This window comes from Oryza sativa, chromosome 1 (assembly GCF_034140825.1).
Source record: "Oryza sativa Japonica Group chromosome 1, ASM3414082v1".
Lineage (NCBI taxonomy): Eukaryota > Viridiplantae > Streptophyta > Magnoliopsida > Poales > Poaceae > Oryza > Oryza sativa.
Window position 1 is genome coordinate 35670848 of NC_089035.1, and position 279443 is coordinate 35950290.

The window sequence follows — 279443 nt, forward strand, 5'->3', positions numbered from 1 at the left end:
TCGAAGGTGAGGGCAACCTCCGACCACCACGCACGCCGCATCGCCTCATGGGTAGGGGCCGCGGCCAGAAGCTCTCGCTTCATGGCCTTGAGGCTCCGGCGAGAAACGTGAGCGCATGCTCCCCATCGACGGTGGCGATGGTGGCCCCAGGCTCCTGGAACCCTAGGTCATCGTTGCCATCGTCAATGTCCTCGGCGGGGACCTTCTGCTTGGCCTCACTTCGCCGGTTGCCAGAGGGAGCCGCTGGGGCCTTGCCCTCACGGCGCTCCTGCCTCCTCTCCTCCTCCCACTTCCTCGTCCGCTCAGCCAAACTTTTGACCGCGCGGCAGTCCGCGAGGTCGTGGAGGGAGGTGTTGTGCACGGTGCACCACTTGCCGGTCGGGCGCTCCCTGCTGGGAGCGCCGGCCTCCTTCTTTTTGTCGCTCGCAGGCCTCCCCTTTCGGGTGGCCCGCGAAGCGCCCTCGACGGCGAGGACGTGACCCTCGTCGTCGGAATGGGCCGACCTCTTCTTCCTCCTCCTGTCCCGCCGCCCTGACCGAGCGGCAGATCCGGGGGCGGCTGAAGCTGCCACACCGGAACCGGTGGAGTTCCAGGTCCATGCCTCCTCCTTGCGAGCCACACGGTCTGCGAGCTGAAAAAGCTCCGCAGTGGTCTGGGGCTCCTTGGAGGCGATCTTCTCGAGCATGCGGTTGTGCCGCACGCCCCCCCTGAACGCGTAGATCACCGCGTGTGCAGGGATACATGGTATGGTGTTGCGGACTTGACAAAACCGCTGAATATACGAGCGAAGAGACTCATCGTCCCCTCGCTGTACCGCGTGCAAGTCCGCTTCTTCACCTGGGCGCGGATATGTGCCCTGGAAGTTCATGGTGAACTGCTGGCACAAATCCTCCCAAGAGTGGACCGACGCGGGTGGCAAGTTCATTAGCCAACCCCGCGCCTGTCCTCTCAGGGCCATGGGGAAGAAATTCGCCATGACCCTGTCGTCACCCCCGGCGGCCTCGATCCCAGTCGTGTAGATCTGGAGAAACTCGGCGGGGTTGACGCTTCCGTCGTATTTTTCGGTGATGGTGGGCCGGAACCTTGGGGGCCAACGGACGTTCTGAAGGCTCGCCACAAAGTCTCGACAGCCGGCACCGCCAACCGGGGACACGGGGGGCTGGCCTCCGTGCCCGGACCGAAGTGGCGCTCCGGACGAGGAAGCGCCCTCCGATGCGTGGGCAGCACGGCGATCATTGCGCCGGCGCTCGATATTGAGGCGGGCATCCGGCCCCTCACGCACATCTTCTTGGGTCGGAGGCATTGACGAGGGAATGGCGGACGAACGGCGGGCAACGGCCGCCGCTCGCCGCGCCCTCCGCCTCGACGACACGGAGCCGGCAGTAGCAGCGCCAGTGGCCTTGGTGGCGGAGGACCGCCCGCCGGCGCCTAAACGCTGCTGCGCCGTCATGACCAAGTTGGCCACGTCATCTAGCCAACGTCGAGTTGGAGTCTCTTGATCAGGGACGACGGGCGGGTGACGCAGGAGCGCGCCCGCAGCCTGGAGCGCGCCCTGGGGCGTGCTGCCATCACCGTAGACGAGGAGACGACGCTCCCCGTCTCGCCGTCCTTCTCCATCACTCATGGGCGGCGAAGTCGCGGATCTTTCGACCCCCTCGAGCGCCTCCTCCCGCCTAAGACTTCGGCGAGAGGGGGGCGGCGGAGTACAAGCTCGACGACGCGGGTTCTGCTCGCTGTCGTCACCGCTAGCGCTCGGAGAGAGGTTGTGCGCTTTTGCTCGTTCGGCCATTGGGCTGAACGGGAAAAGCTTGGCGCACACGAAAGAGGATGAGAGCTTAGAAAAACACACGCGCCCCCTACCTGGCGCGCCAGATGACGGAGCGTGGGGCTCCTCACCGGGAGACCGCGCGGGCCCCCCTTTGCCAGTTCGGCCGGGGGCGCTAAGTGAGGTTCTAAGCCCTTGATCTGTGGAATGGTTCGCGAGAGAGCAAACGCACAAGACACGGGCGATGTAGACAGGTTCGGGCCGCTGAGAAGCGTAATACCCTACTCCTGTGTTCTGGCGGATCTGTCTCTGAAGGAGTTACAAAGAGCTGAAGAGCAAGAGCCTTTGAACTCTAGAGACCCTCTCCCTACTATTTTTCCCCTCGTCCTTTCTACGAGCTCCCCTCTCTCCTTTTTTTTCTCCCTTTTTCTTGGTAGGCATGGTCCTCCTTTTATATCTCAAGGGGATACCACATATACCATTTCTACCTACCCTTCTTTTGGGTGGGGACCCATCCTACTTTGAGCAAGATTTGGCTCGTACTTTTATCTGACACCGGGATAGCCCTGTCCTCCCTCATTAATGGGCGGAGATTTGCAATGGCTGCTGTTTGAATGACCCTCCGATGGGATGGGTCATACCAACCTCCACTCCGTCGGAAGCAGGTGCAACGTGGAAGCACGGTTGTTTGCCGATGACATGACAGGCGTCAGACCAGTCACAGACCGGTCACTCTCGTCCACCACGCGTCAGTTTAGCAAGCTGCATGTCTGCCCTTCTTCATACAATGACTTCCTTGCAATGGTTGGGATGAAGCCTGGCATATATCTGACCGGGACCGACGTGCCATCTTCAGGAGCTGGCACGCCGTCTCCGGCTAGGGACAAGTGCCTGGAGGCTCTCATCAATCCGACGGGACGGGGCGAGGCGTGTAACAGGCCACCTGCCACCACCTAACCTGCGATCTGACCGGTCTGTGACCGGTCACACGCTGCGCCCGGTCACGGACCGGATAAGCGAGCGCGCTGCGCTGCATTACATGCGGCGTGACGCGCTCGTCCAACCCGCAATAAATGCGGTTAGGTGAGCCCCGCTGTGCTCACCTAACCCATATACGTGGCGGCAAACCCACAGGGGGTCGGGGCGCCCCGGCCCTCGGGGTCGAAACGGGAGCAGTCCGACCCCTCGGGGAGACAAAGGGAGGTGTGGCCACATCACCCTCGGGCCCGACCCCCCCCCCCCCGAGGGGGTCAGGCCACGTGGGTGATCGCGGCTGCCCAAGCCTCTAGTCATGATACTCCCGGTCCCATGTCACCGACAAAATAATACTTAATTAAGCACGCATTAATCTACTGCTTGGTTTAACGTGCCCGTAGGAAGGGTTTCTAGCCCTTCCCACCGAATACAGCCTTATAACATAAGCTTGCATGCAACTATAATATAATCCATATATAACTTTCATGTAACTAATACAAAAACAACACTTGCACAGTGGTAGCACATGCGAATGAGCGCTCATCGCCGGTCTAAATGTTCAACCCCTGACTCTTTCTTTCTTTTTCTTTGTATATATCTTTCCCTTTTTAACATATTACCACAGTAGGAGCCTATCTTGTTATTTCCCATAAAAGAAAGGAATTTTACTGTAGCACCCGTTCCGTCGTGGCGCTTAGCGGGAAAACTATCTCTTAAAAACCCTAGTTGCGAAATCTGTTTCTTTGCTTGTTGTCTAGTGTCCGTGCCATCTCAGACCTCAAATCCCCAATCTATTGTCGAGTTCAATCCCGAATCCAAATCCTTCCCAAATCAAATCCCTCCGCAAAAGTCTATTTTACCTCCCTCGGGTTCGATGGGCCGAATCCCTCTCGGCCCATCTCCCCCTCCCTCCCCGGCTCTCTCTCTCTCTCTCTCTCCCCGCTCTTCCGTGAGCCGCGCCGAGCCCTCCCTCCCGCTCTCGCTGCCATTCCCGCCGATGCCGCCCAAATCGCCGCGCCGCCCGCGCGTGCGCGCGCGCCGTGGTGGCCGACCGGCCAGTCGCCGCCGCCGTCAACGCCTGCCGCGCCTGCCCCGCGTCTGTCGCCCGTGTTGCCGCTCCACTCCAAACCGGTCCGCCGTCATCGCCGTCGTCATCGACCCGGCCCCGCCACCGCCGCGCGCTGGCTTCCAAGGGACGGAGGCTGAGCCCCGCCCCCCTCTGCTGCATCGCTCCCTCTCCCTCCTCCTTTTCCCCAAAGTGGCAAGGAGGCAAGCCCAATTTCTCTCCCCCTTTTTCCCTTTTCCCTCCCGCCGGCGTCATCCTCCCCTCCCTGTCGCCGCTTTGGCCGCGACCGTCGAGCGCTAGCTCCCTCCCTTGACCGTCCTAGGTCGGTTTCCAAACCAACATCGCCGCCCTATAAACCCAGGCGCCCTCCCTTCCTTTTCCCCTCCCAATCTTCCCCGTTTTTCGCCCGCGCCATTGTCGTCCCCTCTGTCTCGCCGATCGCCGATCGCCGACCGCCACCGTCACGTGTGCCGAAGGAGTCGGTGCACGTTAGGACGCGGAAGGGGACTCCGGACGCACCCTCTCCTTCCTCTTCCCCGGCCCGAGGCCGGAGAGATCGCTCCCGTGCCGTCGGCCCATCGTCGCTGCGCCCCGTCCGCACGGTAGTGCATCTCCCCGTTCTCCCTCCTCAATCCATCTCTTCCCCTTAGTTTTCGGTAGTAGCATGTATAGCCTCCCCGTAGCTAGCCGGCGCCGCCCCGACTGCTGCCGTCGCTCGCCGTGTGCTCGCCGCCGTCGCCGCCCGAGCTCGGAAGCGCCTCTCGTTGCCGGCCTCCCTCGATGCGATTCCTCCTAATCCGGCGTAAGGGGTGGATTCCCGTAGCCGTGTGGATGCTCTCGCCGCCGGGAATCGGCCCCTCGTGACCTCATCGCCGTTTTCCCCTTCTCCCGCCGCCGATTGCCGCCACCGCAATCCGCCGCCGTCGAGCACCCTCGGTGAATCTGAGTCGTTGGCTCGTCTCCCCTCGTCCTGTGCAACGTCCCGGTGTACTCGCCTTCGCCTGTATCGCCATGGTTCGCTCCGCCGCACCGCGTCCTCCGCGAACCGCACGCATGCGCCGCGCCTCCCTCCCCAAACCCTAGCACGCCCCGCGTGCACCTCGCTCACGGTGAGCCGAGTCGCCGACAAGCGGGTCCCACCTGGGACCACGCGGGATGGACCTGGCCCACCGGCTCTCTCTCTCCCCTCCCCGCCCGCGCGCGCGCCTTGGGCCGCCTTCTTGGCCCGGCCGGCCCATTAAGCTCGGCCGAGCCACCCCTTCTCTCGGGTCGCGCCCTAGCCGCCCGAGGAAAGTCTAATTCCCCTCCCTTCTTCTTTTCTTTTCTTTTCTTTTTCAAAAAGGATTTAAATAAATCCTTTTCCTTTAGACCAAAAATCCAATAATCTTAGAAATTCAATATCTTCCCAACCGTAAGTCCGTTTGACTCCGTTCAACTTCTAAAATTTCTCAAATCTCGAGATCTATCTAATGGCACGCTTAGAGGTCAATAATAGGGCTTTATTTTCGCCGTTTGCTGAGTTGTCCCGTTTCGCGTGTAGTTTCGGAGCCCGAAGACCCGCAGTGCGAGGATTTCGAGGATCAAGCTCAAGATATCGAGCAAGGCAAGCCACCTTTGAACATCTTGAGCCTATATTTGAACTTAATTATGTTGCTTGAAAAATATTATGCATTGCTAGGATCGCACTTAATCTACTTGTCCCGTCTGCAAGGCAGATTGGCGGACCTACCTAACTTGTTGCATTTGACCCTTCCATTGTAATTGTTATACCATGTTCCCTTGTAACCACCTAGTTGCGCCTCGGTAATCGTGCACTCTGCACGAGTATCGACGGTCGCCTTCAAACTTAAAATTTGAGAAACATCTTGGGTAAAACTTGGGTTTTACAAAAGACTTGGAAAACCCGACACCTGGGTCGGTGCTTGCGAACCTAAATGAATTTCCAAAATCGCGGACCGGGGAACGTATCGGGTGTACGGTTTCCCGCTTTTGCACTTAAGGACCGTTTCCTTGGAATTTCATCCGAACATAAGACAAGTACGACCACATGGGTGGAATGGGACATCCCTGGCTGAGTAATTAGCTAAACAGGGGAGCCTTGATGCTGAGAGACAAGTGGATTCGCCGGGGTGGTGTCGGGGAGGACCCCTGGGCTTCCTGGCACAGTATGGTCTGGGACCTAACCTGTTGTTGGTCTGGGACCCCTCTCGTCAGCATATGGTGAACCTGTGTCGGCTCTCGAAATGCCTTGTCATGAAAGCCTTAAGGTCTCTAGTCGTGGCCGTTCTGCACGGGCTGGATGATCCGGGTTAGTAATGTCGTGTGGGTAAAGTGTACCCCCTCTGCAGAGGTTATTAAACTGTTCGAACAGCCGTGCCCACGGTCATGGGCGGATGTGAGGTGATTCCTAGCGTAGTTTTGTTTGACTACTGCTTTGTGAAATTTGCTGATGTGGTTCGGGATTGATGTTTGGAAAATCTGCGGCTGATGGGATCAGCCAGGCCCGGGTGGCCGTTTGAAAGCTGTTGGCTGGGTGCCAATCTTGATCAATTCAAAAGACTGATACATTGCACATACTCCGACCGGATGAGTCGCACTGTCTCATCCGTGTCGTTTGAGAAGCACTCACCTAGTTGTTTTAGAAAAGAGTTCAAATAAAATCAATTGCAAAAAAAAAACAACAGCCTTTCCTTGAAGCCTGCATTAAACACTTATTTCCCATAAGTCTTGGCTTCCGCTTCCCTTTTGTAATGCAGTTGTGAGCTCGGGATCTGTCCGCAGCCCAACATGACTGTACTCCTACTCTATAATAAAGAGACCTTTGTTGCTGTGATATTCTGTCTTCCTGTGATACCAGCACTGTTTCCTGGGACTGGTATCGATTAACAGGTTAATTTGGAGCGTCACGGGCTAGTTCCGCTCGGGACTTGTTCGGGGCGTGACATTTACGCTCTCTTTGTTTTCCTTCCCAACAGAAGAGAAAGGGGAGGGCACCATATGTTGTATTTGTCATTAGGGCATTCACAATGCGCGTGCGTGGCGTTCGGCTAACCCGAGATTCTCCGCCAACTCAGCTTGGAGCGTGACCGAACAAGGTTCACGTAGCCCACATTGGGCACTCGTTCTTCGTTAGAAAAGCTGTCGTGCGACGCAGGGAAGAACGGCACGGCCGCTCTGTGGGGGTCATGGCCTCGCGCTTCGTGGCCCCGTGCGACGCCGGAGAGAGCTGCTACAGCACCGGAGAGGGAACCTCGTCGCCGCCCCTGCTCGTCATTCTCCTCTCCGCGCCGCCGAGCTCGTCGGCCAGTCTCTCCGATTCGCAACTGTGACATCCTGGCCCAAGGCTTGATAGATTAATAGAATACTCATAACAACAAGTTTGCAACTTCTTTTCTGGAAGCCGATCTCCAAAGAACTCTGTGGTTAAGCGTGCTTGGAATTTTGGGATGGGTGACCGACCAGGAAATTCTTTTCAGGTGCACAAGTAAGGATAAAGTGTGCAGAAAAGACTTGTGTTGGTCTGTGAGGGCAATCTATATCCAAGAAAAGCTGCCAGATGTAAGTGGGCCTGACTTGGGAGGGGTGGGACGTTACAGCAACGGAGAGGGATGTCGCGCCGGTGCCGGAGGGAAGAAGGGAGAAGCCACGGGCCGGATCTGGAAAAGCTGCCAGATGTAAGTGGGCCCAGCCTGGGAGAGGTGCGACGTTACAGCAACGGAGAGGGACGTCGCGCCGGTGCCGGAGGGAAGAAGGGAGAGGCCGCCGTAGGCCTACCATGGAGCCGTCGCCAGCATCGTCATCGAGCCGCCGGCCCATTGCTGCTTATCGTGTCCAGATTCGGTGAGTCACGGGCCGGATCTAGAGAGCTCGGTGGAGGGAGAGGCCGGAAACGAGGAGGAAACGACGGAGGGAGAGGTCGGAGGCAGCAGCCGCCGCAAGCCGTCGAGCTGGGCTCAAGCGGCGTCCACGATTGAGAGGCGCCGACAGGGAGGGGGAGCGACGGAGAGGAGGGAGAGCTGCACCGACGGTCGGGAGAAGTGGAGTTGTGCCAGTGGTGGTGGGGAAGGGGAGGAGACATGTCGGCTTGGGGAGGTTAGGGGAATGACCTGGGGAGGGGAGAGGGAGGCCGGCGTACTGTGGGAGATTAAAATTTGTTATGTGTGGCTTCATTCACTTTTTTGTCTATGTCGAGCACATGGTCACACGAAACAAGCCGGATGCACTGCTAATGCCCTTATGTGACCAACAGTGTGCTAAAAGCAGCGATCAATCACACATTGTCCCCACCAGTAAGTCATCCGGGACTTGTTACAAATAGACTTCCCAGCCATCGTATTATTTGCTTCATTCAAGTTAGTACAGTCAATACTACACCCTTTCCTTCCTTTTTTTTTTCATATAGGAAGACTTTACTACTCCCTCTCTAGGGGTCGGTTTCACTGTCCTTGGCCGACTCTACAAGCTTTACTGTTGAAATTTGACGATGACTCCTTTTTTTTTTCTTCAGAAGTATAATATTTTGACATCTTCAAGGTACGAAACGTACGTAATCTTGTACTATCCCAAAAGTTCTAAACAATACATAGCACTCCACACATCATGCAGCTCCATTTGTTGGTCCCCTTTACCATAATCAGTCGATTAGTCAGGTCTCGCCGGCCCATTTCGGCCTAAGCCTGATGATTGCTACTCCTGCATGTCTAGCTAAGCTGGTCATTAGGAGAGAATTTGTTGAACCGCGGTCCCGTTGAATGAAACCGTGCAAACAAACTCGGCTAGCTAATCGTGCTACACGTGCGTCCCCCCCGCCGTAACCTATGACATCGGACCAACGGACAGATCGGCGACAGGTTCATGCACACGGTTTCCTGCAAAAATGTGTGCCGCTCCAGTGTGTGCTGCTGCCTACCGAGACGCGATGTGACCTTCAGTTACTGCAGCACCGGCCATTTCATGGTCCCGGGTCTCGAAACAGAGGTTCATTTCCATGTTTCTGTCTGTCTTTCTGATAGAGATATTTGGTGACCATATTGGTGTCGTCCCGGATGAACTGTGCAGCTAGCCATTCACTGAAATGGCGTCCGAGTTCTCTTCAGAGAATCTCGAGTTAATTACCGGGTCAGTTATAAATTGTTACTGCAATTCCATATTTGCATGGCATGTCGTATCAACAGAAACTGAACGCTGGCAACGTTGGTCTGGGGACTCTGGGCGTCTGGCTGGTCACAGAAGAAACTCACCAAGTTGGTTTAAGAAACACGATAATTGCCAAATCAATGACCTGCCGACCATCATCTCGCCGTTTCTTCCGTACATGCATGGCCGTGGCTCGATCGTTAAGTCGGCATCAGCTGGACAATTGGACGAATTCAAAGACGCTACATTTGACATGGTACATATGGCACAAGCAGACAGCTGAAACAACACCAGTCTTACTTTTGAGTAGCGTCACTTTCTTGGCTGGTAATTACCAAGGGCTTCATGGTTTTACTGGCCAAAGCGCGTGTTAAAATCATTGAGCTAAGTCAGACTGACACTAATTTTGTTAGATAATGGAATAGGAAAATATTAGTGTCAAGCTGACAGTAATATTCCGGTTCCCTCTATCCCACTAAGTCGTTCAAAATTTGTGATCGATCACCGTACGATTTCTAGGGATTATTGCAAATCAGGCTAATGCATCTAATTAACTGAAGTCTACCTAGAAAATACAATTAACAAAGAGTATTAATTAGTGGGTACGTACCTAGGGTTTCCAATTGATGCCAGATCTCGACCCCTAGCAGTCTAACATTTTTTTTTGTCAATTTTTGATCAAATTTCATCCGAATTTTCATGTTTCCAATTTGGATTCTAAAAAATTATTCAAAATTACATTCATAATCTACTTTCAACCCGTGTCAAAACCTCGAGATTTCGTGCATCGAAAATATAAACCCTAGGTATCATGGTCATTTTACATGACTGATATGTGTGAGAATTGCTACAAATATAATGAAGTCGACGAAGCGAGTAGTCGCTTAGTTGCCGCGTGCCATCGCGTAAGCATCACTCAGTAAGTAACTCCGAGCTCGTCGCACCGTCCATGGAAGCCATTTTCCAGGGAATACATATATATTATGCTTATATTGACAAATGCGAAGATCTGGGTCAAAACTACTCCTACAGAAGAGAAATTCTAATTGGTCAGTAGAACGTCAGTGCGCGTGTTCGCAGTTTTTTATACTAGTATATATTCATCGACCTTAAAAACAAACTAGTATATATTCATCACAAGGGAGATTTAATTTCCCCGACCGGTTTTGGTCAAAACACACGTACGTGTGTTGCAGAACAGATTTCTGTCAGAGACCTCAAGCTACAGCGACTTCATAGCGGTTTATAATATAAATTGCAGAGATTTTGAGCGTTGTTTTGTATTGTTGCGTGAAACTAACTACGCATGCGTGGATGGAACATTCTAAAATGTGATGGGCCCTCGCCATGCAATCTGCTGGAGTTGACAGAGAAAAAACTGGCGGGTCAAATGCGCTTGCCGGTCCAGGCCGTAGAAAAACCAGACCGTGCACGGGTCTTTAATTATTCAGCTTGTCTATGCCTATGCGTCATCTCTCCCACGATTAGCCTGAGTCGGCCTAGCCGTCAGATGCTTCGAGCACGAATCTTGAGAACACGGGGGGAAGAAAGATCTGGAAAACATAATGGTGCTAGAAATTCCTGACCAATTAAGTGAGTATCATTTCTGTAAGGATGGATTATATTAAGCCGTTTTCTATTTTAGCCATATATAAATTTGACTTATTTTATAATATTATTGACGTCGTATTAAAGATGTCATCAAATACTTAAATTTATAAATAAAAAAAATCAAATAATCAAGAACTATTTTCTAGAGATGATATCGTTTCCAACCGTTTTCATTTTATCTTGGAGAGGTTAAGAAAGAAGCACTCAGCCGTTGGATGCACATCCAACAGCCTGGAGAGGTTTCTAAGTCGAGATCAGAGCACTAGCAACCAACAGATACCAGGGCCAATGATATGAGATAAGAGAACATCAGCGTCATGTTAGAGCGCGTTAGGGAGACTGGTTAAATCGAATCTAATAAATCTGAGATCAAGTTGCACATATGCCCAACGACCCGTACTATTATTTGTCCAAGTTCGGTTCAATCTTGGTCCAATGTCAATAAGGAGATCCAACTTATAGAATATGTCACTCACCAGCTACATGCTGAAAGCGGTACTGATCCGAGATATTAGTTAATTACTAGTACAAAACGAGTTTAATTAGCACTAACTAGGAGTATAAGCTAAACCTGTTTAAGCCGGCCCGAGCGTTTCGCCTAGAGCTTATAAGCCGTAGCAAATTAATATTAGAAAAAGAAAATTATAGGTAAAACTTTTTATGTGTATGTTTTTATTGACTTAAAACCCAATGTTAAAAAATAAAATAAGTACAAGATCGAAACTAAAATCAACTTCAAATTAACTTTTAAAATTTAAATTTTGACTGCAACCGGTAATCTCGAGAGTTGCTGCACATGTCCCGTTAGACCGTAGTCCTGGTGAGAAAGCATCACTATCCCCGTTATATATATATTTTTTCCCTAGACCTTCCTAGTCATTGTTCTCACGTCCCAATGAGAGTCAGCGTACGTTAAATATGATATGAACATGGCATGTGTCAACTTGTGCAATGGAAAAAAGGATTAGACCCAATCACTCCGGGTTGACACGTAAAGTATTACGGTGTAGTTAGACACAAAGCTGGAAAGAATATCCACTTTTATCACCTCAGAATGGCATGAACGACTGAAAAGACAAATAGAAATGCAGTGTACGACTTTTATTGTAGACAATGAGATGCAATGTACTTGGCGCAAGATTTGCGAATGCTGAATGATTCTTTTTTTCTTTTTTGGAAGGTCAACGCTGGATGATTCTTAAATTGGGGACAATTTACACAGTGGTACATCGAATGATTTACGCGCAGAGTTAGGAGGTTACGGTGTAGTTAGACATAAAGCTGGAAAACATCCACTTTTATCACCTCAGATCAGAATCGCATGAACGACTGAAAAGACAAATATATAGAAATGCAGTGTACTTTTGTTGTAGACAATGAGATGCAATGTACTTGGCGCAAGACTTGCGAACGCTGAATGATTCTTAAATTGGAGAGAATCTACACAGTGGTACATCGAATGATTTACGCTCAGAGTTAGGAGGTTATGTTCGTTGCATTGAAGGGTTCCCTTTTTTGGTGACTTTTATTTGGTAGAAGACCCCAAAAGGCCAAAACTCGTCTGCAGTTAGCTAAAAGTTGATCTAGAAAAAAAAAGTTAGCATCTGATACATTGAACTCGAATCTGAAACGTTTTGGAGCCATCTTGACCTGAGAGAATCTGTGATATACCTGTGTTGTGATTGATCGATCATAATTAAACTCTGCTCTGGGCCTCGGGTACGTGTGCACGTGTGATCGTAATATTTGGTTTACTGACGAGGGAGATTTAGGCGTTGATCACAATCTAGAAAAGCTTTAGACCCTATTTAGATGGTGTTAAAAATTTTAAGTCCCTATCACATCGGATGTTTGAACACTAATTATAAATATTAAATATAGACTATTAATAAAACCTATCCATAATCTTAGACTAATTCGCGAGGCGAATCTATTGAGCCTAATTAATCCATGATTAGCCTATGTGATGCTACATTAAACATTCTCTAATTATGGATTAATTAGGCTTAAAAAATTTATCTCGCGTATTAGCTTTTATTTATGTAATTAGTTTTGTAAGTAGTCTATATTTAATACTCTAAATTAGTGTCTAAATATAGAGACTAAAGTTAAGTCCCTGAATCCAAACACCATCTTAGGCGTTGATTAGTGGCTGAGAATTGAGATGACCCGCGGGAATCGATCACACGTATCTCAGTTAGTTCTAGGAAGAAACCAATTATTTACTCCGCCTAATATTATATCTAACTATATATTATTAAAACAATTTAAAAGGATGCACCATATTGTACGCTAGAAACCATGATTATCATTAAGGTTTTTAAAATCGAACATGATTAACATTGAGCTTTTTTTTTTACTTTTTAGAAGTCCCGCCAACTGTCGTGATTATGCTCTTAACAGTCTATCCGTCGTCCCTTCTTTTAATCGTCATTGGGATTATATTTGAGATTTCGTTAATAGTTTCTAGATGTCCCATCAACTGCCGTCACTCACTCCTTTATAGGCCAGTTGCTTCTCCCATCTTTGTTGTTATCGTTGTGCTTTATATGAACTTTTTTAAAAAAATTCCATATTTTTATTCCGATATTTTTATTTATAAATTGTACTCCTACTTAAAATCTTATAATTATTTTCTCTCTTCATAATTTATTTTAGTTGTTATTCTGAATTTTAATTAATCTCGGTCATGTGTTCTATATGGTTTATTCTTTCAATAGTTTTTATTTTTTATTACGAATTTTAGTTATTTATAAATTATATCTATAGTTGAACTCTTATTCTTATTTTTCTAATTACAGAATTTATTTTACTTTTTCTTTCGAACTTTAATTAACCTTTAACCTTGTGTTCTATATGGATTATTCTTTTAATACTCCGTCCATTCCATAATATAGCAACCTAGTATCGGATGAGACATTTCATATTACAATAAATTTAGACACCCTCTTGTCCAGATTCATTATACTATGAATTCATATCCCATCTGATATTGCTATATTATGGGACGGAGAGAGTATTTATTTTCTATTTTATATTTTAATTTCAGTTGTTTCAAAATTGTATTTCTACTTGAACTCTCTTTTTTATTTTCCTAATTTTGTATTTTATTTTATTTTTTATTATATATTTTAATTAATCTCGTATTAGATTCTCAGATGGATTCTTCTTTCAATATTGCTTATTTTCCATTCCGAATTTCAGTTATTTTGAAATTGCATTTCTACCTGAACTCTTCTTTTCTTTTCTAATTTTGAATTTTATTTTATATTTTATTCTGAATTTTAATTTCTCGTATTTAATTCTTATTTGGACTCTTGTTTCAATATTGCTTATTTTTAATTTCGAATTTTAGTTATTTTTAAATTGTATTTCTAGTTGAACTCTTATTTTTCTTTTTTTTTCTAAGTTTAAATTTTATTTTTAATTTCAGTTATTTTTAAATTGTATTTCTATTTGAACCTTTTTTTTTCCTTTTATCCGATTAATGTGGGAATTTTTATTTCCTTACCATGAACTTGGTGTCTCCTTAAGGGCAAGTTTTATGGTAGAGGTGACTACCATATCCAATTTCATACATGACATACATAATTAAATTAAGAGGTGATATGTATAATAGGCTATCTCTATCACATAATTCCCAATATCTCTAACACTCTCACATGTTTATTGAAGTTTGTGTAGGGGCTGCCCCTTGCATGAGAGGTGACTATTTCTCTCTCATCCTTCTTCTCTCCTCCACCTCACTATTTAGTCTTTTGTGTCATCTTGGGATTTATGTTTGAATGTCCATAGTACTTGCCCTAAGTTATCTACAGATACTCCGATACTTCGATCAGTTTGATGAGTAAAATTTTAGCACGACACTTCGAAAAGTTCATCACCGAGAAGTTGGCTACTCTAAAAAAAAGTTAGCATCTGGTACAGTGAGCTCGAATCTGAATCATTTTGGAGCGACCTTGACCGGAGCGAATCTGTGTGGTACACTTGCGGTTGTTTTTCGGTCAATCCCAATCCCCTGCATGCGCCCTTCCCTGCGCGCGTATGCATGTGATCGATCGATCATGAGCTCTCTGCTCTGTACATCTGGTACGTGTGCACGTGTGATCGTAATCTTGGTTTTACTAAAGAAGGAGATTTAGGCGTTGATCATTAGTAGAAAAGATTTAGGCGTTGATCTGTTCCTGCCAACGACGACCCGGGGGGAATCGATCGCCCGTATCTTATTGAAACCAATCGAACAATCTATCTATTAACTTATTAAAGTAATAGAAAAATAAGCATCCACGTTGGCTTTTACGGTCTAAAAATTATTATATTAATCGGAGAAAAATAAAAACAAATTCCATATAAAAATACAATTTAAAAAGTAAGGAATATTGGAAGAGGAGACTAGAAGCCTCCACGCTCGCTCTCCCGGCCTAGAAATTCTCATATTTAAAAAATAAAAACAGAGTCCATATAGAATACAATTTAGAAATAGCTAAAATTCAGAATTTAAAAAATAAACAATATTAGAAGAGGAGACTAGAATTCATGACGATATACAATTTAGAACTAATGAAAATTCGAAATTAAACAATAATAAAATTAAAATTAAGTTAGAGTCCATATAGAAATACAATTTAGAAATAACTGAAATTCGAAATTAAAAAATAAAAAATATTAGAAGAAAAGTATAGAGTGCATATAGAAATATAATTAAGAAATAATAGAAATTCGGAATTAGAAAACAACAGATATTAGAAGAAGAGTATAGAGTCCATATAAGAATTTAGAATGAACTAAAATTCGGAATAAAAATTAAAATTAAAGATAGAATTTAGAGTCTATATAGAAATACAATTTATAAATAATTAAAATTTGAAATTAAAAAATTTATGGAAGAAGAGTCTAGAGTCAATATAGAAGTAACTGAAATTCAAAAATAAAAAAAAAGAATATTGAAAGATGGGTTTAAAGTCCACATAGAAAAACAATTAGAAATAATGAAAATTCAAAATTTTAAAAAAAATATTGAAAAAAGAGCCTAGAGACTATATAGAAATACAAATTACAAATAACGAGAATTCAGAACTAAAAAAATGAGGAATATTGGAAGACAAGTCTGCAGTCCATATATAAGAATACAATTTAGAAATAACTAAAATTTGATATTAAAAATAATTAATAACTATCACGTATATACAATACAGTATGAGACAGTGGTAGTTTAGTAAAGTTAGTACAAAATTTAAAATTATGTTATCATTTTAATATATTTTAATAATAAATTGAGAAAACATATATGTGGCCACCGTGCTAGTTCTGGGCTGTTTAGTTGGAAAAAAATTTTGCTCCTGTATATCACATCGGATATACGGACACATATTTGAAGTATTAAACATAGTCTAATAACAAAACAAATTACAGATTTCGCTAGAAAACTAAGAGACGAATTTATTAAGCCTAATTAATCCGTCATTAGCAAATATTTACTGTAGCACTATATTGTCAAATCATGGCGCAATTAGGCTTGAAAGATTTGTCTCGCAATTTTCTGACGAACTATGTAATTGATTTTTTTATCTACATTTAATACTGTATGTATGTGTCTAAATATTTAAGGTGACAACGTGAAAAATTTTGTTTTGGACTAAGCAGGCCCTCAGTTGATCAGATGAGAGATCCACATGGAACACAGGACTCTGAACCATGTGATGATGTAACGTGGCGACGATCGAGGACACATAATTAAAAACTTGGCCGCGACACGTTTTTGGCAACTTCTACGCGCGGCCGTCGTCGTGACTCTCGCCATAGTTTTATCATCATCATCAGCGATCGATCGATCGAGTAGCCGAGTACAGTGACCGAGTAGCACTAGTGTACAGTGTGGCTCCTCGCTCCATCGATGGGTCGCGACAACGCCATAATTGGGGACATCGACAGAGTAGTTACGTGTACTGTAGTAGCGGAAGGGGAATCACGTTGCGGCCAGGTGATCGAGCTGCCGAAGCCGAGTGAAGTGGCGGGGCGGAGATCTCGTTGTCGATCGCGCAGCAGCAAAGCGGGTGCTCGGTCGCTGAGCCTGATTTGCTCCCTTGTCAGTCGCGTTGGTTGGCCTTGGGCCCTTGGGCCCGTTGCGACCGCGGCGTTGGTTCGCGCGGGCTTCCTTCCCACCCCGCGTTGGTGGGGGCGGGGTTCTATAAATACGGGACGCGACGCGATGTGCGGGGTCACTTCACTGCACGGCGTCGCGGTTTTCCCAAGCTGAGAGTTGTCGTGCGAGAGTGAGGAGCATGGCGATGCTGGGGAGCTCGTCGGCGGTGGTGCTGGAGCTGATGACGATGGGGTACCAGTCGGCGGCGTACCTCGGCGAGCTGCTCCGGGCGGCGTCCCCGGCGCAGGCAGGGGATGAGCAGCAGGAGCTCGCCGCGGAGATCCTCCGCTGCTGCGACCGCGTCATCGCCAAGCTGAACCGGGGAGGAGCCACTGGTGCTACTACCGGCAAGAAGCGGAAGGCGGCGGAGTCCGCCGCCGCCGCCGCCGTGACCTCCCCTTCTCTCCCCGTCACGCCGACCAAAAGAAGGTGAGGTTCCCCTTATTGTTTTTTGGCGCGGCTACCGCGAGACATATCGTGGTATCAAAAATCGAAAAAACCGTGTGGTAACCGTAAGATATATCGTGGTATTAAAAATCGAAAAGGTTACCGTGCATGATAACCGCGATAATCGTGTGGTAACGGTACGGTTTTGTACTCTATCATGCAAGGTAGTAACAGGTGATTTCTTGGTTTGGCGCAGGGCGCGTGGCGCGGAGGCGGTGAGGGAGGTGAGGAGCGGCACGACGACGGACGGGTTCATCTGGAGGAAGTACGGGCAGAAGGAGATCAATGGCTGCAAGCACCCGAGGCTCTACTACCGCTGCGCGTTCAGGGGCCAGGGCTGCCTCGCCACGCGGCGGGTGCAGCAGTCGCAGTCGCAGGACGACCCGGCCGCGGCGTTCGTGATCGCCTACTACGGCGAGCACACCTGCGGAGGCGACGCCGCCGCCGCCGCCGCGTGCCGGGACGGGGAACTAATGCCACCTGCCGTCATCAACTCCGGCGCGTCGAGCTTCGCCGCCGCTTGGAACATGGCCTCGCGTGAGCCGGCGTCGTCGCTCGCCGTCGAGCGGAGGAGCTGCGACGGCGACGCTCCCAGCGAGACGTCGCAGGGGTGGTCTCCCTCCTTCTCGTCGGAGGTGGAGCTGGACGTGGTGGGATTCGACCTCGCCGGAGCCGACTCGTCGGCGTCGCCGGTGTGGGAGTTCTTGAATGGCAGCTTCGACTGGGAATTCGTCATCAACTCCCTCTGAATTTTCGATGCTTCGTGATCAGTAGCACACCAGCTGCCCCAAGAGTGCAGTAGTCTTTGCAAAACGCACAAAATTTCGCGGGAACTATCGAATTTCCCGCGTTTGCGCTTAAGTTAATAGCCTCAGTAGTTCGTCAGATAATCGCACGCACTATTTTAATTCAGGAAGGGATTTAGATTGACAAAGTATATTAGGTGAGAGTTAATATGGGAGAATTCGTAATGAAGAGTTGAATGTGTTGACGTTGACGTACAGGGGAAAAACACATGCTAAGAAGAAAAATGGCAGGTGAAAGGGGCAAGAAATGGCAAAGCTGAGCAACAGAGCAGGTAATAATAGAGAATTGCTACTCCTACTACTTGCAAGCATATATGTCCAGAAGAGCAGCCAAAGAGAACACAAGACCGTCAGCTTGACGCATAACTGACGCACTTCTGATGGTAACAAAAAACCGGCCACCATGTCCCATGTGAACGAATGGATTCATTAGTTGTAATAATGGTAATAGTAGTGACACTCAATTGCAATATCATGCTTGGTACAGGGTTAAGGATCAGATGGTTAGTTTAACCACCAATAGCAACAAGCTGAAACGAATACTGGTTTTGCTGGATTTCACTGGATGTTGTTGAATATCACAAGCTTAGAGCACAACAACGTTGCATCAAATAAACAGAAGAAACAGAAAACAGCTAGGTACATCTATGACCTTTGGAGGTCAATTTCTTATTGTTGTTCGAGGCGAATGTGTATATTACATGGGGAGAACAAAGGAGCGCAACTGCGAGGACGAGTATGCATGCAAGTCGTCTTCTGAACCCAACCGTCAAAGTCCACAGCCACTTGGGGACTAAAGACAAACTAGGGTTGCTTGAGTTTGATGGGGATGGAAACGGAAAGCAAATGGGCCAGTCAATCTTCAAACCCAAGTTCCTGTGATCATCTGATTCATCCAGGGTGATGTGTAACCTAGAGAAATGCCATGTTGTGAGTTCAACGACAATTGGTTTTATCATTTATGCGTAACATCATGTAACTAGTTCAGTTATCATTTATCAAAGCACATAGGCAGTGTTTATAGACCTATTTGTATACTGTACATGCATGGGAAAATAGCATGAAAGTAAAACTGTCAAGTGTTACCATTAGTTCTCTGCAGTACTCTCGGAGCTTGGACCTTTGTGACCACCAGTCATAATACGATGAGTGTAAAAGGCTGTCACCGCCCCACTGCAGAACAATTCAAAACTAGTTTAAAAAAATAAAGGTTTTCATACATACAACAAATGTATTTCTTCTGTATAAGCTTAAAATGGCCATAGTGGCTAGGACCCCAATAAAAAAAAACTGTGATATGTGACACGCCCCTAAAGAAATAAAACACAGCACGATAACCACTGAATGAACAACTTCAAAATGAAACCTAGTAAGTCATTGGAGATTTGGAATAATCATGGCCAAATATATTGTTTGCCATCAACTACTTACAGGTCACTGCATTTAAAGGAACATTGCTCATGTTTGGTTTGACAAGTTTAGTTTTGAAGCAGCACACAACGTGCCAACAGTTTTATTACTCCCTCCTTCCAAAAGTCTAAGACCTATTTCTTTTTGCACCAAGACCAAGAAGCAATTAATTCATTCACTATGTATACAACCAATAAGTAATAGAATGACTTCTTGGGAATTTAATTTAGCACATGGTGACTACAAATAGGACTTGGACTTTTGGAAAAACCAAAGAATGAAATAGGTCTTAGACTTTTGGAAGGAGGGAGTATAAAAAATGGAACTATTAACTGTGGAAAAAAGAAGGCACTCAGGTGATATTCAGCGAAAAGTAGTATTTGTGACAGATGTAAAAAAAAAACTGTCAGACTGTCACATTGGATTGCAGTCTAGGTGATAGATACAGTTTGGGGAAATGTACAGTAAATAAGAAGAAATCTATAAGAAAAAACACAGGATAACAGGAACATCAAAGGCATATGGGTAAGAAAATTCTTGTATAATCAAGGCAAATTCTGTACAAGGAATTGACGCTTACTAGTCATAGAAAGAAACTGTTTTTAAGAAATCTCATCGTAGGAACCAAAAATATGCAAGGATCACCACATTACATGTTAACACATTGCTAGATGTCTGTTAGTCAATATCAGAGCAAGTACAAAAATTAAGCATGCACTCACCTGAGAAGGACCACGAAAATATTTGGAAACCACCCATACTACACCATATAACAAATAAAAAAAGGTTAAAACTAAATTATGGTGGTGAGAACAAGTATGAATATTAGAATTTAGCAATGCAATTGAAGGCAAAGAAAGAAATCATACGTGGAAGAAAATTAATAATTCCCTGAAGAAGATGACACTTGCAATTGCTGCATGAAAGTCAAATATGTCAATAAATTTGCAATGTAAAAGGACAACAATCCAATGACTTGGTTCAGCAAGCTAAATCATGGGTTCATTTTTCAATGTAAAATGATGATGAATTCTTAATTTCCAATTAGATAATAGCTAGAAGTCTGAAATATTCATACTTGTCATCCCTGTTTGATTTAACTTGAACTAATATGGATATATCCAGTAACTAGACATGTCACATAAAAACAGAGAACATGAGTATCAAGGATCAACACAAGAGACCAGCTATGCTACTCTTATGCCACTTAAATTATGAAAAGGGCATACAAACTGAAGAGAAGAAAAGACAGAAGAAATGAACTAACCAGCTTGTCCTTTCAGCAGAAGACGAGGACGACGGCCACCTGCTCTTTGAGATCTCAAACTTGAGATGCCCATAGCTAACAGCGCAAAGCCAAGAATAATACCAAAACGAATTGCAGATGTCCTCCCAGTAAGCATGAAGTTCAGGAAACCTCCTACGGTAAGAAAGGTACCTACAAAAAACAGGGCAGGTCCATGAACTAAAGTTGAGAACCTACATAACAAGGCAGCATTAAAGTGCCTACACAACGAATGACACACTTTCTCGGTTTATTACGTGTTTGTCAATTCCCCAGTATCAAATTAATTATCAACGGAAATTCTACAAAGAAAAATATGTAATGCATTTTAGTTACCAAAGGGAATGCCCACGTGATAATCCTCATACTCTGATATCTTCAACTTGCCAAGAGAATTGAATGTCTCGATAATATCCTTAATTGAGTCTGGCGAGTTTTGAGCCGCGAGTTTTAGATACTCCTGTCCCTCCTCACCAACCTCTGTGGCAATCACGCTGAGATCCTTCTGTGCTTTGTCTGCGTGGATCTTCAGCTTCTCTGAGGCCTCTAATAGCACCTCCCTTGCCCTCTGGGAGTAGACACCATACGCCTGCAATGTCAGGCCGTGCATTCGCTGCGCCTCATCCTTGAACTGCTTAAGCATCTCCTTCCACACTTCTTGAGCTTCCTCAGGCTTCATCTCACCCTTCCCTTTTTCCTTGTCATCACCCGATTCTGAGCCCACCTGAATTCAGGCAAACTCAACCACATAAGTTGTGAACTCTAGACAAATGTTTTAAGCACCACAATTTAGCAACAGAATAAACAAGGAATTTGCCACAAGAACTCAGTTCAAAACCCTGACGAAACGCACCGACATTAGTCAAACATGGGATTTATTTAGCGCAATGAACTGATCAAGACATTTGGCATCTCAAAAAGCGCATTAACATTAGGCAAAACTGTTTGGTATGCATTACGTATTTACGCTTCGAAATAGTCAGACAAAAATCACTTGACGCAGCAAAAAATTGTAAAAGCACACCGAGATTATGTCATCCGCGCATCACGCACAGAAAATGGGAGGGGAAAAAAAACTAGTCAACCAAATAAAACCACACAGATCGGATTGACAGTAACAAGAGGAATACGATAGAAGCAGCCACCAGCGGGTAGGATCTCGAAAGGGCGAGACTACTCACAGATTCCTCTCCGGCGAAGGTGGCGATGACGCGGCGAGTCCGCGGGGCGCCCCATCCGGCGGCGAGGCGTGACCCCGCCGAGAGCGCCCTGAGCGGGGCGTCGAGGCAACGGCGGCGGCGGGTGGAGGGGGAGGAAGCGGTGGCGCACGCCAGGCGCAGGAATGGGGAGGAGGAGGCGAGCGGGTGGAAGGCCCCCACGCGGGCGGCCGGCGCGGGGGAGGCGGAGGCTGCCGCGGCGTGGACGAGCGAGGCGGCCATGGGGGGGGGGGTGGGGCGCTCCGCGGCTGCGCCCCTCGGGGAAGGCGGGCGGCGGCGGCGGGGACGCGACGGCGGAGGCGGGCGGCACGAGGGGAACGCGAGGAAAATGGGGGAAGAAGAAGAAGAAGAGTTTGGTGGGGTTTTCGTGTGAGGGGGCTTTCGGTTTCGGAGCTCTCGGAGGTGTTTGTGTAATTGTGTTTGGTGGGCTGGAATTCGTTTCGTTTTCAGCTGTTTCAACCAGGTTTTTTAAAGTGGACGTTCTGTCAATCAAACCTTTGGCCTTGTGCTCGCGGCAAGAAAATATGCGCCGTCCATTGGTGTAGTAACAGTATTTCACTCTCGAATCGGATCCTCTACATCGAGCAAGAAAAATGCAGTGAAGCTACAGTATATTTTTTTTTGGCCGTTCAATTTATATCAGTAAATAGTCCAGGTGATATGCATATAAGCGCAGGGCACGAGGGCCAAAGCGAGAATTAACGTGGGGGCAAATGGATGGTTGCTTGAAAACACCCAAAGATCACAATTAGATGTATCTCTTTTGCTCATAATTATATGCACTCCATCTCTTTGCTCAAAGGACAAAGGTATACTTTAAGGTGACCATGCCCAATGCTGATTGCTTCAACAAGTTAAAAGATCACATAAGCATAAGCTAGCACACGTCTCCTACAGTAGAGATTGTCGACTGTGTACTGCTGATGCAGTGGCAGGCACTGACGTGTGGGGGCAGACCAAAACAAAACCGTAAGAAGCCCTGTGGATGTTATAGCTGTTTTTTTTCCCTGAATCTGAAACACTAGAATACCTAACCGATTGAATCTCAACTATGAGCCCAGCCTGAACTTTCTTTTTCAGATACATACCCAGTTTCATTTCAACCACACAGATTTCAATCGATTCCTTTATTGATTACCGCAATCAAAGCTTCTCCAGGAGGGGCATTTGCCCTCCTCATGGAGCAATGTCAGCACGATGGATACAAAGAAAAAGACTCAAATGACATACATTGCTTATGCCAAGCTGTTGCATGTGAGACATAAGACGGAAGGCAGGCAAAAAGAACTCCACAAGAAAGAAATCGATACTCATGGCCTCATGCTAACCCTCGAAAGAAGCAAGGTATTGCTCCTGAGAACAGCTACCAGCAATTACTTTGATTTTGCCGATTAGAATTGCATTGATTAATTTGAATTAAATGTCTAAATGGTAAAGAGAAATTGACTCATCAGAAATCCTGCCTGAAAACAACCGTGTTCATGAAGGATTTTGCATTTGGTGCAAGGTAATACAAATGTTCTTCACATTGGCTAGTCAAAATTTTCTATTAGATATCACAGTAGATGGACGCTACGCTGACAACAGTTGATAGGGCATGTAATAAGATGCAAGATGAAATAGTACATCCACCTAGCATGTGTTATAGCACAACAATGTTTGGAATCTGTTAAAATAACTGCTCACTTAATGCTCGCATTAGGAACAGAAGATCTACATGGACCAGCAGATGTAGTGAAGGGTACCCCTCGGTATGTTGCAATTCCATTTCCATCAGTGTGAAGATCCTGGGTGCATGATAAAATTTAATTATTGGTTGATTCATGCAGTATATATACAAATGGATACACAACAGCCTTCAAGAGCACTCAGCGCATAGCAAACACGATTTGTGAATTGTCTGTATTTAATTATTGAATTTGTTAAGGCAATGTAAAAAATGACACCCAGATGTGCAAAAGAAATGACAACTGATTTAATTCACCCAGATTGTGCTGGAAGGGCAGACTAATCATGTGATTGCTAAAAGGGAAAAATAACTTAGAGCATCATGCAAAAATAGCGCATTGGTAAAAGCATACCGGTGTGATCTTGTCGAGCTGTTTCTTCTTCGGATTAAGAACATCTTCTGGCTTCCCATCAAACCTATATGTGAAGGATAAGTAATTTAACTGAACTGAAAGGTGGACAGTTATAAACATTTTTTTTCTTCACAAACGGTGCAGGACACCAAACACAATCAAATAATTTCTACAGCACAAGACACTACTAATAACAACCGAAATGCTAACTACGCTAAAATATTATTTTCCTTGAAAGACGACAGAAAGATCATCACACAACATGGGTCCATCCTGTTTGGACTTCCCTTACGACCAACATATTAGGGGACAACTTGTATAACAATCTAAAAGACAGTAATTGCATATAAGCTTGTGCAAGCTGACTTTAAAGCCATGAATGCAAATAGGTCAAATTGAACAGAACATGCTCCCCAGAACTGCACAAACACGTTTTTTAAAATTTTAATGCAGATATCACATCTATACAACATAATTCTTACCCTGCAAATGAAATACGCTCTCCAGGCTTAGCTCCTTCTGGAGGAATCAATGGCTCTACAACTGTATGATCTTGATTTGAAGCACACAAGACCTGGCAATATGTTCAATGTGAAAACAACATTTGGAAATTAGGACTTCCTAACTTAAAGTTTATATTCCTACCATTTCTAAGACTGGAGAAAGAACACAAATGACTAAATAAGTGATACCAAGCACATGGTGAGGCTTCACTTCTAAAATAGTTCATTGTTTCATCAGTGAGAAGTGTTACATTGCCTATTTTAGATGTACTACAGTAGACTTCAAGAGCATACACATGACCTAATGATTTGGGGTCTACAGCAATGCCTATTTAAAGCTAGTATTCCATCATAGGCTCATGGATCTTTTGTCACATGTTGGATGTAGTTTATAAATCAACTGCTTGACACATATCAAGATGCTTTGCCTGTACACGAGCATAAATATAATTTATGGAATAGAACATACCAATCCGGCAGACATTACGTCTCGCAGCTTCCCAGGCTTCACATTCGTGATTAATACAACATGCCGATTCTGTGAAGGAAAAGGCAGTTGTTTATTACAGAAAACAGAATCTTGGATGAAACAATTTCATGGCAAGAAAAATGAACAGGAATAATTCAAGTCCATTGTTGCTGTTAAATACTCACAACAAGTTCCTCTGGGCTGAAGAACTTGGCAAGCCCACTAACAACTTGATGCACATTGCCATCTCCCAAATCTATCTCCTCAACCAAGAGGCTGAAAAGAGAGACCAGTTAGAATATTTGTTCAAAGAGCACAATACAACTGTTGAACCATTTTGAATTGTTGCATAAGCAGAAAAGTTATGGGTACCTGTCAGCAGATGGGTGCTTCCATGCTTTGCGAATAAGGCCAACCTGTATATTCAGGATACTGACATTGCATTCTGAGTCCTTTTCTGCAGTTTTCTGTGGAGCTTTATCCGCAACTCCCTCATTTGGTTTTCCTGCAGATTTCTCCTGGGCTTTCTTTTTATCCCCAGAAGGTTTGTTATTTTTTGCTGGAGTAGGATTTGCCTTATTCTCAGGAGCTTTATTCTGATTCAACCAACAAAGGAACTAATCAACTAACTTGAAAGGGGAAAAAAATAGCTTCCACAACAGATATCTGTACATCATAAAGCATTTTAATACTTTATGTGCTGATTAAAGAGCTTTATTGGACATAAAGTCCACAGAGTTTTGTTCTGCATTTGCACATGAGACCCTACATGAATTGCAGCTAGAGAAGAGTTGAAAATGCAATAATATCAATTCCAGCCAAATCTTCAAAGTAACATGAATTACCAATACCTCTCTGAGATAATATCATACTAATCCAGAACTGCAAAGTACTAGTGATAATTGGCATAATTGCATAATGAACTACCTCTGGTGCAGCTTTCTTGGAATCAACATTTGCATCCGATTTGCCCACATTCTTCTGTCCTGAAACAACTTTCTTTGAACTTGGATCAGTGTCACCTTTATCTGCCTTCTTTGGATGCTGTCACACAGAAATAGGAAATTGTACAATTACTCCTCAACAAATTTGTTTATTCAAATAGCATACTGAACAGGAAATACTGTATGATTATTTTACAAAAATTGTTGATATTTATATTTCTTCCCAGCACTATGGCACTTCCACAGATTATGTCAGTAGTTCTTACAAAGGTTTTATATCAACCAGATCCTAAACATAAACTGATATGAACATGTACAGGTATTTTCAGACCAAGCACAAAATTGTATTTAAACACAGTAGGTTGCATTAAGTTGACAGAGTTAATTTTCTTCAACTCTGTCTCTTATAACATCTGAAAGTATACAACAAAGGAATTCAAGAATATGTGTACCCCCAAAATGTAATACTTCTAGCCCACATTGGGAAAGGATCTTTACTTACAGAAGGTGGATCGAAGACAGATTTGGTCAAGTTAACCTTTTGTACTGTTGTGCCAAAATCAACGATGTTCTGCGTCAATCAGTAAGTACTCACATAAGATGTAAAAATAAAATGGTAATATGGGTCTGATTATTAAGGTATAAAGTATGAACAAACTGGTAATAAGACCAGGCAACAAACAAGGAAAAAAAACATGGTATGTGCATTCACCTCAGTGCTGGTATACCACAGAAAGCAACATAGGGGACTGTCAAGAGAAACGGTAAAAAAACTATATGCGTTTGGTTATTTTATCCAGAATGAAGGGCACATGTACTTCATGTTGACAACATATAGCAACAAACTACTACTTCCATTCCAAAATATAAGCAAATCTAGGTTTTCTAGCAAAGACTAAGGTTAAGCAGAAAAGACTATGATGCCCCTCATAAATTAGGGTGGTTGGTGAGTGAATTAGTACTCTAGACGTGCTTATATTTTGGAACAAATTTCAAATGCTAGATGTGCTTATATTATGGCACGGAGGTAGTATGAAAAAAGATACTAACAAAGTATGATAGTACAAAATAAATAAAGTTTTATTTCGAACCTGGATATAGTCCATCCACCGCAATACATGTGGATATTTCTGCAACTCGTTTTCACCAAGATGACTCTGAAACAAGCAGTAAAAGGTTAAAATCTCAGAACTTCTGCTTTTATGAATGACCATTGATGGTGGTCATACAAATGAGTAATCACATCATACTTACCACAAAAACTTGTATGGTTGCAAACACAACAATATCAGCAACTGATGGTTTAAAACCATTACCCAACAGAACTGATTTCTGGGACAAGTCTTGATTCAGATTACCAAGCAATGCATGCTGTTCTCCACATTTTCCAACAAAATTGCTGGAAAATTCAACCCATTTCAGTACCTATCAGTGAAGAAATCTGTCAATATATAAGTAGTACTACGTGTTATTAGTGTACATGCGTGGAAAAACAGTTACCTCATCTTCACTCGATTTCACAATATGTGAGAACAGGGTGGCAATATCACTCTCTTCAATACTTGTACTGGATATTGTATTCTGTAATATTCAGCGCAGAAATTAGTAGAAGCTTCCAGCCCAGGTAGAACTCAATTGTGCAATTGGAGATTTATAAGAGTGAGCCAGGCAAAGTTTGTCCAAATGAACTAGTAATGAACGGTGAACTGTGAAGTGCATATAAGTGGGCCAACAGTGTAGCAATACAACAAACGTTGTGCCTTGTACACCAGTCAAATATTCAAGTCAGATTTCAGGAGTATCAAGTCCATGACCAGGCACCAGTTAAAGAAATAGAGTAGGCACTATGTGAACTAAGGTAGCAAGCTACTTAATTAAGAGCTGACTACAAGGGCATATGTTGCATTTGGTAAAAGCGTTTGCACATTGATTCTATTGGAGTATTAGAGTAACTGTTACAATTTACAAGGTATAGACTGTGACATAGTACTATGTGGCAGGCAGCAGCCAAAAACATTGGAAGCTAACTAGATTAATCATCTAATTGCACTGCTTAGAGTAATTAAGAGAACTAGAGAAGCACGAAGCTAATCAACAGCAAGGACGATCCTGTTCAATCCTGGACTCATGGTTTGCATAGTGGATATAGTATATGATGCAAAAAATCCACTACTGCTCCCATCAATTCACGGCCTGCCACAAATCGAACAATTGTACAGCAGATAACTGCATATCTTTCGACTCCCCAACTACGTACTATACGCTTGAAGTAACCATACCCTAAATCCGACAGCACAATACAATCGCATTATGAGATTCACCTCACGAGTCTATCAAATACTAAATACTACTACTACGAGTGAACTAATCCCCCCGAAGAACTTCAACAACCAAGACCTCAACACGGAAATATAAGAAAATCGGCCTTTAGCCTGCACAACGACAGCACTAAACAACAACAATAGCAGGAGAAAGCTTTTGCTTCGAAGCGACCAGAACAGAAATCCACGGTTTTATGGCTAGAGAGTCGGGGAATCACCGGATCGAGGCTGAGGTGCTTGCAGAGCGCGTAGGCCATGGCCCGCTTGCTCGCCGCGAAGTCCGCCGCCGCCGCCGCCATTAGCACGTCGAGAGAGGTTGCGCCGAGCTTGGGGGTGAGATGGGGGAAGTGGAGAAGAGGGCAGAGATGGTTAGGGTCAAGTTGCAGTTGGAGCGGCCAATGGGCCAATGGCCCAATGGATGCTGGCCTTCGGAGTGAATTGGGCCGTACTGAGGCAATATTTGGAGCGTTTTGAGCCCACGGGCTTCTTTTCTGATTAATTTACGAACTTCACTTCCTGTGCTAGTTGCGCCCGAGAGCTCGTGGCTGGTATCGAGCTCGGCTTAGGGGGAGAACAAGTTCTTTTCTTAAACTCCAAACTTCATCTTACTTATTTTTCGTCAATATATTTTTCTAACTATTAAATGATACGTTTTTTAAAATAAAATATAGAAGTTGTTTAAAAAAATTAAAGAAAATCATTTTTTAAATTTATAATAGTTAATATTTTATTAATTACATGCTAATGAGTTTTATCGTGCGCTAAAAATTTCTGTAGTGTTGGATGGAACGAACGCAGCCATCTCGTAATCTTCATTCACCATTTTCCACTGCGCTCCCTTTGTTTCTTAAAGAATGAATCGTCATGTAGTACCACAGTATCATCCATGGCCGCTTCCGCCCAAGGAAACAATCTAGCAACCGAAACATGCAGGAACAACATAAGCACACAACTTTAGCCGCAGAATCTGATCACCGCAAATTCACATAACATGTCGCTATGTACATGGAGATGAAATCTCCTCTCTCTTTCACTGTCTTATACCAAAGCACGAGTGAAAGCAAGGTCAAGGGGGTTCGGAGATAAAAATTCCGAACCCCCGTAGCCGGGTTTACTCTTTTGGGTTCTTTCTCGAACGATGTCACTAGGGTTTGAAGATTAGTTGACGAGGGCAAACGCGGCGGAACAGAATTTTAATCTCCGGTCATGTTTTTCTCTTTCTTAATCAACGACTGAGGCTGTGTTTAGTTCAGCGCAAAGTTTGAATTTTTATTGAAATTGGAGATGATGTGACTGAAAAGTTGTGTGAGTATGACAGGTTGATGTAATGGAAAAGGACTGAAGATTGGATCCAAACTTTGGATCTAAACACAGCCTGAATGAGGCTAAGAGCAAAGTATAGCCAACTACTAACTCCAATTCATCTATAGCCAATCTAATAGCTCATTCATCAATAGTTGCATACTACACTATTAATACCTGGTCCCACCAGTCATACACACACTGCGTCTTGGAGTCCGTGCTACAGCTGACTACAAATCTGTAGCCCGCTGCTCTTCTTTCTCCTTATTTATCTTCTTAAAATATGTTTGCAGCTGGCTTATAGCCTGCTATTGTACCTGCTCTAAAGGGGTTGTACGTGAGTGGCTGCACCTGGCTATTATTGTGCCACTAGTACTCCAAACATGTTAAGTGAATTTATACGCGTGCTAAAAAAGCCGATGATATACTCTATCTCCATCCATAAAAGTTAGACATGTTTCACATTTGAGTTTTTCAAATAAGTTGTTCTTATTTGTAGTCTTTATACATCTAAGACTTAAATGAAGAGATAAATTAAATGTTTGTGAGAACCCAATGAGTAATCTAAATATTCATTGATTGCTTGTTTACATTTACTCGTTGATTTTGTAACATCCAAGATGATTTAATTTCTCCTTGATCTTGGTGACAAAAGTAATATGTGCAACTTTTGTGGATGGAGGAAGTTGTCGACATTTGATGTCGCGATTTCAGTATTTGCATAGTATGGGGATCGTTGGTACTAGGATATACGCGAGATTGTAGTAAAAGAGACAGAGACGAGGATTTTTATACAGGTTCGGGCCCCTGAATTGTCAGGTAATAACCCTACATCCTGTTGGCCGAAGCCGGTCATTGCTCTTATTCACCATAATCACACCAATACAATACTTGGGGTAGCCTATCTAACTGTTGTCGACTTGGCGGTCTGAAGTTCTAACTCATAGTCGACACCAGGGTAGACTTCCTCCTCGAATCCGCATCCGGCGAGATCAGAGATAGCGTTATGTCTCTCCTGACGGTAGCCATAGGCACCGTAGGGGACTAGTCATGCCTATCTCTGAAGTTGATATCTGGCGTCTTGTCTTGGCGTATGTTGGCTTGTATGTTGATCTTCTGTCTTGATCTATTGTTCCGTGTCTTCTATGGTGGGTGTGTCCCCTCTCCTCCTAAGGGGCCTTGTAGTTATACCCATAGGTGTCCCCTTGTCCAAGCAGAACTAGGAAAACCAATATGGATACAATCTGAGAGTTCTTGTCGTTTCCATGTAGAACTCTGGTTCTCTTTCCTTATTCGGAACTCCCTCCATATCCGAGGTCAGTTTTCGTATAAGACATGGTATATGGTGGGTCATGCCGAGATTTAGTCGACTACTATTAGGTATGTGGTACCCATAACCCTGACAGAAGTATTATACAGTATATCATCTAATCACCTAGATTGACTAGACTCTCGACCATGAGTCGGAGTCTAGCGTATTCATATATCATCCATGGCTACTGCCGAGGACAGAAACAATCTAGCGGATGAAGCATGCATGAATCAGCACAAAGATCGGCCAACAATAAAGGCGGTGTTCTTTTCTCCTAAAGATAAAGATTAAGTTTTTTACGCAAAACGAGGTAATATTAACGTATGATTAATTGAGTTTTAATTGTTATAAACTTGAAAAAAAGATTAATATGATATTCTAAAGCAACTTTCATATATAAAGTTTTCACACGAAACACATCGTTTAACGATTTAAAAAGCGTGCCACGAGTATCTAAAATTTTATCCAACTTTTGTTGCAGAAAGAACAGGGAAAATTACATGATGACTACCAAAGCATCGAGGTCAAGGGGATCGGAGGTTAAAACTCCGAGTCTTATTAGCCGATTTTCTAATTTTAATCTCTGGATATGTTTTTTTCTCCTTTTTAATTATAACGAATATATACGAGGCCAAATGGGTCCAATGGACTGGGATTTTGTTCGGCTCGTGTGCTCGTGGCGACTCCGAGACGCCCACAACGTGCCCAACTACCACGTAACACTAGACTACTAGTATGTGCATCACGTACTAGTCAAACAGCATGCAAGAGTGGACGACACATGCAGCCCCCACACCCTCCCCTCCCCGTAGCAGCACAGCACTGTTGTTGCTGTCTGGTTGACGGCTGACACGATCGATTGCGGACACAATCTAATGGGCGAGCTGTGTGGGGCGAAGCACCCACACAATCTAATGGGACACATTTTGTTTCCACGGCCACGACGCTCACAGGGCTCTATTTGGAAGATTAGTCCAGAGCTAATTTTGACAGCTAATATTTAGTCATAAATTGTTAGGCTAAACATTAGCCTATGGTGGTATATTTGGATCTATGGGCTAATTCAAGGCTAAAAGGTGGGGAGAGAGTAGAAAGAGAGGAGAGAGAAGGAGAGAAAAAGCTGCTTTTTGATAGTCCCCACATAAAATTAGCCCCATCAGCACCCCTTGGAGGGGCTAATGTTTTGAGGGGGGCTAATTCACATTAGCTTAAAATTAGACCACATGTTTAGATCCTTGAGGACTAATTTAAGACTAAAAGGTGAGAGCTAAACATTGGCCCATGAAACCAAACAGGACCCAGGCTCACACCCACACACACCACCACCCTGCCGCCCACCATAAATGAGCGCCCCCGAAGCCCCAAGCCCCTGCCTTCGCCGTTCGCCATCGCACACACCGTCCCACCACGCCGCATCCGCATCCGCATCCGCGACCGCGGCGCCCAGGTGCGCGGGCGCCTCTCCTGCGAAACGGGCAAAAATCACGGGCTCACAGCACGGTAGGAGTACTAGGGCAGACGACCGTTCACGGCACGGCACGGGACAGCGCGCGCGCGTCGTCCACGGAACATCTCGGGATACGGTTTTTCTTCGTAGGAGAAGCCCGTAGGACAGTAGGACAACATGAGTAGCGTTTCTTTTTTTGTCGTGGTCAAACCATGTGTCGTCAATTGGCATTGGTCCGAGTGCGAGCCGATTTCATCGATCTCCGATTTTTTTTTTTAGAACTTTCCTCTCCGAATCTTCGCAACAGCAACGCGACAAACCCGCCCCAGCGACCCCCGCGGCGGCCGTGACGATTTTACCATCAGTTGATTGCCGTTATCACAGGCTAGGCTAGCCTCTTTGACACTGCTCGTTCCATCAGTTGAGTAGAAATGATTTGGTTTTGACAAATCACTATCTATTACATATATACAGGTAATTTTTAGGGCAATGCACTGGCTCCGGTTTTTGGCACAGCTACAAAGGTGTGAGGATGATGGGGAATTCCTAAAGGCTGCATGCCGCAGGTTGGAGTCGATGGTTATGCAACTATTTGCCAATTATGGGTGGAGGTTCACAAATAGACTTCAATAAATGTGTTCTCCTTATTTTGGCTTGGTTACCATTGTTTTTGTTTAGTGTGTTCTTTTTATCTGAACTACACTTTTTTTTGAAGTGCTACTTTATAATAATTGGTTGTAGCTTTTTTTTAGCAAAGGCTGGGATGTTATATTTCATTATCTAAAAAAAATCGTTTATTCGAGGCCTCGTGACGTGGCCCTTTAAGCAATGCACTCTTGAGTAATGAGTAGTGCTCATTACATCTTGACGACAATCGATATCATATTTTGCTATGGATGTTCCTTCTGAGTGAATCAAAAGCAAAAGTCCTACTCCAGATAATGAATCACACTTGCAATAATCCACTCTAAGAACATGGTAGTACTGCTATACTAAAACGATGGAGTAATTAGTGAAACCCTAACGATAATGGTATTTTTCATGATAAGTTGGTTTGGATAACAATATTTGTTGTACAAATCAACTTGCATCTCTTTGTTAACCTCATCACATTTTAGCGGAGAGAAATTAGTGAAACCCTAACGATAATGGTATTTTTAATGGTAAGTTGGTTTGTACAACAATATTTGTTGAAATTGCGTTCGTCGATAGTATTTTTAGAATAGGACGTTTGCCAATGACATTTGTTGCATTTTTTACATATCTAAACTGAAACGGAGAGAGTGATGGATTTCTACCGTCTATTGAGGCCTTGTTTAGTTCCCAACTTTTTCTTTAAACTTTCAACTTTTCCATCACATCAAGGATGTGTTTAGTTCTACGCTAAAATTGGAAGTTTGAAGAGAAAAGTTGGAAGTTTATGTGTGTACAAAAGTTTCGATGTGATAGAAAAGTTGAAAGTTTGAAGAAAAAGTTAGGAACTAGGCCTAAAACTTTCGTACTCACATCAACTTCCAACTTTTTTCTTTAAACTTCCAATTTTGGTGCGGACACTCGGTATATTATAGCACTGTTCTGATTTGAATCTTCATCATCACACCCTCAATAATTTGTTCATTGCATGGATTCATTCTGTCGGTCCTTTTTCTTTTTACGTGGCTGTCTTTCTTTCATTCTTTTTTTTTTTGCCGGCAACGAAACAAAGTAGGAGCAGTCGAGCACTCCACTCCAGGCAAAGGTGTAATTGAGTTGCTCCTGCAATACAAGCATCCTTCAACCTTACTCCTGTTTTATCCTGAGCATGAAAAAAAAAGAGGAGCAAATTGAAACATGTATCCTACAGAATCTGAATATAAAGATTCCCAAACCCAAAATCTTTGAATATTTCCCGAGCTCCCAGCTTAATCTTTGAATATTTCCTGAGCTCCTAGCTTAGGGTGTGTTTTAGTTCACGCTAAAAATGAAAGCTTGATTGAAATTAGAACGATGTGATGGAAAAATTGGACGTTTAACGAAAATGTTGCGAACTAAACCAGGCCTTAGCACAAATCGAAACGGCGTCCTCACACCAACACCACCGCACCACAGCACTGTTGCTGCGGCCGATGCCATGAAAGCCCCTGCCCTCTTCTACGTTTACTGCGAAGCTATGAAGCTACTCCACTCCTGCAGATCAGGGAGGAGGAAAGGTAGAGCGAGTAGTAAATGCAGCCCGCTTGCCACGCACTCCATCCACAGTTGCACGAGGTGGAAGAAGAAGGGGAGGAGGAGCAAAAGGGTAGGTGCTGCAATTAAGGCCATCTATTCAATTCCTGTGGTGGTGGTGGTGGTGGCCGCCGGAGTGGTGCGGCAGCAGGCAGGGCCCAGGCTCACACCCACCCACACACCACCACCCCTTCTAAAAAACGTCGACGAGAACCGGGCTCCCAACTGACGGTCACGCGAGAGCTGCACGAAACGAGCCTCGACGACGATCCCATCCGTCCGTCCGTCGCTGCGGCTGCTGCTGCTGCCGCCACAGGCGGTCAGAGCCTCTGGCACGATGCCAACACGCGGGCACGTGGTAGGGCAGCACGGGCCATTCAGGTGGTGTTTGGATCCAGGGACTTAACTTTATTCTCTATATTTAGACACTAATTTAAAATATTAAATATAGATTACTTACAAAACTAATTACATAAATGAAAGCTAATTTGTGTGATAACTTTTTTAAGCTTAATTAATCCATAATTAGAGAATGTTTAATGTAGCATCACATAAGCTAATCATGGATTAATTAGGCTCAATAGATTCGTCTCGCGAATTAGTCCAAGATTATGGATGAGTTTTATTAATAGTCTATGTTTAATATTTATAATTAGTGTTCAAATATTCGATGTGATTATAAACAGGGTCTCATTGCCCATGTTTTTGGAAGCTTCAAAGGACAGGTGAGTCCATGGATCCTCGCGCAAATGGGGGCACCCCTGCTGGAGGGAAGGCAGAGGGATACTGTTCCCTATTCCACAGGGTCAACGGCTGCCAAAACTCTACCAATCATGAAACAATGCCAAGCTTCAAGTGATGGTTCAGTACTAGTAGTACTACTGTACAACATTAGCATCTCTTGATTATTTTCTGTACATCTTTTGTGATTTACTTTAGTCACTGGTGAAGTAAAATACAGTACCCCTAATTCAAGTACAAACACCCTGCTGTGGCTTGGGCTGTTGGTATTGACACTCACCAGTACAGTGGAGTCAAATCTACCACACATTTGAAAGCAAAAATGTTAGAGCAACACTACTAAGGGTGTGTTCGGACCCAAGGGTTCCCAACACCTCTCCATCGTTTTCCGCGTGCACGCTTTTCAAACTGCTAAACGATGTGTTTTTTACAAAAAGTTTCTATACAAAAATTGCTTAAAAAAATCATATTGATTCATTTTTGAAAAAAATTAGCTAATTTCTAATTAATCATGCGTTAATAGACCGCTCCGTTTTCCGTGCGAAGAAGATTTGTTCCCAACCTCCCCCAGCAAACACAGCCTTGTTTGGGTGATAGAGAGTAAGAATGCACATCGTTTTCCGCGCACACGCTTCCCAAACTACTAAACGGTGTGTTTTTTGTAAAAATTTTCTATATGAAAGTTGCTTAAAAAAATCATATTAATCTATTTTTAAAATTTAAAATAGTTAATACTCAATTAATCACGAGTTAATGGCTCACCTCGTTTTGCGTATCTTCCCAATCTCCTCAATCCTCTTATCCTTAAACACACCCTAAGAACATCATCATTCATTCAGTTGTATGACTGTGTCACGGTGTGAGACGTCATATGCGGCACCGAGGCAATGCCCACATGGCAAAACAACTCTTCCAAGAAATGGATCAAAGAATTGCCGAGAAGCAACAAAATAGCCTTGCAACCTCCCTAAAACTTCAAGCAAACTACAAGCATTTCACGATCCATACCACTCTTTGCTTTCTCTGATTTCTTCCCACCTAGCATTACACTATATGCATCTCATTAAAACAAAAAGGAAAAAAAAACGCCTAGAACCGTTCAGAACAGAGTTGGCAAGAGACATTAAACCAGCTCGTCCTCTAGACTATCCTGAGGACTCCTCACCAGCTCAAGAATGTTCACCACTTCGCCCATGTCTGGCCGGTTCGATGGAACCCGCGAGGTGCAAACAAGGCCCAGCTTGATGATTGGCAAGGCCTCTTCCATGGGGAATTCACCACATAACCTGGGATCCATGCAGTCCTCCAGCCTACCTTCCTCCAGTGCGCTTCTCACCAAATCACATAGCACAACTACATCATCTTCCAAGTACTCAACCGGCCTCCTGCCCGTCAAGACCTCCAGCACGAGCACTCCAAAGCCATACACGTCGCACTTCTCGGTAATCTTCACAGTCTTGCAAGCAAATTCTGGTGCCATGTACCCCAGTGCACTCTGGATCTTACTGCTCAGCACATACCGGTCCAGCATCGGCAACAGCTTGGCAAGACCATAGTCACCTACCCTGGGTTCACCATTGCTGTCCAGCAGAACATTGCTGGACTTGAGATTGTAATGGATGATCCCACGCTGGTGCAGATGTGTCAGACCCCTAGCAACTCCAAGGATAATGTCAAACCTTTCCATCCAAGAGAGCGAGTTGTCCTCCGTGCACTCATGGAGGTGTTTGTGCAAATTTCCTCCGGGCAGGTAATCATAGATGAGGAGCTGCAGCGACGAAGTCCAGTAGAAGCCTCTTAGTGCGACGACATTGTGGTGTCGCACTTTGCTGAGCAACTTCACCTGTCTCTCAAAGTCATCCTTCGACTTGACCAAGCTAGAAACGGTGAGCTTCTTGATGGCCACCGGTTGGCCATCTCTCAGCACTGTCTTGTAGACTGCACCAAAACCTCCTCGACCAAGCTCACAATCCTTATTCAACAAGGCATGCCCACCAGCGCTGAACTCTGGGCTGCCTTTTCCAAACATAACAAGCTTCCCTGAGCTAGCATCATTCTCTGGGGATTGGCTAAGATAGTCATCAGATAATGCAGTAGCAGGAGCTGACCGAGAGGTGGTGGCACGGGCACGACGGTTGAGAACAGATATGATGATCACCCCGATAATAATGGTACCACCACCTGCAATGGCAATGAGGGTGGAAACACTTAATATGATCTTCTTGTGGTGCATGCTGCTAGGGGCAGTCGGTGTGGCCTGCGACAATGGGTTTGTCGAGGAGTTGGGATTGAGCACTATGGGCTTTGGCATGATAGCAATGCAGGAGTTGTTCTTCCGCGAGCTGCAGAGGCCCTGATTGTCAGACAAGAAGGTTTCAGGGATGTTGTCGAAGAAACGACTATTTGGGAGGTCCCCTGATAGTAAGTTGTGGGAGACATCAAAGATGCGCAAGCTGGGCAGATTAGATAGCTCCACTGGTAAGGTCCCATTCAGCTTGTTCTTTGATAGATCAACCACCTCAAGACTGGTCAGATTGCCTACGGTGCTAGGGATTGACCCTGTGAGATTATTGTGTGACAAATCCCTGCATTTCAAGAGCAAAACATTGTCTTGGTTAAAAACTTAAAATGGTTCATAATGTTAAATCGCCGTAACCAAATAATATGACGGTTTGATCGAATTGATCAGTTTAATACTATATTGAAGCAAATGCTCAAGATCCTATTCATGTACATTTGACTTCAGTTTTGAGTGTATCGAAGAAAATGAGGGCCCAGGTTACACTGGGATACGAGCAAAAAACATGACACAGACCCATATTTTGCGGTTTGGGGGTCCAAACAGAAAATAAGACATCAGGATCTCTTGTCTCCTATCACTTTCTACAACGTCTCTGCACAACCTACGAAACTGAAAGCCAACAAAGCATGCAGGAAATAATACAAAAAACAAATAGAACTAGTCAACCTCACTAACAAGCAACCGCAATGACGTCGAATTTGATTTAATTCAATAAAAAATACATGCTAAAAGAAGTAGGAGTAAAAAGAACTCACAATGCAACAAGGGAACTGCAATTCCCAATCTGCGACGGGATGTGGCCGGTGAATGAATTCCGCCCCAGCCGCAGCTCCCGGAGCGCCACTGCGCCGCCAATCTCCGGGGGCACGCCGCCGTCGAGACGGTTGGCGCTCACATCGAGCACCTCGAGCAGCCTCATCCCGCCAATGCCGGCGGGCAGCTGCCTCGCGAAGGAATTCGAGGACATGTTGAGATACTGCAAACCCGCAAAAGCGGTGATCTGCGGCGGGATCCCGCCGGAGAACCCGTTGCTCGACAGGTCCAGCGCGCGCAGCGCCAGCGCGGCATCCGCCGGCACCTTGACCCACCCGTACAACTTGTTCCCAGCGACCGAGACGCGCTGCAGCGGCAGGCCGAACACCCACCAGGGGAGCTCGCCGGCGAGCGCGTTCCGGCTGAGGTCCGCCTCCACCATCTTCTTGCATTTCGCGATGGCGTCAGGGATGGCGCCCGAGAAGCGGTTCCCGGACAAGTCCAGCCGCTCCAGCGCCCACATCTCCCCGATCCACGACGGCACCTCCCCGGCGAGCGCATTGCCGCCGACGCCGAGGAACCGCAGCGCGGACAGCCGACGCAGCGACTCCGGCAACCCGCCGGTGAAGAGATTGTGCCCGACATCCAGCGACTTGAGGAGCGCCGCCTCCCCGACGTCCGCCGGTATCTCCCCGGCGAGAAGGTTCCGGCTCAAGTCCACCGCCCGCAACGAGCTGCTCCCGGGGAAGCCTCCGGGGACACTCCCGGAGAGCTCGTTGCCCGAGAGGTCAAGCGACCGGAGCGAAGGCAACGACCAGAGGCCATCAGGGATGGGGCCAGCGAGGCGGTTGGAGGAGAGGTTGAGGGACACGAGCGACGCGCACGACGTGACGGCGGGCGGGATGTAGCCGGAGAGCTCGTTGCGCGCGAGGGAGAGCGCGCGGATGGAGCGGCATTGCGCGAAGAGCTCGGCGGGGACGGGGGCGGCGAGGCGGTTGGAGGAGAGGTCGAGGGAGCGGAGGCGGGGGAGCGCGGCGAGGAGGCCCGGGAGCACCGGGCCGGAGAGGTTGTTCCGCGGCAGGGAGAGGGAGGCGAGCGCGTCGAGGCGGAGCAGCGCGCGCGGGAGGCGGCCGGAGAGCGACGCCCCCGGGAGGGACAGCGACGTCACCCGCCCCGCCCGCGCGTCGCACCCGACCCCGGGCCAGGAGCAAGGGCGGTCGTCGTCCTCCGTCCACGCGGCGAGCCTGCCCATCGGGTCGGCGACCCCCGTCTTGAAGACCACCAGCGCGAGCACGTCGTCGGTGAGCGCGGTGGCGGCCGTCGCCGCGGCCGCCACGGCGAGCAGCGCCGCGAGGAGCCGCGCGAGCGGCGAGGCGGCGGCCATCTCGCGCGCGGAGGAGGAGGAAGCGGGAGAACGCAATGGGGAGGAGGGATCACAGCGGCGCCTTGTCCATTTGCGGCGGCAAGGCAAGTTTTTGGAGAGGAGGTGGAGGTGGTGGAGTGGTGGCGCAGTGAGGGAAGCACAGAGGAGAGGAGATGGGGGGCCTTGTGCTGCTATTAATGTGCTACGAGTAGAACAAATAGGAATCGACAAAATGATTTCTCTTGGCTTTCTGGATTTCTATGGTTTTATCTTGCAGAGAAAAAATGGTGGTACAGCTTTAATCTTGGCTTAGCTCATGTTGTCGACTCCTTTTTTTGGGTATTCATAGGTGGAAACTATATAATTAATCTTACATATGATTGATATTAAGTGAATTTTAATTGCTTGTTCGAAGATAAATTATCTTCCACAGCTTCATTTGTTGAAATGGAATTAAATAGGTTACCATTATGGACTTGCAACATTTTCCTCCAAACATCGTTTGATAAGCATGGAGTCCCACAATTTATATCGCCTCCGATATCACTGTCACCGTTACGTATTCCTATAGCATTATGCGGTGGCGGGGCTGCAGGACGACTTCAGGCTCTGTTGTTGATTACTCCACAATGAATTACTACCTTTGACGTTCACAGAAACTAGTTAATCGTCCAAAAATGCTATTTGTTTCCTTAAACTAAACGACATCATTGGCTTCGCTATTGAAGATATGATATGATATAGTAAGTATATATCTTCCTCTTTAATTAGGGCCTATTTAGTTTCGAGGAATTTTGCAGGAATTTTAAAGGAGTTGAGCTTACTAGTAGAAGTATTTTGATGAGTAGGAGTAGAGCACAATTTTTTAGAAGTTTCGTTCTAGTGTAACAAAACGGAGTTTGTTTTATACCCCCAATTTTCCAAACCCTCTGGAAATTCACCACAAAGGAAAAGAGGGTCAGAGGTTTTAAAAGCTCCTGGTTCCTGGCCTACGGCTGTCTGCAGTGTCTGAAGGTTGCTTGTATTCAATGCGTCGCAACAACCTTCATTTACAGCGGCCACTCCGAATGGCAGCATTTATGGGGGAACTTATTGCGATCCGGAGCAACCAGGGCAAGAGTAGCGCCGCAGCACAGCAACTGGGACACCCTCACGGTCCGGTTGGTGAGCATTGTTCAGTGCAACTTATTTGAAAATTTAAAATTTACCGCCTTGCTTGCTCAGGAGTCAGGAGGCACCGAGGACAATGCTGGTAAAGTAGAATCCTATACAGTTTTTGCTAGTAGAGCACGTACAATAATAGAACTATAAACAACTAAATACGTGTGTGTTTAGTTCACATTAAAATTAGAAGTTTGGTTGAAATTGAAACGATGTGATGGAAAAGTTGGAAATTTGTGTGTGTATGAAAATTTTGATGTGATGGAAAAGTTGGAAGTTTGAAGAAAAAATTTGGATCTAAACTCGGCCTACATATCAAGAAAAAAAATGAGAGAAAATAGCAGTGTGCTACAGATTTGTAGCCAGCGCCCAGCTGTAACACGGAACTCTAATACACAATTTGTGTATGACAGGTGGAACCATATATTAATAGTGTAGTATATGTTTATAGGTAACTATTATATGAATTAGCTATTAAATTGATTATATATGATTTTGAGCTAGTAGTTGACTATACTATTAAACTTGTTCGTAGTACTACAAAGTAAAATGTGCAGTGTATTGTTCTAAAATAAAATCATTTCTTCATATATCACCTCTTCTTAAGCAATTATAATTATTTTTAATTAATTTTTCACATACTTTCTCTTTTCAACCAATCATAATCTTTCTCTAATCATTTACACATATTTTCTTAATACTCGTGGCTATCTTAAGAATAATTATATGGTGCGACGGAGGAAGTAGCAATCACTGGGGTTAAAAAAAACTCCAAACTTATATGGGTTGGATCAACTCTGACTTAAGGCTGTGTTCAACACTAGTGGTTGGGAACGGTTCCCTCGGCACGAAAAACAGAGCAGTTCATTAACGTGTGATTAATAAGTATTAGCTATTTTTTTTCAAAAATGAAACAATATGATTTTTTTAAACAACTTTTGTATATAAACTTTTTGCAAAAACACACACCGTTTAGCAGTTTCAAAAGCGTACGCGCGGAAAACGAGAAGGAGGGGTTGGGAACCCAGACAAAGGAACTGAGCCTTATAGTCATAATGAGTCAAACCGAGCTTATAAGTTTTTAGCTCTCTAGCACTCTACTCTACTCTGTTTTGAATTAGTTTGTTGTTCTAAGTTTATCCTAAGTTAAACATAACTATTTTTTTACTATAGATTTTATTTACAATATGTGAGGTTTGACAACAATGTTAATTATATGTTAGTAGGAAAGTATGTTTCATGATGGATTGAAAATATAAAACCTATAATGATAAACTATATGAATTTATAAGAATTAATGATCACAGATTAAAATGTTCCGACTTAAAACAAACTTAGAATAAGACTTCTTTCTCATCTATAGTACTCCCTCCATTTCATAATGTAAGATTTTCTAGCATTGCTCATATATATATATAATGTTTAGATAATGTTTAGATTCATTAGCATCTATATGAATGTAAGCAATGCTAGAAAGTCTTACAATGTGAAACGGAGGAAGTAGTGACTAGTCTCTTTATATTTGATGAACTCTTTATTAGTTAGCGTTTGTTATTATATTAATATGTGATAGAATGTTTTGATATTATAAAGGTGATATAAATAAGATGAAGCTCGTTAAATAGAATATATCTTAAGAGCAAGTTTAATAGTATAGCCAACTACTAGCTCCAAATCATACATAGTCAATCTAATAGCTAATTTATATAATAATCAACTACAAATATACAGTACATCATTAATATTTGGTCATACCTATCATACACACAGCGTCTTACCTATCATACACATATCATCTTAAAGTCCGTGCTGCAGCTGGCTACAAACTATTGTCCGCTTCTCTTTTCTCTACTCACTATTCACATGTGCTTATAGCTGATTTATAGTTTGTTATTGTACATGTTCTAACGAGCCATTTCAAGAGTCAAGCCGAGCCTGACTTTTATAACTCATTAAGGTTAATTACCAAGGTTTGGCTCGTTATCTACCTCATTAAGCACCTAAAGTTTTTCTTCTCTTTTTTACGGAAAAATGTAGAGCCAGCTCTACTATTTTGTATATTCAGTACAAGATTACATTGTGAACAATAAGAGGGAAGTTAAAGATAAAAGGACAGATAGAGTTAGGCGAGAGAATGTACAAAACCTAAAGATCCAATCAAATTGACTTTTTTTAATCGCGGTTTAAAAATACGCAAGTGAGATCAGACCACCCCAGATTCCTTGTCAGCTCATTCACGTCACTGTCATTGTGAATTCCCAGTAGTAAACATTTTCTAAATGCAGTGTTGCTTAAGCCAATGACACTTAATTAACAGACAGCCAGTGTATAGTAAGCATGTGCCAATGTTATTTTACTGCCGTGGATCCCAGACACAGCGACGAGGGTGCTGCGCTATAACAGTTTAAGCGGAAAAGTGAGATTTAATAAGTGAGGCAGGAGAGCAAACCTCAATGCTTTGTGGTGGGGGAAGAAATGAATCATGCAGGCTTTTGCTGTCTTGCTGATGGTGTCCCCCACAGGCTGCTAGTGTTACTGCTGTCTTTCATAATGCAATCTCAATTAGTCTTTCTGCACAAGTTACCTTCTGAGATCCACGTCCACATGCAGATGCCTGTAGCTTTGCTCCAAACAATCATATTTTGCATTAGTATAATCTGCACCCTTGCATAAACAATGAATGTTATTCTTAATGCCACCCAGCAGATTTTCTACCAATTGACTTTACAGATCACTCACTGTAGCTGCTTTCTGTGAGGATATGAGATGTTGTATACAAATATGTTTGGGCAGTTTGTTGATTGAACTGATAGCGTCTGCTCGAATGTGGTAGACCCAGTCAACAAATGTTTCAGGAAATGTGTTTCTAAAGGGAACAGTTATCATCTTTTGCTTTCTTTTCACAAAGAATTCAACCACAGCTATGCAAAGCTCTGAAAAGGTTGCGCTTTGCTACAAAATAAAGGTATTGTGTTGCGGAATTCAGCTAGTATATGTTTCTATACAGTATAAGAGAGAGTAAGCAGAAGAGAGCAGAAGCAATAGAAACAAAAAGTATATGGATAATTGCATATATCTGAAGGCAGTTCTGCAAAGAAAAGGAATCAGGATGAATTAAATAAAAAAAGATCTGATGTTCCTCAGAAAATATTTAATTATGATTTTGCTTCCAGTTCCAGGGCAAATATCAACATATGACTGCATTCCTACCACTAGAACTAAGTGTTGAATTCCCTTTCTGGTCACATGGTTTACCTGCCCCAAAGTTCCTCCACATGACACACAAAAGTAGAACACAATGATTTCTGGTAGCTTAGATAGAAAAATTATCCATTCCTGCCAATGTTACCATGATTAGATAAGGAATAAAAGCAAATCACAGTATAAGTCCACCTGGCAATGCGTTTTGTCATCGTGACAGTCACAGGTTGGACCATTGGCATCTTCTTCCTTCAGCAAAGCAAGAATTTTAACCAAGCCTCTGCCAAGAGGTCTCGTACTTGTCCTGCAGAAAACATGTAACAGAAACGTCTGAAATGTTTGATACTCCCTCCGTTTCACAATGTAAGACTTTCTAGCGTTGCCCACATTCATATAGATGTTAATGAATCTAGGTATATATATGTGTCTAGATTCATTAGCATCTATATGAATATGGGAAATGCTAGAAAGTCTTACAATATGAAACGGAGGGAGTACATCCTATCACCTTTCCAAGTCACACTGTGAAGAACTAATGTAGGGACTAGGGAGTATTTTTCGCTGTCGTGAATCAACACCAAGCAGGCCAATGCAGGAACTACAAGCCAGGCAACCATATGAGCATGTAGAGCATTGATAACCGTACAACTCACTTTTCTTTAACTGGAGAAGAACATGCTAACAACAAGAAGACTACCCACTATATGCAATACAAAGGGGATCATATGCCCGTAATCAAATCATCTCTCAAATTCTCTGCATGCTCAAGTTGTCCATAAATGACACAACAACAGTACCACTGACGATGCGAAAATGCCCATGGGAAATATAACAACAGAGATGCATTATGCATATAGCTCGTCCTGGAGAAATTGATGCCCAAAATATTATTGCGGTACAGTTGTTGTTTGTCCCCGACCCACGCAATGATCATGCCTAATACAGTGTTCCAAATGGCAGCATGGCTAGGAAAATGCAAACAGGAAAACTTCAAAATAGTACACGAAAGAACTCAGCGACAATAAATAGTTCTTAGTTCTTAAATATTCAACAGAAAACAGAAAATTTGACAAAAAGTGTGAAAGTCTCTCTCAGAAAATATTAGGAGTACATACATATAATGCATCAAAAAAAATTGTGACTTGTGCAAAAAGCAAGGACATAAGGTGGTGAAGGTAAAAATAACCTTGGCATCGCATAAATCTTTGTCATGCTAACAAGCTTATATCATTAAGTGAACAAAAAGGCCAAAAGCAAGAGGAGAGGAATCATGCAAAGGGGAAAAGGACATAAAGGAAGAAAAAGGGAAAAGGAATATGTGGACCTGTGGTGACCTATAGAGTGGGAGGGCCAGCAGGGCGGCACCTCTCAAGTCTCAAGTGACAGTATCATGTGCAGACTCAAGCCTTATCTAGCACATAGGACTCGGGGAACATGTATATAACACCAACTATAACAATAATGAGCTCAATGCTATAATGACTGGTATAATACCATCAATGTTAAAGGATTTCGCAAGAGACCTTGTTGGACATAGGTACAGAATTCTGGAGTGAATTGTAGGACTGGCCAACCTAAAATGAAATGTAGTAATAGCCAGTTCGATGTAGAAAGAATATTTGCTAAAAAACCCTGGGCAGGTTACGTCTGATGATCAGCACACTGTTATCACCACATATTGTCCTGTTCCGGTATGCCCTCCAAGCCATCTTAGCAGTCCATCGATATGGTCATGAGCTCCCATCTCTAGCTGCATATTGGACTACCGCATCATCCCTTCTCTAAAAACTGAAACAGGCTTGCACATTTCCCATCAAAACCATGACGAAAACAAAGATGTGTGATGCATATATTGGATTCAGTGATCAGAGACATTGGAATCGGATCATGCTTCACAGCCCAAGCCCAAACCCACAAAAAAGGATTAACAAATTGAACAAACTAGTGAATTTCGGTTGCGTGTTCTGTTTGAAAGATATAGCCCTCTAACACCAATATATGACAAAATCCTATTGTGCATTTTTTTTACGAACACAGGTCCTATTGTCCATGGTACTATCATTTTATTCAAGCTTACATTTGATTTTCAAAAACCAGATACCACAGATGGCAAAGTCTGACTTCAATGCACCTCCATAAGCTAAACTCACAGTATAGCTCTTGTGTGTAACAAGAGTACAAGACACCGAGGAAATAGATGGAATGATGGTGCTTGAGTAGATTTATGGGCATGATAAAATTCTCATCATCACTCCAAGAAGGGAATAAATGACAGGAAAAAAAAACTCAGTAAGATCTAATTTGCATGCCTTCTTACAGCCTTGCAAACTTCTAGTCCTGTGTTGAAGCCTATGTTAGATAATAAGTTGGCATAAACCGAATTTTCATCATGGCACCTAGTTCTGCACGGAAGGAAAAAAAAAGCTCATCCAACTGTAGCTCAACAGCAAAACAAACCTTTCCAGACTCATGAAACCAATTCGTTACCAGCATAAATCCAGATTATCAGTCAATATATTTGTCGCTCCCTATAAAATATAAACCTCTGGACCACTGTTCTTTTCAATACATAGTGTGGCCAGCATCAGTATATATGAAAGAAAAAAAAATCAGGCGTGTGATAAATGTATAGCAAAAACAAATTAAAAACCGGGGCAATTTTGGTAACAGAGTCAGATAACTGATACTATGACTGCATCACAATCCTTAACAAATTCGACTCAAAACTAAGCAATTGCATAGACAATTAGGATTTTCCGAACAATTACCGTCGTTCTGGTTAGCCGTAGGCGATCAGGCGAACAACTCTTCCCCGCGGCTTGTCGCGCACCTGCACCGATATGTCAGAGCCGGGGATCTCCCTCAGGCCTCAGCTGCATAGGCGGACGACGGCCGCCACGGCGGCGGAGAGCCGTGTCCTCCACTCCTCCCCATGCCCTCCGCCGTATTTCGGAATACAGTTTCCTGAAGAGATCGAAACTAAAAATCAAAACCCTAAAGCTTCCCTTAAACCCTAGTGACAGAGACAAGCCGAATCCAATCGAGACTGCGAAAAACGTGATCCGGACCAACCTCGTGGGAGGGAGCTGGAGGTGCTCCGTCTTCTCATCGAGCACAACCCTCGTCTCCGCGAAGCAGCCGCAAGGGAGTTGGAGCAGCGCCGATCGTCGTAGCGACTTGCGAGAAGCCATCGATTTGGGGGAGAGAAAATCGTTGGGGGCGTAGAGAATCGCTCAACTCCTTGCCGATCGGCCGATTCGGGCGGCGGGGAAATTGGGAGAGAAAAGCCCCGGAATAAATGAAAGGACGTATTTGCAAACGAAAAATAATTTATGAATAAAATTTTGTATATGTGTTCTTAGTGATCTAAAAGTAAGGCTGAAAAATAAACTTCGATGAAAAAACCATTAAATCAGTTCTAAATTTAAAGTTGAAAATTTAAATTTTAGCTGATAAGTATAAGCATAAGCATAAGGGAAAAGATGAGGCCCCAAAGTTTAGATGATGGCGGCGTTATTTGGATTGGGATTATTTGGCCTCATCTTTTCGTTTATGCTTTTACTTATCAAACAAATTTTGAATTTTCAACTCTTAATTTGGAGTTGGTTTTGGGGTTTTTTCATTGAGGTTTATTTTTCAGACTTTGCTTTTAGATCATTAAGAACATGAACATGTATAAAAAGTTTTATTCACAAATTATTTTTTATTTGTAAATATACCGTTTGGCTTATTCACACATATGTGAAACGATGGGGCCGTATTTCTTTGTGTTTGGGGAAATTTCTTTGGGTAACACTTGTTAGGCCCGGACTTCATAATTTGGTCCGAAAGGATGCATTACTTTACATGGGCTTTCTCATGGACTAGTAATGTAGCCCAATGTCATCGTCATGGTCTTGGTAGAGTCCCATCTATTAATTGTTTTGTTTAGTTGGGATACATGAGAATTTTTGTGGGATAGGGATAGAGAATTGAGGGAGGAACTCCCTCCTTTTCAATACCTGGGTAGTGGTGGTAATTGGGACGGAATTCCTCCTTTACTTTGCCTAAACAAATCTCAGCCATTCATTTTCATTAATGAACTAATCTCCAACTAAACTCTCTATCAATTTCCACTACCTCTACCAAACAAGATACTGGGATTAAAAATCAAATTCTCATTTTAATCTCACCATCAATTCCCTCGTGTAAACTCCCAATCCTATTTTAATCTCACCATCAATTCTAAACTCCCAATCCTCTTCCCTGCGTTGCCAAACAAGCAGTGTGCGAAATAGCGTGTGAACTTCAATTTATACTGCAGAGATTGATTTATACAACATATACTATGAAAGTTCAACAAAAGAGACAGGTCCAGACCTGAACAATGTTTTGAGTGCAATAAACGAAACTCATAAAGCTCGTCGACGCGGCGATGCTTGCCTCACTATCCACGTCAAACTCCCACAACTCGCAACTTTTCGAACGGCAACAATGGCGTTATAGCACCACTGCCTAACACTACTGATCAATGTCAATGGAGCCGGCGCGACAGCTAGACGGCGGCGGCATTGCCATGGAGATAGTCGAGGAAGAAGACGCCGGCGCCACCAGGCTGGGGCGGCTCAGCCTCAGCCTCGACCTGAACGGTGGCGGCGGCGGCGCGTTCCGCCCCAGCACGCTGCTCGACGAGTACGAGCGGCTGGCCATCGAGGCCCAGCTCGACCGGGCCGTCCTGCGCCGGAGCTACTCCGAGCCGAGCCCGTCCCGTCTCGCCGTCGTCGCGCCGCAGGACAAGCAGGAAGCCCCGCCGGGCGCTGCCGGCCGACGTGCCAAGGAGGAGGAGAAACCGGGAGCGGGACGTGCGCCGGCGCGGAGGTCCTGGCTGCTGGAGGCGTTGAAGCGGCTGCTCTGCTGGCTCGGCATCGGCGGCGCGTGGGGCGGAGGGCGCCGCCGGGGCGAGGAGCCGGCCGCGCCGTGCCCGCCGGCGCCGCCGCCGAGGATGCAGCTTCTCGACTACCTGACTACTACCTCCACTACCTGACGCCATGTAACTAGCCGTGTGATTTGTGAGTCAACAGCAGACATGTTAAATTGCCGTGACGACCGAAATTTTAATTTTTGATCGATCAACGACGCAACGTGACAATCCGCGTCGCATAGTTGCTTGTGACCAGTGTTTAGTTTCTGTAGCTTTCTTCATGATCGGAAGCAAATTCTCTAACTTAACATTTGTAACTTTATCATAGAGAAGTTAGAAAATCTTAATCATCCGTATTACCTGATCTGATCTTCCTGATCGATAATATCCGATCAGGTTAGGCTGGATCCATCCGATCCAATCATGGCAATCTAAGGACGGGGACCTTGGCATGCCCAGATAGATACCTTTACAGCCATGGCGAGCAAAAAGAGAGGGAAAAAGTGACAGTGTCCAAGGACAAAACAAACTGTGCGAGATTTCGGTTGAATAATCGAGTCATATGATTCACTGCCGGTACATTGGATTAGGCCACCGCGCGCTCACGGTAACATCAGATTCAGATAGTTACAGTTAGCTGATTAGCTCGCGATCCGGTCAAAGAGAGCAGCTTACCCACCGCCACCGGGCACCATGGCGAGGACTGACGACCAAGAAACTGAAGTAAACCGTGTCCGGTGCACCAATTCTTCTGACGATTCAAGAAACATAACGATACCTGGAGCTGTCATCAATGCTTCAGAGTAGTACTACCCTTGTCTGAAGATCATTGTCCTATTCCAGTCGCCGAAAGAAATTTCAGTACTATAAACTCATACACAAAAAAAGCAGATTGCAGATGTGAACTGAGTACAAAATGATGATGCAACAAAATTTTCTTTTGCTGTTGCACTGTTGCAGTAGAGTTTCATGCCACCAACCATTACATCATCATAACTAGACGTCACTGACGTTCCAATTGAAAACACATGTTTATAAAACGTTTGTTACGTACTCTAATTAAGCTTGAGATAAGTTTGACCGGCGATCGACAAACTTTGGTCAAAGAAGCAAAAGCAGGCTGGGTCGCAGTCAACAACTGCAACGATGGGATGAACTTTCCACAGGCAGGGATTCAAAGTCATTCAACATCTCTAACTGCCACAGGCAGCAGCAAATATTACATCAATGGATCCTTGCAACTTCAGCGACATGATCTCATCACGTGGATTAGAACATTGGACAATCTATGTGCCGACAAGCAACAACACCACTTGGCACTTTGGCAGTTGGCACCCAACCGAAATAGCTGAAATGTTTGACTCCCCAAAAAAGAACTGAGTGACACACGTTTATTATTGCATAATGGAGTTTACAAGGCGCACTCAACACGCTGCTTCCATCCAATTAGAAAACGAAAAGTATCTACAACCTGGTTCTATCTACAGTTCACCCTTCCCTTCTTAGTACTACTGAAGGGAGTTCATAAGGCCATTTGTCTTGCAATATATGAGATTACACTAAAACCACTAGGCTAGCAAAAACAACAAACAAATCGAAGTGAAGAGAAGAGAAAAAAAAATATGGACAATCAAAAACCCTCAACACCAGATCTCCGTAAAATAGGGGAAGGCGATTTCTTGATAGAGCTTACTCTAGGGTCATCCAGAGCACAGCTGGTCCTTGGAGGAAGCAGTGCAGACGTGGATGACCTTGGCGAGAGCAAATGTTGGTTTCGCGAAGGAGGTGACGGTGAGAAGGTTACGACAGGATGGTGATGAATGATGCCATTGAGACTTGTAGATTTTAACATCACCTTTCTTGGGGCAGCAGATGGCTCTTGCAAAGGATATCGACATGGAACCTTTATGTCCTGGACGCTTGCTAGGGACTCCACAACGGCCCTCATGGTAGGCCTCTCTGATGGATCTTTATTAAGGCATCTCAATATGATATCTGCTACAATCCGAGCAGCCTTGGTAGGGAAGCGTCCTTTTATACGGGAGTCCATGATTAACGATAGGCGACTATCATCGGTGAGGAAAGGCCTACTCCACTTGACAATATTGCGTTCTTCTTTTGAGGAACGGACATCAAGGTTCTTCCTTCCTGTTATTAGCTCCAGCAGGACAACTCCAAAGCACCATACGTTGCTCTTGGGAGTCAGTACACCTTTCTCCAAGGTTTCCACTGAGAGGTTTGCAGCAGCCTAACAAAGAATAGCATCCACGGTAAACAATGGCATTGACCACTATGGATATAATGCAAACAAGTAAAGTAAAAACACATCAAAATATTAGGATGTTTGGGACTAAATAATATCAATGGCGTGCAACACAGAATCCATACAAACGAACAGAGTATTAACCATGCCAAAACACACTACTTGAATTTACAGAAAGAGATCAGGCAAATGAGTTGGGCTCTGATAACTATATCTTCTAAAATATTTTCAAAACATAACTTACCACAGATGCATTTGATATTTCCTCCTCGGTATTGAATCCAACACATCCATATCCTGATAGCTTTGCAGTGAAATCTTTGTCAATTTGGATGTTTGAGGTTGAGAAGTCATTGTACATGGCCTGTAAAAAAAATAACATATGAATAAGAGTTTAAACCACAAGGTCAAAAACCATCAACCAATGTACTATATAACTAGGTAAAATAAATATTCACTTATTGGTAATGTCAAAAAGAAAAAGTTTAGAAGCAGTAACCTGAAAAGGCCCTTCATCATGTAGGAAAGCCAGGCCTCTAGCAGCACCAAGAGCAACCTTCAAACGTGCTGACCAGTCCATGAAACGACCATCCGATCTTCCAAAGAGTAGTTTATCTAAGCTGCCATGATGGAGTCGCTCATAGACCAACATCCTTTCATTAGATTCTTCTCTTGCGTGAAAGCCGATTAGTTTACATAAGTTGGGATGCTGAAGTGATGCCAAGGTATTCACTTGTGTTTTAAACTCTTTCAAACTCTGCATATTAATAAAATGTGTGTTGCATCAGTACCATAACCAGTTAAATTGTAAATAATAGATCAGGATGGTCCAATAAACGGTGCTGCAACATTAGGTAACACCAAAGGGGGTATCAGATTTAGACACACACACACAATACAAAGTCTAGTGAACCACTGAATTCCCAGAACTACACAATAACACTACAGTGATTTTTTAGATTCCTTCAATACTGAATACAAGTGAGGGAAGATCAGAACCATGCCAATAAACCACATAAAGTGGAAAGCATGAGATATCATATATCAAAGTATCAAACAAACGTCAAAAGAAAATCTCGCTAGTCACTGGATATGATTAGGAAGGAGTGGAGAAAGCATCTAGGAGTAAAGTGAAGAAAGAAGATCAAACACATGGTCTGCCTTCAAAGTCCAGAGCATGTTACCTAACCCCACCAATGGTGTGGTCCTGGTTTGCATTCACAAAAATAGAAAGAGTTATTTCTGCTGGAGACAGCATAGCTGTAACATTAAGAGCATAGATCACATGCCTACAAAACCAGTCCGTGCCTCTAGCCTAAGGTCAGCTTCTTAATAGAAGAAATGCTGCAAAATGGTTAAAGCCCTAAAAGAGTATAATCCTTACAGTGTACAAGCATTTTGCCAAGTCACTACTCACTAGCAAGAGAGAAATAAAAGTAAGCCATAACATGCCAACCATCTGTTTGACAAGCTGACCAACAAAGCAAAATGGCAAAGCTACCGCTTTACATCCAATACAACTTCCTTCCAGGGGAAAACAAAGAAGATGAAACACATAATTCAATATTACGGAGAACAGTACCTGAGTGGAGGAGAGCAACCGAGATACTATTGCTTCAATGGTCTTTGGGTCGGTAAAATCATCCCTAAAGGACGCCTTGTATGATGTTGATGTCAAACTTTCGGAAACACACTGGTCACCAGAAAACCATTGGCAAGCTGATGAAAGTTCCTCATAGGAGAAATTCTTAAGCCCATCACACTTCTTTGGAGGAAGTGGCAGAGGGCCTGAAGCATCGAGTGGTCCACTTGCATTGATGGCTTTGAAGCTGCCAAAGTTCCTCAATGATTTTCCTTCTGGTGATGGGAGAGGAAGGGGCAGTGGATTAGAGAAACGGTGGCCCTTTATAGAACCTCCCTTGCCCCTGGAGTCATCTTGATCATCGAATTCGGCATATGGAAGACCATCCTGATCAACCACAATTAGGCTGGAAGGAGCAGACAGCACGCGCGCTCTGCTGTAAGAAGCTTTCTTTTCCGATTGGTGGATTTTAGCCTTGTTCCTAAAACTAGGAGGAGCAGATTGTAACGATGGCACATGCGCTTCTGGCTCTGGGAGTCTTGAGGACGTGCTTTCCCTTGCATCAACCGATTTCTTGGTGAGAGCAAGAGGCTTCTTCTTCTTGGATCTCAGGACAGTGAAGCAACCCATCATGTGTACAATGAGGGAAAGCTGCTACAGAATTTCAAATAGGATCCTGAGTTAGCACATAGCACAAAAGTAGCTGCCCCATCACAATATAGCAGTTAGTCGTCGGCAACAATAAAAAGTTGTCATGTATTGCATCTGCTAAAGCTAAATGCAGTACAACAGAAGGTGCAAAAGGCGTCGAACCTTGCATCAGCAAAAAAAAAAAAAAAAAAAAAAATAACTATGATATCTCTCCTTAAGTACAACACCTCTCAATGTATTCTGAACTTCCAAACCATTACTGGAGAAGAAGAGACAGCTAAACTACTAAAACTGCCTCATTCCCACAATCAGTTCACTGATCTATCAAGAGACAAGCTGAGACGAAGGCTTATAGGAGCCAGGTGGTGTGATGCATTGGTCCGCAGACGCAACAATGGACGTTCAAACACACCACTCCATTTAGTTTGGTTTCCAATGCAACTTCACAGAAATTGCGCGCGTCTGCAACTACTTCCATATCCAGAGACGGAATCTAGTAGTCGAATTCTCACCAAACCAAACCAAATTAACAATTCCGGGTCAAAAGTCCAACTTAAATAAGCAATCTATTGCAGCTAAGTCATTGACCCCAACAACCAAGCACTGCACCACCCCCAAAACATTTACTGGAAATTTTCACCGCTCCGCGATCATAAATGAACCCGCGGTTGCAGCTTCCATGGCCGTGAAAGCAGAATTCCCAAAACCTTCACGGCATTATCTCACCTCTTACTAATATACAGCATTGTGAGCATTCACAGAATCCAAACGAACTTCTGAAACGGTGGTGGGGGAAATTATGAAATTCGAGGGTTTTCAAACCCCCGACCTTATATCCAAAGTCCTAGCCTGCCATTCGGCGAAAATTTATAAATGCAAGAGCGCAAACACAAACAAAAATATTTAAAAAAACAAAAAAAAACAGCAGCGCGCTTTGGGAAAGCAGCAGATGATAATCCAAATGAGAAAGATCCAGGCAGCAACGGAAAAAAAAACATCAGTAACCACCCATGAAATAACCCCAAAAAATCCACCTATAACCAAGCAAACCGCACACAACAACAGCAGCAGAGGGGAAGCAAAGAGACCGCACCTGTGGCCGCTGGAACGCCGCTCCGGGAGCGCAACCGCGGGGGAAGCGAAGAATGGGAGGGGGGCTCCCCAGCGGTGAGGGTCAGGCCGCGGCTGGCATCTAGGGGAGGAGGCCGAGGAGCAGGAGGAGAGGGGGGATAGGAGGAGGAGGAGAGGAAAGCGGATATAACAGCAGCGAGGAGAGGCGAAGAGGGGAGAAAAGTAAAATAAACGGAGGAGGAGGATTAGCTATGGTGGTGGCGAGGCGACAGAGAGGAGAGGGCGCGGCACTGGTCAAAGCCGGTGGAGGGGCTCCGAGGCAGGCGGCATTTTTATATTCCGCCCCCCGCTAACCCCGCTTTTACCCAACTAATCCATGTAATTAGCAGTAATTAACTACTTTTAGGAGCAGGTACAATAGCAGGCTAGTATAAGCTAGCTTTCGAGCCAATATATTAATTATATAGTATATGTTTATAGGTAACTTATTATATGAATTGGCTCTAAAATTAACTATAGTTAATTTGAAGTCGACAGTTGGCTATACTAATAAACTTGCTCTAACGATGCGTTTGCAAAGGTAGGGTAATGGGAGGGTGGGGCAGGATGCACATGAGAGTGTGTTGGTAATGGTACCACCCATCACAGGGTGATTTTCTAAAGCGGTGAAAATCAAATGGTGTTTTTTTTTTTTTTGCCTTCACAAGCCGACAAAGGTGGTTTGCTCATGAACATTCAGCTGCAGTGCTCCAGTATTTTCAGAAACAGGTTTCAGGTTTTCCTTTTTCTTCTGAATAGTGCGTGTGTCAAGATGACGCAACTGTGTGTTGATAGGGGTAACACATTGCTTGTACGGTTAATTATAGCCACTGGTTATGGTTTTTCTTTTAAAAATGTTTATTGTGTAACCCTTTCTCGCCCACAAAATTATTCTGTTCAAAGTTAAGCACGAAGAGTTTTGTGGAAGCGTCCATTGGGAAGAAATCAACTTTAACCATGTAGCCTGGGTTCTACAGCTTTGATCATCACTATAAGCAAAAGTGTAATTGGGAAACTGGAAGGCAATTCGAGTGATTATGGTCTGATGCTCATATTGATTTGATGCATGCGTGGTCGAGGTTGTTCACCAATACAACTTGACAGGAAAAGAAGGATGACGAACTGCGTGTGCAAAATTCTAACATGATAAAAGGGCATATCGTTCTCCAGTTGTTTTTCTCTCTCGCTACCATTCTTGTTTTGCTTTTCAGAGGGAGAAAGATCGAATAAAATGCGACCGCGATGGCTTCGAATGTTTGACAAGTTGCCACTGCTTGCTTATTCGCTATCCTGCCGTCTGAAGATCCCGGACGAAACGAAAACATCAATGAAGGATCATAGTTTATTTGCCTTGCCGTCTGCGGTTCAGTGTTTTTAATTCTTGTTCTAATCGAAGAAGAGAGTAAGAAAGTTTGAAGTATTGACGATGGAACGCAAGAGATTAATTCGCCATCTGCGAAAAGGATGTGGCATCTCTTGTTTTGAAGTCACTGTGTTGGCTTTTTGCTCATTGTTGAATTGAACAAGAAATTTTCCTTGGAGCACACAGCTCTTTCATCTAGAAATAGCTCCAGAATGACCTGGCCATTGCCATACTAAAATATAGGGAAAATACTGGTGCTACATGGCAAGAACATGAAAGAGTTTATTCAAAGATCGGTGATTCCTATGTTCAATGTTCTGAGTCTTTGAATCATCGATGCGAGATCGCCAGTCCGACATTTGACGCTGCAGTTTGATTAAGAGTGAGCTTCAGGGACAATTATTGAGCTTGACAAGCTGTCTAGTGGTTAGTTCTGCACTAGTAGTACATACTGCATTGCTAAATTATGACAACTAACCGTAGAGGTAGACTGCTTAGATGAAAAGAACAACTGAGACTGAAAGAGATTCAGACGACTAGCAGATGACAATTCTGCAGCTTGCCCTTATGGATTGGCTTCCTGGGAGTCCAAACATAGGCTGTGTTTAGATTCAAAGTTTGGATCCAAACTTCAGTCCTTTTCTATCACATCAACATGTCATACACACACAACTTTTCAGTCACATCATCTTAAATTTTAATCAAAATCCAAACTTTGCGCTGAACTAAACACAGCCATAGAGAAGTTAACCTAAATACATTGCAACTGAACTATATTAAAGAGTTAGCAGAAGCAAATCCAGAGTTAAATTTGGTTAGTACAAGTCATGTTGAATAGTGGAAGATTTCCCGTAGAAACTTATGCAGCACGCCAGCACGAGTTCTTCACTTCTTCTCCCTGAGCTCATGGAGAAGAAATTTCAGAACAAAGTCCCTGAGGAACAAGTACAAACACGACCAGAGAAAATAAAAGTATTTTTAGAGGGTGTGGGATGCAAAAATGTGCAAGATTTGTTAGAACTAGAAGGCTCTCTTGATCTTAAAATTAGTCAAAGAGAATGGCCAAGCAAGGGAGAATATCCACAAATTCCAAGCGCAAGCAAGCAAGCGTGGTCATAGATATGGCATTGTGGTGGCAGTGGGGCCCACCGCCGACGCTGACAGCCCGGTCAAAGACGAGAAAAAAAAATCCGCGAGAGAGAGGGGGTGCGTGTGTGTGTGTCCAGTTTTCCAAGGTGGGCCGGGCCGTAAGGTGGGTGGAGTCAAACGGGAAAGGGACGAAGCGGGGGATCGGACTGGTCAGCATCTCGGCCGTCCGTTGGTGCATCGGACGGCCCGGATCGGTCCAGCGCCTCACATCGCCGGGCCGGGCCCGCCGGTCGGTCGGGAGTAATAAGCTCCGGGGGAGGACCACGCACGCGAGCATTGATGGAGCTGCCCGAGGGAGGGAGGGGCCATGATTGGGCAATCATCGTCCGTCGCCTCACGGGAAGAGTGCACGAATCTCGAGGCGGTTGAACAGTGAGCCAGGACGGCTGTACAGTGGCTGCTCTAGGATGTGGTTGGGGTAGGCTCCCTGTTTGGTGCGTAATCCTACTGGAGGGTTTGGATGGTTCATGCCGGTAGATCGATTTTGGAGGGAGCTCATCTTGGCAAAAAGAAGAAATTGAGTTTCTTCTTTGAAATTAAAATACTTCGTAAAAGTTTATTCTTTCACATGGAAAGAATTCATATTGTCTCCAATTTCGTCACAGTAAACTTGCTATACTAGTAAAGGCCCTTTTTAATTGTATGAAAAAATCCGAAGGAATAAAAAAACACATGATTATGCCAGGAAAATGCAGATATAAAACAATGGACTACAAACACAAAAAAGCTCATTTAATTCGACCACGGAAAAAAAACATAGGAAACGGATGAGAGATATATTCTTGCTAAGTTTTCTCCAAAATTTTTATATGATTATCTATTCCATAGGAACTTTAAAGAATAAAATAAGATTTAATCTTTTGTTTCAAATGTTTTCATAGGATTTTTTCCCTATAGGATTGAAATCCTCCCAAACTCCAATGTTTCCCCTACAAATCAAAGGGATCCTAACATTGTTTTGTTGTTGGTTTTAACTTATATGGCTAGGTAGAATAAAAATTTTATGCCAAGGGATGAAAGATATGGAACGGCATTTCAAGGTCTCTAAATGGATTTTTCATCTAAAAAAAATTACTTAATCCTCGCAAAAAAGCACAAAACTTTTTGAATGGTAATGTCCTCTGTTTCTGTTAGTGATTCTACAAAATATCACCAAGGCTAAGTTCTTTTCGCCAACTTGAAATGGTATTTTCTTGTTTTTCATTAGCAATGCTCCCTGAACTTTTAATATTATATTTTGTGGAAATAAATCATATAGAAGTTGTTTAGAAAAAACCAAAAACAAATTTATTTTCTAAATTTATAAGTCACGAACTGTTTCACCTGAAATGCTCAAACAAATGCAGCCTAAGAATTTGTTTGGTTAAAGGGTTGGGATGGATTAGATTGGGTTGAACCCATTTTTCAGTGTTTTGTTTAGGCACATGTGGGATATGATGGTCCCCGACAAGGAATATATCCCCTAGGATACGGGTTAGTGGCCCTTAAAAAACTAGCGGACCAATCGAACCTACTTTTTTCTCTCACTAACTTGTGGACATTCCTTCAAAAGTAGATCATCCCATCCCTTATGCCAAATAGATAGATAGGATCATTCCATCCTAAAAATAGGGATGAGTCCAACCCATCTCACTTTGTTTCTAAACTAAATACATGCTAAGTTCGTCGTATGAGCCCCTACTACAAAATCTATGTAACAAGAAATTTGTTTCGCATTTTTTAAGACAAAAGCCAGTAGGGCTAGTACACACTGCATGTCCTCTTTCATGCTCAAGCAAAACGGTACTACGTCAATTTCATGCCAGATTAGTTTAAGGTCAAAAAAACAATTCCTTCCCCTCCTCTTTTCTCCATTGCATGTTACACACAGTTCACACACTCATCACTACACACGGATCTGTCGTTTTAGGCGTGGCTCAGGACCATATCTTTGTTTTGCAGTGCGCATATGCAATTAGTTAGCACTCTCTCTGGAGTGTGGATGGAGGCGCCCCCACCGTTTAATTTTGGCCTGAACGCTGGAATCTTGGGCTTAGGGATGGCAATTTTATCCATGAGTTCGGGTATCTGTGGATACCCGACCCGATGGACATGGACGTGGGTGTGACTTTTTACCCATGGGCACGTCCGCCCGAGACCCGAAGACGTCATGGGCAACTGGCGGGTTTCATTTTTTACCCGTAGGTAACACATGCCCGACCCGATACATATGTATTAGCTAATTTTGACTCATTTCTTAATTCTTATACCATTTCTTTTGGTTCATTTGTGATGCTAACTGATACTAAGTTGTGATGTAATTCAAATTATTGTCAATAACCGATAATTTGGTAAATTATTGATTTTATTTCTCTTTGTTAAATTACATATCTTTCAAGTTATTATTCATGCGAGATCTATTGGGTACCCGTCGGGCATGGGTACAAGCACGGAATTTTGCCCGCTAACTCTAGTGGGTAGGGTTCGGGTGGGCAATGTTAGGCATTGGATCGGGCATGGTTTTGCTCTACCCGTACCCGACCTGACCCATTGCCATCCCTACTTGGGCTTGGTTCACGAGCTACCTGGCTATCAAGCGTCGTCGCGCTCCTGCCCGTGCGGTGCTTGGTTTCACACGCTCTCCTACTTCCCCTCCCCCACCTGCTGCCCCGCGACAAGCTAGCTAGACGCTTTGCCGTCTTCGGTTTTCGCATGGGATTTCGCTGGAAGGATGGAGCAGAAGCGGCGGCGCGAGAGCAGTACAATAGCACTATAAGTCAGCTATAACCACATATCAAGAAAAAAATTAAGGGAGAGAATTATCCCACCTCCTTATTTCTCATCTTGATTTACTTTTATCTTACATTTTTATTACTATTAAATTTATGATTGTGTGTCTTATGAGAGAAGCCGGAGATATAACCCATTTTCATTTTCTAAAAGAAGAGAGAAGAAAGCGGGCTACAAATTTATAGTCAGCTGCAACACGGACTCCAAAACGTTATGTGTGTATGACAAGTGAGACCGGGTATTAATGGTGTAGTATATTTTTATAGTTACCTATTTTATAAGTGGACTATTTGATTTGTTATAGATGATTTAGAGACAGTAGTTAGCTATTAAACTTGCTCTGAGGTCGCGAGGCGAGCCTGCGGGCAGCAGGAGCCGGGAGGGAGGAGGGGGAATGCGTCGTCATCGTCGTTGACGGTTACAGTGATAACAGTATCTTTTGCCAGCGGTTTCTCCGGATCGCTTTCGCCGTCGCTGTCTGCCGGCATAATTCTAGAACTTTCTTAACTATAATATAAAATTTGGTCTCCAATTGGTATCAATACAAATCCATTCATCTAAAATGCTACCCTACCAAAATATTGATAGTGCCAAAACATACCTAAGTTTTCGCACTACCAATACTTTAATACTTTAGTAGGGCACTAAACCAAAGAAGCCCGGAAACGGATTCGCCGCCGGTGGCTGCTGCGTTGCGTGACGACCGGTCGGTGAGCAGGGGCGGCCGGGCGGTCGGGACGAGACGAGAGAGTTCTTCTCCGGCGCGCTCAGTGGAGCTATCAGCTCGCCACCATCGATCCATATCGCTCTCGGGCTTACGCGAGTGCCCTGGCCGCGACGCCATATACATCGTTTCACGTTTTTGCAGTATGATCAAGCGAGAGCGTGTGCTTCACATGTTTCGTGGAATTCGTGGTCAGACGACGGTGGTTGATGGTCTATGCCCAATTTCAAAAGATCGATGTTACGGCGTGATGACGCTAATACGTCGAAACCCGAGTAGGATGAGCCGTAATGTCGTACTGTATAGTATTATTTTTGAGATTCGAAGGGTGCCGCTCGTACATAGTAGTAGCTCGTTTTTAGAGTATTTTGAGAAATATTACTATTCGAACAAAGCTAAATCAAGATGGACTTTTCAGAATCTTATACCAAGGCCCGGGATTAGCAGCACGTTGTTCTCGTAATCAGGCATAGATGTCGATGCTGATAGACTGACAGCACCTGCACATGACTACCTTCTTGTCAGTATTGCCCGTTGAATCACAGAAAAGATAATGCGCGCGCGTTTCGGCCCAGAGGGCCCAGCCCCGGCGCGCGCGTCCTCTGACTTTTTTTTTCCTTTTTTTTCCAATTTTTTCGTTTTTGTTCACACTTTTTTCTGTTTATTTTTTTAATCTTTTATCATATTTTGAGTTTGAAAGTTTTTAAATTCTTGATTTAAAAACTTTTAAGTTCAGATTTGAAAATTTTTATTTTTTTCAAATCTTGATTTAAAAGTTTTCGAATCTCGATTTGAAAGTTTTCGAATCTTGAGTTGAAAGTTTTCAAATCTCATATTGAAAGTTTTCAAAATTTTCAAATATGGACTTGAAAGTTTTTGAATCTCGATTCTTGAGTTGAAAATTTCGATTCTGAGTTGAAAGTTTTCAAATCTTAAGTTGAAAGTTTTCAAATCTGGGTTGAAAGTTTTCAAATCTGAGTTGAAAGTTTTTAAATTTTAAAACTTAAATCGAAAGTTTTCAAATCTAACTTAATTTTTTTTATTCTGTAAGTAAAAAAATCTCCCAAAAAAATAGACAGAATCTTTTCTAATTACTACCATTAGTGTTAAGTATATTAACTAATATAAGTAGTTAAGACTAAAGAGAAGGGGAAGTGCTCGCCAACTGCTTTCCTGGCGCGCACGCGCGTGCTAGCCACCCCCCTATTCGGAAAAGCTAATGCGCGCGCGCGTCCTCTTACCTTTTTTTTTTCTTTTTTTTCCGATTTTTTCGTTTTTTTTCACACTTTTTTCTGATTATTTTTTTAATCTTTTAGCATATTTTGAGTTTGAAAGTTTTTAAATTTTGAGTTGAAAATTTTCAAATTTGAACTTGACGATTTAAAAACTTTTAAGTTCAGATTTAAAATTTTTTATTTTTTTTCAAATCTTGATTTGAAAGTTTTCGAATCTCGATTTGAAAGTTTTCGAATCTTGATTTGAAAGTTTTCGAATCTCAAATTGAAAGTTTTCAAATTTTTCAAATCTGGACTTGAAAGTTTTCGAATCTCGATTCTCGAGTTGAAAGTTTCGATTCTAAGTTGAAAGTTTTCAAATCTCGGGTTGAAAGTTTTCAAATCTGAGTTGAAAGTTTTTAAATCTGGGTTGAAAGTTTTCAAATCTGAGTTGAAAGTTTTTTAAATTTGACTTTAAAATTTAAAACTTAAATCGAAAGTTTTCAAATCTAACTTAAATTTTTTTTAATCTATTAGTAAAAAAATCTCCCAAAAAAATCGTCAGAATCTTGTCTAATTACTATCATTAATGTTAAGTATATTAACTAATATAGATAGTTAAAACTAAAGAGAAGGGGGAGTGCTCGCTAACTGATTTCATGGCTCGCCACCCCCGTTGAATCATTCCTTCTACGGGGGAGTAGTATTTACTACTACCTCTGTGGCTTATGCCTTGGAAAATTCCCGTAAGGTAACTTTGATTGCCACGATCGTTTTCGTCCGTGCTCCAGACCTCCAGTAACATTCCAATAGGGTCACTTTCTCTCGTTCTATCATACAGTACACGTCTTGTTGCTCTCATTTATGTTTCTACTTGGTATAGGAGAACCACTACCACAAGTTCATTTTTTTTCTTACATCCATTTTGCATTCTATTGTGTCTGATTGTTTCGCGGTCGTGGCCTTGTATCAACCAAGGAATCGAAAAGAGAGAATTTCTTATATACTATTGAAAATTAGTCTGATTCCTTATATGCCACTCAAAATTGACTTTTTTCTTATATGCCATTGTTTCAAATTTGTGCACCCTCTCATGACACTCACATCTGTTGACCGTGTGTTGACCGTTAACTCTCAAATAAAAAAGACGTATTTATCATTCTGATTATATAACGATCAACACACGGGAGTGACATGAGAGAGTGCACAAATTTAGAACAATGGAATATAGGAAAAAAACAATTTTCAATGGCACACAAAAATTAGACCAATTTTCTGTGACGATTCTCTCCGAAGGAAAAGGCCTGACGACTGTTTGCATCTGCAGAAAACAACCCCAAATTCCCAACTCCCCATGCTGAGACGTCCCCTAGCCTGTAGCCTGTACTCCCTCCGTTCCAAAAATAAGTGTAGTTTTAGCACTATTCATGTCCAACGTTTAACCGTTTGTCTTATTTAAAAAAAGATTATGATTAATATTTTTATTGTTATTAGATGATAAAACTTGAATAGTACTTTATGTGTGACTAATTTTTTAAATATTTTTTATAAATTTTTTAAATAAGACGGATGGTCAAAAAGCTGTGCACGTATATTTATGGCTGCACTTATTCTCTGACAGAAAACAAAACAAAACGCTGCTGCTTGTTTTTTTGTCAGAGAATACGACGACGACAAAAACCGGAGATCAGAATTTCAACAGTAGTACGCAACTGTGGTAGTTTGACGTGCTTGCAGGCCAGTGAGCTGCCACCACGTTTTCATGAAAGGTTTCACATATGTAAATTAGCAGTAATAGATACTGAACCAGAACAGAAGACCACAGCCACAAACAAAATAGTGGTAGTACTTTGATGATAAGATGTAAGATAAACACGCACAGATCGACCAAACTTGTCCAAGGTTCAAACCCTGGTCCTTTGGGTTCAGCAGGCAGCAAAACCTAACTGTCAAAAAGAAAATCAGACGAAAACTTTGAACTGGAACTCGGATTAGGTGATCGCCTCACTACTCGGACACTCTGCATTACAGGTGTTCAAATGGCTGGCCTACTCGTGTAATCATTAACTAATAGTACTAATAATCTAGTAATTTACAGCAAGTTTTCCACGATTCCATCTGTCCGTGGCGAGGCAATTACCAGATGGTTCACACCGATTGTGCGGTGTGAAACTGAGACTGCAATTAGGCAATGTAATGCTATTGTGGTATCTTTTGTTTCTGGTTTTCTGGATCAGGAGAGACTTGTGAAAAGTTCAGATTAGTCACCTGGAAGAAGTTGGAATGCTCCGAGTCGATCTGCGATTCTGCATAATAGACCAGGACAGCAGGACTGATCCAGAAGGATATAATCATATAACAAGCAGCCTAGTACATTTGAAGCTACGGGCGGGTAGTATTCTCTTCCCTTGCACATAGGAGAATCGAAGAATTGACCGGCTGATCAGACGACCACTAAATTTCGCAAACGGCGAATATCAAGTGGAGTTGGGACTTGGGAGGGAGTCGTTTGGGGAAGGGGAAGGGGAGGGGGGGGGGGGGGGGGGGGGACGATGAACAAATTCAGAAGTTTTGGCTCGATTACGACTTTGATTTTGGGAGTGCGTCGCCAAAAGGAATAAGTTCACTTGTGGTCCTTTAACTTGTCAACGAATCTGATTTTCATCCTTCAACCAGAAAAACAGATACAACACGTCCCTCAACTATCAAAACCGGTGCAGATAAGGTCCCTCGGCGGTTTGGACGGTGGTTTTGGCTGACGTGACGTCTACGTGGCTAATTTGACTCGGTCTTCATCTGACGTGGCACTTGTGTGGCAATTCGTTTAAAAAAAATAAAAATCGTAGGACCCACCTGTCAGTTACACTAAAGGTAAATAAAAAATTATGGGGCCCACGTGTCAACCCTTTGCCGCTCCACTGCGCCCCGAGGACTCTCCACCTGCATCGCGCGGCGACGCGGGAGCTGGAGGGCGGCATCGGCGGAGAAGACGTTGGAGCTGGAGGGCGTCGGCAGTGGGAGGAGGACGTCGGCGGAGCAGAAGCAGGTCGGGGCGTCGGCGTCCGAGTCCATCTTCAGCGCCGGGCGTCGGCCTTGAGAGTTGAGCAGGAGAGCTTCCAGGGGCAGCCGAGGAGGCAGAGGACGGCAGGGAACCCAATGAGGTTGAGGAGGTGGCAGAGCAGTCGACGATGTCGGGAGCGGAACAAATATATTCAACTTTTAATACATCCAGACAGATGCAGCAACAAAAAAGAAAATCCCACTTTCTGAATCAAATCAAATCAAAAACATTTCCTCAATGAACAGCTGCAAATCGAGCATCCAGATTTTTCTCCCGCGGAAAGAAAAAAAAATCATCTCCAGCTGCACAAGGATGAACGAGCAAAGTCCCTCAAAAAGTGACCCAGATCAAGACGGGCGGTGAAATGATAGGATAGGTCGGGCGGTGCCTCACCTGCTTAAGCGATGAGGGGAACATGGTCCGCTCGCACTCAAGCGGCGGCTGCACGATGGAGACCGCGGCGTCCCGCCACCGGCTGCAGGCGCAGGCGTAGACCACCACGTCCAGCCGCGGCGGCCACCACCGCCGATGACGTCGCAGTAGACAGGCAGCGACACGAGTGTTGGATAGTATAGGGAGAGGAATATTGCGTAACGTGGATCACTTGTATTGAGCCTCAGGGGCCGGTATATATAGGAGTACTTGGGAGGAGATAAGGAAGGATTACAGATATGGAAGGAGTCCACACAAATCAATCCTATCCTAATATGACTCTAACTACCATATACTCTAACATCCCTCCGCAGTCCAAGCGTGAGCAGCGCGGACACTTGGACTGAAGAAGAAACCAACAAGAGTACTCAATACGGATGATAACCCTTTGTGCCGTAGTCGATGTAGCCAAAGCGAAGGGTGCGAGGGAGCTGTGGTCGATGAAGCTGTGCGTAGAGTAGCTGTGGTCGATGTAGTCGAAGTCAGGAAGCTGATGTCGAGGTAGCCGAGCCGCAGGGAGCGCATGAGGCGCCGTAGAGTGGTCGTGGACGCACGGGAGGGGCGTCGTGGACCAAGGTGCACGAGGATGCACTGGAGACGAAGATGGTGACACAATCGCGGCAGTCGTGAGGAAGATGACGCCGAAGAGCCGATGTAGTCGAACCGTGAAGGACGAGACGTCACATAGGGTTTGCCAGACCCCGGGACAACTCGGGACGAATCCGCGCGCCGGTGTTGCCAATACCGCGCGGGCGACAGGGGACCACCATGAATCATATGCCAATGTTGCAGGAGACTAGCAGAGAAGGCCTCCAAGACGGTCGCGACGCGAGAACAGCGTAGAGGGAGAATTGCCGGAGCAGCGCGCAGTTGCCGGAGAAGAGCGAAATGTAGTCGAGGGAGATACGGCGACACTGGCGATGAATCATGCTGGACGAAGACGAAGGCCTAGTAGTGAGACCAACGGCCTGGATGGCGATGTTGGTAGCCATGTAGAGGTAGCTGCACCACCGGCCTAGAGTGGCGACAGTGGCAGCTTGGAGATGCGGTGGCAATGCTCGAAGTCGAGGAAGAAGACCCTGAGCGGCTGACGATGACCAGTGCGGACGACGAGGTTGTTGATGTGCGAACGGCGATGAAGACGACGAAAGCGGCGAAGCTGCGGTCCGAGAGGACAGCACAGCTGCAGCTCCATGTCGATGCAGCGGCAAGAAGTCCACCGGTGATGTAGAAATGCTGAGGAGGGTGCCTCTTAGCACTGCAACAACCAGTGGAGGTGTGGACCACAGGCAGCGGCACTGCGGCCCGAGGGGAGCGAACGCAGCGGCACCCCAAAGCTTGATGGTGTAGACGCATGCTCGATGATGATCGGTTGCATAAGTCGTTGTAGCCGGGCGCTTGAACGGGTGATCAAGCTGAATATGCGCGAGGCGGAACGATGAAGTTGAAGCAGAGTCAACACCGATGTCGGAGACACGTGGATGTTGACGAGGCGGTGGGCGACGCAAACCCGTTTTTTGAAAAGGGGAAAAAAACAAGGATACATGTAGCAGCAGAACAGCATCAGTAGCAAGCTCACACGTGCAGCTCATCCTCTCACACATGGTCCATAGGCCAAGTCCACACCACCTTGTGCACCACAGCAGGGACCAAAGTCATCAAGTAGCAATCCTTTGACCGGTCCATCCAATGCCTTTCCCTGTCCCCAATCCTATCCATCCACACACGCGTAGACAGATAGAAAAGTGAGACATGAAGCAACAGATTGATGGCGAGGCAGACAGAAAAGGTCGACGATGACTCAGCCGGCGAGGAGACGGCGAGAGCCGCGACCCTCCAGGAGGGGACGGGGTGGCGCCGGGTGGAGGGGACCTAGTGGCCGGCGAGCGCCGGCGCCGGCACTGGCGGCCTCAGATCCTAGTGGTCCCGAGCGGCGGACGTCCGGTGAGCCGGTGGAGGATGGTCTCAGCAGGACATGCGAGGTGGTAGGCGAGGACCGGCGGCGGAGAAGCAGCGCCGGGAGCTCGTCCCCCCAGTCGACGGTGGTGCTGGAGACAGAGGAGTCGGGGGTTGCAGGGGGAGACCGGTGCCGGAGGTGGAGCAGCCGAGCTGCGTCGTCCGTCTGTCCATCGGGGCTCGATCGTTGGCCAGTGGAGGCGACGACGACGGCAGGGCCCGTCGGTGAGGCCGGCGGAGCAGAACGGACGCTAAAGATGAAGCCGACGACGGGCGGCCTGACGGCGATACAAGAGTGCCGCGCACGGAGGTCGGCAGAGGAGATGCAATCTGTTGCTGCTGCTTGACGACGACTAGACTCGACGAAGAACAATCGTGAAGATCGATCTCTCCAAGACGACGACGACGACAGCGACAAGGAAGAAAAAAGAAAAAAACGGGTGGCCGCCCCCGGGAGCGGCGTCGGCGGAAGCGTGAGAGCGGCGCTAGATCGCCCGCTCTGATACCATGTTGGATAGTATAGGGAAAGAGGATACTGCGAATATTGGACACATTGTATTGAGCCTCAGGGGGCCGGTATATATAGGAGTACATGGGAGGAGATAAGGAAGGATTACATATATGGAAGGAGTCCACACAAATCAATCCTATCCTAATATGACTCTAACTACCATATACTCTAACAACGAGGATGACGAAGAAGGACAGGAACGGGAGGCTAGCAGCGTGCATCGGCACCAGGAAGCGAGGTTAGCAGCGTCGGGTTGGCTCGCGCAGGCGGAGGCGTGGATCGGCACCAGGAAGCGAGGTTGATGGCGTCCGGCGAAGGGAAGAGCAGGAGGACGGGGCTCCCCGTCTCGAGATGAGGGGGCCAGAGGAAGGGAGGAGGCGGAGGTTGGAGAGGGAATGGGCGAGGAGGGGGAGGATGGAGAACGGGTTGCGGCGGAGGGCGTGCGGGTGCTGGAGGATGACAACGGTGGTTGAGGCGGGTTATGGCGGAGGGCGTGCGCCGCTCCGCTCCCTCCTCTCCCGCCGGCGCCGCCTAGTGCCGCTCCCTCTCCGTCGCGCCTGAGAGAGGAGAGGGGAGAGAGACGAAGACATGGGAGATGTGAAGAAAGGAGGAAAAAGAGGTGAGAATGACATGTGGGGGCCCACGTGGGCCCCATCATTATTTATTTATTTGTGTGTTAAACTGACATGTGGATCCCATGGGGTTTATTATTTTTCTGGATCGAATTGCCACGTAAGCGCCACTCAATGCCATGTCAGATGTAGACTGAGTCGAATTAGCTATGTAGGCGCCACGTCAGCCAAAACCGCCATCCAAACCGCTGAGGGACCTTATTTGCACTGGTTTTAATAGTTGAGGGACGTGTTGTATCTGGTTTTCTGGTTGAAGGACGAAAATCGAATTCGTTGACAAGTTAAGGGACCACAAGTGTACTTATTCCTCGCCAAAACCAGCGCCGGTTATTAAAATGTAGCTCGAATCTTGTGGCTCGGCCAGCTTTTGTGTTGTGGTTTTCTTACTGCGATACGTTTCCATGGGCCATCAAGTTTGTGCTGGACTGCTGGATCCAAGTTACGTAAGGCCTCGCTGTTAAGCTCATCATAAGTAGAGAAATCGATCTTCTCTGGGCCAAAAGAGTACGGAGTAATCTGTTTCAGTTTTTACAGGGCACGCAAGACATTGACGGGCCAAGCCCATATGTATTCCCTCGTTGCTTTGCTTCGTGATAATTCTTGGGTGGAAAAGTCTATTTTGCTTTTCCTCAAGTCTGACTTGGCCCCTCCCGACAAAATCATTTCGTTTTATCTCCCTGAACGATATGAACGTTGGTTTTGTCCTATGTGACGTGTAAATAACGCCTACATGACACGGAGACTTGATCATCTGATGTGATGCTTACATAACACTTCAATCAAAGAAAAATAAATAAACAAAAAAAATCAAAATCATATAGGCCCTATATGGCTCTCAGAAAATAAAAATGATGTAGGTGGCATCATCTCTCTTTCCCTCTTCTTTCCCAATGACGCTAGAAGCTCAAGGTTGGATGCGTAGTTGGCCATCGGACCCCTGCACGGGCTCCCTCAACAATGGCTCGTTCGATGTCTTCTCCATGCTTTTCCCACCAAGCAGATCGCTTCTGGGATCCTCCCGGACATTGGTTTAGGATGGCAGCGACGACGGCCTCAAGGTGTGGAGTCCATGCGACGCACTTGGTAAGTAGAGGACAACAGGGATATGGCGCGAATGACATCCTCCATGCCGAGAGGCTAGAGCTCACCTACACCTGCTACATTGGTTAGCGTAGTGGATCGATTTTTTGAGGGAGGCATTGTCACGCTCAAAAATTTAACCCAAATTTTCAGACTATTTTGCGTATTAAATCCCTGTCCAGAACCAGCCAGGGTACACAAAACGACAAGTAATATACAGTTCCAAACGTAAAATAAGCGTAAAATACTTACAGAAGAGGCACTTAGTCCTCACACCGAAACAAAAGCAGTAGCAGCGGAAAAAAAAAATGATCCTAGCGGGGCTTCAGCTCCACTCCACAGGCAAAACTCAACTGGGGTCTAAGTCTTGGTCCTCTAACTCCATCTTCAGCTCAGAAGCACTACACTTCTGAAAAGGGGGAATAATAGCAAGGCTGAGTACAACCACCGTACTCAGCAAGCCACACCAACGATGCAGACGTGCAAGGGGATACAAGGATGGTTTGTGGCTATTTGCATAAAGGCGGTTGTAAAACATTTTATTGAGCAAAACAGTAAAACTGTTGAGTAATTAAAGTAACATTAAATCTCCATTGATCAACGCTACACCACGTTGAACAGGCCCAACCAACCCACCTAAACTACAGTGTATTGGGTCGATTTATTAAGATGAGACTAATCACGGTGAATCTGATCGACCGCCCATAACCGCGGGCACGGCTATTCGAATAGTTTTACTCTGATCAGAGGTGTACAACTGTACCCACAAGACACAGCCCCACGACACGTTTCCGTGCGCCGACATGCCACCACGACATACCGGAAAGAGGCCGTGACAGGACCCTTCGCATAACCCCCTCTAACCAAGCACACCACACCTCAGGTTTCACCCCCACTCCTCGCAAGGCAGCGGGCAGTCCCCTCTCGTGCCTAGGTGAATCCGGAAGCCGCATAGGCCGTCGCAGGGCCCATCCAAACTCCATCACGCCCACCCTTGCCTGGATGCGTCGGCTAGAGGAAAGCTACACTACAAGCCCAGCCGTTGCCCACGCTGGCTTGTGGTAAGTACGATAAGTTCTTCCAGGGCATCCCGCGAACCGGTCCTTAACTGCCATGGGTGCGACCAACAAAACCATGCACCCACAGCCCACCATTCAGTTGCATTTTAGTTGGATAATTACGACCATGAAGCATGGCCAGATGTCTCGAGCACGCAGCTCACTCTGATACTAAAAAGGTCTAATACTGTAATTATCCCATCAACTGAGCTAGTGGTAATTAAGCATGGCTAAGCATATAGTTCTAGCTAGGTCATCAAAGTAACACAAGCTAGGCGATTTATTACCCATGGTTGACAAAGGACAGATATCAAGTAAACATGGCACAAGCGAGCAGATAGGTAAAACCCTGACCCCATGTAATTAGCAAAACATGCATATTTATTTGCAAACAGTAAAACATTTGTAAATTGGGATCAACATGCTCAAGGGGAATGTGTGACTTGCCTTGCTTCTTCACTTGGATCTTCTGAACTCTTATCCTTGCGAACGCGATCTTCCGAAACGACGGGAACTACACGCTGGCACGCAAAACGAGAAAAAACTCTAATAAAAACCAAGAAAACAGTACATAAAAACTAAACAAACATGTAGAGCTCAATTTTAGATGAATTTTGCAAGTGGAATGGCTCAATTCGGAGTTCGAATGAATTAGGTATGAATTTTAGAAGTTTTAAGCCATTTAAATGAATTTCTAGAATTAAACTCGATTTATTGCGCAATTATTATTTATTTTTACAAAGGAAATGGTCATCGCTGACGTCAGCAAGGGGTGAGGCGCGGACCACGTCCACAAAGGGGGCAGGCCCCACACGTCAGCGGCACGGCCCACCGTGGACCGAGTCCACGGTGGCGATCGGCCACGCGGCCGCGCACCCGACGGTCTAGATCGGCCAAGGCCGATCGGACGGCTGGGGACGGCCGGGCGGCGCGGCCTGGCCAGCGCGCACACAAGGCTGGCGGCGGCGGCGGCCGGGACCAAAGCGACGGCGGCACACAGGCCGGGCGTCGCAGGGAGCGGCGGCGCGCAGCGCGGGAAGCGGCGAGAGGAAACGGGGGCAGTGAGGGAGAGGGAGGTGGTGGAGCTCACCGAGGGGCACGGCGACGGCGAGAGCAGCCGGCGGAGGGAGGCGGCGGCGCTCCACAGGTCGACAAGGAGGAGGGGCTCCCAGCGGCGAAAGGCGGCGACCGGGCGGCGGATGGGGAAGAGCGGGACGCGGCGAAGCCGGCGATGCAGCCGATGCGTCGCAGCGGCAGCCGGGGTGAAGGCGAACGGCGATCGGAGGCGGAAAAAGGCGGCCGGTAGGGTGGTATGGCGGGGAGGTGGTTCAGGTGGTGGAGGGGAAAAAGGGATCGGTGGCCGGGCTTGCCCGCGCGGCGGCGAAGCCGGCTGCGGTGGTGGCAGGGCGCGGGATCGGCTCAGGCGGCGACGACATGCGACTCGGGTGCATGGTGGAAGGGGAGTTTCGGCGGAGGTTTGTGCAAATGGAGCGGTGGCGGATGTGCGGCGAGGCATGGCGAAGCCGGTGGTGTAAGCGGCGCAGCGCGGCGGTGGCTACGGCAACGGCGGCGTGCAGCCGGAGCTCGCCGGAAAGCAGCGGAGCGCGGGCTCGCGCGAGGAACACGGGAGAGGTAACGAGGAGCTCGGGGAGGAGAGGGAAACGGAAGAGGAGAGCACGAGGGTGCTTTTTATAGGCTCGGGGAGGAGAAATCGTGGCCGGACGTGGCGGATTTGAAGCGGCAACGGCCGGCGACGTGGGCGACATCGTGGGCGAAGTGGGGCTCGATTTGGCGCCAAAAATTGGGGAAAAGTGGGGGATTTGGTGGAGGAGGTGGAGGGGAACCGATTTTATGCGGTTTGGGCGCGAGGGCGCGAGCGGGAGGAGCCGGAATCGGCGGCGACGTGGGTGGCAATGGCGGCAATGGCGGTTTCGGCTCTAGAGGCCGAAGGTAGAGGAAGGACCTGACAGGTGGGGTCGTCGGGCCCACCTGTCGGGGAGGGAGAGAGGGAGGAGAGCCAGGGGGTTATTTAGACTTTGCGCGAGGGGAAGTTGATCGGACCAAAAAGGGAGGGGTCGGCCCGAGAGGGAGAAGGGAAAGAGAGAGGGGCGAGCGGGCCAAGGAGGGGAAAGGATCTTGGGCCGAAAGCGGCCCAAAGACAAAGAGGGGAAAATTTTATTTGTTTTCTTTTTATTTTAATTGATTAAATGAAATTTGTGCTATTAAAATTATTTCTCGAGCTCCGAAAATTCACGGAAAATTCCGGAGAGTATTTTAGGGCACAAAGAATATTACAAAATATTCCCGGCCAATGATTTTTAAGGGAAAATTTTAATTCTCCCATCAATTCATTCGAATAAATTGCTTTAACTTTTAATATAATTTCTAGAAATGCATTATTAATTGATTTTTAATCCCGAACGAAAATCGGGGCGTTACAGGCATGGCGCCTGGCGATGCTAATTGGGCCTTCTTTCCTCCTCTTATCTACATTGAGCTCGCTAACAAGATGAGAATGGCGAGGACGGCTGCTGAGCCATGGGCGTCGCCGTTCTTCATGTTCTCGACACGACATGTCGAGCCCTTAGGAGGTCCTGTATCCACCATGCCAATGGCTAGTTCCTCATGCCACCAAGAACGGTCAAGTGAGCACGACAACGGTTTTTCAAAGGTCTTCGGTTGAGAACATGAACTCGTTCATTTGCATTGAAGTCGGGTGTTACTGTCATGGTTATGTATACCACATACATAATAGTAGTTGACTAAGCTCGATAGGGCCCACCAAGTACCAAGTCTTATACGGAATTATATCTCGTATATAGAAGGAGATTCGGATAAGCAAGAACGAATAGAGTTCTATATGGAAACTATAAGGACTACTCGGATTGTATCCATATTAGTCTCTCTAGTTCTACTTAGATAAGGGGACACCTATGACTATAAATAGACCCCCTAGGAGGAGGGGGGGAGGAACAAAAAAAATCAAGACACGACATACAACAGATCGAGCCAACACACGCCAAGACAAGCTGCCGGATATCGATATCAGAGATAAGCCTAGACAAACTCAATATGGTGTCTACGGAGGCCAACAAAAGAGATTTAGCACTATCTCTGATCTCGCCGAGTGCGAATTCGAGGAGGAAGACTACTGCGTTGTCGACTACGTGATGGTATTTTAAGCCGCCAAATCGACAACGGTTACATAGGTTATTCCAAATATTGTACTGGTGCGATTATGATGAATAAGAGCAGCAATAGGAGTAGGGCTATTACTTATCAGATAAGAGGCCCGAACCTGTATAAAAATCCCTGTCTCCATCTCTTTTACCTTAATCTCGCATCCACCCTGGTACCAACGATCCCCATACCATGCAAATATTGTAGTCGTGACTTCAGACGTCGACAAGGGCCCGACGAGCTCCACCTCCACATTGCCACCATGGCTCCATCGAGCTCATCGCAATATGGTCACACTGCTCTGCACCCTATGCAGGATGCTTACCATGTGCTTTCAATCACCGGTTGTTGAGGACTAGGCAGCCATACTAGGTAGTTGCATAAGGAAGAGTTGGCAGGGATGCATGGTTGCCACTGCTTCCTCCACCATACCACCATAGCTGCCTTGGTGTAGCAAAGAGGAGGGGAAATATATTAAAGCGGGGGGAGAGGGGGAAAAGAGGGAAAATTAAATGAGGATTAGAGCAATTGACACCGTAATAGACTAATCGGACCTGAAAGAGAAAATATGATCTAGAGATTATGAAGTACTACCAAGTTTTTTTTTTCTCTAAATGTAAAGCGGTAAACAAAAAATCCAAGTAAACATAAGAGGAATGTGTATCATGTTTATACAACTCTCTACACGTGTAGTACTGATATGTACATCCAAGAATCTATGGGGTCCACATATCGTGAGAATACTGCACTCACCCCAGTCTTGGGGCCTGTTCACTTTGATAAAAAAAAAAACCTTACCAAAATTTGGCATACTTGCCAAAATTTTGGCAGGATTTCTTATATAGTCACCAAAATTTGACAGCAAACTAAATGTAGCCACTTTTTTGGTAACTTTACCAAAATTTGGTAATGTTGAAAATGGTATCAAAGTGAATAGGCCCTTTGATGCCATTTTCAACCTTACCAAATTTTTGGCATTGCCAAAATTTTGGTATAGTTGCCAAAATTTTGGTAGGATTTCTTATATAGTTACTAAAATTTAGCATCAAACTAAATGTAGTCACTTTTTTGGTAAATGTATCAAAATTTGGTAATGATGAAAATGGTAGCAAAATGAACAAGCCCATAGTACTGCATACAACCTTTTTTTTTTCAAAATACAATACAAGTACTCGTATACACATCCAAAAAGTTGAGATTCACGAATCTTGAAGTTACCATAGTTACCTTGCTTTTAGGTCTACATAGTATAGGTGCTTATATAAATGCTCGTACATTCACCCCTCATCCTACCTGTACAATAAACGCTAGCATACTCACCACTTACCTTATCCCTATTAGCACATCTAAAAATTAAATCTTGATATTGACAGAGTTATCATAGGCGTCTAGTTGTTGATGGAAACATCATTCTAGTACCATTTAAAAAATAAATTATCGTAAACATGTTAAATCTATTACTTAAATTCGGATGGACAAACACATTCCATCACCAGCAAGTTTGCAACCCCATGTTCCCAACTCCTCTTCCTCGTTTTCCACGCGCACGCTTTTCAAACTACTAAACGGTGTATTTTTTTAAAAAAAGTTTATATACGAAAGTTGCTTAAAAAATCAAATTAATCCATTTTTTTAAAAAAATACTAATACTTACTTAATAACGTGCTAATGGATCGCTATGTTTTTTGTGCGGGAGGGATTAGTTCCCATCCCTTCTATCCGAACACAGCCTAATACGCTTCTAACTGTTACTAGTATTTTGATATGACAACATCATGTGTTACCATCACATCAACTCTCGAACAGATCACTGAATAACTCAACCAGCAATGGACTTGTACACTTTTCATTTTGCATATAATATAACGCCGATAATGCTGGATCTTTCATAAAAAGGCAATGTGATATGATTCTAGAAAATCCAGGAGCGAAGCCACTGCCCGACAAAGCCTCGTCGGTTCCCTGAGCGTTTATGTTATTTTAGCTGTTTCCGTGTATCTATTAGCAGTTCCCGCTCGGTGCAAGCATCAAATTAAACTTGTGTGCATATGATCCCGCTTGTACCAACAAATATACGGTATTTCCTCGCAAAATGATACTACTTATACGGTAATATTACAAGCCTGTACGTAACTGTAAGCGTCCTGTACCTCCTAACCTCCACAACAACTGCCCTTGCTAGCCAAGATCGAAATCGAATGGACGGTGGACTACTGTGAGTAACCTACAAACTGAACAGACGAGCGGGCCCACCCGTCATCCTCTCACAGCACCAACGTCGGAAAATATCTCACGGCCATGGGCCATGGCCTGGCCCAAGGAGAGATTTTTTTACATAGGTCCAAAACAAGAAAGGAGATTTTTTACATGGGTATGTTACACTGGGCCCACAGCGGCTGGGGGAAGCGGGGGCCCACCTGCCCCGGTCACGCGATGACCACCGTCACGGCGGCGGCGGCGGGGGCGTCGACCTCGCTCCCCGGCCGCCGGCTGCCCGCGGCGGCGGCGGCGGCGGTTGGTTTGTGCTTGGTGGTGGCGCCGTGGAGGACGGAGCCCCGGCACGTGGGGCAGGAGTCGTGGGAGACGAGCCACGTGTCGACGCAGCGGACGTGGAAGCCATGGCCGCAGCGCGGCAGCACGCGCACCTTCTCGCCGTCCGCGAACTCGCCGAGGCAGATGGCGCAGACCTCCGCCGCGGCGGCGGGGCTCCCTCCACCACCTCCGCCGTACACCTCGATGGGGATGCTCCTGAGCGCGCGCTTCTTGAGCCCGCCGCCGGCGCCCGCCCCCTCCACGCCGCCGCCGGCGCCTTCCCCCGTCGCCGCCCGCCGCGCCCACCGGATGATGAGCCGCGCGAGCGAGTTGAGCCCGAGCGCGAACAGCAGCGCGAAGAGCAGCGCCGCGAGGATGATCACCATGTTGGTGTCGAAGCTGGCGTCGCTGCCCCCTCCCCCGCCGCTGCTCAGTGCGTGCTGCGCCTCCCCGGCGCTCCCCGGCGACGGCGAGGCCGGCGTCCCCATGTACCAGCTCATCGACTTCGTGTGCACCCCCATGGCCTCCCCCCAACTTACTAGAACTTAGAACAACACGCTAAGCTTCCCGGCAAATTATGCGCCGAATGTACAGGTCCAGGTCAGTGGAAAAGCTACTACTACTCACCAGTTATCTCGCTCGCGAACCAATCCGTAACACAAAAGGACGTGGACGTAGTAGCGACTGCCACTAGCTAATACAAAAAGGTGAAGCTTAACTGTTGCTAAACTGTACCGATCGATCGATTGATGGAGTGAGCTAGCCAAGTACCTTCTGTGATCTCTTTCCCACACGATCGAGCTGGATTAGTATTTCGGGAGATGAGATGAGGAGGAGGAGGAGAATCAACAACAGCAAGTGGAGTTGAGCCGTAGTAGTAGTAGCAGTAGACAGCGATCCGTCGCGAGATGCCACGAGAGATTTATAATGGGTGCAACACCAACACCGGCACACCGCACGGCGGCAGGTGGGGCCAGGCAGATGTGGGTGGGGTTCGGCTCCGGGTCACTTTACGGTGGGCCATCCAAAAGCGGAGGCCTCTCTCCTCTCGCGTGACAAATATCTTTGCCCCCGCTTTGGCGCTTTGCCAGTTGGCAGCGGCTCGCGACGGCCACGCGGTTGCTGGCTGTGCGGGTGGGCGGCAGGTGCGTTGCCACTTGCAAATGGATGGATGGACGGCCCACGCCGCCACGCGCGCGCGCGCGGATGGAGATGGAGATGAAACGAGACTCGGCGTGTGCCTACCTTGGAGCAGGTAGGCTTAGAGGAGGCAGAAAGCAGTACACGGCATTTGCGGTGCAGCTGGTAGGCTGTCACGTTTGCAAGCTTGGAGATGTATACAGGAGCCCAAGGATTCATTCCAGTGGTTATACCTCTCTAGTATGGGGCATGATCTTCTTGTCGGTCGGACAGGACAAGTTTTAGGGAGAGCCAGATATGATTAGCTTATATAAAGTACAGTTCAATTTGTTACTTAGTAACTCTCTCTTTTTTGGGGGGTTGGGAGGGAAGAAGGCCAGCAGATGCTGCGATGAGTGCTTTGAAGCTACTAGAAGTGTTCTCCTTTTCCGACAAAAGCCTCAATATTTGTTAAAAAGGTTAAAGGTTCAGTTATAAGCAGATCATATCGATATCAAGACAGCACAAAAGAAAGAGCAGTTTACTAGTATTTCTTTTTCAAAACAACATCAATATCTCAGGCAACTTACTTTTGCAACTGCGCGAGCGTGCATTAGCCTTTATTCATTTTGAGGGTGAAAGATATGCAAAAAAAAAAAAGAAGGAACAGGTGAGTTCTAGAGTCCTAGCCTGGTCTTTCGACCATTCCACTTATCAGAGAGGCAACGTGCATGCTTACCAGGACTCCGCTCGCCGCAGTTAATTAGCTAGCTTCGTTTTGGCCTTTTGGGAAGTAACAATCAATCGCTGGGTTCGTTTTGTCGAAGGTTAGATGCTAGCTAGGTTTAGATAGTAGTGCGCATGCATCAGTGTATCGGATCATGACACTAATGAGATCCGCAGCCAAATTAATTCGTCTAATCTAATATGTTTGGCCCCCATAAAGATCCACTAATAAGAAAAGTTCCCCCTTTAACCATAAAATCAGTATGCCGGTGACAGATCGTGTGTATAGGCTGGGCACTTTTCTGCAGGCAGAGATCGGACAAGGCCAGCTCAAAACCTTATCTCCTAATTAAATCCGACTGTCACAGTCCCGAATTAAAGCACTAATACAGAATGAGATGTTAACTAAGGCGTTAAGCATGCAGCTTGTTGTAGACTTGTAGTGCTCATCTAATCCCTGGATAAACAACACAAAAGCACCCGTGCAAAAAAACGGCAGTTCTTACAGCTTGATTCTCTGTGGTACTAGCTACAGATGGTTATCATAGCTATGTCTAATTAGGACAACAAATAGTTGGACTGAACAACAACACTTATATGCCCCATGAAACTACCAATTGCAATTTTGTTTTTAAACATATTTTTTATTTCGCGCGCACAAAAGAATAGCATGACAATATATTAGAAGGAAAAGAGTTTTTGTTACACAATGCAATCGGCCAGACAAGCTCACAAACCTATGCCAAGGGAAGGAAGAAAACGAAAAAACAAGAACCGCAACTAGGTAAAAGAAAGGTAAACTACTACGGATAAAAGCTACTCAAAGCTACGGGAGGGTGGAGGCGGAGCCACACTACATCCCCAAAAAATCTAGAAAAGTAGCAACACTAGCGGAAGACCACATGCGACCCTCCGAGAGGATGGACTCTAGAACCACGGAGACCGAGAAAAGTGCCGAGTCGAAAACTTTGAAGTCATGCTCCTTCCACAACTGACAAGAGACTAGGAGAACCAGAGAGTCGAAGCCGGTACAAAAATGCTAAGGTAAACAGGCCCTAGACGACGGCCACCAGACCGCTAGCGAGTTGTATATGTATTACTTTACCTGTAATGGGTTCTTTTGACTTAACTATTGTACAATTGAGTTATAATAAAGTGGGATTTACATATCAGTGACTTAATTGCATGTTCAGTTATGTTTAGTTTGAATTATGTTAGAGGATCTGCTCCTTACTTTACCTACGAAGGGTTTGAATTATGGTACTACAGATATTACATACATATGCACACTTGATAATATTTTAGTGAGGCTAGGGATTTATTGCCGGTCTTTGTCCATTTAAGTACGTGTAGAAGTGTGTGTACACGCGCATATATGTGTGCTGTGTGTTCAGTGTAATCGAAAAGAAAGGAAACAGAGGTTATTACTTTTGTTGCGCTAGCTTGAACTGGGCCATAAATTGAACTTCAAAGTTACCGTTTACCCCCGCTATACAGAGGATCCATTTCGGCCGTTCCAGCGTTTACCTAAACCCCAATTAAACATCACAAAAGCCTCATGCAGAAACGTGGGTTCTTGTCCCAGCTTAATTACAAAATACATATGCACCAAGACACGAAGTCATTAAGCAATATAATATTTAAGCCAGTGGCAAGATCAGCAACCTTTGTCATATGCAGAACTACAAATCCAACTAATTCACCACCGGCTCGTCCAGATGTACGCGTCGTATTGTTAGGGATTTAAAATTTCAAAGTTAAAAAGTCATCCGTGCACGGACGGTTCGACGATCCCCAGCTGTTGTTGCTACTGTCATTGTTGCACGAACGGTTAGACATGTCCACTTTGCCTCCTCTGACCCAGGCATAGATCGCTTTAGGATTTGCATTTTTTTTACTCCCATATCGCAGCTGGTTTTACGTGGATTTTGTGACATGGCATCAGCAATCCTTAACAACTACTCCTATTGACCAGATCATTGAAGAGCTGGAATTGCTCGTCATCAAGAGGCAAGTAAACAATCCCGATGAGCTAGGCACTGGATTATCCGGGATTTTATGTTAACGTTCAAGCTAATCGGGAAGCTAGAGCACGCATCAGCAATATGAGCTTTTTTTTCCTATCCATCTATCAACTCTAATCCAACCACCAATTTCGTGTTAATTTCATCAATTTGAGATGCATCTTCCCTTGATCGCAGAGTATCAGGTCTTAAGATCTGTACGGGATCAGAACAAATCCGAGCTCCTTATCCTCTATAGTACTCTTCAAGTGGCAAATGTATGGGACAAAAGATTAGGATGTATATGGACAGCGTCATTCACCATAATCAAATTTTCTTTTCACGTAATCATAATCAAATCTTGCCACTAACACGCTACAAAATGTCGGTTTCTGTAGTACTAGCATTGATGGAATCATCACAGTAGCTAGCTTTAGTTGCCGCCCACGTCCATCCCTGCACAAACATTCGCACCACCTCTCTAGTGCCTATATGGATTGCCGGTTTGGCGACAAATCTTCTTCTCCCCCATCTTCAGCCGTGGCTTCCTTCTATAGGGTTGCCGTTGATGATGTTGGTCATGGCGTCTAACTTTAGAACTCTTATCCCAACGGCTCATTGGATAACAAAAGAACGCACCGGAGGTGGATAGGATCGGAGGCTGAGTTATGCACGAATCTTTAAGTGAATTGGACCTTAAGGCTTATATTATAAGTGACTCCACTACATCGTATTACTGGTTTAACTTCAAAGTTAGCGTAGCTTAACTTGTTATGTTATTTATAATGGAATATGTTCACCAGAATTTAAATCATAAACTTAACATGTTGATGCTTGTATTTACGAAAGTTCTAAACTTGACACGTTATGCTCGTAATTATAAAAGTCTTAGACTTGACACTTAATATATGCTGGTCAGTCTCTCGATGATGCTTATAAGAGTAGGGTGTGCATGTGAATAGCCCTGCTTGTGTACAGTGTTTTTGAAATAAAAAAAATTATATGTACACCCTCGCTCTGCTTGGTTGTATTTCTTCTTGTTTTTTTTTTTAAAAAAAAAGAGCTACCTCAAGCTGTTGTTATGGCCGTAAGTAAAAGAAAATATGTAAGTGGTTTATAAGATACAAGGAAATTAAGGGGAGTTAATTTTAGAAAGTTGTAACTAATTTGTCAAAAATGTAGTTTGCTACAAGTTTAACTCATCATTTCAGAGAACCGCAACAATAGTGTAACATGGGAGTTCTTTAATAAAGCTGCGACTTTATTTGTCTCATAAATTTGAGCCCACATATCATCCAAATATGTAATACTCACATCGTTTTAAGTTGGCCTTACACGCCATACACATAGAGAATGTAGTTATAGTTTTCTAATAAAATCATTTGTTATTGTTATAATTTTGTGAAATACCCAATTAAAATTGTAGCAAAGTGATTAGTGATAGTTTGAACTAAACAACCATAGTTTTTCAAAATTTACTTAGGCCTTGTTTGGCCATTTCCCATGAAAAAAATATTAGATGGGATTAATTGAACAAAATCGTAAGGATAAATTAACGCCAGGAACATATGACCATTTGGCTGTGACAACTGACAACTAACGATGCCAGCGTGGCAGTTTTTCCGCTGAACATTTGCCATGACCACAACACTTACCGTGGACTTCTTCTGTAAACTTTGCATTTTCTTTTGGTCAGCGCGACAGCTAGACACCTGATCAGTGATTTCTGCCAAACTGATGCTCGCTGGCTGGCTAGAGTGACGGACGGTGTGAAAGATATTTGCGGTGGACCGGGGCCATCTTGGCTGTTTACCTCCACCGAAGGGTAAAGTGAAAATATCCGGTGCTGACACGGTAACACTAGGAGGCCTGGCAGCAAGTACGTATCCCTGGCCCGTTGTGTGCATGGCTCATTGGGCGTACTCCAACTCCTCGAGCTATCTCTCAAGTCTCACTCTCCGCATCGTTCTTCTATCTCTGATCAATCGTGTCATCTCTCGGAAGCTCAGTATCTTTTTAGCAAAACCTCAAAAGCCACTTGACAAGACTGCATTAGCATTAGCATTAGCGATGCCCGGCTGGCTGACGGAGGAAACAAAGGCAGCCGCCTGCTATTCGCCTAGTCTTCTTTGTCGAGTATCCTTTCGTTGCAGGCAGTAGAAGGTAGTACTAGTACTAGTACTATAGATTTACTAGCCGGCACACGCTGCAGAAACTTTTTGTACAACATGGGCCCTTTTCTTCATCACCATCATCGTCGTGTTCGACTGTTCGTGTTGTCATCGGCGGCATTGTTGCTGTCGGGTTCGAATTTGCAATCAACGGCACGCCTAGCAGGTGAGAAAAAAATTCGTCGGGTGATCTACACCGTTAAGCTTGTTGAAACGGACGGTGGAGAATTAGGCGCGATTCTCTGTGGCCGCAATCAACCAACGGAGCAAGGACAGATCGGCGAATCTCTACGGGCGTCGGCACACGGCGATCGTCGGCGCCGGGCCGCCGGTTTGGCATCGAGCAATGCTACTGCTTTACCATCCTGGCCACTGCTGCAAACCTGCCAGGCTGCCACACGCACGCGTAGGCAGTAGGCACGGAGAAGTGGGCCGTTTGGCCCCTTTTTTGGGCCGTTCTCTCAAAATTCGGCCTTTCAACTGAAACGAGACGGTCCTTTTGTACGGTGGATAGAAAGAGGCCGGAACTGGGCTTTCGAATTAAGCCCATATATTACCTCAGCAGCTCAGTGCATTGAGGGTGCTATAATATTTATCGGTAATCTACAACGATTTTGCTAAACATTTATTGATAAATTTTCTCCCAAAAATCAAAATTAAATACAATATAATTATAGTGTAATTATATTGTAACTTGTATGTAACTTTCATATAATTTTGAATAGTTAGATTTACTCAAAATTCATGCAAACGGCTAAGGGAAAAAATCACAAGGCATGCACGAGTGGGAGTATTCTACCCCCCCCCCCCAACCTCCACTTTATGAGAAAATTTATTGAAAAATATATAGATAGTTCACCTACAAAAGCCACAAGGAAAACGCTCTCGAATTTGTTCGCCATATCTCTTTAACTAACGAAAAGTGAAACACGAGGATTAACCACATCATCTGAAAAATATTAGCCGTCGGATTCACTGGGAGACAAAAGAGGGTCAATCAATCTTAACCATTGAATTAGATGGATGGGAAATTTCAAGAGGATTCCAGAATTGCATGAAGCTATACTGGAAAGAAAGACAGAAGGAAAAGAAAAGACCTAGAGAATAAGCAGGGGAAAAGATAAGGTGGTGCATATAATTTTGCTATACTGGAAAGAAAGACAGAAGGAAAAGAAAAGACCTAGAGAATAAGCAGGGGAAGAGATAAGGTGGTGCATATAATTTTTCGATATATGTATATATACATCTATAGTAAACATTGTTTATAAATAATATCCTCATCCTTGGGTAAGCTATTCATGATGCACTCAAAATGTATGGTTATGTGTGTATTTTTTTTTCATGGCTATAGCCTTAGAGCTATATATAGACTTGATATTTTTCCTACTATATCAATGGAAAACATTGCACTATATTTTAGTTGTTTCAAAAGAACGTGTTTGAGGAAGAAATCATTACAAGGATATGTACCCACATTCCTTCCAACCAGGCGGCCATGATCGCCTAGGTTTTTAGAATAATTTCATAATGGTTTTCACTGTATATAGGTTTAATGATTTTGCACAAATATTATAAAATACATATATAAAATATATGTGCACAGGCTATAAAACACACACCGATGGAAAATAATAGGATCTCATTACCATAGTAGGCTAGTTATTGATGAACGGATTATTTGTTCCATTTTCTGAAAATATATTTTCTCGAAGGACTTTATTCTACTTAAATTACTTTAAACAACTTGTGTTAAGCTGTTTTTTTAAGTTTATTTTTTATAATATTCACCCTTACAATCAACTAGATAATCCGTAACAATGATCGAGTGATAAGAGCGTGGTATTGCTAAATGATGGCGTTCGGAATGTCTTTTCCCGTGCATGTGAAGAGGGTTCATATGCATGTTCAGAAGTTCAGCTTGATACTATCACACACAGTACATACTGCAGATTTGCAGAACAATGGACGGTTGACACAGTTCACATGGAGAACATCAGGACCAAAGCTAGCACAGGCGTTACATAATAACACCACCTTATAAAGTGCACAATATAGCTCCACCATCGCCCAAGCGACACTATAGTAGGAACTGTGGAGACATACGATCCCTAAACTGCTAAACACCACAGAGGAAGAAAGGGATCGATTTTCGTAAAGCTTAACTAGCTAGCTTAATTTGATGGTACTAATGACATTTTATTCTCCTCTCGTACGGGAGGCGCGGGCACACACGTACGCATCAGGCCGGCCGCCCTAGTTTATCCTGCACAAAGAAAGAAATTAAATTTGTCTGTAAAAATTTTCTACTTCGTTTAATGAGAGTATGAGAGTGTTTATGCGTGCACGTACGCGTTGCAGTTGACGCTGGTGCTGATCTTGTAAGGGAGGGAGACGTTGCACTTGGAGGGGAGCGCGGCGGCGCGGGTGATGTAGGGGCCCCCGGAGGCGCCGTTGGCGACGTTCTTGAGGCAGCCGCAGATGGTGCGGCGATCGGGGGTGTTGTTGGCGGCGGCGAGCAGGCTCTGAATGCCGCCGCAGCACGCCCTGGGCACCGTGCCCCCCGCCTGCACGTACGGCAGGCACGGCATCAGCGTGTTGTACACCGCCGAGCACGAGATAGCCGCGCGCACCGCCGTCGGCGGCGCCACCACGGCCGCCACCAGCACCACCACCACCGCCAGCGTCGCGCACCTTGGAGCCATGTCAGCTAAGCTAGCTAGTCTCAGTCTTTGCTGCTGTGTACGTACGTTGTTGTGCTCTCTACAACCTACGTGAACACTGAAAGACAGCTGAAACGTGTGGATGGAATGGGGCTTCCTGGGGGTGTTTATATAGCGGAGGAAGCTTAGCTTGGATTTACTAAGGTTGTTGAGTGCATTTAGGGGAGGAGTTAAGAACGCGAGCTGGTAGCAGATGGCCGTGTGTGTGGTCAGAATTTGACTGAAATAGGAGGAGGGTTTTTTGGGGGATGCATTTTTACCAGACGTTTGATCGTTCTGATAATTCTGGACTCTGTGATGGTGTAGTCTGCAAGATGCACTTGCTGTTTGAGCTTTTTAACGTATGCCATGCTCGATTTGACAATTCGGTAGGATTAACCATACAACTTTTGACGGTGAAGCGATGATTAATTCATTTTTTTTATGAATGTGACAAGGAATTACACGTCATTCTATTAGAATAAGCAAAAGCAAGTTTTTACACGACACGGCAGCCGGACAACCATCGCCCGGGATTCGGGAACAGGAAAAGAAAGAGAAACTAGAAACGCTGGCTAAGAAACCAATAAGCTCCAGCAAAAGGAAGAGAAGCAAAAACAGCAAGCGAGAACTCACTATATGTAAGATTAAATCACAAGAACTAAACCAACCAGAGAGGAGTGAATGGTTGGTATACCCAAAAACAAAAAAAATTTAGCGAAAATAAAAGTTATCCTCGAAATCGATGGATCGCGGTCTGACCGAAGTAGTAGCGCCGGTCTGACCGCCTGGATATCGTCGGTCTGACCGAGGTTGTAACACCGGTCGAACCGCCGAGATCAATCGCCAGCTCCTGTCGCCGCCGCCGGTCTGACCGCCTCGCCTTAGCCGGTCTGACCGCCAGTAGGTCGCCGGTCTGACCGCCGGTGAGATGCCGGTTAGACCGCCGAAACCTGGTGAAACACAAATCGAAGAACTCTCAAAGTAGATGACAACTTTATTGCTTCTCTCTGTGTTTACAAAGTGCAACAACAGCATTCCTTACAAAAATCTTGACTAAACTCGAAACCCTAACTAAACTATCAACTCCACGCTTTGAAAAGCGATAAAAAAGCGATACCGGAAAGCCTCACGCTCCCCCTCTATTTATACATGAGGTAGGCAGCCTAAAGCCACGAACCAAACTCATACTAAGAGTCCTAAACACCTTACGAAACCCTCTAGTACAAGAAAGAAACTCAACATAACCAATCGTACCAAATTTGGACTCCTTCCAAATTCGACTCCGCATCCCATACGCACACAATACCTCCATCGTATGCCATATGGAATCTTCACCAACCACGTGCATCAACTCTAGTCTTAGTATCTCGTATGATATCTAACCACCACGGATATCGTCTTACCACTAAGCCGACTCCCGGTCCATCACCGCAAATACTCTCCCGAGGCATCGAGTCACCTATACATGAAACAAACAAAGAAACCATATTTCGAGACCAAGCTATCTCCAACTTAACTCATTCGTAGCAAACAACAGTATTATATACGTATAGTATCCATCTATAAGCCATAACCATGAAACAATCACGGATATCCAAAGAAACAACCCGAAACCGAAACCGACACAGCGTCGGCCGGTCAGACCGCGGGCAAGCCGGTCTGACCGCTCACATAGCTCCTGTCTGACCGGCAACAACCGCCCGGTCTGACCGGTCCCGACAAATCAGTAAACCCTATTCATCTCCTGAAAATTGATTATCTCCAAAACCACTTCGACGATAATCTCCAAATATCAAAACCGATAATCACATATGTCAATTGTTCATCACAGAATAAGAATCAAAACACACATTGATCTTACACTATAATCATGTTTTGTTAGATCAATATGGTTAGTGCAGATACTAATTGAGATCCGACGTGTTGCAAGAGACTATGGGTGTCGATGTATATCCTAATCCTATCGTGTGTCTAGCTCGGTTTTTTGCTACAATAATCAGATCGACGAACAAATTCTGCATGGACCGACGTATAGTCCTGCAGACTCCAGATTGTTCGGCCAATAATTCGAGACCGTCCAATATGACGCAGAATTGCACAGGTTCGTTCACCGACAGGCGACAGCGAGTCCGTAACGCGTGACTGTTGCATGGAGCCATGGAGTACCTCTGATTTAATGACTTGCCCCGGACGTGGCCTGCCTAAAGCCATTGCACCTCTGCGATCGAGCGTAAATGGCGGAGCTAGATGAGCTAGATGCTGGTCGATCGGGTTCATCAGATGCTGCTTCCTTACAGATTTAGATCTGCCAACACTTCTGACGACGGGGTTGCTGGCTCTGCTTGTGTAGGTGGCAAGGACGAATTTATGAAGCTATACGAGCAGCGGCCATGTGAGAGCCATCTGATTACATTTACAGCCGCTGCTGCCCCGGTCTGTGAGGCCAGCAGCAGGAGGCGTCAATGCGATAGCCGGCTAGCTAGCTAGCTCTCGCCTTTTATTTACTGCGTACGTCTCGATCGTATGCATGCAACATTGCAACATCGCGTCTCGTACATGCGCTGTATGAAGCAAGTTCTTGTTGCGATCAACAGGGGAAAGAAAATGGCCAATAGTGTGTGCATGCCTGTATGGTGCGTGCCGACTGTTGTTGATTACGTGGTAGCTGTTCATGGCAGTGGATAGAAGAAGTTTGTTGGCAGGTGAAAATTAAGTGCACGCGAACTACTCGCTACATTTTCCACTGATGTCTCTGCACCGTCATTCATTTCAGAATAGCGCGCGGCTATTCGGGGACCTGCTGTAAATTTTTCCTCTCCTTTTTTTGCTCACCAGATTTCTCCGGTGGTCAACAGGGTTTCCCAAACCGTTGGGGCTAGGGTTACCGTGCCCCGGCGGTAAGCACGGTTACCGCGCGGTAACCGCAAAAAACCGTACAAAACTGTGTAAAATTTATCAAAAATTCAAATTATTTTTTAAATTTATTTGAATTTAAAGAGGTTACCGCGGTATTTATATTACCGTACCCCCGCGGTAAGCCCGATAACCATGATAACCGCGCGGTTACCGACGGTAAGTCGAACCGACTGGTCACCACAAGATCAATGCAGTTTAATCAGTGCACTTCCTTACCATTCTCAGCCATTCCAAATTTCGATGATACCACCACGATAACACAACCTTACCATTTTTTATAATTCTAAAACTTTATAGTCTACAAATTTTTTTAACAAATTAGACTTTCTCAAAACTTATTTCAAAACTTGACCGTGTAAAAAAATTTCAACCAAAAAAAGACCATCAGTTCAACGCCAGGGACACTGGCCCTAAGGTTGTACATACCAACGCCAGCTACGTTGGCGTTGATCCCTTGCCCACATGGAGCCGAGGACAATCCCCTCGCCGACGTGGCAGGGTCTCAACGCCAACCTATCAAAAAAAAAAAGGGACAAAACTAGTCTCAACATTTAATAAGGTATTAAACTAAATACTACATATCTTCACCTTACCTTATCAAAATTTAACATTGCCAAAGTTTAGTAGGTTTTTATTTATAGTAAAGTGAAGAAGCCCTATAATTCAATAAACATGTATGCGAACTGCCAAACGTAGCAACAAGCAGCTGTTATGAACTTATGCCATGGTGCCGTGGACCGGTGGTGATGAAGGTAAAAGCATGTACACCAACATGTACATGAAGTTACCGACATGGAAATGGAATGAACTTTCACATGCACAATTTCACAGGTTGATGCTACAGCTGTTAACTTTTGAGGAAAGAACTAGACGAGCCCGGAGATAAAACTATAAAAGGGCTCTGTGAGCAATTTCGATGTAGCACAGATCCATGCCATGGACTCATGAAAGAATAAGTTCACTCCAGGTCCTTCAACTTGACGTCGAGTCTCTTAAACCACAATCTACTTCTACTTCTACTTCTACTTATATATATATCTCTACTTAAAAAGTAAAACTTGTTTCCGTCGTCCGTATGACCGTAAAGAAAAACACGTAGAAAAAAAACAGCGAGAAAAAGACTTCTGTCGAAAAAAAAATTCTGACTCCTATTATAAAAAAAACTTCCGACTCCCTTGAAAAAAAGGACTTCTCGTCCGTAATAAAAAAAATTCAAAAGAAGTCCGACTCAGGCTTAAGTTCGATCGGTAGTTTTAAAAACAGATTTTTAAGGCAAGTAACGATAAACCTCATTAGCACTCATTAGCACATACATGAGTACTACTTAAAAAATTAAAGATTTTTCCATCGTTCGTGATAAAACATATAAAAAGGCGAAAAAACATATAAAAAGAAAAAGAAAGGAAAGTCTGAGTCATCAATGACGCGGAGAAAAAAACCTCCGTTCGTGATAAAAAAAAGGGCGAATTTTTTGTTCTTCACGGAGAATCTAAAATAATCATCCAATCGGACAATTACACAAATCGAGAAACCTAAAAAAAGGGGAAAAAGAGAGGAAAAAAATCACACAGATGAGCAAGCTTGCCGTCAAATCCGGTTGTTCCGAGCTCGTCGCCATCGCCGCCGACCGCGCTCCTGTCGTGGCCTTGCCCGCTGGGCATGGCCACACTCGGCACATCCCAACCCGCGCTGGCACCCCCTCCCTCTACCCGGTGCCCCGCCCTCCGACGCTCTCCTCTTGCTTGGAGACAGAGGAGAGAAAGAGAGGTGGATGGCCATCGCCGAGGTCTCCGCGCCGTAGGCTCGTAGCCCCGCCATTGAGGCTGACGGGGAGAGAGGAAGGGGAAGGATGGTCGTCGCCGCCGTCGTCGTCGCTGTCGTACCCTTGCCGTCGCTGCACTGCGTCGAGCACTCACTGACATGTGCCATGCCGGCGAGACTGGAAGGAGAGGGGGAGAAGGAACGTCCCCGCCGGTGGGGGAAGGGGGAGTGTCGCCACCGATGGGGGAGGGGGAAGGGGAGTGGTGCTGCCAACGCCGTCGTTTGAGAAAGAGGGGGGGAGGGGAAATGATTTACGATTAGGGTTAGGGCTGCCGACGTTTTATATATGTTCGGATCAATCGGGACCGTCGATCAGATAGGACGGCTACGGCTTCTCCCACTCGGGCTGCTAACGCCACACAATTGGGCCATATGTACGCTCCGCATGGATAAGTTCAGTTTTGGTCCCTCCAGTTGTCCCAAATACTTACTAAACCAAGGCCAAAATCAGATTCAAGCCATTTAAAATTGCTGGGAAATTATGATCAATTATTTAATCAGTTAGTAGATTATTTTTAGATAAATGAAACCAACAAAATGTTTATCTAGAAAGTATTAATTATATGATATTGTATTTGACCAACGTTAATATGGTTTTATGTCAAAATAATAATTATTTCCTTAAATATTAAATTATTTATAGAATTCAAACATATTCCACTAAAGATTTTATTTCGATACTATAAAGTGTGTGTTTCTTTCCCATTGCAGACGCTTTGTAGCACTGAAAAAACTGAAAACATACTATAGTAGAGTGCAACAAAGCAACGAAACGTTTAACCTCTTTTACTAAATCCCGTTGCAACACACGGACATATTTACTAGTACCAAATATAATATGTATCTAAACTCGTAAAACCGATGTACCAGAGATCCCAGGGCAGTATAAAGCTCGGCTTTGGTTGAACGAGTTAGCTACGTATGGCCCACCTAGGCACCCGGCTAACTCAGTGTGGCCCCGCGTGTCAGTTGCCAATATTTCTTCCTCCTCTCTCTCCGTCTCACCCATCTCTCATCAGGTTGGGTCACTGGAAGGCAGGAGACGGCCGACAGGAACAAGGCGAGCCGCCGGCGGGAGGTGAGTTGCGGGAGGCCGAGCCACCGATCGAGGCAGCACAGACTTCATCGGTAGGCGATCTCTGCATTGTTAGCATGCATGTGTATGTCGTGGACTCCAAGGTAGGAATGTGGAATACTTCCACCGTTTTAGGTTATAAGAGCAAAGTCAATAATAGAGTAAGCAGCAAGCTTTAATTTTTTTCCAACTCATCAAAGTTATCAGTATAGCCTCTGTATACAATAGCTAGCTATACTGCTGGGTCCATCTATTTCACTTTGCATTAGAATAATCTACCCCTCTCTCGTAATGTTCTCTCTTTCTCCGTTGATTGGCTAGCTATCCATCATCAATGCTTCTTATCTCGATAGATGTGTGCAGCTCGGCGATAGATTTGTCGTCGGCTCACGTTCTCTCTCTCCCCTCTCTCCTCCAGCTAATCACGACAGTTGATGTGGCATTCCTATCGTCAGTCCACGGTGGATTATTGTACTCGCTCTAAGACGTTTTGAGTTTGATCAAAGTCAAACTACTTCAAATTTGACTAAGTTTATAGACAAATATAGTAATATTTATAATACCAAATTAGTTTCATTAAATCAATAATTAAATATATTTTCATAAAAAAATGTTTTGGGTTGAAAATGTTATTATTTTTTCTACAAACTTAGTCAAATTTGAAACAGTTTGACTTTAACCAAAGTTAAAACTTCTTATAACCTGAAACAGAGGTAGTAGGAGACAGAGACCGAAGAGCATGTGAAGGCTACAAGTTGTGTTAGACTTCAGGGTGGCGGTGGTGGATGGCCTCAAGCTGTCCAAGCGCCTCGTCCTCCCAAGCAGCAAGCCCTATTGTGTCCCGTTGTTGCGATGGACTGGGTGGCCGCATTAGACGTCACCTTGCTGCTACTACCGGCGTCGATGACCTACACCGTGGTGATGGACCCAGGTGCCATCCACAGCCCCAGTGTGCCTAGCTACCAGCCACACGTTTGTGACTGCCTGGACCCGCCATACATGAAGAAGGAGGCGGTGAACATGAGGCTGACGGCGACCATGACAACCCACCTCTCCACCAAGCAACCAAACACCTTAAACCCAAATCCCCCTTCCCTGAATTCGCCCTAAATTCATCGCTCCCCGCTAGAGATCGACCCATCGGACGCCGATCCAGCTAGTCGACGAGGTCACCAAGTAATGCGACGTGACTCGGTGCTTCCGCGCAGAGTGCGGTGAGCTCAAGGCGCGGGCGGACAAGCTTGGCATCGGCAGCAGGGCAGGGTCGTTGACGGCAACCGTCTTCACCCTGAGCTCATCGCTGCCGCCTTTCCGCCGATGAGTGAGCAAGCTCAAGCTCGTTGCCCAGCTCCTCTCCATCGGTGCTAATGCCACCCTACTCCTCTCCACCAATGTTCTTGTCGCCTATCTCCTCTCCGCCGCTCTTCTCCCTGCCGGCCACTGGCCGCGTCGCCTTTTCCCGTCGATCGTGTGCTCCTGGAAAGAGATAGGGGGAAGTGGAGATTGGAGAAGCTGTGGTTTCACACTTTAACTGACATGTGTGGCCCATATGTTTTTTGCTTTTTTTTTTTGTCTTTAGTGCCACATCAGAGCCATGTCAATTAAAACTGCTTACAATATTTTCTTGTCCTCTTGGAACTATATTTGTACTGGTTTTACAAGTTAAGAGATGTGTTATATTTGGTATTACATATTGAGGATGTAATTCGAACTCGACGCTAAGTTGAGGTACTATAAGTGAACTTATTCCACTCCTGAATTCCCAAGCCCTGCAGAGTTTCAGTCTTGCACTTGCACTTGCAGCAAAGGAAGCTAGGCCTAGCTGTGTGGGTTGGTCAGAACGTGGTGCGGCCCACAAAAGTTGGTTAGAACCGGATTCGGAAAAAGTACATCGAAGGTCCCTGAACTTGTCATCGAGTTATAAAAACGTCCCCAATCTGCAAAACCATATATCACACGTCTCTTAACTAATCAAAACCGGTCACAATAAATCCCTTGGCGGTTTTGATCCCGGTCTTGTCCTACGTGGCGGCTGAATCAGCGTAGAACCTATGTGAGCCCCACATGTTAGCATGCCACGTCAGCCTCTTCTCTATTTCCCCTCTTCTCTCCATTCCTCCTCTCTCTCTCTCACTCCTCTGTGGGGCTCTGGACGGCCGGCGGTGGGGAGGAGGTCGTCGGGGCATGGAGGTCCGACGGCCGGCCGGCGATGAGGCGGCGGCGACCCAGAAGGGAAGGCCGGCGGCGGCGGCGGGAGCACGGAGAGCAACACCAGCGTCTTGTGCCGCGTCCACCGCGGCGTGCCAGCGCCGGCGGCCGGCGAGGTCGTGTTGGCGGCGCCGGACATTGCTGCTGCTGCTGCTGCCTCCCGGAACTCGATCGAGACACATCAAGGGATCCACCAGCTGGGATTTATCTACGGCCATCGCAGCCATTAAATCGGGAATCAAAGCTTGCAATTTTGGCATCCAGCAGAAACATGCAAGAAATTAATCTCGTGCTACAAATGCCATCTCATCATACTCATCTCTTCTTATCTCATCCAACTAAGAGGCCATAGAAAATCAGTGTCATTCTACTGGCAAATCACAATTAGGCAAAAAAAATGCAAGAAGTTAATCTAGTACAACTACCGCAGCTCGCAGAAGGGCACCGGCGAGGAGCTCGCCGGAGCGCCACTGCCGCCGCTTTGCCTCAGGGCCCTTATCAAGGGCTTGGTCGCCGACCACGGCGAGGCCGCGCCGGCCGTGCACGCACACGCGGCCAAGCTCGGCCTCGACCACCGCCTCGTCGTCCGCGATGGGCTCGTCGAGCTCTACCTCGCGCGCGTCGAGCTCGCCTCCGCGTGGGCGCTCTTCGACGGATTCCACGCCGGCTGGCCGAGACGTCGTTTCTTGTACGGCCATGGCGGATGATAGCGGCGTGTGCATCGACACCGTCGCCGCCGTCGCGGCGTTCTCGGCGTGCGTGCAAATCGGGGACCTTGCGCTGGGTCGGGAGCTTTAGGAGGATGCCCGTGAAGAAGAACGTCCTCGTCCCGGCCGCCGCCGCCACGTCGCGGCCGGCCGTCGGACCTCCTCGCCCCGGCAACGACCTCCCCACCACCGGCCGGCTTGCCCAATCCAGAGAGAAGAGTGGGAGAGAGAGAAGGGAGGAAAGGAGAGGAAGGGAGAGGCTGGTTGTTGACGTGGCATCCTGCCGTACGGGGCTCACATGTGTCCTACGACTCAGCCGCCACGTCAGATAAATCGGGGTCAAAACCGCTGAGGGACCTAGTTTGCAAAGTTGAGGGACGCGTTGTATCCGGTTTTACGGTTGGAACGATTTTGTAACTCGAGGACAAGTTGAGGGACCTTCGGTGTACTTTTTCCATCGGATTCTGACGAACGGCCCATATTAGTTTTGTCGGAACGGGATCGTGAGTTCGTGACGGACATATGGGCTGAAAAGTTTGGCCCGGAAGGGGCGTGTACCGTGAGCCCATATTGTTGGGCTGGAACGAACGGGCTACATAGGTTAGGCCGGAACGGTATCGCGACGAGCGTGAAGCCCATATAAGTTGTTGGGCCAGAGCATGATTCTCGTTCGATCTCCATCTTGACCTTTCACGTCGCTAACTCCGGAAAATTTGTCGATGGGCGGACGGTCGCTCTCGCACCATCACACAGGCACCGGCTGTCTCCCATAGTCCCATGTTCCAGTGAATTCACAAGGTACACCATGACACCTACTAAAAAACAAACTTTAGCACATGAAGGACTTGTGGCTGCCGTTAATGAAGCCATCGGAAGTTCACAAAAAAGAGGCCGTCGTCAAATCTTGTGCCAAACATCCTGTTTCGTTACAGAGAGAGGGGGAGGACATTTCAACGTGCAGGCGTTGCCGGTGATAGAATTTGGTTCCTCGTGAGCAGGCGTCCTTGCGGATATCCAGCCGTCGGTCCAACCAGCCACAAGCGTACTACCCTGTCTGCCGAACCGGTCGAGTTGAAGATCCCGTCCAATGTAGCGCGCAGTACACAAACATCTTATCCCGTCGATCGGCACACATCGGCAGTACAGTCGGATCCTGTTCCTCCATCGCCGTGAACAGCGAGCGGTCGATCGATCGATCGCGACCTAGCTTCCTCGCCGCACGCTCGATCGAATGGCCTCCTGCATGCCTCTAGGCCGACGGACCACGAGAACAGCCCGCGGGCAGCGACTCCTGAGCCGACGGATGACGGATCGACGAGACTCGACGGAAATGCCGCTTTGCCGTGCGGGGGCGCAAGCACATGGCACATGGCAGGCAGCAGCAACAGGACGCGCAACCGCGACCCGCGCGCCGCTGGTGCATCGCGTGCGGCCATCCGTCTCATCCTCCGGGATCGCGCGCGTGCGTGCGGGGTGACGTACGCGCGGTGCGGTGCGGGCTCCATCCAACCACCCGCCGCGCGACGCAGGGCAGGTTTTCGCCGGAGAGAGCGACGCGGGATGGATGGATGAGTAGGCGGGGGGGCGTGCACGGCGCCATCGGTTCGGTTGGGCCGGGCGCTATCGAGCCAATAATGAACGGAACGGTCCGAACTGGGAAGAACGCAAGCCTCTCCCACCGTCGTTACGCGCGCGGCCCACACCGCGCCATGATAGGATCCCACTTGACATGCACTTGCCGTTTCGTGTCTAGGTAAGACAGGAGTAGTTAGCTACCGTTAAGTACTACTAGCTCCCTTTCTTTGGAAATGAGAGCGAACCGCTTGCAAATTGCTTTTTTCTCGTATGATTGAGCGTGCCCTAGCTAACGCAATTGATGAGATGTTTAAGCGAGCGAAGAGCACGATTCTCCTCGACAATCATGGACAACCACCGACCGGGGCAAAGAAAACCTTCCTTCCAACCGTCATTAACCAGTGCTGTAACAACCACGAAATGCATGATGGTGTCTCTGATGATCGAGGCGGTTGGATGGATGAAGAAGATTTTGCAGCGCCCTACTGCTACGAGAGATTCTCTTCAGACGAGTAGGCGTGGTGTTCCATTCGTGCATGATGAATCTCTTTTTGTTTGGGTGCGACCTGCAGATGAGTTCCCTGGGCTTCAGTCGCCATCACGGCAAGATTTTGTGGTCCGTTTTGGTGTACTCACCACATGCTTGCTCCTCGCTCTCTCTCCATCTTCCAAACAGTCATGGCCTCTTCAGCGCATGGCGTGAATAGTTCAATGCCTTCAATGTGAGACCTGGTTCTATTATACTCCCTCTATCTACAAATAATTAAATTATTTGATGTTTAAATTTTGCCTATAATATAACGGATCCTACATTATTACTTTTCCAATTCATCCAACCATTACATTTGTTGCTCAATTTTATTTGCATAGTTGGCGTTATCTTTACTAATCTGGTAAACCTATAGGACAATTTCACCCCAGCTCAATACTATACTACTGTTAAATAACCTAGAACCCCTAATATTTACGGACAAAAGAAACACTTCGCATGTTAATACCATCATTTATAGACGAAGGGAGTACTGTACATGCTAATGTCGGTGGTAAAAATTTTGACGAGCAAAAATTGGATTTAAAATTTATATTATATGGTATTTTTAACTTATTTATGATGGAAGTGGTTCACATAATCCGCCTCTACCAAAAACCACACAACCAAGGTAAATTCGCATATTGTATGAAATGCTTATGATCAACTGTAATTAGATTTAGTATGTGTTTGGTTGAAAGAACGGAATAGATTGAGATGAGGCGAATCCATTTTTCAAGTTGTTTGATTTAAGAATAAGTGACATCGGATCATGGGATGGTTCGTAATCCCATAAGATTTGGGTCAGTTTTACACCTCAGAAACTAACGGACTAATCAATCCTACCCACCTCCTCTCTCTTATTGACAAATGAGCCACACCCTCCGTAAAGAAAATATAACGATTCTATCTGTCATGACAAACATATGACTAAACCATTCCATTCATAAAAAATATAGATTATCTCACCTCATTCTCAAACCAATCACGCACTTAGATTATACTCCCTCCATTACATAATATAAGGGATTTTAAATGGACATGAGACATTCTAATACTACGAAACTGGACAAAGAGTATGTCCAAAATTGTAAGACTATAATGTGTCACATTCTTTCAAAATCCTTTTTATTACGGGACGGATAGAGTACAATCCTGCCGCAGTTAGCAGTAGAAGTTGCCATAAAAGAGTCTTTGTTGTACTATTGTCTGGAGTGAAAATAAGCCCCTTTTCAAATTAGAAGTGCCTTAGAATTTAAGACTCGTGTACGCTCTACGCGGTTCCTACATACTTTATCGAACGTGAGTGATGGCAGATTGCAGAGCTTGCTCAATGCTCGGCTAGCTCAAATATCCGTCGGTACAGCCCAAGTAACCAACGTAAACAGGGAAAGGAAATTGTGGCGTGAACCTTATGATGCTCGGAGCTGAAAGCTCGGGACGCTTGCAAAATAAGGCGAATCAACGCATGGTAGCTAGTAGGAGATTGCCCGTGATGTCCGGGCGGCCCATGCCCATGTGCAGCTAACATGGCGTGGGGGCACGAAATGGATGGTTAATTAGTCACTTGATAGACTACTTCTTTTTGAAAGATTGGCACGCATGTTCTCTTTGAAAGGAACGGATTATGACGGGAAAGCTAACCGCGATTTTGTTTTCTTGTCCTCCAATACGTGATCTTTGAAACATCGATGGTTCCGAATTCATCACGCTATCATTTCCGCCTGCTAGGAGCGATCAGCTGCTGCCCTGTGCTGCTAGTATAAAACTTCTCCTGTTGCATGGTAGTGATAATTTACTAAAATTACGATGACATAGAAGTAATTTGTACTGTTAAACTAACAATGACGCATCTCCGAAAGAAAATTTTCAAAAGGGCTTTATGAAGTTGGTTGGGGGAATCCATTAAAACTTCGTGTTTGACCTCTGTTGTGTACCAGCAAAGGAAGCAGGAATCACGATACGCGACACTGTCGAAAGAAAAGGTGCTACACTAAAAGCAACTGAAGAAATGCACTGCAAGTTCGCAACGTGCAGATCATGAATATACTCCCAAGCAAACCGGTGGAAGAGCGCACCAATAGTCCCATTCCTTGAGCCACTAACCAACATTTCCTGCAGGCCGATCCTTACAGGAGGCACGAGGTTACATCGATAAAATCAGGATCAGAGTAGGTTTGGAGCGAGTCAGCGAGAGACGTGTTATTGCAGCCACCTGTCACTCTGCCACATGTCACAGGAAAAAGAACAGTACTATATGCAGAGGAGATGAACGAAGAATGCCCATTCAGGTTTGTCAGAGCAAAAAACGTGAACTTGGACAAACATGCCTGCAGTTTGTCTGAAGATTTCGATTTTTATACACCTTTTTTTGATCGCCTACGTACGTGGCCATGTTTATGCCATATTGCCATGTGAAGGTGTGAACCCTTGCAAGCACCCATGGGCGTCAGGCTATATCCTAGTCCTAAATCCTAATAGTATCTGAGCTTATCATTGGGAGTTCGCACTGGTAATTTTGGCATCAAGCATGTATGCACTAGATTAATTGCTGCACTAATCTATATTACCTAGTCCTACCAAGTAAAGTTACTCGCGGCTAGTCCTACTATTGATTCTTGTATACTCCTAGTCCTACATGATTTACATAGCCGACAGAAAAATCTGGGGATAGTCACTTTGCCTGATGGTGCAATAGTGGCTTCAATCTTCAGCCTACTCTGCTGGCGCATTACAATTTACAATTGTGAGAACGGTTATGCCTTTTAGAGCAAGTTTAATAGTATAGTCCACTGCTAACTCCAAATCATCTATAGCTAACGTAATAGCTAATTCATATAATAGTTGCTTACTATACTATTAATACATGGTCCCACCTGTCATACACACATTACATCTTGGAGTCCGTGCTGCAGCTGGCTACAGATCTGTATTATAGTTAGTTTATAGCCTGCTATTGTACCTGCTCTTACAACATCGACCGGCTCCGATTTTTCGGAGATTATCCAATGAACGAGAGGTTCTTAACCGAAGAATGCAACCTTCGAATCTTGCGCTACGTCGGAAAGGTGCGAGAGGCATCCACGAACATGGTTCACACTTTAGAACGATTGGTTGTCATTCGGTCTCTTTTTCGTTTCTCGCATTAATCTACCATGCATGCAACTTGATCAACAGTTCAAGAACATAAACAAAGTGGTTTACTTTAGAGCATTTGAGCAAACTGTATCGCGTAGTCCGTGCATTTGACCATGTCTATCCTGGCACGTAAAAAAAACATAAACCTGCACGCCAAGTCATGTCATGCATGTACACTTCGTGCATGAATCACACGAGAGACAGCCCACGACGCGCAGCCACGAAGCATGGCCATCCACGATAACGTACCGGCGTGTAATCGAATTCGTGAAGCATATGTCTACATGATCACATGGTCGGTATGGTCCCTTCACACCTGCGAAATTCGTGGCCCATATAGCTTCTGCGAGCCATGTGGCAAGTATCAAAGTTCGCCGATTTCTCGTTTAAAAAAATGCTCGGTGATTTTTATTGTTTTTTTTTCTTTTGCTGCGATTAACTGGACTTGTTCCTGCAGACACACGGGCAGTTGGTGTCTCCTTGTGCGTGACGCGCGGGTCCGACGAGGCGATGCGACGAGCACTTGCATGTGCGGGGCTGATCGCCCTGATTTGTATGTGTTAACCGCCGTCGTGGCTCGTGGCCGGTTATGGTGGGCTCACCTTCCTCTCGCCGCCTTTTGTCTCCTTTTCCGGTTCTCTCCTCTGTCGTTGGGCAAAAGCTATCAACGATTCTAACTGCCAAGGAGGAGTCGCCTATAAGTACCTGAGCCCGGGAGCACCGCTCTCTTCACAACCAAGCAACCATCGATTCGATCCTAGCTTAAGCCGAGTGAAGTAGCTAGCAGGACATTGTTGGTAGTGTGATCTTCTCCCTGTTTTGCAACAATGGCCTCACGCAGTAGTGCCCTGCTCCTCCTCTTCTCGGCCTTCTGCTTCCTCGCCCGGCGAGCCGCCGCCGACTACGGCTCCTGGCAGAGCGCCCACGCCACGTTCTACGGCGGCGGCGATGCGTCCGGCACGATGGGTACGTGTGCACTGCTCCTCGTAACACTTTGTTTTTTTTTCTTTTGGACGCATTGACAAAACCGGGAGTAATCTGACTCGTGTCGTGTTGTTTGTGTACATGAAAAGGCGGGGCGTGTGGGTATGGGAACCTGTACAGCACCGGGTACGGCACCAACACGGCGGCGCTGAGCACGGTGCTGTTCAACGACGGCGCGGCGTGCGGGTCGTGCTACGAGCTGCGGTGCGACAACGATGGGCAGTGGTGCCTGCCGGGCAGCGTCACCGTCACCGCCACCAACCTGTGCCCGCCGAACTACGCGCTCCCCAACGACGACGGCGGCTGGTGCAACCCGCCGCGCCCCCACTTCGACATGGCCGAGCCGGCCTTCCTCCAGATCGGCGTGTACCGCGCCGGCATCGTGCCCGTCTCCTACAGAAGGTGAGCTCTACTTGGGTCAATGGGTCACGAGTGAGTGGCAAACTGTTTGCAACTTGAAGCCATGGGCCCCCCGTGCGGTGTGTCGGCTTCGATGGGCCGATCCCCAATCGGCTGATCAGGCCATGTGTAGGTGGGCCACCCGGCAGATTTGGTTTGTCCACGATCTGTCCGTGTCGGCTGTAGGCAAAGCCATGCACGCACGACTTGACACCGACGTGGACTTGACTTCGCTGTCCCGGAATTACTTTACGCATCCCATTTCACATCCATATGATTAATCGTTGCAACAAATAGTAACAAATTACAGTTAATTCTACTGTTTCACTGAACTTTGCTTTTTTTTTTTGCTGGTGTGTTGCAGGGTGCCGTGCGTGAAGAAGGGCGGGATCAGGTTCACCATCAACGGGCACTCCTACTTCAACCTGGTTCTTGTGACCAACGTGGCCGGCCCAGGCGACGTGCAGTCCGTGTCGATCAAGGGGTCCAGCACCGGGTGGCAGCCCATGTCCCGCAACTGGGGCCAGAACTGGCAGAGCAACTCCTACCTCGACGGCCAGAGCCTCTCCTTCCAGGTCGCCGTCAGCGACGGCCGCACCGTCACCAGCAACAACGTCGTGCCGGCCGGCTGGCAGTTCGGCCAGACCTTCGAGGGCGGCCAGTTCTGATCGAGTACTCGGCTAATTCCGTTTTTCAGTTCACTTTTCTGCAGAAATGTCAGTGTGAGATTGAGATTGAGGTGGAGGAGGAGGGAGGCCTCTTTGCTATAGTAAAAGAGAAGAGGCTTTGGCTATTCTGAGGCTGCTTATTAATTAGCACCCGCTTAGGCCTTTGCTTTCTCCCATAGGTCCAGTAGACATAAATAAGTTATCATGGAGTTGGGCATTTTTTTTTTCTGCATTGTTGTAGCCTTGGTTTAAAATTTGGCAAGGCAATTTAAGGATTATATTGTAGAACAGCAGGGAGGTGGTGTCTTGTAACTTTTGTTGTTACATTGTAACCCCCCGAATCAGGCCACATGGGCCGGAGGAGTTTGTGGGGGAGCACCGGAGCACTCTTGTGCTTTTGGGACCATGAACTATGCTAGTTTATGGGTCTATGTATATGATATGTTTGTGATTTGATTATACTTTCTTTTGTCGCCTTATCAAGTACCAATCATTATTAAGTACTGTACGTAGTCTCTGAGTGATAATTTTGAAATCTTTGTGAGCGCATATTTTAATCGAAGTTGAAGGCTATTTTTGTTCGCCATTTTTTGTTGGATTGTCAGGATGATTTGTAGGCAAAAGTTCACAAGAGAATTTATATGTTGCTTCTTCAAAGTTCAAAACGATTCATGAGTGAGAAGAAAATGATTTGTGACAAAGCTTTGTGCCTTTGTCTGTTTTCAGTTCGACGTACGAAACAAATAAAACGGGCCCATATCTATTCCACCGCAGAATTCCAGCTTGAACTATCAGGCCATTACAAATTCGGCCCACTAGAGCATGTATTCTCAAAAGCAAAAGCTGGCCATATCTATGCTACCGCAAAATTCCGGCCTGGACTTTCAACCCATTAGGAATCCGGAATACTAAAGTAGTAGTACGAAGTAGTATTCTTCAAAAAAAAAATTTCTTTGATATGAAGTTTGTTTTGTATTGCAAAATGTGGCTTGACTATCCAGTATAAGTGTATAACTATTCTGTTCACGTATGCTGATAAAACACCAGGTAGACTGTTCAACTGATTGGTCTCACACCCGACCTAACGGCTAACGCAAGAACTTTATGCAGACTGGAATACTGGATTCATGAGTACTAAATGAGTATGTAATTAAGGGCAACAAAGTTTTTTTTATCTGTTACAAACATCTATTAATTTTTTAGGTATGATGGGTTCATCATTGACTGTTTCAAGAGTAGGCTAAAGAGCTGCCAAAGTGACAAATTGTCGTTGCAGTTCGGCCGTTGTGATGACAACGATGGCGATATCCGCTAAATTGGCCTGTGCACGGCGCGGGAATCTGCATGTCTGGTAGGTCGTCACCGTCATCAGAAATCGTTAACTTGTCTCTCCTTATGCCAAATGCTAATTTTTCAAGCCTAAAATTGCCGGGGCGGACGGTGAAATCAAAGACGAACTTGAATTTTTAGCCGCATCGTTTGACAGTAAGCCAAGCATTCAAGTTAAGTTAGATGGACTTTTTGATGGATCGATGATCGACCAACAGACTGACGTAGCTCTGTTCACTCCACCAAACTCCTTCGATTGATCAAATGACTGTTTGATTATGGAGTAGAAACTGTATATGCGTAGCATCCGACAATAAGCAAGCCAGTGAAGTCCATGAATCTGCAGTGCGGATTTGGCCGCATTCTGAAGAACTGGACGAGAAATGCTGACACCGCCTGAGACCGAGAGGCATCTGTGTCTGGCCAGAGTTGGTTGAGCCCGAACAAATCCACCAACATTTTAAGCAAGACAACGAGCAACCACCCACCACCGCACGGAGGGAGGAGGATTTCTGCCTCTCGTCGCATTCGTCCTCTCTCCCTCTCTCGGTTCTCGCGGTGGTGGCCACGGGCGCAGGTGAGGGGATGGTGGACGGCAGGATGGCCGGCACGGCGGCGGCGCTGGGCCTGTCGGTGGTGTCGTCGGTGTCGATCGTCGTCTGCAACAAGGCGCTCATGAGCACACTCGGCTTCGTGTTCGGTGAGCCCTGAACTTATCCGAGTTATCTCGCGTACAGTCTGTTTCTGTTGGACGCCATTGTTCGAGATGCCAGGAACATCTTAGCGGTTTATACTGCCTTTAATCGATGCGTAGCAGAGTCCCCGTTGTTCCCGTCTTGTGCATCGCCTGCGATAATGATTTCTGATTAAGCTCAGTGACGGAGAATGCTTTGGCCTGCGTAGAAGACAGGAGGCGGCGGTGTACGGCTTGCAAACGAGGAGTAATTTGTGAAAAAAAAACTTTTATATACATGTTCTTAGCGAACTAAAAGCAAATGCTGAAAAATAAAGTTCGATAAAAATACACCAAAATCAGCTTCAAATTTAAAGTTGAAAATTTAAATTTTGGCTGATAAATATAAGCATAAGCGAAAAGATGAAACAAATAGTTTACGCAAGTACCTCCTACAAGTACACTGCAGTTTATGTGTCACTCGAATGGTTATAAAAAAATAAAAAAATATTAAGAATATATAAATAATATGTGATATATTATTTCACAAATATATATGTTTAAATTTAAATTCAAAATTAAATGGACGGGAAGTGTCCATCCATTTTTTTGCAAAACACTGCCTGCTGTTAGGATTGGTGAGTGGCGATTGGGAGTTTTGCGCGAAAAAAAAAAACTCCTATGATGACCGTTTTATTGATAGCGGTCTTTTTGTGTAGTCCGCTTCCCCTTCTGTCTTCGCTAGTACGGTAGGAGTAGGACCCTGTCAAAACCACGCCGCCGGCGGCGGCGGCGGCGGCCGGAGAGCAACATGGCCGCGTGTTCGCTGCAGAGCATCCCGCCCGGATGGCGTTCCGGGGACCGGGGATATCATTACGCTCCTCAGCCTCCGGTCTCCTCTGCGCCGTGCTCCTCAGCCGCCGGTGGCGCCGACTGGTCGCCTTCGCCCCAGCCCTCGGTCCTCGTTCCACCGGAGATCTCCCCGCCTCGCGCTCGCCTACCTCGGTTCTATCGATCACCCTCTTGAACCTACCTCGCTCGCCTACTTTGCGCTTAAAATTCCGCGCACATATCTGGTCTGTTTGCTCTTTGCAGAGATCTTGGTAAGTAGATTTCGAGTCTACGAACATCTTATTCAATTCCCGCAAAAAAATCCTTTAAATTCCTCCATTCCAAGGGAGGCCTAATACTATTGTTCTATTTAATGCTAGCATCTAGCACTCTGTCCGCATACATTGGACTGCGGCAATACGAGCTTAGAGCAACGCAAATGACTAGATAAGTATGCACTCTAGGTGTTCTTTGAATTGCCTCAGTGCAGACTTGATGACCATTTTCTGAACATCTCTGCTCTGCTGCATATGTGAGTCAAATTCATGGCTCCATGGGACAATTGGAAATTGCACAACGTTACTGCTATCCTATTCATGTATTTGTTGAACAAAAATGACATCCTTCGAAAATTCAGGAAACACAAGTTGCCTGATGGACACGGTTCATTAATAAGGCACACAAATTCTATACTACTTTATGAGTACAATATGACGAACAATACCACCTGAGAAAACTAACTGTTTCCTAAGCTATATAACCATGCAAAAATCACAGCACTCTCCTAATTTCTTTCAGCTACTACGCTGACAAGCTGGCATCTCCTGGTGACATTTTGTTCCCTTCATGTGGCTCTTCAGATGAAGCTTTTCGAGAACAAAGATTTAGACCCCAAGACAATCATTGGATTTGGAATACTAAATGGCATATCTATTGGGTTGCTTAATCTGAGCCTTGGATTCAACTCTATTGGCTTTTATCAGGTTGGTTTACTCTTCAGAAATCAGGCCAATCTTGCATTTGTTTATTTTTCCTATTTTGAGATGAACATATTCATCTTCAGCAAACGACACCTGTTGGAAACTTTAAAACTTAAATTCTTGCTGGAAATTTAGTAGTTGACCTTGATTCATGCCCAATCTGAAAATCAACATGCACACAATATGTTGCCCTGATTTTATTGGGGATGGAATGACACAATTCAACAGTCTCTAGTTTCAGCCAATTCATGTTCTTTGTCTACAGACCTAACTGTGCTTGTGTAATTAGTCTACTGCTTTGTCTAAGCTATCTCACTCTATCAAATGCATCAGGTAACCAAGCTGGCAATAATTCCATGCACTGTATCTTTGGAGACTATATTGTTCAGGAAAACATTCAGGTCTGATCCAAATTTTGCCTTGTCTTATGTAAAAAAAAAAAATTTGCCTTGTCAATTCACGCTGAAAAAAACCATTAACTACTAAATATATGATGATTGTTGGTATCCTTGTGAATACAAGCATGGTACTTGAATATTTGAATTCCTCAATACCTGTGGGTCTTGCAATCCTAATGTCATACTCCCATAAAACAATAACTTGTAGTACTATCATAAATTGAATAGACTATAACAATATTTTCACTTCATGCAGCCGGAGAATCCAAATGGCACTGGCAGTTCTTTTGTTTGGTGTAGGTGTTGCAACAGTGACAGACCTGCAACTGAATAGACTGGGATCGCTGCTGTCTCTATTTGCTGTACTCACCACGTGCATTTCACAAATTGTATCCTCTAAACAAAGTATACATTCAATATTATTTTCTTTGCACTAAAATAATGACACTTGATTCTTTGTTTTTAATAGATCAATAATCAGACATATGCATTATAGAAAAAATGGCTTTTGGTGTTAGCTCATATCAAATATATATTAATTTACCAGATAAATAGTTTCTTATATCTATTTTGATATGCATTCTCTTGCACCTAAAGTGGATGATAACTTTTAACATACTCTGAAACTCTGATAGTTTCTACGACCTCCGTCCCAAAATATGGCAACTTTTGGCTATGATGTATCCAGATTCATAGCTAAAAATGCTTACATTTTGGGACGGAGGGAGTAGGTGTTTCTCAAATTTAAGTAGCTGATCTGATACACGTTGTTTTTTTTCTCTCCATTTTTTTGTATCAGCTATAAATATGTGGATCCAACGTAGTATATTGATTTAACATCATATCCTTCTTCTGCTATCACTATTTCCTTCCCCATACAGCTTAACCAATTTTGCTAGATGACAAACTTTATCCAGAAGAAATTCAAAGTCTCTTCAACTCAACTGCTCTACCAATCTTGTCCATACCAAGCGCTGACTCTTTTCATCATTGGTCCATTTCTTGATGGTTTTCTTACTAACCAGAATGTATTTGCCTTCAAGTACACGAGTGAAATCCTTGTGAGCATTCCCTGGCTCGATGTTCCCTTTCTTATTTGTCTTCTATCCATTATACAGTAATATATCTGTTTGTTATCTTTTTGTCAGGTATTCATCGTTCTTTCCTGTCTAATATCTGTCTCGGTAAACTTCAGTACATTTCTTGTGATCGGGAAAACATCTCCTGTAACATACCAAGTAGTAGGCCACTTAAAAACCTGTATCATCCTCGGTTTTGGATATGTTTTATTTAACGACCCATTTAGTTGGAGGAACATATTAGGGATTCTTCTTGCCTTGTTAGGAATGATCCTGTATTCTTTCTTTTGCTTGATGGAGAATAAACAGAAGGCCCCGGAATTGTCAGCTCCATTTTTCCACACTAAGGTATCAGATAGCACTTCTTTTCTGAAGCCTTAATGCTACATTTGCGACTTGCAGCTATTTTTTTCATATCTCGTCCTTGCAACTTTAGCTGACCCGTTATTTTCTTTCACTAACTTACTTTTTCGTGAATGTGCAAAAGGATTACACGTCAATATATTAGAACTTTCACTAACTTACTATAATTCCTTGCTTCTCACCCATCGGTAATCACCCTTGCTTATCAACCTGGCAGGTGAAAGGAGGTGAAGCAGGGACTCTTCTCCTAGTACAGAACGGGTCAGCTAAAGTTGCAGATGGTGTTGTGACTGAGGGCCCAATGTGGAGGTCAAACAGAGACTTGGACGCATGATCATCCCGCTCCTGCAGAAGGGATCAAGGGACTGACATATGGTCTGAAACCGGTGTAATTTTCATCGGCATTTTGCTCCAGTTCACTCCAGCTAGCTAGTTCTGAAGGCTCCTTGCTCTGCGTCTTGTACATACATATTCGGCACCTATTTTTGCTACGACTGTACATAACATGTCCACGGCTGGAATTAAACAAACATTTGCATTCATACTATTATATGAAGATTTCATGTCTGTTATTTACCCGAAGAGTAAAGTGCACAATGCGTTTGTTGGTTGGGGATGGGAACTAATCCCTTCGACATGCAAAACAGAACGAAATATTAACGCACGATTAATTAAAGTACAAGTTCCTTTTCTTTTTAAAAATGGATTTATATGATTTTTAAAAACAACTTTCGTATAGAAAGTTTCACCAAAAGCACACCGTTTAGTATTTTGGAAAGCGTGTAGGTCGAAACAAAAATGATGAATTCACTTGTAGACTTTTAAATGGTTAGACTATGATGAAGAAATATTGCATGCTTATATTTAGGATGAAGGGAGCCACTTTGATAATACAAAATCCATTCAAGTATTTACCAAACTTTTGTACAAAAGACAAAAGTGTTCACAGATCTGCTACGCATTTGCAAACGGAGGTAGTTGTAGTAGTACGTTACGTCGGCTGTTCTGTTCCCTTCTCTGATATAAAAGCGTGTAGGGTGTTGCAAAGCGGAAAGTGGCAAATACGCTTTCGCTTATGAACCCCGTGGGCCATGGCCCTTATATATTCCTACCTGACAACTTAGACCGTCGATCCAACACACGAACGGCCAGGATGCTTTGCCGCTTCTCCCGGTTCTAGTATAAAAGGCCACTCGTGGCGCAAACCCTAGTAGAGGAGAGATTACCTTGGAGGCTTCTGAGCTCGAACCCCCCGCCGCCGCCGCCGTCGCCTCCTCCATCCGCCGCCATGGTAAGGCCTTGCTTCCCTATGCTTAACGCCTAGATTGCTTTGCGGGATTCAGCGCTGAACTGACCTCTCTTCTTGCTGCATCGGCGCAGACCTTCAAGCGCCGCAATGGCGGCCGCAACAAGCACGGTCGCGGCCACGTCAAGTACATCCGCTGCTCCAACTGCGCCAAGTGCTGCCCCAAGGTAAGGCGAAGCGAATCCCCTTTTGCCCTCTCTCGTTGCGCGCGAGGCACCCACTGGATCTCTGTGTTGATTTGGGAATCTTTGCTTTGGGTGCGGGACAGGACAAGGCGATCAAGAGGTTTCAGGTGAGGAACATCGTGGAGCAGGCCGCCATCAGGGACGTCCAGGAGGCGTGCGTGCACGATGGTGCGTTTCCTCTCCCCCGCTTTTGGTTTCTTTTGCTGAATTTGTATGTGATGCGAAATCGTAGTAGAGGTTGGATTTGTGATCGCCGATAACACACTGGCGATTTGCATACTGCTGGAAATTTTTATTCTATCTTGATATTGTTGAATTGATGGCATACAATACAACTATCTCGTTGCAGGATACGTTCTCCCCAAGCTTTACGCCAAGGTGCATCACTGTGTGTCCTGTGCAATCCATGCTCACATCGTCCGTGTCCGCTCCCGTGAGAACCGGAGGGACCGCAGGCCTCCGGAACGCTTCCGCCGCAGGGTACCTGATCCCCGCCTCTTAACTATTATATCTAGTGCTTAATTGATAGTGTAATTAGTATATCATGATCGGAACGATTTCCTTTATCTGTTACTGCAGATTTAAGAAACAAAGTCTGATATACTAATAGACGTAATGATTTTGCACAGTATTTGTAGATATCTCTTATCTGCACATATGGTCTAATATCTTTCAAGCACGCTGAAAAATTAAAATTCTTTAGTGTGCTGATTCTATGAAGTTTACCATTTAGCTTTTAGTCAAATGTACCGGCATACTTAAGGAAGTATACTCATTCAGCCAGCTTCTATAATCTGAAATCCACTGTTCTTTTTTGGAACTGCATGTCTTCCCTGATGGCAAATACTACATGTTGCCTGTGGGATAAACAGGTCCTTGAGATTCACAGCATCATTTTCACAATTGGCTGATGGTTTATGTGTAACATTTATGTTGGGATATGTATGATATCCTACAAAAAAGCCAGCTACCAAAATTTTGTTAGGGCCTCAATCCAAAATGGCCCTAACATCAAGTAATCAATTTTCATCGAATTCAGTAGATTGTAAGCTAGCTAGTCTGTTGTTCTTTAAGACAACCTTAATTTGTGTTAACCTGTTCTAATTATGGAATGCTGATTGTTTTGTGCCAATGCTTACAGTATCTAGCTTCTTGCTAGTGGGTTTGTGTCCCTCTTTGTTGCATCCAGAATTCAGATGCGTTTGTGATAGTATAGTAGTATCAAAGTGGCTGGCCTATGTATCAAAACCACATTAAGATATCTGCAAATATGTCCACTCATCCTAGAAAGTGATTAAGAGGAGCGCATGGTGTAGTTGCGATTGATGTGTTTAGGCTGCTGTTATTGATGGGCTCTATTGTTTGTTATTTTGATCCATATTTTTTTGTTCTCAAGTCTATTTATTTTGGAGCGATCTTAATCGTGAGATTATATGTTTCTAAACTAGTTGCCGCTATTTTGCAGGAGGATAGGCCCCAAGGCCCTCGTCCAGGTGGTGGCGCTCCCGCTCCTGGTGGAGCTGCTGCTCCTGCCCCCAACGTTGCTCGCACCTGATTGTCTCCGGAGTGATAAACCTTTTTTCAGTCGTTTCCCTAAATCTAGCATGATACCAGGGTGTTGAACTTTATCTAGGACCAACCTGTTCTTTTTCAAATATCGGATCTGCTGTTACTGGTTTCATCTTTACTAAATGTGGTTTACCATTTATTCGATTCGTTCTGTTCCTACTCACGCCGTGTCAGACGTTATGTGCCGTGTGAGTTTTTCTGTTCCTGCTCATGCTTGTGAGAGCAACATCGTATGTTCTCCTAAATCCCGAGTATGTTACTTTTTCTTTATATTCAGCCAAGTGAAACACAATGGATGCTCAATGTACGTTCCTGACCAAAATCCAGAACTCTAAAGGCCATCTTTGTGCACGAAACTCTGCTGATCGGGCCAAACCGCTTGGCTTTTGGTTCAAGCTTTTTAAAAAACTGTAACTGAATTTTACATTTTTTGTCCAGATTTGTCTGGCTTATGTCAGTTTATCTCGCGGAATCCGACGATAGCGATGGATTGTGAATCTGATCCGGCCGTCCAACTTGAATCAGACACCATATAAGATGCCTTTTTGTGGGTGGGAAATCATTTCCATTTCCAATTTAGCCAAACATTGCCTCAGGCTGTGAGCCTGTGACCCCACCGGTCAGTCGGCCACCGCCACCTTTGCGCCATACTGCCTCCCATCTCTCTTGTCAAGTCGTCAGCCAGCCAGCCTGCCCCGTCGTGCCTCCACTTTCCCACCAATTTAACACGATTCCAAACCACGGACTCCATCTGGACCGTCCACCAGCGCATCCCACGGTCACCTCCCGTCCCCACGTTTTTCTTTACACCCACGCAACCACCACCCAACCTCAAGAGAGCACGTCGCGTCGCGGGCTCGCAGCCGAGTTGATCTGCCGATCGGCCGGCGGCATGACGGCGACGTCCAGGGCGCCGCGGCGGCCCCGCGTCCGCGCCCCCGCGCGCGCGCCGCCGCCGACCCCGATCCGGACGGCGCGCGGCGCGCGCTCCGCGGCGGCCGACGAGCTCGTCCTCGCCGAGTTCCTCGAGGCCTCCCTCCGCGTCCCGGACCTCGCCCTGCCGCCCAAGATGAGCAGCAGGCGCTCGTTCCGCTACCCCGCGCCGCCCCCGACCCCGGACGTCCTCGCGGGGGCCCTCCTGTCGGGCCCCGACCCGGACGCCGCGCGGACGGCTGTCGGCGCCGCCGCGGAGTCCGGCGCGTTCCGCGTGGGCGGCGCGGTCGATGCCGGCGAGGTGCGCGCGGCCGTGGAGGCGGCGGAGGCGGTGTTCCGGGCGCCCGAGGAGGTGAAGCGGGAGCTCGGGAGGTGGTTCCGGAGGAGGGATCGGGTGGCCGGTGAGGAGTTCTACTGGTTCCGGCCGGCGACGGCGAGCTCGGATGACGACCGGGTGCTCGACGCGGCGCTGCCCGGCTCGACGTACCAGGTGTTGAGGTATACACGTACGCCACATTCCGCCTGCGCTTTTTATGCCGCTATATGTAGTAAGTTTTGTCCTTTTCTCGCCTCGTCCACATCAAACGTAGGTGCATACTTGAAGAGAGTTTCAGAATTTGAGCGGTTTTAGAAGCCGATTTTGATCGGATAAAATACGTGCGCACTTAAAATTATGCAAAAGGATCAGTTTGGTCATACTTGCGTTTTTGTTAGCTCTATTGAACTACTCTCCACTGGACTGGACTGAAGAATATCTCACTTGCTACCGTTCTCTCGTCGATGTCAATTGGAATGAGCTGTAGTCTGTAGAGGGTACGGAACTGTGTACATCTGTTTTGAGTACCCCAGAGCCTCCGGTAACCGTTGCAACTTGCAAGGAATGGAAGGCCCATTTAGATGTAGAGAGCGAGCTAGAGAAAAAGGCTGGCACCTGAAATGTTGCAGGGGTACAGGCACAGCCCATGCAAGTATGCGACAAGAAATGTTGTGTGGTTTTCTTTTGAAGGCGTGGATGCTGTCTTGTGGAGTCATTGTCAAACTCTATACAACATGCCGTTCCATCACTTATTTTGTTCCAATTTTGATGTTTCGGAAGAAAATATCAGTGGAACAATAATAACCATAATATTCTGTTTCTTTAGCCTGAGTGGGATTTCCGCTGATTCTTAGCGCAGTTGTCAAAAACTCAAAATACACCAAATAAATATAGCCATGAATGTCGAAAATTCAATGGATATGCGAACGGGCCTGTTCTACAATAACCCCATTGGGACTTTCATAATGGAATTTTTGTGTACTTACATCAGATCCTTCACTTCCTAGGGAAAAGATGGAGATTGTTGCATCCAAAATGGAGGATCTTGCACAATGCGTTATGAGAGTTCTATCTGATAACGCCAGGAATCCTGAAGACTCTGCTCTGTCTACAGGGGCCGCGTCAATACTATGTCTGACACTATATAACTGTAACAAGTTGAAAACTCATTGGAGTGAGTTTGGCAGCACCAATCCTCCAAACTCGTACGCTTTGAGCATCCACCTCTCTGGACGAGACCAGGAAATTTGTCTGCGGAATCAGAGCGGGTCAACTTTCTTCAGTTTGCCGGCAGGCTCTATGCTTGTTACAATCGGCAAGCAGATTCAGGTATCAACAGAACCATTGCTTATTACCATATTACTTATTGTAATTCTAACGGAAACTTACTAAGAGTCCTTTTTTTTTCTACTCAGAACTTGCTAAATGAACTCTTAACCAATGAATTGAAATTTTCTTATACGCACTGAACATTTGCATCATCCTTTATATACTATCACCGTCTCATACTTTCATTGACATGGTGGTCCTTGAATCCTTACCCCAGGTCTGCCTTGTCAGTACATTTTCGTAAGTATTCGGTGCCATATATGGGATCAATCCAATCCATGTAGCCTTTGTAGGCTAAATTCTAATTTTCTATCCATCTTTCAAGACTGTAATATGAGCAATGGGCAGTGGTGCTTGCTGTATGCACAGTTTGATCCTTCCATGTGTGGAATGTGACACAGTTTTGCTATGTGCGAACTCAGGAATGGTCCAATGGGGAGTTCAAGAATGCTGTTGGTGAGATACTATTTGAGCTGACTGATGAACCAAACCCGTTCATTTCCCTGGAACTCTTGTACTCACCGGGTCACCTGCGTCTTCCTGATGTTGGTCGACACGCAAGATGCATTGACCATCCCAAGACTGTTTCTTTCAGGGACCAGATTTTGGTTGCTCTGGTTCTGCTCGTTTTCTTCTACCTCTTCTGGAGATAATTGTACCCAGGTTTGCTCATTAATCATGCCCTCCTTTGTCAAGGCAACGAAGCCGTGAGGTCAAGTGTCCTAGAAGGCTTATTTTTACAGCTTTTCTTGGACTTAGCTTCCTGTACTTCTTCATTAATCGTGGGGGAGAGCACCGCACGGGTGGCGGTGATGACAGGTAGTTTGAGTTTTTGCCTCTGTGGTTTCAAATTCAGATTTTGTTGCTGTTAAACAATACGTGATAGAGTGGATATCCAACTTGAAGAAAATGATACTGGGTGGATTTTGATTTGTTGATTGAGGCTTGATTTTGCTGTTGAGGTATTGTTTGGAGGTGAGATTTTTATTCTATTACGATGGAGGAGTTGTTTGTAAAGGTGCAAATGTTTTTATGCTTCACAAAAATATATTACAATATATGATATTATTGCCATGACCATGTGAAAATTGTTCATTGTATGCCCGCAAGTTGCAACTATTACCTTCATCCCAAAATATTGCTATGTAAAATAGGATGTGATATTATTTAGTACCACTATAAATCTGGATATGACATATTCGTATTACTAGATATATCATGGATCCTGTTTAGATTTGTAGTATCACATCTTGTCTTAGGTGACTGTAATTTGGGACGGAGGAAGTATCACAATTTTCGAATGACTATTATTGGCCGTACACTCGTACTTATTTATCACCTGAAATGATCGTTCTACGTCCTATGCTCAACTCGGTTGCTTTTCTCTACACAGTTTCTTCGTTGTGTCGGTCCAGCATGTGGTGACCACCCCTCCCCCCCACCCCACCCCAACCCACATACTCGACCTGTGGAGTTTCATGGTGATAGATCTCCAAAAGTACGTACCTGCCCTGTCATGTCCCGCGCTATTACAGTGTACTAGTGTACTACTGCTCTGCTCCTACTTGACCATGCTCAATCGATCAAAACCTGAGCTTTCTTTCAGTAAAAAAACGAAAACGGCGTTGCAGACTCGGACTAGTCCGCAGCAGTAAAACGCGGCACCGAAAAAAAGGATCACGAAGAGATCCACGAGAGGGGAGTAGGAACGGAACGGGGCCTCGTGACAAGAAAACGGGGGTCCAACTCGAATTGAACGGCCACCCGCAGCGCGACGCAACTGCAGGCACACAGTCGTCGCCAGTCGCCGCTCGTACTCTCTCCGCGACCATACGTGACGCCGTGACGGCCCCGTCCTTTTCTCGCCAAAAGGCAAAGCTCTGCACGTAGGTATAGCTCTTGCGTTTGGCAGCGACGACGACCAAAGAACGCAAAGTTGCAAACGCTGTGCTCTGCCTCTTCTTCTCGTCTTCTTCTTCACGGGTTGGTTACCTTGGGTTTCTGGCAGGTTGTAGGCACCTGAAAGATGGACGTGCGACCAACCAAAACGCCGTGCTCCGTGACCGCCTCCTCCTCCTCCTTCTTCGTCGTCGTCGTGTTGCCCGCGTGGTGGCGGTGTGCGTGAGAGAGTCTGGGGGCCTTCGCTGATAATAAATGTGGGCATCTCTCGGACGATTCTGCTGTTGTGCTGCTAGGACCAAGGTGGTGGCAACAAGGAGAAGGAGAAAGGGCTGTGGGGGGGACTGGTGGGCTACAGGCCGTGATGCCAATCTCTCAACCTCCACCGTCCTGTGCGCGATCGATGTTCTAGTGTACGGTACAGGCAGTGTCATCCTAATCATTGCAATCATTGGCGCCATCTTTGCTAGAGACTCCCAATCCTTCGTCTCGTTGTCGGTTCTATTGGCTTTTCCCTTTTGTCACGTCCTTCTGATCATCCCTGAATTTTTAGTAGTAATTTTTACTTACACCATGTCAAAGGCTCAAAGCCAGCATCTTGGCCTTGGGCATGACGCATACACGTACACCATTTTATTCGGTTCAGATCGATCCTTCCTGCCGTCGATCATGGTAAACTAGACCGTAGGTCGTGTCCTGCGATGAGTGAAACACTGCTGTCTTTGTCATTCTGGTACATTGGGCCATTGGGCTGCTTCGTGATGCCGTGCGCTTTTGCAGTACTACTAGTAAGCAGCACCGGCTGCCTGCTTTTGCCTGGTAAAACGAGTGCTGTGCACAGCATAACGGCACCTCAATTCTGATGTGTGGCGGTCACTCATGAAGGCTGCTGGTAGTAGTAGTAACATTTCGAGGCTGTGCCAAAAGTTACACCATTGAATTGGATCTGCAAAGGGCCGTAGTTACACTGCACTGGAGGTTGAGAGACATGAACCATTCACTCTGCACTGGACGAGCACTGGCCATCAGCCGTCTCTTCTTCAGTCTCTTTCTCTGCTGCAGGGGTGTCACAGTCACTTGTTTGCTGGAGTTAATTAAGCTCCCCATTTCCATTGTTACTACTGCATTCTCCCTGCTCTCGATAGTCGGATGTGATGTCTCAATGTTAAAGCCCTTCACTGACTAATCACTGAGGCCTCCGAGAGAGAACGTAGTGAATGCCCGATGTGTGTGGCTGCGGCTTGCAGCTGCAGCGCCTTTTGTCAGGCTTACATGTACAGTAGTATATGATGTGTGTGTAGAGTAGGAGTAATTGTGTACAGCATACTCCTACTGTAGTAGAGGAAGGAGGTTCTGATCTGCAGCTTGTGGGGTGCAGTAGGAGTAATACTCCGTGTACTCCAGTATTTGACACTGGATGCAGTGAAACTGGTTCTTCTGCTTCTTGGCAGTCGTTCATAAACGATCTTTGCGAGAACGGTAAACAAACCACGCATACGCAGTACTCATACATCCATGAATTTCTCTCTGAATGAGTCGAAGCTGCAAACCGGGACACAGATTGCCGTGTGCATGCCCACCACAACCGATTGGCTTCCAATCCTGTCATTTCTCAGACCCGATCCTGGCCGAAGCTTCCAACAACAGTACGCTATGCAGTAATCCTAATACTATCTCGCCCATGCACAGCACAGCCTGAAGCAGTGAAGCTTGTGAAGGATCAACGACGACGCAGTAGTTCACGAAAGCATCTCCTGTTTCACCACCGCCATGGCACGCACTGTCCCTGTGCATGCACATACATGTTGACTCGAGAAACACACTGAAGAATGGGACGCGCGAGCTGCACCATGTCGTGCGTACGCATCGACGATGGCGTGCAGGTTCACCCTGCTGGTACTGGTACAGTAGGACCGACGGCCGGACGGCCGGCAAGATGGGTGGACAGTGGTGGACGCGCTGTTCCCGGGTATTCACAAGGTAGAAATTCTACAGAAAATCTTCTATCGCCCAACCTATCTTTGACCCCAACAGCCACGCAAATTCTTGTCGAAATTGATGATGTACCACTACTAGTTAGGTTTCAGACATTCGGCAAACACACTGGCATAGTGGCATGCAGCTGAATCATCATCCTTCCCTCACATCAGATGCCAATATGCTAAGAATTCAGTGGCTGTTATCATAGTTGCAAGATGTGAACGCCACGGTGGTTGTTTCCAATCATTCCCGTATGGCCGTATCGTGCTATGCTGCAACATTTGCCAAGGAAACGAGCTATTAGCTAGAGGCCATGCAAATGGGGACATCGTCATCTGTGGAACCCTATGCTGCTCGGGGACAAACGGAGCGGAGCTACAGCTCCTGGAACCATTTCAGGGGTATCCCATGTGTCTTGTGGAATGAAGAGAGCAGAAGGAATTAAATTCAGAATGATCTGATCCTTAGGACATCAAGGGGAGCCACATGACGTGCCAAGTGAGCTCCAAGCTCAATCCAATTTATCTAAGATCCGCCGATATCTGGAGCTTGTGTTTATTAGACATGGCTATCATGCATTCATGCATGACGGTTTTGTTCATGTGGTCCACTATATAATGCAGCCCACTATTGCGACTTCTTGACCAGAAGACTCAAGATGAGCAATCATTTTAGTAAGACTGTCATTGTTGCCTTGGTATTGTCGAGTAGGTACGATCCATATGTCATGATTTCATCGAATTGTTCGTATGCTAATACTACTATTTTTAACACAACAAAGACATTTGCCTTCTACTCCTACTGTGGAAAGCATCATGTTTTGGAGAAAGAACATACTACTAGCAAGTTCAGACTTCAGAGTATGTAGCACTGATACTTTACAGAAGTTGGATGAATTCTTTCCTCAAGCTCTGCAGACACAGGCTCCTCATTGATGAGGAATGGAATCTACAGACTACTACTCCTACTACGTATATACTACAGCCACTCTTGTATATGATGAGATGAGTAGAAACAATAGGAGCAGTAGGATTGCAGTGATTCAATTGCTAGGTTTTTTGTCTGCAACTGTTGCTACTTCTGTCCTCTCTATCTAGCTGCACTACCCACAAGCTGCGAGCTCAAGAAGATCGCAATTCGCAAGGTGCAACAAGCTGCTAGTACTACTAGCATTCACAACTCACAAGCAGAATAACTAAAAAGTACTAACCTGCTCTGAGGAAAAAGCTCTTATACAAGGACGGACTGTTCATCACTTAAAGAGGATGAGGACCAGGAACTCGCAACTGCATCGGTACTGAATACTGATCGATACCAGGTCTCCAAGAAACAGAAAATAAAGGAAGAGAGACAACTGTGAACATTTACTTGATGGTACTAATATGTTGACCTGTACTGTGCTTGAGAAGCAAAGCTTGTCCAACATTAGTACGCGAGTCAAGGTTAGTATCCTGATTCGTATATTAGTATATTACGATACTACGATTTTATCAAACCGAAACGATACCGCGATATCCTAATTTTGATAGTATCTCGATCCTACTATTCATTACCACACGATCCTACGTAATCTTATATAGTATCCTAATTCTACAATCCAACAAAATATTATTTAAAATATGATAGTTTGAAAATAATGAAATATGCTCAAGTTTATATATAAAAATCAATTAAATATATCAAAACTAATGTGGTTTTTCTTAATAAATATCTCTATTTGCATGACATATATTATTACTATATTTTTTATATAGAATGGCTATATGTAATTAATATAAATATTAATTAAACTTTTAAAAAAAGAAAATCTCTTAGTATCCCGATCCTACGATACGATACTACTTTGAGCAAAACTATATTAACTAAGATCCTAATACTGACAACCTTGTCGCGAGTAACTCAATTTCTTGTAAACACACACAGAGACTATCAATTAATACCAGGAATATTTTTTACCTGTATTTCTTTAGCAGTAAAAGAAGTATAAGAAAGGCACACTTGTTGCAAGTACAATTTTCACAATATTTAGATTTAAGGTAATTTTTTTAAAAAATACTAGACACAAGAGCAGTTTGTTCTAGATCACGCAAATATTCTAGCTAGATCAAAATCAACTTGCTATGCTAAATTATTCGTGAAAGTTGAATAGTTTTGTAAGAAATGATAAGTTTGTTATTTAAATTCTTAGTGAACAGTGGCAATTGCAGACGCAGCAGACCTTACGCATTTATATAGGGTGTGTTCTTTTTCTCTATTCACCTTTATGCATGATGCTTATCTTTCATTATCTAAAAAAAATATGTGCTTGATGATCTTTGTTTCAGAATGAAATTTGTTTAATAATCTATTTTAGAAATGAACTTAAAGAAGAAAATATCCACATTATACTAGCTACATGACTAAACCAGTTGATAAAGGCAGACAGCAATGGGAGGGTCTCTTCTTCTCTGCCTCCACTAGATGGCGTTGGCGGGTGAACGCTCTAGGGGCCAGGATCTATCAAATGTGATCGTTGACAAACGCAGGGTGATGGAGGATCCGTTTGGAATGCTTCTCAAGAGCGTCTTAGTGTGAGGATTCCCCAAGAGGTTGCTAATGTTATCAACATCGACAGAGAAGACCTCAACCTCCTATGAGAGGAGGCCTCTTTCGGATATGGACCTCATGTTTCCTTTGTAGTTCAACTTGATTCTTCTGCCTTCTTTGTCGGTGGTTTGGATCCCGCCGTTTATGTAATTATTGCTGTTGTGTTGAATTTGTGTAAAAGATCTAGCTAAAATCTTTGGTGGTGTATCTGAAGCTTCTCATCGTGTGTTAGCACCTGAACCTCCACATATGAGAGGCCCCTTTAGGGTTTGTGAGCATGCTTTTCTTTTGGCAACTCGCCTTGTTTCAAGCTCCGTAGCAGCTGAGCTCCAAGCCTATGCCATCGGCGTCGTAGGCAGCCAAAGGAGAATAACCCAATTGCCTTTTCATATTGTATTATGTTATTTTCTGCAAAATGTTGATTGAAATTGTAATTTAATCATTCTAAAAGGGCTTGTTTGCAAAACTGGATGTATCCTATACTGAGTTTTTTTTTCTTTTAAAAAAAGAAGAATCAGGGAGTGGCCATTTTTTTCTGCGTTCCTCTCTGTAGGTTATTTTGTGAAAAAAATAGAAGTGGTTAAATTTGCAAATATAACCCAAGTAGCACGTCTATGTAGCATGTACATGCACCTTGCTTAGTTTTCTTGGCACCCTACTAAGGAAAAATAACTTGTGTGGGAGCACTTGTGAGTTGTGACTCAAATGCACCCACCAGACAAGATGAGTGATTCGCTATTCAATTACAAAAATAGTGACCAACTTAAATAAGAAACTCACCGTGCAAGTTGCAATACCAATAGTATAATTTGCACTTTAAACAAACTTAAATAAGAAATTCAAATGCGATATACTACTGTAATACTCCATCCACGACATACTAGCTTCTTAGCGATCTTCAACATTATAGTTTGATCAATGATTTATTTTAATTTATAACATATTTTCCATAAAAATAAAACTAACATTATACAAAAATATTTTAATACGAATCCAAAAATAAGGACGCGTTATATTTTAGATTGATGAAAGTAATTCAAAAAAGTTGCTACTACTAAGCATTAGACAAATACAAACAATAATAACTATAACTTGAAATTAAAGGCTATTTTAATCTAATTATTGTTATACAGTTTATGTTATGGTTATGGAAACCACATACCACCTCCGTCCCAAAATATAACAACTTTTGACTATGAATCTGGACACATAGTTGTCCAGATTCATAGCTAAAAATGCTTATATTTTGGTACGGATGGAGTACCTAATAGTAGTTGACTAAGCTCGGCAGGACCATCATATATTAAGTCTTATACGGAATTATATCTCGTATATAGAAGGAGTTCTGGATAAGGAATGACGAATACAGTTCTATATGAAAACGAGAAGGACTACTCGAATTGTATCCATATTGGTCTCCCTAGTTCTACTTGGACAAAGGGGTATCTATGGGTATAAATACAAGACCCCTTAATAGGAGGGGAGACACAACAACAGATAGACACACAATATACAAGCCAACATATGCCGTCAGACATCAACATTAGGGTTAAGCCTAGAAAGACCAACAAGAGGGATTTAGCGTCAAATCTGATCTCAAGAGCTCATACTCGAGGAGGAAGACTACCATGTCGTCAACTATGTGTTGGTTATCCATGCCGCCAAGTTGACGACAGCTCGATAGGTTATCCCAATTATTGTACTTGTGTGATCCAGATGAATAAAGAGTAACACCGGCTTCGGCCGACAGGAGTAGGGCTATTACCTGTCAAATAAGGGGTCCGAACCTGTATAAAAATCCTTGTTTCCATCTCTTTTACCTCAATCTCGCATACCCTGGTACCAACTATCCCTATTTCATGCAAATACTGTAGTCGAGACCTCAAACGTCGACAGTTTAGTTAGGGTGAAATTTACTCTGGAAATCCGCTCGATTTTTTTTAGAAAATCATGAGCTACAATTAGGAGTCCGACTTTCGTCTCAAGTTAACATACAAGTTTTTTTAAAAGATATTTCTTATACGGCTCCTTTTGTATTTTCAAAAGCGAACAAACATAAAAACTAACTTAAACACGAATCTATATTTCTAAAAATGAACGAAATTAAAAACCGACTCAAACAAGGATAACGTACCTTGTATTGGCAAAAACATTTTCAACTTTTATAATAGTCGAGATTAATAAACAGATAGGCGTGAACTTAGAAAGGGTCTCATCTTTTCGCTTATATTTATACTTATCAGCCAAAATTTGAATTTTTGACGTTAAATTTGGAGTTGATTTTAGGGGTTTTTCATCAAAGTTTATTTTTCAGACTTTGTTTTTAGATCGCTAAGAATGCATATATAAAATTTTTATTCATAAATTATTCTTCAAATGCAAATATGCCGTAAAACGATGGGTCCACAAGGTTTGGATTGATGAATACTACTCCCTCCATCTTCTTTTGATAGTCATATTTCTAAATCTAAAAAAATTATTTTTGATAGGCATATTTCAATCCAACAACCTATCCTCTTAATGACTTTCTCGGATTTAATGCGTGACTCTACATTCTTCCACACAAGATTGGCTACATGGGCATCGAGAAATGTAAATATTAATGAATCGCTTGTTTACAAGGAATAACTGGTAGCATATTTAAATGGATGATAAGTAGAATTACTTTGGTCTGTGTGCCAAGATGAAATATGACTATAGTTTAAGTATGCAATGCGGTAGTACGTACATTGCATCGGTACCACACTAAGCGCGCATTCAATAAGCATCAATCAAACTGTCAAAAAAAAAGCATCAATCAAAGACTCCAAATTAGGTGCTTGTCAAATTACGGTTTGATTAATGATTAATCCATGCACCACAATGTCTCGGATGCTCAACTAACTTGACACGTCGTCATATACTTGTACTGAAGTCTTCAACTCTACATCACGTACAACAGTAGTGGTGTAGTACCATTGGACACTACTACATCCTACAGATAAGAGGCAGAGCCAATAGCGAAGAAATACTACTGTTTGACTCCATTAGATTTGTCATTAATATTATCATTTATCAACACCACTATTTAGTCTTTACCATAGTTGATTTCTACAGTACTAGTAGTACCCTGTTTTGCCTGGATTAGCCTCTCACATTTCATACTAGCTACTGTAGTATAGTACCATAAATGTAAAGAGACAGAAGAACAGCATAGTATCCCAGGTCTGGATAACACTATTTATCATACCCAATTTTAGGATCATTAACAGGCTAGAGCAAACCAAGATTCTCAAGACGACAGCTCTTGGCACGATGGGACTCATTGGATTCACCATGCAAGACAAGAGTTGCATTGCATTGCACTAGCACGAGTGAGCTTGAGACTGAGCTCTTCCGCTACATCTTGATGTCCGCGAGGTTGGCCCAGATATGCTCGAACACGTCGACGATGAGGTCGTGGTACTCGGCGGCGTTGAGCGACAGGTAGCACGCCAGGAGGTCCTCCAGGTCGGCGGCGGTGCGGATGCCGTTCTCGGCGATCATCTCCTCCATGGACTCCCGGAAGTCCCTCCTCGGGTCCCGCGACGACTTCACCACCGCGAAGCTCTCCGCCAGGGGCGGCTTCGTCGTCGGCGCCGGCGAGCGCGCCGCCGCGGGTGGTGGTGGTGGTGGTGGCTTTGACTTCTTGGCCACGATACGCGGGGTGTTGGCGCGCGTCTTGAGGCGGCGCGCGGATGACACCGACCGCCTCGGCTTGCTCTGTTCGAGGAGGGTAGTGGGTTTTTTAGCCGACGCGCGTCTCACGACGTCGATGTGTTTCTCCTCCAGATCGCAGCCGTCGAGCTCTCTCCTCGCCGGCTTGGTCACGATAGGCGGGAGCACCTTGTCGGGCCTCTTCTCGGTCCGCAGGTCGATGATGATGTCCGTGGCGGAGGTGATCACCTTGCCGTCGAGCTCGTCACACGCGGCGACGGCGACCGTCGGCTTCTTGAATTCCACCTCTTCCTCTTCCTCGTCATCGTCGTCGTCATTGTAGCCGACGAACTTGTCGCGGCGGCACGGTGGGGTGTCGGGCGCCTCGACCACGACGAGCTCCGGCTTGCGCCCGCACCGGCAGCCGGTGGACACCGGCGAGGACAGGACGCTGCTGCCGCTGACGGACGGCGCCAGCTTGACGGACCGCCGCCTGTGCCTGCGCCTGGACTTCCTCGGCGGCGACAGCTGAAGAGGAGGGAATTGCGTGTCGGAGCACTTGGGATGGAGCGGCGACCCCACGAGCAGGTCGCCGGCCCGCGGCGTGTAGTAGTAGGACGCCCTGTGCGGGAGCGACAACGCGCCGTGCCTGGGCGTGTTCGGCAGCGGCCGGCACGCCCTCCCCGCCCGCGACACGGCCACCGAAGACTGCGTGACCACCCCACCGTGGCTGGCCCCGCCGCCGCCAGCGCCCGCACCTCCCCGGGCGGCGCGCATGTCGCGGAGCTTGAAGAACCACGCGTTCGGGATCATGTCGGACAGCCTGAACTTGTGCCTCCCCATGGCGCCGCGCTGCGCTCTGAGCTCCACAGAATGCGCGGCTGCTCGAGTATAAGAAGAGCAAGAAGAACAAAGCTTTGTGTGGGCTGCGTTTGGTTGCTTGCTGCTGCTGCTGCGCAGCTTGCTCTGTACGAGGAGGAGCAGAGGCGAGCAGAGGAGGAGATGGCGCGGAGCAGAAAAGGGCGGGTAATAGAGTGGGGGATCGGCGAGGCGGAGAGGAGGGGACGTGAGGCGCCTTTTGTCCTCGCTCCTCTCTATGCGGCGTGGGCCCCCACCTCGCATGGCTTCACTCTCTCAGCTCTCATCAGTGAGACAACGCCACGGTGAGGCCTCCTCTTCCATTACAGATTATTTCAACAGTACTGTACTTACTGCTGCTGCCTGTATTTTTATCTGAAAATCCCTGTAAATCTCTCGAAGTTTTGGTTGACATGAGAGGCTAAAAAATGTTTCAAGGGAGGTCGGGGATAGGATGATAGGATGGAAAGCGCAGGTATTGTTGGTCGGAGAAGAATGGGCCTACGCTGCACTGCACGTAGGATATACTACTACAGTAGACAGGATATGATATGAAATCTGAAGAAATTTCGCTTCGCTCGCTTGTGGATTGTGGTTACGTCCTTTGCCTGGCTGCCTTCAATTCTTTTCTTTCTTTCTCATCTCATCAGGCCTTTAATTACGCGTCGAAAAGCATCCTTGTCCGGGACCTCTTGTTTAATCCTTTTATTTCCATCACCCCTGGGCGAGACAAGCAACAGTACTACTACTGGTGGTGGTCGCTGGCTCGGAGCTTGAGCGGTCAGTCTGCGAGATTTGCCTTCGCCGCTTGCGTTCACAACAAAAACTCCGAGACTCCGAGAGGGTGTGTTTAGTTCACACAAAAAATTAGAATTTTGATTGAAATTAGAACGATGTGATGAAAAAGTTAAAAGTTTATGTGTGTAAAAAAAATTTTATTTGATAAAAAAGTCTAAAAGTTTGAAAAAAAAGTTGAGAATTAAACCACGCCAGAGGCTCTAAATTTAAGATGCCACGCGCAGCTTTTCGGGCCAAGGCCAATGGTCAAATCTTGCGCTGCAATGCAAAGCACCGAAACGCAATGCAGCGAGCCTGATCGGCCGCACGCATGGCGGCTTATCGCGAAAGCCACACACACGCAAAACCAAACCGTAATCCTGTCATGACGCAGTACTAAACTTGTACTTGCATGTTAGATTAGTGTGGTTGTGTGGCACTTGTAAAGAGTCAACTGGCAAGTGGCAACCCAAAAGAGGGACGTGGGTGAAGGTACCGGAGCTTTTGATCGTAAAAACCGAGTCCTCGATCGGCATGCTTAACACGGGAGATGGATCCAGCACCGGCACCAAACGGTGTCGATAGGATTGATGGCTGCGTGCTTAGTGCTCGGCGATCTCAGAAAGGTGCTCGTTATTGTAGACTAGAGTGTGGTCCTAACTCCGGCCCTGAGGCGGGTACTCGCTTCGCGCGCGCGTGCATCATGCTGCAGAGGGCAGAGCCCCTCTGCCCCGTGGACGAGACAAACACAAGGATGCAAAAACGTTGATCAAAACCATATTATTATTTTTTTTAGTTTTTCACACGCCTGCTTAATTAACCCATATGCATTGCGAGTGCGACACACAGCGACAGTCTTAGCCAACAAGTGCAATATAAATACTTGAACTAACTCATTCTAGCGCCGGCAATATAATACTGCAACCGGTAGATGAGATGAGATGAGGATGGCCCGCGTTTTGCCCAGCACGGAATCGCGCTTGCGCGCACGGCCGGAGGGCGAGAGGGCACCAGCGATGACGCCTCATTTAGCGCGCACGGAGCGCATAATATAGGTACTTAAGCCGCACGGTTCGTCGTCGCCGTGGCCCCGCGCGCGCGCTTAATTTTTTCGCGGCCTGTCGGGCGTTGCGCCCGCCGGGCGAGCGGCATCGCCGACTCCGTCTCCACCTACTCGGCTACACGTCCTTCCCGATCGATTTGTTAACCGCGCGGAAACAAAAGCGCGCCAGCATCTTGGTTCCCCTGGGCCATGCGTGGTGACACTATTTGCTTGCCTTCTTTTCCGGGCTCCTAGTTACCTAAACTGCTTATTATCAAATGTTAAGAGTGTCTCTCTCACTAGCCATGCAGGCAAATGGAGTGCGTATCAGCTGGCTGGCTTCCTTTGACTTGGAGGCATTTCCGTGCTAGTTGCAGTTAGCCAACAATGGATGGGCTCAGCTCAAAGAAAAAAAAAACTACGAAAGGGCTAACCCTTCACAAGTTGTGTCTGTATCGTGGATGGAATGATGATACGTTGATCTTGTTTGAAACTGAAGCAGATAAAGATTTTTTAGAGAAAAGGCCGAAAGGCCCAGCTTACTATCAAGCATAAGAGTGCAGATACAAGGGTAAACGCTGGGGAAGCCAGCTTGAAATGATGTGCTGAAAACTCAACTTCACTTCTATTAAGGTGCTGCTGGCACAGCGCTAACAAGCCAGGAAGGAACTCACAAAGAACCACACAGCAAAAATTAACGCACTAGTTTGGTCCTGACGCCCGAATACTGGCAAGCAATGAGTCCTTCAGACCATCCACTTCGACCTTCAGCTTCTCCGGCAGCAGCCCTCTCCACTGGATCAAAAACGAAACAGCTTTGTGAGGGAGATGACATATATTAGAAAGCAGCTTGTTATTGAAAACCCAGTCATTTCTCACAAGCCAAATCGCCCAAATCCCTGCAGAAATTACGTGTAAAAAGATTATTGCCCTATCATCCCCCATAGTCATCAAGATATTCATAAACTCCCTCCTGGAAGAAGGGACGTGATCCCAATGAAACACATCTCTAAAACAACACCATAAAAACCTAGCTGGTGCACATTTAAACATTAGGTGATCCACATCCTCTTCAGCACCACAGAACTTGCAGAGGGGATCTCCATTCCACTTCATCTTTTTAAGCCGATGAGCAGCTTGAATTCTCCCCTTAAGCATCAGCCAAACAAAGATCTTAATTTTCAGAGGCACGGGTGTCTTCCAAAGTTCTTGCATCTTTATGTCTCTAATCCCCCCAAAGGTCATTTCTCTATAGAGAGATTTCGTAGTAAACTGTCCTGATTTTGTTAATTTCCATCTCATCCTGTCCCTATCCGTAGATAAGTGAACATTTGCAAGATCTGCAAGTAGTTGTTCCCATTCAACTAGCTCCTCGGCACCAAGCGATCTTCTAAGATCAATCCTCCAGCCATCAGAGGACCATAATTGACTCACTGTTTTCCCAGGATCAGCCACTATACTGTAAATGTAGGGAAATTTGATTTTCAGAGGTGTATCTCCTAGCCAGACGTCATCCCAGAATCTAGTACCACTGCCATCCCCTAAATCATACAGCTGCCCAATTTCAACCAATGTTTTACCTCATGCAAACCTCTCCAGAATTGAGAGCATCCCTCAGTACTAGACTGGAAAAAGCCTCCCCCGAAGCAGATAAAGATTAAGTTGATATACGTAAAACGAGAAAACTATTAGCATAGAATTAATTAATTTTTAATTATTACAAACTTAATAAATGTATATTTTTCTCACGTAGTAATGGTGTTAGATATTGCAACAATTTTATAATCCATTGCAACAAATAGAAATCCTTGTAGTGAAAACAATTTCTATATAGAAAGTTTTCACAGGAAACATAACATTTATTAGTTTAAAAAACGTGCTAACAGAATCTTAATTGATGTAATGTGTATGTGACCAGGCCGATTGATCCCTGTCGCGGATGTTACTCATCCTGCATGCGCTGCCGATCGATCGACGAGCGTAGGTACGTTCTCTACGTCGTTGCCTCGTCGCTGTTTGTTCTCCATCGATCGGGTTCAGATTCCCACCGGTACTTTTCGCGGATCATCATGAGGCTAATCTTGTGTTTTGTCACGAGATTAGAGCATCCTAGTCATCAAATTCCTCAGGGAGCCCTGTCAAAGTACGTACGATACGCCGGCTGCGAGAGCAGCTGGCGACACACAGTACCTGCGTTGGGAGTATACGCACATGGACATGTGCTATACGCAAAGCAATGGTAGCGAAGGGTCGTACTCGTACACGACTCGGGGGCATGTATTATTAGCGTATTTCGGCCGTCTCCCCTTAAATCGATCGGTCCCGTGCCCATCTGCTGATAATGATCGAATACCTGATGGCGATGATCAATACGCAACAAAGATACGGGTATCCTTTGGTGTGACGGAACGGGGGACGGCTGGTGGTGTGGTGTCTTCAATTCAGCTCAACTCGATTTTTTCATACAGTCCTATACTGCATGGTCACTGGTCATGCAAGAAACGAATAAATATGTTCAGTGTTGCCTAATTGGTTGGTAGCGTACACGCACAAATTAAGCCGAATCTTTCACATATCTCGCCCCGACAACGTAACTCCATATCGACCTCTCTTGAATAGGGCAGGATATGAACCTATGGCTCCTTTTATGCTGCTCTCAACTCTGAATCTTGACTTGATGAACCAGACGTGCTACCTGTGTATAGTATCCAAGATGTACGTATGTACTCCGTACATAGCTAGTAAGTGTGCTGCTATAGAGGGTGTTTGGGAGAGAGGTAACCCCTCTCACAAAACCATAAGTACTCGTTTCTGCCAATCGCTAGGGTGAGGATAACAACTGTTGGAGAGTTTGACCTGACGTGACAACACACGTGTGAAGCACATCAAAGCAAGCGCAGGGTAGGGTATCGCCTCTCGCCTCGCCGAGGCCGTAGAACTAGCTATTCAATGACAAGGACGCCGCAGCGAAAGCCTCTGGCTCTAACCTCTAAGCCCCTGTTAATTTTTTTTCATCTTATACCCGTCTTAATTGGAATCCAGCTCATGATCCTAACTGGCCCATTGTACATAGACTAGGGTCTTCTTCAACCGGTCGATCAGTTTGGTCTCAGGCTGCCAGCCATTGCATTAATCCAACAAGATTTGCAGTTGCCGTAGTAGGTTCATTAAGCGAGGTCCTTGGAAAGAATCTCGACCTACTGGCCGGCTCGGCTCTCACTGGTGCGTACTCCATTTTTGCACAAATGCACCTATGCCCTGACGACGATAGAAAAGGATTGGACATTGTTGCATCTTGGGACTTTGGTTTGAAAAAACAGGAGTCCCCCCTACAAAAGGTACGTGTCATGGCACCATGATGATGATTATCTCCGCGTCGATACCGCAATCTGATGGGGAAATAAAGCTGCATCCATGGTGATGGGGAGGCAACGTTGCTACCAGGCCATCATGGAGATTGCGGCACCTGAGGTCCACATGGTTGTTGCATTGTTGTGGATCGATCCATCCATTTTGCTCGGCTTTTTTTTTTTATGTTTGTTTTTCGAAGGCTTTGTATTTATAATGGCAATGTGAGAGCACGTTCAGCGGTCGGCCCAATTTATTTCCACACTTCCAAAGCTTCAAATAATCAATGTTCTAAAATACGGAGTACTCCAACTTCGATGGCTCAATCTGAACATCAAAGTCAACCGACAATACTCCAGCATTGTTCATGCTACTACCTCTACTTGCATAGTCGCCATACGTTCAGCTACAACGTGGAATAGTGTCAGCGACCTAACACAGTAGGTTTTCATAATCTAATGAAACAGACCACCTTAATGAGCATATCATTACTTAGTTCCGACTTGGTCGCTAATAACACCCAGATTCTAAGCATTGTGCTATTGATGATAGGCTTTGATCCCTAGAGCTTAATTCACTCCAGTCAGAGTAAAATCCTGGTCTGCTCGGGGCTCTATGTGTTGTACTTAGCGGAAATCATGTTGTTGAACGATAGAGTACTAGTAATAAAGAACCACGTCTAATTACTGTATTTTGCACACGGCTTGGACGATGGGCCGAGTGTGAGCCGTGGGCAAAGCTCAACCTGTAATTCAGTTTCTTGTACCGGACAATTGAGTTCCTATCAGAATCAAGTAGTACTTGGGCAGCTAGATAGCCCAATAGCCCATATAAAAATCCCTATAAAAATTCGGAGGATTATGCAAATCTGAGAGGCTGGGCCCAACCAAAAATTTCTGACTAGTATTTCCAACTCTCACGAGGAGAACATTCATCCACAAATATCACCTCCTGTACACATCATCTGAACCAGCCAGCAGGCAACCAGCCACGTTGCCCAAATCGCTCCTGACCAGACACAAGCGTGCAAGCGCGCGACGCAACGCTCAACGCCGTCCTCTCGCGCCTGAAACACACCCCGGCGTCGCAGTCCTCTCGTTTCAGCAGGCTCGCCTTGCACCACGTAGCCTTGCAGCCGCCACAAGACTCCCATGCATGCGCACACCAAACGCCTCCTACATATATATAATAATGGTTTGATCAGTCACCAGTTCAGTTTCTACCTGAGGAGAATCAATCACCGATCTGCAGACTGCAGCCATGGCCATGAGGGCAATCACGCTGTCCCACTCGCAGAGCGCCTCGTTTGGGCACCACCACCACCAAACCATGCCGTCCTCCTTCAGGCCAAGCACTGCCTCCACCAGATCAGTGAAGGTCTACGCAAAGGAAGATGAGGAGAAGGGCAGCAAGCAGTCATTGTTCGGGAGCATCACCGAGGCGCTGGACTTCTCGCAGGTCCGGTCGGAGAAGGACGCGGAGCTTCTGTATGAAGCCAGAGAGGCCACAAAGGATGGAGGAAGGATGACAAAGGAGCAGGTATCCATTGAACTACTGATCCGCACAAAAAATTGTCGATCAATGGTGTTATTTAGTTTAGTAGTAACTTAGTACTGACTATACACGGCATGGATTTTCTATGGTCTGACAAGTTAATTTGATTTGCAATGAAGTATGGAGCACTTCGGAGGAAGATCGGTGGCACCTACAAGGATTTCTTCAAGTCATATGTGGATGGTACTACCTCATATATGCTTTACTTGCAGAATCCTAAAATTACTTCTGATCCAAAAAGATTATACTAGTAGGAGTATCGCACAGTCCTAACTGTTTCTGAATTCTGCTTGCAGTTGACGGGGAATACGTAGAGGAAGGTTGGGTGGATAAGACCTGCAAAGTTTGCAAGAAGGACACTAGAGGGGAACCCAGGCAGGTCGACAAGCTAGGAAGATATGCACATGTCGCATGCTTGGAGAACCCAAAACCGACCAACATCTTCGCCAAATTGTTCGCCAGATGAACTTCAATTGTACAATCAAAGACATATTTTTACTCATGCTTAGATACATAGATGGTGTTGTAGCCCCAAGAATTTGAACAATATTATGTGTTCAGTTTTGCCATATAAAATGGTATACAGGGAGCATGTCACACATTTTCCTTCTTCAATTGATCCATTTACTCACGAACAAAGCAATGACTTAACAGACCTGAACGACTGAAAATGTTAAATATTACATCAAGTATTACAGAGCAAGTTAATACACTAATCTATCTATTAGCTTATGCCCCTGGTCTAATATAAGAGGAGCTCAACAGAAACTCAAGTCAAAAGAAATGCTATATAGAGCTAACTGGTTATCTGATGCTGCTTACCTAATTCTGTAGCTATATGACGTGTTCAGAAGTTTCTTTCGTTGACCATGGACAGATACACCCTGCATCTGATGACAGTGCATCCAATCTTAAACCCCGGCATTACTGTAAACCCAACACTGACCTTGTCTCCTTCTTTGGTTATCTTGGATGGAACACATTCCATGTGTTTACTCCTAAATTCAGTACCACCCTTGACATAGAACATCTCTGCTCTTGGATTCAGAGAACGTGCTACGGTTAGGGACGCCCATACATATCTTGACATTGTCACAAATGCCTGATAAAATGGTGTTCTTGGATGGCCGCCATTCTCAACAAATGATCTATGATCCAAATTTCCGAAGAATGAATCCTCCATACTAGGAGGCAAAATGGCCAGATACTTTTCTCGACAGAATCTCCCAAAACAAGAGTCTGGGGCCTTCATAAGAGCATCAAAAGGATCACTGAAACTCATTACATAATCGAAGACATCCAGCGAAAGGTACTCCTCTTTGTGCCCCATCAACATCATACAAGCAAAGTAGGCCTCAACGGCGTAATTCTTGTGAGACCTTTTATCATAGACAACAGAATTGTCTATTGGGGATGTTAAGTTGCCAAGATTCCACCGAGAAAGTTTCATCCAACGGACGACGAGTTTTGCAAAATCATGGATAGACTTTGTCGAAAGCTCGAATAATTCCATAAACATATCCGTTGATACTCCCATCCCAATTGCAAAACTTCCTTCTTTCTGTAACGCACTTTGACCGATCTTCTCCTCCAGTTCCATGTTCTTCCTTTCCAGTTCATCCAACTCCGCTCGCAAACACACAATCTCAGAGTCTCTCTTGCACATGCCAGCTTGCAACTCCACGGCCAACTTTTGTTGCTCCTGAATTCTAGAGCCCACATAGCACTGGTACATTGGATTTCTCCATTTGTTCATGTTGACATACAGATCCTTCAACCCGGCAGTCTCTTGAAGCTCCGATGTGAATCGCTCATCAGCGATCGTAATCTCTTCAGGATCATATGGCACAAGAGCTTGCTGAAGGTTCACGTAACTCAATTTGAGGCCAGAAATCGCGTCGAGAAGCCTCTCAACAAACGCTTCCTCGCAGCGAGCAGAGGAGCATTCAGAGACGCTCTCATGGTCGGACACATGATGCGGGTGGACTTTCAGGTGCGCGCCGCCGTCTTCGCTGCTCTCTCCGGTGGCGCTGCCGTCGGCCTTGGGCTTTTCGCGGACGGTCGGCGCGACGCCGACGGAGCGCACCTTGCAGATGTCGGAGATGCGCAGCAGCAGGCAGGAGGAGGGCGTCCTCCTCACCTTCTCCGTCGCCGACTCCATCGCAAGACTGCGTACTACTGGTCTACTGCAAAGGCGAGGCAGAGCAGCATCAGGCTCCAAGAACGATTCAAGATGGTTGAGACAGGAAGTAAAACATGCGCGGATTCCAAGGCGAGAGTTTGCGGGTCTTCGAAGAGATTGATTCCAACCGGATCAAAGCCAAGAACACGATAAAGTCTCTGCCTTTCTTCTGAAGGTTTTGGGTTTTAGCCGATTGCCAAGAAGAAGAAAAACATCAAAAATTGCAAACAAACAAACAACTTCACCGTATATTCTCGCACAGTCATGAGTACTCAGTAATCACTAACCAGTGTACCTTCAGTGACCACCCCAAGAAGCTCCAATAACCGCCATTGAATTCTCGCGCCTGCACGGATCCAAGAAGCCAAAAGCCTGAAAGAAAAAAGCTGCAGCGAAGGTGAGGTCCCTGCTCTGAATCTTCGAGAATCCAAGTGGTTTTGGGAGAATGGGAGGCAAAGACCTCGTGGGCTCCAATGGATTCGAACAACAAAAAAGGGTGGATCGAGGAAGGCGAGTGGGAGCCACTCACTCGGGGCAGTTTTCTTTTGTAATCCCCAGATGCTAAGGACTTGGCCGACCATAGGAAGCGGGGCTAGGTAAACCCTAATCTCTCATTTATCTCTGACTCAATGCAAAGACTGTAACTGCCCATGCGGCTATGCCATTTAATTTTAGTTAATTTTAGGCTCTGTAAAGACTGTAACTGCAGATCTGACTTCTGGCCTTCTATTCCAGATCTTTACCATGGGGATAGAAAGCGGGAATATTCAGAGGGTATCGCCACGTTTTTCGTTTTTTCTGACGGTGTTGCATGCCGTGTCACGATGCAGTAAAGAAGAATTTTTTGGGTTGGTGGAAGTTGAATTTGGGAGAGGTAGTACAGTGCTGAATGGCGCTCAGTGTTGTTCAGATTTTATGTTTCTACTGCTATCTAGTGGTCCTCAGGGTCAATCTTGAATGATAACTGAGATTTCTCGGAGGGAATAATTTGCTCTGCCCATCCACATACACTTACAATATTTTGCACCATCAAATAGCCTACTTGTGTGTTTGCACAATAAACAACCCCCTAGGAGCAAAGCTTTAACCAAAGTTTCTTTCTGATGAACACCACACGATTGGAGATAAGTAATGCCATGTCCCCAATGCCTCAGTGTAAAACTAACTGATGCTCGTGGTTAAGCACTCTTCCAATTGATTATGTCTGCGCCTTTGAGTTAGCCCATACTTGTCAGTTGCCACTCCTTAAATGCCCAGTTGCCTAGTCCTTTAATAATTTCCATGAGCAAAAAGCAAGCAGAAATACTACTAGCATCCATGCGAGCCATAATTTGTTCATATTTTTGTGGGAGTAACAAAGACGTGGAGATCAGCCACAACGATTTTCTCCTCTGATACGAACTGTTTAATTATCTCCGCAGTAATATCTGGGAAAAAAACAAACCTTTTCGAAATACAAATCAGTATAGGAAACAAGTAGGAGTAACAAACGTACCTGGAGCCGGAGCACGTACTGGTATACGTTAATACGTACGCGTGCGTGCAGGGTTCCACCACTCGCCAAGACGATCGAGCCAGCAACACGTACCTAGCTACGAAAACGAACTCTCGCCGATGGTTGATCTGTCAGGCCTCGAGATATTCCTCGCCGTCGTCGCGCTCATCGCCGCGATCTGTGCCATCTCCTGGACCGTGCGATGCTTAATCGGCCGGCGGTTCGAGGTCGCCACCGGCGATCCCAACGGGGAGCGCCAAGGGTTGCTGAACAAGGAGGAGGTCGTCATCATCGACGTCGCCGCCGCCACGGAGGCGAGGGGCGACGACGTGGCGCTCTGCGCGATCTGCAAGGGGAGGCTCGCGGTCGCGGTCGCGGACGGCGGGGGACAGCCGTGCCGGCGGCTGCGGCCGTGTGGGCACGTCTACCACGCGGAGTGCATCGGCCTGTGGCTGCAGAGGGGGACGACGTGCCCGGTGTGCCGCGCCGACGTCGTTGCCTCGCGGAACGAAATCGTCGGCGCGATGGCGTGAGAGCCGCGCGCACGGGGCGCGGATGCGTGCGACCGGGGGGCCTGGGTCGAGCGCCGCGTTGCAGGGTTGCACAGGGTAACATCAAAATTTATGTTTCCATGTTGTGTTTCTCTTCCGGAGATCTTTTTTTTGTACGTGCACAAAATTGGAACGGAGATTAAGCTCTACTCCTACCTACTTTGACTCTTCTTAAGCCCGTCTGCAACAAGAGGCCGATGGACAATAACATTAGCGCTCTGGTCCTTTTTTCGTTTAGAGTATCCGGACCAAAATACATGTCTAAATCAGTAAAACCATGGGCCGACAGGACGCGATCTTGTGTTGCTCACAATAAGCCCACCAGATCACGACGTTTCTAGTCAGCGACAAAAAGTAGCCCATCACGGTATCGCTTCACAAAGCTTCGCTCTCAGCCCATCTTGCCAACGACAAAACTTAGCCCATCACATTCGCCTCGCCCACGCAAACCTCTATCCGTCGCTTCTGCAGTCGCTGCCTTCGCTGCGGACCAACGAGCGCGACACTGCCACGCCCCAACACAAACAAACAGGACGCTGTAGCTCCAGGAAACCATTACATAAACCATTCGGTCAGCGATGCGCAATCATGATTGGTGCAACAGTAGAGAATCAATCACTACATAATACTATTGTCACCAGCTAGTATTCGTATAAATGTTTTTTTAGTACACAATCCAGTGGCTGATTACAACATGTAGACTTCATTAAGTCCTAACTAACCCATCGTCCCCACAGCCCACTGAAAAACTAATCCGTAGCTGTTTACTTTCGTATTCATATTTCCTCGATTTGCTGTCAATCGGATGGCGGCGTCTGAATGACGGACATGCTAGTTTGAACAACACACAGCCATGAATATAGTACAATATATTTCTTACACTCATATATATATAGGTCAAAATCTTCATGCGATGTGTAACCTGGAAGCCTGAGATCTCCTAAAAAACAGAAGGGTCAGACAGGAGGTCACTGATTCATCAAGCTGAGCAAACACGCTGGCATGTGTTTCAAGTCAAACCTATTTCATTAGTAGCAAGTCAGGAGCAATGTTCAGATTACAAACCCGTCGATCGTCTGCAACTGTACAGAAGTGCAGAAACTGAGAAACATAAGCTAGCCCGCATATTCTCGTAGTGTTGATCCCTTGCGAGATAAGATGGTGACATTCGTGTCTCAGATTTCATTGAAAGAGTCATCATTTGAGAAATTCGGCTTTATCCAGGGTTAACAATCCATATGATTAATTTATGGATTGAGGATAACTTCTCTCGGATAATGACAAAACCAGGTAATAGATCGATAAGAATCATCTAAAACAAACTCGTAATAGCTCGTCACGGTAAAGTCGCATTCAAGCCTGGACCCGCTTGATCGATCTTATCATAAACCCCTATGTACTCTCGGCACGATCAAGTGCCAGATTAAATTATTACTCCCTTGGTTTTTTTAGTTTGATGTTTTTGACATCCATACACATATTCTATCATTAAGTTTTACAATATATTTATAAAAAAAATATTAAAACATATAATCATGCGAAAGCTTTTTTCATGAGTGAGTATAGCTATTACTAGGGGTGGGTAGAAAAAAAATCGAACTGAAAAGACCGAGGCCGAGAAATTCGGTCCTCGGCAGTGAAAGACCGAATTTTTTCGGTCAATTCGGTTAGTCTCCTTGGTTAATCGAATAGATCGCAAAAACCGAATTAATAAAAAAAAAATTAAATGCAACCTATAATCCACTAAGTTCAATAATATTAAACTCTAATTTTCACATTCCTACTTCTTCTAGGCATGCAACCTAATAAGAGTCTTTACTCATACGTGCTTATAATTTTTTTTTGATTTTGTGTTGAAAATTTCGATTATTTCTTTGCATATATGAAAATGTTGTTAAATTTCGGTCAGGACCAAGACCGAGACCGAATTTGTTGGTCCTGAAATTTTTGCGTTGAAATTCGGTCTACACTTTCCAATGACCCAAAAACTGAAAACCGAAACCGAAATTTTCTATCGGACCGAATGCCCACCCCTAGCTATTAGCATTGCTAGGCATATTGAATTCTAATGCTTTTTCTATTTATAAATGATATAAGATTTCAAGATTTGATCGCACATATTTTAGGACATCATTTATTGAGAACGAATGTAACAATAAACTTTAAAAATTCTCCAACAATTCCTACTAAAGCAGTGGGATTTCTAAGGGTATGCTCGATAGTGCAGTTTTGTAACTCATTCTCCCCGCATTGAAAACAAAATAGCTCATTAACGTATTATTAATTAAGTATTAGCTAAAAAGTTGAAAAATAATTAAAATGATTTTAAAGTATTTTTTTCTATATTTTTTATAAAAATATACCGTTTAATAGTTTGGTAAGCGTGCGTGTGAAAAGCTGTTAATGTTGAGGTTGGGAAAGGTAGCGCCAAACACACCCGGAATTAAATTATGAATGTAGTAATTTTCATATGTGGTATAGGCCCTTATTTGGAATGTTTGTGCTTTGCGACAAATAGGCTGATGCTACACCAAAATTCATAATCCAGAGTTCAGTTTTTTATAGAAGAAGTTTTTGATCATTTTCATCCATTTCTTATTCAAAATCGTGGTAAACAAAACTGAAGCAGTGAACCTCATATTTTAGGCTCCAAGCTCAAACTATTTGGATTTTTTTCAATATATACCTTTTTTTCAATATTTTGTGCCGCTTTGGTGTGTAATCTCTCCGCCTCCATCACAAAATAAGCCATCACTACATCTTGCAATTGACTGTATTTTTAAAACATTTTTAAGGAACATACCATAGATAAAAGCTTTTGAGATGCACTTGATGTTGCGGTGGCAAGAGGTATATGGTGTCAACCCCAATGTCTCGTGTTTAATCTCCAATTCCAAATCTTGTTTAAATAGATAAAAACTCTTTTTATATATAAAATGATAGATCCAAGCATGAACCTGCAGCATTTGGCGATAGATCCAAGCATGAACCTGCAGCATTTGGCGCCATGTACATATATAGCATGGCACACGCATGAATAACCCGTTGACTGTATGATATTTTGTACTCCTGATGGCTCAATTGACCTTTGTATGTTACAATCATACACAAAGTCAAATACTGTGATGGTATGCAGTATGCTATAAACATACATACAGTCCCTGTTCTTTTCAGTCTCTCTTTTCCAGTTCTTTTCTGGCTATTTGCCAGACACTTATAATAATACAATTTCTAAAAAATATATATTCTACTGTATTGACCCTTTATACTAATCTATTTATAAAGTTTATTTCTTAATTTATTAATTCATCATGTTAATCAAATAAACAATATGTTTCAATAATGCATGCAAAAATCCGTGTTCGGAATGTTCCCTTTTTATGAAATGACTTGCTAGGGGTGTATTTATAAAATTTCTCACGGAAAATGGCTAAAATTGTGAAAATCTCACCACTGATGATAGGTTGATAACCATCCAGGAAGATGAAAGTGATTGAATCGATGGCGACAACTAGTTGGATGAAATTTCTCACTTTTCCCACGGAATGCTATCAACCGGCGTTTAAATCGAGCTTCGCCATTTCTGTGGACGCACCCAGCTTTGGGTGGCCTCTGCCACGCCGCAAAGCGTCCGCCGTCCAGGCAGGCGTACCCGCCCATCCATTCTGCCAATCGCTTTGCGGCTGCAATATCGACAGGTTTCTGCACCGGATTTCCGCAGCGCGGCACTGTTCGAGACCAGTCGTCGCAACCGCGGGTCGACGAATGGTTGTCATCACTACAACGATTGATGGTGATACTGGCCAAATGGTCCCAGTAAATGCTTACAAGTTTCACGTAATTCCTTCTCCCGCTTTCTTCTCTTCGTTTGACTCGACGGGATAGATAGATATCAGTAGATATTAGAGCAGTTACAATAGCAGCTATAAACCAGCTATAACCACATATCGAGAAAAAAAAGTGAAGAGAGAGAATAAAGCGGGCTACATATTTATAGCCAGTTACAACACAGACTCCGAAACGTTATGTGTGTATGAGAGGTGGGACCGGGTATAAATAGTGTAGTACATTTTATAGTAAACTATTATATGAATAGTCTATTAGATTAGCTATAGATGATTTGGAGCCAGTAGTTGACTATATTATTAAACTTGCTATTAGGAACAGTGGTTCTAAATTTCCAACTCTCCTTCGGTCATTTTCAGTTTTGTGTTCGTCTGATGCAACTTGTTTTTGTCCAAGTGCGTGCTTGATCTTCGCTTCGTCGACTATTCGACCTCTCTATACACTATACAGCCACGACCTTAATGCCGACAGCAGCGAATTAATTAGGGAGCCAATTGCCTCGCTGACTGTTCATGCACAAGTCACCGAGAAACAGTGGCATGAATTGGATTGTCTGACAAGTTCAAATGACGGGATTTGTTCTGGAACCCAAGAATCATTTCAATTTTAAATCGGCTGACTTCCTTCATTGCCAGGGAAGCAATTTGGTTTCGACTGGAAGACCAGATCACCAGATGCAATGCACGCGGCATTGTCAGTTGTCACAATGGCGCCGCACCAATTAAGAATAGTGAGCCCTTCCTTGCTTCGAATGCAGCATTTTGACACTGTCAGGGAACAGGAACGCCATCCTCTGTTTCTCTTTTCTATCGATAGCCTCCGAAGAGCACGATAGGAGCACGAACACCCATCTTTTTTTTTTCTCTTTTTGTATCTTACCCAAAACCGCCAGCTTGATCAAGATTTGGAGATCAAAATTCGGCACGCTCTGATGGGGGCAAATAAAAAAACAAAATACTTTTTTTCCCAACAAAGCAACGCGCACCATGACAAAAGCTCGCACCGGCGCATGCAGAAAAGAACACCCGCGTGATCCCAGAAGCCGCCGCGCCGAGCAGCCAAACGCCAAAAAACCGGGAGCTCGTCGGCAAGCGCGCGGCGGCACGAGGACGCCTTCCTGCCGCCCAACCAAAAGGCGGCGCCGCACGTCTGTGCCCTCGCGGGCAGAACGTTGAACCGGCCGTGGCATCTACTACTCCTCCTACGCCTCTTTCTCGCACCAATCAAGCGGCCTGCAACTCGCGGCGTCCCCTTCCCGTGCCGTGCAAGTGCGTGCAACCCACCGTGTCGCGAATCATGTCCGCTTCGCCAGCGGGGGGCGAGTCTGGCCGCTGGTCCCAATCGTCGCAATCACTCCGGGGGGCGCCCATGGGCCAGTGCTGGCGGCTGCTCCTGCCCCGGGACCCATCAACCACCCCCTATGATAGCAAAAGTGCCAAACTGCGCGTCCCAGTTGCTTGCTTCTGTTACATTGGATCATGGAGTAGTAGACGACCATGGACGGGGGTCCATTCGGTAAGTTAAATCGGAACAAAGGCGTTGCTTTCCTTCCCATACCAAATACGAGTAGTGGTTCAGACGTCATAAAGGTGAAGGAAAAATCCGGGTATCCTTACGAATGGCAGTACAGAAATGTGCATGTGAAAAATACTTTCTATCTTCGTTTATCTTTCGAGAAAAGAAAGGGCGCAATTTGAGTTGGAATTGGAGGGGATTACATTGGACTGAAGCTCGTATGCACAGTTGATCAAACACTCACCATTATCTCTCGGAGCAAAGAATCTTGACAGCCTAAAAAAGACTCTGTACAGCAAGAAGGGGGGAAAAATTATGTTTCTGAACTTATCCTACGAGGCAAGTTGTGATTGGTTTTCACGAAGCCATCATGGCAGGGGGCACCACGGTGGCAACGGGGCAACCGCCGCCTCGCTCCCCGTCGGCGGCGGAGGCGGCTGCCCACCGCCGGCATATCCGGCCGAGCGAGGCGGCCTTCCGCCGGGCGCGCTCCGTGCCGATGCTCATCAGCTCCCAGATCGCCCATTCCACGCCGGGCACGGCCATGACCTGGGTCACCGCCGGCGCGCCCAGGCGCCGGCAGAGCAGCACGAGCGCCGCCGTGGCGTTCTCCCTGGCCCAGTCCGTGCCGCGCCTCATTTCCGCCACGAGACGCGCCACGGCGCCGTCGATGTTGACGATCGCCTCCGCACCGCCGCGCTTGGCCAGCGCGGCGAGCACCGCCGCGGCGGTCTCCTCCTTGCTAATCGCTGACAGCGCCACCTCGGCGACGCCTGCGTCAACGAGCTTGCCGACGTTCTCCCTCTCGCCGGCCAGCGTCAGCAGCGCGGCCAATGCGTCCTTCTTTGTGCTCGTCGGGCCGGTGCGCACGAGATGCACTAATTTCTCCACGACGGATTGGTTCCTGCCGAGCCTGCGGCGGTAGGAATGCACGGACGCCAAGCTGAGCACGGCGGCGGCGGCGTTCTCCTTGGCGCGCCACGTCGCGCCGGAGCTCATGATATGGGCGACCGCCTCGACGGCGCCGTCGGCGTGCATGATGCGCTTCTTGTTGGCCTCGAGGATGGAGAGATTAAGCAGCGCCGTGACGGCGTTGAGCTGGAGCCCTGCATCCTCGGAGTAGAGCAGGGGCACGAGCAGAGGCACGGCTCCGGCCTCTCCGACGAACGCTCGGTTCTCCGAGCCGGACTTGGATAGCAGCCGGATCTCGTGCACGACGCGGTTGGCGGCATCTGGGGAGAAGGAGACGGACAGCTTCTTCACAAGGAACGACGCCGTCATGCGCGCCGCCTCGAGCGCGGCCTTGTTGGCGGCCACCGCCTGGGCCTGCTCGCTCTTGCTCGCCTCGCAGGCTTCCATGGCGACGCCGTTCTCCCGGCACCACTTGGAGATGAGGTTCTTGAGGGCCTTGTTCGACACGAGCTCCAGATTGGCCAAGACCTGCCCTGTCTTGGGGCACGTTGACTTGCCGGAGCTGAACCACCGGTCGATCGACTCGCGATCGTACGTCTGGCCGCTCGCGACGACGACGGGGTCGCGCATTAGATCGAGAGAGATTGGGCACCGGAAGTCCGACGGCGGCACCGGGGGCTCGCCGTCTTCAGCCTCGACGTCAGCCTTGGAATTGGAATCTGAAGGCCGAGGCGTGGCGCTGAACAGGACGCACTTGGCATACCGGAGGAGGCCGACGAGAGCGATCATGGAGGCCGTCCATTTCTCCGAGGCACGGTCGCCGATCTCCTGCTCCAGGCTCTCGATCTCCTCGCTGCAGCTCGCCGGGTCGTTGATGCCGACCTCCACCAGGATCTCCTCCAGCCTCTCCCGCTCCGGCACGATCTCCCGCTCGATCTCTTGTATCAGCGACAGCACGCTCGCCTTCAGCGCCTCCTCCGACTCCGGTGCCGGCGAGCACCGCCGGCACTGGCGCGACGCGAGGGCGAGGACGTCGAGCACGTCGTCGGCAAGCCCCAGCTCGACGACCGGCAACAGGTCGAGCAGCGTGGCCAGGTCGTGGTTGAGCTCCCGCAGCTCCGCCTCCATCTCGTCGGACTCCAGCAGCAGCCGCATCCGGCTGCGCGCCGAGCAATCGGCGACGATCGCCTTGAACCGCTGCAGCACCAGGAGCACCTCCCGCAGGCACAGCGACGCCGACCGCGGCAGCTCCCCCGCGGCGCCGCACAGCAGCAGGTCGTCGAACGCGGCCGCCAGTAGCTTGGACCGCCTCGAGATGGACGCGAACGCGGCGCGCAGGAACGGCGCGGGCGTGTCGACGGCGGACAGGTCGCGCGCCAGGCGGTGCAGCGGCCGGAGCAGCTCCCCGTCGGACGGCGACGGGGGCGGCAGGAACACCGACGAAGAGCCAGACGACGACGGCGCCGCCGCCGCCGGATTACCAGCCATTGGCGCAGTAACCACAACCAAAAGAAAAAATCCTTAGCTTATTAGTGGAGTAAAACCAAACGGAAATGGTGGACACGCAGCGGAGAGCTCGAAAAGAGAGAGAGGTTTATAAACTTCGGAGGCGGTAGGCGTGGCGTGACGAGTTGGTTGAGAGCTGGAAGGAATCCCCTAGACTGATTTTGCCTTTTTCCGTTTATTTCTATTGTGATTGTTATGCATCATGTGCTTAGTTTATTTGTGATGGTATTAGGATTATCTTATATGCATACTATAGTATTAATGTATTATGATGCATTGGCTGGAAAGGGGGGCAGGGTCGTCGCATGGTGGCCGTTGGATGTGGCGCGATGGACGGCCGGGATGGGAATTGGATGAGTGATGATGAGTCAGCCCGTTTCGTTTTTGATCGGATCGCATCTCGCTCTCGGGTGCGGCGGCTGGGTAAGACTTTGGGACAGATGAGGGACGAGCTAAGCACCCGAGTGGAGTTAAAAGTACGGTGAGAGTGGCTTTTGTGAGAGGACAGGCGAAGATGTGGAGGACTAGATATCGTCAGAACCTAAGGATAGCTGTAAAGATTACTTTGTTCAAATCCAGGCAATTTTCACGTGGAAGTGGGAGACCTGTCACACTAAGAACTGGAGTAACTGCTAGATCTATACAAGAGCCGGCTGCTGGATTAAGGTCCTGTTTGGTTTATAGAGACTTATTCCAAGTCCCTGTCACATCGGATGTTTGGACACTTTTTTAAGTATTAAACATATACTAATTACAAAACCCATTCCATAACCTTGGACTAATTCGCGAGACGAATCTTTTGAGTCTAATTACGCCATGATTTTTACAATGTGATGCTACAGTAAACTTTTGATAATTATGGATTAATTAGGCTTAAAAAATTCGTCTCGCGGATTAGCTCTCATTTATTAAATTAGTTTTTTTACTAGTCTAGGTTTAATACTCCAAATTAGCGTCCAAACATCCGATGTGACATGGGCTAAAAAGTTTTAGCCCCATCTAAACACCCCCTAATATGCATGTCCTCTACAGTGAGTAGTAGCTAACATGTCCTATTCCGTAAAAAGAAAATAACGGTTCGTTGTTAGAATTGAATTTTTTTTACGGAGGGGTACAATATAGAAATTTTATGCTTACTATAATATAAATATTCTACTCATCCTAGAATTTTATGTGGATGCGACACATCCTAATACTAATACTAGGATGTATCACATCCGTCTAAAATATCTTATACTACATCCGTCCCAAAATATAGCAACTTTTTGCTATGAATCTGGACACACAGTTATCTAAAATATCTTATACTACATCCGATTTGTTGAGATGTGAAAAGGAATAGGTCCCACTACGATAAGGCTATTGAATGACACCATGGGTTAATGGTCACCAAGCCAAGGACATCGTCATGTTGGCAAGAATGAAGTCAAACTTGTGATGGGAATAAAGTCTTGACAAAGGATGGTAAAGACCTCGGCATAAACATGGTTCAACCGGATGGTCACAAGTGTTGATTTTGGCTTAAGCATTGACCCCAAGTTGGATGGCGCAAGGCAAAGGTATAATGGAGCTACGAATGTTTTCTTAGTCTTTTCCCGGTCTTGGTGTTTGGTGTAGACCGGATTTGCTAGATAGACGTCGTACTATTAAGAGGGGTCTATGAAGCGAGCATGTGGATGATCTTGCGCCATATTAGTTCATATGCATGTAGGTGTATTTGGTGGGCTTGTCTAGCCAAGTGTGGTGAGTATTATCAAGTCCTAAACAAAGAGATATGTGGGCAAATCCTATAGGTTTGGGTAGCCTCATGTGGTTATGTCCGGTGGAGTATCCTTTGGAGTGTGAGCCCTTTCTCCCTGAGAAAAGTTGTGTTTCTTGGATGGATTGTTCATGGATTGGATATCCCTTTGAATAAGCTTTCCATAGAGTCCAAGAGCGCCAAATTCCGAGACCCGAGTCAAGAGATATCGCATTTTACTAACGGTTGGTTGTGCTGAAAATTAACCTGCGGTCTGACCGTGGGCCTTAGGACGGTCTGACCGGGCCTGTTAGCCGGTCTGACCGGCGTGATAAGGCCGGTCTGACCGGCTTCAATGGTCTGTTGCACTGGTCTGGTTTATGGTGGTGATACAGAGCTGCCAGAGCCGCAACCGGTCAGACCGAGCCGAAGGAGGTCTGACCGAGCCGTGGACGGTCTGACCGGCCACTACACTGCGGTCAGACCGGCCAGGTTGAGTGGGCTCAATGACTGCCAACTAGCCGTTACAAAGTAGTCCGGTCTGACCGGCCACTCTATGGCGGTCGGACCGGCAGAGCACAGAGTTGGGGATTTCGACCCCAACGGCTGGTTTTGGTGGTTGGGGGTATATATACCCTTTCCCCAGCAACAAGGGTAAGGTTTTGGCACTCCATTGCATTATCTTGAACCCTTGCAAGAGCTCTCACACTCTTGGCACTTAGTTTATCTAGTGAGGTGTTAGAGAGTGAGTTAAGCCAATCCAAGTGCATTGCTTCATTGTTATAGCTAGTGTGGCACTTGATCATCCTCGGCAAGCATCCTAGACTTGTTACTCTTGGAGGTTGCCACCTCCTAGACGGCTTGTGGAGGTGTTGCCCGGTGACCTCTCTGAGGAGATTGTGGAGGAGGCCCGGCGCCGTTTGTGAGTGGTTTGGAGTTCACCACCTTCGAAGTGAAGGAAGAACTACCCTAGTGATCGAGGCTTGGGTAGTCCTCTCCGTGGGCCGGCTCCCACCTTGCCCACCCCTTGATGAAGGGGGCGTGCGGTGGCTTCGTGGTTGAGCGGTGGAGTTGGGCTCGCCTCAACGGGGACTAGGAAACCGGCAAGTTTCTGAACCTCGGTGAAAAATTCCTTGTCTCTTGTCTCATTTATTTGTTGCATTTACATTTGTGCAATTTACATTCATAGAGACATATTTGAGCCCATATCACTTAGGTTTGCAAAACTTAACTTAGTTGCTTAGTTAACCTTGCACCTCACCTTGCCTAGCAACTTAGGTTAGTTTTGTTGAAGTGCCATTAAGTTTTAAAACCGCATATTCACCCCCCTCTAGTCGGCCTCCTTGATCCTACAGCGGATGAGGCAGTTGCTCACGACGGTGACGGTTAGAGTGGACTAGGGTGGCGACTGCGACAGACGGCGAGAGGCGATGACTGCCATGGAGGATGAGGGCGGTGACGGATACAGTGGACTAGGGTGGCGACTACGGTGACGACTGCCATGGAGGACGAGAGCGGTGACGGATGCAGTGGACTAGGGTGGTGACTGCGGCGAACAACTAGAAAGGCGACAGATATAGTGGACTAGGGTGGCGACAACGGCGAACGGCGAGGCACGAACCATGTTCCTCCCCTTGGGTTGTGTGTAACAACCCGCCTTCCAGAACCGCGTAGCCCAGCCCATCTGATAGGCAGGCCCACTCACACACACCACCCACTTACACTTTCGTCATCGCATCGTGTAAAAGGGTTAATTCAAAAGTGGCACGGTTGGAGGAAAGAGGCCTATAAGTTGGTCCAACCCTTAGGCTGTGTTTGGAACCTAGGGTTCCCAACCTCTCTCCATCGTATTCCACGTGCACGTTTTTCAAACTGCTAAACGGTGTGTTTTTACAAAAAAAAAGTTTCTATAAGAAAGTTGCTTAAAAAATCATACTAATCTATTTTTTTAAAAAATAGCTAATACTTAATTAATCACGTGCTAATGGATCGCTCTGTTTTCTATGCTCACTGTGCAAGTTTGGAACGGCTGATTCTGAACACAGCCTTAGTAAACTAACAAGATTAAACTAAACATGCGTACACAATTCTCATAAACCACACAGGTCAAGTCATAGTTTGGTCAGGATGTTATATACAACCCCTCCAAATACCTGACGTGCCTATCGTCTAACTTACCTTTAACAATTTCTTTACTGATTGGTTTGTTTTATGCGCACATTGTTACCAATCACGACGACACCACCGTGAAAGGCATGAACACGGTCAAAACTCTACCGGACACACCGTCGAAAATTTACATTCACTTCAGAGACGTGGTCTACAGGTTGCGCGGATCAACAGGGTAAAGAAACGTCCAAGAACAACCCATAATATCTCGATCCAAGCTACGGCTTATCGGAGGACGATGTATGCCATATGGAAGAAGCAAGAAGTAACTTCCATATACCATTGGAAAAAGTACAAATTACCCTCTAAAACTATCGCAGTCGTCCGAATTACCCCCTGAACCATAAAACCGGACATTCTTCACCCCCAACTATGCAAACCGGACGAATTACCCCCCTCGACCTAATCCGCGGTGGTTTTGGTCTACGTGACGTACACGTGGCATCCCAATTAGCGTTTTTTAATAAAAAAAAATAGTGGGACCCGCTTGTCATACTCTCCCACCTCTCTCTTCTCCACTTTTCTCTCAATCTCTCTCTCTCTTCCCCCTCTTCCTCTCAATCTCTCTCTGTCTGCCCTCTGCAGGCGTGCACGAGGGCGAGCGGCAAACGGCGGCGTCGCGGCTACGGCTGAGCGGAGGCTACTACGGCGGCAGCTGCGGGCGCGGCGCACGGGGCGGGCGGCGGACACCGGCGTCGCGGCGATGGCCGAGCGGAGGCGTCGCGGCGACTCTTGGGCACAATGGCACACGGCGGCATGGGGACGGACGGTGGACGGCGGCGCGCGGGGGTGCGCTGGCGGGCGGAGGCGTCGTCGAGGTGGGGGCTTGGCGGAGAGACGGGAAGCACGATTTTTCCCCTGTAAATTTCCCGGTGGCTTGTCGCATCTCGTTCATCGTCGTTTTGTGCTTCTACCTGTTAATCTATCTGATGGTTTTCTTCTATCATTTGAGTTTTGGTGGAGTCCACAGACCGGACGCTCGACGAACAACGGCGACGAGGTAGTCGAGCAGGGCAGCAGCAGCCACACCGGCACGCGCAGCCCGCTGAACCGCTCCTGGCAGAGCAGCAAGCAGAGGACGGCACAGCCGGAGCACAGCGTCCGGTCCGCGCCCGCAGCCGCCGCCGCAGTCGATGCCGTGGTGAACTCGAGCGCCGCCGTATTCCGCTACGCGACCCACGTCTCGCCGTCGGAGTTGAAGATGCCGTCGCCGAGCAGGTCACGGAAGACGGTGTGCCAGAAGGGGGGTGGCCGCCGCCGCTCGCCGTCAACCGAAGCAACCCAGCCGCGCCCGCCGTCAACCTAAGCAACCCTGGGGAAGTGAGGAAGAGGGGTGGCCGCAGCCGCTCGCCTGCGCCGCCCTGCCCCGCCGCTTGCCTCCCCGCGTTCCCTGCCTCCGCCGTCGCCTCGCCTTGCCTCGCCGCCTCCGCTCTCCTCCCCGCGCTCGCTGCCTCCGCCGCCGCACTCGCTACCTCCGCCGTTGCCGGGAGGAGAGAGTGTGTGTGAGAGATAGAAGAGATAGAAGAGAGAGAGAGTATGACATCTGGTCCCACATTTTTTAATAAACAGAACGCTGACTGGACTGCCACGTGTATGCCACGTAATTTAAAACCACCGCGGATTGGATCGAGGGGGGTAATTCGTCCGGTTTGCATAGTTGGGGATGAAGAATATCCGGTTTTATAGTTTAGGGAGTAATTCGGACGACCACGATAGTTCGGGAGGCTAATTCGTACTTTTTCCTTATACTATTCGATTTGACACCATCAAATTCCAGGTGCGCGATGCCATATGGAACATGCCAATCCCGCCCAACACCCTGCTGCGCGGTTGCCGGCCGGAGGACGACGCCCTTCTCTGTGATCCGGCAGTTCGGCTACCTCCAACTAGCGAAAGCGCGGTGACGCGTCGAGGAACACGACACGGGCGGGGGCTAGCTGCTGCTACCTGCGCGCGAAGCTCCGAAGACGCAGCCATGCTGATCACTCCACTTAAAAAAATGCCGTAGCCGACGACCCGACGTGCTGATCAGGAAAGGTTTCGCGCAAGTTCAGAGAACCAAGGTGGTGGCGATATGCAGATCGGGTCAATTCATACAATTCGCTTCACGTGCGCGTTCCTTTCATCAATCCGCGATTACCTTTTGCCTCATCTTTCCATCACCCGGTGGCAGCCGACTAGCAGAAACCTTTTGGGTGGGTTTGGTCTGGGGTGTGTTGGGTACTTGAGTTACTGCAGCTCGCACGGCTTAGTACGAGCACTTTGCGTGCGCCTAAACCATGTTTTATTGTATTTGACCTGACATTCCTGGTCAATTTAAACAGGCCAGCAGCACACGTACGAGTTTAAGGAGGGGCCAGCACAAAAGTGATAGCTGCCTTTGGTCATCAACGTTATAAAGGTCATAACTAATTCATAAGTCATAACAGTGAACTATTGATCTTTTAATTAGGTGTTAGGATTAGTGATGTTCTCCTCAAAAAAGATTAATGCTGTTGAAAGATTAGTGGGTAGGTGGTCTGCTCTCCTGCGTTAAGATTTCTCTATATTACCAATAGTAGTGAATAGCCCACGAATACCACATGCAAATTTGAATTATGAAGATACATGTCTATTCATTACATATTCAGTGTACCTATAGTTATTTAAAAAATAATTGTATTTGTCTTATTAATAATCTAACTAATGCATGCATATATACCATCACAAATTGGAAGCGGCAAAAAATAGCATTTCCACAATTATATGGGCATTCACCTATGTGGGGTTGGATTATAACAGCTTGGATTGAAAAAGAATCCACAGATTTTATGACATGTTCATATTAATTTCAAATCTTAGAGTTACATTAATTAATAAGTACTCCCTCCATTTAATATTATAAGTCACTTTGATTTTTGTAAAGTTAAACTTCTTAAAAGTTGACCAAGTTTATAGTAAAAATATAGTAACACTTGTGGCACCGAATTATTTACATTGAATTTAACATTGAATATATATTTTGATAGTTGTTTTCTTTGTGTTGAATATATTACTATATTGTTTTATAACTTTGGTTGGACATTAATGGTTTGATTAAAAAAAATCAAAACAACTTCTATGATATGAAACAGAGGTAGTACTACTAAATTGAGAGTGCAAGATGAGCTCATCAAATCATCAATTAAACATCACCTACGACTTGCTAAATACTAATTCTGAATTTAAAGTGTGATTAATTGATAAAAATACTAAAATAAAAATGAAATTCAAAGAGTGAAAATTGATATTTATATTAATTTAAAGTTTGAGATTACTAAGTTGCAGTAGAAAATAATAATTAAGACACATATTGGATATAACATTTTATTGCAAATTTTAGGATCATTAGGTGCTTGGCGCGGCTGGCCAAAGCCAAAGCCAAAAATAATATGTACTGAAAATAATATGTTATTTCCATGCAAACTGTGCAATTAGTTTTTTGTTTTTATCTATATTTAATGCTCCATGCATGTGTTTAAAGATTCGATGTGACATTTCTGGGAAAAAAATTGGGAACTAAGGCCTGGTTTAGTTTCCAAATTTTTTTTTCCCAAAACATCACATCAAATATGAAATATTACATATAGATTTTTAAAAAACTAATTGCACAGTTGCAGGGAGAAATCGCGAGATGAATCTTTTGAGCCTAATTAGTCCATGATTAGCCATAAGTGATATAGTAACACACATGTGCTAATGACGGATTAATTAGGCAAGATTCGTCTCGTGGTTTCCAGACGAGTTATGAAATTAGTTTTTGCATTCGTGAGAAAAACCCCTTTCAACATCCGGTCAAACATCGACACCCTAAAATTTTCTTTTTTTAACTAAACATGCCCTAAACCAGGCCTTAGCAGTGTAACCGGACTCCGCTACGGTGCCTGTGTTGACATGGACTATTGACGTGTCCAACCATTTGGCTGCCTCCGAGCCCTCTCACAGTCTCACTGTTAGAAGTGGGCGTATCTAGTTATAAACGTTTAGGGTGCTAATAATGGGGTAGTTATGTGATAATTTTATTTGTTATTGATGTAGCTTAGGGAAATGTGTCAGCTAGAGCCAACTATGAACATATAACTCATATTAGAGTTAATATATCGTAAGGTTATCTCTATTTTTCTTCTAATAGAAATGGAGAGGTCATACCCTTTTAATAAAAAAAAGCTCTATTTTTCTTCTCCTTTCTTTATCTCTCACGGTCTCACCTATGTATTTAATGTATTTATTTTTCTATGTACTACTCCCTCCGTCCCAAAATATAAGAGATTTTAGTGGGATGTGATATTCATAGTACTAGGATGTGTCATATTCCACCAAAATCCTTTATATTATGTGACGGAGGGAGTAGCTTTTATATGAAAGCTAACCCTCTTCATTTTTTAAATTCTCTCCTTTACATAAATTTCTAGTTAGCTTTTGTGTTTAGTTCACGCCAAAATTGGAAGTTTAGTTGAAATTGGAACGATGTGACGGAAAGTTTGGAAGTTTATGTGTGGAGGAAAATTTTGATGTGATGAAAAAGTTGAAAGTTTGAAGAAAAAATTTGGAACTAAACAAGGGCATATTTTAACTTGCTCTAATGCTGCAGCAAAATGATAGTTTTGTCTTTAAAATTAAAGTTCTTTAAAAAACTACTTATTTATTTAGCCTGGATTATATTATACAAAGTTTATATTATACAAAGAATGCAATAGGAAAATAGCCGTGCCGATGCAACGGAATATCAAGGTTGATATGGTTCCTCTTGCAAGTAGCGGAAAATATAATATGTTAGTCATAGTACAATGATTTAGAATTTTGTTATTAGGAACGATGGAACTTGTTCTTGCGTAGAATATATACTGAAAGATGCCATTATAAAATTTATTAGGACGAATAAAGTATAAGAATAGAGATAGACGTACATCGGAAAAATCAGGGCCCATACAACGCTGCACCTAATCTATCATTAAGATTCACTAGTTAAGCACATCAACTGGCCACCTAATCATGACAAATGTGCGCACTGCATTTCTTCTTTTTTTTAATATGCTTTCAGTACAAACCCTAGATATGAATGTGGACATGATGTATGTCCAGATTCATACCCAAGGTTTACCTTTTTTTTTTGGGACGGAGGGAGTATATCATAAGTAGAACTCGTACCAAATGACACCAAAAGTTCCAGCAAAATGTCGACTAGTTATCATGTATCTTCAACAGTAGCCATCCAAATAAAACATAATGCATCAAAACTTTGGCTGAAAACAATATGTTATTACTCCTTAATTAATCGCCATTTTATGCTAAAATACTAGTGACGATACTGTGTTAACAAAGGGATAAGACCGGCACGGCGTCGGTGTGAAGTAGCAAAGCCGGTGGCAGGTTCTTGATAATAAAAGCACGACGCTTTTGTAGTCGTCCCCGTATCAATCGCCAGGGTGTCACTGGATGCTGCACTGACAATACTGTTAGGTACAGCAATTAGAGGAGGAGATCACGCATGTACCCTACTGAAAAAAAGAAAAACAAAAGAACCTGAACGCTTTTCTTTTATAGCGAAAGTTTACTAGCTCCAGTCTAGAAGCATGGAACCGGCGGTTGCTCTGCGGAAGCTAGCGACGAAGGCACAATGCGGTACAGGAGAGGCGCCGGGAGTAAATGGGCAAGCAGGCAGCGAGAGAGAGCCGTTAGCAGTATCAAATGCGTCCCTGCGCTGCCGTGACAGGGAGGGGACACATGCATCTGGGGCTAGCAAGCAGACTGCCGATCGAGCGTGGCGTGGGGGGACCCAACCCGATCGATGGATCAACCCCTCGGTTTTTTTTCTGTCATCTGCGTGTCGGCGTGGGGCATCCACCATTCCACCAATCAAAGTCGCGAGCTCATCTCTCTCTCTCTCTCTCGTCTCATCGGCTCATCGCGCGGTCCTGCCGCCGTGCCGCTCACTTGGACGAACTCGATCGCCCACCGTTTCGAGCGAAACCGAGCGCCGCACCCGCACGAACGCACGCGCGCGGGTGCTGATCCGGTCCCGTCCCATCCGCCTCTCCACGGCTTGGTTTCACGTGGGCTCCCCGGACCCGGAGAGGTTGCTAGCTAGGATTTGGTTTGAGACGGAACCAAATTCATGTACTCCCTCCACAGTCTGCAGAAACAGCTTCGGATTAGTTGAGTCTGAGTGCCTCACAGATGATGCATTAGCAGGTCCATGTTTGAGGGGGAGGGCAACGGCTCAACCTAAATCCGAATAGTCTCGTCACTAAGAGTGGGTTTAGCAGGGACCAAACCAACTGATCTATCATCCACCTTTGTATTTTTGCCGGTGTAGTTAGCACGTAACTGGGGTGGCGATGGAGCATGACACGAACCAAAAAGGATGGGTGCTCACATCACATTCGACACAAAATACTTTTAGAACGAGGTATCCATCAGTGTGCTTCTAGAAGGCCGGAGTTAATTAAGTTTAGCAAGAACCCTTGTGCATGTCACTGGGAGTGACAGGGTAAATTAAGCTCACGAAGTGACAGGGTGATAAGTGACATGGACGTCGCACAAGTGCAGAACAGACCGGCCAGTAGGGGATTAGGTCCCGTGTCCCTTTGTGTAGGCCTATAAATGGTGCGCGAATTGCGTATGGGTTTGGGGGGCAATCGGTCCAGCCCGGTCTAAGTTTCGCCCGAGATTGCGAAAGATCAACAGTCCAACCGGCGACCGGTCGATTGCTTGCGCAGCGCGCTCGGAGCAACTTTGGGTTGGGTCCAGATTAGAGAAACACTTTCGATCATTCCATCGATCGGCGACGTGCAACCAACCTCGCATGCACGTCGCAGGTCCATCTCTCCCTAAAGCGACCGCACAGGGAAGGGACATTTGTTCTTTTGCTATGCGGCATTTAATGTCCGACTAAGACTTCCAGGACTCCAGGTGATAAGTGTAAATCAGTTAATTAGTGTCCCATTGGATTGGCTATCATCGACTATAGATTCGTTTAATTAGAGCAAGTTTAATATAATAGCCCACTACTAGCTCCAATTTATTTATAGCCAATTAATACAATAGTTGCTTACTGTACTATTAATATATGGTCCCACCTATCATACATACATTACGTCTTGGAGTCCGTGCTGCAGCTGGCTACAGATATGTAGTCCGCTGCTCTTCTCTCTCATCTTTTATCTCATTAAAATATGTTTATAGCTGGCTAATAGCCTGCTATTGTACCTGCTATTAGGTGTAATGAAACTTCTTGTTTGATTTTTCAAAAGGAAAATACTAGTAAATCACTTGTCAGGCAGTAGTGGTAAATACTACTATAACGGAAGAAAGTGGAGGCCGTATCTGAAACCAAACGCATGCATGTGTCACGGCGTTGCCACCAAAGTTGGACGGAAATAGATACTAGCACTGACGTACTCCAACACTTTTGCTTTTATCACTTTTTGGTTTATACCTATGTGCACAAATTTGTCATAAATCGAGTAAGTGCAACCTACGAGGGCCATGTGCCGAAGCCGGAGGGAGACGGCGATGCCGTAAGGCCATTTACTGATGTGTCATTCTCCCTCGCCATTCCACATCGGCAAAGCAGGAGGGCACACGCCACGTCTACTTCTAGGCCCACCAGAATAAGGTTCGAGTGTCCAAAGATGGCCATTGGTTCTTGGCGAAAAAGAGGACGAATGAAGCTGGGAGACGACGCTGCTTTCGCGTCGTGGAGCGAGTGGCATCGCCCTCCTTCCCATGCCAGCCGTCGCCCTCCAGCCAGCCGCCTAGCCCGCCGTCGCTGTCCGCAGCCGTCGAGCTCGTTCTCGTCCCTGCCATCGGAGCTCGCCGGCCACACCACCCCCGATCCGCTCAACCCGAAGCTCGCCGGCCACTCCGTCGCTCGATTCACGCCGGTCGGAGGAGAGCCAGAGGAGAGGGGTCGCCGCCGTGGGAGCCGAGGTCGCCGGCCGCGCCGCCCTTGCAGGGCCGGAAGAGGAGGAGGAGGGGAGGCGCTCGAGCCTCCGGTTGCGAGTGGCATTGGAGTGAGCGGCGCCAGCGGTCGTGGGGGACAGGAAGGGCGTGTCGCCTCCGCGTCGCTCGGAGCTCGCTGGCCGCTCCGAGGTCGCCCCGTACCGCCAGATCCGCGTTGCCGGCCTGAGGAGGAGGGCAGCGCGGCGACGACCATGGTGGCGGCGACGAAACTACGGCCGCAGCCATCCTCGCGCCGCGCCCGGACGAGCCGTCGCCACTGGATCTGGCGAGCTGCCACGCCGTCGTCGAGACTCGTCGCTGCCACGCCGTCTTCGAGACTCGTCCCCGCCATGCGAGAGGAGGGGAGGCCAAGAAGTTCGCCACCGTCGAGCGCCAAGCCCGCCGCCCCGCCAAGACCGCCGCCGCCGTCGCCTCCTTGCTGCCGAGTGAGTGGCCTCCATGCCAAGACCGCCGCCGTCGTCTCCTCCTTGCCGCCACCGCCGTCGTCCCCAGATCCACCGACGCTCCGCCCGGCCACCCCAGCGCCGTCTCCGCTCGCCACTGCTCCGCCCGGCCCCGTCGCCGTCGAGGCCGCCGCTCCGCTCGAACGCCTCAGTGCCGGCTCCGCTCGAGCGTGAGAGAGGGGAAGGAGCAACGTTGGGCTCGAGGAAAGGGAGAGAGAGAGAGCGGAAAGGTGGAGAAAAAAAAAGGAAAACTATATTTTTGTGAACCCCACTTGAGGTACTGCATTGTGAAGCTTGTGCCTCTTAGTGTTCCTCAGCATATGTGGCAGCTCAGGTCCGGCATTTTAGGTGACGCATTGCTATTGCCCTAAAAGACGACGTGCCATTGCTGCTGTGTCGCTGGCCTGGCGGAGGAAGCCAACAAGTCCTGATGAGTCTGGCACCAAATTCAATGTACAGTACTAGTAGTACGTGCCAGGTGCAACTTGCTAATAATAAATCGCTTAATCGAGCATGCGCAACGGCACGGCGAGACGAGACGGACGCGCAGCTGCAGAGGTCGTGCGCCACATGCATGCACGTTGCAACCGCGATTATTTTGTGGCGTGCTATTCGATGTAGTTTTCCGTGCTACTCCTATATTTGTTGGAGAAATAGGGACGTTACCCGTGCTACGAGTCGTTCTGGAAGAACTGTTCTCGGTGGATGGAGCCATGGAGGCCAGCTAGCTGCAGACGCAGCTGGCTCTTCCGTTCACCTGGAGAGCATGCACCAAGAGGCACCCTTCCTATACTTGCTAGTCTACCCAGGTGAGCTGTGACGTTACACGTAACAGCTCCGAAGTTTGCAATTTTGAGCGTTGCTGTGTTTGAGTTCCTTCCAATCGAGCAACCACGTTATATCGCCTCTAGTCTTACGATCCATAGGAATTAATGGGAGGCGTGAAAGTGGCCTGTCCTTGTATACTCTGTTGACTTGCTATATGTGCACTTCTCCAATTTGTGCGTCCTCTTGTTTCAGCCAGCTAGCTCCGCTGCTCCGACGTCGTTGGGCAACCGAAAAGAAAGTTGCAGTCGAAGAAGAGATCTCGCAGAAGAACGGCAGGATCTCATGCCGGACTGGAACGTACCGAGGACGAGGGACAGAACAGATATTGGGGACTCCTGTAGCGGAAACTCTAAATGCGCGATCGATCGCGGCTGCGATCGGATAGCGATCACCACCCCTCCCCCCTCCATCCCTACACGTTTCCTTTTTTTTTTCACCGCATTAATTTTTTATTTTAGTAAATTTATGCACATAAAGTTTATACACCTAAAGTTTATAGACCCAAAGTTTATAAATTAAAAGTTTATATATCCGATTCAAATTTAAATTTGAATTCAAATATTTTTTATATATAGTATTTCTATACATCTAAAGTTTATACACCTAAAGTTTATAGACCCAAAGTTTATAAATCAAAAGTTTATATACCCGATTCAAATTTGAATTTGAATTCAAATATTTTTTATATATAGTATTTAGATACATCTAAAGTTTATACACCTAAAGTTTATAGACCCAAAGTTTATAAGTCAAAAGTTTACATACCCAATTCAAATTTGAATTTGAATTATATCCAATTCAAATTTGAATTTGAATTCAAATATTTTTATATATAGTATTTCTATACATCTAAAGTTTATACACCCAAAGTTTATAAGTCAAAAGTTTACATACCCAATTCAAATTTGAATTTGAATTATATCCAATTCAAATTTGAATTTGAATTCAAATATTAGTTTATAGACCCAAAGTTTATAAGTCAAAAATTTACATAACCGTTTCAATTCTAAATTTAAATTTAAATATTTATGATGTAGTAGGAAAAGAAAAAGGGAAGGAGGAAGGGGGAGAGGAGGGAGCGACGATATAGGGGAGGGGCGGAGAGCGATCACCCGCCCATTAGGCGTACCCGTCCTATAGTCCTGTAGAGAAAGATGGAAAAGACCAAGGCCGAAACGGCCCGGCATAAAACACACACCGGTATAATCTGATCCAATAAGGAATAAGTCCACTCGCCATCTCTTAACTTTGCGTTGAGTTTGTTTGACATCTTTGTCTCCAATAACAAAAATTTTCACCTCTAAACTATATAAAATCGTGTAATTTAGGGTCTCGTAGTAGTATAAATGTCTGATTTCACTGACGTGGCATCCTAGTCAGCAAATAAAAAGTAAAAAAAATGTGGGAACCACACATAAGTGAGGAGAAAAATTGTGGGACCTGTGTGTCAGCGCCATCTTCTTTCTACTATTTTCTTCCCAACCACACACAGTGCTTGGGTGTTGGCCGTGAGGAAGGCAACCGATCAGTCTGGGATGGAGGGAGGCAGTCGGCGAGCCTAGGAAGGAGAGGGAGGGGGAGGCGGCCGGTGAGCCCGTCCGAGCTTAAGCTTACTTGGCCTTTGTCAGAGGGGAGGCTCAACTCGTTGTTGCCCCCTGTCCCCTTGGTTCCCCGTCGACATGTAGGAGGAAACCATAGATGGAGAACGTCCCTGACCAGGACACGGACACCGATGGCCACATCGGAGCCACTCGTCCATAGGAGGAGACAACAATGTGGGATGTCAGCAACGAGGGGCTTCGATGATCTTCTCCCACGGATCCTCCTCTACAACAGCTTTTACCATTGATTTGGTCGCCGTGTGTGGGAACACCCAATTTAGGCTTGGTGCCCCAAAAATCCACTCGTGATCGTTCAGGATTTCGATCACGCATAGATTGATATACAGAACAGCTTTCGATTATTTACACAGGTTTGTTCATACAAGCTAATTATACAACTGTTAAAGGGTGAAAAGATCCAAACTAAAATATCCTTATTTGAAATACAAGAAAATCCAAAGTACTAAACTCCTAAACTTCTTCAACTACTAGAACTACAATTAATAAATTCCAAAGAACTTCAAAGAACTCCACAGGCAAAAACTCGAGTGTAGACTAGCCTAGAAAAACTCGTTCTTGTCGTAGATCTCGCTTCCTTCTGATCTCCTTATTAGCACGTTTCCTCTATATGTCAAATTATGCAAGGGTGAGTACATATGTACTCAGCAAGACATATTATAAATAATTAAAGATGAATAGATATGAATAAATAAACAATAATAAAGTAAAGGAGTAATGAAAACCATAAATCATCTTTATCCTCAACAATTTAATTTTTAAAACTACTTATACTTCAGGAGTAGGAATCACCCTAATGGCACAACTCCAGAACCGGGAGTACGGCACATTCGAATGATTTAATTCACCTCTGCAGAGACTGTCCAGTTTTACCCGCACGATGTCAACAGTTTGCAAGGCTGAGGACAACATAGCCGTTCGAGAGTCCCACTTACTACTAGTTACTGCACAGTGGGGTCTTGGTTCATCATAGTGGTCGAACTCTTGCTAGGCCTAGGCAAGGTATCTATATCGTCACACTTTCATGAATCCCACTGTTGTGAAACACTGCCGCCCAAACTCCTTACGTAAGTTCACCCCAAAACCGCTCATAGAGCCACCCAATAGTCTTTCATATAATGGGACAATATACTAGGCTAAGTCAAATTACTTGGTTGTGTGGATGGACGCAACTATATCATTTCCCATGGTATAAGGGGGTAATTATAATCCGGTTAAACCACCCAAAAACTTTCCAAACTCCCCACACCAGCATCACAAACTTCATCAACATTCATAATCACAACATTCATAATCTCAACTCATAAATGCCCATTTTAACCGGATTCCTAAGTTTGTAAAGTTATTTGGAATAGTAAATTACATAAAATGATAACCAATGCTTCTTTCTATGTTCTCATGCAATCATGCTTAAAAGCATTTAACATCTACCCATGAGATGTTAAAAGAGTAAGGTATTATGCATCAAATTAAATATGAAGATCATATAAAGTTTTCTATATGATCAAAATTTTAATTATGTCTTGCCTTGTGCCTTAATATTTCCCGTGGCTTCAGCGTAGCCATCTGGGTCCACGTCAGCTCCTTGGATGCCGATAGAACTTCTTGTATGGTCTAACGTACGAATACGAAAAGATAGCAAATAAAGCCTATAAGCAAATTGCTACAAAGAAACGATAAAGTCAAGGAATAAATAAAATTGGAGCGAGGCGAAAGGAAAAAGGGAATGGGTTCAAAATAAATTTTAGATTGAAAATAAAAGAGAGGTGATGGTTTCTATAGGTTGGAAATCGAATAAAATTGAGGAAAGGATAAAATGGAGAGGTGAGGTTTATTTGGTGGATTGGTTTCTAGTCGGTGCTAGGGTAGGGTAGCACGACGGCTAGATATTTGGAGTTGGTTAGCCGATGCTAAGGCATAACAGCTAATTATTGGCTCGTCTAGTCGATGCTACAGTTAAGCAGCACAATGGCTAGAGAGTTGAGAAGTTTGTGCAGGTTTGCAGGGTGGAATAGTGTTACCCTACAGCCGTGAGTGGCAGCAGAGCGGCTTGAATCGCACAGAGCCTGAAAGCTAGTGTGCGACGTGCTATGGAGGTTGAGGGAGTAGTGAGGCTCTGACCACTATACACGTCGAGGCGTGGGGTGCGAAGAGCAACACTTCGACCTTAAGATTAGGTGATGCCGGGTTTTACGACCAACGGTTCGATGTCGGGGTTTGAGATCATGCGAACGTCTCCATGGAAGGCGTAAAGTTCCCACGGCGGCTATTTGGTAGCTAAGGATGGTACATAGATGGTTTAAAAAATAAATTAATGGAATTTGAATTCAAAAATAGATTAAAATTTAAAATGGTATTTTAAAATAAAGAAAAGGGCATTTAATGAAATTAAAGGATAATTTAAAGTTTTTAAATAAAAAAAGAAAATTAAAATTTAAGGGATGTAAAGGTATTTGAATAAAATAATTTTTAAAGGTTAATTAAAATAGTTTAAAATTAGAAATTAAATAAATAAATAAATAAGAAAAGGTATTTAAATAAAGAAAATTAAATAAAAATTTAAAAATAGAAAATTTGGTATCAAAAGAGAGGGTTTAAAATTAGATGAATTTAGGTCAAATAATTTTTGGAATTGGGTCAATGGTTGGAGAGATATGGGCTCCTAAAGATTAAAAATCAAATAAAAGAAAAAGGAAGTTACTGTGCAGTGGGCCCCGCTGTCAGTGTCTTCTCCTTTCTCGTTTTCTTCTTCCTTCCTGCTTCCTAGGAGGGGTGGTGGCTGGTAGAGATGAAGGGTAAGATGGCCGGAACGGCGAAGATAATGCGTGGTCCGGTCAGGAGAAAGAGAGCTTCGGTGTGGCTGGATTCAAGAGGAAAAGGCAGGGGAAAACGGGTAAAATGGATTCGCCGGAGTGAGGAGAAGCTAGTGGTGCAAGGGAATTGGAAGAGAGGCTACGGGGGAGGAGATCGGCCAGTGACTTGGTGGTGACCATTCATGGTGGAGAGAGAGAGAGGGAGATCGAAGCTCGGATGGGGCAAAAACAGAAGGGATGGCCTCGCCTTTTATAGGCCGGAGAGGCGGTGGAGGAAGGATGGCCGGCGACGGCACGGCTCATCGTCGAGAAAAAGGCGGCGACGCGTGTCGGCGTTTAATTTGCTGTAATGGCGGCTCGGTGGTCGGCAACGGCTCGCGGCGGCGCGTGGCGGAAGCGGATTGGTGCGGCAAGGTGGCGGCGGCGGATTGGCTTGGCGGCGGAGGAGGAAAGGCACGGGACGGCGTCGACGGCGGCGCATTGGGAAGGGGCGAGCGGTGGCGGCGCCCATCGAGAGAGAGAGGAAGGAGGCGGCTCGGCGGGCTTCGGCTCAGTTGGGCTGGCAGCCCAAGAAGGAGGGAGGAAAAGAAAAGGGGAATGGGCCAAAAGAAAGGGAAATTGGCCCAAAATAAAAAGGAAGTTTGATAATTTTGTATAGAGGATTTGGAATGGAGGAATTTAAAGGAGATGAAAATTAAAGGATAGATGGATGTGGACTTTTTGAATCTTGGTCAAGGAATTTGAATAGGATTCAAAGGAATTGAAAACTAGGAAAATTTTGAATGGAAGGCTTTAAATAGATTTTAAAGGAGATAAAATTTAAAAGAGGGATGTTTGAGGGTCTTTTGAACTTTTATAAAAGGAATTTGAATATAAGGTTTTTGAAGCAAAAGGGGGATTGAAATATTTTTAAAATAAAATCAAAGATATTTATTTTGAGATATAAAATTTGATAAGGGGTAAAAATAAAGATGCTCCAATTTTATAAAATTCAATAAGAACCAAATATAAAACTTGTCAAAAAATAATCAAATGGGAAGGAAAAGCAATAACTTAATTTCTAACTTTGGATGAATTTGGGATGGTGGCAAAAATAGATGGAGGTAAATAACTAGGATTTTAGCCTCCAAAATATGTGGTATGGATTCTCAGTGAATTATTTGTGGCTAAAGGAAATTTATATTGTCTGAATGAAAAGGATTGGAAATAGGTTTCTTCGCACAAGAGCAATCACTCTAAATATTGTGATAATATTATTCTTGTGCCGAGGAGGAAATCAAGCCATAAGAATTAAATTGGTGGCTTGATTAAAATAGGAGAGTTTGGGAATATTAAAGGGGTTTATGAAAGGTATTGTATAAAGAAGAAAAATGGGGATTTCAAAGGGGAAATATTTGTGGGAGTGTAGAACTGGATTCAGAAGTATATGTGGATGTGAATTTCTACAGGAACGAAATTTGTGGTAGATTGATATTCTTCTAAAGGATAGGTATATTGACTCAGGGAGATTGAAAAGGATATTTTATGGACTAAGGGAATATTTAGGTGGAGATCCAAAGGAAAAGTATTGGTTCTGGGAAAAAAATAAAAATTGGTATTTCATGTGTTTGGTTAGAGATCAAAAGGGGAGTATTTGGTGGGAGATAAAACTAGATTTGATGGTAGTGTGGTAAGCTCTAAATGAAAAGGTATTAACTCTAAAGAGATTGATATTTCATGTGCTCTAGAGATGGTTGAGCGAAAATTAAAAGGGTTTTGTTCGGTAAAGGAGTCAAAGGAAATATAATCTAGAGCCAAAGTTAGAGATTAAATAAAATAAATAGAAAGGTTTTGTAAAATTAAAAAGGGATTTTAAAGAAAGCTTTTAACTTAGCAAATAAAGTTTAGACTCAAGTCAAAGAAAAGATCAAAAGTGAAATTACTGAAAGGAAGAATCGAGAAGAGCATGACTTAAAATATTTCGCAAAAAATTTTCCCTAAAAATTTAAGTCCATTACATCGTGGTACGGCGAGCCGGCCGCCCGGTGGGGGGGGGGGGGGAGGAGGGAGGAGGGGATGGGATGGTGGTGGGGTTGGGGATGTCAAGGGGCGGTGTGTTGCTTATGACATGCTCGTGGTAGGACGAAGGAGGGACCCAACTCGGTGACAATGGAGAAGACCTCTGGGTTCTCTACTGGGGTCGTTGGGGGTGTACTGGCAACGATAACTGCTCAATGTCATACCCGTCTCAGTTGGTTTGTCCGCTGCAGGGGTCTTTTCTTTGTGGGCGTCGTCTCACCACAACGGCGTGGCGGTGGTACGATGAGCCGACGTAGAGGAGCATCGGCAGCGCGTCGCCTTCCTTCTCCTTATCTTCCAACTCTTCCGCCAAGTGAGATCCCCCACATTTTTTCTTCTCATTTACATGTGGACTCTATATTTTTTTTCTTTTTGCTGACTAGGATGAAACATCAGCGAAACCAGATATTCGTATTGCTATGGTATTCAAATTGCACGGCTTTGTATAGTTTAGGGTAAAGATTGCTGGTATCAGAGATAACGAATGTCAAACAAACTTGAGCAAAGTTGAGGGATTGCAAGTGAACTTATTCCATCCAATAAAGACTTGTTTGTGGACTTTCCAAACTGGCCCAATTTAAGGCCCAAAACTATGAGGTTCTCATATTTCCTGGGCTTCCCAGTTCTCAAATGCTCAAGAAGTAACGATGCCCTGACAAGTGACAAATGCCCATTGAGCAGGTACCGCGTTGCGAATTTTTTTTATTTCTAATTTTTTTTATTAAAAGTTTTACAAAAATAATTTTCCATTTTGAAAATTGACGGAAGTAGTCGCCTACCGCCCTCTGGGAGGGCGATTTTTAAAAATCGCCATCCCAGATGGCGGCGAAAATGACGTGGCAGACGGCCGTTCGCTCTCGGGCGACGGCTGTCAACGAAATTTGCAGGCGGCCCCCTTGCCGCCCTCCGCTAGGGCGATTTTGTACTGTGCGGGGGGCCGCCTGCAAATGGGCGGCGAGGGGGCATGGAATTTTGCAGGCGGCCCCCTTGCCGCCCTGGGGGAGGGCGATTTTTGCCTCCCCCCTATAAAGCCCAGTCCCCCCTCTCTGAAATTTCATTATATTCACTAAAAATCCAAAAAAAAACGAAAGAGAGAGAGGAGAGGGCAGCAGAAGGGGAGCGGCGAAGCCCTGCTGGTTCGCTCACTTCATCACAGGTTTGCTCCCATATATCTTTTGCATTTGTACTAATATGTTATGTTTGAGTATATATGTTGCGTTTTAGTTTTAGTTCCATATATTTTAGCATATCTGTAGCACACAGCACATATGTGTAGATCCAGAGCATAGAATATAATAGTATGAATTGAGACATAGACAGTAGTGTTAATTGTAAGATGTAGTTTAGTTTGATCTGGAGAATGTAACCTACTTTTAGAATTTTGGAGAACAATATTGTAGAGAATGTAACTTAGGGCGTAGTACAGAAATGCGAGGTTAACGCAGTTATTGTTTTCATCAGGCACAATGTCAAATAAGGTCACATTTCAGATAGTTCACGGTGAAGGAAATATTAGATTTGGTCCAGATGGTGTTGATCTGTCAGATTTTGTAATGACATCTAAGGGTATCGATAGGCCTGTGGAGAAAACATTTCAGTCAATTTATAGTTGGTTGTTGAGAGGATTTAGAATAGACCAAGAAGTCTACACAATGTCAGTATCAGTTGTAGTGAGTCGTGCAACAGAAGGTTATTTTTGGGAACTAATGCCGATGGACAGCACTGCTGCTTGGAGACGGTATGTGAAAATGGCTTTTGAACGGTCATGGCCCCTCGTTATATTTGTGTCGGTACAAGAGAAAGATATAAATGTTTCAATGCAAACCGAAGATGTAGAGGGTCCTATCAATGCAAGGGATGTTGTTGGACCATCGATGCAAAATGAGAAAAATCAACCAAGGGAGGAGCAGGCCATGGGCATGGCGGATGAGGGGGAGAGAGTCGGTATAATTGTTGATGAAATGGAGAGGGAAGATTCGGATAATGAGGAAGCGAACGACGACGCATCATCCGATGAGGAAGGTGATGTAATGGCCACTGATTGGGCAAATGAGGACTTCTCTGGACTTGTTATATCAGAGGGTGATCATGTACCCTGGGAGTATAAGGAGAACGAGGTAATTGAGGGTGCAAGGTATGCTCATAAGGATGAGATGAAGGAGGCGGTGAAGCATTGGGCAGTTTCCTTGCAGAGAGAGTTTAGGGTGGTCAAGTCAACAAATTATGTGTATGAAGTGAGGTGCATGAAGGAAGATTGTCCGTGGCGTGTCCATGCATATAAGGGTAAATGGAATGATTATTGGAAAGTTAGCATTGTGACCGAGCACAAGTGCTACTTACAAGGGGTGGAGAAGTATCACCGAAACATCACTTCAGCTTTTGTGGTAAGTGAGATGTACAGCAGTGTTGTTGGTAACATTGGCTTTGAACCAAAATCAATTATTAGGCACATCGAGAATAAATTCAAGTACACCATAAGCTATGCAAAGGCCTGGAGAGCCAAACAAAAGATTATTGAGATGAGGTATGGCACATTTGAAGCTTCTTATGATAATTTGCCTCGTTTGTTAGCCACCATTGCCCAGAGGAATAATAATACTTACTATGACCTACATACATTTACATCGGTTGATGATCGAACAAAGAGTGTGCTGCAAAGAGCCTTTTTCTCATTGGGTGCTTGCATCAATGCTTTTGTGCATTGTCGACCTGTTCTATGCATAGATGGAACTTTTATGACAGGTAAATACCAAGGTCAGATATTGACAGCAATTGGGTGTGATGGGAACAACCAGGTTCTACCTATGGCTTTTGCATTTGTAGAGAGTGAGAACACTGAAAGCTGGTACTGGTTCCTAGAGAGAGTGCACATTGCAGTGGTGCGTATGAGGCCCAACGTTTGCCTTATACATGTTCGTCATGCGGGTATGTTGCGGGCTATTGACTACTTGCAGAACGGTTGGGATGAGAAGGGACTTCCAGCTAAGTGGCCCGATGTTCGGAGTCGGTGGTGCATGCGTCACATGGGTGCAAATTTCTACAAGCAATTCAAGAACAAGCATCTTATGGAGCTCTTTAAGAGGCTCTGTGCACAGAACCAAGAGAAGAAATTTAATGAGTTGTGGGACAAGTTGGATGAGTTGACAACGAAGCAAACAGATGAGCAATCTCGCAGACCACAAGTTGAAGGTGACGAGCCTCCCATACCTCTTGGTGCATTACATAATGACCCACCAACAATGAGAAGGAGGTCAGGGTCGGCCATCAGAAATTTTACTCAGTGGATTGAGAATGAGCCTAAGGAGAAGTGGTCTCTATTGTTCGACACCGATGGATCTCGGTATGGCATAATGACAACCAATTTGGCAGAGGTGTACAACTGGGTAATGCGAGGAGTTCGGGTACTTCCATTGGTTGCTATTGTTGAATTCATCCTTCACGGCACGCAAGCGTACTTTAGGGATCGATACAAGAAAATTGGTCCGTCCATGGCCGATAACAACATAGTGTTTGGCAACGTAGTAACAAAGTACATGGAAGATAAAATCAAAAAGGTACGGCGACATAGAGTTGTTGCTCAAGGCACACAAGTGCATCGGTATGAAATAATGTGTGTTGATAGGAGCAGGCGTGGTATCTATCGCAAGCAAGCCGTGCAGGAATGTGTCTTGAAGGCGGATGGTGGATGTACCTGCAGTTGTATGAAGCCGAAGCTTCATCACCTTCCTTGCTCACACGTTCTTGCTGCTGCCGGTGATTGTGGCATATCTCCCAATGTGTACGTCTCAAATTATTTCAGGAAAGAAGCAATCTTTCATACATGGAGTGAGGAGATATATGGGTTCGGGATCTCAGAATCTTACACAACGCTGAGTGCCCAAGTTTTTTATATTCCAGATCCATCTAAGTTAAGGGTGAAAAAGGGTCGACGCCAAACTAGACGCATCAGAAATGATATGGATGAGTCAGAAGCAGGTGGGAGGACTTTACGCTGCAGCAAGTGTGATCTGCGCGGCCATACTTACAAGAAATGCCCGAAGAATGCAGAAGTTCCAAGCGGCGCAGATGCTAGTCCATCTGGACAGGCAAGTGATGGTAGGCGACCACATGGTGAAGGAACAACAAGCAGGCGCGCAAGGCCAAGGCGTCGTCGCGCAGCAGGCGATTCCATGGTGTAACAATGCTATCGATTTAGGAAATAAAACGCTGTTGTGATGTGATGTGTGTTCGGACTAAATACTTATATCGTGTAATTTCAATTGAATGTTGTTGTAATGAGTACCTCCGACTATTGTTGTACTAGTAGTATTGCGAACTATTCGGTGTTGTATCATAATGTTATCGTGATGAGTGTTCGGACTAGTAACTGCAGCTATTGTTGTAATCAGAAATATTCCGTATGGTGACACTTTTGTTTGTTTGTACTCTTGTTTAATATGTGTTAGTAATTCGCTTATGAACATTTATTACTTATGTTGACTAATTATTTATATGTTTCTGACCAATCTATTTGATGCAGGTATGGCGTACGACACACCGGCGCTGTTGAACCGTGGGATTGACAGGAACCACCGCTCGTTCCTGTCAGCAGTCGAGGGTGCACAGCTCGACACCTTCCGTCCACGCACGTCGCGCGAGTGGTTGCGTGTCGACCCCCGTCACGTTCCTTGGTACGCGTATGTTCACATTTCAACTCAACTTTGCTTTGTGTTGTACTTATGTTTGAAGTTTGCTCTATACAGGTTGCGTGCGGCAGGCCTTCTACCACTTTGTAGGCTTGTTGAGGCGGCGGCGGACGACCGTGACCCAGCGAAGCGGTGGGATGCAGACCGGTCACTCCTTGCCGCTCAGGTAGACCGCTGGAGACCTGAGACGCACACGTTCCACCTTCCCTGTGGGGAGATGGCTCCGACACTGCAGGACGTGTCGTACCTGCTCGGGCTACCGCTGGCGGGAGCACCAGTTGGTCCCGTGGACGGTGTTGTTGGGTGGAAGGAGGATATCACTGCGCGCTTCGAGCCACGCTGTGGACTTCCGGCTGGTCCACTACGCACGGTCCATCGCGGATGCTCAGCCACAGGACGTGCCGCAGTGGAGCTGGGGTTCTGCCGTGCTAGCAGCCACGTACCGTGCCCTCTGTGAGGCGTGCACGAAGACTGACGCGGGAGCGATCATCGCTGGCTGCCCTATGTTGCTTCAGCTTTGGGCAGCCGAGAGGTTTGCCATAGGTCGACCAGTGGTGGACAGCGCACCCTACGGGGTTGGTCGCAGCGCGCAGTGGCCAGAGGACGGTCCCACGATGGGGACTTACTGGTGTCGACGTGGGGTTAGTGCAACTTCGCTGCGTTATAAGTTTATCAGTCGTCTTCTTTTTTTTCTTCACATAACATGTCTAATTCCGATCATGTTTATTGCAGCGTCGTTACGCTCACGTCCAGGTGAGACGAGGTTACCCGGACTTCGTGTTCGAGTTTGACCGTCTCCAGCCGAGCGACGTCATCTGGGAGCCGTACACAGAAGAGGCCGTCGCTACGAGAGCACCGCTAGGACTTTCGTCCTTGTGCACACGCGACCAGGCTTACTGGCTCACCATCCTGCCGATGGTGTTCGACATTTTCGTTGAGCCTCACTGCCCGCAGCGTGTGATGAGACAGTTCGGACTTAGGCAGGTGTTTCCGGGCAACGTGCAGCCGACCGTCCTCCCTGCCGACCACTCGTGAGTTCGGATTGTTCATTTCTAAATTTTTATGATACTTACTTCATCGAGCCATATAATTTACCTCGGTTGACTCGACGGGGACAGCTAGCAGGCGCACTTTGGGCTCCACGTGTACAGCAGTACGTTGACGACTGGGTGTTAGCTACAGAGGAGGTGATCAACGAGCTCTTCCCACACACGGAGGAGAACTACCGTGACTACCTTCGCTGGTACCTTCCTCGCACTCGTGCGCGTGTGACCTTCACTCCAGACGCCCCAGAGCCGCACGTTGCCGCTGTCACGGACGCGTATCCCACGCACCGTGACCGAGACTACTTCGTGGGGGTACGTCGAATTTGTATTAGTTCTTACAATTATTTCATTTATCTTGCATAATATAGGACAACTACTGAATTTTTTATTTCCATCTTGCATAGGCTGATGCCGCACGGGATATCAGTGCCGATATCACCGCAGTCCAAGTGAGGTTGAACAGAGGTTTGCACTTGACTGACGTTGAGCAGAGGGTGACCTTCGACCGGATGCAGGAGAAGATGCGTGCGGTCATGCGCGTCTTCTCCTGTCGCAGCGCCGTGGACGTCGTACCTCCAGCTGGTCCGGTACAACCACGGCCTCGCGCGCCTACCGTCGGAGCAGGACCTCGACCTACGGCACCTGTTTCGCACGGTACTGCTCAGCCCAGAGGTTTCTTAAGTTTTGTTTATGTTTTTGTACGAAAACATCACCCCGTCGTAACTTGATGTTCCATCCTCGCAGGACCTCGTTTGCCTTCGAGCGCCCCTAGCTTCGGAGCAGTGCGACCTACAGCACCGGTTTCGCACGGTACAGTTCAGCCCAGAGATTAGTTCATTTTTGTTTCAGCTTTTGCACGAATATGTCACCATGTTTTAACTGCACGTTTCCTCATCGCAGGACCTCGTCTGCCTTCGAGCGCGTTCGCAGGCACGACCGGCGCTTCCGCGAGCTCCGCAGGGGCGTTCGCCACCTCTTCGGGCGCGTTCGCCAGCTCTTCCTCTCACGGAGCGTCGATCCCTCGCCCACAAGGTACTTTACTTTTTATTAATACTATTAAATACATGTATGAAACTGATGGTCCTTGTCCAGTAGGATTTGCAGCCGGGATCTTCGGTACTGGGGCCTCTTCGTCTCACGCCGGTAGGACTGGTCCTACTAGCCAGTTCTACGACGACGACTTGCACGGTGCACATCACCACGACGTACTAGGCTCCTCTCAGCTTGGAGGAGCTCCAGAGGCGCACACTCAGGAGCAGCCAGAGGTCACACCTGTACAGGCAGGACGGGTTGGCCGTGCCGTACCCCCGGACCGACTCACGTACTCCCAGGGGCACATTAGGGCGCAGGGTAGGAGGGACAGGGGTAAGAGGCCTCGTCAGTAGTGTTCTACCTCTTCAGTCCTTATGTGACCGTTTCTTTTGGCTTACAAACTTGTAAAGCAGTACTACTTTTGCTATTACTACTGCAGTACTACTTGTGTTTGTCTCCTCTACATAGTTCTTTTCATTCATATGGTGCTAGAACAACTTATGCTCACGACAACACACTTTCGTACAATGGATTGACACAGTCAGAGTTACTTCAAGTGGCGGGCCGATAACGCAACCTGAACCGACCATACAGTTCATTCATACTTGGATGGAGTACGAACGTCGGGTGGAAATTGCAAGCTTAGACTGGAGGAACAATCCATTAGGGTTACATAAATGGTCCGAGCGTCCAAAGTGTGGGTGCAGGGATCGCTGGCAGGTGGCTACATCCTTTGCTGAACAAACATTTCGAAGGAGATATTTTGTCTGCCCCAATGTAGACAACGATTTCGTTGTATGTCTAACCATTTACAAAATCCGCTATGATTTGCACAAAATTACTACCCAAACTGAATAACATTACTATTTTTACAGGGCAATCCAAGGATGGGTGGATTTACTCGATGGATCGACAATGTCACTCCATCATATCATGGCCAGAAGATAACAGAGTCAGAAACACAAGTAGAGTATCAACGATTGAAGGACCACGAGAATGCAATGCATTCTGACCGACCTAGAAGGGGCCGATAGGTTACCGCATGCTTGATTCGTCGGGATCGACAAATTTGTACCGTGTATCGATGGCACTTCTTATCTATCTTATCATTACAATGTTTAATTATGGTGGTGATTTTTTGTATGCGTAAGACTAAGGGCCTATTTGGATTGCTACCAAAAACATGCCCTACCAATATTTTGGTAATTTGAATAGTACTTGTGTTTGATTTCGATTGAAGCCTATTCATTGGTAATACGTAATCTAGATTTAAGATTATGTAGAACATTCTTCACTACAATTTTACATTTTGGCAGCAAACCAAATATGATCAAATGCAATTTTACCTTACCAAATATTTGGTAGTGCCAAAACTTGCTTATATTTTGGCACTAACAAAATATTTGTACGGTAACATTCCAAATAGACCCTAAAAAATAATAAAATTGTATTTTACCAGTCTTGGAGATTTTAATCTTGTATAATTTTCAATATAAAAAAAATTGATAACTATTGATATTTATAAAAAATATAAAGCACAGTATAAAATCGCCCTCCCCCAGGGCGGCAAGGGGGCCGCCTGCAAAATTCCAGGCCCCCCGCCGCCCATTTGCAGGCGGCCCCCCGCACAGTACAAAATCGCCCTAGCGGAGGGCGGCAAGGGGGCCGCCTGCAAATTTCGTTGACGGCCGTCGCCCGAGAGCGAACGGCCGTCTGCCACGTCACTTTCGCCGCCCTCTGGGATGGCGATTTTTAAAAATCGCCCTCCCAGAGGGCGGTAGGCGACCACTTCTGTCAATTTTCAAAATGAAAAATTATTTTTGTAAAACTTTTAATAAAAAAAATTAAAAATAAAAAAAATTCCCGCGTTGCGGCGTTGGCACGAAAGATTTGTACTCCAGACCTCCAGTTCCTTCGCAAATGTAGCACCCGTAACGACAGTTGATCAAACATTCCGTCGATCAATTTTGACGTGTTTGGAGCTGAGGTATACTAGCTAACCCAAGCTGGTGATTGGTATGTTTCGCAGCAGCAGTGAACGCGACCACGTTTGGCGCCCTCAATTGGTAGTCCCCTAACCTTTTCATTTCCCGGTCTTTCAAGTCTCTTTCGTATGGAAAATATGCTGCTCTGAACTCCAACCATGAGTTGTAAAAAAAAAAAAAAAAGTCCAATTGAGAACTACACCGGCCGGCTACCAGTCTCCATCCTCGCTTCGTGACATTCCACATTAACCTCAGTGCACGTGCACCGTGCCCACGACTACTGTATGCGACTGCAACCCACTGCACAAAATTAGTACTTTTAGTCTGGCGATAGATCTCAACAAATGCATTTACGAAAGATTTACTACGAAGAGATCGATTGGTCGAAACAGCGGATATTTTAATTTGCAGATGGGCAGATGGTCTGTTGTATTGTCCTTTTTTTTTTTCTGGAGTCCGTACATATCGCAACGTGCAGCCGGACTCTTTTCCATTTCATTGGATTATTGCAGCGGCCGATTAATGGCTCCGAGCTTTTACGGTGTTTATAAGGTACTTCGAAATACTAAGAGATAGGATAATGTATACCGTTGATTAAGAGAGATGCAAGATATAAAATAAAATTATCGTAAACGATAGCAGTGGGGAAATAACTAGTCAAATATGGTATTTTCTGTGAGTCGAGAATAGTTAGCTCCATGTGATTAGTATCGTTCATTAGGAAGCAAACTAAATCTTCAAAGATTTAGTGGATTGTATTGTTTGATAGAAATAAAGTAAATTTTCCGCAAATTTAGTGGATTGAATTGATCTGCATGGGGAAAAAAAACAAGATTGATGTATCATTTGTTCTCCTCCACCGCTTCGTTCTTGTCCATGGTCATGCTTCCATCCTGCCATCAAGCTCCAATGCTTCCAACCACTCCCGCACCACTTTCGTCAATAAGTTCAGGAAAACGGAATCCCTATCAGTTGGGACGCGTGGTGATGCGCTTAGGTGCCCGCAAATACCAACTGAAGCTTGCTACATGCCATTCTTTCTTTCCCTGACTCATGCCCTTAGGTTGTCCTTTGTGCCTGCCTTCACTTCCCGGGGGTGCGTTGTGCCACGGGACATGTCTTACCGCCATCACCATCATCATACAACCACCACCAGAACCTCAACGCCCTTAGCCTCCTCCTCCCATTTGCCCAAGCTTGGACGAGAAGAAGAAGATGAACAGTGTTAGGGCACTGTTTCTTCTCGGTTGGGTCCAACCAACTCCCAAGGACTCCCATGTTATTAGATACCAAATATATATCACAAAAAACACGTAAATGACACAATAAAGGATCATAGAAGATAAAATACCAATGCGGTACCTATGTAACTAGAGCTAATATTTAGACAATTATACCCTTCTCCATTTCAAAAAAAAAATATTTTTACCCTTCCTACCTAAATAACTATAAGTTATAACAATACTCAAATACTTTTTAAGTGGTATCTTTCATTGTGGAGCGTTGGATGTTTATCCTTTTTAATACAAACACAGTATGTTTTCTCAAGATTTTATTTATCGTCTATTGTACTGCTTGGATCAATTGGATTTTATTTATCGTCTATTGTACTGTTTGGATCAATTGTTCTATGTAGATTATTTTTAAAAAATATTTAATTTCCCCCCTACGATGAACAACAAAATCTGCCCGTCATCGTGTAAATAATTTAACTCACCATGAAATCGTGAGACTGGATCACATGCGGCGTACTTTACTTGTGTTAACCGATGGAGAATCCTTGTTTACTCCGTGTTACTACTACTCCACCCGTCCAGCGTCGTGGACCTCGTGGTACGTAGGAGTACACGCAGTTACCGTTCAGTACTTAACCCCGTACGCTGATCTGCACTGCTCCGCGCTGCGCTGTGCAACTGTTGCGACACATGGCATGGGGCAGAGCTACTCGAAACGCGACGAGTCTTCCCATTTGGCGACGGGTATAGCCCCGATGTGACGCGACCAGAAGGGCTCGATCCGTCACTTCCACGAGTAGTTCCATTCACGGCGAAGCTGATGTTCCCGCGGTGGGTTGGTCTTGGCCGACGACCGGCCGGTGGCCAGCCTCACGTTTCGATCACCTGGGCGCGACAGATCGGTTCTTGCCGCATGCTGATGTAACGGTACTGGGTGGTACGCGTACGGGCGGAGTTTCTGTCACCGTCCGTCGGTCCGTGCCAGAGATCTCGCGACGCGCGACGCGCGCGTGCACGGGCCGACCAGGCGTCGCCGCGCTCTGTTGCTTGACACGATCGGGACTGCGTCCGCATGCGCGCCGAGCGTGACGCCACGGCGACCGGCACGGGACGAGTGGACGACAGGTACGCAGCATTGCAGCGTTCGAACGAAACCCAGCCGGGATAACAAAGAGATCGCCTGACTTACCTGGAGAGCACGCGCTATCCGAACGATTGAGACCAATTTTAGGTAGTGTTTGGTTGCTGGGATGAGGTGGGATGGGTTGGTCCCTAGAGAGGAATATTTCTCTCAGATCCGGGACCAACTCATCCGGCCAAAACTGGCGGACTGGGACGAGCGAACGGCGTGACGACGCTGCTCGCGCACTTGCCCTGCTCGCCCTCAGGAGACGGCGGCGGGCTCATCGACGGCGGCGGCAACAGGCTCGGCAGCAGCGGTGGCGACAGGCTCAGGTGACAGCGGCAGGCTCCACGGCGGCGGTAAGCCACAGGCTCGGCAACACCGGATCTTGTGGTGGGGAAATCGGCGGCGCTGGATCTAACGATGGGGAGGGCTCGGGCGGCGGAAGATGGCTCGGGCGACGGCGGAAGGCTCCACGGCGGCGGATCCAACGATGGGGAGGGCTGCGCCGACGGAAGACGGCTCGGGCGACGGCGGCAGGCTCGGCGGCGACGGTGGAGACAAGCTCGGCAGCGGCGGCGTTGAGGGGCTCGGCGGCACCGGATCCTGTGGTGGGGAAGGCGGCGGCGGCGGATCCGACGATAGGGAGGGCTGCGCCGACGGATCCGGCGGCGGCCCGACCGTCCGTCATCGTCCCCGAAGCTCTTGGCGTCATCGTCCCATAGCTTCACGTCCCTTCGTCGGCCCGAAGGTCGACGCCATCACCCGCCGCATCGCGTCCCTTCGCGACCGCAGCTCGGTGGCGGAGATGGAGGTGAGGGCAGAGGCGGCGGCGGCCATAGTTGTTGCCAACGGCGTCTTCAGTGGTGGCAAACGGCGTCCATCAAATCCCTCCCTCATCCCTTCAACCAAATAAAAAACTGCGATCGTCCTATTCTATAAACCAAACACGTAAGTAGAATCATCCCAACCTCAAAATAATGGATGGTTTCATCCCATCCTATCTAGTTTTAGAACCAAACACTACCTTATTTTCGGAACAACTGAATATGGATATGGACCGTGTACGCGCCCGCCGCACACTTGCACTCCCCGCCGTTGAACAGTCGGAGTGTAAACTTTAAAGAGCGTTGAGCGAGCTGTAAAAATTAGCAAGTGACGGGGAAGTAAAGTACCCACGGTACGGTAGCTGAGGAGACACAAAATGTCTTCGGATGCCTGAACCTTACAGCAGTGCGCAGTTGTGCTTGTGCACCAACTCGTGTGAGTCCTTTTGGTGCCTGACCACGAGTAAGGTGTTTTAGTTTTTCTTAATTTAAGGGAGTAGCTATATTTGTGACGTCATATTTTTCATCAAAAAATAATTAGCATGTATTTACATTGTAAGTCCCTAAATTACATATGTAAATTTAGTGTATTTATAATGTAAGTTTCAAAATTACATATGTAAGTCTAAAAATTACACAGTAATTATATGTGTAAGTGGTGTGTAAGTGGGATTTAAGTGGGGTGTAAATTTGTATAAAGTATAGTATGCATGCGTGTAAAACCTTGAACTAATGAAGACGTTAAGCTTTAATTAATCAATTAATCATGTTGACAGCCTCAACGTTAGCCTGCCATAGCAATATGCACGGACAGGATCGCATTGACACGGGATAAAGGAAATCGGACGCTTCAAAACGCCGACTGTGATGGAGGAGAAAATGTGTCGATACAATTCTAGCAATTTCGTAATTTAATCAGTATAAGATCCGGTACCAACAGGCATTAGCTGATGGCCTGGTGTCGATATGGTGCCAACATAGGATAGAAATATGACACCTTATAGTACTATTTAACAAATATAGTAAGGCCCTGTTTATCCAGGGATGAAAAGTTTCGACGTGTCACATAGGATATAGACCGCCTGTATTAAACGTAGACTAATAATATAACAGATTAATAATATCCAGGGATATACAGATACACATTTAAAGTATTAAACGTAGACTAATAATATAACAAATTACAGATTCCACCTGTAAACTACGAGATGAATTTATTAAGTCCAATTAATCTGTCATTAACAATTGTTTATTGTAGCACCACATTGTCAAATCATGTAGCAATTAGGCTTAAATGATTCGTCTCGTAATTTACACGTAATTTGTGTAATTAGTTATTTTTTATTTATATTTAATACTCCATGCATGTGTCTACACATTCGATGTGGCAGGATGAAACTTTTGCCAGGAGATCTAAACAGGCCCTAAATATTTCTGGTTTGTATACATGCTTTTATATTGTATTAACAGTACCTAAGTAGTCGAGATACTCTGTATTCCTGTTGAATTGTCTTAAAACAATGAGAAAATCTATCCTGTATCACTGACTTTGCCCTGGAACCACAATCTGCCACTGACTTTGTTCAGTTCCATACTATGCCATCGCTTTTTGTTTAACTTCTATAATTTACCATCGCCGTCAAGTTAGCCTCCGTTAGTACCATACAATTTTGTTCTAATGACAAAAATACCCCTAAGATGAAAACTTTCAGAATTTGGTTGAAAATTCACAAATATCATACTGTAACATGTTACAGAGGTTGCCCGGCTCATTTTCTTCTATGATGATACATGATTATCTAAGCATACATATGATTGTTTTAGCAACTTGTTTGACGGAATGTTGCACTTACAAAAAGTATATCTCTGTGTATGTGTGTAGGTTCAAAGCAGGTTAATTAGGTACATGATTCCCATGCATACATGTACGAGTGCGAGCACCTGCCGGACTTTTGGTCGTCGCATCCCTGTGTACACTTAATTAGAATTCTATCAATACGTACGTATGTATGCGGTCGCCACGGGCTTGTGTACCACGGACACAGCCTGCAGTGCACGTGTACTTCTGGCCGTAATTGAGGCGGGCATGAAAATGAAAATAGATTGGGTTAATTTTAGGATTTTTGTTCAGGGGTATTTTGGTCATTAGTATAAAATTGTACAGTGCTAATGGAGACTTAACTAACGGCGATGGTAAATCATAGAAGTTAAACAAAAAGTGATGATATATTATGGAATTAAACAAAGTCAGTGGCAGATTGTTGAACTAGACTAAAGTCAGTGGTGTATAGTAGATTCTCTCTACAATCCCGTTGAATTTCTGAGAAAAAAAATGTTTCGCTCCAAATAAAGCCGGGCTCCTTATGGTTTGTGGAGATGATCCGCTCTCTGTTTAAGCATCTTCGTACAATGAAGAGGGATTAGAACCCAATTGAAAACATGATCAAACATCAATTGACGGGTGATTGATCAATTCAATTCCAAGAGTCCAAACAGATAATTCGAGTGCTGAGCTATAATTGCAAACATACTTTTCCGATGTGCAGACGATAATTAAGTCACACTGTGCACTCAAACTGTACTCCCTCCATTTAAAAAAACGAATCTATTATTATATGACACCACATAATACAACAGATTTAAACAAATATATATTACATATATTATTAGGTTGATTTTTTTTAGAGTTAATTGTATATTGGACCACTAATATTTACCTTGGTTGCACATTGGACTAGAGGTAAATCTATCTTTTCACATTGGGCCTGCTAAATCTACAATAGTTATATATTGAACCGGTATTCTTCTCCAACTCTCTTCTCCGTTGAGTTGAATTGTACCCAATTTGTAAAGTCTCCATACCTGTCATCTAGCTCAAGGTCGCTACCACAAATGAGCAAGGCTCTGGGAGACCAGGACCTTGAGTGAGCTGCTGCCGGCTGGCGATCAAGCCCCTGCCCTACGCTGCATCAAGCTCGACCTTGCACTGGAGCTACATTGAGCGTTGCCTCGTACTCGAGCTCACTATTGGCGGTGAGCAGACCATCCAGATCGCGCCACCAATCTAGCTTGACCTCCTCCGATCCCTGCCTGCGCACTGGAGCTCAAGTTTGAGCTCGACCTTCGTCAGCTCTGGCCACTCGGTCGATCTCGCTCGCACCCATCCCTGCATCAAGCTCAACCCTCCTGGTCCTGCAATCTCTCAAGCTAAACCTCCATCCAACAAGCTGTTGCAAGGGAGAAGTTGATGGTGAGTAGCTACGATTAGGTTGAGTAAGCGTTGCCTGAGCTCCTTCGTAGATATCCGTCCCAAAAAGACTCAATTCTTGGGTTTCCGTGTTCAATGTTTGACCGTCCGTCTTATATGAACTTTTTTTATGATTAGTATTTTCATTATTGTTAGATGATAAAATATGAATAATAATTTATGCATGACCTACCTATTTAAATTTCTTCAAATAAGACGAACGGTCAAATGTTAAATACTAGAACCCAGAAATTGAGTTTTTTTTTTGGGACGAAGGGAGTATCCGTTAATTGTTGGCCACCAGTGTTCGAGAGAGATAAGGGATACTGACACTGACTGACATGTGGGCCACTAGTGTTAAGTGAATTTTTGGTAATAATACCTAGCCCAAAATGAAAAGTTGTGCTACCACCCAGTTCATCATGCAACAAAGGTAATAAAAACTAGTCCATTATAAAATTTACTCTTTTTTATAGGACAGAGTGAGTGGAGTACCTAGAGGGAGTACCTAGTACTCCCTTCATCTACTTTTAATTGTCATATTTCCAAATCTGAAAATTTTATTTTTGATAGGTATATTTCAATTCAAGAACTTATCATCTTAATAACTTTCTCGGATTTAATACGTGACTCTCCATTCTTCCATACAAGATTAGCTACATGGGCATCGAGACATGTAAATATTAATGAATCGTTTGTTTACGAGGAGTAGAATTACTTATCCTTCATCTGTGTGTCAGGATAAAATATAACAATCAAAAATAGATGGAGGGAGTAGCATCTTGCAAGAAAACAGATCAGTGCTACCTATGGACGCATTGCAGCACTCCTAGACAGGCTAAACCTCCCGTACGTCATGCTTCACACAAATCTTCGGTCGAATCTACTCCTATATGACTGCACATGTGCTCGTTAGTCTCACACTTGACCCGAGAAAGACCAGCTAGATACAGTACTACTAGTCACTGCCCAAGGCATGTCTGCGTCTCCCTCTTGGACCATGTACTAGCTCCCCTTGGTTGGACCCCTCGGTGCTGTGTACTCACTCCGTCAAAAAAAAAAAAAAAAAGACAAATCCTACTTTCCGTATCCAATGTTTGACCGTCCGTCTTATTTAAAAAAATTATGAAAAAAATTAAAAAAATAAGTCACGCATAAAGTATTAATCATGTTTTATCATATAACAACAATAAAAATACTAATTATAAAAAATTTTCATATAAGACGGACAATCAAACATTGGCACGAAAACCCACGGTTTGTCTTTTTTTAGGACGGAGGGAGTAACTTCTGGCAAGTATCACAGCCTTTTCGGGGTTGCACATGCGAGCCTTTACGACTATCCCTACTTCTCCATGGGCAGGAATAACTTTAGGGCTTATTAGGATCACGGTACTGCAAAAACGTAGGAGTAGAAAAATCGTAAGAATATGATAGAAATATATGTGTAAAACAGAGGATTGAAAAACACAAAAATTCTGTAGATAGGATTGGTAAATATGTGTTCGGATAGGCAGAGGAAAAACATAGGAAATGGAAAAAATAAGATACGAGTGGATGGAAATTTTCCTTTGTTTCTCTATTGATTCCACATGAAAGGAATTTTTCCTCTTATTTTCCTTTGGGTTGATTCCTATGGACTGAATGTCAGGAAAGGAAATATTTCCTATATATAGTATTCCCTTGAAAATCCTTAAAAAATCCTTCCATCCGAAGAGGCCCTCAGGAGGTTTTGGCGCTGGACCAACTGACGTACTAGTACTAGTCACGTAGTAGTTCCCCGCTTCCCACTGAGCAATCACAATTCACACACGAGTGAAGTGAAGTGACGAAGGGAGGACTCAGGCGAGGATGCAAAGATATGGTAAATAGAGGGAGTACGTTGCTAGTGCCACTGTTCTTTCTCGCTGATGTATTAAACCCGATCGATCGATGCATGCAGTGGTGGCCTTTGCCTGGATTCGGAGAGAGATCTGACGCCGCTACAGTGGCCAGTGGGAGGGCTACAAGACAGCTGTGAAGCCGAACCGTCCCTTCGCGTCGCGGCACCGGCCGGCTTCGACTGACCCTGCCTTCCAGCTTCCTAAATCTGGCCGGCTGATCAGCCTCCGCTCTACAGCTGCTGCCGCGGCGTGCGGCTTGAAAAGGAGCTGGTTTTTGGGGGAGGCGCCAATGGCGAGCTCGGGGGGGAGGTGGAGGCGGAGCGGCAGTTCCATGCTAAAGCTGGTGGTGGCCTTGTGCTTCTTCGCTGTGGCCATCTCCCTGTGTTGCGTCTGCCTCAGCTCGGGTTGCGGTGGCAGTGGCTGTGGTGGATTCAGGCGGCGCGCTGTGCTGCTCCGTTTAGGTAATGAAATTCAGCGAGCTGCATCCTTCTGCGCACTTGTTTACTCCATTTTGGTATTCTCCAGTTCACTGGCTAATTCTGGCCACAACCTGCTTGTTGGGTGTTTCATTTCGTTTGGTTCTGTATGTTTGTCGTCGTGGTTCATATGTTCACTGCTCATGCTGATGCGAGTTCTTCGTTTCTGAAATTCAATCTGGATAAGTTCATTGCAGGCTTTAAGTTGAAAATACTGCTATAATGTTTTTGTTTCACTGTATTACTCCTATATCGGTACCATATAGTATATCGGTTGAAATGTTCAAATCACTCTGTAATAATCCGTGTTATCGTGTTTTCTGCAGATTTCCGGACACGAGCAACAGCATATTTTGGCGCTAATCAGGTGAGTTTTGCATCTCCTCCCCCTTGCTATCCACTCTACATGCCCGCTACCATAAGTTCGCATCGATCAATGCAGTTCAACTTCAAACTGCAAAATGATGAAACGACGCGATTTATTGTTGTTTATCTGGCCCTCAATCATCTTTCATCAGTTGTTGATTCGCGATCGATGACAAGTCGAAATCAACACAGAACACTAGGCAACCTCACAGGGTCCGCAATGGCAGTCCCCATTAGCGCGCACAGTCACGGCCATGAAAGCTGGCGTCCTTCTCCGACAGCCGTTCAACGCCGGCGGTCCCATCGCCTTTTGACCATACGTCTCTGCCGATCGATGCGTAGTAGTACATCCAAACGTAGCACGCCGGCACGCCGCGCGTCACAGCGATACGTGAAAACGGTGAAAGGTTGAAGGACGGTGATACGTAAATCCATTGTGTTTTGTGTTGTAGCAGGATCACAGCTCGAGCGGGCGTCGATGGCGGCGGCTGCTGGCGGAGGGCCCGGGGTCGTACCCGCCGCGGTGCACGGCCAAGTGCGGCGCCTGCGTCCCGTGCTACCCGGTGCACGTCGCCGTGCCGCCCGGCGTCCCGGTCACCACCGAGTACTACCCGGAGGCGTGGCGGTGCAAGTGCGGCAACCGGCTCTACATGCCATGACGGGCAGAGCGTGCACGGCGGGGTGACGCTCCGGTGGCGAAGCGATTTGCGCGAGGGTGGCGCGCGGTGGCCGGTGGGCGTGCCGGGCCGAGGTACTAGCACAGTACAGCAGTGCACTGCTGCCCGATCGAAGCGGCCGTCGCGCATGGGGCCGTTTCATTATTGCGATGCGGGCCGGGAGCACAGTGGCAGTGTGGACTGTTGCCGCGCCCGCGCGCGAATCGGGTGGAGGCGCGCGTGATGATGGCCTACTGGGCTGCTGGGCTCTGGAATTTGCGCGGCCCTACCACGAGGAGCGGTGGCATGGGGTTGTACGGCGCGTGCTGCAAAGGGAAGCGAGAAGGGGAGCACGAGGCAGTTGCTCGCTGCACGTGTCCAGGCAATCTGTTGATATGTTTTGGTTCTTCCTCCTTGTCCATTTGGATTTGGATCTTCGAAATCCCATTTGTATCTTTGTGAGAAATGATAGTCGTTATAGGCCATTTATGTTAAATTTCAGCATTATTCTTACCGGGCTTCAACAGCATACATGAGTACATGACATGTGTTGGTTTCTTCTAGCAGCATGGAACAGTTGGAAGTGTTTGTTTAGGGTATGATTGTGAAGTGCTCGACGTTCAATCATGTTAGTGTTTTACGTTTGGAGAACGAAGAAATGAGTGTTGCTGTTTGGTGTGTACTTGTACGAGACCCTCACATTTGAAGGCCCATCAATGTTGCTGGTACCACCCAGCCCAACTATTGATGATAGGAATAAGTTCACTGGAAATCACTACATCTAAACTATCACAAACCGTGCCAAAAAAATAAAAAAGGTCCCGAGCAGTATTGACCTAATTTTTCTCCTGTTTTGCTGACGTGGTATACATGGACCCCACATGTAAGTGAGAAGGAAAAAATATGGGGTCCGCATATCCTTTTTTCTCTTCTCTTTCTCTTCTCTTTCTCAGCGAGCTGGAAGGCTGGGAGGCCGCCGCTGGCTGAGGGCAGAGCGGCGGCGGGTGGCACTTTGTTGCGATTCGCATCATTCCATGCAACGGCACGGCCTTAGCCTCCATCATCCCAACACCATGCATCAGCGTAGCCTTGGCCTTGGCGGTAGCGGGAGCCGCGCTGGTCATCGTCGTTGGTGGTGGTTGCGGGGACGTCAGGGTGCGCGAAGACGCTGAGGTAGACAACGGATGCGAGTTAGCTCACGACGGTGGAGAACTCATGGTCGCCGAGGGGCCGCTCCCTATCGCTGCAGAGGAGCAGGCCGCAACATCGGCACGCCCTCGGCCTCGGCGGCGGGTTCTTCGTCGACCTCCTCCGTCCCATCCCAACGCAAGCCGAGGCGGCGCTGCTGTGGCTGCGGACGATGTCAACGTAGACCTCGACATCTTTGTGAGAGAGCTCGCGAAGGTCGGTAGAGCTGTTGTCACAGAGGATGGCGGTGGCAGCGATAGCTCCCCCGACGCCATCCCACGGTGGCAGCTCGCTCGCCGCCCCTGACCGCTATGCACCAGTCTCCAGCCTCGCCCAAGAAGAGAAGAAAGGAGAAGAAAGAAAAAAGAAGAGAAAAGAGATGCGGACCCCACATATTTCCTTCTCACTTACATATGGGGCCCATATATTCCACGTTAGCGAAACCGAAGAAGAATTGGATCGATACTGCTCGGGACTTTTTTTTTTTTGCACGGTTTGTGATAGTTGAGGGCTATAGATAACCCGACGCGAAGTTGAGGGACGGCTGTTGAACTTATTCCTGCGGATAAGGATTACTTTGATGGGCTAAATCCTATCGCGTGCGATACACGGATCTGATGTCCTTGCATTTTCAGCCCATTTACTATCTAGAAGAGGTTGATGCCTTGATGGCCTTTCTCTCCCCATGGCCACGATCCGACGAACCCTGTTTTCCTACCACAAATAGGTCGGATGGCCACAGACGAATTGTGACGATGGTTCGTGGTAGCATACTATACGAGTACACACGACGCATCAAGGTAGTGGCTATAGAGAGGCACACGACAAAACGTCACAGCTATACAACAAGAGATGGCAACAAGCAACGCCAATAGATGGCAGAGCCGTTGCCTGCTTTTTTTTTTTCTGGCCTTGGTGGGAGATGATACATTAGATACGACGAGGGAAAAAAAAAACAACAAACAAGCCAACCAACGAAAGCGTAGGAGGCTAGGAGCCGTTCCGCCACTGAAAGAGCACGGATGACGCACTAACCGGCGGCGGGGCAGACGTGACGCTCGTATTAGCGACCCGGCACGCGGCGCCCTCTTGTCCGCCCAGCGCGACACCGCCCTCTGCCCTCTCGCGAGTTACGTGAAAGCGCCCGCGGGCCTCTCGCGGTCGTCCGTTGAGGTGGCGTGGAAGCCACGAACGGTGGAACGCGCGACAGCTCGCGCTCTTCTCCCCCCATCGTCGTCCGTTCCTCGTCAGCGTCGAGGGTCGCGCTTTCGTTTACTCACGCATTCCGACGAACCAGCCGTTAACGACCTCGGCCTCGACCCTTGTATTCCGGATGATTTACCTTGCTGCCATCGCTCTTTTTGCGACCTGATTGGAGTAATACCCGGACCCCAACGGCAAGAATTGATAGTTTGAACAGCATACAGCAACAGTCATTGGCCAAAACCTCTCATCTTTTTTGCTTCCTCGTACTCCGTTTCCGTTCTGGGAGAAGCCCAGCGAAAATCTCACAATTGGGCCATGGGCCAGGCAGCCAGCGATATTTACCTGTCCAAAGCCTACGCATCCGCAGCACAACCACCCCCAGAATCCCGTGGAATCAGTCGAGATTAGGGGCAAAAACGTGAGAAAAGCCACCCGTTTCCTCACCGCGACAGCTAGACGGCCGCGCACTACCTGCCTGCCTCCTAGTAGTGGGGGAGCGCGCGGCGCGCCGTCGTATAACCTCGCGCTGAGAGCGGAGCGGAATCGGAAGATCCCGAGGGGTCAAGCCACAAAAGTTCGGCGCCAACCGTGAGGAAGAAATCTGAGAGCGCCGGGCAGGCGGAGCAGCATAAACTAGAACGGAGGAAGCTCCCGCGGCGGAGAGGAAGCGGCGTCCATTTGCTGTCCGCGAGGTCGTGCCTGATCGGTTCAGATGGGTTCGTCTGCGGTTCGCTGCCCGTCTTCGTCCAGTTCCTGATCAGGTATGGTCCTTCTCCCCCCCGAAGAGATCTGCTTGTCGTCAGATTTCGATTCCACTGCGACTGGGTGGAATTTGTGCGATTTAGTGTTTCCTATTGAGTGTAGGCAACTGATGATCTGTCAGAACGTAGTCTCTGTTAACATCAAGTAGGAATTCGCCACTACTTTTATTTTTCAGAATCCAAATGGGGACATTTCGTCGCAATCCAATCGTTCAACGTGTACTTTGATCGCCGATATGTGCTTCCCGCATTTTTAGGTTGATTGACAGCATTAGGGCATCCGTCCGATAGTCTGTCTGGGTTGGTGCTGAAGTCATATAATGAAATTGGGGGTGACATACCTGTGATGTTTGCCGGTGGCTCTTATAACAGTACTAAATTACCGTGTAGCATTTGAGATTTTAACATCCATTTGGATTTGGATTACATTTCCTGTGTAGGTGTACTAAAATTCAGTTTGTTCTTTCTAATGACAGCTCTTAACAGGCAGAGGACTTGGGAATGCAGAAAGATGTGCTTGCACGACAGGAAGTTAATATTTCGTGCAAACAAGATCCCAGCTTGGATCAAGCCGATGTTGCTGGACCTTCATGTGAATGTGCTGCATAGTGATACCGTGCTGCTTTTCCGTGTTTTGAAGCATAGTAGATTGAAGGACTCCAAGTTTGTTGATCATCACATTGACGACGACGGATAACATCTGCTGCATTCATTACCTATACTTTGTAGATACTTCTATAGAAGTGGTGTGGTGGTGTTTGCTCATTTTGTTGTGTTCCAATAACTTGATATGATGGATGGGAGGTCAATCTTGATGGGCCGTTATGAGGTTGGGAAGCAATTAGGACAAGGAACATTTGCAAAGGTGTATTATGCACGAAATCTTACTACCGGCCAAGCTGTTGCCATAAAGATGATCAACAAGGATAAGGTCATGAAAGTTGGGCTAATGGAGCAAATAAAGAGGGAGATTTCAATTATGAGATTGGTGAAACATCCAAATGTTCTTCAGTTATTTGAGGTTATGGCTAGCAAGAGCAAGATTTATTTTGTTCTGGAGTATGCTAAAGGTGGTGAGCTTTTCAACAAAATTGCTAAGGAGGGAAAGCTCAGTGAGGATTCTGCGAGGAGATATTTCCACCAATTGATCAATGCAGTTGACTATTGCCATAGTCGAGGTGTTTATCATCGTGACTTAAAGCCTGAAAATCTGCTCCTGGATGAGAATGAAAACCTTAAAGTCTCAGATTTTGGTTTAAGTGCCCTGGCTGAGTCCAAGAGGCAAGATGGTCTCCTGCATACTACATGTGGAACTCCAGCTTATGTTGCTCCTGAAGTTCTTAGCAGGAAAGGCTATGATGGTGCAAAGGCAGATGTATGGTCTTGTGGAGTAATTTTGTTTGTGCTTGTGGCTGGTTACCTTCCTTTCCATGATCCAAATTTGATAGAGATGTACAGAAAGATTTGCAGAGCAGACTTCAGATGCCCTCGTTACTTTTCTGCTGAGCTGAAGGATCTTATACATAAAATCCTTGATTCAGATCCAAGTACTAGGATTTCTATCCCAAGGATAAAGAGAAGTACTTGGTACAGAAAACCAGTTGAAATAAATGCTAAAAACAGTGAGGCAGCCACAACAAACAGCATCTCTTCAGGTGTAGCTACAACCTCAGGTTCTGCAGAGTGCAGCACTTCTGAGGAAAATCAAGGGTCCTTAAGCCTCCCAAACCTGAATGCATTTGACATAATTTCTCTCTCAACAGGGTTTAATCTATCTGGGTTTTTTGAGGATACGCATGGTCACCAGGAAGAACGGTTTACCACTAGGCAGCCTGTGACAACAGTACTTGGAAAGCTGAAGGAATTGGCCAAACGCCTGAAACTAAAAGTTAAGAAGAAGGATAATGGAGTTTTGAGATTGGCAGCACCAAAGGAAGGAAAGAAGGGCTTTCTTGAACTTGATGCAGAGATTTTTGAGGTCACCCCTTCATTCCTCTTAGTTGAGTTGAAAAAGACCAACGGGGATACTATGGAGTATCGAAAGCTGGTCAAAGAAGATATAAGGCCAGCACTCAAGGATATTGTTTGGGTGTGGCAAGGTGATGAGCACCTGAACTCACAATCTATCCTGCAAGGAGAGCAGCAGCAGTCCCCATTGCCACCAGAGCTACCACAGGATCAGTTGCAACCATCATTGCCACAACAGGAGAAGCAGGACATGCCTGAACCACCGTTGTTGCCACAAGTACCACAAGAAGAAGTGCAAACATCTATCCCCGCAGAACAAACAAAGAATTAGTTTTAACAGCCAACTGGTAATTCAAATGTTCTTGTCATCCATGTTTGTATCCTTCTTTTATGTCTTTGCTGCTTGTTTCTAATTCCTCTGGAATTGCAAAGCTGTACCTGTTTGTACAGAAGTGCAATGCACTTCAATTTTGGAAACTACAAAGGAACACCTCCGAGTGTTACTCCTGAATTTTCGAAAGAGAAACAATCATTGATGAGAAGTATTGAACCGTAGAAGTTTTTGGTGATGGGGACGTCTTTGGATTTTTCCCTCTTCACTGTGAACAGTTTTGGAGTTTTGGTCTTTGGTTTTAATGAGCGTATTTTAGGTTTGTTGAAAATTTTGTTGACTGGTCCCTTTATTTCTTCCTTGGATAGCCGTCTACTCGCTTATGTCTGTCATGGACTGTTTTCAATAAGAAATCAATTCAACATTTTTGCAAGTGAATCCACATAACTAGCTTTCTTTCTTATTCTAGGTGGCTGTTCTTTGCAAAGGAGAATCGACATTATATTATTTCTATACGTAGAAGTGATTATAAATCCGAGGAAGAAAACATACTAGTAGGTTTTACTGAAAATATCCATGCTTTTTGATTGTTTGAGAAAATCTCATGTGGTTTTTTAAGAGGTTCTGAACATCATACATTCGCAGTTTTTTTATGTAGCAGAAACCTTTATTACCTCATGAAGAAATCTCTACAATGGTCAGAATTTCAAATACATTTTCTATTTAGCATCTAGATTTCCATCATCTATGTGAAGCAGGTCAACGCCTCAACGGGGAATCACAATGACCATTGGTTGGTCCATTGGTTGATGATGAAACCTTTCAGGTTTCCTGTGAGCTTTCGGAGAAGACCCTGCTCAAGTCTCCCCACAACAGACTAGCATTGTAGTCAACGGGGATCCCAACTCTTAGAAAAGCTCCGGTAAGCCATTACACAAGATCATTTTAGTGCACCCATAGACCCACTCTCTCCTTGCTGGCATCGACGGGCGCAGAAGAACTGATTCGATCTATATTTGCAACATGAGCGGGGAAGTCGAATTAGGACAGCCGTTGCGGGTAATTACCTTGACCTCTCTTTTAAGTTCCATTCTTGTTGCTCCAGTAAGGAATGCCTAGGCTACGGACAATTTAGAGACTAGATTTCCTATAACAATGGATATTGCTAATCAGTATGTTGTGAGGTACAATTTCCATTACAGCATATCAATTTCACCATGTAAATGCCATGTTTTTTCTTTGACTTCCCCTGTTGTGCTTAATTTGGTGGGGAATAAGACTGAGCCGTTGTATGTAAGGATTATGAATCCCTAATTGTTGGCATCTCCTGTCGATTTCTTGCACTGTCCGCAGTTGCGCATCGTCTCAACTCGCTAGTCTAATGCCTTGCTGAAGTTGGTTGAAGACTTGAATGGATTGCCCTTTGTTGATGTGCTGACTTTCCATGCATTCCCGTACTGTTTGCAGCCCCCAGATTCTGTACCAAGTACAGGAAGAGACGAGGAAGAAGGGTCGTCGCACCATGGAAATGGCTCAGGCGCAGCCAGAGAGAACCCAGAGAACCCATTGCCGGACCTGGCGCTGGCGAAATCCGAGTCAGACCGGATAAAAGCCTTTTACCAGACGGTCCTCTCGGCCATTGTCGTGTTCATCGTGGCGGCGCTGTCAGGATACAAGGACATGAAGCCGCTCTACTCGACCACAAATCACAAGAAAGTTCACCTCAGCAACCTCCTTGTCATCGAGGGGTTCTGCATGATTGCTACCTTCATATGCGCGGCTGTTTTGATGATGTACGAGTTCTACACGTACCACCATGAGATCGCCCGCGAGGTCGTCGCAGGTGCAGGGACCTCACCGTCCTCATCGCGGTCGCCGGAGCGATGCTGGTTGCGACGGACACGATCCTCGTCGTCATCGCCAACAGGGACAACGCGGTGTTCGCCGTTCTTTTCGTGCCGGTGCTGCTGTTAGTCGGCATGGCTGTGTACACCGGAGCATCGATGGAGGAGCAGCCGCCGAACTCGCCGCACGACGGCGGGTACGATGAGGCAACCAAAAGCACCTTTGATCTGGCCACCGTTAGTACAATGGCTGCATTGGGTTTGCAGGGGACCATCGTCTTCGGCTACCTGAAAACGCCCGAGAAGAAGAGCGAACATGATGACCCTCCACTGGACCTCGCCGTCTGCTACATCGCCTCGACGGTCTGCCTGACCGTCATGGCGGTTTGCGCCATCCGCTGGCTCTTCTCCCCGAAGAAAAGCGGAAGGCTCTGGTCGGAATCATCGGCAGCCTCAGGCACGTCCTGCTCGCCTCTCTGGCGCTGATGGCGGTGGTTGTCTCCGTCGAGTTCTTGGACGGCTTCGTCGTGCTCTCCGTCTGGCCGGAGGCCGTCGCGCTGGTGCTGTACTACGCGGCACAGCTCTGCTCGGGGCGGCAGCCCGGGGGAGGAGTCGGGAGCCGGCCATGGATCGAATTTGTCTTCCGGATTGTCGCCACCGCCGGGTTCACGCTCATGGCCGGGCTGTACGCGGCGTTCCTCGGGACCAACCACTACAGCGTGTACCTCAAGGCCGCCATGCTCGTGCTCCTGATGGCAGTTCTCTCGAGCCTCAGCCGTCTGGCGAACCCGGTTTACATGCCCGAGATCGACGGAGCTCTCCTTGAGTTCTGCGTCGCCGGCGTGGCGCTCGCCTTCCCCGCCGTGTCGCTTCTGGTTGCTTGTCCCTTGGTGCTTAAGGTCTTCGTTGACCTATATATTCATCATAGTTCTCTTTGAACCAAGGAGGTGGGTGGAACCATGGTACTCCCTCCAGCCCATAATATAAAGGATTTTGAGTTTTTGTTTGAACTGTTTGACCGCTCGTCTTATTCAAAAAATTTTAGATTTATTATTTATTTTTTGTGACTTACTTTATTATCCAGAGTATTTTAAGCACAATTTTTCGGGTTTTATATTTACATAAATTTTTTAAATAAGATGAGTGGTCAAAGAGTGCAATAAAAAACTCAAAATCATTATATTATGGGACGGAGGGATTAGGTTACTAGGTTTGGTGAGGCCGTGAGGTTTCCCATCTGCTTGCTGTTCGGACATAGAGCAAGGATAACATTAGCAAGACATACTCCCTCCGTCTCAAAATATAATAACTTTTAGCTCTCCGGATTTGTCCCAAAATATAACAACTTTTCTAGCAATATTCTCTTCCCACTCAATCACAACCCTTCACCATTCACTTTTCCCACCTATCTTCACTACTCATTCAATCACAACCCTCCACCATTCACTTCTATCTACTTTTTTAATAACCGTGTCTAACTCTAAAATTTCTTATATTCTGGGATGGAGGAAGCAACTAAAAATGTAGAGCGTTGTTCTCATGTAATAACAATCTACATTTGCTCCGTGATACATACATTTTAAATCTATTAACTTATTAAAGGAACAGAAAAAGGAGCATCCATGTTCGCTCTCACGGCCTAGAAATTATCATATTAATTGAAGAAATAGAAAAACAGAGTCCATGTAGAAATACAATTTTTAAATAGTTGAAATTCGGAATTAAAAAATAAGGAATATTGAAAGAGGAGACTAGACTCCATATAGAAATACAATTTATAAATAACTGAAATTCGGAATTAAAAAATAAAGAATATTAGAAGAAGGGTATAGAGTCCATATAGAAATACAATTAAGAAATAATAGAAATTTGGAATTAAAAATAAGAAATACTTATAGAAATACAATTAAAAAATAATATAAATTCGGAATTAAAAATAAGGAATATTAGAAATAGAGTATAGAGTCCATATAGGAATTTAAAACTAACTAAAATTCGAAATAAACATAATAAAATTAAAAGTAGAGAATCCATATAAGAATACCATTTAGATGTAACTGTAATTCGAAATTAAAAATTAAAGAATATTGAAAGATGAGTTTAGAGTCCACATAGAAATACAATTAGAAATAATAAAAATTCAGAATTAAAAATAAATAATATAGGAAGAAGAGCCTAGAGTCTATATAGTAATACAATTTACAAACAATGAAATTTCCGAATTAAAAATAAGAAATATTGGAAGACGAGTCTAGAATCCATATAGGAATACAATTTAGAAATAACTAAAATTTGATATTAAAAATAATTAATAACTATCACGTATATACAATACGGTATGAATATTACACAATGGTAGTTTGGTAAAGTTAGTAAAAAATTTAAAATTATGTCATCATTTTAATATATTTTAATAATAAATTGAGAAAACATATATGCTATTATATAATAGAAAATATAATCATGCCAGCCGCGTAATCTATGTGGGCCACCATGCTAGTTCATGCATAGTAAGAAAAAGAGGGTTGGCTGACCTCAGGGTGTCCGTGTCGCTCCCACCCTAGGGCGACACTGACAGGGGGCGACATGGACGGCGACCAAAGATCCGCCGCCACCCATCCTTCCTCCTCCTTCGGCCTTGCAGCCGCCCGAAAGGCCACCGGCAAAGCCGACTGGCTCCAAGGACTACGACGACGGGGCTTCGTATTTCCCCCGAGGGTGCCATTCTGGCAGGTGGTTCTGAGGCGACCCAAGTGGAAGAGGTGGTGCCGTCGCCCAGATCCATGCTCTCCTCGGCCGGATCCGGTGAGGAGCAGTGACACGATTTGGAGCAGCGGCAGAGGTGGCCGCTCATGCTGCTGGATCCGGCGACAATAGTTTGCGTGGGTCGACGCGATGGTGGAGGGTGCTGGCGGCGGGGAAGAGGGAGCGAAGTGGAGGCGGCTCCTTTGGCCGGGTCAGGAGAGGAGCCATGGCAGGGAAGAGGGTGTGGAGGCGACAAGCCCGGATATCGGCATGAAGGGGCACGACTGGCGGTGGGAGGCTGGCGAGGTGCATGGAGAACGTGACACAAAGGCTCATGGCTGGCAAGCGCGACGTGGAAGCGACGAGGTCGGCGTGGAGGAGGCGATGAGGTCGGCATGGAGGCTGGAGTGGTGTGGAGCGTGCTAAGGTGGGAGCACCGCAAGGCTGGGACAGTGTGGCGGCGAGGCTTCCACGGTGGGAGGACGAAGGCGACGGCGGTGCGACCAGGCGGCCCGTTGAAGAGACACGGGTAGCTTGGTTGAGGCGGTGACGATGGTAGCACCATGAGGTAGGCGTTGAATGCTGTTACGAGCTCCTTTCCAGGCGTCAGTCTTGTTGTGGCGATGGCTAGCCACATTGGACGGGCTAGTGGGAGGAGAGAGGATCCATTTTTCTCTCTCACCCTCTCCCTCTATAACCCACCCACAAGGATGGATCTGGAGCACGCCGGAGGTTGAGATGCTACTTTGATGGCCAACCGGCGGCGAGGCATCGGCGCGGTGGCAAGTTGAAAGGGATTAGCTGGTGGTGACTGTTGAATTTGACAGATACTTAATCAATCGTTAGATTTGTTTTGGACGACCGATATGTACAACCCCCCCCCCCCCCCCCCCCGGGGGGTCCCGCGCGGCACAGCGCCCGCTTCTCTGGTCTCCGAGTCTTTTACCCCTATGCCGTTAAAAAGTTGCTGCTTATCTGTGTGCCACAAAAAAGTTTAGAGTCACATGTATGCCATGAGCCCAACTTTCGTTGACCCGTGTGCCATTTTGGATGGATGGAGACATAACGAGGTGTTAGGGGCTGTGTAAAGACAGTTTTGTCCTTGTGTACAATAACCCATCGGAGCCACCACTTTTCCTCACCCGGGAAATCGCCGGCGGCGAGCCCCTCGTCCTCCTCCTCCGGTGACCCGCAGCCTCCCGCGATGCGATCCGTGGCGAGGCTGCTCGCCGCGCTCCGTCGTGCCCCGCCGCACCCGATCCTCCTCCTCCTCCCCGGCCGTCTCTTCTGCGGCGGCGGCGGCGGAGATCCGGCAATCCCGGTGCTGCCTTCCACGCCGCGACGCCCCAGCAACACATCGCTACCATGCCATCGCCGTACAAACCGGGGGCGCATCGTGGCACCCCCGGAGCAAACACCGCCGCCGCCATTTTAGCCGCCGCCGTTGCATAGCCGTCGTCGCCCGCCGCTTTGCCGCCGTCTCCCATTGCTTCCACCGCCGCCGCACGACGCCGTGCCACCGCCCGCCGTCGTCTCTCTCTCTCTCTCTCTCTCTTCCTCCCGGCCGCCTCCCTCTTTTGCCTCCCCGGCCGCCGCCGTTCCATTCCCGGCGTCGACCTCCGGCCGCTGTCACCGACAAGCACCAGCCGCCGGGGCTCCTCCCTCTCCTCTGCTCACGCCCTCTCTCCTTCTCCCTGTGTGCAAGAAGAAAGAAGAGATGAAGAGGAGGATTAAAGGAGGAATAGAGCTGAAAATCCTTCAGGGGCAAATTAGTCATTTTCCCCACATGTCAGAGCTATGGAACTGTTAAGTTCTAACAGAAGGTGGACGGAATGGCACACGGGTCAACGAAAGTTTTTCTCATGACATACAGGTGACTCTAAACTTTTTTGTGGCACACATGTAAGTAGTAACTTTTTTTTAAGTTGCATAGGGGTCTTGGTTCTCCTTCTCCTCGCGCCGCCTCTACTCACTCTGGCTCACCGCCCCCCTGGATCTGGTTCTCAGAAGGCAGACGAGAGAGCAGACGAGAGGGGGGAGAGTTGCGGAGCAGCGGAAAGGGGTCGCCAATCACGACCCTATCTTCGATCCGTACGGCGACGGTCATCGCGACCCCCGCGAATTGCTCCGTCGCGGCGTCATCCCGTGAACCAGGTGACACTGAGGTGAACTTCCCTTCTCTCTCTTCCTCCCCCGTTGTCCCTCTCCCTCCCCTCCTGTCTGCCAACAACAGAATCATTGGGGTTCTGATCCAGGGCATTATCCCGATATCAAGGTGCATACCTAGGAAGGATCATGATCTAAGTGGGTTTGTTTTACGCGTACTTGATCAGTTCATATGATCGATTGTTATTACTAGTAGTTCATGACTTCACGAGATCAGATATTCTCGACATATCAACTAATTTTATAAACGGCACACATATTACTGTATTGTTAGGGGGACTGCTTTATACATACAGATTATTCATTACTTTACTGGTCTGGTCTAGTCTGGTCTGGTCTGGTATATCATGGTGCTACTGTTTCTGAGCGGGGTCTGGTCTGGAAATGTGCTAGTACCCGGGACTGATAAATTATGTCCTAGAACATTACCAGTTGCTGCAACTGCATGAATAACTGCCAATTTGTAGTGCTCGTATATTGGCAAACAATGAACAGAACGCCGTTAAACTCGCCAGACAAGAGCGCAATACAATTTGAATCCATCCAAAAGTCAGTCTCACCCAAACTCCTGGGCATCTCTTGTTAGTTGTTTCTTCCATTCTGTTTAGCCAAGCTTACTTAGTTTCTTTCAATTGTGCAGATACATGCTGGTGGGGTTGTGTTGATTGGGTGGATTGCAGTAAACATATCACCTTAGTATGTCAGAAAAGCAGGAGTCCATGGCAAAGCTTCTGCCTGACGATGTGCTTACAATCATCCTCCGTTGTCTTGCGCCACATGACCTTGCCATGTCTCGCTGTGTCTGCAAACTCTGGTGCACCATCATCGACACTCATCGCATGCTGCGTGTGGACCTCCTCCCACACTCAGTAGGCGGCATATTCATCAACTTTCATGATCTAGGCTTGTCAGAATTCTTCGCCCGCCCCTCGACAGGCCCCACAATATCTGGCAACATCAACTATTTGCCTCTCACATCCATAGTTAGGGGCCACTGCAATGGGCTCCTCTTGCTTTACAGCCATATCAGTCGTCCCGGCATGAAGCAGTTTTATGTGGTTAACCCGGCTACAAGACAGTGGGTGCAATTGCCTCCACCTCCAAGGCCTGATATTGGGATCATGCACTTAGACAATTTGTACCTTGCCTTTGACCCCACCTTGTCGTCACACTTTGAGGTATTTCAAATCCCCTATGTTGATGTCTTCCGCCATCGCTCTGAGTTGAATCCTGCAATAGAGGGAATAGAATGGCCACCGTCAACATGCGTTCTGCATGTTTTCTCAACAAGGACAAGGCAATGGGAGGAGAGATCATTTGTTCGAGAAGGGGAGGCTGCAGGATCTTTGGCTATCATACGACGAGATTTTCCAAATTTTCTGCACAATGCTGTCTACTGTCGGGGAGTACTTTATGTACGCTGTCAAACCAACTTTGTAATGAGGTAGTCTCACTGATAAGTATTATAATTTATTTCTTTATTAACAAATAGTATCACTCAATTTTATCATGTTTTAATATTTCTAAGTTTTCCAATATTTGCAGAATATCTTTGTCAGATGGCAAGTATCGAATAATTAAACCACCAGTAGAGATTGAACGGTACGAGGAGTCAAATATTTATATGGGACTATCACAGAAGAGGGTGTACTGTACATTCTTTGATGATCCAGACATAATTTATATTCTTGATGAATCGTACGGAAAAATGGAGTGGGTGCAGAAGAACGCTATTAGCTGTCTGGTCATACATGCATTTCAGCAAACTGATGGGCCCTGGACCTTACAAGATATAACTATCATGAATATCCTGATGCGTACGGACATGACAACAGTGAGGCAATAGAGGAACAAAACTTTGATTGGGACTCTGACAATGATAATTTTATCAACACTACAGACGAAAGAAATTTGCGCTACGGTAGAATTACTTTTCTAGGATTTCACCCTTACAAGGAAGTTGTTTTCTCAAGTCACTCATTGAGCCGAGGACTGGCATACCACTTAAATACCATGAAGTTTAGAGGCTTTGGCAAGATTCAAGACTTGGGCAATCTTGGCCCAAAATATTATGGAGGATGTATGGGTATCCAACCATTCATTGAAGAGTCTTTTCTGTGCACACCTTGGATGGGAGAGTTCCCAAAGGACATTAATTAAGATCTCATCTTGAAGATTACTACACAATGAATATGGCATATTGCCTTACTGTCATTCAGGACAAGTATCTCAAGCCATGAAGTATCTTTTGATAGCTTGTATCGCTGAGCTTCTCGAGTTCTTGTAATTTATCTGCTGTCGGAATATTATGCAAGTTAAGAGTCCATTAATCGTCACTGGACCTACATCAACACTCAGTAAGGAGTCATTAGATGGTACTAATTACAGAGCACGGTGCATGGTGTTACGATTTGCGAGAGCTTCTGCTGTGTGCAATGCTATATGCTTTCTGTAATGCAATGCCAGATGTTCCAAACCAGTTATGTTTATTTTATGTGTGTTACTCCCCTGTCCTAAAGGAGATTACCTCTACATTAATGTTAAGTACTGCAAATCTAGATGGACTGGTAATATTTGTCTCTCTCTCTCTCTATGTGTGTGTGTGTGTGTGTGATAGGCCATATACTGTGGAGCGGCATGCTTGTGGCAGATGAATAGCTAATAGAGTAATCTGTGTGAAAAGTTCCAACCTTTGACATTATATGAAGAAGGTTTTGTATAACTGTAAGTTGTCCGCACGTTATAAACCATACTTAATCCCCTCCAATCAAAGGCGATTGAGGGGAATACTAGTTCAATTTCTCCCCCGATTCGAGGTGATTATTTTGCCAAACAACCCCTTGAAAATGGCTTGAGAGCGAAGGGCCTTGTGACAATTGAGGATTTTGTATAACTAAAGTCGTCCACATTTTACGAACAGACAATGTTTGACTTTTTGAGAGCAAAATGATCCTTTTATCCCTTCGTCAGTTTAACTGGAAATGGTTCGCCGCGTGTCCATGTTCTCGGCTCTCCCCAAGGAAAGGCTGTCACTGCAGAACAGAGTGTATAATAGCCGGCCCCATACGGGGCATTTTTGGACGATTGCTTCACATTGACTCTAGTAAGGGTGTGAGGTGAGTCATTAGCACATGATTAATTAAGTATTAATTATTTTAAACTTCAAAAATGGATTAATATGATTTTTTAAAGCAACTTTTCTATAGAAATTTTTTTTGCAAAAAACACACCATTTAGTAGTTCGGGAAGCGTACGCGTGAAAAACAAAACTATCTTTCTCTCTTTCTGCTGCGCTCAAACGCAGCCTAAATATAGTTTGTTAATATAGAAACGAAGATTACTTACTTATCTAAGCAGCGTAGGCTGATTATAAACTGTATGGCTTATTAGGAAAAATAATAATTTGTGAGTAACTTTCATATATATATGTTCTTAATGATTAATGGTAATGCTGAAAACACTTAGATTAAAAATACATCAACGTCAAGTTCTAAATTTAAATTCGATGAAAATATATCAAAATTAAGTTTTAAAAATTTAAATTTAGTGCTGATTGCGGACCTTGTCGATTGTTTGGAGTTTCAACTTTCACGGAAACACAACGAAGAGGCTAGCAGGAAGGGGAAGCCATCAGGCAATAGAAATTTTGTACTCCATTTCAGGTTATAAAATATTTTAACTTGGATCAAAGTCAAACTGTTTTAAATTTAACTAAGTTTACAGACAAATATAATAATATTTATAATACTAAATTAGTTTCATCAAATCAATAATTAAATATATTTTCATAATAAATTTGTCTTTGGTTAAAAATATTACTTTTTTTTACAAACTTGGTTAAACTTAAAACAGTTTAACTTTAACCAAAGTCAAAACGTCTTATAACCTGAAACGGAGGTAGACGGAGGTAGTAGTACTTAAGAGGTACGAATAGGTACCAATTTTTTTTATTGCAAATTTGGTATATCCTATTATTGAGGTAATAAATTTTATATAAAAAATACTCTAAAAATACTCCCTCAGTCCCGTAATATAAGGGATTTTAAGCTTTTTACTTGCATTGTTTAACCACTCATCTTATTCAAAAAATTTTAGAATTATTATTTATTTTTTACTTACTTTATTATTCAAAGTATTTTAAGTACAACTTTTCGTTTTTTTATATTTGCACAATTTTTTTAATAAGACGAGTGGTCAAACAGTGCAAGCAAAAACTCAAAATTCCTTATATTAATATTATGGGACGGAGGGGACGGGAGGAGTATGATACAATACACTGTAGAATCACTCATAAGGTAAAGGGCCTTTGTCATTTGCTAATTGCTTGCAGATGTTCCAAAAACTACTACTACTAACATAGAAGCAAACTTAAATTGCGGCTGCTTGTTTTATCCTGTGGTGAAAATTAGCTCCGTTTGAATAACTGAAGGCGTATGCTACTCTAAAAAGACTAAAAATGAATCTGCACCATCCTCCCATTGCAGGGCAGAGCTAGAACGAGATGAGGGGTGCCACCTATTTAATTGAGTAAATTACACGAGCGATCCTTAAACTTGTAACGAACTTTTACTTAGGTCCACGAACTTGCAAAACATGCATCAAGATCCTTAAACTTAGTTTAATGTATCATCACGGTCCAAACTCTGATTTGACCATGGTCTTACCTATATGGTATGCCACGTGGACGATGACATGGCTAAATTTTCTTTTTCCCTTTCTTTCTTCCCATCTTTTCTCTCCTTCCTCACCTCGCGTGGAGAAAAATGCAGCAGAAGAGAGAGGAAGGAGGCAAAGTGGAGAAAAAAAAGAGATAAGAAGGGAGAAAAAAAGAAGGAAGAAGGGAGAAAAAAATAAAAAAATTTCATATCATCGTCTACGGAGCATGCCACATAGGCAAAACCACGGTCAAACAAGGCTTTGGACCGGGATGATACATTAAACCAAGTTTAAGGATCTTGATACGCGTTTTGCAAGTTCGTGGACCTAAGTGAAACTTCGTTACAAGTTTAAGGACCACTGGTGTAATTTACTCTGCTTTATATCAAGTTTAAGCTAATACAGGTGTTTAAATTTGTATTGAGGGGGTGCACATCAGTGGTGGATTTAGGCCATTTCTGCGGGGTCGGCTAACCCCACAACTTTTTAAAAATGTCCTATAAATCTCAATTTTTATGTATAAATCCAAAAGAATTTAGAGAAATGACCCCACTTAAATACAAACCACTAGTAATTGACCCCACAGGTTTAAATTCCTGGCTCCGCCACTGATGCACATATGATAAAATTAGGTTAGGTATAGCTACAAACTTTTCTTGAACGGATTCCTGGCCACCCCCCTCAGTACTCCTGCCTCTGTCCCCATGGCATGTTACACCTAAAGACACTATTAATATCATATCTACCTTCGACATTTTTCACTCTCGCACTCTCCATGATGCATTTTTTTATCCGTATTTTTCAATTTTATAACGGTGTAATGATAATATTGATTCCTAGTAGTTTATATTACTGATCAAGCTTTAACGTATAGACTATGAAAAAGGAAAAGTTAACACACGACAACGACCCATTGAGAACTTTTAAAACGAAATTGCCAAGAAGATTAGTGGCAATTGTTTTTCTATGTTGACTAGAGTCCAGAGAGAGTTTAGTCGTCCCCTGCATTTCCCCATCTCCTCCTCTGAGCAACTATATCGAGTTTCGACTACCATCTCAGCTTCGGTCTCGTATTCTCGTGGATCATCGGAAAGATGATCTCTACGGAAGAGGACTCTGATTCTTTTCAGGTAAAGAGAAGAGATCTCTTTTATCTTGCTTCGTGCTTGTTTTGTTTGTAGCTTTGTACCAATCTTTTCGTCCAATTTCATGGATCTAGACCAAAATTTTCGTGTTCCTAATTAGTTTCTTTTCATGATTGTTTTATGATGCAAATCTAACTGCCATGTCAATTGTTTTATCGTTAGTAAATTTCTTATTGTTCGCGTCCGTGCTTTTGAAGCTAACAGCATGATTTTTTTTTCGAACGCAGCTAACAGCATGATTTGGCTAGTCCTTTAAAACATGTGTATAAAAATCATATGTACATATATTTTGAACAAAGTCACCTCTTGTTAAGAGAGATTCTAATGATATAAATTATTTTAAGTTATTTGCTTATTAGACTCTGCCGAGATGCTGAAGTAACTTGCATAAAGCCGATAAGTAGAGAAAGGAGTACAGAAAAAAAAATCAAGATCTAAACTCTGTTAGCATGGATCATGGACCTGTTTGAAATACTGTACAGACAACTCTGACAAAATTAGTTAACCAGTAGTACAGCTTTCTTTTCTTAGGAAAACAACTTTCTTTTCAGAGAGTTTCATGTCTTGTTACCAATTTCTGTTTGATTCCATCTCTGACATATATTCAGTGTGTTGGGACTTCGAGACCACAGCAAAATACTACTTGGGCAGCTTTCTAATAGTACTAGATTTAGCTAATAAGAGACCATTTGTGGATCTAATCGCCTTCTGAAGGCGATTAGCTAGTTTTACTCGGGAGATAAAACATGGAAATAACTGAGAAACATAAAGCCTCCGCCGGCCATTCCCGTTAACCATTTCCGCTCTTTCTTCTTAATCTGCCTGTGGGCAGGCACGATGTGGTGTTCAGACATCTTCAACGACTTCTTCGTCGGTGTATCGATGATGCTTTCTTATGGGTTTAGCATTTAAAGTGCTAAGATAGAATTGTCCTCATAGCCTGGAAAAATATTCTATTGTTCTCTCCCGGCCCCAAAACTCTGCTAATCTGTTATGGCAAAGCTGTTGGTTTATGCCTGAACTCTGATAGCCTGTAACCCGTTACTCACTTTTCAATGGAAAATTCAGGTGGAGAAACTCTTACCCTCGAGTGATTTACTCCCAAAAAAAAATGGAAATAACTAGTGATAATTTTTTTTAACCCTTCCCAGGATGACAGCGAGGAACTGCAAATGCAGGTGACAAAGAAGACGTTGAAGCGTGTCATATCACTAGCCGAAACCTTCATCGCCATAGCAACCGGCATCCTCGCGGCAGCTTTCTCGGCAGGCAAAGATGTCCACCTGCACCGCCACGTCCTGGCCGCCGGCGGCTGCTTCCTCGTCGTGACATACCTGTCCGCTCTCCTGCTCATCTACATGAAGCTGTTCTTGTCAGATCACAGGCGGCTGCGCCGATGGCACGTCCGGTCCCTGCAGCTCCTGTGCGTGACCAGCGGCGCGTCGCTCGTCGCCACGAACTCCCTGCTCCTCGTCCTCATCGGCGAAGGCAATGGCTTGCTGTCGCTCAACCTGCTGCCCGTGCAGGGCATCGTCGGCGTGCTCGCGTACCACGCGACGCCGACGGAGGGGAGCGCGCGCGACGAGGCGTTCGAGGCGCAGGTCAAGAGCGCCCGCAAGGTCGCGCTGTTCGCGGCGGCCACGGCCTTCGCCGTGCAGACCACGCTCGTGTTTGGCGCGTTCAGCAACGCCGCCCTGCAGGCGATGGGCGGACGCCGGCTGGACCTCTCGGTGTCGTTCCTGGCGTCGGCGCTCAGCGTGTTCTTGGTCGTGGCGACGTGCATGCCGCTCGGGTTCAGGAACCAGGGCGCCAGGGACAAGGTGCTGTCCATCGTGAGGTACCTCAAGAAAGGCGTCATGGCCGTGCTCGCGGTCACCGCGGTGACTCTCGGCCAGGAGTTCCTCGGTGGCGCCGCGGCGCTCGCGCTCTTCCCGGAGATCACCGTCGCCGCCATGTACTACGCCGTGAGCATGCCCGCCGACGAGGCGGCCGCGGCCGCTGACCGCAAGATGGAGGTGCTTCCGACCGTCGTCGTGGCGACGTTCGGCTTCGGGATGCTCGGGGCGGCGTACGCGGCGCTGTTCGGCACGCCGGAGTACGACCTGTACACCAAGGCCCTGGCGTTCACCCTGCTCACCGCCGTCGTGTCCAGCCTGGGCCGCGTGGCGGGGCCGCTCTGCAACGCCCAGCGTGACAAGAGCTCGGCGGCGTGGGTGACATTCCTCAGCAGCATCCTCCCCATCGTGGAGATGCTGGTCGCCGTCCCGCTCGCCGCCAAGGTAATGGTTGATTTTCTCGCCGTTCCTGGTAATGGCTGATTTTCTCGCCGTGCACTCACTAGCACTTGATGTCTTGATCACTTGTACAAATTCTTCGAACACGATACGTGCATACTCTGACACGCACCATGTTGTTGTTGTACTTTACTGACTTTGTACAATGTCATGTACTTATAGTAGTGGACCTCTCTTGGACACCCTGAAGAGCACATATTTTTTGTGTGATTTTGTCTGAAATAGTACTGCTAGGAGTAGTATTTGCCGCAGCAGCATTGCGGAGTTGCCAACGCCTCGAAGGTATTCATGGGCTTATTAGATTGATGGGCTGTTTTGTACAGACAATCACGGCCCCGGTTGGCTGTCAGCCTATAACTCCATCAGATTGTGTGGTTTTGGTTTAAAAGAAGAGCAATTTTACAATTCGAGGTACCATGAGGTACCATTTTTTTATTGTAAATTTGATATCTCTTGATACCTAGGTACTGTGAGGTATCATGAGTGACCAATTTTTACACTAAATTTTTAGTACCTCATGGTACCTCCTCAAGTACCGTAGAATTACTCTCAGAAGGACTCATTTTGATCGGTTGCAAACACGTAGTCTCGCAGTTAAAAAAAAAACCACGTAGTCTCGTGAAATAAGCCTAGAATTGATCGAGTCGAGTACAGTTCATTCAGAGGGGAAAAATAAAAGGAAGATTACGATCGTCGATTGGGACCGAAATTCCGAACGGAATTGCAATTGCTGAGGTTTGTTGACAGGCGACTGAACTCAATTCTTGTCCGGTGTTTCCGGCTTTCCCCACTTCCTTGAGGCACAACTCAGCCCGCCGTCAATTCCGAGAACTTATCAAATCCATGATGAACAATTGCGACGTTCGCTTTCGAGCGGGCAGGTCCATGGAGTGTAACAATGAGAGAATAAAAATCGACAGTGTAAGGCAGGAAGGCGACGCGTTACTGTGCACGATGCGGACCTCGAAACGCTCTAGTACACAGCACACGCAACGGGCCGGAGTTGTAGTGAAGCTCTTTTTTTTTTCCTTAACGAACATAGCGAAGCTTGAGTATCAGAACAAGGCATTTTATACGCATGGGGATCACATGATGATATTAAACTACTTGACCGACACAGCGTTCATCCGTGAAATTATCGCCCAAAACGCAATGCCTCGTCCAGCCAGTAGTACATCGGCTCTGGGTTTCTTCATTATAGTTCAGTTGGATCGTCGGTTTCATCTAGACAAGTATCCGAAGTAATAATCTGTCGCATCGGTCAATGACTATCTGCTACTGGCTGATGCAGGGAGCAGAGCATACTCTGCTCTCGCAACGTACCGATTGACGTACATGGCACTCACAGCAATGCAGCATCGTGCAGTGGTCGATCGACATGGTGAATTGGCGATCGGGTTGGCTCGGCTCGGCCGTGAAGCAAGCAAGCGTACGTGAGCACGACAAGTGACAGCCAACCACCGAACACGATCCGCTATATAAGACGCTGCATAGTGCGCACACCTTCAAGCTCGTACATGTACGCACCGCGACACTGCGAGTCCTGCAAGAAGCCAAGCCAAGCACACGAGCGCAGCAGCAGCAGCAGCAGCAGCTAAGCTAGCTAGCTTGGAGAGATCATCGGAGATGCCTCCCAACGCGGCGGAGGTGGCGCGGCCGAAGAGCCCGCTCCGGGGCATCCTGCCGCAGAGCCCACTCCGGATCAAGCAGGACGGCAAGTTCTACGAGCGGCTCCTCGCCAAGGAGAGGTCGGCGGCGAGCCGCTCCTTCCGCCACTACTGGGCCGCCGAGCCCGGCTCGGTGCCGTTCGTCTGGGAGTCGCAGCCTGGCACGCCCAAGGTCGACGTGTCCCGGATGGTCGCCGGCGCAGTCCCGGCCATCACCCCGCCGCCGTCGTACCTGCTCCGGCACGGCGGCAAGGCTGGCGCGGCGGCGCCGGCGGCGCCACGCCGTCGTCCGCAGGGGAAGGGCAAGGCGAAGACAGGCGGCAAGACGCGGTACAGGTTCAAGCGGATCAAGATCGGCTTCCTCGCCGGCATCTTCCGGAGGATCGCCCTCGGCCACGTGTGGCGGCGGTCGGCGGCGTCGGTCCAGGTCTCGTCGTTGTCAAGCCGGTGGCTCTTCTCCTCGGCGGCCACGGCGCCGGAGAAGGCCGAACACCTCGACCACGACACGCCCGCGCCACCGCCACCGCCAAGGCCGAACACCGAGCTGTCCACCCGGGCGCGCGCGCGTCCGAGCCTTTGGATGCTGCGATTTCGCGGATTCCGAAGCTGGAGCCGCGACGACGGTTGGGCGTAGGTCGCTCTCGACTTCTCGAGTGTATACGTGCGTCATCATGGGGGATTAGAACGTGACAAATGAAATGTTTATGGTTGCGAGAGATGTTAACGGTTGTTTGTATGCATGCTGTTGTTGCCTAGCGTTTCATGGAAATCATCATTAATTACGCGTTGATTATGTTTACGGATGAAACCCGACGTGTTCGGAACAGTTGATCATCTTTTGTCACTAGTTTAACAGGGTGATTAAAAGGATCATACACAATAATCTGATTAGTACGCTTGGTATTTTCTGTGATAAATTAATTTTATTTTCCCATATGGTCTCAGATATGTTTGGAGATGTAGCAAAGGAAATGTTTGATGTGTTCGCTTCGGTTTATCGGAGATGTGATCAGTACGGTACGGTTAAAGATTCTTAATTAGCTACAGGCCCTAGATTGAAAGACCAAGAACGGCTATAGAGGGGGTGAATATAGCAATTCAAAATTCACCCTTGAAAATACTCATCAAAACGATTTTCTCAAAATTCTTACTAGAATCGCAGCTATTAGAAAAGCCGGACCTAGAAAAGAAGAGAGAAGGAATTCCCGAAACTAGAAGAGAGATGAGAGGAAGATAGCAAATCTCATCATTGCAAAGTTCAAATCGCAAGCAGAATTTAAATTGTAGAATTTAAATGGACAAGGCAAAAATAAAATCTTTCAAATCATCTCATTCATAGGTGTTGCAAAATAACCGCTCAATTAGGAGCAAACATACACCTTCATAGAAACATTAATTCAAACTTAAAAACCTCTCGGGCAAACACACTCCAAACTCACACCGAAACTCTCTCACCGAGCATCTTAAAAGGATTACAAAAGGAGCAACCTCCACCCTTACATCCATCTCTCTATTTATAGCCTAATACCCCCTAAGACATTGTCTCAAATACCTCATACCTCTAGGGCGAAACCCACCCTGGACTCAATCTCAGCCACTTGCTTTTCCTTCTCCTCAAAGGAATAGCTCCAGATCGCTGCCACGTAGTCAATCCGAACTCCTCCACGCTGCACTCCCTTGCACGATCCGCGTGCTCCTGCTCCAGGCCAGTAACACGCCGCCACGTCGCGCCTCAGCACGCGAGAGCGCGCGCTCCACCGCGTGAATCCCGCGCTCATCTGCACGCATCCAGTCCGAAGCCTCCACGCGTCCCACCGAGCCGCTCCCACGCGCGCTCGCTAAATCGCACGTGGGTCCCACGCGTACGGCTCCTGCCTCCGAGCCGTGCAAAACAGCGTGGACCCCGTGCCTGCGCGCGCCGAATTGCTTGTCGCCGCGTGTCCGCGCATGGTGCCGATGCCGTGGGCCGTCGTCTTCTCTTGGGCCTGCTCGGCCTGGCCTCCCTGCCAGCCAAGCACTCGGGCCTAGAGCTAGGGATGAAAACGGAGCGGATACGGATGGATAATGCTCATACCATATTCGTTTTCATATTTTTTTACCGGATACGAAAACGAATACGGATAGCTCGAATACGGAAACAAATACGGATTATCTCGAATACGAATAAGAATCGAATATGATCGGACATGAATACGGAAACAATTTTTTCTCAGAACACGAAAACCAACTCAACTTCTAATAGAAACAAATATCAACATATATAATTAGCTCATTTTATATAAAATGAGGTATAATTTATAAATATTTTTTAAAATTTAAATAATATTAATAGTATGGACTAGTGTTAAGAGATAAACTACTATTAAAATCTATAAAGATATATTGAAGGTTATAGAGTTAGAAAGATATGGGGTATGTCTCATGGGTCCTGCGGATATCCGAATAGCACTGTTCACCGGATATCCGAATTATTATCCGTATCCGATGGAAACCCTGGTACCATATTCGTATTCATATCCGGGAGAAAATATCCGTATTCGTATCCATATCCGAACTATCCGAGAATTATCTGATCCGAAAGGTATCCGTATCCGTTTTTGTCCAGAACGGACGGAAACTATCCGCTTAGTTTTCATCCCTACCTGGAGCCAATCAGGCGTTGGCTTGGCTTCCGTCCCAACAGAGCCCATGTGCAAGCTAGCTAGCCAATCAGCTAGCTGCACTTGCCATCTCATGCACACGCCAGCGCATGCCTGCATGCTACAGTACTTAGTACTGTAGCTCCTCTTCTATTCTCCATTTTCTTCGTGAACCCGGCACTTGCACACTTGACCTTGTGAAGCCCGTTGTGAAGTCTTCCCGACACGGTGTTCGTCCACCGTGCGTCACCTTGATCTCAACCTTGTCACACGGATTCGTCGATCGTTCTGGACCTCAACTCCCCCTGAGTCTAGTCCCAATCCGCCGTCTACCCAGGCTGACCATCAGGGATCATGACGTCAGTCCCACCTTGTCACATGGCCTCTTGACCGTGCTAGACCTCTGCTCCTCCCTGAGTATAGTCCCGGTCCTCGCCATTGACCGCGGTTGACTTCGATCACCTGCACACACGTAAATCAAATATCCGATTCTGGGCACAGATATCGTAACCTGACCTACGTTAGTCATAAGCATTGTCGCCTAAAATCGCCAACAATCCAAACCAAATTTCTTACTCAAACCAACTCATGGTTAAATATTTCGTTGCCAATTTTCCATCACGAATAAACCAAAATCACACTTGGTTTTACATAGATCATGCATACGTCATTAGTCCATGATACGTGGTTTTGTCAGGCTTAAACGGGCATTATCAGGTTCGTGCGAACAGAACTAATTCCATCATGTACCATAATCCATTTCGTTATCTTCTGATGGTAGGTGATTGCTACTAGTAGTACTATTTTCTAGTACTCCTGCTCGAGATATCAATCAATAGAAATTAGGTGCAAGCCTTTAGTGCAAGACTAGTACATCTCTGAATTCTAATGCACCGATAATAGCCATGCATAGGTGCAGACCATACCGTCCTCTTCTCCCAACCCAACCGATTGATCTGACAGTGCTCTTGCAACAAACTCAAAATGTTCAGGGTAGTTAACAACATGATCTCCTGGCTGTCAGTATGCAGGGGATGGTCCTTTTTGCTGACATGCTCTCCATATGACCAAATCAACAAGTATAATTCAAGTCTGCATATTACTAGCCAGTAACTTTTGCTGATGGAGTAGTTTATATGTAGTTATGTATAGTACTGATCAGTATTCAGTACTAGTACAGTAGTAAAGTTTCTATGATCCGCCTGTAAGACACATCAAAGAGATCAGAAAAGAGTACAGATTGAACAACCTGCTACTCTGCTAGTAGTGCTGCACTCTGCTCTGCACCGTCGCCGACGTCGTTCTCCAGTCCGCTGTTCACTGGATCCAAAATGACGAGTTTCGCTATTGCATTGGTGCGAGCTGCGAACTGCAACACCAGACTTATATAAATGGAAGGCCAACGGCAAAATCACTCGTGCTGCGTGTAACTGTGCCGCCTCCAACTGATCGTCTGGTAGCTGCCCGTGGGCCGTGGCCAAGTCGTGGGAGGCCGTCGCGACGTCGCCGTGGGGCATTTTCAAGGTGAGCCGCTACGCGTTGAATTATCTAGATCGATCGGCACGACGCCCGTACGGGCCACCGACGGATAATCGGATAGGCAACGGAAGCAGGATGATATAATATGGTATCTTGAGGTCAGAAATATGATTCCTGGTCAGATTAAGTTCTCCAAGTAAGGAATTGAATATGTTTGCTCATGTATCGCAAATCAGCTAGCTGGAATATTATACTGGCATTTGCTTCTCAACTAAAGGTTTCAATATTGAACTAAATCTCTAGATTCCACATTTTGTAAAGCTGTATCGATCAAGAACCAGATCAGGTGCTGATCACACTAGTTTGGTTTATGGGCTGATCAGGTGCTGAGTTGCCATCCTGAAACTAGCCTAACAGTGAAGTATAGCATAGGGTTATAAGTGTGGCCGCCTCTGTTTCGGCATTTGGTTGTTGAGCTTAATTCGTGTAGGTACCTTGAGACTGTGTAGAAGTTCAGGCGAACAGTACAGGGAGGGGGCCGTTTGGACTGAGTAGGGAGTTGCAAGTCTGCATGAGCAATGGCAGCATGGACACATGCATCGTCCATGCGTGGCGGCGCCGACGCCCACGTACATTTTGTTTGGTGGATTGGAACAGCGACAGCTTCAGAATTACGTTTCGCTCAATTGTACACAGTTCGTTTCGATATATCTTACACTGTCAATTAGCCGGCTTAAATACATAATTAAGGAACGTGTCCTTCGCGTCAATGTACTGAGCAGTGAGCACGTACGCATCTTGCACCTTAAAGTAGAACCACTAGTTAGCACCTTGCACCTTACCCCCAGTAAAGAATTACATTTTAATCACATAAAAGAAAAACAATGCTTCCTCCGTTTCACAATGTAAATCATTCTAGCATTTCCCACATACATATCTATCTATATTCATTAACATCAATATATATATGGGAAATATTAAAATGACTTACATTGTGAAACGGAGGAAGTACCTACTTTGAGAATAATGTGGGAGAATTACTCGGACTCGAACAAGACTCAACCAAAGACTGTTAAGAACAGAATACAGGAGAACCTAGGGTATAAAGGCCTAGCACCAGAAGGAAGATGGAGGAGGAACTGAACAGAACAACAATCTACTCAAACCTTGATGCTCACAAATCCCACCGCGATATCCAGCCTTCGATCCATCAAGAGCCACCGGAGCCGAGTTTTCATATGTCCGACCAACATCTCGTTAAAATTCCTAGCAAGACTAGCACATAGGCTTAGGATAGGCACATATATCAATAAAAGTAATAGGCCTACCCAAACCAATAGGACGTAGGGTTATTATTTCGAGTAGGCCCTAAACTTGTATAAAAATGCCACGCGTCGGACTACCATACCTCACACAAGAAATAAGACACACAAACAAGATTCAGGTCTTATAAGTTTCTATTGTCAGGATTTTTATCAACAACAGCTTGAGCCACGGTCAAGCTAGGTTTGCACAACATAATCTAGCTTAGTTAGCATTTGTTTCTCCAACCAAGCCTAGCAACTTAGTTTGCAAAAGTTTAACTAGGTGTGCTTTTTAACCATCGATTCATCTGTTGGCCTACATCATGATGCTATAGCTAGTCATAAAAAAATGTATAAATCATCTCCTCTTTCCTCCTCATCGCTCCCTCCCGAGCTCAGCTGATGTGGCAGCGACGGCAGAGTTGGCGCTAGAGAAGAGAGGAGAGGAGGCAGCGGCACCAAATCTAGTGCAGTGTTGGCGCTCATGACTTGGCAGGAGACAAGGGCTACCAGGTGCAGCCTTTGGGGAGGAAATGAGAGACGACGGAGTTGCATTGGGGTTCAAGTTCGACATGGGGAGACCCAACAAGAAGTTGGCAACCCATGGTGCTCTTCTTCTAGAGGATGAATACGTGATTGTATGGTGGCTTCTTCCGAACCGCGTTGGTTGGCAAGAAGGATGAAGTAGCAAGCGACTTTTGGCCCGATACCTATATATGGCCAGCGTGGTTGGGCGAGACACAAGTGCTACAATGACGAGGAGCTGGATACCAGTTGCATTAGAGATAGTTATGTGGCTTTGCCTCTTCAAATTTTACATTTTGGAGTGAGATGCAAGTCCATTGAAGATTGCCTATGAATGCAATTGACATAATCAACCTACTGCAGTAAAAAGACACTGCTCTATTAATTTGAGAGGCAAAATAAGCATCAACCTATCGTCGTCCTGGCTACTATCTAGATCTATATATAAATTGCACAGTGAAAGTTTGTTCGAAGTATAAAGGTCTACGAAGCTACTTCCTCCATCCAAAATAAAAACATTTCTGAAGTTAGACATAGGCATGAAGAAAGTATGTGTAAATGATTAAAATAAGGTTATAATTAGTTGAGAAATAAAAATAAGTGAGGAAAATAAATGGAGAATAGTTATGGTTGGTTGAGATGAGGGGTGTAGATGGAGAAATAGTTTTATTTTGAAACAAATTAAACTTGAGTGGTAGAAATATGTTCATTTTGAGACTTTGGGCACCTTTGTATACATTTATACGCCTCACCATAAACCATTCATGGCTGGGAATGGTTTATGAACCGATCTCCTGTAGACGCTAATGTTATCAGATCTCCGCATGGATCATGAACTACTCGCACTTATAATTAATTTTTTTTGCGGGGAATTAATTAATTCGTTCTTGCCCCCGTCTTCTGTGTCAAGAAATCAAGATGGTGACCATGACGGGCCCTTTAATTTGCCATGTGAGCCCGCGACTGTGACCATCTGATTCTGAATCAATTTTTGTTGGTCTAATGCCAGTCGTATCCCGTATCCGTTTGTAAATCACTTTCGACGGAAATACAAATACTACTCAAAATTCTTCGACATTTATATTGCATTTCTAGCTGGTATCTAATAGGAAATTAGAGAAAAAATCTTACAAATTTTGAACCATCGATTTAACTTATGATTCATACACTAGGCCGGCTCCTTTAATTAACTCAGACAACTCGACCAACTCACGTGACCCTCCGATAGTAAAGACAAAGCGACGACTCTGGTTAGGGATTTAGATCAGGCTAGGGAGGGAGGTAGTGGGTTTAGAAAAGCCAAGTGATGGAGGCTATAGGAGAGCCGAGAGTGGTGACATGTTGATGGCACCACCAAAGCCATAAAATGAAAGAGGGTGGTGGATAGTAAAGGTAGTGGGGTAGTCAAGAAGGCAATAGTAGGCCACGAGTACAAACGGTACAGCCAGTGACATCCTTGAGGTCACATGCTCGTGTGCTGCTAGCCGCTACTGCAAGCACCACCACGACGTCCCTCCAGCATCGAGCTCACCAGATCCAGGATGAGCAACGATAGAGCTAAGGAGGTGGCTACGAGCTCAAGGAAGGAGGAGCAGTGAGTGTCGCCGATAGTGTGGGCTCTGAAGAGGACGACAGTCTCCTCGGTGAAGAAGCCATTGGCGACGAAGTGGCGGAGCATGTCATCGAGGGAGGAGAAGCGTGCGAAAAGGTCAACCTCCCATGCGTTGGACTAGAGTCGCGGCAGCCAAGCACAACATCATAAGCGGCGCAACAAGGGACAACAACAGAGTCCTACACCATGAGCGACAGCATGTCGGTGCAGGAGATGACGGCGGGGTAGGCAGTCTTGACGGCACCATGAATCCCTAATAGGCGCCAGGGCCAGGATGAATCGACTCGGCATGAGGGCCGTGACATCACCATCAACCCCGGCCACCAAAACTATGGACACACCTCTACCTCCCCAACCTCGACAGCTGCGGCTGCAAGAGGAAGTTGATCCCCATCATCCTGTACCTCCATAACGGTAGGCTCGTCATTGGCTCGGTTGAGGATGCGCTCGAGCACGAGCTCGCCAACCGCCTCTACACCCTGGCACGCGTCCTCGTGTTGTCCTTCAATTACTGCCTCGCGCTAGAGCACCCCATCCCTGCCTGCTACGATGACGCGTGGTCTACACCGCAGTCGCCGTTTGCCATCAGAGCCACGAGCGCCGACCCGAGGTGGTGGGCCTTCGTCCTCGGTACAATGCTGTTGAGAAAGATGGAAAAGAGGAGTGAGGAGGGGGAAGAGAAAGAGTCTCTGATTATGTGGGTCCCACCAGTCATGTCAGCAAATAATGCTTCCCACACCATCAAAAAAGTTGATTTTTTGCACCCATTTTCGAAGATGGGAGAGACATTATACCCGGTTTTGCGGTTGAGGGATGCGATTCAATCAGGAGGAAGAACGAGGGAGGTAAATAGACTTATTCCTTCAACCCCCAGCTCAAAATTAAGCGGCCTAGCATTGGCACGACCCAGAAGGCCTTCAACCTGCACTGAGAAACAAAAGAGAAGTACTCATATAGACAAAATTAGGCCCAGTTCCTATCGCAAGAAACATACCGAAAACATAGCCCAATACACATATCAAGTCTCAATGTGTACTACCTCCATCCCATAATAAATTCATTTTTAGTCCCTCTAAGTTCTCGCAAATAAGTTTATTTTTAAATAATTATTGTATCGGAGTTTGTAAAAGTATGAAATAATTACATCAGAAATAGATAAAGTTGTATTAGAAATAAATAAAGTGTAGAATAATTACATTGTGATTTGATAAGGTAGGGTATTTTAGTTTTTAAACTTATTTTGGGACAGATGGAGTAAATGAATTTGTATATATGGTTTTGAAAACCTCTAGAAATAAGAACGTGCATGTACGCTCACCTGAAAATTTTGTGCGCTCACACCATGTGCTACATTTGTCTTTTCTTTCAAGTTATTTATTCCACCCATATATACTGGCAATACTCTCTCCGTACAAAAATATAAACTTATTATTAAATAAGATATTTTCTAGTACAGTAAATCTGAATAGATACTGGGAAATATTCCATTTAATATTATGTTGGGTTATTTCGGAAGGGAGGGAGTACTTGTCATCCCGAAATTGGCAGCCAAACTGGTGAGAAAATAGCCTGGAATTGGACAAACATTGCTGTATGTCTTTCATCCATCCAAAAATTACGTACGTGTGTAAAGAACCATTAAGCACTAGCTGGCATCCTGGGTGGCACTGAAAACCGAAGACGCTAGCTGTAATTTTGTACTCCAGGTTGCGTAGCAGTAAGGTAGTCACACACAAGAGTTAAAAATGCATTGGTCCAGTGGTTGCGGCAGGCTTCGTTTTCAACAGCATTTCATTCCCTTGACATGAGCAGAAACACCCGCAGGAACACGAGGGGAGGGCTACAGGGCGCCGAGGGCCAGGCCAACCGATCGAGTCAACCTTTCAACACTCGCCAACATTTCTTCCCCTCCTGCCCATTTACTCGCTACCAATTGTACAAGCTGCCCATCCCCCTCATTACTCCCTTGCCTTTTAAGCACTCTTTCCTTCCTTACAATTCCAAACTTTACACTTCTATACCCTCTTCTCTCCTCCGGCCCTATCTACAACTCTACATCTCCTCCTCCTTTCTTTTTGTTCTTGTTGTCCATCTCCATCTCGTCATACACCTCCCAAGCACGGGAGTATGCCTCAATGTCCACAGAGAGGTAAGTGGCCACCTAGAAATGATTTCAGTTGAATTCTTTACCTTTTGTCCCCTTTTTGTCTCTTGGTTCTTTTTGAAATTATGCTTCTCTCTTTCTGTTTCTTGATTTTTTTCTCTAAAGAATCGGAGAGGTTTTCTGTTCCTTTTGCTTGGAAGGATAGCATGTACCTTTTGTAGTTCGTGGTTAAAACTTGAAATCTTGCATTGTGGTTTGCATCTGGTCCCTCTCCTGAATCCATGCAAGAAACCCTAAAAACCTTCTTCGGCCCTTTCCAATTTCCGCCAGGGAAAGACTCGATGAGATCGGCAAGAAGATCAAGCGAGAGCCGGACACCGCCGGCGTCGTAGTCGCCGCCGTCGCAGGCACCGGCACCGGTACAGCCACGCCGATCGAGCACCGCGTCCCCCATCGCCTCGGCCTCGGCGGCGCCGTGAACACCGTGACCCCGTGCGCCGCGTGCAAGCTCCTCCGCCGGCGCTGCGCGCAGGAGTGCCCCTTCGCCCCCTACTTCTCGCCGCACGAGCCCCACAAGTTCGCCGCCGTCCACAAGGTCTTCGGCGCCAGCAACGTCTCCAAGATGCTCCTGGTACGATACCATTACAGGTCAAAGCATTCCTTAAATTGTACCTTTCGCTAGCTTGTGCATTAATGGCTTCGTCGGTGCAATGCGGTTTCAGGAGGTCGGCGAGGCGGAGAGAGCCGACGCGGCGAGCAGCCTGGTGTACGAGGCGAATCTGCGGCTGCGCGACCCCGTGTACGGCTGCATGGGCGCCATCTCGATGCTGCAGCAGCAGGTGAACGCGCTGGAGGCCGAGCTGGAAGCGGTCAGGGCCGAGATCTTCAAGCGCAGGTACCGGCAGGCCGGCGCCGCCACCGGCCTCATGGACGACGTCCAAGTCCATATCACCGCCGGCTTCGCCGCTCCTCCTCCTCCTCCATCGATGCACGCGAGGGACGTGGTGTCAGTGGCGGACGCCGGCGGGCAAGGGCAAGAGTTGGCCGGAGCGCCGGTGATCTCGTCGGCGTCTCCGCCGGTGTATCCTGCCGGGCAGCCATCAACAAGTACTACTGACTACAGCTCCCTCAACACAAGTGAGCATGCTGCATACTTTGGTTGACTTGCATGGATTTATCTAACATTTTGGTGTGATCACAATTAAGCCGGGGAAAATAAGATCTGTGTGCGAGATTAGTTATATATATGTTTCTCTAGAAATAGATATAGTTGTGGATACCTTGGGTGAAGAAAAGAATTTGTCCAATGGATGTATCAATCCTTAATTTTATTGTATTGTCCATTGTGATTGGGCGGTTGATTTAATTAATTGAGTGCGTGCTAAATGATCGAATTAGCTCAAGGAAGTTTTCTTCGGTTCCGGAATGAAGTAGTGGTTGTAGTAAGTGAAATTGAACTAAAAAACACATCTGCGTGTATATATGTACATATATAGTCCAAGTGCAGGTTAATTTCAGAGTTAGTTATGCGTGTACTGAATAAGATAGATCGTTTTCGTCCTACGTATTTTTTCACGAATTTTACAATGATTGATATGAATTTGCGTGCAGGCTAGAATGATCTGGTACCAGAGTACCTGCAGAGCATGCGTGATCCTTGAACTGATTATTACTACTAGATTGGTGACGAGACCTAAAAGAATAGGTCATTCGCTGATGTACACGTATATATAGTGACATCTCCTTGGATATTATTTGCTTGAATGCATCAACTAATTGATTGGTTCTTACTATTCGAAAAATAAGTCAGCTTGATACTTACATAGTCACGTCATTGTCATTTCTCAACGTTCTAGCCTTGTTCACATAATTTGGCAATTGATCATTGTTCTGAAATAGGTTACACTGTACAAATACATGCACAGAACTTATATGAAGGAAACAGGACAATGAAACTACTGTAGGTCGATCATATATGCATGTCCACATTATATAACTGTTACTCTCGCTTGTGCAATGTAGTATATCATTCGATGTGCTCTGCACAATATCCTTTTGTGTAAGTTCGTGTATTTTTTTTAACCAGCAGATCGTCGAAAGATTTCTTTTTACATATCCGTCTCGTTTAAACGAAGCATTTCTTTGGTGCAAACCCCCTCTCTCTCTCTCTCTCTCTCTCTCTCTCTCTCTCTCTAAGATGATGTTGATTGGTGCATTTTTTTTAAATCTGGAAAAGTGTTTTTTGTCCTCGGATGCCATCTCATTTCTTTCATGTCATCTAAATAATTACAAAAAGTTTTGAATTTTGTTACAACATATATTAAAACCTACTAGATCGGTCCACAAATATACAAGTTTAAATCAACTTTTACAAGTTATTAACAATAATAACATATATAACTACGAATATGTGTATATATACTAGTTAGAGTTTATAATTTTGTTGTTTTTTTAACTTGTTGAAATTGAATTTGACATTGCATGTTTATGGAATGATATATATCGTATTAATATTTCTTGTCAATTTGTTTTAAAACAATTTGATAGTTATTTATGTGACATGCAAGGGTATTCTCCCGAGGGATAAAAATCCATCTCCTTTTAGTAGTTTTAGTAGTTGTACGTGCCATGTTACACTACCTTTTAACTATTTCATCTAAAATTTATCATTTGCATATAGGACGCATGAATCATTTGAAGAAATCTAGTGGGCGTGTTTTAAAATCTTATGCACAGTACAAAGTGATAGTACAAAACAAGGCTCTGTATGGGCCGACATATCATTTCTTCACGTGCTCTTATTTTAGTATTTCCCTCAATAATACTATGACCCTGTTCCGAAGTCTGAATACCAGGGTATTGGTCATGTAGAAATGATAGGACATTTCCTATGTAGGCCAGATTACTTGTTCTTAATTTGTAGCTCAATACTTCTTCAGATGCATATGAGTTATTCTAGTTTTGTATTAAATTAAACTCATCCAACTCGGCAGAGTTTATAAAAAAAATAAACCAACATCAAATCAGTTTTATTAAATATACTATTAAAGATATCTTGATAGTGCATTTTTTTAAGATATTAGCAGAATTTTTTACTACATAAACTCGGTTAAAGTTAAAAGAAAGTTTGTATAGTACGTACAAAACTAAAACAAACAAAAATGAGGAATGCAACCTTGTTGCATGAAAATTAGTGATTCTTTAGTTTTTCTGCCCTTTAATTGTATGCCAGAAAGTTGTTGTTGTTTTCATATTTTCTTTTGTTATTCCTGCATATATTAGTTGTGGGTTGATCGGTAGTCTGGTATAACATGGTTCAGACTTCCGATGGACGAGGAAGCTACCAGTCCATACACATTACTTCATGCACATACTTTCGAGACCATTTAATATCGTTAATTTGCCTACATATATTGTCCTGGTACGTAGAAAGCAATGTGGGTGTGTGCAGGCATATGCTGAAGTGATGTGAGTCGGCTGTTCTATGCATAGCTATGCCAGCTTCTACTAGCTAATTGCATTATATTACTAAAACCCCTGTAGGACTAGGGGCCTTTCCTTGACGTGCAGTGTTTGCAGCTAGCTCAGCTCGATCGTACTTGGTTGAGTTCCAAGCAGGCAAAGTAGACACACACCCGGCCTCGTATTAAAAACTGGAGCAACCAGCACGGCCTCTCCTTCCAGCGTCCATGTGTGCGAGCGAGAGAGAGAGAGAGACAGAGAGAGAGAGTCGTTAATTTGTTTATTTCCAAGCTAAAATGGGTTGGGTTGGGGGAGCTTGGCGTGTGGGATGTGATTGTGATGGGGATTTGGTCCAGCGTCGTGCTTGCTTGAGGTGGCGGGCATCCTTGCTTGCTTGCTTGTCCGCACTCAACACCAACGCCGATGCTTAAAAGTCTTCGCTAACCTCGAAAACCCAGCACGGGATGCCTACTACTCATGCATCTCCACTGTTCCTGCTCGTACTACTACCACATTTGTTGCACTACATGTTTTTTCATGTATACAGTAGAGTATATGGCCTGTTGCAACCCAACACAGTAGTTAGGTTGATCAGTGTTCAGGCTTTCAGATTCTGGACCTGGAATTTCAGCTGTGAGCTGAAACCGGACAGATTACGCACTGCGTGTTAGGTTTAGGTGTATGTTCGCGGCTCACTGCACATGCTTCGACGACTGGCGGTCGGTCGGCGCCGCGACGGTGCGTACACCGCACCGTTTTTTTGTTTGTATAAGAGTGACGACGGAATAATGTAGGAGTACTAGCATAGCCGCTCCATTGACTAGAGGAGTTTTGCATGCCGACTGCACAAATCTTGAGGTTTAGCACGTGGTGGTGGCAGCAATACGCGACCTTGTCGATCGTACCACTGTCTGGTGACTGTGCCGGTGGGAGAAAAATGACCGAGATTGAAAAACCGGACTGCTTTTTCCAGACCGATACATAAGTGATGGAGACCGATTTTTTAAACTAATTCGGTCAAGCTTTTCGTGCTACCTGAGTTCAGGTGGTGTTTGGATCAGGGATTTAACTTTAGTCTCTGTATTTAGACATTAATTTAGAGTATTAAATATAGACTACTTACAAAACTAATTACATAAATAAAAGCTAATTTGCGAGACAAATTTTTTAAGCCTAATTAATCAATAATTAGAGAATATTTATTGTAGCATCGCATATGCTAATTATGGATTAATTAGGCTCAATAGATTCGTCTCGTAAATTAGTCCAAAATTATAGATGAGTTTTATTAATAGTTTACGTTTAATATTAATAATTAGTGTCTAAATATTCGATGTGATAAAGACTTAAAAGTTTTAGTCCCATCTAAACAGGGTCTTATTCGGCCATACCTTGGTTAACCAAGATGACTGAATTGCTATTTTATTTGTCCTAATATATAACAACTTAGTATTAAAGTATTAAGTATTAGATAACCTAGCATTACTTCATTCATAGTGCTAGATGGTGTACAATCTAGTGTAGCTGGTTGCTTCTCCCCTGTCACAAAATATAAGAATTTAGGACCAAATGACGTATTCTTAGTGCTACAAATCTAGATAAATACAAGAGTCTAGAATAGGATGATGCATTCTTAATACTATGAATCTGGATGAAATAAGTTCTTGTATTTTGAGACGGAGGGAATTCTGAATAAGATTCGTAGTATTAGGTTGTGACTAATTTAGTATATATGTTGCCATATTTTATGATGGATGAAGTATATTAATATTGGTTACTATTATCTTGTGCTATTTAATGGGTGGCTAATGGGCGGGTGATCGCTGTGGGCGATCACCCCCCCCCCCCAATCCCCCTCCTAACATGCTCCTCTCCCCCCTTTCTCCTCCCCTTCTTCTCTTCCTACTACACCATAAAATTTTAAAAATTAGAAAAATTTATGTATAGAAATACTATATATATATATATATAATTTGAATTTAAATTTAAAATTGAATCGGTTATATAAACTTTGGGTCTATAAACTTTAAATATATAGAAATACCATGTATTAAAAAAATATTTGAATTCAAATTCAAAATTGAATCGGTTATATAAACTTTGGGTCTCTAAACTTTAGGTGTATAAACTTTAGATGTGTAAATTTGGGGTGTACAAACTTTAGGTGCATGAATTTACTAAAACAGGAAAGTAATGCGGTAAAAAAAAAGAAACCACGTGGAGAAGGGGTGATTGCTTGGAGCGATCGATCGTCCATTAGGCTTTTCGCTATTTAATTGCTAAAACATGTATCATATTATTGGGTTGCCAAAATTTTATTGTAATTTCTTTTATTTTGTGATCTCCTAACTTCGGTCATGATCAGAGACCAAACCATACTAACGCTCTATTTGTTTTCGCTTAGGATTATTATAATCTAGATTATTAGTAATAATAAAAAATAAATAGGTAAATTATTATGATAGATTATTGTAATCTGTAAGCCAGATTAGTATAATTGGTAATCTGTTCTAAACATATATTTTTCATATTATTGGGTGGCTAAAGAGTCACTGCCTCTATTCTACTATAATCCATTGAAACAAACTCATAGCTTATTATAATTCAGTTTATAAATCTGGCTAAATAATCTGTATTATAATAATCTTATACGATGAGAAACAAACAGGCCCCTAAGCCAAACCCGAAAACGTCAGATCGATCCGCGCGGTCAGTTAACAGTTAACCCATTCCTTTATCGGGCCACACGGTTTTGGCCTTCTTTTTCATTTTAACAAAATTTTTTTCATGGGCCAGCCCCGGGAGGTACGAAGGACATGATCACATGAGGTCCCCGAAGGGGCATCAGTGCTACTGCTCGGTTAGCCTCGTCAGTTCTGGCAGAATGGTACGCGCGAATTGAACTGGGGCTGAAGCTGGGAGCCTGGGACGACAGGAATTACGCGAATGAAGAGAAAAAAAAAACAGGGGAAACATCGTGGCGTTGCTGCCGCTGCATTGCATCAGCTCGGCCTTCCGAATATTTTTAAAAAATATATGTTGAGAGTGGGATTTGAACCCACGCCCTTTCGGACCAGAACCTTAATCTGGCGCCTTAGACCAACTCGGCCATCTCAACAAGTGACCACAGGAGAGTTGTCAAACTTTATAATAGTCGCATAGCGAGATGTTAGTGATATTCGGCCCACACATCGCCGTGGGCCTGTAAGGCCGCGTGTGGGGACAAGTGGGCTAAAGTGCAAGGTGGGCCAAGCGTGGTAAGGCATGTCGAGGGAAATCTTTATATACTCTCCATTATACAAGAAAAGAAAAAAGAGAAGTGCACGTTCACTGAATTGTCAAGCAGGATAACACAGGACAGCATGTAAGTATTTAGGGTATGTAAGTAATTTAGTACTTAAGTTTTATATTTAAGTTATTTGACTTTTTTCTAATTAAACTTTAAGTTTGACTAAATTTATAGAAAATGTAGTAACGTTTTTAACCCAAAACAAACATACTATCAAAACTATATTCAATGTTATATTTAATGAAACTAATTTAGTCTTATTGATGTTTTTAAATTTTTTAAACTTGATCTACAGGAAAAAAAAGTCAAAGTGGCTTATAATATGAAATGGGTAACTACTTCATTTAGTAATAAGGAAGATACAACCATCATCAGTCTTTGCATGATTTTCTGAAAATGGTTTGATAAGAAAAAATAAAAATGAAAAATCTTGGACCGCTACAAAATTACCTATATCATGAGTCTATAGCCTCCTCTCCACCCTAGTATTGTCTCCAGTCTCAAACTGTGTCATTGCCGACAAGTATAATTTTTGTTTTAACCATCAATAAATTTTAAATTGATCTATTTAAATGATTAGATCGGTGATATACGAAAGTTTCATTACTATATTTAGCTTACAACACACTTCATTAATATGAAATACTTTAAATATTTATATATTTTCTGTAAAAAAGATGAGTAATAAAAAAATAAAGATAAATAATATCCAGTGATAAGCATTTGAAGGCAGAGCATATGTTGCACACTTGCACACATTGAGGTACAGACGTTCGTGCCCCTAATTTGGCACTTCAACAAAGGATTCAGTATTTCCTCTCCATACTGGGGCCTTCTAACCAATCGGCTACACTGGACCATGGCTTAGCTTAATTAGCTGTCTGTTGGACCCAAAAAAAACAGCCCAAATAGTAACGGGGCAAGATTTTTGTCTCCAGCGACAGGTGTCTACTTCGCATTAGCAAATTAATGGTCCGAGGCGACCTACAAATCCACGTTCATTAAAGAAAGAAAACTCTCTCGTGTCAAAAAGAAACAAATTAATATAAGAGAGCAAAAAATCTCCTGTCACCTCACCCGGAGATCCTAAGCACATCAAGCCATGATCAAAAGATAGCATGCAACTAAACGCTTCAGAAAGTATGAGACCTGTTTTCTCTGACCAGAAGCAGCTAGCCTGCTGGCTGCTGCGCTGTATCCTGTCTAGCTAGCACTGTGTTTCATTCTTGAATCGAGATCGCCAGTTTTGGAGATATACTGGAACGGATAAGGTTTGCTTAGTGCATTCTCTTTTCTTTCCACAAGTGTATCAGCTCTCACTAATCCCTTTTCTCAAATATCTGGACAATCTCATCACTATCTGTATGATCAGCACATTGCCCTCTGTGCTCCAATCTCTTTCAGAAAAAAACAACCTTTATTTTTTCAGAAATCTGTTATACGTAAATACGCATATAGCGGCTAGGATATACTCCGTACTTGCCACTACACTGCCAACAGCTTTGAGATATACTCCACAATGTCTCGCGTACAAAATTCGCATCGTCTCGGTGAAGTCATGTGCATTGGCCGAGAGGTCTTGGCGCTCTGCATGCTCTACAAGTGGTGTCGTCGCTAGCTCGACGGATAATGTGAACGAATGGATGACGTAGACTGTCTATGTACGGTCGTAGTATTATACTACTGCTGAGAATGAAAAAGAAAATAGTATATGCCTTTTTGGTCTTCTAGAAGAGTACTCTATATCTTATCATTAGCACTATGTCTCTTCCACTTAAGGTTTCATGGTGGAGCCAAGTAGGCTTATTACTAGTACTCTCACAGAGGTGCAGCAGAGGAGTTTAGCCAGTTACAGTCTATGACTGGGAAAGGAGAGTCAAATGCAACCCTGCCGATAATTTTGTGGAGACAGCACTTGGATCTTAAAAAATGACCACCACCATCAATTTTTATTTCGTTAAAGTAAAAACACTGATATATCAGCACACTGCATCACACAAGCATCAGCGTGATGCATACATAAGTAACATAATCATGACCTCTTCCAGCTGGATCAGTCACCTAGCTAACTTATTTAGCAAAGATTAAGACCCAAAAGGGAATATCCAAGAATGGTTGGGATGAGATGGTGTTTGATGTAAAATGGAAATAAATTTAAATAGGGTAATTAAATGGATAAGTAGTAATATGAATAGTGCTAAAATTGTTTATATTTAGATACAAATTTTAAATGTTAGTAGTGATCATATTTTGAAAAAGAGGGATTTCTTTTTAGATAATGGGACTAAAGCCGGCTTTTGCTACAACGAAGCTATAACCAATTATTATAATATTCTCTCAAAAAGGCAAACACTTAATTAAGCAAAAAAATAACTTAAATAATAAAGCCAACACATAAGAAGTAAACTATTATTGAAGTATATTTGTGAATCTCCATCTATAGTTGTTGAAAATCTGTATGATTTTAACTTCTAAGTTTCGACACGTAGAATATATGAGCTTCTTGTTCTCTTTACACTTTTGTGAGAAGGAGGGATAAGGTACTGTATACATGTATGACCTCTGTCCATTGATACCCAAGCAAAGCTGGTTCACGGTTGCAGGAAGCAACATGAGTACACGGCTGCATATATGGCATCCAGGATGGCTGCAATCAAGGCCTTGTTTAGGAACGTCTGCTTCGACTGCTCAGCTCGTTGATGTGCTCTCAACTGGGCCAACGCGCGCTCCGGCACGCTAGCTAGCTGCCAGATCAGTTAAGATCGAAGTGAGTGAAGACGCGCACACGTGAACACTCCATTAGCTAGTACGCCCGCCACTGTGCGAGCCCTGTTCTCTTGTGACTTGTCAGTATGGCTAGCAGCTTGTGATAGATCTCTCGATCGCTTTCTCCCCGTTTTATTTTGCTTGTTTTTTTTTCTTCCCAAATGATTTACTAGCAATGCATGACGTAACGATGACGTGAGAGTAGCGTCAGCCTGCACGACCACTGTCGGAGCACGTCCGCATCCGATTTATTCGGCATTCAGTGTTTCGCCTAAATGCTTGACCCGGTGACAGCCAAGGAGCCAGCGGCACACGTACCAGCAGATTGCACTGTGCGATGGCCTTGATTGCCCATCGCCGTCACGAAACTCCGTCGCCTTTGCGAACTAATTATTCTCTCCTCCTAGCTGTGCCTTTGCTGCTGCGGTTCGTACCGGAGTCGGACGACGGGGAAGATCGCAGTTTGCTCATTTGTTGGTAAGCTTTCCCGTGCCTTCCGCTACAGATCAATAGAACGTATATGTGATGACCACCAGCCAAAAATTAGCTTTTCTTCATGCCTTCCACTGCAGATCGAACGTATATGTGGTAACCACCAACCAAAAATTCCTTGTACGTTCGGCCTCCCCGAACTCCACCGAGGCACCAACCAAGGATACTGTACGTACTACCAGCCTACTAGCAGGGTACCGATGCTTTGCCACCAACGGCACGGCTAGGTCGCACGGCTAATCTACTTATCTACGCACTAATATGACGACCCCCCGGCCCGCGCGGCCGTCCAAGAGGACGGCCAGAGCCGCGCGACCGCGTGCCCTCCCCAGCGTGCAGCGCCGGCCGGGCGGCGCATGGGGTGGCTGGGTGACGGCAGAAACACAATAATTGCGGCGCGTTTTGCCGTTTTGCTCCTGTCGCGCGGATATATATCGGATGGGCCGGTTAAAGTGGTCTTTCGCGTCGCGGGCGTTGCTTTCGTCCGCCCCCGCGCGTCGTCCCGATCGATCGGCCCCGCACTGTATCGCGCATTATCACGGCCGGGGCGGGCTCGCTCGCTCGCGTACGGTCGGTGTTGCACTTCTTGCAGGTAGTGCCTCGCGAGATCGGAGATGGTGAGTGCTCGCGAGCGATCGAGCTCCATGTATCTGCCCGTGTCGCTTCGTTTCCTCTTCGTTGGTCGTTGCTTTCGCTTTCCCTTTTTGTCCCGTAGGTGATCGGAGTTCATACCAGCTTTCCTTGGCATGTACTCATGCACGTCTCTTTCCCCTCTTCACGCGCACATGCGGTTAGCGAAAGGGGCATAGCATTTCCATTGATGTATCCAGCCACTACGCTATGTCTTCCGTTGCATATGCAGTTGTAGTACTCTCAAGCTCTCCTGATCGACTCCTTTTCATATAGGATTCTTTACCGGCCGGTAAACATAAAGCGCGAGCGCGCATGCACCGCCACAGCCAGGCCGTTTCATCCATACAATCTCGCATGAAAAGCCAGTCGTCGTCGATCACTTCAGAATTCAGATTAGTGAATTATTCTACGTGCGTGCTGGATAAAGAGAGAAACGGGAGAAGATCGATCAACGACCGATCCACGATCACAATTCGCAAACCTTAGGTACGTAGCTAGGCGGCCTATCCTACACTGTAAATGGTTGAAGCGTTCACTCAATCGCTCATCATCCGCTAACACAAACAACATTAACTAACTGGCTAAGGCTAATAAAGCGAAGCGTGTGTGGTCAGGTACTAACTTAGGCGCCACCCGTGCCGTGCCGTCCCTTTCCCCCTCGTACCACCGACGGATGCCAGGCTCCCCTCCTCGGCGTGCCGTGCCTTTGGCTTTTCTTCTCTGATGTACTTTGGATCGATCAGGGAGAGAGCCGGTGGACCACCTCGGCCGACCTCTGTGATCGAGCCGTTGTGAGAGAAAAGATTGAAGGGCTATGCCACACGACGGCAGAGGATGGATGGATGAATCGAACATGCGCGAGATCGAGGTGAGATCATCAACGAGACTGCATGCGCCGTGCATGTCGTACACGCCGAGGGTCCCTGCCGTATACATCCAGGTGTACCGATTCCGTTGGATCCCATCGTTTTAGTACGTGCGATGCAGGCCGGCACCACAGTCGACAAGACGCGGCCAGTGTCGTGCCCATGACACCGGCCTGCAATCCTGCGCTCGGCAGAGCTGTTGCTACAGCTAGCTCAGAGTGATTAGGACAGTAAACGCAGCTAACGCTGCCCATGCGAAGATTTTCTAGCCCCATGCTGCTCTGCTCCACACGTACTCCTACAATGCAGACACGCAGTTGCCAGGCCGGCATCGTCCAAGCACCGGTGATGCAACTACCACTATTACTACTACGGCAGTTTGGATCTAAACTTTAGTCCTTTTTCATCACATCAACCTGTCATACACACATAACTTTTCAGTCACATCATCTTTAATTTCAATCAAAATCTAAACTTTGCACGAAACTAAACACAGCCTACTTCTATCTCTCGGTTCAAGGACATGCAAGTCTTGCCTTCATGAGTACCTGGCTGAACGTTACTCCTGCTCCCTTGTCTCACATATAAAAGCCAATCCTAACATTCTAAGATAAAAATAGTAGAAAAAAAATAACCAAAATACCTCTATTATTGAGTAATGGTGATAGATAGATAAATAGTATTGAAGGAATAAAACTTATCATTTTATGTGTTGATAGTAGATACGATGGTAGAAGTTGATCTTTTGTGGGACAAAATTCAAATTTTAGAAGTTGAGTTTTTTTTAGACGGAGGGAATAGAACAGTGAGTTTAGTCGCCAAAGCATCTACGACTACGTAAAACTATCCGTACTCTCTGTGCCTTCGGTCTCGATGCTGTAATTGTAGAGGGCCGTGATCTTGATTTTCGTTATATTTCGGGACCCTGTTAAATAATTTCCTGTCACGACAAATTCAACCCGAGAAGGAAGAAATAGCCTAGCTATCTCACCACGCCGAGAGATCCGGACGTCGCTGGTAGCAAAACCTGATTCAAATTTCTTCTCCAAAGTGACGTCTCGGATTCATCCAGCCGCAAAATTTTGCATCAGCTGATGGGGCCCGAAAGGGATCGATTGATCGATGGGGCTCGAGTGAAAACGAGCGGACGATTATTTTGCATCAGCTGATGTGATCGTGTGAGGCTTCGGCCGTGGCCAACACGAGCATGCTGTCTGGTACATGGGAAAGTTGTGATACATTGTTCATTCTTGAGATATTGAATGTAGTAATAGTACATGGCTAGCTTTGGGAATGCTGAGGTCAGATTAGTCCATCCATCGCCAATTGTCTTTTTCATGTCCAGAGAAATAATTCACACAAGATGATTTCGTCACGAATCAGAAATCCGTTTACATGTCCCATTGTCATGTGATGGCCAGTGTGTACACATTTCAAAATCACTATTAACTTTTTGAATTATTTATTTATTTGAAATGGACCGAAGGTTAAATTCATTATAACTGTTCGGTCATTTTAAGCTAAGTTCAACAAAACATTTGCTTTTTAGTAGTTCTTTATCTATCTGTGAAGCCTCTTTATGACGCATTGGATAACAATTAATATAACTGAATTAGTATAGAAAATACTCCCTCATTTTAAAAACATAAGAATTTCTAGGTTATATTGAAAATACTAAGGTTAGAACAAAAGATTTATTTTTAGTCACTTCAATTATCAATTTCTAAAATTTTGAATTGCTTAAATTCCCTTTCCAAGCATTTAATCAGCACTGGAATCATCTACCTATTATATTATTAAGATAGCTCGAAAAAAGAGCCACCATGCTCGCTCTATAGGTTAGAAGTTCCAAATTAATTAGAGAAAAAGAAAAAATAACCGTTAGACTATGGTGGGTCCGGATTATAATGGTATAGATTTATTGATATAGTTGTATGAAAATATAATTATATATATAAATATAAATAGAAGTTAAGAGTTGTATATGAAATATAAGTCTATATGAATAAAGTCTAAGAGTTATATATGAAATTTATGTTATAGAAATAGAACCTAAGAATTGTATATAAAATTCAAATATACTTCTACATATAATAATACTTATGTATAAATAAAATGTAAGAGTTGTCTATGAAATTTAGACCTTATAAAAACAAAAGTTAAGAGTCGTATATAAAATCCAAATATACTTCTACATTTCTATGGTACCTATAGAAATAAAATATCAGCATTGTATATTAAATCTAACTCCACGTTAATTACCTAGTGTCGGTGATATGGGACCGGGAGTATCATGACCAGAGGCTTGAGGCAGACGCAATCGCCCACGTGGCCTGGCACCTTCGGGGACGTCGGGCCCGAGGGTGAGGTGTCCGCCCTCCTCCTGATTTCCCCCGAGGGGGGGTCGGGTTGCGCTTGCCCCGGCCCCGAGGGCCGAGGCACCCCGACCCCCTTTAGGAAGTCTGCGCCACGTATATGGGATAAGTGAGCACAGCTGTGCTCACCTAACAGCATTTATTGCAGTCTGGTCAAGCGTGTCGCGCTGCATGCAGTGCAGCACGGCGCGTCCCTTTATCCGGTCTGTGACCAGTCACAGACCGGTCAGATCACGGGTTAGGTGGCGACTGGCGGTCTGACGCACGCCATGCCCCATCCCGTCAAGACGAAAGCCTCTAGGCACTCGTCTCAAGCCGGCGTTAAGCGTGTTATCTCTTAGAGATGACACGTTAGACCCGGTCGATATATGCCAGGCTTCATCCTAACCATTACAGGCAAGATGTTGTGTGAAGAAGGGCAAACATGCACGTTGCCAAGATTACACGCGGTGGACAAGAATGACCGATTTGTGATCGGTCTGACACTGATCATATCGTCAGCGCACAGCCATGTTCCCACGACGCGCTCACCCCCGGCGGAAGTGGAGGTAGGTGTGGGCTGTCCCATCGGAGCGTCATTCGGACAGCAACCGTGCTGATCTCCGCCCGTTCAAGAGAAAAAGAACAGTCCAGTTTGGAAAGAGAAGGGTGCATGTGGTATCCCCTTGAAGTATAAAAGGAGGACCTTGCCCATAGAGGTGGGGGGATTTTTTTTGGTTCTTTCCCAGATTAGGAGCTTAGAACGGGGGAGAAGACAGCTCACACTTGTAGCTCATTCATACACAGATCCACCAAAACACAGGAGTAGGGTATTACGCTTCTGAGCGGCCCGAACCTGTATAGATCGCCGGTGTCTCGTGTTTTCTGGCTGGCAGACGATATTTCCACATACAGAGAGAGCGAGAGCTTGAGATTTCACCCTAAGCCCCCGGCCGAACTGGCAAAGGGGGGCCTGCGCGGTCTCCCGGTGAGGAGCCACGAGCTCCGTCATCTGGCGCGCCAGGTAGGGGGCTCAGCGTGTGCTTTCTGAGCTCTCAGACTCTTCCGTGTGCCCCAAGTTTTTCTTGTTCAGCCTAATGGCCGAGCAAGGAAAAACGCACGACCTCTCGCCGAGTGTGAGCGGCGACGACGGGGAGCCGAATCCACGCCGTCGAGCTCGTACTCCTCCACCTCCTCCGCGCCAAAGCCCTAAGCAGGGGGAGGCGCTTGAGAGGGTCGACAAGTCCGCGGCGTCACCGGCCGCAGGTGATGCAGGAGAACGGCGAGACGGGGAGCATCGCCTCCTCGTCTACGGCGACGGCAGTACGCCTCAGGGTGCGCTTCAAGCTGCTGGCGCGCTCCTACGACACCCGCCTGTCGTCCATGACCCGGAGTCTCCAGCCCAACGATGGCTGGAAGACGTGGCCAACTTGGTCATGACGGCACAGCAGCGCCTGGGTGCTGGTGGACGGTCCGCCACCACCACCAAGACCTCCGGCGCCGCTACCACCGGCTCCGTGTCATCAAGGCGGAGGGCGCGGCGAGCGGCGGCGGCTGCACGTCATTCGGCTGCCACTCCCTCGTCTACACCGTCGACTCGGGAGGATCAGCATGGGGAGCCGGATGCCCGCCTCAACATCGGGCGCCGGCGTAATAGCCGGCGTACTCCCCGTGCAACGGAGGGAGCCTCCTCGTCCAGAGTGTCACCTCGACATGGACGTGAAGATCAGCCCTCCGTGCCCCCGGCCGGTGGTGTTGGCTGTAGAGCCTTTGTGGCGAGTCTTCGGAATGTCCGTTGGCCCCCAAGGTTCCGGCCCACCATCACCGAGAAGTACGATGGGAGCGTCAACCCCACCGAGTTTCTCCAGGTCTATACGACCGGGATTGAGGCCGCTGGGGGTGACGACAGGGTCATGGCGAACTTCTTTCCCATGGCCCTAAAAGGACAGGCGCGGGGTTGGCTAATGAACCTGCCACCCGCGTCGGTCCACTCCTGGGAAGATTTGTGCCAACAGTTCACCATGAACTTCCAAGGCACATATCCGCGCCCAGGCGAAGAAGCGGACTTGCATGCAGTACAGCGAGGCGATGATGAGTCGCTTCGCTCGTACATTCAGCGGTTTTGCCAAGTCCGCAACACTATACCATGCATCCCTGCACACGCGGTGATCTACGCGTTCAGGGGGGGCGTGCGGCACAACCGCATGCTCGAAAAGATCGCTTCCAAAGAGCCCCAGACTACCGCGGAGCTTTTTCAGCTCGCGGACCGAGTGGCTCGTAAGGAGGAAGCGTGGACCTGGAACTCCTCCGGTTCCGGAGTGGCAGCTTCGGCCGCCCCCGGATCCGCCGCTCAGACAGGGCGGCGTGATAGGAGGAGGAAGAAGAGGTCGGACCGTTCCGGCGACGAGGGTCATGTCCTCGCCGTCGAGGGCGCTCCGCGGGCCACCCGAAAGGGGAGGCCTGCGAGCGACAAAAAGAAAGAGGCCGGAACTCCCGGCAGGGAGCGCTCCGCCGGCAGGTGGTGCTCCGTCCACAACACCTCCCTCCACGATCTCGCGGACTGTCGTGCAGTCAAAAACCTGGCTGAGCGAACGAGGAAGTGGGAGGAGGACAAGAGGCAGGAACGCCGTGAGGGCAAGTCCCCGGTGGTTCCATCCGGCAAACGGCGAGGTGAGGCCAAGCAGAAGGCCCCCGCTGTTGACATCAATGATGGTGATGATGACCTAGGTTTCCAAGAACCTGGGGCCACCATTGCCACCGTCGATGGAGGAGCGTGTGCTCACGTCTCTCGCCGGAGCTTCAAGGCTATGAAACGAGAGCTTCTGGCCATGGCCCCTACCCATGAGGCGATGCGTCGGGCGCGGTGGTCGGAGGTCGCTCTCACTTTCGACCAGACTGACCACCCACCGTGCATTGCCCGGGGAGGGCAGGTTGCGATGGTGGTTTCCCCCACCATCTGCAACATGAAGTTGGGACGTGTCCTCATAGATGGAGGAGCGGCTCTCAACATCCTTTCCCCCGCGGCCTTTGATGCTATCAAGGCCCCGGGGATGGTGCTCCAGCCGTCTCAACCGATCATCGGTGTGACGCCGGGGCACACGTGGCCATTAGGTCACATTGACCTACCGGTCACCTTCGGTGGACCCGCCAACTTCCGCACGGAGCGGGTGAGCTTCGATGTGGCGGACCTCAGTCTGCCCTACAACGCGGTCCTAGGGAGACCCGCGTTGGTGAAGTTCATGGCGGCGGTCCACTACGCCTACCTCCAGATGAAGATGCCGGGCCCCGGTGGCCCCATCTCTGTCCGTGGCGACCTTAAAGTCGCGCTTGCTTGCATTGAGCAGCGCGCGGACCGCCTCGCTGCTGCGTCCAAGCCCGAGGGTGGTGACGAGAGGCTTGGCCCCTCTGCCCCCACCGCCCCGAGGCAGCGGATGGCCACTTGCGACGAGGCCCCGGTCAAGGAGGTTGCCTTGGGCGACGGCCCATCCAGGACCACACGGATCGGTGGTCTTCTGGATGGCAAATAGGAAGACGCGCTCGTCTCCTTCCTGCGGGCAAACGCTGACGTCTTCGCATGGAGACCAGCTGACATGCCCGGGGTCCCCAGGGAGGTGATTGAGCACCGTCTCGCCGTGCGGCCGGGCGCAAGGCCGGTCCGGCAGAAAGTGCGGCGGCAAGCCCCGGAACGTCAAGCCTTCATCCGCGAGGAGGTGGCTAGACTTTTGGAGGCCGGGTTCATTCGTGAGGTCATCCACCCGGAGTGGCTGGCGAACCCGGTGGTCGTTCCCAAGGCGAACGGCAAGCTTCGGATGTGCATCGACTACACCGACCTTAACAAGGCATGTCCTAAGGATCCTTACCCCCTGCCTCGCATAGATCAGATCGTCGACTCCACTGCGGGGTGCGACCTTTTGTGTTTTCTAGATGCATACTCTGGTTACCATCAGATTCGCATGGCTAGGGAGGATGAGGAAAAAACTGCGTTCATTACCCCCGTAGGAACCTATTGTTATACATCAATGCCTTTCGGGTTAAAAAATGCAGGTCCTACTTTTCAGCGTACTACTCGAATTTCTTTGGGTAGTCAAATAGGACGTAATGTTGAGGCGTATGTCGATGACTTGGTTGTAAAAACGCGCAACCAAGAGACCTTACTTTCAGATCTAGCGGAAACTTTTGAGAATCTCCGCTCCGCCCGCATAAAACTGAACCCCGATAAGTGTGTGTTTGGTGTACCTGCGGGCAAGCTTCTCGGGTTCTTGGTCTCTGCCCGAGGCATTGAGGCCAACCCCGAGAAAATTCAAGCTATCGAGCGGATGCGCCCCCCCAGCAAACTTAGGGACGTGCAATGCGTCACCGGTTGCATGGCCGCCCTAAGTCGTTTCATATCAAGGCTGGGAGAGAAGGCGCTACCCTTGTTTAAGCTCCTCAAGCGCTCGGGGCCGTTCACTTGGACGGAGGAAGCTGAAAATGCCCTCGCCCAGTTGAAGGCGTATCTCAGCTCTCCTCCGGTTCTAGTCGCCCCGGAGCCAAATGAGTCCCTGCTACTTTACTTAGCGGCGACCCCCCAAGTAGTTAGTGCAGCGTTGGTTGTGGAGCGCGATGAGGACAATCCTCATTCTGCGCACCCCCGCTCTGTGCCGACTTGGCCCGGGAGCAGGCAGGGAGGAGAGGCCCCCGAGTCGAACGGTGGCCTAAGGCCCCCGACGACCGGAGTCGGCCCTCCACCCGCTTGTCAAACGGTGCTGGGTGCCCCCGACCCTCAGGAAGGCCCCGAGGCCACTGAGGGAAGGCTGCACTTAAAGCCCTTTGGCCCCGAGGCTAACCCTGTGCTGACTCGACCCGGGAAAGAGCAGGGAGAAGAGGCCCCCGAGCCGAACGGAGGCCAGAGGCCCCTGACGACCGGAGTTGGCCCTTTGCCCGCTTGTCCGACGATGCCAGGAGTCCCCGACCCCCAGGACGGCCCCGAGGCCACTGTGGGAGGGCCGCTCCTGTCATCCTCCGACCCCGAGGTCATCAGCGCGGAAGACGAGTGTGCCCCGAGGGGCCACTTGGACGAAGAACGCCCCGGGGGTACGGCCCCTAGCGAGGAGGATCGGCCCCGCCGAAAGGTGCAACGGCCTGTCTACTTTGTTAGTGAGGCCCTCCGGGACGCCAAGACCCGATACCCACAGGCCCAGAAGATGCTTTACGCTATTCTGATGGCCTCGAGGAAACTGCGCCATTATTTCCAGGCGCATCGGGTCACTGTGGTTACGTCTTACCCCCTCGGTCAAATCTTGCATAATCGAGAGGGTACAGGACGAGTGGTAAAATGGGCAATCGAGCTTTCTGAGTTCGATCTGCACTTTGAACCACGCCACGCTATCAAGAGCCAGGCCCTCGCCGATTTTGTGGCAGAGTGGACCCCGGCTCCAGAGACCGTCTCAATACCCGAGGCCAGCACGGACCCCTCACAGCTGCCTCAAACCGCCCACTGGGTGATGCAGTTCGACGGTTCTCTGTCTCTTCAGGGCGCCGGTGCAGGGGTCACGTTGATCTCTCCGAACGGAGACGTCCTCAGATATTTGGTCCGTCTCGACTTCCGAGCGACTAACAATATGGCAGAGTACGAGGGACTCCTTGCCGGACTCAGAGTGGCGGCTGGACTGGGGATCCGCCGCCTCTTGGTATTAGGCGACTCCCAGCTAGTCGTTAACCAGGTCTGCAAGGAGTACCGGTGCTCTGACCCACAGATGGACGCCTACGTACGCCAAGTGCGGCGTATGGAGCGCCATTTCGACGGGATAGAGCTTCGGCATGTACCCAGAAGGGACAACATGATAGCCGACGAACTCTCAAGGCTCGCGTCCTCGCGAGCCCAGACCCCACCGGGCGCCTTTGAAGAAAGGCTTACCCAGCCGTCGGCGCGACCCGACCCCTCAGGGGAGACGGATGCGCCTGACCGGCACCCGAGGCCCGTCGGAGTCCAGGCCTCGGGACCCGAAGAGAGCGTTCCAAGCTCCCTTAGATTGATTGCTTGGATCTCTGAGATCCAAACATACCTCACAGATAAGACTCTACCTGAGGACCGCGAAGGGAGTGAACGCGTACAACGCATTTCCAAACGCTATGTGCTGGTAGAAGGGACCCTCTGTCGCGTCCCAAATCGACTCTAAAATCTATCCTCAAAATTGTGCAAAAGAATAAGTAAAATTCAATGTGAAAGCCTCCAACAATTAAAATGTGCAAAGATAAAAGTCAAATGAGGCTTGGAGGATTTTTGTATATTTCCTAAAAGCCTAAAATGCTTAAATAAATTTTAGTGGAATTTTCAGAGCACAAATAATAATTGAAAAGAAATAAACAAAGTTAAAAAGGTTTATAAAAAGAAAAACCCTAAAAAGAAGTCTGTTCCCCCCCCTTTTCCCTCTTGGGCCGGCTCGGCCCATTCCCTCCCTCTCTCTCTCTCTCTCCCCCCGGCCCATCGGCTCCCCGCGCGCGCGCGCGCCGCTGACAGGCGGGCCCGCCCGCCACTCTCGCTGACGGGTGGGTCCCACCTGTCATCCCCAACCCCGCGCCGCGCCCGCCGCCGCGTCCGTGCCCTAGCGCCGCCGCCGCCGCGAATCCCGCCGCTCCCGTCCACTCCGCGTGCAATCAAGAGGGGGGATTTACTCCCCGCGATCTCCTCCCCCGTTTCCCCCTCTTTCCCCTCTCTCTCTCCCTCGGATTCGTTCGAATCAATCCCGCGAAGTTCGCCGGCGCATCTATGGCGGCCGAGATTTCCGCGCGCCGTTTCCTCTCTCCCCGGCCGCGCTCTCCCCCTCTCGTCGCTATAAAAACGTTGCCCGTGCTCTCCTCCTCCGTTTCCGCCGTTCGCCGCTCGCTCTCGCCGTCGGAATCGTGCTAGCGCCGTGCTCCTCTCTCTCCGCCGTCGCCGTCGACCGTCGGTTCGCCGCCGCCGTCGCTCCGCTCTTCCTCCCGGCTCGGCGACCCCTCCTTCGGCATCGCCGCATCGCCGCCGACCCCGTCCGCCGCTCCGCTTCGTCCGCCGACCGCCGGAGCACCGTCGTCGTCGTCATCCCGAGCCGCGCCGCCACCTTCTTCCTCTCCGTCCGCCGTTCTCGTCGTCGCCGTTGTCTCGGGGTGAGCCGAAGACCGCCGTTCGCCTTCCCCCTTCCCTCCTCTCTCTCGGGTGCCACTCCGCCGCGCCGTTGGTCGCCGGCGGCGACCATCGGGGCGCTGGTGCGCGCCGCTCCCGTCGGCCGCGCCGGCGAGGCCGCCCTCGGGCGCGCCCTCGCGGCTGCCAAGTGGGCCCGGCCGTCAGCCGCCCGCGCCCGCGGGTGCGGCTGACGCGCGGGACCCACGGCGCCGACCGCCGCCAGCCGCGTGCGCCCGGTCCACCGTGGACCGAGCGGCTGACGCGTGGGCCCCACTTCCCGTGGACCCGGTCCGCGCGCCCGCCCCTCGGCTGACGCAATAAACATGATTTTTAATTGAAAATTAAATGAAGAAATTCGCAAATATCCATTTAAAGAGCATATAAACTTCAAATGGCCATATCTTGGCCATTTGAACTCGGAATTGGACCGTTCAAGTCTCTAATTTTTCCTTAAGATGTAAAGAACCCATTTTTGTGCTTTGTTTCTGCTGTTATGTGGAGTTATTTAGTGTTAAAGCCTTTTTCTTTTCCGTCGGTCGTGTAGACGCTGCAGCTTCGGAAGATCCGCTCTTCGTTGAAGTCGAAGCCGTCGATTGGGAAAACGAGCAAGGCAAGACACATCATCTTGATCATATTGAATCCCAGTTTATAAAATTATGTTGATTTAAATTATTGCATTATCGCTTTATTTAAATTCCCGCGTTATCACTGTTTTATTTAGCCATGCCTATTTACCTTTGTTATGACCATATTATTATTGTTATTGTTATTATTATTACCTTGTTCACCCTAGACAAACAAAACCCCAACTAGTGGACACTCTCTACTCATAGTACCACTAGTATAATTCTAGGTAGATGCTTCGCAAGTTAATTAGGCAACATTAGGTGGTTTTACAACTCTAGACTTGGGAAATTCTCATATCATTTGGACACCATGGAATGGTTGGCTTATGTTGGAATTGGACACACACCTCTCTTCCTCTTTCAAAACCCCTAAAACCTGTTTTCGGTGGGGTTTGGGTGCATGCCAGTTGTGGGAAGTAGCACCCCGGCCACTATAAGGACTAAAGCTCGGGCCTCTGTTGCAAAGCACTACCGTACTTCCACATGTCTAATGGGTAAGGCTTAGTTTGTGGCTCAGTCTAGTCATAAACAAAAGTACACAGATTGGAGATGGATGAAGTCGGGGGTCGATGGACATTCTCCAGGGCAAATGAAGGCTACACGAGCTGCGGCCCGGTAGTCGAGATGTCATACGGCGGAGGGTTGGTGCCCAATGCCAGGGGCTCAGTTCCGTCTGCCTGTCCCGGGGGTCCCGGCCGTAGGCGGAATTGGGTCGGTACTCTTGTCTAAGGCTAGGATGGGTTGGAAACTATGTCACGTCTTTCGTCTGTATACCGTGGTGGTATGTGGCACGTGGTTACACGTGAGGAAGATGTGTCTTGTGGGTAAAGATGTACACCTCTGATCAGAGTAAATCTATTCGAATAGCCGAGCCCTCGGATATGGGCAAGCCTAGCAATGTACCCAAGTCAGTGTTATAATTCTTAAAATTTGCTCAACAACTAAAATGTGGAATGGTTGGCCTGGGTTGGCTTAGGACGAGCTGGGACCCAGGGTCGGGTTGCCAGTTCGGTCTGAATCATCATAGGCCTTGGGTTAAGGCAGGTTCGTGTGGGTTCACGGCCTTGATTAATAACATTGTTTAGTTCTAGGATCGTGTTTACAACTAGCTTTGAGCAACTAAATTCCTTTAAATGCTGTTTACTGCAACTCTAACCCCTTATGTTATAATTCCCTTGTACTCCCTTGCATTTATTTTGCATTTGTGGGTGTGTCTTGTTGAGTACGGTGGTTGTACTCAGTCTTGCTTAATTTTCCCAAGCCCAGATGAGGAGTTCCCTGAAGATGAAGGCTTCGGTGTCTAGCTCGTGCCTGCCGTCAAGTGCCTGTGGTCGTCGCCCTAGTCTTCCGCTGTTTTTCGTTGTCTTTGAGTGTGCTGGGCCTTCGTTGCCCATGTAATAATTATATTTACGCTTCCGCTTGTTAAACTCTGAATTGTATCAACTTTTGGTGTACCTTGCCTCCTGGGACAAGGAATAATACACGCACGTCAGGAACGCCTGTTGGGTGATTTCCGGTCGTGACAAGTTGGTATCAGAGCCTCCCTTGACCCTAGGACGAGCCGTAGATCCCAAGCCTTAGCAATATTTTCAAAAATAAAAATCCTTTATTATTTGTGAAAACCCGCTATTCTCTCTTTGTCTTGCTGCTTCATTTATCGTCAAAATCTGATCTTTTAAAATGTTGCTTTTCTTTTGTTTTTGTTTGTAGATGGCCGGCAGCGTTACCCGTCGTGGTTTGGACATGACTGGCTTCGTCTTGGAGCTGCGGGGCATGTGCGTGGTCTTGGGGTATCCACATGGAGTGGATTACCAGGCCAGGCCGCTCCCGGAGCAGGAGGGTGAGGATGCAGAGCCTCACGCTGGTTGGGAGGTCACTGCAGTGATCCTCTCCGGCTCTCCTGAGCGGACTTCGCTGGCAGTCACTGCGGGTGGAGATTCCTTCCCCGCCGCTTGCCAGAACGCCGCTCTCCTCGCCATCGGCACTCTTCACCAGCGCTACCCGGACGAGTTGCAGCACTCGCCCTACCGCTACCACCCCCGTCGCGGAGGAGCCAGCGACCACGCCACCTTCCGAGACGCCAGCTCGGAGGATGACGCTACCGTCGTGCATCTGGCACGCATGGTGGAGGCGTACGACGCGGCTCGTATCGACTTCCATCAGATGGTGCGTCGTGGCATGGTGGAGAACAACCTGAAGATCCTGGAGCTGCGCCAAGAGAATCTGCAGCTCAAGAAGGACCTCGACGCGTTGGAGGCGCAGCTGCATCAGCTCAAGGTCGCCCAGGGAGAGATCTGCCGCCCCAAGCGTCGCCGCGTCTGCCGCAGCCAGAAGATCACCGCCCGCAAGAGCACCTCCAGGCCCGAGCTTGTTCGTCAGTCCCTGGCGTGGACTTGCTTCGTCGAGACCCCTCGTGCCGAGCCTGCGCCCGTGGTTCCCCAGGAGGGGGAAGCCTCCGGCGTTGGTAGCTCGGAGGGTGCGCTGTTGCTCACCTTCCGCCCTGGCCCGTCGCAGCGGTAGACGAGCAGTTAGTAGGCCTGCGCGTGTGTTTTTCTTCGTTTTTTTTCTTGAGTTGTGTGGGGCATGGTTACACCGGTGTGTGGTGTAACTATGTCGGAGCCTGTCTTATTTTGTTTGCCTAAGCAACTTGAACCTTAATGAACCAATTTAATAGCAGTGATAAATTTAAGAATAATGGTAGTCGTGGGTGGTTAGTTTTAATCGTCAGCTCTCCTTCTCTGTTTGCTGGTTCTGTGTGGGGTTTTCAGATGGTGTCGACCAGGAGAAATGTTAACACCGGAGAAGGCAACCAACCCGAAGGCAGCAACCCCAACCCCCAAGGCAACCCACCTCCACCACCACCACCACCAGACACCAACGCCATTCTCACCCAAATCCTCGCCCAGCAAGCCAACATGATGAATGCTTTCCTCCACCACCTCCAAAATCTGCCACAGCAGAATGCTCCCCCACCACCTCCCCAACACTCCAAACTCGCCGAATTCCTCCGCATCCGTCCACCCACCTTCTCTAGCTCCAACAACCCTGTGGATGCGTTGGATTGGTTGCATGCCGTGGGGAAGAAGCTAGACACGGTGCAGTGCAGCGACGAAGAGAAAGTCATCTTCGCCGCCCACCAGCTGCAGGGGCCCGCATCTCTATGGTGGGACCACTTCCAGGCTACGCAGCCAGAGGGGCAACCGATTACTTGGGCTCGCTTCACCGCCGCTTTCCGAAGAACCCATGTGCCCGCTGGAGTCGTGGCTCTTAAGAAAAGGGAATTCCGGGAGTTGAAGCAAGGCAACCGCTCCGTGATGGAGTATTTGCATGAGTTCAACAATCTAGCCCGTTATGCCCCGGAGGATGTGCGGGAAGATGAGGAGAAGCAAGAGAAGTTCTTGGCAGGAATGGACCCTGAGCTGTCTGTTCGTCTAGTCTCTGGGGACTACCCGGATTTTCAACGGCTGGTGGACAAGAGCATCCGCTTGGAAGCCAAGCACAAGGAACTGGAGTCGCACAAGCGCCGCTTGGCGAATTTCCGCAATCAGCAGGGTGCTAACCAGAGGGTCCGCTACACCAATCCCTACCCAGGGGGATCCTCCTCGCAACAGCAGCAGCAGCAGCAACCTCGCTCCGCGCCCCGACCTCAATTCGTGGTGCGCGTCCCACAGCAGCAACAGCAGCAGAATCAGCAAGGGACTCGTGCGCCACGTCCTCCTACGCCAACTGTGCAGCCTGTTCAAGGTCGCAGGGACGCTCAAGGTCAGCAGCGTCTGTGCTTCAACTGTTTCGAGCCTGGGCACTTTGCGGATAAATGCCCAAAGCCAAGGCGTCAGCAAGGCCAAGCGCCTCCCCGCTCCAACAACGGTGGCAAGGACGTCATCCGTGGTCGCGTGAATCACGTGACGGCCGAGGACGTGCTGACAACTCCAGACGTCATCGTTGGTACGTTCCTCGTTCATTCCATCCCTGCTACAATTTTGTTCGACTCTGGAGCCTCCCACTCGTTTATATCTGTGCCATTCGTGGGGAAAAATCAGTTGGGGGTAGAAAGGCTTAGAAACCCTCTGCTCATCACCACCCCTGGAGGGGTTATGACAGCAAAGTATTATAGCCCTGCCGTTCCTATAGAAATTCAGGGAATTCCTTTTCCCTCGGATCTGATTCTGTTAGACACAAAGAACTTGGATGTGATTCTTGGGATGAATTGGTTGGCACAATTCCAAGGAGTAGTGGATTGCGCGAGGCGCACTGTCACTCTGTACCGAGGACCGGAACAGCCGGTTGTTTTCTTTGCACCTCCAACCTCTGTCAGAAGTTCAGAACTGCATCAGGTAGGTCTGTCAGAAATCCCCATAGTCAGAGAGTTCGGAGACGTGTTTCCGGAAGAACTACCTGGTATGCCGCCCAAGCGAGAGATTGAGTTCCGGATAGATCTTGCTCCAGGAACCACTCCTCTGTACAAGCGACCCTACCGTATGGCAGCAAATGAGCTAGCCGAAGTTAAGAAACAGTTGGAAGAATTGAAAGAAAAGGGGTATATACGTCCGAGTACTTCCCCATGGGGTGCTCCTGTGATTTTTGTAGAGAAGAAAGACAAAACGAAAAGGATGTGCGTTGACTACAGAGCTCTCAATGAAGTCACCATCAAAAACAAGTACCCTCTTCCCCGGATCGATGATCTGTTCGATCAGCTTAAAGGTGCCACCGTATTCTCCAAGATTGATCTTCGTTCCGGATATCACCAACTACGTATTCGTGAAGAAGATATTCCGAAGACCGCATTCACTACGCGATATGGACTGTATGAATTCACGGTGATGTCGTTCGGTTTGACCAATGCTCCTGCCTTCTTCATGAACTTAATGAATAAAGTGTTCATGGAATACTTGGACAAGTTTGTTGTGGTTTTTATCGATGACATTCTGATATACTCACAATCAGAAGAAGACCATCAGCACCATCTCCGTCTGGTGTTGGGAAAGTTGCGGGAACATCAATTGTATGCCAAGCTTAGCAAGTGTGAGTTCTGGTTGTCCGAAGTCAAATTCTTGGGGCACGTGATATCTGCTAAAGGAGTTGCTGTGGATCCCGAAACAGTGACCGCCGTCACCGATTGGAAGCAACCCAAGACAGTCACTCAGATTCGCAGTTTCTTGGGTTTGGCAGGATACTATCGGAGATTCATCGAGAACTTCTCCAAAATCGCTCGACCCATGACACAGTTGTTGAAGAAAGAAGAGAAGTTCGTGTGGAGCCCGCAATGCGAGAAGGCGTTCCAAACTCTCAAAGAAAAGCTGGTTTCCTCGCCAGTGTTAATCTTGCCGGATACTCGCAAGGATTTCATGGTGTACTGTGATGCTTCGCGCCAAGGATTGGGGTGCGTGCTCATGCAGGACGGTCATGTGGTAGCCTATGCTTCACGCCAGCTACGACCTCATGAAGGCAACTACCCTACACATGACTTGGAGTTAGCAGCGGTGGTTCATGCTCTAAAAATCTGGCGGCACTATCTCATTGGGAACCGCTGTGAAATATATACTGATCACAAGAGCTTGAAATACATCTTCACTCAGTCAGATCTGAACCTTCGGCAAAGGAGATGGTTAGAACTCATCAAGGATTATGATGTGGGAATACACTATCATCCTGGTAAGGCCAACGTGGTTGCCGACGCTCTAAGTCGAAAGAGCCATTGCAACACTCTCAACGTCCGAGGCATTCCGCCCGAGCTTAATCAACAGATGGAAGCCCTGAACCTAAGCATAGTTGGTCGCGGATTCTTGGCCGCGTTAGAAGCAAAGCCCACCTTGCTCGATCAAATCCGCGAGGCTCAGAAGAATGATCCGGACATGCATGGACTCCTCAAGAATATGAAACAAGGTAAAGCCGCTGGTTTCACAGAGGATGAACACGGAACTCTATGGAACGGAAAGCGGGTATGCGTTCCAGATAGCAGAGAACTTAAACAGCTGATACTTCGGGAAGCTCACGAAAGTCCTTATTCCATTCACCCGGGCAGTACCAAGATGTACTTAGACTTGAAGGAGAAATACTGGTGGGTCAGCATGAAGCGGGAAATCGCAGAGTTTGTGGCTCTATGTGATGTGTGCCAGCGTGTCAAGGCAGAACACCAGCGACCGGCCGGACTCCTCCAACCTCTCCAAGTGCCAGAATGGAAATGGGATGAAATTGGGATGGATTTCATCACCGGACTTCCAAAAACCCAAGGTGGATATGATTCTATATGGGTAATAGTGGATCGATTAACCAAGGTGGCTCGATTCATTCCTGTGAAGACCACCTATGGAGGGAATAAACTAGCGGAGCTCTACTTCGCTAGGATCGTGAGTCTCCACGGTGTTCCCAAGAAAATCGTGTCTGATAGGGGAAGCCAATTCACCTCTCACTTTTGGAAGAAGCTCCAAGAAGAGCTGGGTACTCGATTGAATTTCAGCACCGCATATCACCCGCAGACAGATGGACAGACCGAGCGTCTGAATCAGATTCTAGAAGATATGCTCCGCGCATGTGTCCTAGATTTCGGGAAGACTTGGGATAAGAGTCTCCCCTATGCCGAGTTCTCCTACAATAACAGCTATCAAGCCAGCATACAAATGGCACCTTATGAAGCGTTGTACGGGCGCAAATGCCGGACACCGCTATTGTGGGACCAAGTTGGAGAAAGCCAAGTGTTCGGGACTGACATCCTAAGAGAAGCCGAAGCTAAAGTCAGAATCATTCGGGAAAATCTAAAGGTGGCACAGTCCCGGCAGAAAAGTTATGCAGATAACCGTCGCCGTGATCTGGAATTCGCAGTGGATGATTTTGTGTATCTTCGGGTCACGCCATTGCGAGGTGTGCACAGGTTTCAGACAAAAGGGAAGCTCGCACCTCGGTATGTGGGTCCCTTCCGTATCACTGCTCGACGCGGAGAAGTTGCTTACCAGCTGGAGTTGCCCGCCTCCTTGGGCAACGTGCATGATGTGTTCCATGTGTCGCAACTCAAGAAATGTCTTCGAGTGCCATCCGAGCAGGCCGACTCAGAGCAAATTGAAGTTCGCGAAGACTTGACCTATGTGGAGAGGCCAGTGAAAATCCTGGACACCATGGAGCGCAGGACCAGGAACCGGGTAATCCGTTTTTGCAAGGTTCAGTGGAGCAACCACGCCGAAGAAGAAGCTACTTGGGAGCGCGAAGACGAGCTGAAGGCAGCCCATCCCGGTCTCTTCGCCAGTTCTTCCGAATCTCGGGGTCGAGATTCCGTTTAAGGGGGGTAGGTTTGTCGCGTCCCAAATCGACTCTAAAATCTATCCTCAAAATTGTGCAAAAGAATAAGTAAAATTCAATGTGAAAGCCTCCAACAATTAAAATGTGCAAAGATAAAAGTCAAATGAGGCTTGGAGGATTTTTGTATATTTCCTAAAAGCCTAAAATGCTTAAATAAATTTTAGTGGAATTTTCAGAGCACAAATAATAATTGAAAAGAAATAAACAAAGTTAAAAAGGTTTATAAAAAGAAAAACCCTAAAAAGAAGTCTGTTCCCCCCCCCCTTTTCCCTCTTGGGCCGGCTCGGCCCATTCCCTCCCTCTCTCTCTCTCTCTCCCCCCGGCCCATCGGCTCCCCGCGCGCGCGCGCGCCGCTGACAGGCGGGCCCGCCCGCCACTCTCGCTGACGGGTGGGTCCCACCTGTCATCCCCAACCCCGCGCCGCGCCCGCCGCCGCGTCCGTGCCCTAGCGCCGCCGCCGCCGCGAATCCCGCCGCTCCCGTCCACTCCGCGTGCAATCAAGAGGGGGGATTTACTCCCCGCGATCTCCTCCCCCGTTTCCCCCTCTTTCCCCTCTCTCTCTCCCTCGGATTCGTTCGAATCAATCCCGCGAAGTTCGCCGGCGCATCTATGGCGGCCGAGATTTCCGCGCGCCGTTTCCTCTCTCCCCGGCCGCGCTCTCCCTCTCTCGTCGCTATAAAAACGTTGCCCGTGCTCTCCTCCTCCGTTTCCGCCGTTCGCCGCTCGCTCTCGCCGTCGGAATCGTGCTAGCGCCGTGCTCCTCTCTCTCCGCCGTCGCCGTCGACCGTCGGTTCGCCGCCGCCGTCGCTCCGCTCTTCCTCCCGGCTCGGCGACCCCTCCTTCGGCATCGCCGCATCGCCGCCGACCCCGTCCGCCGCTCCGCTTCGTCCGCCGACCGCCGGAGCACCGTCGTCGTCGTCATCCCGAGCCGCGCCGCCACCTTCTTCCTCTCCGTCCGCCGTTCTCGTCGTCGCCGTTGTCTCGGGGTGAGCCGAAGACCGCCGTTCGCCTTCCCCCTTCCCTCCTCTCTCTCGGGTGCCACTCCGCCGCGCCGTTGGTCGCCGGCGGCGACCATCGGGGCGCTGGTGCGCGCCGCTCCCGTCGGCCGCGCCGGCGAGGCCGCCCTCGGGCGCGCCCTCGCGGCTGCCAAGTGGGCCCGGCCGTCAGCCGCCCGCGCCCGCGGGTGCGGCTGACGCGCGGGACCCACGGCGCCGACCGCCGCCAGCCGCGTGCGCCCGGTCCACCGTGGACCGAGCGGCTGACGCGTGGGCCCCACTTCCCGTGGACCCGGTCCGCGCGCCCGCCCCTCGGCTGACGCAATAAACATGATTTTTAATTGAAAATTAAATGAAGAAATTCGCAAATATCCATTTAAAGAGCATATAAACTTCAAATGGCCATATCTTGGCCATTTGAACTCGGAATTGGACCGTTCAAGTCTCTAATTTTTCCTTAAGATGTAAAGAACCCATTTTTGTGCTTTGTTTCTGCTGTTATGTGGAGTTATTTAGTGTTAAAGCCTTTTTCTTTTCCGTCGGTCGTGTAGACGCTGCAGCTTCGGAAGATCCGCTCTTCGTTGAAGTCGAAGCCGTCGATTGGGAAAACGAGCAAGGCAAGACACATCATCTTGATCATATTGAATCCCAGTTTATAAAATTATGTTGATTTAAATTATTGCATTATCGCTTTATTTAAATTCCCGCGTTATCACTGTTTTATTTAGCCATGCCTATTTACCTTTGTTATGACCATATTATTATTGTTATTGTTATTATTATTACCTTGTTCACCCTAGACAAACAAAACCCCAACTAGTGGACACTCTCTACTCATAGTACCACTAGTATAATTCTAGGTAGATGCTTCGCAAGTTAATTAGGCAACATTAGGTGGTTTTACAACTCTAGACTTGGGAAATTCTCATATCATTTGGACACCATGGAATGGTTGGCTTATGTTGGAATTGGACACACACCTCTCTTCCTCTTTCAAAACCCCTAAAACCTGTTTTCGGTGGGGTTTGGGTGCATGCCAGTTGTGGGAAGTAGCACCCCGGCCACTATAAGGACTAAAGCTCGGGCCTCTGTTGCAAAGCACTACCGTACTTCCACATGTCTAATGGGTAAGGCTTAGTTTGTGGCTCAGTCTAGTCATAAACAAAAGTACACGGATTGGAGATGGATGAAGTCGGGGGTCGATGGACATTCTCCAGGGCAAATGAAGGCTACACGAGCTGCGGCCCGGTAGTCGAGATGTCATACGGCGGAGGGTTGGTGCCCAATGCCAGGGGCTCAGTTCCGTCTGCCTGTCCCGGGGGTCCCGGCCGTAGGCGGAATTGGGTCGGTACTCTTGTCTAAGGCTAGGATGGGTTGGAAACTATGTCACGTCTTTCGTCTGTATACCGTGGTGGTATGTGGCACGTGGTTACACGTGAGGAAGATGTGTCTTGTGGGTAAAGATGTACACCTCTGATCAGAGTAAATCTATTCGAATAGTCGAGCCCTCGGATATGGGCAAGCCTAGCAATGTACCCAAGTCAGTGTTATAATTCTTAAAATTTGCTCAACAACTAAAATGTGGAATGGTTGGCCTGGGTTGGCTTAGGACGAGCTGGGACCCAGGGTCGGGTTGCCAGTTCGGTCTGAATCATCATAGGCCTTGGGTTAAGGCAGGTTCGTGTGGGTTCACGGCCTTGATTAATAACATTGTTTAGTTCTAGGATCGTGTTTACAACTAGCTTTGAGCAACTAAATTCCTTTAAATGCTGTTTACTGCAACTCTAACCCCTTATGTTATAATTCCCTTGTACTCCCTTGCATTTATTTTGCATTTGTGGGTGTGTCTTGTTGAGTACGGTGGTTGTACTCAGTCTTGCTTAATTTTCCCAAGCCCAGATGAGGAGTTCCCTGAAGATGAAGGCTTCGGTGTCTAGCTCGTGCCTGCCGTCAAGTGCCTGTGGTCGTCGCCCTAGTCTTCCGCTGTTTTTCGTTGTCTTTGAGTGTGCTGGGCCTTCGTTGCCCATGTAATAATTATATTTACGCTTCCGCTTGTTAAACTCTGAATTGTATCAACTTTTGGTGTACCTTGCCTCCTGGGACAAGGAATAATACACGCACGTCAGGAACGCCTGTTGGGTGATTTCCGGTCGTGACACCCTCTATCGGCGCGCGGCTAATGGAATCCTCCTGAAGTGCATTCCACAGGAACAAGGCGTTGAGCTTCTTGCTGACATCCATGAGGGCGAGTGCGGAGCCCATTCTGCCTCGCGCACCCTGGTTGGCAAGGCCTTTCGTCAAGGATTTTATTGGCCGACAGCTCTCAATGACGCAGTCGATCTGGTCCGGCGATGCAGAGCGTGTCAGTTCCACGCCAAGCAAATTCATCAGCCGGCCCAGGCCCTGCAGATCATACCACTGTCATGGCCATTTGCTGTCTGGGGGCTTGATATCCTGGGACCGTTCAAACGGGCCCCGGGCGGGTTTGAGTATCTGTATGTTGCGATCGACAAGTTCACTAAGTGGCCCGAGGCTTATCCGGTTGTCAAGATCGATAAGCACTCTGCTCTTAAATTTATTAAGGGCATCACGGCCCGTTTTGGAGTGCCTAACCGTATTATTACGGATAATGGCACCCAATTCACTAGTGAGCTCTTCGGCGACTACTGCGAAGACATGGGCATCAAGCTCTGCTTCGCCTCACCTGCCCACCCCAGAAGCAATGGCCAAGTGGAGCGCGCCAATGCAGAAATCCTCAAAGGCCTTAAAACCAAGACCTTCAATATTCTCAAGAAGCACGGCGATTCATGGATCGAGGAGTTGCCAGCGGTGCTCTGGGCGAACCGAACCACACCAAGCCGAGCGACCGGGGAAACGCCTTTCTTCCTCGTCTACGGCGCAGAAGCGGTTCTCCCATCTGAGCTCACCCTGAGGTCTCCTCGGGCCACCATGTACTGCGAGGCTGATCAAGATCAGCTTCGTAGAGATGACCTCGACTACTTGGAAGAGCGAAGGCGGCGCGCGGCCCTCCGAGCTGCGCGCTACCAGCAGAGCCTGCGGCGCTACCATCAGCGCCACGTCCGGGCCCGATCACTCTGCGTCGACGACCTCGTCCTACGCCGCGTCCAAACGCGTGCTGGATTGAGCAAACTCTCACCGATGTGGGAGGGTCCGTATCGAGTGATCGGTGTCCCCCGGCCGGGCTCGGTACGGCTGGCCACGGGCGACGGCACGGAGCTGCCAAACCCGTGGAACATCGAACACCTTCGTCGCTTCTACCCCTGAAGGGGGGGGTCGGGTGTCAGGTTTTGGCTCGGGCTAACCCCGCACCCCCCCCTCGGGTGTGCAGGGTTAGCCGGGGGCTACCACACATGCACATATATTCCTTTCAGCATTTCAATAGAAGCAGTTTCAATTTCCTAAAGGTTGTGTCTGTGCCGTTTTTTCCTTTTGAAGAATCTTGACTTGAAATAATGTCACTCGTGCTCAACCTTGTCCTCGGGGGCTCGGTTCGGTCAGCTAAAATCGCCAAACGGGGCCCAGAACCGAGCCGTGCCCCGGGGCGTGGTGAACTCCGGGGGGGGATCGGCAAAAACCCACAATCGGGTCACCCATACCCCTCGGTCACCACGTTCCCGGCCTGGCCAGTCTCGACATGCGGATCTCCCCAGGCACTAGCCCCGACCCGAGCCATTCGAGGACCGGGACTTGGGCGTGAGCCCTTATTTCAAGCTAAGGCGCAAAAGGACCATGGCACAGATCATCCTCAACTCATATATATAGCAAAATAAAATTAACACAAAAATTTTTCATCATTTCTCATTGCAGATTAAGTCAGATTGTACAAAAAAGAGGCATGAAGGCCTTAGAAGAAAGAACAAGAAAAAAAAGTTAAGAGTGGCGGGGGCCTGGGGGCTCATTCATATGCGCCCGGGTCGCCGGCCTCGTCGCCACCGCCGTCCTCGCTGCTGGTGTCGCCTTCCTCGTCGGAGCTGGGGGCGAACGCGAGCCGAGGGGCTGAGCCCTCGAAGCCGTTGACGATGTGGTCAGCAGCATCCCCGACCCGCGCGCGCGCCTCGTCCTCGGTCCCGGGAGGGAACTCCTCCAGCGCCATCCATGGGGAGAAGTTGGGATCCCGGGCCTGGTAACTCGCCAGCACGAGTTCGACCGCCCCCCGGGCGAGGTCCCTCGAGGATGCCTTAATGGTCTTCTCGAGCTCCTCGGGGAGTCGCTCGAGAACCCAAGCCATCCTGTTGAGGTGCGGAGCGAGGCCTTCCAGATTGGTGGGGGGCACCGTCGTCTGGCCTCCCCAGAGGCCTGCTTGCCGACCGGCGCGCTTCATGCGGGAGACCGCGTCCCAAAGCATGCCGGGCCCAATCTCGCCCGCCAAGCGAAGGGCCTCGACCTCCCCGGTGGAAGAGTCCAGCGCGCGCTGCATGTCGGCGACGGTGTGTTCGGCAGCCGCGAGGCGAGCGGCTAAGTCGCTTTCGCCCGCAGCCGCCCCACCGATGCGCGCCCCCGCGGCCAGCTCTTTCTCCCGTGCCTCGAGGTTGGCAGCCCGCTGCTCCAGCGCGGTTCTCTCGGCGCGGACGCTTTCAAGGTTGCGGCGCGCCTGCTCCTCTTGCGCCGCCTCGCGGAGGGAGAGGCTGTCCGCCAGCCGTCGCGTCGTGGCCTCGGCCTCCTCGAGAGCCCGCTCCCGCTCGGCGAGTGCATCCTCGCGAAGGCGGAGCGCGGACTCCTCCTCGGCGCAGGCGGCCTCGTGCGCCGCCAGCGTCGCCTCCCGGAGAGCAGTGGCGGCCTCACGGTCCATCAAGCCCCTCTCCACGGCGCCGGCATGTTCTTCCAGCGCCATGGCACGGGCCTCAAGGGCCTCCTCGCGCCGCCGGGACGCCGCTTCGGCTTCCGTTGCCCGCCGCTCTCGGGCGGCAGCGGAGTCGAGAACCCCTTGGGCGGCGTCGAGCTTGCTCTTCAGCTCCGCCTCCCAGCTTGCGTGCTGAAGACGGAGGGTGTCTTGCGCCTCGACCATCGCGGTGGTGGCGACGAGGGCGGCCTCTCGCTCCTCCTCCACCTCCCGGGCGATCTCCGCCAGCGCCGCCTTGCGGGCTTCGAGCTCCGAGATGTGGCGGCGGTGAGCCTTACGGCCCACCTCCACCATGGCGTCCACCGAGCGCCGCCCCTCCTCGACGCGCGCCCATGCGGCCTCGAGCTCCGCTCGTTCCGCTCGCAAGGCCTCCACCTGGGCGCTAAATCCGTCTAGTACCGCGGTGTTTGCGGCGGCCAAGGCCTGCATAATGGGCTCGGCGCTCACCGGGGCGATGGAAGAGGAGGAGAAAAGCCGCCTTGGAGAAAAAGCGACGCGGCTTGGCCCCCCGGAGGATACGCTGAGCTCGGGGATGTCCCCCGGGCCCGTTTGGTCCTGGGCGTCGCCCGGTGAGGTAGGCCCAGGCGACGCGCCCGCGGCCTCGTCGCGAGCCGCCTCGGAGGATGTCGCCTGAGGGCCGCCCGAGGGAGTGGGCCCGAGTGACGCGCCAGCAGCAGCTGCCGCCTCAGCCTGGCGAGCCCGGGCGGCCTCCTCCTGGGCAGCTTCTTCGGCTTGGCGAGCCCGGGCGGCCTCCTCCCGAGCAGCTTCCTCCGCTTGGCGAACCCGGGCGGCCTCCCGGGCGGCCTCTTCAGCTTCCCGAAGGCGGGCTGCGGCTTCACGCCGGTCAGACTCTCGCCTCCGCTCCTCTGCGGCCGCTGGATCTTCGGCCTCGAACTGGCCGGACTTGGGGTGGCGGGAGGAATGCGACGGGACGTCTCTGAAGCAGAAGAAAAAGCCAGAAGACGAACAAAGTGAGCAAGAAAAAACTTCTTTTTGGAGAAAGATGGTTGCAATGAGAGTAAGACGAACCTGCGAGGGGGTCGGTTGAATGACCACCTTGGGGGGGAAATTAGGTTTCCCCGGGCTGGTTCCGTCTCCCCCATCTTGCGGAGCCGCTTCTTCTTGCGCTCCCCCTCGGGCTGAGACGTCGGCGCGGCCCCCTCCGGGCGCCGGCCGCTGGTACGCACCGCCCCGCCCCCTCGGGGGGGAGATGGGGGAGGTGTTCCTCCCAGCTTCCTCTTCCCCGGGGCGTCGGCAGGGCGGCTGCTCCCCGAGCCCCCGACGCGGGGCCCAGAAGCACGACCCCCTCCCGGGGCAGATTGTTTCCCCCGGCGGCGCTCGCCCGCGCCGTCGTTGCCCTTAGGGGCTCTCTCCTCTGAGGCCCCGACCCCCAGCATAATGGATAGAATGGAGACACGGTCGGGATCGATGCAGAGGGGGAGGATCTCCTGAGGAAGGTGAGACGCCTCCGCGGAGCTAAGGTTCAGCACCCTTTGGACCACGATCTTGAAGTCCTCGGGAGCCCAATCCCATCTGGCTCCCTGATGGGTCCGCATGTAGTCTTCAGGCCCAGTGTACTCCCAGGCGCTCCGGGCGCGCCGTTGGAGCGGCGCAATCCGGCGACGGAGGTAATCGCCGAATACCATGGCCCCGGTGAGCCCCTGGGATCGCAGGCCCGCCAGGCGGTCGAGGACGGCGTCGTACTCCTCCCCCAGATCTACCGGCGCCCGCCAGCTGGAGACCTGCGCCGGGGGCTGGCTCGGAAGTCGGAGGCGCGCTTCGTCGGCAAGGGGGGTGTAGAACCAGTCGCTCTTCCAGTCGTCCCACTTCTTGCGGAGGACGCAGGGGATATAGCGGTTCAGCACCGGCCCCCGCGGCTGGAAGTAGCAGCCGCCAACCACCGACGGCGGTGACACCGACTGCACGGTGAAGAACCACCGGAACAGCTGAAGAGAGGGGCGCACCCCAATGAACATCTCGCACAGGTGCGCGAAGATGGCCAATGTCATCACCGCATTGGGGGTGAGGTGCGCCATCTGGAGATCGTAGAACTCCAGGACGTCCATGAAGAAATGAGAAAATGGCGGGGCCAGCCCAGCCATCGCGAAGGGGAGGAAGAAGATGGACCGCCCCGGGTAGTCTGGTGCCGGGCGCCCCTCGCCCAGCATCACAATCTCCCGACCGGTGGCGGACTCCGGCATGAAGCGGCGCGGCAGTCCGGCGTGCCTCTCATTCACGATGCGGGAAGGCGGCAGTACACTGCCGTCGAGCAGAGCAGAGCCCCGTGCCATGGCGGTGGAGGAAGAGATGATTGGGAACGAGCGCGTGTGGCGAAAGTAGGGCGTAGCAGAGAAAGAGTTAGAGCTCAGGCAGCGAAGGCAAGAGGAACAATGGCGAAAGGAAGGGAGCAAATCCTTTTCTCGATGCTTTTATACCCTTGCCATCGCTGGGCCTGGCTCCTCGTTTCTCGTGCCCACTACCTCGCTCCCTCGTATCTCGCTATCTCGCTCCCCCGTTTCCCGTGCCCACGCTTCCACTAATCCCATTCGCCCGCTTACGGCGCTTGAAGTGGATATGCGGTTGTGGCAATCGAAACGGATTGTATCGTGCGCGCGTTAATTACGCTCGCCGACCGAAGCGGCGTTACCGTATCTCCGAGCGAGACAAATCTGCTCACCCAGATTCGCGCGCTGCTCAAGTGGTGTGGCAGTCTGAATAGACCGCCCATTATGGACAACCAAAGTTATCAATACCGATGTGCATGGATTGAGACCGTTGGGTATTTTGCCCAATTACGGAGACCGGTCCCACCTGTCACCAGGCTTTAGGAGTGGCGTCACACCTGACCGCTTCCCTTGGGAAGGGAAATTGCTCTGGCACAACGCCGGGGGCTACTGTCGGTGATATGGGACCGGGAGTATCATGACCAGAGGCTTGAGGCAGACGCAATCGCCCACGTGGCCTGGCACCTTCGGGGACGTCGGGCCCGAGGGTGAGGTGTCCGCCCTCCTCCTGATTTCCCCCGAGGGGGGGTCGGGTTGCGCTTGCCCCGGCCCCGAGGGCCGAGGCACCCCGACCCCCTTTAGGAAGTCTGCGCCACGTATATGGGATAAGTGAGCACAGCTGTGCTCACCTAACAGCATTTATTGCAGTCTGGTCAAGCGTGTCGCGCTGCATGCAGTGCAGCACGGCGCGTCCCTTTATCCGGTCTGTGACCAGTCACAGACCGGTCAGATCACGGGTTAGGTGGCGACTGGCGGTCTGACGCACGCCATGCCCCATCCCGTCAAGACGAAAGCCTCTAGGCACTCGTCTCAAGCCGGCGTTAAGCGTGTTATCTCTTAGAGATGACACGTTAGACCCGGTCGATATATGCCAGGCTTCATCCTAACCATTACAGGCAAGATGTTGTGTGAAGAAGGGCAAACATGCACGTTGCCAAGATTACACGCGGTGGACAAGAATGACCGATTTGTGATCGGTCTGACACTGATCATATCGTCAGCGCACAGCCATGTTCCCACGACGCGCTCACCCCCGGCGGAAGTGGAGGTAGGTGTGGGCTGTCCCATCGGAGCGTCATTCGGACAGCAACCGTGCTGATCTCCGCCCGTTCAAGAGAAAAAGAACAGTCCAGTTTGGAAAGAGAAGGGTGCATGTGGTATCCCCTTGAAGTATAAAAGGAGGACCTTGCCCATAGAGGTGGGGGGATTTTTTTGGTTCTTTCCCAGATTAGGAGCTTAGAACGGGGGAGAAGACAGCTCACACTTGTAGCTCATTCATACACAGATCCACCAAAACACAGGAGTAGGGTATTACGCTTCTGAGCGGCCCGAACCTGTATAGATCGCCGGTGTCTCGTGTTTTCTGGCTGGCAGACGATATTTCCACATACAGAGAGAGCGAGAGCTTGAGATTTCACCCTAAGCCCCCGGCCGAACTGGCAAAGGGGGGCCTGCGCGGTCTCCCGGTGAGGAGCCACGAGCTCCGTCACCTACCTCAGCGCAAAACTGAATAGGGGCAATCCCCTATAGTTGGAATAATGGGAACTATAGGAATCATTATATGAATACTTATATTGTGATACAAAATTTGAATCCTAAAAATCACTATATTATGAATATGAGGAAGTAACACTGTATCAAGAAATTTTAAAACTAATTAGTACTACTCACACTCCTTTTTACTTGAGCAAAATATCATTTGTTCACAGCCATGCTAATAAAACATGGCGTGAATTAATATACCACTTAGTCATTAACCCATTGTAACATCCCGCCTCTCCCCAGGCCGGGCCCGCTTACATTTGATAGCTTTCATAGGTCATAGCCTGTCCCATGGCTTAAAACTAATTAGTACTACTCACACTCCTTTTTACTTGAGCAAAATATCATTTGTTCACAGCCATGCTAATAAAACATGGCATGAATTGATATACCACTTAGTCATTAACCCATTGTAACGTCCCGTCTCTCCCCAGGCCGGGCCCGCTTACATCTGATAGCCCATTGTAACGTCCCGTCTCTCCCCAGGCCGGGCCCGCTTACATCTAATAGCTTTCATAGGTCATAGACTGTCCCATGGCGTGAATTAATATACCACTTAGTCATTAACCCATTGTAACGTCTCGCCTCTTCCCAGGCCGGGCCCGCTTACATCTGATAGTTTTCATAGGTCATAGACTGTCCCTCTGTGAACTCGTGCGTACCCGGGAAGAATTCTTTGCAGATCGGCTTCCGGAAAAGAAGTTGCAACTTGTTGATAAGAATTTCTCGGTCGGTCACCCATCCCAAATTGCTCCAGGCCAAGCACGCTTAACCCTGGAGTTCTTTGCAGATCGGCTTCCGGAAAAGAAGTTGCAACTTGTTGATAAGAATTTCTCGGTCGGTCACCCATCCCAAATTGCTCCAGGCCAAGCATGCTTAACCCTGGAGTTCTTTGGAGATCAGCTTCCGGAAAAGAAGTTGCAACTTGTTCTTTGGAGATCGGCTTCCGGAAAAGAAGTTGTAACCTGTTGATATGAGTATTCTATTAATCCTATTAACCCCTAGGTCGGGATGTCACACCCATGTGTTACATTGGCTATTGCTATTTTTTATATATATTTTAAATTTTGATCATACACTAAAATTGTTGTTGAATGTTTTTAGAATTATAGCATATTAAATTAAAAGAAACCGTGTCAGTTACAACTGGCTAATTGTTAACTTTGAATTTTATAATTATATTTAAAATAGCTAAATTGTGAGTCCATCTACATTTTATTTCTAAATTTGTTTGTTAATTTTAGCATATTAGTTTAAAAAGAAGAGTTTGTTTCAGTTACAACTTGATAATTATTGGTTTCTGTCAAGGTTATGGATACCACATACCTAATAATAGTTGACTAAATCTCGGCAGGACCCACCACATACCATGTCCTATACGGAAACAACTTTCAGATATAGAAGGAGTTCTGCATAAGGAAGGATGAATAGAGTTTTACATGGAAACGACAAGGACTACTCGGATTGTATCCATATTGGTTTCCCTAGTCCTACTTGGACAAGGGGACATATGGGTATAAATACAAGGCCCCCTAGGAGGAGAGGGGACACGAAACAATAGATCAAGACACAAGATCCACATACAAGCCAACATGCGCCAAGACAAGAAGCCGGATATCGACTTCAGAGATAGGCATGGCTAATCCCCTACGGTGTCTCCGGATACTGTCAGGAGAGACATAGCGTTGTCTCTGATCTCATCGGGCACGGATTCGAGGAGGAAGACTACCCTGTCGTCGACTACGAGTCAGACCTTCAGACCGCCATGTCGACAACCGTTAGATAGGCTACCCTAAATATTGTACTGGTGTGATTATGGTGAATAAGAGCAACGACCGGCTTCGGCCAACAGGATGTAGGGCTATTACCTGACAATTCAGGAGCCCGAACCTGTATAAAAATCCTCGCCCTCATCTCTTTTACTACAATCTCGCATATATCCTAGTACTAACGATCCCCATACTATGCAAATACCGGAATCGCGACATCAAACGTCGACAATTTCAAATTCATATTAAATTAATAAAGCGATGAAACAACTCCATATCTATTAATTCCAATTTTTGTAACAACTAGATATTTTTAAGAGAGGGATTTTACGGTCCTTGGGGAGGTACAAGGAGGTACTGCATTTTCTACTGTAAAATTTGGCACCTCTTGGTATCTCTCAAATTAAGACGGTATTTTTTTATTTAAGACGATGGAATTCATTATGGATTTTATTTCAGAGAAGTTAAAGCCAATTCTTACAAAGAAACTAATAAGAAAAACCATCTTAAAGACAAATCTCCCTCTATGGTTGGTCATAGTGCCCATAACTATTTTTTTTCTATTTTAAGATGATGGAATTCATTCTGGATTTTATTTCAGAGAAGTTAAAGCCAATTCTTACAAAGAAACTAATAAGAAAAACCATCTTAAAAGACAAATCTCCCTCTAGGGTTGGTCATAGTGCCCTGTCCATAACTATTGTTTTTATCAACTGATATTAAGTTGTACGTAGTCCTTGCCTTCCTCAAAATAGAAAAAAAAATCTAAAATCAACGGTAGATCTTTTGTCGATCGAATTCCGCTCACATTACTGTTGGCAAATGGCGTCGAACCAAAGAAAAACATCGGAGATAAATCAACTAAATATAAAGAATCCATGGAATATGTTTCATTTAACACGAAATCTGAATGTGTAATTTACATATTCACTTATCAAATGGTATATATTTTTAAGTTCATGTAAGAGCTCACTCGAAGTGCTCAATTAATATAGCTATAAATAGATAAGATCCTCGCAAACCAAACTTTCATAAAATAAATGTGAAAAGTTCTTTTAAAAAGTATCATTCATATCACAATTTCTAGCTACGCCCTTTTGCAATTCAAGATATTTGTGATTATGTATTTTTTTCAAATATTTTTGTTCTACGGCACTAAACAAAATCACTCCTTTCTGTCGTACTCCCTCCATCCTATAATATAAGGGATTTTGAGTTTTTGTTTGCATTGTTTGACCACTCGTCTTTGTTGAGGGGTGACCCTCTCTAGCGGGAGGCTGTGAGGCCCTCCTTTGAGAGTTCGGCCAGGGGCAGCGGGTGAGATTCGAGGATTTGGTGAGCGAAACTGTGTGTGATCTTGATCTCGGAGGCCCCTCCAAGACGATGAGACAAAAGAGGTTTATATAGGTTCGGGCCGCTATGAAGCGTAATACCCTACTCCTGTGTGTATGATTCTTCTGTGCTTAGAAAGTCCCTGAATCCCTGGTATGCAAGCTAGGGTTAGACAAGCTTTGGCTCAGGGATCCTCAGTCCGATCCCCCTTCCTCGCTAGGCATGGTCCTCCTTTTATACTCTAAGGGGATACCACATGTGCTGCGAGTGCTACCTAGGGAGAAGGGAAAATATTCTCTATATTAATTACATGTCTTGTGCCTTAGCCCAGAAGCTATCCGCGGTTGCTGCGCGGGGCCCATCAAATCAATGCAGAGCGCCCTTGTCATTCGCCATTTAATGGATGAGGACTTTCGGGTTCTCGTTCACACCAGAAAACGGGAACCCGGGTCAGTTCAGAGTGGTTGGACCAGCTCTGACCGGGGTAAGAGGCTGTGAAGCCCCTCATCATTATGATGGGACGGGATGGAGCACGCCGCTCGCCGCCTGACACACTGACAGGGCAGGGGTACACAGTCGCCATCCCATCGGTCATTCAACCGGTCAGATGCGCAGCACGCCGCATTAAATGCGGCCTGGCGCGGTTGCATAGACTGCTTTAAATGCAGTTAGGTGGGCATTAGGCGCGCCCACCTAACCCTGTACACGTGGGCTGATATGTGGAGGGGGTCGGGGCAGCTCGACCCCAAGCGAGGGTGGCCTCCTCCCTCTAGCTTGGAGGGGGCAGCCACCGCGCCACCCCGGGCTCGACCCCCCTCGGGGGGAGCCACGTGGGTTTGGGGGCGGCCCAACCCCAAGCTGGGAGGGGGCAGCCGCCGCAACACCCCGGGCTCGACCCCCCTCGGGGAGAGCCACGTGAGTTTGAGGGCGGCCTCCTCCCTCTAGCTGGGAGGGGGTAGCTGCCGCGCCACCCCGGGCTCGACCCCCCTCGGGGGGAGCCACGTGGGTTTGGGGGCGGCCCAACCCCAAGCTGGGAGGGGGCAGCCGCCACAACACCCCGGGCTCGACCTCCCTCGGGGAGAGCCACGTGGGTTTAAGGGCGGCCTCCTCCCTCTAGCTGGGTGGGGGTAGCCACCGCTCCACCCCGGGCTTGATCCCCCCTCGCGGGGAGCCACGTGGGTTTGAGGGCGACCTCCTCCCTCTAGACGTGATACCCCCGGGCCCATATCACCGACAGTCTTATTCAAAAAATTTGTGCAAATATAAAAAATGAAAAGTTGTGCTTAAAGTACTTTGGATAATAAAGTAAGTAAAAATTTATAAATAATAATTTCAAAAATTTTTGAATAAGACGAGTGGTTAAACAGTATAAGTAAAAATTCAAAATCTCTTATATTATAAGACGGAGGGAGTATTAGACAAGATCGACACAGTCTCTATTTAAGGTAATGAAAATATTTTAACACTCCCATCCTCCACCCACATTAATGGTTTGTACATGATTGATTCAAAAATATGGGATCGAGTGCCCCGGGCGGCATCTCGCAATAACCTGAGATATTTCTTTCTGCTGACGACATGCTTTCAGCAGCGGCAGGATGCGCATTGCCGAGTCTAATCCGGCCATCAGCAATGCAACAGCAAGAAACGAGTGTAATCATTGCGTCCACAAACAAAGATGTCCAACTAACTACACACGATCAGTGGCAAATCTGTATTACAAATGGACAGTGAAGAGCGCACGCTTTCACTTCGTCGTCCCTAACCTTTTTCTCTTCCCGCTTTTCCCCGCGTTAGCTAAGCTAGCTATAGCTCCTTTGTTGCTGCTGCCATGTCCGCGGATTCGCTTCGTGCCAGGCATGTGCGTGCACAGGACACATGTCATATGACCTTCACAAATTTTGCCTTCTCAACAACCACCCCCCATTACCTCCACCAACACAGGCACCCATCCACCACAATAACTACGCTGCACCGAGCAATGAGCGCATCCCTCCATCTGACCATCTCCGGGCAGCAGGCAGAGACATGCAGAAGCATGAAAAGGAGCTTAATCTGGGCCTGTACCACACTAGCTAGCTCCATCAACTCGATCGTAGCAGGACATTAAGATGGTTTAGCTTAGACGTGGTTTTCAACTATCTATAAGAGATTTCGCTACAAATTAATTAACATGGAGCAGTAGTCATGCATCATGATAAGGAAGTAATTCAAGGCTTTGACAGATTTTTAAGTGAGTCTAAGGCTGTGTTCGTTTGGACGTTTTCCCAGCGCGCTACAGTGTTTTGCCCCCGCGCACGCTTTTCAAACTACTACACGGTGTACTTTTTTGCAAAAAGTTTCTATACAAAAGTTGCTTAAAAAAATCAAATTAATCCATTTTTGAAAAAAAAATTAGCTAATACTTAATTAATCACGTGTTAATGAACCGTTCCGTTTTCCGTGCTACTGTAGCGCGCTGGGAAAACGTCCAAACGAACACAGCCTAAGCTGAGCTTATGATAGATCGCTCTGTCGATGTTGCAGTCTCAACAATACTGCCAACCAACCACGCAGATCATAAATGATTTTAGTAGCTCACCGGCTGAAAGATCGGAGACGTACGTACGGAGCTAGACGGCGGAGACGCCTCTTGCCGGCCAGGGGGCTAGAGGGAGTTGATCTGTTGATGGCTCTGCAAGCTTTCGGCGAATAAATAGCATTTGTCCATCCAAGTACACGGGGGAAGATGGAACTGAACTTTGCATCGCAGTGCCATGATGCAACATGTGAGTGGACCACGAGAGACCGATGGCCACCATGGATCAACCTACTCTGCCCATCCTTAAATGGTTACATCTTCCTCACATGCCTGTCAGATAGGAGTCCATATAATCATGCAATGCGTGGAGTATATATCTATGATCATGCAATGCATATGTATATACAGAGTACTTAGTACTTACATGAACCATGGTAAAATTCTTCTATATAACACTGTTCAGCTTGTGTGTGTGGATTGGACCTGGATGCATCACTGCTGTTACTGTCGGACGGGATAGCCGGATGGTTCTCAAATGAGCGAAAGATAAGTACTACTTCCTCCGTTCCACGATGTGAGAATGATTTACATTGTGGAACGGAGGGAGTAGCAGTGATGCATCTGAACATATCCAGAAATTAAAGGTGGCCAGGATAGTGTTGAACATTTCTTCATTTGATCTTTCACACATGTATGGGCCATAGTGTAACTTTCAGTTAAACGTCTGATGATACCGCCTGCTGAGAAGAGGATTAACACGGTTGTCCAACTTTCACCAGGAGAGGATTAAAAGTTTAAAACGCCTACATGCTTTCCCTGCCTTGTCCTAGACCTACGGCTACGAATTGACTATATATACGGTACGAAGAGATACTAACAGAATTGTTATGGACAGTTATTGACGTGGATCTGGTTTGACTTAATGATCAAGCACTAGGTTTGGTACCTGACAATTTCGTCTGTAAACGTATAAATCTATCTGCCTACGAGTGTTCCATATAACTGCAACTATCAGGCTACGGTGGAATGAACAGCAAGTATTCGAAACTGTTAGTACTATCATATACCTGGCTTTCAATTGAATAACGTGGAACTACATGCTACAGACTTCAGTGGACCACTCATGTAAATGGCAGTAGTTGCCCGTAGTTGCACACGCATAAATGCGAATTTCCAGCTCCACGTACGTCAGTACGTAGTACTCCTCATAGTAGCACTACAGTGCTATCAAATACTACTAGCTAATAAATCGAAACCCAAAAAGAAAAATGAACATGCTAGTACCAGTAGCATGGCCAACTTAGCCAATATGATCAAGACCTGAATTCCCCTTAACCACTCGTATATGATTGCATATATAATATATGCAGAGAAAACAAGGTGATCAGCCTGCACAATATCTACTGATCAGGCTCCAACCTTTTGTCTGTATCCCCCCGTGGGATAATCAGTCAAGAAAACCAAAGGAAAGAAAGAAAGAAAGAAAAAGGTGGTGGAAAGAAACAAAACCTAATTAATTACATCGCCTAATGGCTGATGCTTTCGTGTATGGTCGTTAAATTAAGAAGAGGCCTCCTCTGAGAGGTGTAAGAAAGTTCTAGCACCCTACACAAGGTTAGCTAAGCGGGCGAGGCAGGACGGTATCCTTACAGGTAGCCTCCCGGCAAAATTGCGGGACCGCGCGTAGAGCGCGGCGCAGAGCAGCGTCCCGACGGCGCACGTCGTGCCCCAGATGGCGAACGTCTCGCGGTAGCAGCCGGCGCCGGAGCAGGTGAGCGTGCCGCGGGCGCCGGCCTCCCGCTGGTAGAGGAACGCGGCGAAGTAGCCGAAGCACAGGGAGCCGACGGGGATGTTGGCCACCACGACGTTGTGGTTGACGCCGAAGTTCTTGGTGCCGAACAGCTCGCGCGTCGCCGACACCGCCACCGACGTGATGGCGCCCGTGCACGTCCCGATCACCGCCGTGGCCAGGTACAGAAAGAAGTCCCGCTGGTTGAGCAGCAGGAAGAAGGCCCCCGCCATGGGCGCCATCAGCGACGCCATGGACCCCGTCCTCGATATGGAGTAGCCACTTCTGCACAAACCAACAAAATTTCAGTTAGCACCCTAATTAATCAGCCTCTGGAACTGGAAAACCAGCGAGCTACTGAATCACTCTGACACAAACAGCCAAGATCTAACTCTACGACTTATAGTAGGCAGTAGCAACAAGTAGTTAGCACGTCGTCTTTGAAACTTGAAAAGAAAAACAAACAAAGACTGCATGAATCTTTGATAACAACAAGTGTACGTGGTCTCCAAAATCTCAGGACTCATGTAGTAGTTAAAGAATACTCTGTTTTGACAAATTTTGCTACTCTGCTTGGAGTTTTTTTTTAATCATGGAAGTGTGTGAAAGGAATGATCGCTTACTTCGCGGAGTAGTAGTCCATGAACGCCGGGAGAAGACGGCCGAAGAATCCAAACGAAGACGAGAGCGAGACCAGAGTGGAAGTCTGCCCGATTCCTCGCGACTCGGCGATCTGACCGAGGTTGTTGAGGAAGACCAAGCCGAGGGTGCCACTGAACATGTAGCTGAAAAAATAGAGCCAGAAGTCCGGGCTTTTCAGCAGCCGGAGGCCGCCGACCTCCTCTTGGGGCTTCTTCACCACGGCGTCCTCCTCCTTGGCAACCTCGGCGTTTGCGTCGGCGGCGACGTCGATGACGACGACGCTCTCCACGGACTCCGACTCGTCGGTGCCGAGGTCATGGATCCTGTTCTCCCGCTGCGTCTCCCGTATCTTGGTCAGGGTCTCGCGGATCTTGAGCCCCACCGGGATGAGGATCGGGGTGGCCAGCAGCACGCCGAGGCTGATCATGTGCTCCTTGGAGGACAGCCCGTTCGCCGTCGAGCCGATGCTGCCGACCACCGCGCAGGCGCCCGTGGCGAGCGTGATCGCGAACATGACGAGGAATGCCGCGTCCGAGCTCGCCGCCGCGCTCTTGAGGTCGAACACCCTGAGGGACGGCGCCACCATGACGGTGACGAACAGCGGCACGACGGCATTGAGGAGGAGGTACGTCTTCGTCTTGGAGTTGGCCAGCCCCGGGAACGTCTCGGCCAGGCTGGTGTACACCTTGGCGCTGAGGCCGAGGTAGCTGGTGGCGAGGCTCACCGCGACGCGGCTGTTCGACGCGAAGTTGTTGATGCAGAGGAGGTAGGAGACGGTGTTGATCCAGCAGATGCCATTCCCGGCCAGCGCGGTGAGCAGGAAGAGATGCCAGTACCGGAGGCCGGAGCTGTCCAAGAACATGTACTGGATGCCATAGCCGACGAGCCCGAACGCGGCGCCGACGAACGCGACGACCCAAAGTGGCAGGTACAGCGCCGCCACCCCGGAGAACCATCCGAAGAGCTTGCCCGCGTCGGACGCGAAGGCGAGGAAGTTGAGCTGCACCTGGCTGATGCTCTTGAGCTCCTTGAGCTGCGACGAGTACACCGGGAAGTCGGAGTTGGGGCCGTTGATGGTCTGGAGCCAGATACTTCCTACCAAGCTCAGCCAATGGGCCGAGGAAGGGGAAGACATTGTTGCTGGTGGTGGTGCGCACTTGCTTGAGCTGTAATGGCCTCTGTCTGCTAGGTATTTATGCAATTCCGGCGGTTAATTAACCGGCAATAAATTGTCCGATGGAGATGACTGTGGCTGCAAAGCTAGCTTATGTGGTTTGTTGTTAGCCAGTATGGACTAATTAGTAGATCAGCAATTAGGCCATAAGTTTTAGCCTAAACAGCAACCAGCCCAACTGAGGGCACAAGTGCTATGGCCCAAGACGTAACTCTCAGCAGGTGTGACCAGAATTCAGAAACGGAGGCTGAGATTTCAGACTGCGGGTTGCTTGCAAGATATTCAGTACTGGTACATCATGACATCTGTTGCTATTGTTTGCTATTAACCGGGGAGCAATGAATGGCATCAATGGCTGTATCTAATTCCTGGTCCGGAATTATCGGAGCTTGTCATGGCCACCTTGCAGCCACGACGGATCAATTGCAGGGCTCACCGGAGCTGGCCGTTGCTGACTTGCCTGCCCCTCTCGTAGACGTCACTGTGATTTTGCCCGGCATTACAAGCTAATTCGAAATCAAACACTTGGTATTCGGCAACAAATAATTAGGGCCAGATTAGCTAGCCCTACTGTTTTCTGAAGTATTCGGCAACAAATCTTACAAGCTAGCTCCCCAACTGGTAATGCTTTCGAATGCTTTGCATATATAGGCCAAGGTTTCTTGGCCTGATCATTCCGGTGTCCTAATCCGAATATGCATGAAACACTTAAACATGAACTGAGCAGTACTCCTAATCGGATTTAACTTCAGAAGAGAGATCCTACAAATAGTAATCCTAATCGGATTCAATTTCTGATGTTCAGCTTGCAGCAGCACTTTCTGACAGTGCAGCAAGAGATACCATTTCCCATACACAATTCAGATCTGATCAGCTCAGCTAGTCAGCTGTCGACTAAAAGCTCTTCCCGCCATTCGGTTCAATTTCCGCGCCATGTCTTTCAATACATTGAACCAACGGTGTCACTGTTCTCTGGATCTGCACAAGCACGGTTCACCACCACTCACCGGCCGCCCTCCGCCCTCCGGCGGTCACGATCAGGCCGCTCTCTCGCCATGAATTGTCGCCACGCCACCGCTGCCATTTGCCGGGAGCAGTGACGTCACGGCTAGTTAACTCCTCCCTCGCCGGCTGCTCCTCCGTGTCTGGCCGCGCTCGCTGCTGCGGTTACTTTCAGCTCACCTCGACGCCATTAAAAACCGAAGACCAGATCAACATGGCCCCGCGGGAAAGGAAACGGTGATAATCCCGGCCGCGTAGAGGCGATCCGAGGCAATGAAATCGTGTAATGATTTCTAGCCATGTCTGCAGCATCTGAATCTAGCACTCGCATTCATGCTATAGACCGCCTTCAGCCTGAAGCTGAATTGAATTACCGTTGTCATAAGGTCATGGTGAGATCAGACGCACGGCACAGGAGAGCGTGAGTTCTGTGGCTCCTGTACGGAGTGGAGTTCAGCCTGACTGCCTGACCATACCTGAGACCTAATTTCTTCTGAATTCAGAGTTCAGACCACCATAAGTTAGAAACTTGAATCGCCATTCTCGTTCGGTAAATGGTGGCATCATGGTGGCCAGGACTTGCAAATGTAAACGTATACTGACGCCCAACATGCTTTCCTGGATTCCTAAAGCTTCAGACGATCAACCGAACTTCAGGTTTCAGATTAACCAACATCGCCTTTTTCCTTTTAGCAGGAAAAACCACTGATCTCTAAAATGTCTGACCGAATGCTGATCTCATCTGATGCAATATTTCATTTGTCGTTTATAGTGATAAAAAGAAAATGGAGAGGTCAAAAGTTCACCAGGAAGCTCTCGACGAGACTTTGAGTCGACACAGTCAGAACAGGATCGGAGAACATCATCAGAGCACAAACCACATGGTGGCACTCCTAAAGCGGCTACATATTCTTTTTCCAAGTGAAAAGCAACTGCATATTCGGTTGCGGCGTCATTACAAGCACTGTTCAGCGGTCACGTTGGTTGAATCCCCCAGGTAGGATCCATGTGCAAATCCGAAGTAGGTAGTAACCCCAACTTCAGAGTTTAGAGCGTGCAACTCCTAACAACTCTCTCTGCCCAATCTAACCCTGGAAACTACGCAAAATGAGGAGGAAGAGATCTTGTACAAGTGTACCTGAACAATGCCAAGATAATCTGGCAATCTCTGCCTCCTCTGTGGACAAGGTGAGGAGCAGTAAACGCCGCTGCCGGCAAGCAGAGGATAAGTGGTGGAAGCCCATGGACGATCGATCCCGGCGACCGGCGGCCAACGGCAGTGGGTTGTTGTGGTATGTCCGCATCGCCCGGCCAAGTTCAGTTGGGGTTGGTAGTTTGGTTGGCTTTCGCCGCTAATCGCGCCGCACGCCGTAGGGACCGGGTTGTCAGTGAGACGGAAGACACCGTGAACGTCTCGTTGGGCCTAATGTCAGGCCGGCGGGGTGCAAACGGCTGTATTTCCGAGTGGGCTCGGCCCAAAACATGAGACATGTTTCTTGGTAGTGGGCTTCGTATTCTTTCACCACTCGGCCTAATTGTGGACATGGGCCGGCCCATAGAAATATAGAATTGTCATCTGAACAGCTGGATCTAGGGCTTGTTAAATTTGTTGCCCATATCAACAATACCAACTGTTGGTAATGCTAAATTTGGTACATTTTGGTAATACCAAATTTTATTAGTGTTGGCTTTATTTGGTTTGATACCTTTACCAAATTTTGGTAGATGTTTAAGAGAGGAAGCTTCTAGAAATACCAAATTTTGGTAAGGTAGCAATGGTTGAAGTGTGTTTAATATGGTAAGGTTGAAAGCAACAACAAACTGAATAGGCTCTTGGAAGTTTCGACTGATTCATCTCGTTGGAGAAAAAAGTTGGAATTGCAAATCTCTTCTCTACTATTTATAAACGTACTGTTTGGCAAGAGAATGGAGATGGGGAGTTTAGAGGAGGGAATTGGGGGAGGGATTGGTCATGAGAGTTACAATTTTACTCCTTGTCTCTTGTTTGGTAAGTAAGATGAAAAGTATAGGAAGTTCAGGTGGAATTAAATTTTAAGTGATGATATATGGTCGACATTTATCTTGTGTACTTAGAAAAGGAATTCCATCCCAATTATCTGCCCCTATCTAGATATTAAAAATGTGGGAGTTTGATCTTAAATTTTCCTTTCCGATAATCCCCATCCTTCGAACTCTCATTCCCTCCTAACAATTCCTCACAAGTCCACAACCAAACAGGCCAAAAGACCATTCATTCCATAAAAACCATCTACCCAAAAAGTTGATTTGGCAAAAAAACAAATCATTTAATGAACAACCCACTAGACCCAAATCATCCTACTAAACTAAATAAAAGAATCATTGCAGCGCGTGAAACTGTAACCGCTAGCGGTACTAAACAACCAAGGAATAAGTCTACACAGACCCCTAAACTATTGCAAGTCAACTATTTAATCCCCTCACTTTTTAAACAATGTATTCTACCCTCCTAAATTTTTCTATACCATGTACTTAACCCTTAAGACAGTGTAATCCCTATGAGGGAGGAATTGGAGGGATTTATTCTACATCTATTGTGATGTAAAATTATTTTCCATCAATCCCTTTCAAACCGTGCAAGACCTAAGATGGTTTTGCCACGGTGGTGTGTTGAGCTGGACCGTTTTGCTGTGTTGGAGCGGGCTAACGTGCGGGTCTTTAAAAGACAGACAAACCGTCTCTTCCCCTTTGCCAAGCTAGTTAGTTCTCTGTTCCTGGTTCGGCTCTCGCTCACTTCAGTGAACCAAGTGGCATGTACTTCATTGCACTTCACCCAAGAAAAAGTATATCCTCTCTTTTTTCTTAATTTTTCATTTATCAGTTCAATTCTATTACAGGTTCACTGTTGGTAGGAGGACTTTGCGACACGGCGTCTCCTCGCCGGGCTGCTTCCCCTCCTTCATCGTCAGCCTCCTCGTCGTCCTTGTCGTCGAGGACCGGGATGTCGCGGAGATAGATGCAGTAGTACGCACACAGCCATGTAAGTGCGCACAGGCCAATCACGTCGAGCGTGCCGAAGCCGATCAGGATCCTGGTGAGCACGCGGCTCACGGCGCCGTCGTCGTCTCCGTGCTCGTGCTCAGAGTCTCTCGTTCTTGGAGCCTTCACCAGGTACAGGTAGTTGTGCCGGTGGCCCCCGCCGATCACCTCCCGGGCCCCCGCCGTCATCTCGTAGCGCGAGCACGCGCCGCCGTGGTCGGCCACGGCCGCCAGCACGTAGAGCGCGGCGGCGCAGGAGCAGTCGCGCAGGCAGGAGTCCGCGCACTGCCGCATCGTCACGTTGGCCGTCGGCGGCGAGGCGGGCCTGATCGCCGTGGTGACGCCTTCCATCACCGCCATGTAGTGCCGGTCGGCGACGGTGGTCGCGTTGCAGGCACTGTGGCGGTGCGCCGCCGGCGCCGGATGGACACCGTAGGTGGAGAAGTCGTCGCATTCGCCGGCGGCGGAGCAGACCCCGCGGAGGCCGCAGGCGAGGGGAAGCTCGCAGAACCCGAGCGCCTCGTACGACGGCCCGAACTTCATGTCATGGCTGTCGTAGAAGTACATGCCCAGGTTGCCGTCTTCTCCGAGCGCCAAGAAGCTGACCTGCGCCTCGATCGCCGGCGAGATCTGCGCGACCGGTCGCCGTTGACGGTCCAGCAACCTCAGCCCCAGCACGTCCATCTCCGCAAATGCCACGCTCCGGTTATGGCGCGGAGTGAGCTCCCAGTATGTGTACCTCTTAATCCCAACGTTGAAGTTGGCAGTGATCGAGCGCTCTTTGAGCTCCAAGGAGAAGAACGCGGAGCCGATCATTGTCACCGGCGCGGTGAGGTAGGAGGGCACCCCGATGCGCTGGCCGCGTAGCAGTTTGTCGGCTGGTTTGTCGAAACTTTGCCATACATATTGGTTCTTGGCGTCCAGGAGACGGAGGTTGCCACTCCGGGTCAGACGCAGAACCTGTGCCGAAACATAAGGGGAACGTGAGTATCTCAGCTCTGACTTAAAAGGGTTTGTTTGTTTTGCTACCTTATCAGAATGTCGGGTAATGCTAAAACCTAGGAAAATTTTGGTAGTAAGTTAAAAATTTCTAGTTGACTTATCACTAACACATAAACGCAAAATAGGGATAACATTATAGTTATTAGAAGTCTATACAACTAAAACATATAGTGTTTTTTTTTTTGCCCGAGCACACGTCCCTGATCTGATGTGTTGTTTGGAAGAACTGACACCTATAATGCGAAAAAGGTGCTGGTTGTTAATAACAATCAACACATTTGAGTGTTGTCGGACATAGACGTTGGTTCTATTAACAATCAATACTTTTGAGTGGGCCCAGTGGTTATCACGTCAAAGTAACCGTTGGAGGTCACATTTTAGCATATTTTGGTAGCAAACCAAACATTGCCAAAAGTACTAATATTCAAAGTGACAATAACTTAGTATAGCACATTTTGGTTTCATTTCAAAATGACCCAATCACTTTAGAGGATAGAAAACGTAAAATCGGTTACTCTAGGTTGAACCAACAAAGCGTACGTGAAAAGAATTGCTAAGAATAGAGGACCTAGAAAGAGAGATGATCTTTCTTTAACGTATCGTCCTCTAACGTATATGGCTGACATATAGGCTCACTTGTTAGAGAACCGACATCAGCCACACGACATTAAAAAGCAATACGTTATAGAAAGTTCCTAGCAGGCTATAACTCAAAGGTGATCTCCCATGAAATAGGTTGACACTAATAAGTAACAAAATTGAGAGGCAATTAGTTGGGCAAAGAGTGCAAAAACATAAAACCACCAGAAATCTATACGCGCTTTACTTTCAATAGGGAGTCACACTTTATTGCATAAAAGATAACTATAATAACGGTAGCTTTACTTTGTTGCTTTATTTATTTTTGTCGTTTGTACTTATTTGTTGCCCTCTATGACTTACGTGTCGTTATTAATTAGGTTATCGATAAAAGTCGTTATTATGACGTTGATATCCGATCCATGCCTTTCGCGCGCTTTTTTAAAACACTCAAGGTAGCCCTTAAAATAAGCCCTTTTTTTCCTAAAAAAATGCTCAGAACCAAATCCTCATAGAAATGAACCTTTATATATAGACTATTTTTTATGGTATATAAGATCTAGTAGGTAGTTCTTGGAAAAATCGAGGATTGTCCACTTAACAGTCGCATGTCAGTATTTGGCATGTATACTAGTCCAGTCCTAGACATAAGGTTGCCAAATCCTCTATCCAATTATCCAAGAACAGGGAGGACAAATCATCAAATCCTCGGACAGATAACTCCATCATAATTCATATCAACCGACCCATATATATATCGGCATAACGCTGATGCACTAAGTCTAGCACTGTTCCATCTTCAACAACATTGTACGATTATATACCTTGATTGTTGGCTCGCTGGGCGTACCTCGCATCGCATATCTAGCTTACAATCCTATCGAGTTTGTAATAAGAGCAGAAACAATGGTAAAGATTGCAATAATCAAGCAGACAGAATGGTGAAAAGCAAACTAGGTAGATCCACAGGAGGAGTCATGCATGCATCACCTTTGCGCGTCGCCCTGCCGTGGCGGACGACCACCCGACGGTCCCGGCGGCGTCCGTCAGCCGCAGATCGCCGTCCACCGTGAGCTCGAGCCGGCAGAAGCCCCGCACCAAGAACCTCCCGCCGTCGTGGTCCGAGGCCCAGACCGTGACGTTGCCCAGGAGGACGACGAGGGAGCACATGGACAGCCCTTCCAGGCCTCCCGTGCCGGCCACGACGCTGATGGCGGCGGCGACGCCAGGCCGCAGCGGCGCGCCGTGCGACGCGTTGAGCACCGTGGTCGTCGTCACGGCGAGGTCGGCCGGCTGCTGGTAGTACAAAGGCACGGTGAAGTTTTTGCCGAGAGGGAAATCCGGCGACGCGATGGCGGCGCAGAGGAGGAGCGCAACCGGGAGCAGCACGGACAAGGTGCACCGGGGGGCCATGGCCATGGCCGTCGCGGTGGTTGGAGAATTCTAAATTCGTTTTTTCTTTTTTGGGGTTGAGTTGGAGAAGGAAAAGAGAAAATGGGTTCAATTTGGTTTGTTTTCTCTCGCAGATTTGCTCTGTATTTAGAGTGTGAAGACTCACGGTGGGGAATGGTATATGATTTAACTGTTGACATTAATCATTTTGGCAGGATTAGCGTTTATAAATGGTCACTAGGCTGTGAGAATTAATGGTATTACTGACAAGAAACAGTCAAATAGAACTACCTGAAATGAACCAAAGAAACAGTGTTACTATGCAATTGCTAAAGGAGCCATCCGTATGATAAAAAACTAACTTCTAAAGATAAACTTGGACAAGCATTGGTTCAAATTTATATCTATAAGTTATCCTTTTTGGGATAGAAGGTGTACAAGTATAAAAGTGGGAGTAATATACACCTGTTCCTCTGTAATTGATAAAGCTTGATGGAAGTTTAATAATTTTTAAAAATGGTTTATGTTAAAAAAGAGGGTTTATTTTTTTACGTGGAAGTGTGTTTTTTCTCCTTGTTTCTACATAAAGATTAAACTGTACTAAAGAATATCACATTTTAATGCACATATCCTCCTCATCAGCATTTATGCTTGCAGAGATTTGATCATTAATTGCCAGTTCATGGAGTGGACTAATTAAAGTGGAGTGGCGGCATTGCAGATTTGCAGTTGTCGCTTTGCGCTCCGCGCGCGACGAGAAAGAAACGTGACTTTTAGATCCTGCGTACCAACAAACACAAGAACGACGAAACAACTCAAATGTGTGTCAACTCGGCGCTAAAAGATTATCATTTCCATGGTACAAATATACCTTCTGTTCCTGTGCATATCAACTGCAAAGTTTAAGTTTAAGCTTATTTTAACTATACATCTACTAAATGTGTGTCAACTCGGCGCTAAGAGATTATCATTTCCATGGTACAAATATACCTTCTGTTCCTGTGCATATCAACTGCAAAGTTTAAGTTTAAGCTTATTTTAACTATACATCTACTAAATGTGTGTCAACTCGGCGCTAAAAGATTATCATTTCCATGGTACAAATATACCTTCTGTTCCTGTGCATATCAACTGCAAAGTTTAAGTTTAAGCTTATTTTAACTATACATCTACTTGACAATGGAGGTAGTTGACAGTAAAGTAATTTTTTTTAGGAATAGACAGTGAAGTAATGGTAAGTAGTTTTGTTTGATCCATCAGTCGGAGACCCAGTGTATTTGAGTTCTATACTTGTTACGTGCACAATTGTCACGACCTGGCCCTTAGTTCACGGGCTCATCATAGCCTACACCCCATGCTGGGCCTCATCATGAACCGCTGGAATGCCTTCCCTTCGCACCGGAGGCAGGCGTACAAACCCACAATTACAACAAAGCCAAAACGAGACCAAATCCTGGGCATTACCAACGCACCGAAATTACTACTCCCTCCGTCCTATAATATAAAAGATTTTTGGAGAGATGTGACACTTTCTAGGACTACGACCTATCCAAATTCGTAGTCCTAGAAAATATCATCGCTCTAAAATCCCTTATATTATGGGCTAGAGGAAGTAATAACTATATAAGAGAACTTTCCTTGAGATCAACAGAACCATAAAATATGCTGGAGAATAACAACGCACGAACAGGATTTAATATCCTGGACGAACACGATTTCATGCGTGTGCTCAATAATGAGAAGCCAAACATATCAAAATATGAGTCGCGAAGTAAAAACAAGGCAATGCGCAACTCATCATTTATGTACAGTAATAATGGTATACCATCTCTACTCGACTGAACAGTCAGCAGCCATGAAATGAACCAATGTAACCAAACATGTAAATGGGGCAAGGGAGATATACATGAAATGTACACCAAACTGAGTGATCAGAATTCCTAACGTTCACCACGGCACCACCAACCAATTAGAGAAACCTACTTCTTTCCACCAATCGTAGGTTGACCACCATTTGCACTACCCATGCTAGTGGGTACGCCCATCTTATTTCCACCACTGAGACCCTTCAAGTCAATCAAATCACTGAATAAATTGTCAGGTATGTAATAAGGTTTGCTTGCTGCCGCTGAAGAACCTGGCGGTTGTTGATTCCCATTCATTTGAGCTTGTGTTGCACTTAGTCCATTACTTGTAGTAGAACCATTCCATATCGGCAATGAGGCTGAAGGTGGCACATATGCCATTGAAGGGGAAGTATATGATGCTGAGGGAGCTGAATAGGTTGAGGAAACAGAACCAACAGGTGGGGGTTGTTCTTGGTAAGTAGCTGACTGGAAAGGATTAGAATTGACACTTGGAGGTGCAGCCCATGGTGGTGCTGGATAATATTGACCACTTTGTGCCCAAGGTGCAACATAGTTTCTGTTCTGTCGAATATATTCCTGATTTATTGGATGCGACTGGTGGTTTGAAGGATACTGTGGCACACCCGATGGGTTGTGCTGCCCATCAGTAACTGCAGGCTGCTGAGGTCCATTAGGACCCTGCGTTGAAGAATCTGTAGAAGCTTCATGTGTAGGACTGCACAAGGTGAGGCTTAAAAGGTCGATCATATCCTGCTCTTTTGTTTGAGGACTGCTACTGACAAGAGCTGGGTCAACAGGAACTAAAGCATTGCTTGCAACAGAAGATGAAGATTCTGAACTTTCCATATCAATGGGTACAAGGGCAAGGTCTCCAGTGCTAGATAATGAATCATCACTAGTCATCACAGACTTATTTTTTCTGCAGATGCACAATGAAGCATAAGTTAACTGTGCATGAAAATGAAGCTGCATGTTACAAGGCTACTTATAAATACCTTTGTGCTAGTCGAGTGAACTCATCCTCCTCCTCCTCCTCCTCCTCAAGAGTGCTGATAGGAGGTGCAGATGGCTTTTCTGCTGGATCCTCTTTAGGAGCCTCAACATTGTCTGCCGGAGGTGCTTCAACTGCTAAATGAGTACTGGAGGCCATAATGTCATATTTTGAAATAATATTTTGTAGCCGATCATTTATCTCCAAACCTTGCTTCAGTAACTGTTCATTCCTAAACAACAGATAAATGAATTCAGATATCATATCACATTTTGTGCAAACTTCTTTGCTCTGCCTATGAAATGCTATGAAGAGAAACAAAGGAGAACCCTGAAATCACTACATTACAAAATTCAAAATACAAGGGGCAGCAACAAATATTGATAACATTACCCTGTTGAGCTGACAAACTGCATGAGCTTTTGTTGGTTTGAGCGACATTGGCTCACAAGATCTGTGATAATTTCATCTTTGACAGCCTGGGTTAAAAAAAAAGGGAGGTTGTTCAAGTCAAGAGCTAGATCAAAATCTGCTGGCATTTAGTCCATATGGTCAAAAGTAACAGTTTTTAGGCAGGAACATTTTTCACTACCATGTGATCAGATGGATTCAAAGCATGCACCATATCACATAGTAGTTCTGTCACATTTCGAATGTTATTCAGGTCACCCAAACTGTAATAGAAAAAGAGAAAAAAATGTTACAAACATAAATTGAAGTAGTTGGGTGATAGCTGACCAAACCAAATGAATCCGATATGCCAAGAAAGCAACCTTAGTGTCTCAACATCGGAAGACATTATCTCATTCAGACTTCCTGCCTCATATCTGGGTGAACCATAGCTTTGAGAAGTATGTGTCGCCGGGGGTGTAAATATCGGTGGTGCATCTATAGGACGCCTTGGGAACACGGCACCTATCCTCTGAATTCAAAATTGACAAGTTGCAAATATGGTTAGATATTATAGGGATGTTTTCAAAGAAAAGAAATGAATATTTCAGCATAAACACGTGAGCCATGCATGTTGAACACATGAGTACATGACATGCCTCTTGTAATCATGATCGTTCCACATACCATGACGAAACAAGGCTTCTATACTTCTTAAGGAACAATCATGGAATTTGTTACATACCTTTACTTCAAGATACGCAAAGTGATATTGTGGGTATTTACTTCCAGGTCCACCAAATGCTTCTTGCCAGGAGTCCAAAAGTAATAATATTTTATCCCTTACTAACATATCATTCTGAAAGAAAATTACAAAAGAGAAAACATTCATAATTTTAGTAGGGGCATGTCCAGTAATTGCCTCATTGATGTGAATTGAACAACATGCAAATACCAAATGAGAATTGATATTCCAGGAAATAAATCTGATGTGTGTAAACATCAGGTGCTGAGAAAAAAGAAGATAAGGTGCACTGTCAACGATGATTCAACTTAACCACAAAATTAGTATAGGTGAAGAAATTGGTGTTAAGCTCAAATTTTCTTAGTGCACAGGTCAGGACTAATCGAATGCAAAGATTAATTCAGTAAAGGTAAATATGGGTTATTGTAAGTGTTACCACATAATATCAAACTATTCAGTAAAGGTAAATATGGGTTATTGTAAGTGCTACCACATAATATCAAACTTTAAGCAGGGCATTGAACAAGTAACCATGATATTAATGATAGGCTGGTGACATCAAGTGCCTTTGCAGGCTAGTTACCCTATTACTCTACTACAAACAACCAATCAGCGTTTATTATGAAAAATATCCTTCCACCCGTGAAGAAAATGGGTTTAACCATTTATATTATCCTGTTTTAATATATTAGCTCTCTACAGAATAACCATCCAATCGCATTAGAAGATTAGTTTGATTGCTAATTAGACAAACCGTAAAACCAGCCAAAAGAACAGGGGTTTCGTGTAACACACGAAACTCTAAATGTCTTATACCAAAAACACTAGCAGTATTCAGTGTCATCTCAAATTATGCAATGCCATTAAGAATGCATATGATTAAAAAAACAACTGAGAAAATCACCATGTGCACAAAATTAGGAATTCAGAAGAGCAAGTAATTAGTAGTGAGGAGGGGAGTAAAGGGACCTTCTTCTGGATGATTTTCACCATTTCTTGCAGAACATGTTGCTCAGCAACTTCAAGTTGAACATATTCACCACAATTCTTCATCATAGTCTCCAAGAGCTGCAACAAATTTCAAACTAAATACATCAGACAAACAACAACTTCAGATTGTTGGGTAAGAGAGTATTCAGGGAACTTTCTCCTTTACTTTTTTGTGAAATAAAATTTGTATTCTGTTCAAAGATGAAAAATTATGTAGCCAAGAAAACACTGCATCCATCATTACATAACAAAAGAACATACCGTCAAAGCATAGAACTGAACTTTTGGGTCTTTGTTCTGTAGTCGCTTCTTCACTGCCTTTACCACATCCTTTGTTTGCCTGATAAGAATTCACAAATATTAGCTTGTTAAGGAGATAATTACTTGGAGTAGAAAAATAAGCTAGTTTATTTCATACTATCGACCTATCTATGGCCCTATATGAGTTCCCTCACTCCAATTGCTTTCTTCAGATTAGAGTCAAAGCCATCCCCTTTGCAAGTGCAGGTAATTATCAAAAGAGCTCTCAGGTAGCCTGGGAGTTGGGAGAGGGCAAAATCCACGCACACGTTGAAGGCTAAGTTGAATGGCATCCTATTCACCACAAAAAGCATCGAATCGCGAAACCAGGGCCTTGAAACCATCTCGACTCTACTTCAAATATGCGTACACGGCCGTCTTACCCGAATACCAAAGTCGACCAAAATTTGCCCCAAACAATGAATCAACTAACTAATTTAACCCGTCGGAACACCCAATAGACCCTAATCGAATACCGAAATTTTTCCACTAAACATCCAATCTCACACGCAGGAAGCCGTACACCGAACAGGGCAAAATCGGGAGCAACGACGCGGCGGAGTTGAGGTGAGAGAGACAGCAGGTGATCACCAGACGTCGGCGTTGATGATGTCGCAGATTTCGAGGTTGACGGCCCAGTCGGGCCCCATGAGCAGGTGGCTTGTCGCCTTCTCCACCCGCGGCGCCGCCCGAGCGGGCGCGCCCGCCGCCGGCGCCACCACCGCCCCCGCCGGGTGCATCGCTGGGGAGGAAGAGCCTAGGGTTTGGACTCCCCCGAGGAGACGAGCGAATAAACTACTACTCGTAAACCGCTGAGTTTAGCGCGGGGGGGGGGGGGGGGGAGGTAGGGGTTAATCCGTGCTGTCCGTTTAGCGCCGCGGAAGCAGGCGTGCGGGATTAACAATTTGTCTCCGTCACGACGGGTGGTCCCAAGCGTGACGTGGCGTGTCACGACCTCACGGGCCAAGGATTGGGAGAGAGATTAATAGTACCACTCCGTATTAGGTTTTGGTCAACGAGTCCAGGAGTTTTTCTTCTTTCATTGGCTTGTTTTTCTCTGTTTTTCGTCAGATTCACAGACTCCAGCCTGAAGAAAACTAACAGTGCTGACAAATTTTCGTATTAATAATCGAAAAAGGTAAAAGGCACTGATCGATTGAGTAATTGTATAAAGAATACAATTTTATGTATGTGAAATAGAGGTTGAGAGTTATACATGACAACCAACTATACTTTTCAAAACTATTGTATAGGAAATACAATCATATATATAGGGAACAAACAAACAGTTGTATATCAAATCTAGTTTTAATTGTTGAATATTTATGAAATTAAAATCCGAACTTAAAATGCTTTTATATGTTCACAAGCAAACGAATTTAAAATCTGACTTAAATACAGATTTGTATTTCTAAAAGCGAACAAACATAAAAACCGACTCAAATACGGATGACGTACTAAAATACCGGCAAAAACATAATTTTTATAATAGTAGAGAGAAGAGATAGAGATAGAGATGTATGAAATTTGTATACCAAATTTAATTCTATTTTTACCTAATCCCAAGTAAAGTTACGTGAGACAATCCGCATTTTTATTTAAGTAATTTTTGATATGTCGTGATACGTGAGCTACAGAGAGTACCAGATTCTATATTAAAAAAAATCTTCCTTCCGACTATAAAATCACTCACCAATGATACTTTGGGAGCAAGTATGTATATTTGGCTGGAGTATAATATATTTTTATCCATAAATAGTGGTTAGCTCCGATATGATGCACTTTGCGAAGTACAAATTACCCTCGGTACTCTGTGGGCCTGCTTGGAAGGTATTTTGGGGCTGTGGTTTTTAAGCAAAGACACGTATCCCATCTAACGAAAACAATTTTAAGGAAAAACTTATATACTTCTAAAGCCAAAGTTAGAACGTGAAATAAAGCTAAATTAATTTTAAAATAAGGTTAAAAATATATTAGATACTGTTGAGCACAAATGAGCAGGCCAATGCTACTATTTGCATTATAATTTCAAAGGTCCCCAAGTACTTCTTTGTCCTAGAATATAAGAAGTTTTAGAATTGGATATGATTATTAAGAAAGTAGGTAGAAGTGAGTGATGGAGATTTGTTATTAGATGAGTTGTGAAGATAAGTGAAAAAAGTGAATGGTGGATATGGAAGAGAATGTTGGTAAGAAAATTGTTATATTTTAGGATAAAATCGTGAGACTAAAAGTTGTTAGTATATTTGGAGTGGTTGGATGGGAGGTTTCCACCTGGAGCCACTTGCTTGGGGTTTGGTACACCGTACATCTCGTCATGGGCGTCGTATAAACTACAGATGTTGCGTGCGTCCAACCACTTGTTGACAGCAGCAGATTCAAAAGATCGCTAATGATAATGAACAATTTTAGCAACGCAACATTATCAATTGCAATGCGAAAGTTCTTACGAGGCAGGACTCGGAATAGATGTATGGAGTCTGACCTTTCAAGTCGGAGTTGTTGCTTTTGGAGGACACTGATAGAGCTGTGACAGCTATTTGTCGGTCTATAAAAGTGCTTGCTGAATCTGATGGCTGAGCTTTAGGCCTTATGGGCCGTAATGCCGTAGCAGGCCAAGACTGCTTGAAAAGTTGAGATGGGCCTTTCTATACTTTCAGCCTCAGAACATGGACATAAGTCCGGCCTTGCATTCGCCTAAAATGCAATACTGTCAGCATGTCTCAAAAAAAAAAAAAACAGTCAGCATGTGGAACGTACTGCCGAGATTCAAACACGTGAATGAGTTGCATTAAGCAGATTTCACACTCCATAATTCAAGCAGGCAACTCTACTTTGATCCATTATTCATGTTCTTTCTTCTTGCCGATCTCCAACTCTCAATTCAATGGATCATATAGGTTTACCTTTTAACTGATGAGGGCCAACCGTTTTCTCTGAAGGCACTATTCCTTATTCTATATCACATTATACACGATAATGCATCTCCTGTAAAAGTATACAACAATGACTCGCCGCTAAATCCTTACAACACACAAGTATACATTGTTACGAGTCAATCCCTGCAAGTTTTTTTTCCTTTTTTTTAAAAAAAATGTAAAACAGAGGAACGCTACAGGGGCAGTAGCCTTGAATCTTGATGCTGTCGGACAGCAAACCAATATACCACATGCTACCTACCTGCGGCATGGCCTCCTTCCACCTTGCCGCTGATGGAGCTCATGACGTTGGAGGCGATGGCGATGCTGCTCGTGATCACGGCCAGAGCGATCATCGTCGCTGCCAATGCCTTGTCCTTCGTCTTTGCTATCCCATGAGCATCCCTGCAAAAAAATTGTAGCATTACATGACAACTGTAACCAAGCGTTAAGCGATGAGAATTGTATGATGCCATGGTGGTGATCTGATGGCGTGCCTGAGAACGATGGCGCCGGGGAAGATCAACGAGATGCAGACGGCGAATGTTGACCCGGAGTACTCGAAGAGCGTCCAGATGCTGGGGATGGCGATGGCGAGCGCGTAGAGCACCGCCATGAGCACGGCCGTGAGCGCCACGAACCGGCGCGTGTCCGTGGCCAGCGGCCGCCGCCCCGGGAACAGGAGCTCGTCGACGTTGACGCGGAGCGAGAAGTGGAGCAGCGGGAAGACGAGCACGAGGTGCAGCGCGTAGCTGAGGCGCGCCGCGTCGTTCAGCGCCTGCGGGACCCCGGCGCCGGAGCTGCGGTCGAAGTTGGCGAGCACGTCCGCCATGGTGGCGTCGCCGAAGAGGAGGAAGCCGAAGAACCCCACCGCCGCGTAGATGGCCGCGCAGAGCACGAGGGAGATGCGCACGGCCGCCTTCATGTCCGACGTCTTGCTTAGCTCCGTTCGGATCGGGTGCACTGCCAGATGCAAGGCAGATAATTCAGTCTCGAGAAAAAGATGGTGTAGTGTTAACAATGGCGCGATCGATGTGATACCGTTGAAGTGGAAGGTGAAGGCGACGACGACTATGGGGACGGCGGTGAAGAGCTCGAACGGAGAGGAGAGGCGCGAGAAATCCGGCAGCATCCGCGGCATCTTCGCTGTGCCGGTGAAGAGGGCGTACACCGCGATGCCCAGGCTGATGAACATGAACACCACTGCCAGTAGGATGGACACGGCTGATGTGAACTTCAGTGAATCTGCAATTAGTCACAGGTCACAGCAAATTAAAGGGTATGACTTCAGGGACTACGGTATTCAGGTATTTTTCAAATGTCGTAGCTCCTCCCAAATTCATAAGGCATTCTAACCTTGCAAAATTCATATACTACTATACGACACCGTCCAGTTTTGCCAAATCGTAGTGGAAATTGGTCCGGAAATGGGAATTTAGAATTCGACCAAATGACTGAAAATGCGGTTTAGTTTGGGGCACTGGATCTAGAGTCTGCTCGTCGGTCCTAATGAGAAACAACAATCATCGCGGGCTCCCTTACGTACCGACACGCTTCCGGAGCACAAGAGGGAGGAGGAGCACCGCGGCTGCCACCAGCACCGCCTCCCGCCCTGTCCACCATTGCTGCCCGAACCACTCCGTCAGCACCCCGTCGTGCACCTTCCCGTCGCTCGTCGTGCCGGACATCACGTCGCCTGCAGGAACACTCACACCAAAATCCCCGGAAATATCACTCGTCTGCACGCGGCGACCAGCGCTGCAGGTTCGCTGGGTGTACGGCTCGGGGGGAGATATGCTGTGGTGCGTTACCGATGATGATGAGGTACACGGTGAGGGTCCCGATGGCGTTGAAGGCGACGAAGACGTTGAGCAGCGCGGCCCCGGCGCGGCCGAACGCGTCGCCCATCAGCGCGGCGTACGACGACGGCCCGCGGGTGTACCGGAGCATGAAGTCCACGGCGGCGTTGGCCAGGAGCGCGACGCCGACCACGAGCGCCACCGTCGGCGCCACGCCGAGCACCCGCATGGCCGCCGGGATCGACATGATCCCGGCGCCCACGACGCTCGTCGACACGTTGAACACCGCGCCGAGCACCGACGCGGCTGCGGCTGGCGTCCCCGCTCCGGCGTAACGCTCTGGCAGCAGGGACGTTTCTGCTGCCCCGCTGTCGCCGGCGGCGGCGGCGGCGGCGGCGATGGAGGTCTTCTTGGACACCATGGTGTTGATACGTTAAGCGGGGAGCTAGACGAGAGTTTGGTGCGCGTTTCTTTGGAATCGGCGGCTCGAGAGCGTGGAAACGTGGCGCGGGAAAACGACAGGAGGGGCGATGAGTGTGCTTGTGATAAGAGCCTAGTCAGATGGGTGAACGGAGCTCAGCGACCAAATTATTGTGGCGTGGCGCTGCGAACTTCGAAGGACGATAGGGTTTTTAATTTAGTCCGGACTGGTGGGCGAGTGGCTGACAACTGGGCCAGCCTCGTGGTCCGCGTGCAACAATCCGACGAGGCAATGATATCCTTGTTTATGGGCACTATGGCAATATTGCACATTTGGTGCACATGGTTGAAAGGGATGTGTAAATGGGTCTCAGGGTCCACATGAGATCGAGGCCCAAGATAACGCTCTTTCGGCCTTCCGGACTCAACGGCAGATGGATGAAATAGAAACTATCTAGCTATCTTATTAAGGAGGTGTTTGATCCACGAACTAAACTTTAAGAGGGTGTTTAGATCTGGGAACTAAAAATCTCTGTCACATCAGATATTTGATACTAATTTAGTCTATTAAACATATACTACTTACAAAACTAATTACATAAATGAGTGCTAATTCGCGAGATAATTTTTTAAGCCTAATTAATCTATAATTAGCACATTATGGATTAATTAGGCTCAATAGATTCATCTCGCTAATTAATCTAGGGTTATGGAATGTATTTTGTCATTAGTCTACGTTTAATATTTCTAATTAGTATCTAAACATCGTATGTGACAGGGACTAAAAATATTTTAGCTCCATCCAAACAGCCCCAAGCTGATGGTTTTTACCACTAGCTGCTCGCGCCACACGTGGCACAGTAGCTTTTAAAATAAATCTCCAAGTTATTTATAAAAAATTTGAGAAAAATATATTATCCTATCTATCTATCTTACTAAAGCTGATGGTTTTTACTGCTAGTCGCTCGTGCCACAACCATGTGGCATAGTAATTTTTTAAATAAATCTCCAAGTTATTCATAAAAGGGATTAGCTAAAAAAAACTGTCGAGTGTTTTTTTAGGGGAAAATTTTCAAATCTAGCTACAGTATATAATTTCACTAGAACTATATACTATAATAATAATAACTTGTATATATGTATTAAAATAATATATAATAATAATAACTTGTATATATGTATTCAAATAATATATGCAACTTTATATATAATTTATATAGAGATAACAATATAGTTACAATGTAACTAGGGTGTAACTGGAGTATAACTAACTATAACTTGCAAACTTTTTAGAAAACTTTAATGAGATGAAGTGGCTACCACGCATAGCTAGTGGGATTGAGGTCCTAGGTTCGAACCCCATGCAGCACACAAATTTAGTTATCGCATGGATTTTTTACACGAACGTGCCAGCACTAATCTTGAGGCGAATCCGACAGACAAAAACAGTCAAAAATTCGACATTTTTTCCCCTCGTTTACTGTCGACAGTAAACTAGCAAATCCGTTCATAAAAAATCTAGAAAAAAGAGATTATCCTATTAGACCAAATCCAGAACCTTCCAAACCATTCTTCTCCTCCTTTCAATTAATCTTTCCATCAGAAAAATAGTAAAAGAGGATATCGATTGGTGGATGTTGTGTTCATCCAGCAAGAACATCATCATAAGTATATTCCTTCATGACCTAACTAATACTCTCTCCGTTTTTTTAATAGATGACACCGTTGACTTTTTTTTTCACATGTTTGACTATTCGTCTTATTCAAAAAATTTACATAATTATAATTTATTTTATCATGAGTTGTTTTATCAATCATAGTATTTTAAGTGTGATTTAATTACGTAATTTTTTGAATAAGACGAATGGTCAAACATGTGAGAAAAAGTCAACGGCGTCATCTATTAAAAAACGGAGGTAGTACGATGATAAGTATATTCCTTCATGACCTAACTAATACGTATATCTTCTGAATTTCATGAATTTGATGAAAAACTATGAATTTTTTTTAAAAAAGACGTTGATGGAAAATATGATGTTTTTCATTTTCATAAGTGCAAGACTCTGCTACAACGATTGTTGATAGAAGAATATCCTTTCAAATATAGGGCTAAACTTTCAAACGCGGTTGTAGTATAATTGTAGTGTATCTATAATATAGTTATTTATATGTAACTCACATTTGCTATTCGTGACGTGAATCTGATGGCTGACAAATCGATCGTTAAAAAAAACACGTCAACAAT

At 46.5% G+C, this 279443-nt stretch overlaps 28 protein-coding genes, 5 long non-coding RNA genes, 1 other non-coding gene and 2 pseudogenes across 51 annotated transcripts in view; 16 read left to right on the forward strand and 20 right to left on the reverse strand.

Moving 5' to 3' along the window:
* Nucleotides 1-16773: 16773 nt before the first annotated feature.
* Nucleotides 16774-19039, forward strand: LOC4327611 (transcription factor WRKY45-2). Its single transcript, XM_015765748.3, has 2 exons — nt 16774-17124; nt 17339-19039. Exons 1-2 carry the CDS (start codon nt 16835-16837, stop codon nt 17889-17891), a joined length of 843 nt encoding a protein of 280 aa, XP_015621234.1. The 5' UTR covers nt 16774-16834; the 3' UTR covers nt 17892-19039.
* Nucleotides 18480-22231, reverse strand: LOC4327612 (protein FATTY ACID EXPORT 3, chloroplastic). 4 transcript variants are annotated; one of them, XM_015765746.3, is made up of 7 exons: nt 21825-22231; nt 20980-21367; nt 20626-20796; nt 20228-20274; nt 20081-20118; nt 19035-19121; nt 18480-18860 (listed from the first exon to the last, which is right to left on the reverse strand). In XM_015765746.3, the coding sequence occupies exons 1-6, from the start codon at nt 22080-22082 to the stop codon at nt 19037-19039; spliced, it is 987 nt and encodes a 328-aa protein (XP_015621232.1). In that variant the 5' UTR covers nt 22083-22231; the 3' UTR covers nt 18480-18860; nt 19035-19036. The 4 variants fall into 4 exon arrangements, 1 of the variants encoding a protein (XP_015621232.1); XR_010737152.1 differs by lacking the exons at nt 20081-20118; nt 20228-20274 and having other exon boundaries at nt 19035-19139; nt 20588-20796; XR_010737153.1 differs by lacking the exons at nt 20081-20118; nt 20228-20274 and having other exon boundaries at nt 19035-19139; nt 20566-20796.
* Nucleotides 22232-23317: 1086 nt separating this feature from the next.
* Nucleotides 23318-28527, reverse strand: LOC4327613 (uncharacterized). The gene is made up of 12 exons (XM_015793295.3): nt 28397-28527; nt 27358-27438; nt 27112-27282; nt 26949-27014; nt 26360-26428; nt 25841-25957; nt 25286-25509; nt 25099-25189; nt 24914-24982; nt 24424-24515; nt 23942-24005; nt 23318-23647 (listed from the first exon to the last, which is right to left on the reverse strand). The coding sequence occupies exons 1-12, from the start codon at nt 28475-28477 to the stop codon at nt 23543-23545; spliced, it is 1230 nt and encodes a 409-aa protein (XP_015648781.1). The 5' UTR covers nt 28478-28527; the 3' UTR covers nt 23318-23542.
* Nucleotides 28528-36057: 7530 nt separating this feature from the next.
* Nucleotides 36058-39764, reverse strand: LOC4327614 (probable LRR receptor-like serine/threonine-protein kinase IRK). The gene is made up of 2 exons (XM_026022113.2): nt 38243-39764; nt 36058-37770 (listed from the first exon to the last, which is right to left on the reverse strand). Exons 1-2 carry the CDS (start codon nt 39622-39624, stop codon nt 36309-36311), a joined length of 2844 nt encoding a protein of 947 aa, XP_025877898.1. The 5' UTR covers nt 39625-39764; the 3' UTR covers nt 36058-36308.
* Nucleotides 39765-43839: 4075 nt separating this feature from the next.
* Nucleotides 43840-47231, reverse strand: LOC136353775 (uncharacterized). Of its 3 annotated transcripts, XR_010737194.1 has the most exons (4): nt 47038-47231; nt 46734-46929; nt 44474-44563; nt 43879-44269 (listed from the first exon to the last, which is right to left on the reverse strand). It is a non-coding gene; the product is annotated as an uncharacterized lncRNA (long non-coding RNA). The 3 variants fall into 3 exon arrangements; XR_010737195.1 differs by lacking the exon at nt 44474-44563 and having other exon boundaries at nt 43840-44269; XR_010737198.1 differs by lacking the exons at nt 43879-44269; nt 44474-44563 and adding an exon at nt 46197-46367.
* Nucleotides 47232-50221: 2990 nt separating this feature from the next.
* LOC4327615 (probable serine/threonine-protein kinase PBL1) lies at nt 50222-54737 on the reverse strand. Of its 2 annotated transcripts, none has more exons than XM_015766601.3 (5): nt 54455-54737; nt 52711-53361; nt 51628-51885; nt 51373-51492; nt 50222-51113 (listed from the first exon to the last, which is right to left on the reverse strand). In XM_015766601.3, exons 2-5 carry the CDS (start codon nt 53341-53343, stop codon nt 50496-50498), a joined length of 1629 nt encoding a protein of 542 aa, XP_015622087.1. In that variant the 5' UTR covers nt 53344-53361; nt 54455-54737; the 3' UTR covers nt 50222-50495. The 2 variants fall into 2 exon arrangements, with proteins under 2 accessions (XP_015622087.1, XP_015622088.1); XM_015766602.3 differs by having other exon boundaries at nt 52711-53364.
* Nucleotides 54738-64332: 9595 nt separating this feature from the next.
* On the reverse strand, nt 64333-65353 carry LOC107281302 (uncharacterized). Its single transcript, XR_001546591.3, has 2 exons — nt 65145-65353; nt 64333-65053 (listed from the first exon to the last, which is right to left on the reverse strand). It is a non-coding gene; the product is annotated as an uncharacterized lncRNA (long non-coding RNA).
* A 383-nt stretch (nt 65354-65736) lies between these two features.
* LOC107281106 (uncharacterized) lies at nt 65737-66858 on the reverse strand (annotated as a pseudogene).
* An 8800-nt stretch (nt 66859-75658) lies between these two features.
* LOC4327616 (RING-H2 finger protein ATL74) lies at nt 75659-77027 on the reverse strand. The gene is made up of 2 exons (XM_066305003.1): nt 76904-77027; nt 75659-76826 (listed from the first exon to the last, which is right to left on the reverse strand). Exon 2 carries the CDS (start codon nt 76651-76653, stop codon nt 76027-76029), a length of 627 nt encoding a protein of 208 aa, XP_066161100.1. The 5' UTR covers nt 76654-76826; nt 76904-77027; the 3' UTR covers nt 75659-76026.
* Nucleotides 77028-84049: 7022 nt separating this feature from the next.
* LOC4327617 (non-specific lipid-transfer protein 1) lies at nt 84050-84951 on the reverse strand. The gene is made up of 2 exons (XM_015774236.3): nt 84501-84951; nt 84050-84414 (listed from the first exon to the last, which is right to left on the reverse strand). The coding sequence occupies exons 1-2, from the start codon at nt 84851-84853 to the stop codon at nt 84405-84407; spliced, it is 363 nt and encodes a 120-aa protein (XP_015629722.1). The 5' UTR covers nt 84854-84951; the 3' UTR covers nt 84050-84404.
* Nucleotides 84952-99554: 14603 nt separating this feature from the next.
* On the forward strand, nt 99555-101376 carry LOC4327568 (expansin-A2-like). The gene is made up of 3 exons (NM_001409136.1): nt 99555-99788; nt 99896-100208; nt 100570-101376. The coding sequence occupies exons 1-3, from the start codon at nt 99650-99652 to the stop codon at nt 100871-100873; spliced, it is 756 nt and encodes a 251-aa protein (NP_001396065.1). The 5' UTR covers nt 99555-99649; the 3' UTR covers nt 100874-101376.
* Nucleotides 101377-102633: 1257 nt separating this feature from the next.
* Nucleotides 102634-107108, forward strand: LOC4327569 (UDP-xylose transporter 3). The gene is made up of 7 exons (XM_015769280.3): nt 102634-102902; nt 104505-104689; nt 105020-105087; nt 105341-105473; nt 105984-106145; nt 106233-106511; nt 106744-107108. Exons 1-7 carry the CDS (start codon nt 102788-102790, stop codon nt 106858-106860), a joined length of 1059 nt encoding a protein of 352 aa, XP_015624766.1. The 5' UTR covers nt 102634-102787; the 3' UTR covers nt 106861-107108.
* A 630-nt stretch (nt 107109-107738) lies between these two features.
* On the forward strand, nt 107739-109885 carry LOC4327570 (40S ribosomal protein S26-like). Its single transcript, NM_001409137.1, has 5 exons — nt 107739-107817; nt 107907-107999; nt 108101-108185; nt 108367-108497; nt 109483-109885. Exons 1-5 carry the CDS (start codon nt 107815-107817, stop codon nt 109570-109572), a joined length of 402 nt encoding a protein of 133 aa, NP_001396066.1. The 5' UTR covers nt 107739-107814; the 3' UTR covers nt 109573-109885.
* Nucleotides 109886-110419: 534 nt separating this feature from the next.
* On the forward strand, nt 110420-113244 carry LOC4327571 (uncharacterized). Its single transcript, XM_015766959.3, has 3 exons — nt 110420-111017; nt 111843-112164; nt 112587-113244. Exons 1-3 carry the CDS (start codon nt 110479-110481, stop codon nt 112815-112817), a joined length of 1092 nt encoding a protein of 363 aa, XP_015622445.1. The 5' UTR covers nt 110420-110478; the 3' UTR covers nt 112818-113244.
* Nucleotides 113245-121836: 8592 nt separating this feature from the next.
* On the reverse strand, nt 121837-123407 carry LOC4327572 (transcription repressor OFP2). The gene has a single exon (XM_015779452.3). It carries the CDS (start codon nt 123145-123147, stop codon nt 122008-122010), a length of 1140 nt encoding a protein of 379 aa, XP_015634938.3. The 5' UTR covers nt 123148-123407; the 3' UTR covers nt 121837-122007.
* Nucleotides 123408-129128: 5721 nt separating this feature from the next.
* LOC4327574 (protein GRAVITROPIC IN THE LIGHT 1) lies at nt 129129-132781 on the reverse strand. Of its 3 annotated transcripts, XM_066305016.1 has the most exons (4): nt 132526-132781; nt 132353-132437; nt 130706-132069; nt 129129-129504 (listed from the first exon to the last, which is right to left on the reverse strand). In XM_066305016.1, exons 1-3 carry the CDS (start codon nt 132644-132646, stop codon nt 130731-130733), a joined length of 1545 nt encoding a protein of 514 aa, XP_066161113.1. In that variant the 5' UTR covers nt 132647-132781; the 3' UTR covers nt 129129-129504; nt 130706-130730. The 3 variants fall into 3 exon arrangements, with proteins under 3 accessions (XP_066161113.1, XP_015637073.1, XP_015637834.1); XM_015781587.3 differs by lacking the exon at nt 129129-129504 and having other exon boundaries at nt 130326-132069; XM_015782348.3 differs by lacking the exon at nt 129129-129504 and having other exon boundaries at nt 130326-132069; nt 132361-132437; nt 132526-132581.
* LOC4327573 (uncharacterized) lies at nt 129378-130459 on the forward strand. Its single transcript, XM_015782454.3, has 3 exons — nt 129378-129868; nt 130003-130066; nt 130180-130459. Exons 1-3 carry the CDS (start codon nt 129590-129592, stop codon nt 130347-130349), a joined length of 513 nt encoding a protein of 170 aa, XP_015637940.1. The 5' UTR covers nt 129378-129589; the 3' UTR covers nt 130350-130459.
* An 898-nt stretch (nt 132782-133679) lies between the features above and the next one.
* On the forward strand, nt 133680-134093 carry LOC107275491 (probable E3 ubiquitin-protein ligase ATL44). The gene has a single exon (XM_015784167.1). The coding sequence runs from the start codon at nt 133680-133682 to the stop codon at nt 134091-134093; it is 414 nt and encodes a 137-aa protein (XP_015639653.1).
* Nucleotides 134094-139592: 5499 nt separating this feature from the next.
* LOC4327575 (U-box domain-containing protein 16) lies at nt 139593-141953 on the reverse strand. The gene has a single exon (XM_015766436.2). It carries the CDS (start codon nt 141870-141872, stop codon nt 139830-139832), a length of 2043 nt encoding a protein of 680 aa, XP_015621922.1. The 5' UTR covers nt 141873-141953; the 3' UTR covers nt 139593-139829.
* Nucleotides 141954-153449: 11496 nt separating this feature from the next.
* Nucleotides 153450-154397, forward strand: LOC107281108 (uncharacterized). Its single transcript, XM_015784173.1, has one exon. It carries the CDS (start codon nt 153450-153452, stop codon nt 154395-154397), a length of 948 nt encoding a protein of 315 aa, XP_015639659.1.
* A 2597-nt stretch (nt 154398-156994) lies between these two features.
* Nucleotides 156995-159702, reverse strand: LOC9270749 (uncharacterized). The gene is made up of 3 exons (XR_001544698.3): nt 159372-159702; nt 158198-158284; nt 156995-157276 (listed from the first exon to the last, which is right to left on the reverse strand). It is a non-coding gene; the product is annotated as an uncharacterized lncRNA (long non-coding RNA).
* Nucleotides 159703-167412: 7710 nt separating this feature from the next.
* On the forward strand, nt 167413-168297 carry LOC136354989 (uncharacterized). The gene is made up of 4 exons (XR_010738953.1): nt 167413-167584; nt 167677-167926; nt 168017-168082; nt 168173-168297. It is a non-coding gene; the product is annotated as an uncharacterized lncRNA (long non-coding RNA).
* Nucleotides 168298-178447: 10150 nt separating this feature from the next.
* Nucleotides 178448-180665, forward strand: LOC107277763 (EPIDERMAL PATTERNING FACTOR-like protein 8). 2 transcript variants are annotated; one of them, XM_015766145.3, is made up of 4 exons: nt 178448-178585; nt 178664-179065; nt 179407-179447; nt 179899-180665. In XM_015766145.3, exons 2-4 carry the CDS (start codon nt 178894-178896, stop codon nt 180103-180105), a joined length of 420 nt encoding a protein of 139 aa, XP_015621631.1. In that variant the 5' UTR covers nt 178448-178585; nt 178664-178893; the 3' UTR covers nt 180106-180665. The 2 variants fall into 2 exon arrangements, with proteins under 2 accessions (XP_015621631.1, XP_015621633.1); XM_015766147.3 differs by having other exon boundaries at nt 179902-180665.
* A 2231-nt stretch (nt 180666-182896) lies between these two features.
* LOC107275263 (CBL-interacting protein kinase 11-like) lies at nt 182897-186879 on the forward strand. Of its 4 annotated transcripts, none has more exons than XM_015766142.3 (3): nt 182897-183257; nt 183734-185572; nt 186026-186879. In XM_015766142.3, exon 2 carries the CDS (start codon nt 184048-184050, stop codon nt 185554-185556), a length of 1509 nt encoding a protein of 502 aa, XP_015621628.1. In that variant the 5' UTR covers nt 182897-183257; nt 183734-184047; the 3' UTR covers nt 185557-185572; nt 186026-186879. The 4 variants fall into 4 exon arrangements, with proteins under 4 accessions (XP_015621628.1, XP_015621627.1, XP_015621629.1 ...); XM_015766141.3 differs by having other exon boundaries at nt 186315-186448; XM_015766143.3 differs by lacking the exon at nt 186026-186879 and having other exon boundaries at nt 183744-185794.
* On the forward strand, nt 186474-188410 carry LOC4327577 (uncharacterized; annotated as a pseudogene).
* Nucleotides 188411-192101: 3691 nt separating this feature from the next.
* On the forward strand, nt 192102-194882 carry LOC4327578 (uncharacterized). Of its 2 annotated transcripts, none has more exons than XM_015767820.3 (3): nt 192102-192310; nt 192952-193755; nt 193857-194882. In XM_015767820.3, exons 2-3 carry the CDS (start codon nt 193010-193012, stop codon nt 194155-194157), a joined length of 1047 nt encoding a protein of 348 aa, XP_015623306.1. In that variant the 5' UTR covers nt 192102-192310; nt 192952-193009; the 3' UTR covers nt 194158-194882. The 2 variants fall into 2 exon arrangements, with proteins under 2 accessions (XP_015623306.1, XP_066161129.1); XM_066305032.1 differs by having other exon boundaries at nt 192102-192299.
* Nucleotides 194883-197919: 3037 nt separating this feature from the next.
* On the forward strand, nt 197920-200588 carry LOC4327579 (uncharacterized). The gene is made up of 2 exons (XM_015767474.3): nt 197920-198097; nt 199264-200588. The coding sequence occupies exons 1-2, from the start codon at nt 198062-198064 to the stop codon at nt 200428-200430; spliced, it is 1203 nt and encodes a 400-aa protein (XP_015622960.1). The 5' UTR covers nt 197920-198061; the 3' UTR covers nt 200431-200588.
* A 1325-nt stretch (nt 200589-201913) lies between these two features.
* On the forward strand, nt 201914-202920 carry LOC4327580 (uncharacterized). The gene has a single exon (XM_015790523.3). The coding sequence runs from the start codon at nt 202033-202035 to the stop codon at nt 202705-202707; it is 675 nt and encodes a 224-aa protein (XP_015646009.1). The 5' UTR covers nt 201914-202032; the 3' UTR covers nt 202708-202920.
* Nucleotides 202921-211634: 8714 nt separating this feature from the next.
* LOC4327581 (LOB domain-containing protein 15) lies at nt 211635-213139 on the forward strand. Its single transcript, XM_015780552.3, has 3 exons — nt 211635-211781; nt 212067-212367; nt 212459-213139. Exons 1-3 carry the CDS (start codon nt 211768-211770, stop codon nt 212897-212899), a joined length of 756 nt encoding a protein of 251 aa, XP_015636038.1. The 5' UTR covers nt 211635-211767; the 3' UTR covers nt 212900-213139.
* Nucleotides 213140-218235: 5096 nt separating this feature from the next.
* TRNAL-AAG (transfer RNA leucine (anticodon AAG)) lies at nt 218236-218316 on the reverse strand. The gene has a single exon. It is a non-coding gene; the product is annotated as a tRNA-Leu (tRNA).
* A 27250-nt stretch (nt 218317-245566) lies between these two features.
* LOC136355501 (uncharacterized) lies at nt 245567-246676 on the reverse strand. The gene is made up of 2 exons (XM_066308147.1): nt 245810-246676; nt 245567-245674 (listed from the first exon to the last, which is right to left on the reverse strand). The coding sequence occupies exons 1-2, from the start codon at nt 246674-246676 to the stop codon at nt 245567-245569; spliced, it is 975 nt and encodes a 324-aa protein (XP_066164244.1).
* An 8355-nt stretch (nt 246677-255031) lies between these two features.
* On the reverse strand, nt 255032-256411 carry LOC136353803 (uncharacterized). The gene is made up of 2 exons (XR_010737245.1): nt 256240-256411; nt 255032-255719 (listed from the first exon to the last, which is right to left on the reverse strand). It is a non-coding gene; the product is annotated as an uncharacterized lncRNA (long non-coding RNA).
* Nucleotides 256412-257489: 1078 nt separating this feature from the next.
* LOC4327585 (protein NUCLEAR FUSION DEFECTIVE 4) lies at nt 257490-259925 on the reverse strand. The gene is made up of 2 exons (XM_015766870.3): nt 258592-259925; nt 257490-258253 (listed from the first exon to the last, which is right to left on the reverse strand). The coding sequence occupies exons 1-2, from the start codon at nt 259743-259745 to the stop codon at nt 257785-257787; spliced, it is 1623 nt and encodes a 540-aa protein (XP_015622356.1). The 5' UTR covers nt 259746-259925; the 3' UTR covers nt 257490-257784.
* Nucleotides 259926-263593: 3668 nt separating this feature from the next.
* On the reverse strand, nt 263594-266891 carry LOC107275443 (EP1-like glycoprotein 3). Its single transcript, XM_015784185.3, has 2 exons — nt 266376-266891; nt 263594-264764 (listed from the first exon to the last, which is right to left on the reverse strand). The coding sequence occupies exons 1-2, from the start codon at nt 266802-266804 to the stop codon at nt 263643-263645; spliced, it is 1551 nt and encodes a 516-aa protein (XP_015639671.1). The 5' UTR covers nt 266805-266891; the 3' UTR covers nt 263594-263642.
* A 1549-nt stretch (nt 266892-268440) lies between these two features.
* Nucleotides 268441-274844, reverse strand: LOC4327586 (TOM1-like protein 6). 2 transcript variants are annotated; one of them, XM_066305044.1, is made up of 9 exons: nt 274547-274844; nt 272023-272101; nt 271741-271839; nt 270772-270885; nt 270410-270558; nt 270229-270310; nt 270030-270115; nt 269641-269868; nt 268441-269564 (listed from the first exon to the last, which is right to left on the reverse strand). In XM_066305044.1, exons 3-9 carry the CDS (start codon nt 271825-271827, stop codon nt 268757-268759), a joined length of 1554 nt encoding a protein of 517 aa, XP_066161141.1. In that variant the 5' UTR covers nt 271828-271839; nt 272023-272101; nt 274547-274844; the 3' UTR covers nt 268441-268756. The 2 variants fall into 2 exon arrangements, with proteins under 2 accessions (XP_066161141.1, XP_015622433.1); XM_015766947.3 differs by lacking the exon at nt 274547-274844 and adding an exon at nt 272653-272886.
* A 147-nt stretch (nt 274845-274991) lies between these two features.
* LOC4327515 (amino acid transporter AVT6C) overlaps nt 274992-279443 on the reverse strand; it is a 6210-nt gene continuing 1758 nt past the window's right edge. The window contains exons 3-7 of one of the 4 annotated variants that reach the window (XM_066305041.1): nt 276791-277331; nt 276526-276675; nt 276021-276224; nt 275477-275942; nt 274992-275384 (exon numbers count right to left, since the gene is read on the reverse strand). In XM_066305041.1, coding sequence (XP_066161138.1) covers nt 275238-275384; nt 275477-275942; nt 276021-276224; nt 276526-276675; nt 276791-277331 — 1508 coding nt within the window. In that variant the 3' untranslated portion in view covers nt 274992-275237. Of the gene's footprint in view, nt 275385-275476; nt 275943-276020; nt 276225-276525; nt 276676-276790; nt 277332-279443 lie in introns of those variants that run through there. The other 3 variants (XM_015771077.3, XM_026022201.2, XM_015771153.3) reach the window with 3 other exon arrangements.

Coding starts and splice junctions, on each gene's coding strand:
- LOC4327611 (XM_015765748.3), top strand. CDS start 16,835: ATGGCGATGCTGGGGAGCTCGTCGGCGGTGGTGCTGGAGCTGATGACG. Junction 17,125..17,338: donor GTCACGCCGACCAAAAGAAG/GTGAGGTTCCCC, acceptor GGTTTGGCGCAG/GGCGCGTGGCGCGGAGGCGG.
- LOC4327612 (XM_015765746.3), bottom strand. CDS start 22,082: ATGGCCGCCTCGCTCGTCCACGCCGCGGCAGCCTCCGCCTCCCCCGCG. Junction 21,368..21,824: donor CCTTCGCCGGAGAGGAATCT/GTGAGTAGTCTC, acceptor GCCTGAATTCAG/GTGGGCTCAGAATCGGGTGA. Junction 20,119..20,227: donor AATTATTAATTTTCTTCCAC/GTATGATTTCTT, acceptor TATATGGTGTAG/TATGGGTGGTTTCCAAATAT.
- LOC4327613 (XM_015793295.3), bottom strand. CDS start 28,477: ATGGCGGCGGCGGCGGCGGACTTCGCGGCGAGCAAGCGGGCCATGGCC. Junction 26,429..26,948: donor GGTGGATGGACTATATCCAG/GTTCGAAATAAA, acceptor TGATTGACGCAG/AACATCGTTGATTTTGGCAC. Junction 23,648..23,941: donor AGCTCGACAAGATCACACCG/GTATGCTTTTAC, acceptor TCATGCACCCAG/GATCTTCACACTGATGGAAA.
- LOC4327614 (XM_026022113.2), bottom strand. CDS start 39,624: ATGGCCGCCGCCTCGCCGCTCGCGCGGCTCCTCGCGGCGCTGCTCGCC. Junction 37,771..38,242: donor TGCAGTTCCCTTGTTGCATT/GTGAGTTCTTTT, acceptor CTTGAAATGCAG/GGATTTGTCACACAATAATC.
- LOC4327615 (XM_015766601.3), bottom strand. CDS start 53,343: ATGATGGGTTGCTTCACTGTCCTGAGATCCAAGAAGAAGAAGCCTCTT. Junction 51,886..52,710: donor GGTTGCTCTCCTCCACTCAG/GTACTGTTCTCC, acceptor ATTAATATGCAG/AGTTTGAAAGAGTTTAAAAC. Junction 51,493..51,627: donor ATGATGAAGGGCCTTTTCAG/GTTACTGCTTCT, acceptor TTTTTTTTACAG/GCCATGTACAATGACTTCTC.
- LOC4327616 (XM_066305003.1), bottom strand. CDS start 76,653: ATGGGGGTGCACACGAAGTCGATGAGCTGGTACATGGGGACGCCGGCC.
- LOC4327617 (XM_015774236.3), bottom strand. CDS start 84,853: ATGGCTCCAAGGTGCGCGACGCTGGCGGTGGTGGTGGTGCTGGTGGCG.
- LOC4327568 (NM_001409136.1), top strand. CDS start 99,650: ATGGCCTCACGCAGTAGTGCCCTGCTCCTCCTCTTCTCGGCCTTCTGC. Junction 99,789..99,895: donor CGATGCGTCCGGCACGATGG/GTACGTGTGCAC, acceptor GTACATGAAAAG/GCGGGGCGTGTGGGTATGGG. Junction 100,209..100,569: donor GTGCCCGTCTCCTACAGAAG/GTGAGCTCTACT, acceptor GGTGTGTTGCAG/GGTGCCGTGCGTGAAGAAGG.
- LOC4327569 (XM_015769280.3), top strand. CDS start 102,788: ATGGTGGACGGCAGGATGGCCGGCACGGCGGCGGCGCTGGGCCTGTCG. Junction 106,146..106,232: donor AGTACACGAGTGAAATCCTT/GTGAGCATTCCC, acceptor TCTTTTTGTCAG/GTATTCATCGTTCTTTCCTG. Junction 106,512..106,743: donor CTCCATTTTTCCACACTAAG/GTATCAGATAGC, acceptor TCAACCTGGCAG/GTGAAAGGAGGTGAAGCAGG.
- LOC4327570 (NM_001409137.1), top strand. Junction 108,186..108,366: donor GGAGGCGTGCGTGCACGATG/GTGCGTTTCCTC, acceptor ATCTCGTTGCAG/GATACGTTCTCCCCAAGCTT. Junction 108,498..109,482: donor CGGAACGCTTCCGCCGCAGG/GTACCTGATCCC, acceptor GCTATTTTGCAG/GAGGATAGGCCCCAAGGCCC.
- LOC4327571 (XM_015766959.3), top strand. CDS start 110,479: ATGACGGCGACGTCCAGGGCGCCGCGGCGGCCCCGCGTCCGCGCCCCC. Junction 111,018..111,842: donor TCGACGTACCAGGTGTTGAG/GTATACACGTAC, acceptor TTCACTTCCTAG/GGAAAAGATGGAGATTGTTG. Junction 112,165..112,586: donor CAATCGGCAAGCAGATTCAG/GTATCAACAGAA, acceptor GTGCGAACTCAG/GAATGGTCCAATGGGGAGTT.
- LOC4327572 (XM_015779452.3), bottom strand. CDS start 123,147: ATGGGGAGGCACAAGTTCAGGCTGTCCGACATGATCCCGAACGCGTGG.
- LOC4327573 (XM_015782454.3), top strand. CDS start 129,590: ATGGCCATGAGGGCAATCACGCTGTCCCACTCGCAGAGCGCCTCGTTT. Junction 129,869..130,002: donor GAAGGATGACAAAGGAGCAG/GTATCCATTGAA, acceptor TTTGCAATGAAG/TATGGAGCACTTCGGAGGAA. Junction 130,067..130,179: donor CTTCAAGTCATATGTGGATG/GTACTACCTCAT, acceptor TTCTGCTTGCAG/TTGACGGGGAATACGTAGAG.
- LOC4327574 (XM_066305016.1), bottom strand. CDS start 132,646: ATGGTCGGCCAAGTCCTTAGCATCTGGGGATTACAAAAGAAAACTGCC. Junction 132,438..132,525: donor AATCCATTGGAGCCCACGAG/GTCTTTGCCTCC, acceptor TTTTTCTTTCAG/GCTTTTGGCTTCTTGGATCC. Junction 132,070..132,352: donor TGGTCACTGAAGGTACACTG/GTTAGTGATTAC, acceptor TCGCCTTTGCAG/TAGACCAGTAGTACGCAGTC.
- LOC107275491 (XM_015784167.1), top strand. CDS start 133,680: ATGGTTGATCTGTCAGGCCTCGAGATATTCCTCGCCGTCGTCGCGCTC.
- LOC4327575 (XM_015766436.2), bottom strand. CDS start 141,872: ATGGCTGGTAATCCGGCGGCGGCGGCGCCGTCGTCGTCTGGCTCTTCG.
- LOC107281108 (XM_015784173.1), top strand. CDS start 153,450: ATGGCCATTGGTTCTTGGCGAAAAAGAGGACGAATGAAGCTGGGAGAC.
- LOC107277763 (XM_015766145.3), top strand. CDS start 178,894: ATGGCGAGCTCGGGGGGGAGGTGGAGGCGGAGCGGCAGTTCCATGCTA. Junction 179,066..179,406: donor CGCTGTGCTGCTCCGTTTAG/GTAATGAAATTC, acceptor TGTTTTCTGCAG/ATTTCCGGACACGAGCAACA. Junction 179,448..179,898: donor CATATTTTGGCGCTAATCAG/GTGAGTTTTGCA, acceptor TTTGTGTTGTAG/CAGGATCACAGCTCGAGCGG.
- LOC107275263 (XM_015766142.3), top strand. CDS start 184,048: ATGATGGATGGGAGGTCAATCTTGATGGGCCGTTATGAGGTTGGGAAG.
- LOC4327578 (XM_015767820.3), top strand. CDS start 193,010: ATGTCAGAAAAGCAGGAGTCCATGGCAAAGCTTCTGCCTGACGATGTG. Junction 193,756..193,856: donor CAAACCAACTTTGTAATGAG/GTAGTCTCACTG, acceptor CAATATTTGCAG/AATATCTTTGTCAGATGGCA.
- LOC4327579 (XM_015767474.3), top strand. CDS start 198,062: ATGATCTCTACGGAAGAGGACTCTGATTCTTTTCAG. Junction 198,098..199,263: donor AGGACTCTGATTCTTTTCAG/GTAAAGAGAAGA, acceptor AACCCTTCCCAG/GATGACAGCGAGGAACTGCA.
- LOC4327580 (XM_015790523.3), top strand. CDS start 202,033: ATGCCTCCCAACGCGGCGGAGGTGGCGCGGCCGAAGAGCCCGCTCCGG.
- LOC4327581 (XM_015780552.3), top strand. Junction 212,368..212,458: donor ACGTCTCCAAGATGCTCCTG/GTACGATACCAT, acceptor ATGCGGTTTCAG/GAGGTCGGCGAGGCGGAGAG.
- LOC136355501 (XM_066308147.1), bottom strand. CDS start 246,676: ATGGTCGAGGCGCAAGACACCCTCCGTCTTCAGCACGCAAGCTGGGAG. Junction 245,675..245,809: donor CCCGGGGGGCGGTCGAACTC/GTGCTGGCGAGT, acceptor AACGGCTTCGAG/GGCTCAGCCCCTCGGCTCGC.
- LOC4327585 (XM_015766870.3), bottom strand. CDS start 259,745: ATGTCTTCCCCTTCCTCGGCCCATTGGCTGAGCTTGGTAGGAAGTATC. Junction 258,254..258,591: donor ATGGACTACTACTCCGCGAA/GTAAGCGATCAT, acceptor TGGTTTGTGCAG/AAGTGGCTACTCCATATCGA.
- LOC107275443 (XM_015784185.3), bottom strand. CDS start 266,804: ATGGCCATGGCCCCCCGGTGCACCTTGTCCGTGCTGCTCCCGGTTGCG. Junction 264,765..266,375: donor CGGCAGGGCGACGCGCAAAG/GTGATGCATGCA, acceptor GTTTCGGCACAG/GTTCTGCGTCTGACCCGGAG.
- LOC4327586 (XM_015766947.3), bottom strand. CDS start 272,801: ATGCACCCGGCGGGGGCGGTGGTGGCGCCGGCGGCGGGCGCGCCCGCT. Junction 270,559..270,771: donor TTGCGTATCTTGAAGTAAAG/GTATGTAACAAA, acceptor TTTTGAATTCAG/AGGATAGGTGCCGTGTTCCC. Junction 269,869..270,029: donor CAGTTTGTCAGCTCAACAGG/GTAATGTTATCA, acceptor TCTGTTGTTTAG/GAATGAACAGTTACTGAAGC.